This window comes from Betta splendens, chromosome 22 (genome assembly GCF_900634795.4).
Source record: "Betta splendens chromosome 22, fBetSpl5.4, whole genome shotgun sequence".
Classification (NCBI taxonomy): Eukaryota; Metazoa; Chordata; class Actinopteri; order Anabantiformes; family Osphronemidae; genus Betta; species Betta splendens.
This window is the reverse complement of record NC_040900.2, coordinates 15,971,347-16,199,606: the sequence shown is the minus strand read 5'-3', so window position 1 is coordinate 16,199,606 and position 228,260 is coordinate 15,971,347. Positions and strand designations below refer to the sequence as shown.

The 228,260-nt window shown below is 42.6% G+C and overlaps 3 protein-coding genes and 1 long non-coding RNA gene across 8 annotated transcripts; 3 read left to right on the top strand and 1 right to left on the bottom strand.

The window, feature by feature from the left end:
* The first annotated feature begins 26,420 nt into the window (after window positions 1-26,420).
* On the top strand, window positions 26,421-29,063 carry adi1 (acireductone dioxygenase 1). Its single transcript, XM_029139810.3, has 4 exons — window positions 26,421-26,557; window positions 26,854-26,973; window positions 27,705-27,884; window positions 28,517-29,063. The coding sequence occupies exons 1-4, from the start codon at window positions 26,435-26,437 to the stop codon at window positions 28,631-28,633; spliced, it is 540 nt and encodes a 179-aa protein (XP_028995643.1). The 5' UTR covers window positions 26,421-26,434; the 3' UTR covers window positions 28,634-29,063.
* Window positions 29,064-29,648: 585 nt separating this feature from the next.
* On the bottom strand, window positions 29,649-77,204 carry trappc12 (trafficking protein particle complex subunit 12). 3 transcript variants are annotated; one of them, XM_029139806.3, is made up of 12 exons: window positions 77,074-77,204; window positions 75,458-76,744; window positions 67,957-68,073; window positions 64,030-64,143; window positions 53,716-53,854; window positions 51,127-51,239; window positions 50,771-50,843; window positions 49,872-49,945; window positions 47,610-47,708; window positions 45,773-45,876; window positions 30,846-30,933; window positions 29,649-30,348 (listed from the first exon to the last, which is right to left on the bottom strand). In XM_029139806.3, the coding sequence occupies exons 2-12, from the start codon at window positions 76,742-76,744 to the stop codon at window positions 30,106-30,108; spliced, it is 2,451 nt and encodes an 816-aa protein (XP_028995639.1). In that variant the 5' UTR covers window positions 77,074-77,204; the 3' UTR covers window positions 29,649-30,105. The 3 variants fall into 3 exon arrangements, with proteins under 3 accessions (XP_028995639.1, XP_028995638.1, XP_055361643.1); XM_029139805.3 differs by having other exon boundaries at window positions 75,458-76,748; window positions 77,074-77,197; XM_055505668.1 differs by lacking the exon at window positions 47,610-47,708 and having other exon boundaries at window positions 75,458-76,748; window positions 77,074-77,197.
* Window positions 77,205-77,226: 22 nt separating this feature from the next.
* Window positions 77,227-179,222, top strand: eipr1 (EARP complex and GARP complex interacting protein 1). Of its 3 annotated transcripts, XM_055505669.1 has the most exons (10): window positions 77,239-77,513; window positions 77,676-77,759; window positions 79,830-79,962; window positions 91,284-91,440; window positions 108,971-109,070; window positions 126,581-126,717; window positions 133,702-133,815; window positions 160,529-160,696; window positions 164,373-164,540; window positions 178,345-179,222. In XM_055505669.1, the coding sequence occupies exons 1-10, from the start codon at window positions 77,472-77,474 to the stop codon at window positions 178,517-178,519; spliced, it is 1,278 nt and encodes a 425-aa protein (XP_055361644.1). In that variant the 5' UTR covers window positions 77,239-77,471; the 3' UTR covers window positions 178,520-179,222. The 3 variants fall into 3 exon arrangements, with proteins under 3 accessions (XP_055361645.1, XP_055361644.1, XP_028995642.1); XM_029139809.3 differs by lacking the exon at window positions 133,702-133,815 and having other exon boundaries at window positions 77,245-77,513; XM_055505670.1 differs by lacking the exons at window positions 160,529-160,696; window positions 164,373-164,540; window positions 178,345-179,222 and adding an exon at window positions 136,368-154,279 and having other exon boundaries at window positions 77,227-77,513.
* Window positions 91,447-99,373, top strand: LOC129603587 (uncharacterized). The gene is made up of 3 exons (XR_008693653.1): window positions 91,447-96,289; window positions 96,739-96,839; window positions 97,381-99,373. It is a non-coding gene; the product is annotated as an uncharacterized LOC129603587 (long non-coding RNA).
* Window positions 179,223-228,260: the final 49,038 nt, after the last annotated feature.

The window sequence follows — 228,260 nt, the reverse complement described above, 5'->3', positions numbered from 1 at the left end:
GGGAAAACATTTCTTCATGGCACATGGTCCAAAAATAAATTCAACAAAACTTCATTAACCAAACTTGGCATAGTCTCGATGGGTAAAAGCACAACTCAATGCATTAATTAGTTTATCTTTTAACAAGATATGTAATTTAACTTTATATTTGCACAAATGTTATAAATTTAGTCTTCTAACAACACAATATTAAATTAAATATTCAACAAGAATGGCACACACTCCTCTTCTTATCATTGTTACCCATCGTAAAGTTACTCTTTTGTTTATCTCTGTCAAATTAGGGTCAGATTAGATTTGTGCGTACGTAAACCGATCGTGTTTTTTGTGAACAATCAGGCGTCTTGTCCTTTATCGACATACCTGTTGCCTGCCAGCAGGCGCTATCAGCGCCTAAGTAAACTGTGGGTGAAGCGAAGCAATCAGAGTGGTGCAGGTCTCAGCTGACAGTTGAAAGTGAAAGCTGCAAACTAAATAAACGATTATGATTTCTCAGACCAAGCTTTCTGCCCATGTCTTTGGTATCTGTGACATCTTGAGTGACTCTTCAGCAACACTGGGCATTTGTCTGCTTGAAGACCTGTGTTGAGATTCTGCACTGAGATCCAAGCCTGTCTAACAACTGCATTACATATCAGGCTGTTTAAAAGCATTGTCAAAGTAAACGTATTCACCTAAAGTAAACGTACTCACCTAAATTAAACGTATTTATTGTGGACTGAATAATGATCACAGAATCAAAACGGCAGCGTTACTAGAACAAACCCACCTTAACTCCAGCTGCATCAAAACATAGCATGGCATTGCTAATATCCTGTCGGCTAACATGCTACATTAACGTATGATAGAAACACCAGTTTTAACGTTTCCACCTCATCACCCCCCTGCAAATCACAAGAGTAACGTCACATTTCATACACATGACTATGAACTGTCTGATCATTAAATATACAGTAGCAGCAGCTTTGAAACTTTGACAGTGTTTTGTACCACCTCAATGTAGAATAAATTTGTACTTGTGTTGTTTCTTCTGCAAAACATTTTTCTCTTTCAGGCTGTCAACTTCCGAGTAGCCCAGCTGGCCCATGAATACGGGGTACCAGATTAAGTATAGTCTAGTGTAATGGAAAAATTGTGCCTTTGTGCTTTTTCTTATCCAACACAGTTGTCATGTACTGGTTAAGTGCACTGAACTGAACATTCTTACACAAACAACTAATCTCTTGTGCCCTGTCGTACATGAAGTCTAAATATCTGATGTTCCATTTGACTGACTAATAATTTATGATATATGTTTGTCTTTTACACCCGGACTCTGGCTCCATCCTATCTGACTCCCCACCAGACCCAAGGCTGTTAAAGCCAATGCATCTTGTCTTGGAAGCTTGGTGTTCCTTCCTTTGGATAACAAGACATGACGATGCAGAAGTGAGAATGCAAACATTCTCACTCACAGCAAGATAAGGTGGAACAAACAATTCTATTGGTGCAGAGAGACATTCCACCAGAGCCAGAGAAAGGGGTTAAAAGGCAGAAGCAACTTGAGGATCGTGGGCTCTTTGCATCACACCTTCGTGGTGTGTGCACTAATCTCCCCAGCTGGTTTTTGGTTTGTTGATGTGCACGATCAACATCCATGTTTTTGATTTGCTTTCCCCATTATTTTTATTTTATTTTATTTTTATAATAAATCACACAAAAGACAACTCTCTCATCTGCCTCTTTATGACAAATTTTCACCACAGTTTTGGCGTCCACGAACAGGATCCGCTGCAGGTCGTCTGGACGGTGTGACCAGGGACGATAGTCCTGAGGACTAGGGTCGCTCAAACTCCGAACCTCGACAGACATTCAGAGCTGGGAGGACTGCTCACCCGTCTGGATCGCCTCTGACGAGATCCAACGAATTCAAATTCAAACTCAAACTCAAATCTTAACTTGGCCCGGTGAGAGAGATTTCTTTGTGGTAATTGATTTGATTTAGAAAAATCAAAAGATTGGAACTTTTATTTTCAATTTCACTGAATGAATGATCAGGAAAATTAATTGGATCAAAAAAAAAATAATAATCCCAATAATACATTAATTAGGTCAAAGTCTGCTCTGGCTGGTGAGACGACGGTTGCTAAGGGTTAGGGTTAGGCTCTTGGAACCGAGCTTTTGTCTGTAATGAGGATAGAGATGTCCAACTTGAGACCTCACACTCTACTCAGCATCGATCTCTTGAAGCGGAAGTGTTGTCAAGTAGAATCTCGAGCGCGTTCCGAATCACGTGACCAATGAGAGCGAGAGGTGTTGATACATCTCGTGACTGCCGAGCGGCTTATCTGCAGTAGTGATGGGAAGTTCCGTTCTTTCAACTGACTCGGATCTTTAAGTCTCGTTCAGTAAAGTGAACAAATCATTTCGAGTCAGTTGTTCATTTCGTTCATTTACAGCAGGTGGCGCTGTGAGCGTTGTAATAATGGCATCGATTCTCAAACACTATATACTGACCACTAGCAATTCAAACCATATGAAAACCTAGCAAATATGCACCACTTTAACGTAACTTATGTCTTGCATCTTCTATGCCATTGTTGTTTAACAGCACGACAGTCGTTTGGTAGCGGTAGGAACGAACTGGAGCGCTTGCTGCACGCTACAGAGCCTGCGTGGCTCGGCGGTCACGTGACAAGTGAACGAACGAACGACCCATGGGAACGAGTCCCAAAAGAACTGTAGTACTTTGTGCTCGCCACAGAGCCTGAGCTGTGAACGATGAACTATGAACAAGAACAAGAACGATGAACTAAACCGCGCAGCCGAGCTGCCTTTTATGTGACGGCTGGTAAAGTGAAAGTGAAACTTATTTTAACAATTAGCGAGACTTTTAAGGCAAAAAATAACAATAAGTTTGAGAAATTTTTTAGAAAATATTTACCTGGTGCATTTATCTTGGCCAAAACGTGACATTATTATTATTATTATTATTATTATTATTATTATTATTATTATTATTATTATTATTATTATTATTATTATTATTATATTTTAGGATTGTGGCAGCGTATACCGGACCACAAAATCAACATGTTGATATCATGTTTGCAAGTATTTATTTAAAAACACATTTTATCACACATTATATAAATAATAACACTACACACATCTACAAGAATCAAACACCACTAATTAATTATGATTTCATGAATAAATAATACATGTCGGCTGTCAGGTGACACATAAATAAACGTCAGAAATCAGACATCGCTCATTTCCTTGTTTATCAGTCCAGACAGCACCGTAGCTGAGCCAAAGCTGTGACGTGACAAAAGAAAGAACGAATAAGAATCCGTAGGAACGAATCAGGAACGAACTAGAGCGCTTGCTGCTCTACAGAGCCTGCGCAGTTCGGCTGTCACGTGACAAAAGAACTAATCCTTGAGTAAGGACGCTCAGTTGAGTCAGTCCTGAACGAATCATTTATGTTTCCTGTCCTGCTGACTGAGCTTAAGCAGCTGATGCCATGTGACGAGAGAAGGTACTGCATGGAACTGAACGAGTCGTTCACTGAGAGGACTCGTTCCTCCCGAGTCATATAAAAGATTAGTTCATATTGAACGAATCGTTCACGATCAACACATCACTAATCTGCAGTTTGAACGGACTGGTTGTTTCAATATGTCAGAGCTCTATAAACGTGGCAAGCGGACCGGAGATGATCTATAAGATGATAGACGATCTTTAGGATCGATAGTTTTCAAATTACAGATATCTGTAATGTATTTATGAAAATTTCAAAATGTAATTAAAGACTAAAACAACATTTTGACAAGTCGCAATTCCAATAAAAATATCTTTATTAGTCAGACATCAGTGCCGTGCAAACGGCTCTCCTACAAAGTTGGAGAGATGATGAGAAGGTGATTAAAGTCATGTTCTGTGGTAAAATAAAATAAAAGCCTTTGATTTAACTAAATGACAAACATAAACAACAACATAAACAGAGTTGCAGAAGCACAAAATACAGCTCTAATAACATTGGACAAAAAGTATTCAAAAGTATCAAAAGTATTCACCATATCAAGGCTATTATTAAATTATTATCCACAAAGAAAAACAATTACACACCTTTGATTAAATAACTTTTATTATGACAATAAAACATGGACTGTGATCCTGAACAACCACGTATCAGCGAGGGTTTGATTGTCAGTCTGCTCTGATGCAGTTCTCACACACAAGCAGCAGATGTCGCTGTTCTTACTGATGGTGTCGAGCAATGTAGTTGCGTTTCATGTTTCCATGAGTGGTAAACTGGTTATGGGTTCAAAAGTAGAATCACTTAGTGTAAAAGACATATGCACCTTAAAACAAAAATGAGATACAAAAGATGAGATTTGAAAAAGCAAAACTATCAAAACTAAACAACTAAAAGAAACATGAAAGTAACGGAAAGAAATGAGATAACAACTCTGGGGAAGAATTGTTTGCCCTCTGCCCCACACACACACACACACACACACACACACACAAACACACACACACACACACACACACACACACACACACACACACACACACACACACACACACACACACACACACACACACACACACGTAGCGGATTCAAATTATTAATAGTTTGATATTAGTGCAGAAACATTAATATACCTCCAAGTTGGGGCACCAGGTTTGTTTTAAAGCTGAAACCACGCTTGTATCAATTTAGCCAACGCCAGATGTCAATTCAATGAGATATCAGTTATGAACAACAATAACAACTTTCTTGTGATAAAACCAAATCAGTCTCTTATGCCGTGAATTCTTGTCGCGGTTCAGTGACCTCTGCTTAAATCTGAAGAACAATGCACACAAAACCAGATTCATTTTAACGTTTTTTTAATCTAACACTACTGGATATATGAATAATATAATATGGAAATACTCAAATAAACAGAACAGAAAATGAGAGAACGATCAGAATGAGATGATGAACAGTGAATGAATCAATGAGTGAAAACACAAAGAATGGTCAAGACCTGAGTGTGTGATGGCTTTGATCAAGCGAAAAGAGTATTTGTCTCTAACTAATTCAAATCTAAGGATAACTAATCAATTTGGAATGTTCAATTTTAGCGCTTTGAGAAACACCAGAATTCTCAGAGGATTAGAGATGTTCGTCTTGCTTTAGTTTGGAGCTGTAGCCGCTGTGCAGCGTCTCCCGTTACCGGTTGGTTGAGCAGGCGTGCCCTCTCTGGTCCAGGTGCCACGGCCTCTGGGCCAGGAATCGTCGCCCACAGTGATGACGACGGCTCGGGGTCAGCGAAGTAACAGTCAGCCAGGCTTTCCAAGGTGTTGCAAAGCGTCAGCGCTACTTAAACTGGTCCAAAAGGAAACGGGCTGGAATCTGATTTAATTAGTTCGATCAAAATAGCAAGTCAATTAAGGACTGGTTGTAATAGTTTCAGTTTTGCGGAGTTTCTTGTTGACTTTCTAACGTTACAAATTTTGTTGTTCGTTCATGTTTCTAAGTTTAACTTAGGTTTACGTACAATACATGTGTAACGATCACTTTGACACTCAAATAAGCAGAGAAGTCAGAATGGTTAAACATCAATATTAAATGCATAGAATATTAAGGTCCTATATGTGGTCTCTTACAACGCTGTAACAAATGAAATGTTATTCATGATGACTGGTCTTGTCTTATATAACACCCAGTAAACACTAAAACATACACGAATGATAAATGCAAGCAAAATCAAATTATAAATGACCTAATCTGGATATTACTAATTAAACAATTATAACACTTAAAAATGTGATACAATAATGAGGATACCTAATTGTAGCTGGTGGACATAGTCTATGTGTATGTTGCACAGATTAAAAGAAGTAAAGAAGGTGAGTATCTGTATTTCAACTTTGTGCCTTCACACAAAGAAAAGCATAGTGATAAGTTGAAGTCCCTTTGTAACTTTAGGAATTTCTTGGCAAATCTGTAGATCAGGCATTAAACATCACACAGAAACCAATATAATATCAAATGAAAACATTTTGTCCACAGAATACAATGGCATCTGTTTCATGGAAGTTGAAAGTTCTGGTGCATCTGAACCAAAACTTGTGTCCAAATGAAGTCTCTCGTTCTCTTGATGAGCACACATTTTTGGCTGGTGGTCCCAGTTCTGGGAGAGACAGCTTCTCGGTGATGAATGTGACAGCCTGTCCTTTTGGAATGATAAGCAGAGGTGGAATCCTGTGAGATTTACAGGTAGATCAACAAAGTGGACTCATGGTTCTTTGATATGGACATTTGAGATGTTGGTGTCAATTGGTGCCTGTGGTGACAGAAGCCAGTCTCCTGTTGTGGAGAAAGATTCAGGGTCCCTTATCTCTGGGGACAGGAAAGGACATAGAGGCTCTTCAAAGGAGGGAGTTAAGTTCACATGTAGGTCAGGTTACCTCAGTCCAGACGTGGATTGCTACGTTGTATTAAATCTTTCTCTATGGCACGTCAGAACGTCAGGACTCAGCAGATCAACAACGCATTTAATGCAGCAGCTTGTTTGTTTTACATGTGCTTATTACTCACGATAAATGTTAACATTTTTTACTGAATGAAAACGAAAAGGGAGGAACTCCTCCCTGAACCGCCGCCTTACCGTGGTGGAGGAGTTTGTGTGCCCGAATGACCCTGGGAGCTATGTTGTCGGGGGCTAAATGCCCCTGGTAGGGTCTCCCAAGGCAAACAGGTCCTGGGCGACGGGCCAGACAAAGAGCGGTTCACAACCCCCCTATGAAAGGCAAACCACCAAGGTCAGAGACGTCGCCCGGTATGGCGCAGCTGGGGCCCCACCCTGGAGCCAGGCCCGGGGTTGGGGCTCGTATGCGAGCGCCTGGTGGCCGGCCCCCGTGCCGTCCCCGCACAGCCCGAAAGAGCGACGTGGGGCCGTCCTCAAGTGGACCCACCATCCGCAGGAGGAACCGTAGGGGGCCGGTGCACAGTGGATTGGGCAGCAGTCGAAGGCGGGAGCCTAGGCGACCCAATCCCTGGATAACCAATCTGGCTATTGGGACATGGAATGTCACGTCACTGGGCGGAAAGGAGCCTGAGCTTGTGCAGGAGGTTGAGCGGTACCGGCTAGAAATAGTCGGGCTCACCTCCACACACAGCCTGGGCTCTGGAACCCAACTCCTTGAGAGGGGCTGGACCCTTTTCTACTCTGGAGTTGCCTGCGGTGAGAGGCGGCGGGCTGGTGTGGGCTTGCTCATAGCTCCCCAGCTTAGTCGCCATGTGTTGGAGTTTTCCCCTGCGCCTTCGGGTGGGGGATAGGTCACTCACCGTCATTTGTGCTTACGGGCCAAATGGCAGTGTGGAGTACCCGGCCTTCTTGGGGTCCCTGGAGGGAGTCTTGTAAAGCGCTCCAACTGGGGACCCCATCGTTCTTCTGGGAGATTTCAATGCCCATGTAGGTAACGACAGTGATACCTGGAGAGGCGTGATTGGGAGGAACGGCCTCCCTGATCTGAACCCGAATGGTGTTATGTTATTGGACTTCTGTGCTAGGCACAGTTTGGCCATAACAAACACCATGTTCGAACATAAGGGTGTCCATCGGTGCACATGGCACCAGGACACCCTAGGCCGGAGGTCAATGATAGACTTTGTAGTCGTTTCACCTGACCTTCGGCCATATGTTTTGGACACTCGGGTGAAGAGAGGGGCTGAGCTGTCAACTGATCACCACCTGGTGGTGAGTAGGATCCGCTGGCAGAGAAGGAGGCTGGAACGACTTGGCAGGCCCAAACGTATTGTGAGGGTCTGTTGGGAACGCCTGGCTGAACCCTCTTTCAGACGGACCTTTAACTCACACCTCCGGGAGAGCTTCGACCAGATTCCGAGGGAGTCGGGAGACATAGAGTCCGAGTGGACCATGTTCTCCGTCTCCATCGTCAAAGCGGCCGTTCGGAGCTGTGGATGCAGGGTCTCCGGTGCCTGTCGTGGTGGTAATCCCCAAACCCGGTGGTGGACGCCGGAGGTAAGGGACGCCATCAAGCTGAAGAAGGAGTCCTACCAGGTATGGTTGACCTGTAGGACTCCTGAGGCAGCTGATGTAGGAGGTAGGAGGCCCCGAGAAAGACCCAGGACCTGCTGGAGAGACTACGTCTCTCGGCTGGCGTGGGAACGTCTTGGGGTCCCACCGGAAGAGCTGGAGGAAGTGTCCGGGGAGAGGGAAGTCTGGAACTCTCTGCTTAGACTGCTGCCCCCGCGACCCGGCCCCGGATAAGCGGATGAAAATGGATGAATGGATGGATGAAAACGAAAATAACTCCTGCTCTGCAGCATAAACCACTTTGACCACTTTTAAGGTGGGCAAGTTAAGTAGTTAAAACAGTAAACGGAAGCTGCATTATTATACTTTACCGTAATGACATTTACCACAATATCTGCAGAAAAACAATGTTTTATTACACAGGCATTACAGTGGATTTGGAACTCGCTCCGCGCGAGTTATGGCGTCTGATGTTGATTCAGTTGCAAAGCAAACTTCACATCCCATCCCCTACTATATATTGGCACAGAGACATTAACATATTGTCTCCACTCGGTCAATAGGTGTAAAATACTTTAGCTCCGAGACAAAGAAAAAGCTCCATGGGAGATCGGGCAGCGTGATCAGCTGCGCCTACGTAGGCTGTGGGACGCCAAAACCTTTCACTTGACTTTTTTTAAACGCTCTACTTATGGTATTTTACACAAGTCTGGTAGACTACCGCTGCAAACTTGTAGAGAATATTATATAATAAAAATAAATTGAAATAAACTCTCTCTGTGGTATGCCAGAACGCCAGGACTCAGTAGATCTCGTTTGTTCTGCATATATTGATTCTGCATGAGTAATAAGGACTGTTTTACACTTGTTAAGCCGAAGACAAAACTCAAAAGAGAGACACCCATCAAGTTTTAACAAATGTGCAATAAAAAATGCTTGAAAGCGTTTCCGTTTTATATTCCTTTTATTTTGTTATTACTCCTTTCACCTGTACCACATAAAGTCATTGCAGAGCTACAGCCATGTTCCTACAAAGATAATCAGCTGTTTATTTTGTTACTCACTCTTTCATGTCCGTCTGTTGAATGAAAGTGGGCGTGGCCACTGATTTATAAAGTGCTGCTACTCCTCCACCTCTACCTGTACTTCTTGGAACATGATAGTTGATGTGACTCTTTGGAGTCGACTCATTTAAAATAACATTCATCCTGCTGCAGCCATGTGATGGTCACTTATCGAGGATTTAGATGAGAGAGATCTGATATTTAATATTTAGTATTAACTTACTGTTACTTTATTCTGTAAGAGGAACTGTTTTGATGTTTATTAAATTCTGGTACGTCACTCCTTCTTGATTTTGTTTGTGACTTGTATAGTTTAGGTGGTCACTCTGCTCCCCGACAACTGCGATAACAAAGACTAAGAGTGGACCACTGCGATAACAAAGACTAAGAGTGGGTGATGGCTGTAGAGAACATGCAGAGAGGCGTGTAAGACTGCGACTCTGCGTCCTGGGCTCCACTCTGAGTTGTCACGGAGTGGGAAGACTAAGCAACATGGCCATGTTACTAAAGAGCAGAGAGGCACCGTTCAACGTGGGATGGAAGCCGTCTCTTCTAATCAGCCCAGGCTTTTCCCAAAAAGTGCTCCAATTAGCCACAAAGCTCACATTGTTTGCAGGACACCACCTATGTTTTGTCTTTGTTTTATATATTTGACATTTCACCTAGACTGTTCAATGGTTGTCTCTGCCTGATAGACTTTGGAATCTAGCTCCCAAACCCAAGGCCGGGGAGTTGTGTGGCTCTTTGCATAACACCTTCGTGGTGTATGCACCGATCTCCCTAGCTGGTTTTCGGTTTGTTAATGTGCACAATCAACATCCATGTTTTTGATTTGCTTTCCCCATTATTTTTATTTTCCTTTATTTTTATAATAAATCTCACAAAAGATAACTCTCTCATCTGCCTCAAGCTGGTCACTTGTGGCAGACAATTATAGTATTTAGTATAGTAGTAATTACAAGTTATGGCAGTTTAAAACTGGAAATAAGGAGCTGCATGCTTAAAACGGTGCGTGCTCCAGTGTGCAGCGTTCGATTTGTGGCAGACAAGCTGCTACAATTCAAAAAAGTGAATAAGGATGATCTAGACTAGTCATTCTTAACCATGGGTCCGTGGCCCATCCTTGGGCCCCATGCAGCAGCTAATGGGCTGTAAAAAAAAGTCAGTTCTGCGAAGGTGGACCAAATGGGCCGCGGGACCGCAATGCAGCTTCCACTAGGTGGCAATGAGGTGTCAGCCAGTTGTTAACTTCATTTCTACATTAAGTAGCAGCAGAAGAAGAAGTCAGCTGAAAAAGCTTGGCTGAAGATGGACAAGTTTTTGAAAAGATCAAATGACGGTGAAAGCAGTACTGGCCTCTATTCAAAGGCTAAATTTGTGCGCAAATACAAACCTGACTCTATAAAGTTTGGCTTTGTGAGCGGAGGTAGCGAGGCAGAGCCCAGAGCCCAGTGTGTTGAGTGTGGGCTAACGCTATCCAACGAAGCATTGGAGCGTGGAGGCTACCATGAGAGTGACCCTTTCCCCCATTCCACCCAGACTGGACAGGATCATGTCTGAGAGACAGGCCCAAGTGTCTCAATAAGTGAGTCACTTAATATAAAGAGAGATGCGGTTAAATCTTTACCAAACCATTCTTGAATAACATCTATGAACTGCAGTTTCTTGCCTGATTAGCCATAATTATTATGGAAGAAGTGCAAATCATCGCCAGTCCAAATTGTGCAATTAATACTGTGTTTACAATAAAGGTAATAAATAGTAATAATTTCAATTTAAAAAGCACTGCATATTTTAAACAAATGTTTTAAACAAAAGTGCTACGAATAAATTAGACCAGAAAGCAATGATAAATACATATGTTTTAAGACTAGATTAAAAAGCGTCCACAGTCTATGGAATTCTCAAGCGCTCCACGAGTGTGCCACATCTGATTAAATTGCCTTTGGGTTATATAAGTACAAACTGTCGCAATTATTCTTGCAGAGTGACCATATGTAGAACAAATTACTCGCTGCATTAATAAGTCTTAGACATGCAGCTGATAATGCCGTCCGATGCTGCAAGTATTAGTAGCCTGCATTTGCACATCCATACATTTGTGTATTGGTCACTCTCTGTCTAGACACACGACTCCGAAACACTTCACATATCATTTGGTGTCTTGTCTTTGAAGCGAATGAAAACATATAATGAAGTAAAAAAAGGTTGCAGGGTTTTCAGAGCAGAGGCTTTTGGTGAAGAGAGAAGATGTCTACTAAACTGGAAAACTTGACTTATTACAACCCGTCTCATCCAGGCAGTTATGGCGGCGTGGCTTCTTTACACAGGGCTGTAGAACAGGATTCTGGCAAGAAAATTCGTGTGGATCGCATCAAACAGTTTTTAGCAAAACAAGACGTGTACACGCTACATAAACCTGTAAGGATTTATTTCCCTAGAAACAGAGTGTTTGTGTCGGGACCGCTGAGCCAATTTCAAGCTAATCTCTACGACATGCAGGCCCTAGCATCATGCAACGACAGGTATAAATTTCTGCTGACGGTTATTTGATGATTATTTATTTCATGTATACTCTAAATAAGCGTATGTTAGGTCTATTAAAACAAAGGGAGCAAAAGAGGGGACAGCCACTTTTAAATCTGTTCTTGGCAAGAGCGGAATCCCTAAATTGTTTCAGACGGATCAGGGAAAAGAATTTTACAACAAGCTATTTAATAGTGATGTGTCGTTCGTGAACGATCCATTCAATATGAACTAATCTTTTATATAACTTGGGAGCAATGAGTCCTCTCAATGAACGACTCCATGAGTTCCATGCAGTACCTTCTCTCACCACATGGCAGCATGATTCGTTCAGGACTCAAGTGAGCGTCCTTCCTCAAGGATTTGTTCTTTTGTCATGTGACAGCCAAGCTGCACAGGCTCTGTAGAGCAGCAAGTGCTCCAGTTTGTTCCCGATTCATTTCTACGGATCATTCGTTCGTTCTTTTGTCAGGTGACAGCTGTGGCTCAGCTATGAGGTTATGGGGACTGATAAACAAGGAAATGAATGATGTCGGATTTCTGACATTTATTTATTTGTCATCTGACAGCCGACATACACTATTAATTTGAATTAATGGAATCAGAATTAATTAGTGGTCTTTGATTGTTGTAGATGTGTGTGTGAAGTTTTAATGTGCATATAATGATAAGTGTGTTTGTAAATCAATACTGTAGGTGGTACTGTATACTCTGCCAATAATAATAATAATAATAATGTCATGTTTTGGACAAAATAAATGCACCAGGTAAATATTTTAGGAAAGTTATTTTTACGTTTTGCTTTAAAAGTTTCACTAATTGTCAAAATAAGTTTTACTTTCACTTGTTCTCTACTAGCCGTCACGTGAAAGGCAGTTCGGGGCTGCACGGCTTAGTTCATCGTTGTCGTTCATCGTTCACAGCTTAGGCTCTGTTGCGAGCAGCAAGTATGAGAGATCTTTACAGATCGTTTGTTTGTTCACTTGTCACTTTACAGCGGAGCCGCGCAGGCTCTGTAGTGAGCAGCAAGCGCTCTAGTTTGTTCCTGATTCTTCATACGGATCTTTACGGATCATTCATTTGTTCATTCATTTGTCAAGTGATCGCCATCGAGCCACTGTTGCGCTGTTAAACAACAATGGGAAGATGTAGGACATAAGTCACGTTAATAGTCTGTGTATTTGCAAGGTTTTAACATAGTTTGAATTGCTTGTGGCATTTTGTGATTATAATTTGTCTGCTGAAACAAATCATGTTGTCTTCAGTATATAGTGTTTAAGAACCACAGCCATTTTTACAACGCCCACAGCTCCGCCTGCTGTAAATGAACGAAATTAACGAATGACTCGAAATGATTTGTTCACTTTTGTCACGGAACGGCAGAGAGAGGACCCAAATGCACAGCGCCAGGACACGAGGTAAGTGTTGAAAAAAATCAAGGTCACAAGCAGTCCAGGTCATACACTGATAAGCACGGGATAGAGGCACAAAGGGAGCAGGCGAAATCGGGTTCGGTAGCAGACGTGGGTCAATAACAGAAGGCTCAGATTTACATGTCCAAATCAGCAGGCTTAGTCAGGTCCAAGCAAGGTTCAGCAACAAGATAAGCAAGTCTACAATACCAGTCGGGATCAGGCGAGAAACAGCGGTCGGGAAAACAGAAACAGGGTCAAAGACAAGTTGAGCTGAACGCGTACTGCTGGAAGGTGACGACATGCGTGCAACAATCTGGCAAAGACTATGGTGACTGGTGGTGGTTTAAATACACAGGTGATTACTAATGACAGACAGGTGTGTGTAATGAGACCGGGACGTGAAACGGGAACTAACCAGATGAAAACAGAAACCGTACTACCAAAATAAGACAGGAAACCAAAACATGCTGAGTGAAAACCGAGTCCTTCAAAATAAATGCCAGAAACAAGAAAGAAAACGAGAAGCAAAAACCCAGATTGAGACAACTTTACTGTTCAAGATAGACGGAAGATACAGTAGATTTCAGGGAAAAGCACTGATTGAGCAGCCTGATTTTGAACACGGGATTACGCTGGAAAACATTCTGCGTCTCTTATTGGGAGGTATCTATCTAAGAGTGTGGGCCTCCAACAAGCTGTCTCTACAGGCGTTTAAGAGACCTGCCTACCTTAGTAAACACGCACCAGCATCACCTGAACACAGGTCGCGCTGATCCTTGAAGAGAGCAGAGATGCTGCGTTCTTTGACAGCTACGGATTCGCACCGGACTGCCCTTACTACCCTCAAATTACTTTGTGTTTTCTGCAGAGAGATTCTAAAGCAGCAGTTGCAGCATCCCTTAGCTGTCGTATGCGGCGAGCACTGCGTTTACTCTTTTTCACAGGGCCAGAGGCTTATCCTATCAAAATGTATTGAATTTGTACTGAAACAATGTTTCCAAGAATGACACTATGGTGGCTGATTTTGTAAAAGCCTATCAGAAGCCTATCAGAAGAAGAAAGCATGTGGGCTTGCTCGTTAACTATGTTTTTACTTTGTTATAACATTAGTCTATAGCTTGTTTTTTTACTTTTACACGTTATTCTTATTAGTAGTGTAGTGTTTTGGTTTATTCATGTTTTCTTCATTCTATACGTTAATCTTGTCAGCAGCGTTCGACAGTGGCGGACCCACATGCACAGCTTACACAGACGTAGATTGTGGTAAGAAAAGGGTTTATTAGGTGAGGACAGGGTCAGTTCAGGTGAGGTCAATCACAGGAAGGCGCAGCATCAGTACAAAGAGGATCAGGCAATCTCAGGTCCAAAGACAGGCAAGGTTCGATAACAGGTGAGCTCTGGTTGCGGTACAGTTCAGGACAAGGCAATCTCAGGGTCAGAAAACAGGCAGGTTATTTACCAGGCAGCCTCGGTTGACAAGGCAAGCAAGGATCAGGCAGGAGTCGGTAATGGTGGTCAAAACGAGGTCAGGATCAGGAATCAAAACACAGTCAAGAACGCTGGATACTGGTGAGTACACGCAACAATCTGGCAGCTTGCTTAGGTGAGTAGTGGTGCTTTTATACAGGTGCGTGATTGCTAATAACGGGCAGGTTTGTGTAATGAGAACCCGAAGTAACAGTAGCAAGGCTGTAATATGACCAGAGCAGGAAGTCCTTTCAGAATAAAACAGGAAACATGCTCAAACTGTGACAAATCTATTGTTTTGCCTGATTTAAAAATGAAATAATAATCTGAGAAAAAAAGGCTCAATAAAATGTATTAAAACTTTAATCACAGTGTTGTTTTTCATTAAGACAAATTAAACAATTGAGGTGATAACAAAGTCTTCTTCTTCGCTTCTTCTTTCGGCCCCTCCTCCCCGCTTCCGGAGATGTCCGTCGGGTGAGCGCCTCCTTCCGCGAACGTCATCACCAGTCGGGATGGGTACGCCCGCATCCTTATACGCCTCCCTAGCTTGTCAATTAGGCACGTTGGATAGTGGTATGTTTATTCTAGATAAAGTTTGTAGAAAAAAGTTCCATTGGGCGAACATTAGTAGCATTTTGCCATTTGCCATACTTTTGTCAATGTATTTTTGCCTGCGCGTGGCATTTGTAGCATCCACCGGATAGCCGCTGGCTTCCTGCTTCCCAATGAGAAAGGTTGAGATGTATTCTAATAGAGAATACATTAAGAGAGAAGTACTCTGCTCTTTGAAATGTCCCACATGTATGACCTCTGCCACTCTGTAACCCTTCTCCACTGCCTTCAGAATCTCAGAACAGACTCAGATCAGATAGCGCTCCACATCGCTGTGCCCACACACGCCCTCCTGGTGATTCTGTTCAGCACAGCTTTTGCATAAAGTGAACACTAGGCGCCCTCTGCTGGATCTGTAAGGAAGCACGAGAAAAAGCAATCCTCAGGGAAGACACACCATCGCCTTAATGAGCCCAAAATAAGATTCCAGCCGGGATTAAGGTATAATCGCAGCTACCTGAAAAACACTCCAGACAGCTTTGCTAAAAACAGCACAAAAATTCATATGCCATCTTCACCCCGCCTGACTCACAAAAGCCATCCACGCGCATGCACCCAAAGATCCGCTCCCCAGAGTTTAGTGCATACTGGATAAACACATGTCTCTGACCATCACCCATTCTAACCACTGCACACATCCGTCTGAAAAGCGCATATACATGTACGCGGATGCGATGGTCGATCGCTTGAACGGATCCAAAAGGCGTCTCATTCACAAAGCACTCTCTAAATGGAAAGCATGCTTTCATGAGAATCTCTGTATCATTCTGTGGCATACCACGCAATGAAATCCTCACGCTTCTTTGGAGTCATTTGATGGCATCCATTATATTCAGGAGCGGGGTAGGAATCGCTGCATTACAACGTGCGGCGTAATCCCAAAGCCACGATGGCGTTCATAAGAATACGTCTGTCAAAACCCCTCACATTGTGAGCCAAAAACACATCTTTTCAGCCCTGAAGCGCTTGAGAAACTTTACTGCACAATTGGGTCCATAACAACCCCACGGGATGCCATTACCCCTGATCTAGCTAACATAAAAAGGTACGTGCATGTCATTCTCATAGGGGCATGTTTGAAAGTCATAAAACAACGTTTTACGACTTTAGTCAAAACAACAGTCTATTTAGAATAACGTTTAAAACTCTTTCAGGAGTCGGCAGACTCTGTATATAATATTTATGAGTCTCGGCTGTTCCCGTATAAATGACCCTGCCATAGATGCAGCATTTAACATCGGGGCATTTGTGCGGCTTTGTTGTTTAGTCAGGTAAATGTAATAAAATTGGCCACAGTTTGAACGTTTCTTGTGAATGTCACATGGGCTGGCGGGTTTCTGCCCTACAGGCCTCCACAACCTCTCCCTGTGTTTTGCAAGACAATAGGCTGAGGCGCACCTCCGATTACAGTATTCACACACTACGCTGTCCCCGGCTGACGGTCGCACGCCGACGCACCCTATGTCAAAGCACACATTACAAAGCCCCACACATTTATGATTCAGCAGCCCATCATAACCCTTGTAGCAATGATTGCAGAAATATCTTGAGCCTATGAAAGCGCCCGCGTTCTTTAGACGGTAATAATGATTCTCCAGAAAAGAAACAGGTATAAGGGCTTACCAGGCAGCTGCTTTGCTGTGTAAAACGTGTTTTGATGCACCAAATATGTTCTGTAAAAGATTACAATCTTGCACCGAACGACATCTTCAAACTTCTTCACATCCGTGAAAGACACCGGGATGTTTCCGGTTTTATTTTGAAGCACTTCTTGTCTCACCCACGTCTCAGCTGTTTCCATGTCATTTCCAGTTAATACCGTATAGCGGGTTCGATATCTGCAAAAGCCTGACAAGTAAAGCAGCAGTCCTTTTTTTTTCACAAAACATTTGTAGTCAGAACTGCCCATATGATTTTTAACCAATGTTTATTTACCAAGTTTAAATCTGCCAACTCAAAATCTTCAACATCTTCAAGGCTGAACTTTATAGAACATGTAAAATGTAATATTGTCTATATAGAAACATATAAAACAATGGCTTAATTATTTAAAAACAAGTTGCTAAAAGACTACAGACTGTTTTCCTCAGATCAGGATGGCCAATAAATCAGAAACAACAGTGCATCCTCGAACACTGTGGGTTCACCTCTTGTAATGCAGTCTTATGACCTATATGAGGCAGAGAGACAGTCATCATTGACACGAATGTCCTCTTTTGGCCCAAATCCCTTTCACACCCCAGAAGAACAACAGCATGCAGAGCTATGATTTGGGATTGCATTACAAAAGGTGAACCCACAGTGTTCCAGGATGCACTGTTGTTTCTGATTCATGTCATCTGCACGTAAGATGTTCAATGCAAGGTATGATGACTACTAAACCAATACCGAAGGTAGGTGGTGAAAAATAAAAAGATCCTCTGCAGGCACTCATCTGCTCTGTACATACAGTAACACCTTGATGTTGCTTGACGGATCATCTGATCACACACACTTTGCCACAGAATCTGCCTCACAAAGATGATGTGATGCACATTAGGGCAGTCATGGCTCACAATGAGTTCAGTTATTGTGAGGCAGGTTGAGTGGCTGTTATTCTCCTGCAGGTAAAGCAGGCTCTGAGACAGGAAGTCCAATGATGGAGCATGTCTAAACAGCCACAATAAACTGTAATAAATCACTGTTTAGAATACTTGCAAAGACTGCCACAACATTAGAGAGTCTTCCTGGGCATAAGAGCATCAACAGGCCAAGCAGAAGGACGCAATTTCAGTCTCACTGTAAACTGAAAATCACCGGAACACCGCAGATGCGCTAAATTCTTCCTCATCAGGTGTCGACAAGGTCGTGATATCGCTGCACTCTTAATGAAGCAGGATGCCCAAAAACTTAGCTTTGTTGGCAGGTGATTCTGTAAGTGACCCGACGGTGGCGAGCTGACTGACCTGTCATTTCTTTAGCAAATGCCATGAGTCGTAACGTAATCGACAGTTGTCAGCACTGAGACGGGCTAAATAAATAATTGTTACGTTGATTAATGTTAACAATGTGGGTCTCATTGTGTGTCAAAACACGACCGTAATCCTTCAAGAGCTATAAATATTTGTCGATGTTGCGCTTCAAATGCTCGTGGGCGTTTTATTGTGAAAGTCCGGCGACTGGTTTCCGGTTTCCCTTTTTCTTATTTCGTTTTGAAGTGGAGACTCGACAGGTGTCGTGCCAAAAAGTGACTGTCTGCCAGAAATTGATTTCCGCGCACGAGAGCGCGCCCCGCCTGGTTAAGGCGTTTAGCTCGGTTTGTGTAGGACTACAGCTGCTTATTTCGGTTTCAAATAACTCCATAAGTTGTAAATATTATCCACTACACGTTTTCTAGTGGACGTAGTGACGCCACATCTTTTAAATTTTGTGTAAACGATGGCAATAATCGTCGTAATTCTCTTTACAGCGATCGTAGATCGTGACTGTTTAACTCTATGACATGACGCTAGGACTCAGATCTAGGACCCAAGATTGCTGCAACATGTTTGTTCTTCACATTTTGACTCTGGTTGAAATTGTACGAGTGACCACCGAGTTCTTTCACCACTTTTAACTTCCTGTATGGGACCAGTTAAACCAGTAAGATGCTTTCATGGTGCCAAAACGTGATTATTAGAGCCAAAGCTTTTGGTCAGAAGCTTAATTCTGCCTTATTTTAACCTTTTTTTTTACCTTTTACCTGTCTGAGACCAGTACAACCAGTAAAAAGCTGTTTCCACGTTGCCAAAAAGTGATTCATGTCAATATCTTTTAACAAGAACCTTATTTCTGCCTCATTTTAAGTCAGTGGAGCTCTTTTTGTTTATATTAACACATTCAAATTAACTTGACCGCTGTCTGTACCTGTCTAAGACCAGTACAACCAGTAAGACGCTTTTTCCATGTTGCCAAAAATTGATTCATGCCAATATCTTATCACAAGAAGCTTATTTCTGTTTAGTTTTAAGTCAGTGAAGCTCTCCTTGTTAATATTAAGAAATTTAATGAGCATCCAGCTCACTTGAACACTGTCTACACCTGTTTAAGACCAGTTAAACCAGTAAGATGCTGTCTTCACGTTGCCAAAAAGTGATTACAGACAATATCTTTTAACAAGAAGCTTATTTCTGCCTCATTTTAAGTCAGTCGAGCTCTCCTTGTTAATATTAAGACATTTAATGAGCATCCAGCTCACTTGAACACTGTCTACACCTGTTTGAGACCAGTTAAACCTGTAAGATGCTGTCTTCCCGTTGCCAAAAAGTGGTAACAGCCAATATCTTTTAACAAGAAGCTTATTTCTGCCTCATTTTAAGTCAGTGGAGCTCTTTTTGTTCATATTAACACATTCAAATTAATTTGACCACTGTCTGTACCTCTCTGAGACCAGTACAACCAGTAAGAAGCTGTTTTCACGTTGCCAAAAAGTGATTCATGCCAATATCTTATCACAAGAAGCTTATTTCTGCTTCATTTTAAGTCAGTGGAGCTCTCCTTGTTAATATTAAAACATTTAATGAGCATCCAGCTCACATGAACACTGTCTAAACCTATTTGAGACCAGTTAAACCAGTAAGATGCTGTCTTCACTTTGCCAAAAAGTGATTACAGACAATATCTTTTAACAAGAAGCTTATTTCTGCCTCATTTTAAGTCAGTGGAGTTCTCATTGTTAACAGTAAGACATTTAATCAGCATCCAGCTCACTTGAACACTGTCTACACCTGTTTGAGACCAGTTAAACCTGTAAGATGCTGTCTTCCCGTTGCCAAAAAGTGGTAACAGCCAATATCTTTTAACAAGAAGCTTATTTCTGCCTCATTTTAAGTCAGTGGAGCTCTTTTTGTCCATATTAACACATTCAAATTAACTTGACCACTGTCTGTACCTCTCTGAGACCAGTACAACCAGTAAGAAGCTGTTTTCACGTTGCCAAAAAGTGATTCATGCCAATATCTTATCACAAGAAGCTTATTTCTGCTTCATTTTAAGTCAGTGGAGCTCTCCTTGTTAATATTAAAACATTTAATGAGCATCCAGCTCACTTGAACACTGTCTAAACCTATTTGAGACCAGTTAAACCAGTAAGATGCTGTCTTCAGGTTGCCAAAAAGTGATTACAGCCAATATCTTTTGATAAGAAGCTTATTTCTGCTTCATTTTAAGTCAGTCGAGCTCTCCTTGTTAATATTAAGACATTTAATGAGCATCCAGCTCACTTGAACACTGTCTACACCTATTTGAGACCAATTAAACCAGTAAGATGCTTTCTTCAGGTTGCCAAAAAGTGATTACAGCCAATATCTTTTGATAAGAAGCGATATCTTAATTGAGGTTTTTAGAAGTGTATTACAGTAGTGTCCATGGATTTGTGATTTTGAAGAGATCTCTCCCATATAACAATTTACATGGGATTATTTTTTTTGACTGTACATGACTTTTTGACTTGGACTTCTGACTGCAACACAGATGTGATTTTTATTTTGTTTCTTCCTAAGAGTTATAGAAGGTGTTACTGAATTCATTTTACATACAGTATATAGTTTTGTTTTAGCTTGTTTGGGGACTTTTTGATTGTTTTATATGCTTGTGTTTGTTTTTAATCTTAGATTATCTGCAGTAAAATGAGTTTTCTAATGAGATGCTTTATACAGATGTCTGAAGGACCACAGTATACAATCATTTCTGTTCTTGTCACTTTAAAACCATATCGTCTTTGTGATATCGGGTTTTGATGAAGGGTGAACCTGGGTTATTCCAGGTACACATGCTAACATCTCTTTTCTTTTTAGCACAATTGACTCATGGGTTAAATCAATTCAAAAGGTATCAAAAGGGAGGAGGTCTAAATATTTGTTTGTGATTTTTACATTTTTTGTGTTTTGAAAGTGGTTCTGATTTCTCATCCAATATTAAAAGTAAGAGAAGAGAAAGAGTCTGAATATCATTGTGTGGTGGAAATTTCCCATAAATAAGCAGATGAGAGAGTTGTCCTTTTGTGCGATTTATTGAAATAATAAAGAAAATAAAAATAATGGGGAAAGCAAATAAAAAGCATGGATGTTGATCGTGCACATCAACAAACCAAAAACCAGCTGGGGAGATCAGTGCACACACCACGAAGGTGTGATGCAAAGAGCCCACAATCCTCAAGTTGCTTCTGCCTTTTAACCCCTTTCTGTGGCTCTGGTGGAATGACTCTCTGCAGCAATGGAATTGTTTGTGCTACTTTATCTCGCTGTGAGTGAGAATGTTTGCTTTCTCACTTCTGCATCGTCATGTCTTGTTATCCAAAGGAAGGAACACCGAGCTTCCAAGACAAGATGCATTGGCTTTAACAGCCTTGGGTCTGGTGGGGAGTCAGATAGGATGGAGCCAGAGTCCGGGTGTAAAAGACAACATATATCATAAATTATTAGTCAGTCAAATGGAACATCAGATGTTTAGACTTGGTGTATGTCAGGGCACAAGAGATTATTTGTTTGTGTAAGAATGTTCAGTATTGCACCTAACCAGCACATGTCGACTGTGTTGGATAAGAAACAGCACAAGGCAAAATTTTTCCATTTCTTCTGAGAATGATAGTGTTGGTTTCTAGATGACAATCAAAACTGGATTAAAATCCATTCAAATTAAATTAAATCTTAAAATTTGTTTTGTTTTAATGACACAAATGCAAGTATAAGAAGCCAAATTATCAATCAGTAAAAACATAAAATAAAATACATAAAAGTCTTAAGGTACTATTTAGGTCCGTGCATAAAGTGCAATTCATTATTCATGTGTAAAATGAAAATTGAATAACGTCTTTTTATGCTTTGTTTCGCTTCCGTAAATCGGTAAAACACATTTGCGATATACTGATTTACTCATTCTCCTTTTCTCCACTTTCAAAACGAAATAAGAAAAAGCGAAACCGGGGGCGGGGCCAGTCGCCAGACTTTCACAATAAAACGCCCACAAGCATTTGAAGCGCAACATTGACAAATATTTGTAACTCTTGAAGGATTGCGGTCGTGTTTTGACACACAATGAGACCCACATTGTTAACATTAATCAACGTGACAATTATTTATTTAGCCCGTCTTAGTGCTGACGCTAACTGCCGATTACGTTACGACACATGGCGTTTGCTAAAGGAATGACAGGTCAGTCAGCTCCCACCGTCGGGTCACTTACAGAATCACCTGCCAACAAAGCTAAGTTTTCTGGGCATCCTGCTTCATTAGACTGCAGCGATATCACGACCTTGTCGACACCTGATGAGGAAGAATTTTGCGCATCTGCGGTGTTCTGGTGATTTTCAGTTTATGGTGAGACTGAAATTGCGTCCTCCTGCTTGGCCGGTTGATGCTCTTATGCCCAGGAAGACGCTCTAATGTTGTGCCGATCTTTGCAAGTATTCTAAACAGTGATTTATTACAGTTTATTGTGGCTGTTTAGATATGGTCCATCATTGGACCTTCTGTCTCAGAGCCTGCTTTACCTGCAGGAGAATAACAGCCACTCAACCTGCCTCACAATAACTGGACTTATTTTGAGCCATGATAATGTGCATCGCATTATCTTTGTGAGGCAGATTCTGTGGCAAAGTGTGTGTGATCAGATGATCCGTCACGCAACATCAAGGTTGTATGTCTGCCTGTATGTACAGAGCAGATGATTGCCTGCTGTGGTGGAAATTTCCCATAAAGAGGCAGATGAGAGAGTTGTCTTTTGTGTAATTTATTATAAAAATAAAGGAAAATAAAAATAATGGGGAAAGCAAATCAAAAGCCAGCTGGGGAGATCAGTGCACACACCACAAAGGTGTGATGCAAAGAGTCCACGATCCTCAAGTTGCTTCTGCCTTTTAGCTTCTCTGTCCGACTAGGGTGGAACGTCTTTCTAACCCAATCAAATTACATGCACCATCTCCTTCCTGTCGCAGTGTGTGTGAAGATATTTACATTCTCACACCTGCATTGCTGACGTCCAACTATCTGTGAGAAAGGAGCACCAAGTCTCAACAGACAGAGACACAACTCCCCGACCTTGGGTTTGGGAGCTAGAGTCCAGAGTCTATCAGGCAGAGACAACCATTGAACAATCTAGGTGAAATGTCAAATGCATACAGTAAGACAAGATAGAAGATATTAATTGCAGAACATAAGTCATAAATCGTATAATAACTGCATAGAAGTAAGGAAGACACAATTTTTCCCATAACACTGCAGAGGATCTTTTTATTTTCCACCACCTACCTTCGGTATTGGTTTAGTAGTCATCATACCTTGCATTGAACATCTTACGTACAGATGACAGATAAATCAGAAACAACAGTGCATCCTGGAACACTGTGGGTTCACCTCTTGTAATGCAGTCCCAAATCATAGCTCTGCATGCTGTTGTTCTTCTGGGGTGTGGAAGGGATTTTGGCCAAAAGAGGACATTCGTGTCAATGATGACTGTCTCTCTGCCTCATATAGGTCATAGGACTGCATTACAAGAGGTGAACCCACAGTGTTCCAGGATGCACTGTTGTTTCTGATTCATCTGTCATCCTGATCTGAGAAAAACAGTCTGTAGCTCTTTTAGCAACTTGTTTTCAAATAATCAAGCCATTGTTTTATGTGTTTCTATGCTGATAGATAATATTACATTTTACATGTTCTGTAAAGTTCAGCCTTGAAGATGTTAACGATTTTGTGAGTTGGCAGATTTAAACTTGGTAAATAAACATTGGTTAAAAAACATATGGGCAGTTCTGACTACAAATGTTTTGTGAAAAAAAAAGGACTGCTGCTTTACTATCATAAGAACATGCACGTAAGATGTTCAATGCAAGGTAGATAGATAGATAGAATACCTTTATTGTCCCGCGATGGGGAAATTACCATGTTGCAACAGCACAGAGACATATAGACATATATACAGAAGAAATAACACAATAATAATTATAAGAAATTAGAACTTAGAACTCCACAGGTTATCAACATCATGTACATATAACTATGAGGTAAGGTGACTGAACCAAACAAAGTGAGTGAGATATTAAAGTGACTGGTGCAATTGCTCTGGAGATGTAGCGTGTGTGGCAGTGTGATAGAAATGTGCACCATGCTATAATTGTTCATTATAAAATCTGACAGCAGCAAGAAGGAAAGACCTGCGGAATCTCTCCTTCCTACAGCGAGGGTGGATCAGTCTGTCACTAAATCTGCTCTCCAGGGCAGACAGTGTGTCCTGCTGTGGGTGAGACTCGTGGTCCAGCATGGATTTGAATTTTGCCAGAACTCTTCTGTTTCCCACCTCCCTCACTGACTCCAGAGTGCAGCCCAGGACAGAGCTGGACTTCTGTATAGTGCATCTGTGTTGTTAGTCCAGTCTAGTTTGTTGTTAAGGTGAACACTCATGTACAGTCCACTCTCTGCATGTTCATTCCCTGAATGTTCACTGGAGGAGGGGGTGTAGACTGACATCTGTGGAAGTCTACCACCATCTCCTTTGTCTTCCCTGCATTGATTAGAAGGTGGTTCTGCTGACACCAGTCCACAAAGTTCTGTGTCAGTTCTCTGTACTCTGCGTCATCATCGTCAGTGATAGGTCCAACAATTGAAGAGTCGTCTGAGAACTTCTGCAGAACACGGCCAGATGAGTTGTGTCTGAAGTCTGTAGTGTAGAGGGTAAAGAGGAAGGGGGCCAGGACAGTGCCCTGGGGGGCTCCCACACTGCAGGTCAGAGTGTCCGACACGCAGTCCCAGACCCTCACAAACTGGGGACGGTTTGTGAGGTGGTCCAGTATCCATTCTGTCAGGTGATTGTCCCTTAAGAGAGCCGGCTGTATGATATTAAAGGCACTGGAGAAGTCAAAGAACAGAATCCTCACAGTGCTGCTGGGCTTCTCAAAATGGGCCAGGGAACGATGCAGCAGGAAGCTGATGGCGTCCTCTACTCTGATGCCAGGCTGGTAGGCAAACTGCAGCGGATCCATTGCTGAGCTCACCATGCAGCGCAGTTGATGTAGAACCAGTCTCTCAGATATGATGACTACTAAACCAATACCGAAGGTAGGTGGTGGAAAATAAAAAGATCCTGTCACTCATCTGCTCTGTACATACAGTAACACCTTGATGTTGCGTGACGGATCATCTGATCACACACACTTTGCCACAGAATCTGCCTCACAAAGATGATGCGATGCACATTAGGGCAGTCATGGCTCACAATGAGTTCAGTTATTGTGAGGCAGGTTGAGTGGCTGTTATTTTCCCGCAGGTAAAGCAGGCTCTGAGACAGGAAGTCCAATGATGGAGCATGTCTGAACAGCCACAATAAACTGTAATAAATCACTGTTTAGAATACTTGCAAAGATCGGCACAACATTAGAGAGTCTTTCTGGGCATAAGAGCATCAACCGGCCAAGCAGGAGGACGCGATTTCAGTCTCATCATAAACTGAAAATCACCGGAACACCGCAGATGCGCTAAATTCTCCCTCATCAGGTGTCGACAAGGTCGTGATATCGCTGCAGTCTAATGAAGCTGGATGCCCCGGAAACTTAGCTTTGCTGGCAGGTGATTCTGTAAGTGACCCGACGGTGGGAGCTGACTGACCTGTCATTCCTTTAGCAAACGCCATGTGTCGTAACGTAATCGACAGTTAGCGTCAGCACTGAGACGGGCTAAATAAATAATTGTTACGTTGGTTAATGTTAACAATGTGGGTCTCATTGTGTGTCAAAACACGACCGCAATCCTTCAAGAGTTACAAATATTTGTCGATGTTGCGCTTCAAATGCTCTTGGGCGTTTTATTGTGAAAGTTCGACGACTGGCCCCGCCCCCGGTTTCCCTTTTTCTTATTTCGTTTTGAAAGTGGAGAAAAGGAGAATGAGTAAATCAGAATATCGCAAATGTGTTTTACCGATTTACGGAAACGAAACACAGCATAAAAAGACGTTATTCAATTTTCATTTTACACATGAATAATGAATTGCACTTCATGCACGGATCATGCACGGACCCAAAATCCATTTAATTCCAGACTAGTATTTTGTGACTATTAGAACAAAAGCGGCTTTAAACAAATGGAACATGTGACTTCCCGTTTTTGAGGAGCCGACCGCCATCATTTCTACAGCATGGTTGTCTTTTTTTCGCGACATTGCCAGTGTCATTGAAGGCAACTCGCGTCATTGTTGTATACAGGAAGTACGACTATATTCACGTGACGTACAACTGCAAGATACATTTCATAGTTGTCTTTCTCGCTTACCTTAGATTTAAACAATAAACAACGTCAAAATGGGCATAGAAGCCTGGTATATGGACAGTTCTGATGAGGACCAGAGGAAGCATCATAGGTTGAACCCAAATCAGCCTGTTTCTCTGGACGAGTTAAAAAAGCTCGGAGTGTGTTATTGGAAGGTAACGTTAAAGCTGCTGTTTAGTTCTGCAGAACAATATAGTCAGTCATTTAATTATTGTTGTTTTTTTTATTTTAAAAAATCGTAAGCTACGTGTGTGTATTTATATTATACTGATCTAAAAATGTCTGTGACTACAGTATATTGAAAACCTCCATAATATCTGTCATGTAACACATATGTAACACATAATACACACATGTATTAGACACGTGTAACACATAATACACACATGTATTAGAATTGAAAAATAACCCATGGGGTCATTTACTGAAAATGGCTTTTGTGTTTTTAAAGCTGAATGCTGATATCTATAAGACAGATCCAGAGCTGGAAAACATCCGCAAAGACAAAGGCTACTCCTACATGGACATTATTGCTATTCACAAGGACACATTGCCCAACTTTGAGGAAAAGGTAGCTTCTAAGCTTTGCAGAATGGTTATATACCGCTTACATTATAAGTGTTTTCTTCCAACAAATGATTCTCTTATTCAGAGTTTTCACAGCTTCCTTTGAAAACATGCTTTATACAGTTGAGAGTGAAATGCATTAGGTCATTGGTGGCCAACCCTGGTCCTTGAGAGCCACAGTCCTGCTGGTTTTCCAACTGCCCCTGCTGATTACCCTGATCAGGTGTGTCAGTTAGCTGCTGATTGACTGAACACACCTGGTCAAGGTAATCCATGTTGAGCTCTGGTCCTTGAGGGCCAGTGTCCCTGCTGGTTTTCCAGCTCTCCCTGCTGATTACTTGATCAGGTGTGTCAGTTGGCTTTTCCAGCTTGCCATTGACTGAAAACACCTGGTCAGAGTAATCAGTAGGAGCTGGTGCAGGGAGAGGTGGAAAACCAGCAGGGCAACGGCCCAAGATTGCACCACTTTGACACCCCTGCTCTAGATTGCCCTTAGGTGTGAGTGTGTGTGTGTGTGTGTGTGTGTGTGTGTGTGTGTGTGTGTGTGTGTGTGGATGGTTGTCTGTCTGTGCGTGTTGCCCTGTGATGGACTGGTGACCTGTCCAGGGTGTACCTGCCTCTCACCCGTAGGTGGCTGGGATAGGCTCCAGTACCCCTGCGACCCGCATAAGGGATTAAACGGTAGAAAATGAATGGATGACCAAATTGTAACCTTGTGTTTCACTTTCTTTTTAGTTGAAGATGTTTTATGAGGAGCACCTGCACTTGGACGATGAAATACGCTACATCTTGGAGGGTCAGGCCTATTTTGATGTCCGTGACAAGGAAGACAGATGGATCCGAATTGCCATGAGCAAGGGAGACTTAATCACCCTGCCAGCAGGCATTTACCACCGCTTCACTCTGGATGAGACTGTATGTCTCTCAGCCTATGCTAAATAACATATAAATAGTCCTGTAGGCTTAATGTTACTGCTGCTTTATCAACACAGGATTTATTTAGATAGCATTTTAGTTCGTAACATAGTGGAAATGGTCTTGATAAAAAGGTATTACAAATCACACATTTAAAAAAAAAAGTTCTGAAATGTAAGGAAAGTCAAAGGATGAGTTTTCAACTGAGGTGAAAAAAATAATGACGGTAATGAAAACCAGTTGACTTTAAATTGCACCGCAGTACAGTATGAAAATGAAAAAAAAAAATGCTGCCCAAAGAATAAATAGGTTTGTTCATGCAAAAAAGCATATTTGGATTACATTAGAATAAATTGTGACCACAAAAACATACTGGTGTTACATAAACATTGTATATTATAAGTAACAGTATTGATCTCCTAAATATTTGAAATGTAACTGCATATTACAAGTACAAATGGAAACCATAGTAAATTGGATGTGCCACTGCTCTGGGACATGTTAACATCTGTTAATGTAGTCACCATTTTTGCCATCTTCGTTGTACTGGGATTTTATTGTAAAGACAGTAGTCGTTTAAAGTCTCTGATCCAACTGTAATCTGACTAACCTTCACATGTTAATTTCTACAGAACTACACTAAAGCCTTAAGGCTGTTTGTGGGGGAGCCTGTATGGAAAGCATACAACCGTCCAGCTGATGACTTCAAAATTCGTCAAAAGTATATAGCTTCTCTGCAGGGATCCTGAGGAAGAGATGCACCACAGGTTCTTGAATAGAATTGTGTTCTTCCAATGAACACAGAATGTTGAAAAACCTTCTATAGATGATACAAGATGTTGATGTGATCATATCAAACTGAAGAATATGCAAGAAAACCTTTTAAGATTTAACTTTGAAACTATAATTTGTACCTAGGCAAAATAATGGCAAGCCTTGAAGTAGTTATAATGAGCCACAACTCTTGCATTTACTTGACTGACTGCTAGACTTCCAGAGTCTACCCGTGACACAATGGTTAATATCATCTGGTAATACCTATGGAATTATCTAATTATCTAAAATCAAGTACAACTGAACTATGTCACTATAGACTGTATTTTCCATTATGTTGAAATTCTATGTATGAAGGACCTGATACAAACCCATTATTGACAATATAACTGGTGCTTATTTTAATGTGTGTGTTTATATTTGTGACAGTGGCAACATGGTGAAAGAACTGACTGAAAGTAAACCATTTACTACTGACTGAGTAGTAAATGGTTTCAAAGACAATAATTCTTGATCCTTTCACAAAATTAGCAAATCACCCTTTGTTCTCTGAGTAATGAAACAATGATTTACTGTACATTTCAATGAATAAAGAACAGTTATGAAAGCAAAACTACCTCTAAAATACAGATTTCTAGCTATGGTCTTAAAACAATATTGGAATAAGTACGAGGCCCTTACACTAAACCCCATTCTATTTCAGTGAATTACCAGAACAAAGTCCTGTTTACTGATGAAAGTGAAGTGCATCAAAGAAATCATGATATTAGTGGGTAGAATACTATAGAATAGTTATAGTAATATACATACAGTAAATACAAACAACTCGATGTAAATGAGGGTCAGGGTTCAAATCAATCACTCTATAATCATCAATCTGACCTAACTGTATATCATATGTATATTTGTATGAGCCCGAACCTCCCTTCAAAATTATTGTAGTGCAATGAACAAATGTGTGGTTAGGTTTGTTTTTCACAAAAAAATACATTTTAATCTTTTGTAAAGGTTTATTTAACAAATTGTGAATGAACAAGATCAGAGACTCTAGCACAGAGGCAGGTTAGCTTGCTAGAAACAACCTATTTTTTCAATTTGACCATTTTTAATGGCCCCTTATTTAGGAGGTCTTACATTTTTCATCTAGGTGCACACAGTTTCTGCTTCTTGCCCAGCAGCCTCTGGACGTAACCGTGTCAAACTGCAACTTGTTACAACTTTAAACTAGAAGATTCAACAAATCATTGCTGGTTGTTCTGCTTGAAACCTATGAACTTGTCTATAAATTTTCTCCGCTCTGAAGGCTCTGATTGATTGTTTTAGGAAAACCCAAACAAGCATGAAACATCTACTTTTATGTCACCACTCACAGGAGTTACACACTCTTTGCTGTCACAATGAAGGACAATACAATGTCTCCATTCCTGGTCCAACCTCTCCTCCTCTCTCAGACCAATTTGAGACACTGTGTATTGAAGCTGTCCCCCTCCCAGCAAGCCACGGCCTCTAGCAGTGCCTGCTTTTTCTGGGTGCTGCGGGATGATTCCAGCTCATACATAGTGGTCAGGTTAAAGAGCACACTCTCGTGGAGGTACAGCGCAGGGTCCTTCTGCACAAGACCCTCTAGCTGTCCCAGGGACTCCTTCAAATGACCAAGATACAACAGACAGACGGCTGCATTATTGTTGGCCTGAGAACATATAAAAAGGAGAAGGTATGGATGAGGACAGAAGAATTTGTGAATTTATGAATAACTGTCTTATAATTTAAATTTCATTGGAAGACATATGAATCTCAAAATATGGCATTTTATAATTATAGTTACATAGGCTTCAAATTTCTTACTATGATCTCAGTAGTGCAGTAGTCACATGTAAGGAAGATTGAAAGTGCTAAAAGTGCAATTATAATAATTTGATCAAAGGTTGATAATCACCAAATCTAATCTAATGGTTTGTAGTAAAAAAGACAAAATGTCTACACAAACTCCTGAAAAAAAAAGGAATCATGTTATGTAGTTTGGGGTCCTTACCTCAAAATATATCTGAAAAGGTTTTAGCATATACTGTAGTGATTCTCTAAAACATTGCATACCACTGACTACCAGATGGCAGTGTTGTGCAAAGGAAGTTTTGGTCTGATGGTGTTCTTTAAACAATGATGGTTTGGTGGATGTATTGTACTTACAACAGGGTTTTTTGGGTCAATTTTTAAGACATCAATGAAAGACGCATGTGCTTCAGCATAGTTGTTCTGACTGAGGTGGACAAAAGCCCTGGAAAAAATAGACAGAGATTCTTTATCATCACCACGATCTACATACAGTACTGATAATGTGTTTATGTACAGCTGTAATGGAATAACAGAGGCGGAAATATGGGGAGCTAGAGAAAGGGTTTAACAAGTAAGACTACCAAGATGTTGTTGCACTTATTTAGCGCCAACAAGTGAAATACCCTGAAACACTTTTTAGGACTAAACAAGTTTTTCCTAAACAACATGTTGTAATAATCAATCTGGTTTTTCTCCTCACATTAAGGATTTGTCTGTCAGTAAATGTTTCTGCAAATGCTAAAGCTGACATTTTATAGTACACAGTCCTACATAAAACAAATATAATTTCTGCTGCCTCTCCCTCTCTCCTCTGTATCTCCCTTTTTTATGTTAGCTACACGCAACTGTTATCGCCGTCTTTATTAATTTCCTTGCAACCTCAAACTTTCTCTCATATGCCAGTACTGAGTGATATGGGTGGGCGTATCGATCCTAATATCGATAATATAGATAGATAATAGATAGATAGATATTATAGATAACAACGCAAGTATTGATATTGTGCGATACCCCGACAAAAATATCAATACTTGGTTAAGTTTTTACTCCCATGTCCACTGCTCCACTCCGTTTTTTTCAAAGACGGATATCTTGCCTGTCTGCATCTCTAAGTGACTGTTTGTAAGTGGCGTGCCTAGGCCTGTATGCCACAGTGAAGCAGACACACACTAACACCCCTCCCCTCCCCTTCCCTCTTGCTTTGAGATCTCACGTGACTCAGCAACTAAGGCTAGCAAACAAATAAGCATGAGGAGGACACAGACGAACTAAAAGGATGGAAGTAACAAAGAGTAGCAGTATGTGGTTATATTTTCAAAATAAAATACATAAATACAGTGGCAACAACACCAATTTATATTATATATTTATGGCTTCCAGCATTCACTTTTTTTTACTAATCTTTATTATTAATATTCTTATCATTTTATTCACTGTTTAGTTGTTGTAATCTTTATCTAATGCTGAAAAACATTCAATGTACTGTTTTTCTAATCTTTATCACAGTGAATGCTTTCAGCTTTATTATAGTTCTTCCGTCTGCATCTAACTAGTCCCGCATACTTTAAGCTACAGAAACCATTCCAGACGACGCGGGCTATTACTTTTCTCATTCATATGTTGGATATTTTTCAAGTTATTAAGGTTTTTTTCACTAATTTTTTCCCATTTCAGAATGGAAACAACTTTTCAAATCCTCTTCAGCTTTGTCTATTTTGAGCTTTAACTACTTCCGCATACTTTAAGCTATAGACACCATTTGAACTACAAAATACTCTTCAACTATTCAACTATGTGATGTCATAGCTAGAGTATGAAGAGGCACTTTCTTACGCCAGAACGTTTCTCTTTGACTCGTCACTACAGCCACAGTTTTTACTCTACTGTACATACTAACATATTCGCTTCACTCGTTTGTAGTCATACTTGTCTTTTTCCCAATGATGTTCTGGCTAAGCCATCAAAACTATACTTTAGTCTGTATCTGCCTGAAAGCGAACACAGTTCCGGAAATCCTCCTATTCACTCCAATAGAAAATATTCTCTCACTTCTGAGTAAAATCACAGAGGGACAGGCATTTTTAAATCGCAACTGTGGCCACAATTTTCACTCCTCAAACATAAAACTCACACTAGTTGCTCATTGAACCTTTGTGATTCATAAAGTGAAGTTATTTATGTGATAACCTTTATGGTTTTGTTGTTACAAGCCTTTTAAGCTGGAGTTTAACTCATCCTCATTCCACCTCTTTGTGCTGATCAGTGGAGGTTCCTGCCTGTTCCATGACAGCGGCGCAGCTGCAGCAGGTAAGAGATTAAGCTCAGTAGCACTTTGACTTACAAGTCAAACTCCTAATGCTCACAGCAGTTCTATGAATATTATTGATAAGTTCATTGCGCTGTTGATTCCCCATAAGAGCAGGTGTAGATATTAAGCTTTTTTAAACTATAAACTAAACTTTCATAAAGTTGAGGGGGTGTTTTTAAGGAATTAATTCAACATTACAGCATTCAACAATATATGCAAATTTATAGCACAATGCATTGTGGGTGATGCACCATAACAGGAACTGGTGTTAATAGGAGTGACCATTGCAATGATTAATAAAGAATTATTGCATTAGACTTTTCATGTTGACATTAGAGACTAATCTCTATGTTTAATTATAATATTTTAAAGTATGTCAATATTATCACAAATTTATTTAAATTGTTTTTAATCACAAAATGCTCTTCAGCTTTTTCCTTTCGCTTATACAGTAGAAAAATAATTGATGCATGATTTTGTGTTAAAATATTCACATAGGTTTTCATTTTCTACATTGTAGCAACATTCAAGAATTAAACGGTCCTTCTGGACTGATTGGAACAAGTTAGGTCTACTAACTGATTGTCTAGTTAATTCCTTTGCTTAACTATGATTAGTCTGTGCTTTCACACACCCAACATATCACTGCTCGCCGAGGGTCACTCCCACACACACTATCCCTCACTCATGGTGTGCCACACAAAAAAGAATAAAAACAAAAAGAACAAATTACAACCATACATTCTTATTTACTTAGGTTTACACCTTTGAGACTGTTGCAACATACAAGTCCTTGTTTAATAAAATAAACATGTTAAAATGACTAAGCATTTCTTTCCATCTGGAGGAAGCTCTTCATCTATGTTGTCTTTTGCTTGTTATATCCTGTAGCTCAATTGTGTTCTTGTCTTCGGAGCGGGGGATCTGGATTCGATTCCTGTCTGAGTCATGATTATGCAATCACATTATAATATAAACGTTTGTATTTCCCAAAATATTCAGCTTTTTAAGGAGAGGGGTGCTTCCATTTAACTTTTTAATAGCTTTCATATAGTATAGTGTAGCTGCCTGAGTGTGCAGAGATTTCCAGAAATCCTCCCATTTGTCTATAAAACTTTTCCAGAGAAACGCAGGAGTACAACATTTTGAAATCGCGACATTTTGAAATCGCGACTGTGATCATATTTTTTGGTCAAACATAAAACTCATACCAGTTGCTCATTAAAGCCTTGGCATTCATAAATTCATACTTTATGAATTTATAAATATATACTTTATATAGTATATATATCTATCTATATATATATATATATATATACATGCTCGCCAGATAGCTCAATCACAGGACTTGCATGCGGGGGTTCCCGGTTCGAATCCCCGTTAGGGCGAATAAGCATCCAGTGTGGGTCCTTGGGCAAGACCCTTCAAGCTACCGCCTACCTCATATCATGAGAGACAATGAATCACATGAGATACCGGCTCAGACGTCGCCCAGTCTAACAAGGTCTGCGTCAGGTGTTGGGGAACCAGAGCACCTTGGCGAGAAGTGGGCTACTGGAACAAGAAAGAAATGGCTGAGATGCGAGAACAAGGCTCTGTTGGAATGCTACTACTCAAGTAACCCTAGTCAGAGGGGCTACATGCAAAGAATGTGCGGTGAATGGGAACGGAGAAACCCACATTCAAGGCTGACGGCGAAGCAACTAGTAGCTGAGTGTTCCAACATCCACAAACGGCAACTGCTATCACAACTTGAGATTGACGAGATACAACACAAATGCTACGGCAAGGGGGAGCCAGGACGCTGGGTCAGAGGGGAGGTTTCACCATCTCCCCAACCGGAAATTGGGTACGAAGCCCCAATAAGCACAGATACGCTGAGCGAGGCAGCGACTGACCTGAAAGATAAGATGCGAGATTAAACAGGCAACCCCCGAACCCCACTACAACGGCTAAGTGAAGTACCATCGGAAAGTCTCATGGAAGATGTGAATGCAGCATTGAGAGCGATCCCTACCACAACAATCACAGAAACAAATGAGCTGATATACGCTTCAGCATCAGTGATCCTAGAGGTGCTTGGCTATAAGAGCAACCATGGGAGCCATGAGAAACAATACCCACCATGGAAACGAAGGTTGGAGGCAAAAATCAAGGCAGCTCGGAGGGAAGTGAGCCAAATAACAGAGGCCCAGAGAGGTGCAATGAAAAGACCGATGCCCAAGAGGTACAGCCAGATGCCCATACCTGAAGCACTCGAAACTGCCAAGCAAAGGCTACAAGCCTTTGCCAGCCGCCTAAAGAGATACACCAGAGATAACGAAGCCAGACGAATAAACCGGCTGTTCGCAACACAACCTGCGAAAGTGTACTCGCAATGGCAGGGTAATAACAGCAGAGCAGACCCACCAAGGCTGGAAACTGAACAGTACTGGAAAGGGATATGGGAGAGGGAGGCATCACACAACAGAGATGCACAGTGGCTGGTGGATCTGAGGGAAGACCAGAGCAACCTCCCTGAACAGAATCCAGTGAGTATCACAGTGGCAGACATCCAACAAAGAGTCTCAGGTATGAAAAACTGGACAGCACCTGGCCCTGACATGATCCATGCCTACTGGCTAAAGAAGCTCACTGCAATCCATGAGCACCTGGCAGCACAAATGAACCAGCTGCTAAGGGATGGGACTCACCCTGAATGGCTAACCGAAGGGCGAACGATCCTGATAATGAAGGATCCCTCAAAGGGTGCAGTCCCATCCAACTACCGGCCAATAACCTGCCTCTCCACAACATGGAAGCTCATGTCAGGCATCATCGCAGCTAAGATAAGTGGGCAACTGGGTCAATACATGAGCGAAGCACAGAAGGGCATTAGTAAGGATACCAGAGGAGCCAAACATCAACTCCTGGTAGACAGAACAGTTGCCCAAGACTGCAGAGTGCGACACACCAACCTGTGCACAGCCTGGATCGACTACAAGAAAGCCTATGACTCAATGCCACACACATGGATTACTGAATGCTTGGAGCTGTACAACATCAACAGAACTCTAAGGGTCTTCATTGCAAACTCAATGAGGTTGTGGAAAACCACACTTGAAGCCAATGGGAAGCCACTTGCCCAAGTATCCATCAAATGTGGCATATACCAAGGAGATGCACTGTCCCCACTGCTGTTCTGCATAGGTCTGAACCCCCTCAGCCAAATAATAAACAAGACTGGCTATGGATACCGACTCCGGAACAGGGCCACCATAAGTCACCTCCTCTACATGGATTACATCAAGCTGTACGCTAAGAATGAGCGAGACATCGACTCGCTGATCCACACCACCAGGATCTATAGCTCAGACATTGGGATGTCATTCGGGCTCGAGAAATGTGGGAGGATGATGACAAAGAGAGGCAAGGTAATCCACACAGAAGGGGTCTCACTCCCAGAAGGAACAATAGCAGACATTGAGGACAGTTACAAGTACCTTGGAATACCACAGGCAAACGGCAACCTTGAACAGGCAACAAGGAATGCGGCAACAGCCAAATACCTCCAACGAGTAAGGCAAGTCCTAAGAAGCCTGGAAGGTGAAGGCCACAGTGGTGCCTGTGGTGATTGGAGCACTGGGGGCAGTGACCCCCAAATTGGAGGAATGGCTACAACAGATCCCTGGAATAACATCCGACATCTCAGTCCAGAAAAGTGCAGTCCTAGGAACAGCAAAGATACTGCGCAGAACCCTCAAGCTTCCTGGCCTCTGGTAGAGGACCCGAGCTTGGAAAGTGGATGAGACCACCCGCGTGGGGTGAGAAGGGAGTTTTTTTTATATATATATATAAGTATGTTAATACTTATATATAAGTATATTGTTAAAGTTATTTTTTTGATAACTGTAATGGAAAAATTTTACCTTAGTGCTGTTTCTTATCCAACACACTCGTCATGTGCTGGTTAGGTGCAATACTGAACACTCTCACACAAACAACTAATCTCTTGTGCTGTCGTACATCAAGTCTAAACATCTGATGTTCCATTTGACTGACTAATAATTTATGATATATGTTTGACTTTTACACCTGGACTCTGGCTCCATCCTATCTGACTCCCCACCAGATCCAAGGCTGTTAAAGCGAATGCATTTTGTCTTGGAAGCTCGGTGTTCCTTCCTTTGGATAACAAGACATGACGATGCAGAAGTGAGAAAGCAAACATTATCACTCACAGCGAGATAAGGTGGCGCAAACAATTCCATTGCTGCAGAGAGACATTCCACCAGAGCCAGAGAAAGGGGTTAAAAGGCAGCAGCAACTTGAGGATCGTGGGCTCTTTGCATCACACCTTCGTGGTGTGTGCACTGATCTCCCCAGCTGGTTTTTGGTTTGTTGATGTGCAAAATCAACATCCATGCTTTTTATTTGCTTTCCCCATTATTTTTATTTTCTTTATTATTTCAATAAATCGCACAAAAGGACAACTCTCTCTCATCTACTTCTTTATGGAAAATTTCCACCACAGAAATTGGCGTCTACGAACAGGATCCGCTGCAGGTTGTCTGGACAGTGTGACCAGGGACGATAGTCCTGAGGACTAGGGTCGCTCAGCCTCCAAACCTCTACAGCTGTTCTGAGTGGGAGGACTGCTCACCCGTCTGGATCGCCTCTGACGAGATCCAACGAACTCAAAATGCAACCTCTACTCGGCCCGGTGAGAGAGATTTCGTTTTGTTGCGACTTATCGAAGAAAAAAAAAAAGAACGGGTTTGAAATTGGTTTCAGGTATTCGGGTTTACTTGGCTCTGATCATTTGGTTTAGGGAAAGTAAGTCAAATAACAATTAATTCTAAAACATCTCCAACTAGACTAAAAAATCAACAAAAGAAAATATAACTAGGACTAGAGATGATAATATTTCTAAAACGACTATTTGGCTGAAAACATCCAAAATATAATATTAGGGGAAAAAAATTATAATTTAAATTTAATATTCTGGTAAAAAATTAATTAGGTCAAAGTCTGCCCTGGTGGCCGAGACGGTGGTTGCTAAGGGTTGGCTCGTGGAACCGAGCTTGTTTTTGTCTGTACTGAGGATACAGACCAGTGTGCAGATCTGAGCGCAGTCCAAAGGGAGTGGACAAGGAAATAAAAGACGGCTTCTGTAAGACGGAGCGCGTTTGCAGGGGGGAGTGTTTTTGAGATACGAGGGACCCGGGTCTTAGAGGGGCCTGACGGTGAGGGAGCACTTCCAAGAACCCTGTCGCTGATCTGAGCGGTTCCCTTTCTACGGAGACGTCCGTGGAAGAGAAATTTCGAAAAAAGGTTCCGGCCGGAACACAAAAAGTCTAAGGCAGAAAACCGCCGGGACTCTGAAAGATGGGTTTGGGGCGATCTAAGTCTCCACCACCAGAATGCAGCATTACAAAAGTAAAAAATAATTAAAAGTAAAAAGTAAATATGGTTATTAGTGCGTTTCATGTTTCCATGAGTGGGAAACTGGTTATGGGTTCAAAAGGAGAATCACTTAGTGTAAAAGACATATGCACCTTAAAAAGAAAAGTTAGATACAAAAGATGAGATTTGAAAAAGCAAAACTATCAAAACTAAAGCCCTAAAAGAAACAAAAGAGAGATGAGAGTAACAGAAAAAAAAAGGAGATAACAACTCTGGGGAAGAATTGTTTGCACTCTGCCACACACACACACACACACACACACACACACACACACACACACACACACACACACACACACACACACACACACACACACACACACACACACACACATCATGTCAAGAGCAAATGCTCCCATTGTTTCTGCTCTCTATTCTAATGCAGAACTGAGCGCGATGAGGGTGAATCCGGATCTGGACTCCTTTCCCACCATCAGCAGAAGAACCGAAGGAGAAGAAGCGCCTGTCCAACAACCAGAACAGGGTGGAAGCTCTAACGCCACAGCAGCTGGAGGACACAGACCACAGCATGGATGCCTCACCGACTCCCACAACGTCTGCAGCCATCACGTTCTGGGCTCATCAGATGAACCAGCTACTACAAGCCCTGCACCAGCATGAAAAGACTGTGTCTGAAGCTTCACAGGCCGTGAAACTGTCATACACACATGTGTGTCTGATACAGACACCTGCTTATGACAATCAGCAAAGGAAAACAGGACAGAGAAACAGCAGAGAAGACGTGCTCTGACACAGACACTGGTTGAAACAACAGGAGAGGCTTCAGACGTGATCGGCCCAAAAGAGCTGCATCTGAGGATCCAGGAAAGGTCTGTCATCGAGGAACAACTGTCCCATCTACGTCAGGCTTCACCCACTGGCGCTCACATGAGACTGATGGTTGGGGAAGGAGGAAGGTGACGGTTCCTTTTCACGTGACGTAGAAGACGGTACCGCAAACACACACACACATTCACACACGCAATGAAGAAACACGCTTACAGCTGATACACGCTCAAATTCATGTTCATGCTTGTCTGCTCGCAATGAAGAATCGCTTTTTGCTCAAAAAAAAAAAAAAATCCCAGAGTGATTTTCAAATTATGACAAACAGCTAAATGACAACTGCTGCATGACTTTACAGTCTGATGGGTTTAAACTATTTTAACTTGCAACAAATTCAGTAATAAAATCCTTCATGTTTCTAAAAAGATTTGTGCACACTATAGGTTCGTCTGGCCAGACTAGTAGAAAAACAAAACAAAACCAGACTATAGGAAAACAAAACAGACCATAGGAAGACTGAGACTGACTGAAACAGACTATTAATGACTATTAAAGGGAAGACGACTATTAGAGAGAAGTAATAATAATTACTGTACGTACCAGACTATTAAAGAAAAAACTTATTCTTTCACTGTCTTGTGCAACATCTGACAGCAAGACACCTTAACATTCATTTTTGCTTTCAAACTTATGCCCAGTTAAATTTTTAGGAAGAGATCTCGTGTAGTTTAGATATTTGATTGATTTCCACTCCAGACGGAGTGCAGGTTACGTCTACAGACATTCTAAATAATCCCTCTTTTGTTGGTGTTAACTTCAGCTCAGCTGTACTCTTATTATTGGCTGCTGAGGGGGGGCTGTAACTGAGGCCCTCACACAGGCTGCATCACAGCTTGTTTATGATTTCACACACACACTGACAAACTGACCTCAACTTCCCTCTTTTGGGATGAACACAGGTCTGCGCTTGCGATTTCTCTTACTAACGAACAAAAAAGATTTTTGATTTTTATTCTACAGTTCCACACGTCCCTCTGTGAAAACATGATGGAGACAGATGACAGGACGTGGATCCTTCTGTGAACAGATGTCAACAGGGTGGAGACTGGTGAAAGACTTCTGACCCCATGTGACGTAGTCACCTACTTTGCATACTTTTAGAAAACTTTTTTTATTCTGCCCGTCATGTGCAGCAAACAGTGAACTTGATACCCCCACATTCTAATGACACACTACATGCTTTTGTTTTTATTTTCATTTCAGAGGACGCTCTGACCCAACACTCAGCCTTACAGGAAGCCCTGCTTCCCTGTGGCTCACACACAGACATGATTTAGGTTTGATCAGAGGCTGTGAACCAGTGGTCATCACACCTAAATCTGACCACAGACCATGTAAACAACAACACCCTCTTAAAGGAAGCCATAGATGGTGTTACTGCAGACACCACTAAGCTACTGAAACATTGGATGCTACAGGCCAAAAAGAGAGCCTGTCTAAATTACAGTTTGTTCAGACTAAGGTTATTTTCTGGGTCATTGTAATTACAGCTGATGGCAAATCCATCTCACCCAACAGAGTTGAAGCAATTTGAAACCTGCCTAAACCGTGCACGTAAAAAACAGCTGATGTCTTTTCTAGGTCTTTGTTCTTATTGTAGGAATTTTGTTCCTAACTTTACCTTCTCTGAGGCCCCACTCAGGGTTCTGATGCAGGCGTCGTACACTTCTTGTCTCACATGGACGTCTGAGGCTGAACAACGTTCACCGACCTCATGCTTGCTCTTCAGTCGGCTCCTACTTTGGGTCTGACCCTACGCGACCTTTCACTCAAACAGTGGATGAGAAATCAGGTTGTACGACTTCTGTTCTTTTGTCCTTATACTTTGATTCTTTTGAAATAGATTACATCTTTCTACAGCCCGATGGCTTAGATGCAACACCACCTTACTCAACATGCTGAACATTACTATCAAGAGTCCGTCTTGAAGTCTAGTGCTTTGCTATCACTCTGCTCAGGCTGCAGAGTTGATCGCGTTGACTGAAGCTAGTAAACTAGCAGAAGGAAAGTCTGTTACCATCTACACAGACTCTACAGATGCTCTGTGGAAGCATAGAAAGCTTTTGAAGTCTGATTGCAAACCTATTTTACATCATGATAAGGTTCTGCTTTGCTGGACGCTGTTCTGCCACCTACAGCTATTGCTGTTTGTAACTGTCCAACTCACAACATCATTGACGACTTTGTTTGTGCAGACATGCAGCTGCAGACGCTGCTGCGAAGGTTGCTGCCCAACAACCCCTCCTTCTCCTCATCCTCATTTCCCTCTCCAACTCTCTACCCTTCCTTCCTCATCTCCCTGTGCTTTAAACATTTTCTACCTCACAGGAACGCAGACTCTGGCTGACGAATGGTTCCACCTGTAGCCATGGAGTCTGGTTTGGGCCTGATGACAAGCCGTGCCGCCAAAACACTTTTTCCCCACAATTCAGATTTCCAACAGGTAAAAACAGTCGACAGGACCACTGCACCATCCAACCAGGGGACTGAGCGAACGTTAAGGAGTTCAGGAGGAAGCATTGGGACTCCAAACGGTGGCGAGGCCCCTTCCAGGTCCTTCTGACGACCCACACGGCTGTAAAGATCGCAGAAAGAGCGACTTGGATCCAACTCCATCCAGGAAGGTCCCGGATCTGACAGACGACCCTCCATCTACATCCCACGGAGAATTCACCACTAAAGAAAAGAACTGAGAAGGACGACCCTCGCTGTGCTCACACACGCACTGAGGCGAGGCTGCGTTGACCGTTCAGCTAAAGGTGTGAGCCAAGCGCCGCCTGAAGCTGCGCCGATGAATCACACTATCAGACCATACATCTACACACACGCTCCTGAGAAAACACACACACGAGCAGCCTTGAGTTGCCGACGCGGGACGACGTGTAGACTCTTCACATCACGGGAGTGACAGTGACTCAGACGACATTGGGAGGAAACCTGGCAGTGATAACAAATCCCAAGTGTCTCTGTGATCAGCTGATCAGAACCTGAAGAACTCCATTGGACAATCAATACTTCAACACACAGGTTGGAAACAATCTAACGCTACTGTTCAACAGGACGAAGCAGATTGTTACAAGACATCAATTGTAACCATGCTTTGTTAGACTTCATTTTATGTTACTTGAATTATTGCCTTGATCATATGAGGTTTCTATGTAACTTTACACACTACTTTTGAATGAGAAAATTTCACATAATTCACAACACTGAGTTTAAATATTGATTTGGTGTTTAATTTGCTCACAATCACTTTATTCACTGCTACAATTAGTTTTATCCTTCATCTACAGATGAAAGACAACACAAGCGGCAATATGCATCATCATTCTGGTTAAATCCCTGAATCTCCTATTCATTCTAGACCCAAATGTACAATTAAAGATCTGAATTATCCCACTGGTTAGAGGTCTCATCATGCATGCAACCTCAGCAACACTCTCGTATGAAATGACACAATGCACTATGATCAAAAACCCCAACTCTAATTCACTTAATGACTTTGACGATGATTTTAGGCTATCTGACCACAAAATATAATATGATACAAATATGATAATGGGCTTATTTTCTTCACATGCTCATACAGAGGTTATTCTTGTTTAACTACCCACCAAAACAGCTTCCCACCTTTTATCCCTAAGTTACTTGCATTTTATGTGAAGGTGTATTTTTGAATTTTGACTTACTGTAATACACTTACTGTTTCATTTGTAAGGGCTGTTACTACAAAATGCAATGTTTGAAATTTTTTATTATTTTAGTGTTTGATTAATGTGTAATCAAAAGGGGGGAATGTAATGGAAAAATTTTACCTTAGTGCTGTTTCTTATCCAACACACTCGTCATGTGCTGGTTAGGTGCAATACTGAACATTCTCACACAAACAACTAATCTCTTGTGCTGTCGTACATCAAGTCTAAACATCTGATGTTCCATTTGACTGACTAATAATTTATGATATATGTTTGTCTTTTACACCCGGTCTCTGGCTCCATCCTATCTGACTCCCCACCAGACCCAAGGCTGTTAAAGCGAATGCATCTTGTCTTGGAAGCTCGGTGTTCCTTCCTTTGGATAACAAGACATAAAGATGCAGAAGTGAGAAAGCAAACATTCTCACTCACAGCGAGATAAGGTGGCGCAAACAATTCCATTGCTGCAGAGAGACATTCCACCAGAGCCAGAGAAAGGGGTTAAAAGGCAGAAGCAACTTTAGGATCGTGGGCTCTTTGCATCACACCTTCGTGGTGTGTGCACTGATCTCCCCAGCTAGTTTTTGGTTTGTTGATGTGCACAATCAACATCCATGCTTTTTATTTGCTTTCCCCATATTTTTATTTTCTTTATTATTTCAATAAATCGCACAAAAGGACAACTCTCTCTCATCTACTTCTTTATGGAAAATTTCCACCACATAACTAATATGGTTTTGCAGTAACAAGCCTGTTTATCAGGGGTGCAACTCTGCTTTCACAGCACAGAATGAGCCTGATTTCCCGCCTTTCGTCTCCATGACAACGGCACAGCTGCAGCTTTGACTGGCAGATCAAACTCCTGATGCCCATTGTAGCAGTTCTATAAATATAACTAATTAATTCATTGATGTTTGATTGTTTAATAATTAATCACACGATTCCTTTGAATCCTTTCAAAATAAAATTACCAATCCAGAGTTTTAGCTTTAATGGCACTATTTTTGCTTTACCTATTCACAATTACGCAATGGTGACTAGGTGACTAGGAGACTATGTTACAGTTTAGTAATTACCCGCACATGCGTCCTCCATAACCTTTCAAAATAAGAGCACCAATTTACATATTTAGCTAAAAAAATAGCAACATTTCTGCTTTCAATTGGTTTATTATGAGGTATGGTATATTATGGTTATTGATACTATTTTACATTTTAACAAGTACCTCCACACGCTTCTTCCATATCTTTTCAAAATAAAAGTGCCAATTCAATTTATTAGCTTCATTTTTATACCTCTGACTGGTTCATGACAGCTAATTAATAAGACTATCTTACAGTTTAGCAATAACCCACATACCTTCTCCAAATTCTTTCAAAATAAAAGCAGTCTAAAGCTATCATTTTTATATCTATATAAGATTTCTGGATTTGACTCTTTAATACTAAATAATACTTAATGAGACTATTTTATAGTTTAGTAGGCACACACACTTCCTTCATATCCTTTCAAAATAAAAGCACCAATAGAAGACACTAGAATAGCACTATTCTGCTTTTGAATGGGTAATTGTGACTAGTTAATAAGACTATTTTACAATTTAGCAATTACCCCCACACACCTCCTCCAAATCCTTTCAAAATAAAAGCCCCAATCAATTAAAAAAATCAACCACTTCTTTTGTAGCAAATTTCAGCTGTATGAAATATTTCCACAAATTTGAGCTATTGCTATATTTAACCGTTCTGATACATTTAGCTATATTCCATCAAATTAGGCCAACCTTTATACACTTCTTCATTTTCAACAGTTCTTCAATTCCTTCAAACCTTTTTAAAGTTTCCTGAATTTCAAATTCTACTTCAGCTTCTTCTGCAAATATTCCACTGTAAACAACTTCTGATTCTTTTGGGATATATGGGAAATGCTTTATCTAGTTAAATTAATAATACAACTTAAAACAAAACACAAAACACCTGAAATTCATGAAAATGTATCTAAATTTGATAATGCATTAATTGTCAAATAGTATCGGTATTGGTATCAATATCGGCGATGGTGAGTGGCGACTGGTCCAGTATTTACTTGGTATTGAATCGACACCAAAGCTTGCAGTATTGCCCACCACTACTGAGTGGAAAAAATTTACCACCTGTGATCCACAGAATCAATTGGCTAGGTGAAGACACGTGGGACTCGCATTCAATTGGCCAATGCGTTCTCGCATCTACAAAGTAACTACCGTAAATATTTCATTTTCAATTAAATTTCATTTATTAATGTCAGCTGGAATAACTGATTTATTTATTATTTTTAGTATGTATTTATTAATTTAGGCTAGTTTTACAGAGACAAACTCTAGATAAGACTTTATTGATCCCACAATGGGGAAAATCCTGTGTTTCAGCAGCAGTATAACAGAGACAGATATTATAGTGTAGAGAAAAGAAAAACAACATTGACAATTTGCCATAATTATACTTCTAGAATCTTAAAAAAATGGTGTCCACATTTAATCGCTAAATAATAATAAGTTTTTTGCTCCTTAAAAATGATTACTTTACTGGGTTACTACATGTAGCCTAGTGTATATAAATTTTTTAAAAGTAAATGTTACAAATTATATGGCTGAATGAGATCAGTCATCTGCCATGAAGTAAAATTTGGTACTTTATAGGTCACGTGTTGATCTCCAGTCCTCGAGGGCCGGTGTCCCTGCTGGTTTTCCAGCTCTCTCTGCTGATTACCTTGATCAGTTGTGTCAGTTGGCTTTTCCAGCTTGTCATTGACTGAACACACCTGGTCAAGGTAATCAGTAGGAGCTGGGGCAGCGAGAGGTGGAAAACCAGCAGGACAGTGGCCCTCGTCTGCATCACTTTGACACCCCTGTTCTAAATTATCTAGATGGGTTCTGCCACCTGAGCGTTGCCTCATACTTGACCTCTTATCAGAGCTATATAAATACTAAATAGCCCTAAAACACATACCTGTTCATCAGAAGGCATACGGTGTGACAGGGCTGACTTTCTTCCATCTGGCAGGCTCTTTCCACTTCCTGGAAGTACCTCTCTGCTGTTTTAATGTCTCCAATCTGGCCATAAACAACACAGCACCAACACATTAGTGCTCACCCTCCAAGTGGTTAATGTGTGTTGTTCTATTGTAAAAGTAGTAAGCACAAATTAACCAAATTAGCTTTCATAATCTTTCAGGGTAGACTCACTGCAAAGAAAATATTTTTACCTTCATAATATAAGAAAAATATACATGATAGAACTTTGTTTTTTTTGTGCAATATACTTTACGGTTGATATTACAATATTTACTTGTGTGTTTATATATGTGAAAGAAAACTCCTCTGGGTCTCTAGTTGTTTGCCACAATAACTTTCTATTTTTATCTTCGTAAGAAATCTCAACACCTGAGAAAATTTGCAGTTAAGGTCAAAGAGGAGGTTTGCACACACTGCAACAGGGGATTTTGGCACACTCCTCCATACAGATTTCCTCTTGATCAGTCAGGTTTCAGGGCTGTCGCTGAGCAACGCTGATAACGTTGACATGCTTCTTGCGGAGTCACTCCTTGATTATCCTGGCTGTGTGCTTCGGGTCGTCATGTCAGTTTTACGCCTTGGTCTAGGACGAAGGTGCAACGGAGTATTGCCGACCTCCCCTCCTGTCCTCTCTCCTGCTTCAGACCCTCCATTTTAGGGCACAGGTTTATCAAAAAATTCCGCCACCATTACCAAGACAACAAACACTTCTAATTCTCCTAATCACTTCTAATTGTTTCCTGGCGGGGTTAGTCGTGAAGTCCTCTAACTTAAACTCCATGGCGGATTTACCTCCGCCTCTTGAGGAGTGCAGACGTGTTTTGTCTCTGCTCCCACTCTACTTTTGCTAGCAGTGTCCTTGTCCTGTCTCTTTTGAGCACCCTCAGCTCACTTTATGTCATTGACCAACTCCTCCCTTGTAGTTCTGGGCTGATTCTTTAACTTCCATTCCTTTACCTTCCATCATTATCATCAGTGATACCCCAAGAGTTGAGATCTTGCATGCATCAGTCTGAGGGAAACTGACAGTAGTCTTCAGCCTCTTCCATTTTCTAACAATTGCTCCAACAGATCTATTGATCTATTTTCACCAAGCCACTTGGCAATTCCCCCGTAGCCCTTTCCAGCTTTGTGGAGGTCCATAATTATGTGTTAAAATATTTATGTTCAGCAGTGTAAGACAAATAAATTGTTTAAAAAGCATACAATGTAATTCCTGGAATCTTTTTTATTCTGTCTCTCAGAGTGGAAATGCATGAATGAATGATTTCATTGATCCCCTTGGGGAAATTGTGCATTTGACCCATACACACACAAGGAGGAGTAGCAGTGAGTAGCCACACGTGGGGAACCCGGGAAGCTAGTGTGAAGTGACTTGCTCAAGGGCACACCTTGAGCACCTTCTGCCTCCCAGGCCAATGCGCTACCCACTACCACCAGACCGCCAAAAATTTGTGTGTCTATATATATATGTATTTCTATATATCTTTTTGAGTGGCAAAAAAAAGGCCTCAGTCCCAGACTGCATCACACTGTGAATGACGAGGTCATGGGCCCCAGTGGGTAATTCTTACACAGTTCTACATTTAAAATTTTATTTATATTCTTTTTATACTATACTATTTATACTAATTGAAAGTGAAAGCTGAAGACTAAGCTTGGTAGGAAATAAAATGTGATGTTTGACTATTAGACCCAGCTGTGTCTGTGCGCAGACTAATAGTGTCTTATAATGTATTAATGGGTGTGAATGTGTACGTTAATGTGTGGACCTGCAAGAAGATGCGTCCTATCCCACTGAGCAACTGAACTCTCTGCTGGGGTTTATACTTTATGATGGAGTGATAGGTCTCCACAGCCAGAATGTAGTCCTAAAAGAGACAAAGTAGAAGAGAGAAAGAAACAGATTAAAGGGAAGCTAGTAAAGAATAGTGTGTTAGTGAAATTGTAAAAAGTCACAGACAGGTGGAGAGTGAGCAAGGTAAAAAGGGTGACTTGACAGAGACAGCATTAATCAAACATATGGAGTATGAGCAGGGCGAGGTGACGATCCTCCCACCTCCACATTGCACTGCTTCACATGGTGACTGTGCATACAGAAGGTGTCTGTGGAATCGATATGAACTAAAAACGCTCTGCTTTACTACTTGCATTTTACTGTACAAAAGAATATGTTCAAATCCTAAATATTTTTGTGTGGCAAAGTTGGTATATGAAAACTTTTGTACAGATGTTTAGTTACTGGTCAGGGCGCTCCATGTCATCAAGTCTGTATAACTCACTGCTGGTACAAAAGACAGGAAAGATGAGGACTACTAGGTTGTACATGTATTTTAATGTATATCTATGTATTTTAGGTGTTTGTGTTAAATTGAGATAGAGAATGCAATGTTGAAATGGGCTACAATGTTATAAGCAGGTTACGGATGGAAGAAATCTGTATCGAAAGAGTGCAAAAATAAAATTTGACTTATTTTTTATTCATTCAACTAAGAACTTTAGGCCAAAATAGTTTGAAATTTTTAATTTACACTCAATTGAAATTCATTTTGTTGTCTAAAAATACTAATCCATCTATGTCTTTCTTCTGCTGTCGGAACAAAGCAATTGCAGGATAAATAAAGGTATTCTATTCTATTCTATTCTATTCTATTCTATTCTATTCTATTCTATTCGTGGTGGTCCTATATGTGCATACATATAAATGGAAGACCATCTCTTTTAGTCTATATTTGTTCATTTTATTTTAGATTTTAGATTTCATGTAATTGTTGTATTTCTCTTTTTTATTTTCTATAAGACATTTGCCCGGTTCGTCTTGTCTAAGGCACTTGATTGCACTGTTAGCTATGTTAACCTGCATATGCCAATAAACAATCTAATCTCAATCTGAATGTTCATTAAACTGTTTAAAACCAATTATTGCCCCTAGTACAAATAATATCAATCATTGAGCTAAGGTCAAAGTCCCAGAAAGGTTAGAGTTTGGCTGCAACCAAATCTGATTGAACTTATGAGAAAAGTAATGTATGCCTCTTTGATGTATAGCTCTTTACATCAAACACAGAAAGCTTTAAAAGGTCATTAATGCTAATTGTCCACTCAAATTTTCATTTGATAAAGAAATTATTAACTGATAAAAGTGGTTCTATTCTCACATCTTAATTTAATCCTGATACTTGAGAGAGTGTTACATACTGTAGGCAGGGTGGTCAAAAAGTGCAATCATGGACAACAGGTAGTCAGTTGAAATGTTTGGTCAGAGAAATATTTCTATTCAGATGCCAGGTTACCTAAATGAACCAGGTTGTCCCTGAGGATACAGCAGTGCAAGAGTATATGAAAACATCTAAAAACATCTAAGATTTATAATAGTACCAGTCAGGTGTTTCAGTGAAATAGAGTGATAATCATCATCAGAGTGTGGCGTAGAAATCTGGGTTTTATTATTACAAAATGGGATATTTACAATATAGGTTCAATACAGGTCTACAAATCTGAGAGGACACAAGGAACCACTTATTTGCCTTACTAGACATCTTATGCAGTGACAAATATTAATTAACCTAAAATGGTGTGTACAAGAAGTAAAGCAAACTCTAAAGAACTCTACAAAAAGAACAAAGTTTCTTACTTTGCCTTGTCAAAGTCTATCTTAGAGTGTGGTATACTACTATACAAATAGAGCTAGAAACAATAAAAAAAATGTGATTTACCAGTGGATGGCACTGTCGATCTGTTTACCAACCAATCCAAAATTCCCATTTGTTCCTTCCCTACTCTTGCTCACGCTGTGTCTCCACTCTCTCACTGACCAAGAATCCAATTAGTGGTCAGTCTAGGGGGATTTCAGAGATCTCTGATGTCAGGCTTCTCTCCCTCTCTCAGACACATACACACATGCACTGCAATACATTGTGACGCATGCACGCATGCACGCACACACACACACACACACACACACACACACACACACACACACACACACACACACACACACACACACACACACACACACACACACACACACCTACCTTCATCAGCAGCAGACAGTTTGCCATGGAGTACATGACCCGACTCAGACGGGACCTCCAAAGCTCAAGTGATGCTAAAAACAGCAGACAAAGATATAGGGGTAATTTTGTATTTTAATTCTGTTTTTTTAAAGTCCCTGTAACATAACCCTATAACCCATCAACCATTTAATTCTCCAATTTCTTTTACACCTCCCCTCTTGCACTCCCTTTCTCCTTGTTTCACACCAGGGTTTTTTTTAAACTCAGGTGGTAAGGAAGTCACTGCAGCAAACACTGCTTTCCTGTGCTCCCTGTGGAAGAGCTTGTGTGCAGGCACATTAGTATTCATTTCTGTACTCGTGTGACTATTCGTGTGTGTGGGGAAGAGGAGCTAATCACTCAGTAGGGGTCTGGTGTGTAAAGGTATTGACTTGACTGTCGACTGTCTGCCTTGGCAGGTAGAGGAGAGGCAGGCAGCATAGCTATTACACAGTTTTTTCTCAAAAGGAGGGTAACTGCCAGAGTGCCTTCATAAACACATACGTATGTATTTCACCCTGCTGGGTAAAAACATAAACCCAAATTTGATACCTAAATTCCTTTACTTAACAAACTGACAAGATAGTTAAATTAGAGCTCACAGAACTAAGTTTAGATACATCAAGCTGTATGAAGGTGATGGTGTCTGCCTATTTCCCCAGCAGAACTTGAGCCTGCAGTCCTGCACCAGGTGTGCCTTTGCCTCAGTGTGTGCGTGTGTGTGTGTAAGAATTACCCACTGGGGCCCATGACCTCACTCGTCATTCACAGTGTGATGCAGTCTGGGATTGATGCCAGTTCTGTAGCCAACTGTGTGGGGTGTTGGGAGGAAAGGTGGGGGGAGGGGGGTTTATGTGTGCGTGCGTGGATATGCATACCTTGTCTGTTCTCCTGTGTTAGAGTGATCATGCTGCCATCCTCAGCCAAGCCTTTCTCTAAATTCTCCAGAATCTGTTAAACATGGTGGGAGTGGAGAGTGGGGATCAAACTTTACAGGGGGTGCTGACTTAATGAAAGTGCTAAACATAATTTCATGTGTATACTGGAATGAGCATTTTTAAAAACTAGAATCTAAGCCATATTTGGATGTTTACACAAGTGGGCTTGAGCATTTACAGGGCTAATGTGCTTTTGTGTGCATGGGTGGTTTTATTGTGCAAAGGCTACACAATATGCATTTCCTTTATGTTTATCCAGAAGCTCTGTTCATGTATGTGTATGTGGCTATACTAACAGCAAGGCAGCCAGTTCTGAGGTTGTGCAGACGGTCCAGAGCCTCCTGGGGCTTGGCCAGGTACTGAGGAAGCTCAGCATGCAGCAGCCGCATGGAGAATGGCACCATAGAACCTGGACAGCAGGGAGGTAGATCAAGAAGGCACGAAATATGTGAGGGAAATGGGAATATAAGAAACAGGGTAGGACATAGCAGGAGACAGCGAAAAAGGAAAAAAGAGAAAGAGGGCAGAGAGAGATAAAGGAAGACACAGAGTGCGAGATGAGAATATAAACTCATCCACCCACACACAGACTGCATAGCCCTGGAGGCAGGAACCTACAGATGGCACTGAGCTGCGTATGGTTGCTTATTAAACCCTCTCATCTCTCCCCCTCTCTCTCTGTGTGCCTCACAGCTCCATCAGTCATGTCTCTGTCTCGCTCTGCTTCTACATCATTCACACTGTCTCACTGTGACTCACACACATGCACAAAAAAACGGATCCCTGAAGAAGTGCCTATATTCAAGTGAGTCCCTGGGCTTTCATCAGAGACTCTTTGATTTTGCCATCAAATCTAAACCCCATCTACAGTAGATGATCCAACTTTGAGTGATGCTTCTACATGACTATGTATCTCTATTTCTATTACCATTATCAATCTGCTTGGACTTTCCCACCTATAGTACAGACTATACATCCTTTTCCTCCATGCACCTCAGTGTCTGTATTACTGCCCTCTTTTACAATATTCTATCCTCTTACTGACTAAATAGATGTCTCATAAGTCTTCATTTGATTTCTTTTGGGCATCAGCAAGTTTTATCAACCTTAATACTTGAAAATATTCAATAGAATAAAGCACTCTTTAACTAAACAGCCAAATATCACAAACAGAACAGTGGATTTGCTTGCTGTGGTTAATTTTGTAACACCAGACAAGCTTACATTGTAGCACAAAATCTTCCTAAATGTAGAAAGCTGTCAGTGCAGTTATAAAGCTGTTAATGGAACATTTCTTGTATAAGCTTTAGTAATGAATAACAAAGTAATGATGAGTTGAGGTACTACTATTACTTGCTAAAAACAAGTTAGTAAATCCAGCATAGCTTTCATGTTGCTAGCTATTTAAAATGGCATTGTCCTTTTTAAAACTAAATGTAGCGCACAATAAAAACATTTTTAACTCTAATTTAAGTTATGAGCTCAGAATATTGCATCTATTTTGTACAGATGTTTAGTTACTGGTCAGGGCGCTCCATGTCATCAAGTCTGTATAACTCAATGCTGGTACAAAAGACAGGAAAGATGAGGACTACTAGGTTGTACATGTATTTTAATGTATATCTATGTATTTTAGGTGTTTGTGTTAAATTGAGATAGAGAATGCAATGTTGAAATGGGCTACAATGTTATAAGCAGGTTACGGATGGAAGAAATCTGTATCAAAAGAGTGCAAAAATAAAATTTGACTTATTTTTTATTCATTCAACTAAGAACTTTGGGCCAAAATGGTTTGAAATTTTTAATTTACACTCAATTGAAATTCATTTTGTTGTCTAAAAATACTAATCCATCTATGTCTTTCTTCTGCTGTCGGAACAAAGCAATTGCAGGATAAATAAAGGTATTCTATTCTATTCTATTCTATTCTATTCTATTCTATTCTATTCTATTCGTGGTGGTCCTATATGTGCATACATATAAATGGAAGACCATCTCTTTTAGTCTATATTTGTTCATTTTATTTTAATTTTAGATTTCACGTAATTGTTGTATTTCTCTTTTTTATTTTCTATAAGAGATTTGGCCGGTTTGTCTTGTCTAAGGCACTTTATTGCATTGTTAGCTATGTTAACCTGCATATGCCAATAAACAATCTAATCTCAATCTGAATGTTCATTAAACTGTTTAAAACCAATTATTGCCCCTAGTACAAATAATATCGATCATTGAGCTAAGGTCAAAGTCCCAGAAAGGTTAGAGTTTGGCTGCAACCAAATCTGATTGAACTTATGAGAAAAGTAATGTATGCCTCTTTGATGTATAGCTCTTTACATCAAACACAGAAAGCTTTAAAAGGCCATTAATGCTAATTGTCCACTCAAATTTTCATTTGATAAAGAAATTATTAACTGATAAAAGTGGTTCTATTCTCACATCTTAATTTAATCCTGATACTTGAGAGAGTGTTACATACTGTAGGCAGGGTGGTCAAAAAGTGCAATCACAGACAAGTGGAGTTGTTGGAGCCTCTTGACGATACAGTCTAACATCAAGCTCCTGGCAAAAACTTTCCTTTGAATATTTAATAGGACAGTGGTGGTATGCTTGTATATCATAGAGCGAGCAAGCTAATAACATATTTAAAACTCTCAGATAAGGCATTCAAAGCAGATTCTTTGAATATGACTATTCAACCTTCAGTTGGATCTTAGAAAGAGAAGCTTTTTAATAAGAGGTGTCTAAAAATCCATGTTTGTACAACTCAAGAGACTGAATGTAACCGTTTTTATGATCAATAATAATGTGCCTCCTAGGCAAAGGTCAATAATAACTAATATGGACAGATGTAGGCAGAGTGTGCATGTGTGTTTGTATGCAAATACCTCTCCTTCCAGGGTAAACTGTAGGGTAGTACTCATAGTACAGGTCTGGCTGATCCAGGTTGCCGAAGGGTTCAAACTCTATCTCAGCATTTTGGAAGAGATTCAGCTTGGTAAGCAGGGCGAGACGTAAAAACCAGAGCTGGAACACAACCAAACTTCTGTGTTTGTAAAATGTTGACACATTTATAAAATCTGGAGATCAAAGGCAACACAAGAAAAAGATGCATTGTGAAAATCATCTTCTGTTTAAGAAGATGATGTTTGCACTGACAATCAACAGACTCTACAATACATACTGTATATGTATTTTTTTACCATTACATTCATCCATCCATTTTCAACTACTTATCGCGGGGGGAGCAGTCTAAGCAGAGAGCCCCAGGCTTCCCTCTCCCTGGACACTTCCTCTCCCCAAAAGGCATGCCCGGGTCAAGAAAAACAGTACAGTGAATGCTTCCAGCATAAGGCTAATTCACTAAGGTGCAAGGGTGCAACACATAAAACAAGAAGAAAACAACAGGTCTGTGTATATTACTGATGAGGAAATTATATATATTCAAATTTATAGCACAATGCCTTGTGGGTAATGCACCATAACATATACTGGTGTAAATAGAAGTGACCCTTGCAATGATTTCTGAATGACTTTTGCGTTAGACTCTTCACATTTACATCAGAGTTGCAACTTAAAATCTGTTGTTAATATCAGCTTTTTTGTTCCAGAACAATATTTTAAGTATTTTAAATAAGTATTTTTTTAATCTTCAACTTTGTCTTTTTACCTATAGATACAATGATTGACACAAGATTTAATAAGAAAATATTAACATTTGCCTTAGGTTTACACATTTGAAACTGTTGCAACATTCAAGTCCTTGAAAGGACTAAGCTATGCTAATTGACTAACTGTGCAGTTCATTCATATACTAATCTATAAATCTGAACATTATAACCCCAGGTATTTCTGTGCTTGTGGAGTGATAAGAAGTGATTGTCTTTTTTCAGGTGCTCCCTTGGCAGAGTGGAAACCCCATTTATTTTTCACACATCCAACGTATGCACTCTGAGGGTCACTCACACACTCTCTTCCCTCAGGGTGCAGCACATAAAACAAGAAGAACATGTTACAAACATGTGAACAAAAATAATTTAATTATTTTTTTTCACTAAAGTTATAACATTACTTAAATCCTAACTTTAACTGTAACACTACGAAAACAAGAATGTTACTTTACCCATAAGCCTTATTGGCTCCAGGAGGAAAATAGGCCCCCTGGGCCCCTACAATGTGTTAAAATAATAAAAAAATGCTCATTGAAGTTATTTTTGTGATAACCATTATGGATTTGCTGTAACAAGCCTGTTGAGCAGGGGGGCAAATCAGCTTCACCGCTTCACCCCAACTGATTGAGCTGAACTGTGGAGGTTCCTGCCTTTGGAGCACTGTCTCCATGACAACGGCACAGCTGCAGTAGATCAGTGATTTAGCTCAGTAACAGTTTGATTGACAGGTTAAACACAAATTACTGCTGACCATTGCAATGACTGATGCATGGTTCTGTATTAAAATATTCACATTTGTCTTAGGTTTGCACCTTCGAGACTGTTGCAACATTCAAGCCTTCATTTAATAAAATAAACATGTTAAAATTACTAAGCATTTCTTTCCATCTGGAGGAAGCTCCAGATGGCTAGCTACGTCATCTTTCAGCTATTATATTCTGTAGCTCAATAAGATAAGTTCTTGGCTCTGGAGTGGGGGATCTGGGTTTGATTCCTGTCTGAGCCATGTTTATGCAATCAAATAATATAAAGATTTTTATTTCCCAGATAAACTGAGTTATATGCTTAATGTATTACTATATTAGTAATCTATATTATAGATTAAGACATTTTCTAAAGTTTCAGTTTTTTCAGTAGTATGTATACTGCTCCTCTGAGCAGTGCTTTAAGCAGCTAGTGTGGCTAAAGAGCATGACTCTGATGCAGGAGATCCTGGTTTGAAACCTGACTAGAACAAGTCTTTCGACAAAATTCAGAAGGATTTACAGGACTATAGTCAAGTTTGAAACATTTTATGATTTTTATAGAAATCAAACTGCTTTTGTTTTATTTGTATATACATTCAACTCATCAGATAGTTTCATTAATGTTTCAACTGATTAATTACAAATAGTTAATTAGAATATTTTACAGTATAATAAAAACCCACACTCCCTCTCTAAAAATCTTTTCACAATAAAAGATATCCAATTGCTTATTAGCATGTTTTCTGCTTTTGATTGGATAGTTACTGACACTGTTTTAAGTTTACCAGTTAAGCACACACATCCCCCAAATCCTTTCAGAAATAAAGTATCAAGTCAAAATCATTAGCTTTTGTAGGAAATGTTTCAACTGCTTTAGCTTTTTCCTCATCTACCACTCATATCCCGTGGCTCAATGGTTTAAGTCAAGGACTTAAACCATTGAGCTATTTTTGAGTTATATATTTAAAATATCAGCAACTTTCAGCTTTATTATAAAAGGATCATCTGTGACTAGTCATTCACACTGTTATGCACTTTATCAAATAACCACACACTTCAACATAAAAGCACAAATTCAGATCTTCAGCTTTATGGTTTATTGTGACTTTATTATATGACTATTTTACAGTTTAGTAATTCGGCACTCACTTCCTCCATATACTTTCAAAAATAAAAGCACCAATCCAGATCTTTAGACTAAATAGCACATTTTCTGCTTTTAACCGGTTAATTATGATTAGTTAATGAGATTACTGTTTAGCAATTACCTGCACATGCTTCCTCCAATGCTCCAACTTATCCTAATTTAAAGCTGTTTTAAATGTTTCCACAACTTTCAACTATTCTTTCAGCTTTTGAGCTCTTTTTACCTATTTTGATACATTCAGCTATATTTCATCAAATTCAGAAATCCTTTACATACGTCCTTCATTTTAGCATTTGTTAAATTCAACTCCTTCAGCTTCTTCTGAAAATATTCAGTGCTTTTTAAACAACTCCGAGGTTTTGTTCAGATACATTCATCTATACGTTATGTGCTTAAGCTATTTTCAGATATGTTTCAAATGTTTCAGCTATTTTCAGCAGTTCTTTAGCAATACATTCAGCATGGAAGCACTCACTGTGCATTTTCTTTTTGAAATGCTTTTTCTACTTATAGATGCTATTGCACGGAGTTGGATGAAGTTCAGCCCTTACAGAGGGGGGAGTAATTGTGCAGGCTGATGGCCACCGGTAGGAAGGATCTCCGGTGACGTTCTGTGAAGCACCCCTAATACTTATCAGCCTTTGGCTTGTCTAGGATATAAAGGAGTTTGACCAGCACCCTCCTCTCAGCTACAGTATGTAGGGGGTCCAGCTCCACCCCCAGAACAGAGCCAGCCCCCTGATCAGTTTGGCCAGTGTATTACTGTCTGCTACATTCATGCTGCTGCCCCAGCAGACCATAGCGTAAATCAGAATCAGAAATCGTTTTTATTCACAAAAGACAAACAAGGAATTGCATCCGGTCTGACTCAGTCTTTTCATACACTCATACCGAACAGTAATTATTTACATATCAATTACAGTTATATACATGCATATATTTACATGAAGGAAATAAAAAATAGAATAAAATAAATAAAAATTGCCCCATACATGTTTTTACTGAGTCCTTGTGATGGAGTTCAGCTCAGACACAGACTAGGGGAAGAAGCTAGCTCTGTGTCTGGTGGTTCTGGTGGCTATGGCTCTGTGGCACCTGCCAGATGGGAAGGAGTTTGAACAGTTTGTGTGCGGGGTGTGTGGGGTCAGCAGTGATGCTGACTGCGTGTTTTTCTGTCTGGCCCGGTACAAATGCTCAATGGATGGAAGCTCAGTTCCAATGGTTTTCTTTGCTGACCGGACCACTCGCCGCAGACTGTTTCTGTCCTGTTTGGTGGCTGAATCAAACCACACAGTGATGGAGGTGTAGAGGACAGACTGGATGATGGTCGTGTAGAATTTGGTCAGCAGCTCCTGTGGCAGGTTGAACTTCCTGAGCTGTCTCAGAATGCACAACCTCAGCTGGACCTTTTTGCGGACAGTGTCTATGTGAGGGGCCCACTTCAGGTCCTGGGAGAATGTGGACCCCAGCTCCAGCTGGTTCTGACTGCACAACTGGACCAGCTGCTCCACCTCCCGCCTGTATGCAGACTCATCACCATCCTGGATGAGCCCAACGACTTTCATCTTGATACTTCAGGAGCTTCATAGATGGGTGCAGTCATTAGTGTAAAGGAAGGAAAGCAGTGGGGAGAGAACACACACCTGTAGTGAGCGCTGGTGCTGATGGTGCAGGTGCCAGATGTAATGCTGCTGCCCAGCCTCACCTGCTGCCTCCTGTCAGTCAGGAAGCTTCTGAGCCACTGGCAAGTGGGATTGGGGACAGGGAGCTGGGTCAGTTTGTGGTTGAGTATTCCACGGGTGATGGTATTAAAGGCTGAATTGAAGTTCACAAACAGAATCCTGGTATACATGTATGTGCCAGAAAGATCCAGGTGCTGGAGGATGTAGTCCCAGGTTTACTGCATCATCAGTCAACTTATTTTTCCTGTGGGCAAACTGCAGGGGGTCCAGCAGGGGGTCTGTGATGCCCTTCAGATTCCTCAGCACCAACCTCTCTTCATGACCACAGACGTCAGGGCGACAGGCCTATAGTCATTCAGGCTGGTGATGGTGGACTTCTTAGAGAGGGGCACGTTGGTGGACTGTCTTAAGCAGTTGGGCACTGTAGACAGCCGCAGAGACCAGCTGAAGATCTCAGTGAGGATTAGAGCCAACTGGTCAGCACAGACTCTGAGGCAGGTTGGGGAAACACCGTCAGGTCCAGGGCCTTTCTGGCTTCCTGCCTCTGAAGGAGTCGGCAGACATCTCCTTCACAAATCCTCAGTGCTGGCAGGGGTCTGGTGACGGGAGGGTGTGAATGTTGGGGGGTGTGAGTGAGCCTATTGTGTGTCCAGGAGGTGTGAGTTGGTTCCTTTCAAACCAGCAGTAGAACTTGTTAAGGTTGTCTGCCAGGTGTTTGCTAGCTTGAGGGTGTTCTTGTTAATGATGTGCTGCAGGCCTCTCCAGACTGACACAAAGTTGTTTGTTGATAGGATGTTTCTGCAGACTTTGAACATATCTCCTATTAACTACTGAAAATGAAGTTATTGAATTTAGAGTGTGACGCCTTTCAGGTGCGGAGGAAAAATGTTAAACGATTGATTCTATAAACCTGTCACAGTGAGAGCTCCACACTGGCATCTTGGGAAGTAGTTCAAGTGATTGCTCATACCTCTCTTATCAAATAGCGCATCTTGGACGTATTTTCTACGTTTGTAAACTAGCTTCAGCAGTAAGAAGGAGAAACGGTAGCAGCTCATGCTCTACAACTTGTATTATAATGCAAGAAATGAACGCCTTGTGTGGACATTTTTTATTCTGCTGTCTAGCAGCACATAGTGCATGCACTGTGAGGACAGCACACAGAGTGTTCGCTATGGAAGTAGTGCTAACATTACACTGCAAAGGAAGCTCCGTGAATAGACAGACCTTTTTAAGCTGGTCTTATTGACCAGCTTATCCAGTATGGTCTCAGTACAAGATACAAGAGGTGGGAGAGAGTAGGATGGTTGCTAAGCTATCATCCTTGCTTGAAAACGGGTCCCATCAGTAATATGATGCAGCTCCAGATTATTACAACCAACAAGTTTCTAAGGGACAGATGTCGAAAGCCTTTTCTTTCTGCTACTGTCAGACTTTACAATTTGAGTATTCTTACTGAATGACTGATCACTATTGAACACTTTAGAATGGAATTAATGGTCATATATAAATGACCCACAGTGCAATTGGTTGTATTATTGTATATATATATACACACTCTATTCTCACCCTCCGCGGGTGGTCTCATCCGTTTTTCCAAGCTCGGGTCCTTACCAGAGGCCAGGAAGCTTGAGGGTTCTGCGCAGTATCCTTGCTGTTCCTAGGACTGCACTTTTCTGGACTGAGATGTCGGATGTTTTTCCAGGGATCTGTTGTAGCCACTCCTCCAGTTTGGGGTGACTGTGGCCATCACCTTCCAAGCCTTCTCCAGTTCTTCTCTGAGCCCTTGGTATTTCTCTAGTTTCTCATGTTTCTTTTTCCTGATGTTGCCATCGCTTGGTATTGCCACATTCACACGGCTTTCCTCTATTCTTTGCCATTACCATTCTGTCTGTCTGTATCTCCAAGTCCCAGAGGATCTTGGCTCGCTTGTTCTCTACTACCTTGGGAGGTGTTTTCCACTTTGACCTTGGGGTCTCCAGTCCATACTCTGTGCAGATGTTCCTGTATACTATGCCAGCCACTTGGTTATGGCGTTCCATGTATGCTTTCCCTGCCAGCATCTTACACCCTGCAGTTATGTGCTGGATCGTCTCAGGGGCCTCTTTGCACAGTGTACACCTTGGGTCTTGTCTTGTGTGGTAGATCTGGGCTTCTATTGGTCTGGTGCTCAGGGCCTGCTCCTGTGCTGTCCTTCAGCCCAGCCCTTTCAAGCCATTGGTAGGATTTGTTGAGATCAGCCACTTCAGTTATGTTCCGGTGGTACATCCCGTGCAAGGGCTTGTCCTCCCATGATGGTCCCTCTTCCAGCATCTCATCCTCTGTTCTCCACTGCCTGAGACATTCACTCAGCACGTCATCTGTCGGAGCCTTATCCTTGCTGTACTTATGGATCTTGGATGTTTCATCCTGGATAGTGGCTCTCACGCTCACTAGTCCTCGGCCTCCTTCCTTGCGGCTAGCGTACAGTCTCAGGGTGCTGGATTTGGGGTGGAACCCTCCATGCATGGTGAAGAGCTTTCGTATATATATATATATATATATATATATATATATATATATATATATATATAAATAACAAGGTCTGCGTCAGGTATTGGGGAACCAGAGCACCTTGGCGAGAAGTGGGCTACTGGAACAAGAAAGAAACGGCTGAGATGCGAGAACAAGGCTCTGTTGGAATGTTACTACTCAAGTAACCCTAGTCAGAGAGGTTACATGCAAAGAATGTGCGGCGAATGGGAACGGAGAAACCCACATTCAAGGCTGACTGCGAAGCAACTAGTAGCTCAGTGTTCCAACATCACAACTTGAGATTCACGAGATACATATGGCAAGGGGGAGCCAGGATGCCAGGTCAGAGGGGAGGTTTCACCGTCTCCCCAACCGGAAATTGGGTACGAAGCCCCAATGAGCACAGATACGCTGAGCGAGGCAGCGACTGACCTGAAAGATAAGATCATGGCGAGATTGAAAAGGCAACCCCGAAGCCAACTACAACGGCTAAGTGAAGTACCATCAGAAAGTCTCATGGAAGATGTGAATGCAGCATTGAGAGCGATCCCTACCACAACAATCACAGAAACAAATGAGCTGATATACGCTTCAGCATCAGTGATCGTAGAGGTGCTTGGCTATAAGAGCTATAAGAGCAATCATGGGAGCCATGAGAAACAATACCCACCATTGAAACGAAGGTTGGAGGCAAAAATCAAGGCAGCTCAGAGGGAAGTGAGGCCCAGAGAGGTGCAATGAAAAGACCGATGCCCAAGAGGTACAGCCAGATGCCCATACCTGAAGCACTCGAAACTGCCAAGCAAAGGCTACAAGCCTTCGCCAGCTGCCTAAAGAGATACACCAGAGATAACGAAGCCAGACGATTCAACCAGCTGTTCGCAACACAACCTGCGAAAGTGTACTCTCAATGGCAGGGTAATAACAACAGAGCAGACCCACCAAGGCTGGAAACTGAACAGTACTGGAAGGGTATATGGGAGAGGGAGGCATCACACAACAGCGATGCACAGTGGCTGGTGGATCTGAGGGAAGATCACAGCAACCTCCCTGAACAGAATCCAGTGACTATCACAGTGGCAGGCATCCAACAAAGGTATGGAAAACTGGACAGCACCTGGCCCTGACATGATCCACACCTACTGGCTAAAGAAGCTCACTGCAATCCATGAGCGCCTGGCAGCACAAATGAACCAGCTGCTAAGGGATGGGACTTACCCTAAATGGCTAACCGAAGGGCGAACGATCCTGATAATGAAGGATCCCTCACAGGGTACAGTCCCATCCAACTACCGGCCAATAACCTGTCTCTCCACAACATGGAAACTCATGTCAGGCATCATCGCGGCTAAGATAAGTGGGCACATGGGTCAATACATGAGCAAAGCACAGAGGGGCATTGGTAAGGATACCAGAGGAGCCAAACACCAACTCCTGGTTGACAGAACAGTCGCCCAAGACTGCAGAGTGCGACACACCAACCTGTGCACAGCCTGGATCGACTACAAGAAAGCCTATGACTCAATGCCACACACTTGGATCACTGAATGCTTGGAGCTGTACAACATCAACAGAACTCTAAGGGCCTTCATAGCAAACTCTATGAGGTTGTGGAGAACCACCCTTGAAGCCAATGGGAAGCCACTTGCCCAAGTATCCATCAAATGTGGCATATATCAAGGAGATGCACTGTCCCCACTGCTTTTCTGCATAGGTCTGAACCCCCTCAGCCAAATAATAAACAAGACTGGCTATGGATACCGACTCCGGAACGGGGCTATCGTAAGTCACCTCCTCTACATGGATGACATCAAGTTGTACGCCAAGAATGAGCGAGACACAGAAGGGGTCTCACTCCCAGAAGGAACAATAGCAGACATTGAGGACAGTTACAAGTACCTTGGAATACCACATGCGAACGGCAACCTTGAACAGGCAACAAGGAATGCGGCAACAGCCAAATACCTCCAATGAGTAAGGCAAGTCCTAAGAAGCCAGCTCAATGGCAAGAACAAATCCCAGTCAATAAACAGCTACGCCCTGCCAGTGATCAGATACCCTGCAGGAATAATAAGGTGGCCAAAGGAAGAGATACAGACCACAGATGTTAAGACACGAAAGCTCCTCACCATGCATGGAGGGTTCCACCCCAAATCCAGCACCCTGAGACTGTACGCTAGCCGCAAGGAAGGAGGCCAAGGACTAGTGAGCGTGAGAGCCACTATCCGGGATGAAACATCCAAGATCCATAAGTACATCAAGGATAAGGCCCCGACAGATGACGTGCTGAGTGAATGTCTCAGGCAGTGGAGAACAGAGGATGAGATGCTGGAAGAGGGACCATCATGGGAGGACAAGCCCTTACACGGGATGTACCACCGGAACATAACTGAAGTGGCTGATCTCAACAGATTCTACCAATGGCTTGAAAGGGCTGGGCTGAAGGACAGCACAGAGGCACTCATCCTGGCCGCACAGGAGCAGGCCCTGAGCACCAGAGCCATAGAGGCCCAGATCTACCACACCAGACAAGACCCAAGGTGTAGACTGTGTAAAGAGGCCCCTGAGACAGTCCAGCACATAACTGCAGGGTGTAAGATGCTGGCAGGGAAAGCATACATGGAATGCCATAACCAAGTGGCTGGCATAGTATACAGGAACATCTGTGCAGATTATGGACTGGAAACCCCAAGGTCAAAATGGGAAACACCTCCCAAGGTGGTAGAGAACGAGCGAGCCAAGATCCTGTGGGACTTCCAGATACAGACTGACAGAATGGTAACGGCGAACCAACCAGACATTGTGGTGGTGGACAAAGAGCAGAGGAAAGCCGTAGTGGTGGATGTGGCAATACCAAATGGTGATGGCAACATCAGGAAAAAGGAACATGAGAAACTAGAGAAATACCAAGGGCTCAGAGAAGAACTGGAGAAGCCTTGCAAGGTGAAGGCCACAGTGGTGCCTGTGGTGATCGGAGCACTGGGGGCAGTGACCCCCAAACTGGAGGAGTGGCTACAACAGATCCCTGGAAAAACATCCGACATCTCAGTCCAGAAAAGTGCAGTCCTAGGAACAGCAAGGATACTGCGCAGAACCCTCAAGCTCCCTGGCCTGTGGTAGAGGACCCGAGCTTGGAAAGTGGATGAGACCACCCGCGGAGGGTGAGAATAGAGTGGTATATATATATATGCATAATTCATAGATTCATAGAGCATTTATCTCTTTTATAACTTACACTGGCATGTTCTTTGTTGTTTTAACAGAAATTTCTCCACTGTAGGATGAATAAAGGTTTAGCTTTACTTAGACAAAACACCTCTATGGGTAGTATTAGAGTACTATTAGACATTAGAAAATACTGCACTTTACACTTGAATGCAACTGGCTAACATCAGACAACCGGGCTGCCAGAAAGAATGTATGGAAGTCTCTAGCTTCCTACCTGCAGTGAGTCGGTCGTGTGGGACGTTGGTTGACCGGCCTTTCCATATCCCTGGCCATGAGCTGTGAGCAACCGGCCCGTTAGATCTACCGCAGCACGCCAGTTCTTACTGCTCTGCAAGAGAGAAGAGATGCAACATACTGTATGTGGAAGACGTATCGTAAAGGATTTACTCTGTTCTAAAAACTGAAGTAGTGCATAAGAGACATTTATGCCTTTTGATAAAAATCTAATTTTGAAATCAGTTAAATTTTATTTATATAGCACTAAATCACAACAAAGTTATCTCAAGGCACTTTACAAGGTAAGGTTTGAAACCTTACACAACTAAATCCAACAAATCCTACATTCAGCAAGCCTTTCATTGTAATTAGTTACAATTTAACAGCAACAGTGGAGGAAAAACTCCCTCTCTAACGAGGAAGTAACCTCCAGCAAAACCAGGCTGAATGTGGGTGGCCATCTGCCTCAACCAGTTGAGGGAGAAAGAGAAAGGGACAAGCACAACTACTGAAGAGAAAGAGACAAGGTTAGTTAAACATGTGATGAGAGGTTACTGGATAGAAGAGATAGAAGGAAATAGAGGAATTCAGTGTATAAATGGTTATCAAAATAGAAGGTTTTAAGCCTGTGTGTGTGACAAAAACGCTTCTCTCCTGTGGAATCTAAGAGGAGCTTGGTGTTCTGCTGGGGGGCACAAGGAACTAAAAGGTCTTTAAGATAAGAAGGAGCATTATCATTAAAGGCTTTGTGGGTAAGTAAGAAGATAGATCACATTTCTCCTCCTCCCGTAAAATGTAGGACAGAATTTAAAATTCTCCTAGACCCGTCAGAACTCTGGCTGCTTTATTTTAAATTAACTAGAGGCTTTTTAAAGGAGCTGTTACGACATGAGCAAGGGGTTATAATCCAGCCTAGAGATAAAAAATGCATGAATCAGTTTCTCTGCATCACTCTAACAGAGGATGCTTCTAATTTTAGCTATATTTCTGAGATGAAAGTAGGCGGTTCTAGAGATTCCTTAATATATGATGTGAAGTAGAGATCCTGCTCAAAGATGACACCAAGGTTCCTCACCGTAGAATCTGAAGCTAATGTTATGTCATTCAAGGTAGCCATCTGATTCAATAGTGTCTCTCTGTGATTTTTAGGCCCAACTAAAAGAACCTCAGTTTTATCTGAATTTAGTTAAAGGAAGTTTTGGGACACTTGGGATTTGACGTTCTTTAAACAAGTTTAAATTTTGACTATTTGATCGGTTACATTTGGTTTCAGAGACGGCTATAACTGACTGTCATCTGTATAGCGAGGATTTATAGAAAGGTTCCTAATATTACCTAGATGAGACATGTATAGACTGAACCATATCTGACCAAGCATAGAACCCTGCGGTACTCCAAAGCTAATCCTTGTGCATATGGAGGATTTGCCGTTAACATGGACAAACTGGAAGCTGATGAAGCTGAAAACGAGGACGCAGCCTGGGTTAACAAAAGCAGCTGCAGTCAGTCCTGCCAAGGGGCATAGGGTGGCAGGTTCTACTCTGTATTTTTAGATGTTTGTGTAAAATTGAGATACAGAAAGAGTAGAGAAATGAGAACTGACAGCAGTAGTGCTCATTATCTGCACATACGTGCACACACACGCAATGTTGAGATGGTCTCTAAAGTTATGAGCAGGTTACGAATAGAAGAAATCTAGATCGAAAGAGCAGAAGTGAAATTTAACATAGTTATAAGAAGAAAAATAAGAAGTAAGAACACTGGGTGAAAAGAGTTGGATAAAGTAGCACTATAGACAACAACTCTAAGGGCCTTTGTTGCAAACTCGATGAGGTTGTGGAGAACCACCCTTGAAGCCAATGAGAAGCCACTTGCCCAAGTATCCATCAAATGTGGCATATACCAAGGAGATGCACTGTCCCCACTGCTGTTATGCATAGGTCTGAACCCCCTCAGCTAAATAATAAACAAGACTGGCTATGGATACCGACTCCGGAACGGGGCCACCATAAGTCACCTCCTCTACATAGATGACATCAAGCTGTACGCCAAGAATGAGCAAGACATCGACTCGCTGATCCACACCACCAGGATCTACAGCTCGGACATTGGGATGTTATTCGGGCTCGTGAAATGTGGATGGTGACAAAGGGAGGCAAGGTAATCCACAAAGAAGATGTCTCACTGCCAGAAGGAACAAAAGCAGACATAGAGGACAATTACAAGTACCTTGGAATACCACAGACGAACGGCGTCCTTGAACAGGCAACAAGGAATGCGGCTACAGCCAAATACCTCCAACGAGTAAGGCAAGTCCTAAGCAGCCAGCTCAATGGCAAGAACAAATCAATAAACAATAAACAGCTACGCCCTGCCAGTGATCAGATACCCTGTGGGAATAATAAGAAAGGAACAGATACAGACCACAGATGTTAAGACACGAAAGCTCCTCACCAGCAACAGCAGCCAAAGCATGTGGAAGTTAATGTCTTTGACTGCGCCAAAACACTGCTTCTCTTTCCCCTCCTGCGATAAGTTAAGGGACAGCAGACCCTACTTAGGTGAGCAAATGAATAGCAAATCCAAGTGCTGGAATCTCAGCTCCAAAAACATGAGAGTCCATAGGTACTGAGAGGGTATAGACACAAACATAATAGAGAGAAGAAGCGAATTGAAATCCTGACAGCACCGCCAGCGACCCACCAGGACCATCGTGTCCAACCCTTGCTCTAATCCTAACCAAACTCAATTCTAACCTTAGCCCTAAAATAACATCTTAACGCTCAAACGTGGCTTGGTAGCTCAGTTGGTAGAGTAGTAAAAGGTTTTGGGTACAAGACCACTAGAGCACCACGTGCAATAGCTACAAGGGCGTCTTGAATGGCAGCCCACTGGTCTCTCGGGATGGGTTAAATGCAGAAATACATTTTGTTACAATGTGCTGTACTGTACATATATTCAAACAGGCCTTCTAAGTTGTGAGGACTGGCCAAAATGTCCTCACTTTGGTAACAAAATACATACACACACGCACACATACTATTAACAGCTTGCTTTATTTGGGATTTGTTGAGTTTAGCTGTGTAAGGTCTTAAACATTATTTTGTAAACTGCCAGGAGATAACCAAGTTGTGAATTGGCAATATATAAATAAAACTGAATTTAATTGAGTGCCATTTTGAACAGTTCAAAATGTTGTTTTCAGTCGATTGACCAGGGCTTCATCAGCAGTCAGAAGACACTTCTCAGTATTGAGTATCTGGCTGCTTTGTCATAGATGAGCATAAAAACAGCAGCTGCCAGACTGCCCTCCAGAGGTTAATCAGTTACTAGTGTTCACAGTTCATCATAAATACAGTTTTATAAAACAGCATTCAGTATCAAAATCAAAAGTAGCATTTCTGGCACTTTTATTTTAAACTACTACTCTCCGGCGAGAGCAAGAGTTGCTGCATGTTTTAACACCGTCTGCTTTATTGTCCTCTCCTTTTCATACAACTCGTGTATTCTTCCTGTGATGGTGCATCATTAGGGAGGCTCACAAGTGCCGTCATTCATTGCGATTCTATTAACGCTCCTCAGACCGACATCTTCCAACACTCATCTGCCTGCAGATTGTAGCTAACCACTTAACTATTTTATTTATTAGCTTGTCTTGCTTTTGTTTACACTTCTCCCACAGCCTACATCCAATGTAGTCTGCCAAAGTCTCACTCTGCTGTTTGTTTAGGTTTGGCTAGGTATTATTGTCAAAATTCATATCAACACTGGACTGTACTAACCACAAGGAAATGATAAACTGTCAAAAAAGTAACAACCATTTTCATACTTCGCCATCAAAATATACCATATCACTGAATATTGTTGCATGTGTGTGTAGTTTTTTTACATCAGTCTTGTCCATAAAGTACAGTAAGCAACTTACGATTAGCTGTTTGAGGCCTGTAAAAGATGGCTCCACTGAGTTGGCGGTGAGAACCTGACGCTTCATGGCTGCTTGTTCTCCCAGGAGACGAATCATCAGGTCTTTTACAGCATCACCCTGCATCAAAATAAAAGAAATACAACTGAGACTCGTCATAACAACAACATTAATATCAATATCAAGAAGACGAAGAACTTTAGTTGTCCTGAAGTGGGGAAATTCCGCCTCACTAAAGCACAATAAAGCACAATACAGAGTTGATTTGACTTTATACATGCTTGTATGTAAGACAAAGACTAGAGAAATAGTATACACTTTACTCTGAGGGGGGTGTGGTTGGAGCCTTTGCACAACTAATAAACACTTGATGTGTAGCTACTGGCATCAGAAAAACTATAACACTATTACATTGATTAGCTTGATATGAGCTGATGCACTTGGCATTTATACGATGCATGTCCCATGTTCTTTGCTATTCTACATGTTTTGGTCATGCTGTTCCTTTCACCAAGGCTTGCATGATACTCTTATTTGAGTTCAAAACATTTAAACAGATATTAATATCACTACTCCAAGTTATTAATTATAAATTGATTTAGTTAAAATAATATTTCAGATGAATTGTAGTCTAGTGTTCAAACTGCACAGAAAATGTAGATAAAGTTTACAATACATGAACCAAAAATTACATATATCATGATTTATATTTATTCAAGTAGGGAAACCATGGCATTCCACGAGGAAACCAAAATAACCTTAACTGAGAGATGGTCCACAACCTTAAATAAATAAATCAGAAATCCATTGCCATTAATATTTCTCAATGATTACCAAATTTGTTTTTAATGTTAGTATTCAAGTAAAAGTAGTCCATGCAATGCAAACATTACAACTTTCTTTTACTCTAGTACTGTAATTTAAATGATATAGTTAGAAATACATTAAACAAGACCACGAAGCAGCATGTTGTATTCATGTGTTAACCCTAAACATACTGTGAAATATGTTTAAAACTGAATAAATCCTACTTTAAAAGCTACTCTGAACTAGATAAAGCATTTCCAAAGGAAAATGCACAGTGAATGCTGCCATGCTGAATGCATTCCTGGAGAATCGCTGAAAGTAGTTAGTAGTAGTAGTAGTAGTAGTTAAAGCATGTAAGACACAGATGAATGTATTTAAAGAGAACGAGTTGTTTAAACAGAGCTGAATGTTTGCAGAAGAAGTTGAAGCAGTTAAATTTCAAATTGAGGAAAGTTTTCTGAAACTGAAATAACTGCTGAAAATACAGAAGGACAATATATGTAAATATAACAAAAACAGCTAAATCTTATAAAAATAAAAACAAAAATAATTGGGAAAATAATTAAATAAATAAGTAAGCAAGTACAGTAATAAATAAGTTCAAGAGATAAAAGAATAGCTTAAAGTTATGGAAACATTTAATACAACTGAAAGTAGCTGCAGAGGAAAAAAGTTGGAGCTTTGGAGGAAACATGTGCAGGTAATTGCTAAACAGTAAAATGGTCATAAGTCATAATAAACCAATTAAAAGCAGAAATACTGCTATTTTTAAGCTAAGGTGCTTTTAGTTTGAAAGTATAGGGAAGTGTGGGTAATTGCTAAATTGTATAATAGACTCATTAACTACTCACAATACACCAAAGCAAAGCAGTTGAAAGCAGAAATATTGCTATATTTAGCTAAAGATTTAGATTAGTAGATTAGTGGTGTTCTTTTGAAAGGATATGTACAAAACAAGCAGGTGATATTACTAAACTATTAAATAATCATATTTAACCAGTCAAAACCAAAATTAGAAACTTTAATTTTGAAAGTATTTGAAAAAGGTGTGTGGACAATTGCTAAACTGTAAAACAGTCTTATTATTTAGCAGTCATTAACCATTCAGAAGCTAAACAGTAAAATATTACATTATTATTATATTATTAACTAGTCATAATAAACTAGCTGAAAGCCCAAATATTGTTATTTTTAGCTCTGATCAAGATCTGAATTGGTGCTTTTAATTTGAAAGGACTTGGAGGAAGCCTGTGCAGGTAATTGTTAAACAGTATATTAGTCTAATTAACCAGTAATAATAAAGCTTCTTCTGAATATTTGCAGAAGAAGTTTAAATAATTGCATTTCAAATTAAGGAACTTGAAAAAGACTTGTTGAAATTGAAGAAAGTGGGTGAAGGTTTGCTGAACATGAAACATAGCTGAATAAGTATAAGAGCTGAAAGAATAGTTGAAACATTTAAAACAGCTGAGAGTACCTGAAGAGGAAGTAGTTGAATTTTACATTGAGAAAAGTTGGAGCATTGGAGGAAGCATGCACAAGTAATTGCTAAAATATAAAAAAGGCTCAGTATTCATAATTAACCAACCAAAAGCAGAAAAAGGACATAGCTGAAGAGCTTTCTGCATACGGACAAAACACTTTTTCACGTCACGTCATTTTAACACATAGCAGCCTAGGGGGATTATTCCCGTCCTGAACCGCTAAGGCTTATGGGTAAAGTAACCGTTCTTGTGTTTGTAGTGTTATAGTTAAAGTTAGATGTAATGTAAAGTAATGTTATAACTTTGGTGATATTAGGTTAACATTTTGTTCATGTTTATTGTGTACTTGGTTTTTTGTGTGCTGCACCCTGAGGAAAGAAAGTGTGCATTTGAGTGACCCTCAGGCGCAGTGATATATTAGATGTGTGAAAAATGAATGGAATTTTGCACTCTGCTAAGGGAGCGTCCAAAAAAATAACAATGTCTTGTTGTTTCAAGGAATAAAATTCTGATGTTTACTTTATTAAACAAAGACTTGAATGTCCCAACAGTCTCAAAGTTGTAAACCTAAGGCAAATGTCAATGTTTTAGTACAAAATCATGTGTCACTCATTGTATCTGTAAGTAAGATGACAAAGCTATAGAGCCATCGAAGCTTCTAATAATATTAAGATACTTAAAATGTTTTTATTGAACAAAACACTGCTTTTAACAACAGATTTTAAAGGAGTCATATCATACTTTTCATTCTAAAAAATATTAGAGTTTAATGTCTCAGTAAGGTCTCTGTAAATTTTCATCCCATAAAACCCTTTAGATCGTCCACACTGCCCCTGTCAATATGTGGTTCTCACTCCCCATCAGCAAACGCTGTGTTTTCTGGGCGTGTCGCAAGCGAAGCTGCTCAACACACCTCTGTGCGGAAGCGCATACCTTTTTTGTTGTTGTTTTTTTTTTTTAAATTGGCTCCATGGATACGAGCCACCGCACGGTTACAATACAATAGGTGGCAGTAGTGCGACATTGAGAATGCAATCCACTGCAATCCTCCACATAAGAAGACGACCCACTACAGGACTGCACAATATTAGCCAGCTGATTCGTAGCGTTGTAGAACCATACGTCTACGATCCCGAATCTGACCCTGAAGCTGAAGAGGAGGCTGTTGAAGTCGCCACATTTCGGCTGATGCAAGATGTGTCTCATTGGTAATGTCGCATTTACTTCAATTTAATTGATTTATGTAATTTGCAAAGCGACTAGCGGTTGCTAATGCGTATGCTAAATGGCGTGTGCAGCTTGAATATTCACAACACGACTTACCTGGAAAACTCTCGTTAATAGAAAACACTACTTTAGATTACATTATACAAATAAATAAGTTTGAGAGCATAGCTGAAATAATATAAATACATTTTACATTTACACATTTCACTGTTTTTGTCTTACTTGTGCTGCTGCTCTGACAATTTTATTTTAAAAATGTGCATTAATATTTAGAGCAATCACTGCATGACCTTCCTGGGAACAAAAAGCATTGGTTCAAATTATATATTGACCTAACGTATTTTTACTGCTTTTAATTGTTTTTTTGTCATTCTTGATGAATTTGACAGTAATATGTCTCTGTATCTGAAGTTGTTACAGGTATCTAGTCTACAGAGGCTAGTGAGCTGGTGCTGAGGATTCCTGGGGTGAAGAATCGGAGTTGCCATCTCTTCATGCTTGGGTTGTAGATGAAGGCAGTTTCCTGATGGATAAAACACTAAAACACTCATAGTATGATTGATGTAGACCACCTGTGGAATAACTCCTTTACCATTTGAGTAAAAATGTGTTTTTTGTGAGTGCAACACTCATTAAGAATTTTTTTATTTTATTTATATATAATTTATACGCTTTTTATTTATGGCCGATTGAACTTTATAGCTTACCATATTAGAAAGAGAAAAACATGTAATTTCAATACTATGATTTCCTAAATAAAAGTGTTTTACCTTCAGAAACAGAGTTTAGTGAAATACATAATAGTTAAAGCCAACTTTATTGTAAACCAAAAAAATACACCACTACTCCAAAGTTAGAACAAACTGTTACCTTCACACTCCAATGTGCAATGTATAGGTTACTGAGTTAATTAAGAGGTCTGGGGGTTTGAGGTCAGAAGCTTTTGCAGGGCCTTGAAGACGAAATGCATGAAAGTAGGGTAAACAGGGAGATGTGGTGATCCTTGTTCTCATCACTATTTGGAAGACTGAGCGGAAGCAGTCCTCTACCAGATGGAAGCTGTGGCTGTCCTCACCATCACCTCATCAAAACAAAAGGTATTGCAATCAGAATTGTAGATTAGTGAAATGTTAATTATTATGTAGGTCAAAACCTTCTCTAATGTAAGAACACACAATACCAGACAAAAAATTAAACCAAACAAGAGGACAGGCCTGTCTGTGCTAAAACAACAGATAAACAGTTGTTACAATTCAAATATAAAATCTAAACAGTATATACCAATTAAAATCTTCTATTACCTATCTTACTGTTGGTACATACAAACGTACATACCTTTACTCCTGAGCTGGGCAGCAGATGTCCGTGTACCAACAGTCTGTAGAGATTTCTCTGTTTGACAGCCTCCTTGCATGTGGGCAACTGGGATTTGCCCTCCTACAGTATAGAAAAGACTGTTACATTTACTGTAAATTGTATTGGTCCTACAAATATAATGGCTATGGTACAAGCTATCCGTAACTGACCAGATAAGCAGCAGGTATTGTAGAGATGTGACTAATTAGCAACTAAGCTTGAAACACAACACAGTAATCATTCCAACTAATCATGTTAGAATTTGATAGAACAATGACATAACCCAAAATCACAAGTTGATTTAGGCTGTGACACAGGACTGGGTAATAAACATAACCGCGTTCATCTGCAGGTTCTTTTTGTAGCGATCGACCAGCTGTAGCTCTAAAGTGCAAAGGCCTAAAGGCATGCTAACGGCTAATGCAACACAAACAGGAGCGGCAGCACGTCAACAGGACAAAAGCTCGATCCACCGTTTCCTGCCTGTCGCCGATCGAAGGCCCATCACTATTAGCTGTTCCCCACACAGGTGTGCACCAACTCAGAGTAGCACATTTGAAAAGGGACAAAGGCTCGGTTGACTCACTGTAGCCGTTAGCGACGCTAGCGATTAGCTTGTCTCACATGTGGGTTACTGCATTTTAAACAGACCCAACTAACATATTTAGATATCACAAGTATCAAGCACAAACTTACTACAGCGAGCTAGATCCACCGCTTCCTGTCTGTCGCCGCTGGAAGGGCGATAACGATCAGCTGTTCCCCGCAGGTGTATGTGATTACAGAAAAAGGACAGACGCTAGACCCACCGCTCCCTGCCTGTAGCCGCTCGATGCCGATAGTCATTAGCTTTTCTCCACACAGGTGTGTGGCTGCAGGAGCCCACATGAGCACATTTGAAGGGGACAAAGGCTCGGTCGAATGGCTGTAGCCGTTAGCATAGCTAGCTAGTAACTTGACTCACACATAGGTTACTACATTTTAAATGGACAAACTAACATTTTAAAACATTATAAATATCAAGCATGTACTTACTTCAGTGAGTGGATGACGGACTTTAGGAATAGGTCCTTTTTTTCCAACAGGAGCCGTGAAACAAATCCAGCATTGTACGCACCCTCGTTTGAAATGCACATACGTATAAATGCTGAGGCAGTGTTTCTGGCACCGGTCCGTTAAAAATATAAGTGACCCACAAATCCTCACTTGTTGATCCCTTGGTAAAGTGAAGAGACTTTGGTGTTGGTTAGAACACCTAAGAACCGAACTATTTCTATGGGAGGACTTGGGCGCTGCCGTGCTGGTCTGTTCACGGTGAGTGAGAGGGGGGAAATGGCGGAAGTCCAGTTTTGGTTCGGGATCATTGTGGGGGTGGTGGTTCAGGATTTGCAAGGAGAACTTTCAACCAGTGTGACGACAACTGGGACACGGCCTCAGAGTAGGTCGTGGCTGTTTTCATTGGATGAGAAAATTTACGTTTTCAAAATGTGAAAAAAGCAGGAAATGCATTTCTACCGTGCTCAATGTGTGTATATGTGACCCATAGAGTCATAGGGACGCTCCAAAATGTCTAAAAAGTGGATTTTGCATGATATGGGCCCTTTAAGGTGCAAACAGAGTCTAATGCGAAAATCATTCAACAATCATTGCAAGGGTAACTGCTTCTCACACCAGTTTCTGTTAGGGTGCATTACCTATAATGCGTTGCCCTCTAAATTTGCATAAAATGCTGAAGTCAGCCACACCAAATGCTGAGAACACTGCTCAGAGCAGCACTATACATACTATTTGAAAAACTGAAAATGAAAAAAGCTGAACAGTGGCGAAACATTAACCATATAACTTAATTTATCTGGGGAATACATAAATTTATATTATAATGTCATTGCATGAACATGACAGAGACGGGATTCGAACCCCTCTCCTGAGTCAAAGATTTTAGACATTGCGCCAAAGCACATCAAAGCTAAGAGAAGACAAAGCCAACGGACTTTCTTTGGATGGAGACAAATATTTAGTAATTAATATATTTATTTTTTAGCAACAGTCTCAAAGGTGTAAACCCAAGGCATTTTTTAAACACAAAATCATGTCAATTATTGTATCTTTAAAATATTTTTGAATCTTTGTTGAAAAACAGATTTTAAGGTGCAACTCTGCTTTAAATATTAAAGATTTAAAGAGTGTAATGCAAAAGTCATTCACTAATCATTTCAAGGGTAACTGCTATTTACACCAGTTTCTGTTATGGTGCACAGGGCATTGCGCTATAGGTTTGCGTATATTGCTAAATTCATTCCTTAAAAAAAGCTAAAAAAAGTTTTAAATAGCTGTAAGTGGTTGATACAATACAACTATAGCTATATATACGTATATAAGAAAGATCAGGTAGTATAAAAAAAAGGTGAATGTGTACACCTACAGCTTATATACAACTTATCTACTTCAGCTGCGCCGTTGTCATGCTGTTGCCAGCTCTCCCACTAATAATAAGTATTAGAAAAACAATACAGTGAATTCTGGAATCATTCACTGTCATAAAGATTCAAATTTCAATATTGATTACAATGATTACTAAATACGTCCAAAAGACATATTTTATAACGAGCATCTTACTCTTTAAATCCTACCTGCAGGTTGTCAAACTTGAGTCCAGGCATAGTAAGTCTGGAGGTCTCCAAATAGGCTGGGCCATACTGCTGGGTGGCCACAGAGATCAGTACTTTTCTAGTTTCCTCAAAAGGCAACCAGGCATCGTGGCACCTGTCCACCTCACTGAGGCTCAGTGCTGTTGCAAATGAGTCGTCGATGCCTGAGAACACAGCCTGGAGCTGGTTGAAGAGCTGTGGCTGAGCTTTTGGGGCTTGGGTTGAAGTGGGAACTGTTTGGGGTAGAGGAGGTTGATGCTTTGTGGTTGACTCAGTAAGGGCAAAGACAGGGGCACTAGCAAAGACTGAGCTAGGGTTGAGAGTACCAGAGTCCAAAGGCCCACCGGGGGTTGAGATAGAAGAGAACGTGGAAGAAAGCTGGCACTCCGGGGCAGGTGCTGTGGGTGCAGAACTAGAAGTGGTGTTAGAACTTTGCGGAATTTCTGCATTGGGGTTGGAGATGGAGATAAAAGAGGACGGGGCCGTAAACGAATCAAAGAAATCAGATGCTGGATTGGTCTGTCCATTATCAGTAAAGAATTTACTGAGGCTGGGACTGGGCTGGCATACAAGAGGAACCAACATTTTGCTGGGGGTTACTGCATCCCCACTTGCCCCACTGGTCGCCATGCTAAAGCTGGGGGACTTGATGAGCGTGGGCTGGAACCCATCAGGCACCAGAGTCTTCGGCTGGATGCTCTGACTGAATATGGTGCACACTGGAACAGGCTGATCTTTTGGGCTAGTGCCTTTAGTTACCTGCACTGCTGGATCCTCAGTTTTAATACCTGATGTACTCTGTGTTGATGTGATTTGCTCTTGTGCGTCTGTCTGCACTTTTTTACCCTCTTCTACAAGCTCCTCTTCCTCCACTGAAGCTGCAATCTTAGTTGTATTCTGCCCACTTTCACTTTGTTCATCTTTGTCTTCTGAGGTCACCCTAGCTTTATCCTCCTCCACTCCATCCAGCATTGAGTCAGTAGGGACTACGTCATCCTCCTCACTGTTATTTGGTGAATCAGAAATCATGACGCTCTCCATCATTTGGTCATTAAGTTTATCCAACAGGCTATCTGAGGGTGTCTCGTTACTTTCCTCTTGAGGAGTGGCAAAATCCCTTCCCAAGTCAATGCTATCTTCGTAGGACAATACGTCGGTGTGCTTCTGGCTCGAGATTGGCTCCGAAGTAGCTGAAGCTCCCTCAGGTACATCCTCTGCTGAAATGTCCAAGGTGGATGGCCGTTGAGCAAGAGGCTCCTCGTTGTTCATCTTACTTGTTGACAAAACATGTAAAAGAAAGTACAGCAAAAAATCGCTTATCAATCGCGTTCTAAAAACTTTTAATTGTAAACAAATGCAATTTTTTGAATAACCCTAGCGCCAGCCCTGAATTTCTTTTCTTTCATTCATGCCTAAAATGTTATTAATACAATCATTACCGAAGAAAAACAGACAGTTGTTGTCTGTTAGGTAGATCTGGCTAATGCAATATTAGCTGCAGAGCTATCATATAGCTAACTATCTAAAGAGCGAGTGACAGATATTTAACACTTCACTACAACAATAACTTCCCATGCGTTACAAAGCATTAAGCATACCGTGCTGTTTGCACACCAACGCAACCAATAATCAGAAACTCAAACACGTAAAATGGAACAGAAGTATATTGTCTTCGGTCCGACATACAAAACTCGACTGCGCATGCGTAGGTTCGTAAGGAAGTAATTGTACAGCGCTCGATAGTGGACAAACTTCATGCCGCCGTGTATTTTAGTATTCTTACACAATTTTACGTACTTATTTTAGCCTACATAGCGTCGCGTGGCGGTTATTACGCAATAATCGCACGCTTATTCTTTATTTCTTGTTTTTATTTCGCGGAAGTGAGCTTTGTTGTGTTTGTGTAGTTAATAGCACACACAACTAAACATTTTCACCGTAAGGTAACGTTTTTTGAAAAAGGAGACGGTAGCACTAAATCTATTCTCAGTTTAAAATGGAGGACGACGCTCCAGTTATTTATGGACTGGAATTTCAGGTCGGTATGCCATTCATTCCTACTGTGCTCTCCTTTTTAGTTATTGTACTTTTGTTTCAAACCATTAAATACGTGGACAAATATAGTGATAGATTTTACTACAACGTTGTATTCATTACGGAAGTGAATTTACATTCGTATTCTTTTCCATTTGTTTTTCAGGCACGAGCACTTACTGCACAGGCTGCCGAAACTGATGCTATTCGTTTCCTGGTGGGCACACAGTCACTAAAATTTGACAACCAAGTAAGTAGCAACATTTCGTAATACGCACCTTATTGCATTACAAGCACCATTGCACTTTCTTTTTGAGAAATGCATTGTGCATCTGCTCAGGTCAGCTTACTGTATAACATTATGTAGATGTCCATAACATTCCCCACCACCACCACAGGCCACTTAATTCACAAAATTCAGCAAACCACTCACCCCCACAACACCATGCACACTGTCTGCCATCTGCCCTCTGCCCTGTACAGTGCAAACAGGGATTGTGGATGTGGAGGTCCTTGACTAGTGTGCTTAGTCCACTAAGTCTGCCTACGTCTTAGTCTTGATGCATGTTTAGTTACTTGTCTCGGTCACGTGTCTTCCCTACAACTGCTAAATTAAAAACCCCAAGCTACAAAACAAGTTTATATGCACAGAGAAAAGAGCCAGTGAGATAGAAGAAGAGCAGAGGACTACAAATAAAGAGAAAGCTGCATTTAACGGACAATATTCTGTTAAACAAATCCGCTCTGCATAATCTGCAGCCACCGGTTCTAATGAGGCAATCAAACCTTTAAGATGTTTTCAATTGGCATTTTAGCCCTCTGATTTATCTACGAGCACCTTAGCCTCTCTACTTCCCATTAAGCATAATGCAGGGTAGAAATGTCTCTGTTAACTTGCTGAGCACCACTCAAATCCCTCAGAGTCCTATAGTTAGAGTAACAGATAGGAGGGAATGTTGGCATTTAAGGCTGTTAATAAGATCAAGCACCCAAACTTGGCACCTTTCACCCATTTGCTACTCCTCCTCCCTGGTTACTGTCATCACTGCAACTAAAGAGATTTAGTGGAGTCCCTCAAGTGGGGACCACAAACAAGCTTGGCCTCTCCCTATTTGTCCTCTTACCTTTTCTTCATTTCCTCCCATCATCGCCACATAATTAAAAGCTCTGGGCTGGCTGCCCACATGTTCAAATGCTATGAGTCACTAGCCCAGTAAAAATGAAGGATAGAAAAATGAGGGTACTATATTACTAGCCCTTCCAATTACTTTGTCCCACCGGCCAAAATTTATTTGTACTTTCCCTCACCACCATGAATTTATAACTTGGCGTAATAATTTTTGCTATTGAACTTGGGTTGGGCAGCCCAACCCAAGTTCAATAGCCATGTAGTTGACTTTGAGGAAGCTGAAGGATGCTGCTGCTCTGTCCTTTTCATCCTCTTGTTCATCCTGTAAAGGAGTAGAGGCAAGGGCTGTGCAACTGCCTAGCTGGATTTGTTGTTCAGTGCAACCCAATAAAAGATACCCAAAAGTGCTGTAACTGTCTCTTTTATGCGAGAAATTAATTAATTATCTGATCAAACCTTGACACCCTCACTTTTGTGAACTGCATTCAACTGAGGTCTTTCATAGAATTAATTTCCATCTAATGAGATAAAAAAACATTCAGCTTTGGAATATATGGAGTTAATACTTAAGAAAACAGGCTCACCTACCACCTGTACCATTTACTTAAATTGAAAGAGAAAAAGACAGCAATTCGGTCTAAGTAGGTAATAGGTATTGCCCTTTGTCCATTAGTATATAATTAATAATTTACAGACTTACACAACTATATGTGTGAAATTAACATATGCTTAGCAATTGCCAACTTGGCATCTCTTTCCGCATTACTGTTTACAACAAATGTATTTTTTTTTCTTTTAAACAAAATAAAAAAAGAAGAACACAGTGAAAGGCCTTTTACTAAGAAGCTCTCTTGGTTCATGCACCCTCTCTGCCCCTTTTAGCAGGTCCATTTCTCTATAAAAACATTCAATGAGCTTTTATTGATTTCCTTTTTGATGTCCCTTTTTCTTTGACTTTCCCAACATGTTGTGTAGAAGTTGCATGAATTCAACAAGACAAAGTATCTTAATTGTTGCCTTAACGATTCATTTACTGTCACATCAAAGGAGCAACATTCTCCCATATGGGAGAATTCAGAGGGATAAGTGGAGCTTTGAAATACACATTGTATTGGCATGAACTAAAGTTCGTTTGAGTAGTATTTTTTTAACCCTAACTTAATTTTTTATGCATCAATGCTTTTCTTCCAGATCCACATCATTGACTTTGATGATGAGAATAACATCATTAATAAGAATGTCCTTCTGCACCAAGCTGGGGAGATATGGCACATTGGTGCAAGTCCTGCAGATAAGTCTGTGCTTACCACCTGCTATAACAAAAGTAAGTCCTGCTGTAAATGTTTGTCTCCTTTTTTACTTCTGCTTTTACTCTATGATTTAATACATTGGGAATGATAATATATAATTGGTCTTTAAATGGGTGATTAGACCCAGATGACATCAATACTAATGTGTCAACGAAATAACCCATATAAGGTACAGTACAATAGCAGCAGTTACAAAGTTACTGATCATCTGGAGAAAAGATAGGGATATTTACATATTAGCTAGTTATCTTTCCTAATTTGTGTAATAAACCTGAGCAAACTCCACTCATCAAGAAATTATAGCCAAAAGATTTTTTTTTATTTGAGAAGTAACTAAACAACCTTTATGTTGAAGTAGAACCCTGGTATTTATTTTGTAAAATAGTTTGAATTGTTTTAATTATCAATTTAATTTGAAAACTAGAGATAGAGGGAGAGCTGTTCTGTTGCCGAAAAGATGCCAATCGCTGATTAAGCTGCTAACGTCAAAAAGTTGACTACGACAAAACGATGAAAACGAGAAAAAGTTGACAAAGTTTAAAAAAGATGGTGATTAAAAAGATGGTGATTACAAAGATGATGATTTAAAAGATGACAAAGGTCAAACGATGACAAGATTAAAAAGATGACCAAGGTGCATTGTTGACAATCATGAAAAAGCTGACTAGCTTTATAATTTGAAAGGATTTGAAGAAAGTATTTGTAATGAATTGCTTAATGGTGTAATTAGTGGGAGAGCTGAACAGCTCTCACACTATTGATATCTTCGCTCTTTATCTGTATGCTGGAAGCATTCACTGTGATAAAGAGCGAAGAGCATGCCACAGCTGTTATGTCCAAGAGCTCAGTGGTTTAAGTCCTTGTCTCTGGAGTGGGAGATCCAGGATCAATACCTGTGTGAGGCGTGTTTGTGCAATCAGATTGTTGTGTAATATTTGCATTTCCCACATAAAGTCAGTTTTATCCTAAATGTATCACAGTATTAGTAATTTATATCATAAATGAAGAACTTTTTGAAAGTTTTAGTTTTCGAAGTAGGATCTATACAGCCACTCTAAGCAAGGATTTAAGCAGGTAGTTTGGCCTAGTGGCAAGAAAGCATGATCCATAATGCTGCAGTTCATGGTTCGAAACCTGGCTCGAGCAAGTATTTAAACTTTCTTGAGAAGAAAGCTTTACAGCACTGTCATGCTTCTCATGTGTAAAACACTTAGATTTTTAGTAAAACCAAACTGCTTTTGTTTTATTTGTGCACATTCAGCTCTGCAACTTCTTTGCAGATCTGATCAGCTATACATTCAACTCATTGGCTAGTTTCAGTAATGTTTCAACTGATTGATTACAAATAGTTAATTAGAATATTTTACGGTATAATAAGGCTTGTTTATGCTTTCACTTCCTAATATAACTATATTGATTTTCATTCCGATAGTCCTGATTAAGGCAGCAGAAAAATCGCATATATATTGCATGAAAGTATTATGCATATATGCAAAACAGATGTTTTGATATATGCAGCTATGCATTCAATTCCTCACTTCCAGCTGTTTTCAGTGCTTAAGCTACTTTCAGTAATTCTTCAGGAATAAATTCAGCATGGAAGCATTTACTGTGCATTTTCCTATGGAAATGCTTTGTCTAGTTATTATTATTAGTGGGAGAGCTGAACAGCTCTCACACTATTGTTATCTTCGGTCTTTATTATTATTATTCTTCTTCTACTTATTCCGCCCTTTTTTTGATTGCTATCTACTTTTTAACGCTTCATCGTAGAATCGTCGTTCAACTTTCTAAACGTGTGTCATCTTTAGGAGATGTGGGCTATTACTTTTTATGTTTTCAGCTTTTCAACTTTTAACGTTATTCAACTTTTTTCATCGTTTTTTTATAATGGTCGTCTATGGGAATCATCGTTAAACTTTTTGTCAACTTCCCTCTTTTCATCAGCGTCTATCATCGTCATACTTTGGCGTAGAAACGTCATTTCAACTTCAAAAGCGTCCATCATCGCTCAACTTTCTCCTCGTAAATCAGCGTTGTCGTATCTTCTATACTTTTCGACTAGTGAGCGTTTAAATATGGTGTGGTTTTTGTTAAATTTTCAGCTTTTCCATTAGTGTGTATTGGGTCATTTAGAGTGCGTGATGTCACAGCCAGAGTGCGAGGGTGCGCTTTTTAAAGACAGAACTTCGGTCTTTAACTCGTCGCTACAGCCACAATTTCTACTCTATGAACGTAATTATTTCACTAAATCGTAGTCATACTTGTCTTCTTTCTAATGATGTGTCTGGCTTTACCCTCAGACTTATACTTTAGTCGCTATCGACCTCAAAGCAGAGAGAGATCCTGAAATTCTCCCATAGACTCTAATGACAATTTTTGGCAGACGTCTGGAGAAAAACAAGGAGGAGACATATTTTGAAATTGCGACTGTGGCTACAAACGTTTGTCCTCAAACATAAAATTCACACCATTTGCTCATTGAAGCCTTGGGACTCGAAAAATGAAATAATCTTTGTGATAACTATTATGGTTTAGCTGGAACAAGCCTGTTTATACAGGGTGAAACTCTGCTTTTTACAGAGCAGAATGAGCCTGATTTTCCCGCCTTTTGTCTCCATGGCGACGGCGCAGCTGCAGATTTGACTGACAGGTCAAACTGCTGATGCTCAGTGTACAGAGCATTTCCATGCTTGTTACTGATTAGTCAACCACACTATTGGATTGTGTAGTGATTAAGCACGCACTTCCTCTAAATCCTTTCAAAATAAAAGCACCAAGCCAAATAATTAGCTTTAATAGCAGTATTTCTGCTTTTAGATGGGTAATTATGACTTTTTAAAGATAGATTAACAGTTTAGTAATTACCCACACATGCTTCCTCTAAATCCTTTCAAAATAAAAGCACCAATTCCAATTATTAGCTTTAACTGCACTGTTTTTGCTTTTGAATGGGTAATTATGATTATTTAAAGACTAATTGACAGTTACGCTATTACCCCCACACATTTCCTCTAAATCATTTCAAAATAAAAGCACCAATAACAATTTATTACCTTTAATGGCAAGATTGATTAGAAAATTTGTGGTTCTGAATACTTGCCAATCGTTATAGAGACTACTTTAGAGTTCAGTAAATAGCCACTCAAACTTATTAAGGTGCTTTTATTCTGAAAGGGCTAAATCTAAATCTTTTGCTTTAATAGGGCTATTCTTGCTATTGAATGATAAATTATGATTATCTAATGACTATTTTATAGTTTAGTAATCGCCCACACACAACCTCTAAATCCTTTCAAAATAAAAGCACCAATGTAATTTATTACCTTAAATGGCAAGATTTTTGTTTCTGACTGGTAAATTTTTACTAGTTATTAAACTATTACACAGGTAATTATTTACAAATACTTTCTTCAAATTAAAAAGCTAGTCAGCTTATTTATGATTGTCAACAATGCACTCTGGTCAACTTTTTAATCTGTGATATATTTTTTACCTTGGTCAACTTTTGAATCATTGTCATATTTTAATCTTGTCCTAGTATGACATTGGTCATCTTTTTAATCGCCATCTTTTGTCATCGTTTTATTCTTTGTCAACGTTTTCTCGTTTTCATCGCTTTGCCGTAGTCAACTTTTGGACGTAGTCAACTTTTTTGACGTCAGCAGCTTAATCAGCGTTTGTCATCGTTGCGGCAGCAGATCAGCTCTCCCACGTAATTTCTCGAGAAATTACTTTTTCTAGTTATTATCTTTAGTTCTTCCGTACGTTTTTCTGCATCTAACTCCGCTCGCATCGTTCGAGCTACAGAAACCATTCCAATATCAAAATGTTCAGCTTTTTAAGGAGAAGTGTGCTATTATTTTTCAAGTTATTAGGCTTTTTTCAACTTTTTTCCCCATTGAAATGAATGGAAGAGGGATTTCAAATCCTCTTCAACTTTGTCTACTTTCAGCTTTAACTACTTCAACACACTTTAAGCTACAGACACCATTTAAACTACAAAACAATCTTCAACTATTAATGTCTTGTATAGCTTCTTGATATCTTTAACAGATTCTGAGTTATAGCAGTTTAATCATAGGGTGTTTTTTTAGGAATTCTCAGCCTTTCCATTAGTGTGTATTGCGTCTAATTGAGTGGGAGATTTCACAGCTAGAGTGTAGAGAGACGCTTTCTTACGCCAGAACTTTTCTCTTTAACTCGTCACTACAGCCACAGTTTTCAGTCTATCAACGTATTTTCTTCACTCGTTTGTAGTCATACTTTTCTTCTTACCAACGATGTGCCTGGCTAAGCCATCAAAACTATACTTTAGTATATTTAGTATACAAATTGCTAATTAGAATATTTTACAGTATAATTAGGCTTGTTTACGAGTTCACTTCTTAATATAATTATATTGATTTCCTTCAGATATATTGAGTTATAAATTTTAGCAATTCCCTGCACATGCGTCATCAAATGCTCCAACTTTTCCAAATCTAAAATTCAGCCACTTCTTCTGCAGCTACTGTCAGCTGTTTTAAATGTTTCCACAGCAACGGCTTCAGCTTCTTCTGAAAATATATTGCGCTGTGTCTAAACAACACCCAGTTTTGGTCAGATACATTCATCTATACTTTATGTGCTTATGCTACTTTCAGATATGTTTTAAATGTTTCAGCTATTTTCTAGCAATTCTTCAGGAATACATTCAGCTTGGAAGCATTCACTGTGCGTTTTCTTATGGAAATGCTTTAACTAGTTAGTGGGAGAGCTGAACAGCTCTCACACTATTGATATCTTCGGTCTTTATTATTCTTATTTCATCCGTTTTTCGGTCGCTTTCATCGTCTCAACGCTTCATCGTAGAATCATCGTTCAACTTTCTAAACGTGTGTCGTCTTTAGGAGATGGGGGCTATTACTTTTCACGTTTGATAAAGTGGGGAAATTACTTCTCACAACAGCAGTACAGATAAGAGAGAATACAGGTACAGAACAGTTTGTGTTGGCACAGTACAAAGCAGTACAGTACAGTTAGAGTGAGTATGAGGTCATTGCAGGGTTATTGCACAGTAATGGGTATAAGATTTGTACCGTTAACAATATACATGATTGTTCACAGATTTTGCACAAATATTGTGCAGAGCAGGTTGCTATATAAACCACTGATGCAGTGGGTGAGTGACTGTAGTGGGACGTGGTCAAGTGTTCTGATTATACAGTCTGACAGCAGCAGGTAGGAAGGATCTACGATATATCTCCTTCACACAGCGAGGGTGGATCAGTCTGCTACTGAAGCTGCTCTCCAGAGCAGACAGTGAGTCGTCCAGTGGGTGAGGTCCTGGTCCATGATGGATGTCAGTTTAGCCAGGACCCTTCTCTCACCCACCTCCTGCACCGTGTCCAGACTACAGAGCTGGACTTCTTGATGATCCTGTCCAGTCTCTTCCTGTCCCTCACTGTGATGCTGCTGCTCCAGCAGCACACCGTACAGGATGGCTCCACCACAGAGTCAGAGAAGGTCTTCAGGAGTGGCCCCCTCACTCCAAAAAGACCGCAGTCTCCTGAGCAGGTAGAGTCTGCTCTGACCCTTCCTGTACAGTGCATCCATGTTATGAGTCCACTCTCTCAATGTCTCTTCCCTGGATGTGCATCGGTGGGATGACAGCAGGCTGCTGTCTGCGGAAATCCACCACCATCGCCTTCGTTTTCCCTGTATTGATCAGGAGGTGGTTCCGCTGGCACCAGTCCACAAAGTTCTGAGTTAGTCCTCTGTACTCTGCATCGTCATCATCGGTGATCAGTCCGACCATCGCAGAGTCATCAGAGTACTTCTGCAGAACACAGCTGTCCGTGTTGTGTCTGAAGTCTGACGTGTAGAGGGTGAAGAGGAAGGGGGCCAGTACAGTCCCCTGTGGGGCCCCCACACTGCAGGTCAGAGTGTCAGACACACAGTCCTTGGCTCTCACAAACTGAGGCCTGTTTGTGAGATAGTCCATAATCCACTCCGTCAGATGAAGGTCAACACCAGCCTCCTCCAGTTTGTGTTTCAGAAGCACCGGCTGGATGGTGTTGAAGGCACTGGAGAAGTCAAAGAACATGATCCTCACAGTGCTGCCGGGCTTCTCTAGGTGGGAAAGAGCTTGATGTAGGAGGAAGATGACGGCGTCGTCTACTCCTATGCTGTGTCGGTAGGCGAACTGCAGCGGGTCCAGGTAGGTTCCCACCGCAGAGCGGAGGTGACCCAGGACCAGTCTCTCCAGTGTCTTCATGTCTTCGGGTGTGATGTCAGAGCCACTGGTCTGAAGCTGCTGGGGTCTTTGGCGTGCGGTGTCTTTTGCACTGGTACCACGCAGGAGGTCTTTCAGAGCTGTGGTACCACCCTTAGCTTGAGGCTCAGGTTGAAGACATGCTCCATAACTCCACACAGTTCGCCTGCGCAGGACTTTAGGAGTCTGGAGCTTATGCCGTCTGGTCCAGCTGCTTTCCTGGCCTTGATCTTCCTAAACTCACTTCTCACCTGGGTGCTGGAGAAGGATAGGGGTTGAGGGAGTGTCTCAGTGTGGTATGAAGTGAGGGGTGTTGTTGGGATGAGTCACCAGTCGTCAGGGCTGAGGGTAGAGGGCTTTGTGTAAAGGTGACGCCTAACCTTTGCTCTACTCTGAACCGAAACTCAATTCTAATCACAGCCCTAAAATCACATCTTGATCCTCAAAAAAGCCTTCGGACTGGTGGGGACCTGCCAAGTGTCCCCACATTGTCACAGTGTCCTCACCTTGATAGCATGTACTGCTGTTTGTGCACTACTATTATGTCAGGTTTGTTGGCAGTTACCAGCTTGTCAGTGTGTATCTGAAAGTCCCACAGCATCCTAGCTCTGTCATTCTCAACCACCTTTGGAGGTGTGTCCCATTTGGTCTTTGGGACTTCCACTCCGTTCTCAGCACAGATGTTTTTGTACACTTTGTACACGCCGGGAACATGGTTATGCCGTTCCATGTATGCCCGTGCCTGCTTGCTTCTTGCATCCCATTGGTACGTGCTAGATTGTTTCAGGGGCATCTTTGCACAGCCTGCACCTGGGGTCCTGTCTGGTATGGTAGATCATTGATCTGGTGCTCAGGGCCTGCTCCTGTGCTGCTAGGATTAGTGCCTTTGTGCTGTCTTTTAGTCCAGCTTTGTCCAGCCACTGGTAGGATTTGTCGATATCAGCCACTTGCCAGTGGTACATACCATGTAGGGGTTTGTCCTTCCTTGAGGGTTCCTCCTCTTCCTTCCACTCCTCTGGTTTCTGCTGCCTAAGGTATTCACTAAGCATGCCATTTGTTGGGGCCATTTTCCTGATGTATTCCTGGTCCTTAGTTGTTTCATCCTGGATTGTGGCTTTGACGCTCACTAATCCTCGCCTCCATCCTTCTGTTTGGCGTACAGTCTCAGGGTGCTGGATTCAGGGTGAAACCCTCCATGCATTGTAAGGAGCTTCCTTGTCTTTTTTTTTTTTGTTGTTCTGTCCAGCAGTTTAACAAGCAGCATATCTTACACTAAATGCCATATTGTGATAGACAGCTTTGCTTTAACAAGAGGGGTATACATAAATTATATATACTCTTCTTGATTTATGGATCTTGATTTATTTAATGGTTTATTTAGCTAATCCCAAATATGTGTGATGTTGCTGTGTTGGTGGACAGGTTATACATATCCCATACTACTTAATAAAAGTCATGACATACAACACCTCAATTTCCATATTCACACACTATTGATATTGGTAGTGATAAGTATCAGTAGTACTTACAGTTGGATTTGGAAAGCCTGTTGAGGTCTTGAGTGTCCCACTACAAGGTTAGTAAGGCTGTAGCTTAACATCATTCACCTAAAGGGTGAGACAGACTTTGGTGAATGAACAGTGCCACTTGTGAAAGCCAGGGTGATGTGAGGAGCTCGGCCACTGCGCCCATCCAACAAACAGAGGAAAGAATCCTAGCAGCAAGGGAGCCCACACACCTTCAGTGCCAAGAGGGCAGGTTTTGCGACCCAAGCCGCTCACACAGAGCCCCCCAGGCAAACTAACAAGACACTTATGAACTGGAAAACTAAAAAAAAAAAATGATGTCATTGGCTTCCATCTCCTCTTTAGGGCAGCTTATTATGCCAGTGGGTTACCTGATGACCGGGAAGGCGTAGGTGTACTTAGTGGTTGCTGTTTTCCTTGCGGCCTCTTTGTGGTTACTATTTGCCTGTGGGATTCCAAGGTATTTGTAGCTATGCTCCACATCTGCTTTCTTGTCCTTTGGTAGTTCTTTCCCCTCATTGTTGACTACTTTTCCTCACCTTGCTACCATCCATCCATACTTATTCAATCCGAATGGCATTCCAATGTTTATCGTGGTGGAGGAGTTTGTGTGCCTGAATGACCCCTGGAGCTATGTTGTCGGGGGCTAAATGCACCTGGTAGGGTCTCCCAAGGCAAAAAGGTTCTGGGCGATGGGCCAGACTAAGAGCGGTTCACAAACCCCCTATGAAAGGCAGACAACCAAGGCCAGAGACGTCGCCCGGTATGGCGCAGCCAGGGCCCCACCCTGGAGCCAGGCTCAGGGTTGGGGCTTGTATGCGAGCGCCTGGTGGCTGGGCCTATTCCCACGGGGCACGGCCCGAAAGAGCGACGTGGGGCCGTCTTCAAGTGGACCCACCATCCGCAGGAGGAACCGTAGGGGGCCGGTGTGAAGTGGATTGGGCAGCAGTCCAGGCGGGAGCCTAGGCGACCCAATCCTTGGATAACCAATCTGGCTATTGGGACATGGAATGTCACGTCACTGGGGGGAAAGGAGCCTGAGCTTGTGCTGGAGGTCGAGCGGTACCGGCTTGAAATACTCGGGCTCACCTCCACACACAGGCTGGGCTCTGGAACTCAACTCCTTGAGAGGGGCAGGACCCTATTCTACTCTGGAGTTGCCTGCGGTGAGAGGCGGCGGGCTGGTGTGGGCTTGCTCATAGCTCCCCAGCTTAGTCGCCATGTGTTGGAGTTGGAGTGGACGAGAGGGTCGCTTCCCTGCGCCTTCGGGTGGGGAATAGGTCACTCACTGTCATTTGTGCTTACGGGCCATATGGTAGTGTGGAGTACCCGGCCTTCTTGGGGTCTCTGGAGGGAGTGTTGGAAAGCGCTTCAACTGGGGACCTCAACGTTCTTCTGGGAGATTTAAATGCCCACGTAGATAACGACAGTGATACCTGGAGAGGCGTGATTGGGAGGAACGGCCTCCCTGATCTGAACCCGAATGGTGTTATGTTATTGGAGTTTGGCCATAACAAACACCATGTTCGATCATAAGGGTGTCCATCGGTGCACATGGCACCAGGACACCCTAGGCCAGAGGTTGATGATAGACTTTGTAGTCGTTTCATCTGACCTTTGGTCATATGTTTTGGACACTCGGGTGAAGAGAGGGGCTGAGCTGTCAACTGATCACCACCTGGTGGTGAGTAGGATCCGCTGGCAGGGAAGGAGGCTGGAACGACCTGGCAGGCCCAAACGTATTGTTAGGGTTTGTTGGGAACGCCTGGCTGAACCCTCTGTCAGACGGACCTTTAACTCACACTTCCGGGAGAGCTTCGACCAGATTCCGAGGGAGGTTGGAGACATAGAGTCTGAGTGGACCATGTTCTCCGTCTTCATCGTCATTGCAGCCGCTCAGAGCTGTGGACACAGGGTTTCTGGTGCCTGTCGTGGTGGCAATCCCCGAACCCGGTGGTGGACGCTGGAGGTAAGGGACGCCATCAAGCTGAAGAAGGAGTTCTACCAGGTATGGTTGACCTGTGGGACTCCTGAGGCAGCTGATGGGTACCGGCAGGCCAAGCGTGCTGCAGCCCGTGCCATTGCGAAGGCAAAAACTTGGGCCTGGGAGGAGTTCGGGGAGGCCATGGAGGAGGACTATCCCTCGGCTTTAGAGATTCTGGCAAACTGTTCGGCGCCTCAGGAGGGGGAAGCAGTTCTTTACCAACTCTGTTTTCAGTGGCGGTGGGGAGCAGTTGACCTCAACTGGGGATGTTATTGGACGGTGGAAGGAGTACTTTGAGGATCTTCTCAACCCCCTCCGACATGCCTTCTGCTGAGGAAGCAGAGGCAGGGGACTCAGAGGCGGACTCGCCCATCACCCAGGCTGAGGTCACTGAGGTAGTTAGTAAGCTCCTCGGTGGCAGAGCAGTGGGGGTGTATGAGACTCGTCCTGAGTACCTCAAGTCTCTGGATGTTGTGGGGCTGTCTTGGGTGACACGCCTCTGCAACATTGCGTGGACGAGGGAGACAGTTCCTCTGAACTGGACAACTGGCGTGGTTGTCCCTCTTTACAAAAAGGGGGACAGGAGAGTGTGTTCCAACTATAGAGGGATCACACTTCTCAGCCTCCCTGGGAAAGTCTATGCCAGTGTACTGGAGAGGAGAATTTGGCCGATAGTCGAACCTCGGATACAGGAGGAACAATGTGGTTTTCGGCCTGGTCGTGGAACGCTGGACCAGTTTTATACCCTCAGCAGGGTGCTTGAGGGTTTGTGGGAGTTTTCCCAACCAGTCTACATTTGCTTTGTGGATCTGGAGAAGGCATTCGACCGCGTCCCTCGTGACATCCTGTGGGGGGTGCTCCGGAATTATGGAGTCCAGGGCTCTTTGCTAAGGGCTGTTCGGTCTCTGTACAACCGAAGCAGGAGCTTGGTTCGCATTGCCAGCAATAAGTCAGACCTGTTCTCGGTGCATGTTGGACTTCGGCAGGGCTGCCCTTTGTCACCGGTTCTGTTCATTATTTTTATGGACAGAATTTCTAGGCGCAGCCAGGGGCCGGAGGGGGTCTGGTTTGGGGACCACAGGATAGAATCTCTGCTTTTTGCAGATGATGTTGTCCTGTTGGCTTCATCTGGCCAGGACCTCCAGCGTGTGCTGGTGCGGTTTGCAGCTGAGTGTGAATTGGCTGGGATGAGAATCAGTTCCTCCAAATCTGAGGCCATGGTTCTCGACCGGAAAAAGGTGGTTTGCTCTCTCCAGGTTGGAGGAGAGTTCCTGCCCCAAGTGGAGGAGTTTAAGTATCTTGGGGTCTTGTTCACGAGTGAGGGAAGGAAGGAGCGTGAGTTTGACAGACGGATCGGTCCGTCGTGGTGAAGAGGGAGCTGAGCCAAAAGGCAAAGCTCTCAATTTACCGGTTATTCTACGTTCCTACCCTCACCTATGGTCATGAGCTTTGGGTCTCGTCTGTCTGTCTGTCTGTCTGTCTGTCTGTCTGTCTGTCTGTCTGTCTGTCTGTCTGTCTGTCTGTACGTAAGTACATAACTATATTTAATATTGTTTTTTTTTGTTCTAGCTAGTGACAGTAGGGTGCTATCCTGTGCAGCAGTGTGGAAGATGCCCTCAGACTGGGAAATGGGGAGCCATGAGTCATCTGACGACTCTGCCCACAATCCCCAAGCACTGGAGCTGCTCTGTCGGCTTGATGACACCACTCATGGCAATGCTGCTTGGTAGGTGTGCTTTGGAAGGATTGCGTTTGGACAAGAAACAGTAAAAACTATTTTACAAGTAATAGAAGCATAGTTATTCTTTTGTTAATTGCGATACCAGTCTCTGCACCAATGCCGACTTTTCTTCCTCTTACTTTACTAGTTTGCTTCAGTTCTGAATTCATGTTTGCTCATTTTCGCTCTTGTTGCAATGCTAGCTGAACAACTGCAACTGTGAAAAAACACATAAGCAGATTCAATTCAATTCAATTTTGTTTATATAGCGCCAAATCACAACAAAGTTATCTCAAGGCACTTTACAAAGTAAGGTTTAAGACCTTACACAACTAAACCCAACAAATCCCACATACAGCAAGCATTTAATTTGACAGCAACAGTAGAGAAAAAAAACCTCCAGAAACCTCCAGCAGAACCAGGCTGGATGTGGGCGGCCATCTGCTTCGACCGGTTGGGGTGAGGGGATAGAGAGAGAGAAAAGCACAGCAAAAATAACAAACAACAACAGAGCACAGGCAGGACGGTTGGACCAGGGACTGGATACAGGCAGGATGGTTGGATCCGCAGCTGCCCATCACAGACACCAAACTTTGAGTCCAATGATACTTGTAGGTGAGGACAGAGTGGAGGAGAGAGAAAGAGAGAGAGAAAGAGAGAGAGAGAGACCGGGAGAGAAGCACAACTACTGGAGAGAAAGAGACATAGTTAGTTGAACATAGAACAATGATGAGAGGTTATTGGACAGAAGAGGTAGAAGGAAACAGAGGAGCTCAGTGTATAAAGTAAGTCCCCCAGCAGTCTATGTCAATTGCAGCTTAACTAAGAGATGGTTCCTGTGACTAACAATCATTGCCAGTGACCTGACTCATCTCTAAGTATAAGCTTTATCAAAAAGGAAGGTTTTAAGCCTGATGTTAAAAGTGGAGTGTTTTAGCTTCTCAAACCTGAAGAGGGAGCTTGTTCCAGAGAAGAGGAGCTTGGTAGCTAGAAGCTCTGCCTCCCGTTTTACATTTAAAGACTCTAGGAACCACAAGTAGCCCAGCGCTCTCAGAACGAAGCGTTCTGCTGGGAGCATAAGGAACTATGAGATCTTTAAGATAAGCTTTATCATTGAGTACTTTGTAGGTGAGTAGGAGAATTTTAAATTCTATCCTACATTTTACAGGCAGCCAGTGCAGAGAAGCTAATGTAGGAGTCCTATCAGAACTCAAGCATCCTTTCCTTTCATTAAACGTCCTGCTAATTTTCACTGTTATCTAAGTGTTTTCTCTGCTAGCATAGCTCCTAGCTTACTTTCCTGCTATGGCTTCCCCCTTTTCCTCTCCCTCTTGCTCTGTTCAGTGCTCGGTGTGTCTTATGTTTAGCTTATCCTCTGCCTCCTTTAGTGATGGTAATGGTATCTGTAATAGGTGTACGCTAGTTGCAGGGTTGGAGGCGGGGTTGTTATACTTAGAGTCTGGGCTTCGCACCTTAGAAAACAGGCCAGCTAGCCAGGTCCCTTCAGCCGGTGCAGAGCCTACTAGCTTAGCTGGTACCAGCCCCCCAGCCAGCCCCAGGCAGCTGGGTAACGTCTGAGTCACGGCTCGTAAGAAACGTAGCTTTAGGCAGGCGCCCACGGTGTCTAAGGATAAGCGTAAGTTCGCTAAGATCGTAATACACACAGGAGCTAATGACGCCCGGTTACGCCAATCGGAAGTCACTAAAACTAATATTGAGTCGGGTTGTTCATTCGCCAAAACAATGTCAGACTCTTTAGTTTTCTCTGGACCCCTCCCCAATGTGACCAGCGATGACATGTATAGCCGGCTGTCATTGCTCCACCGCTGGTTGTCTAGGTGGTGTCCTGCAAACGATGTGGGCTTTGTGGCTAATTGAAGCACTTTTTGGGGAAAACCTGGGCTGATTAGAAGAGAGGGCATCCTACGTTGAACGGAGCCTCTCTGCTTTCTAGTAAAATGGCCATGTTGCTTAGTCTCCCTACTCTGTGACAACTCAGAGTGGAGCCCAGAACGCAAAGTCGCAGTCTTACACGCCTCTCTGCACGTTCTCTACAGCCGCCACCCACTCTTAGTCTTAGTTATCGCATAGAGACTGTGTCTGCTCCCTGACCACTTAAACTATACAAGTCACAAACAAATCAGAGGAGTGACTTACCAGAATTTAATAAACATCAAAACAGTTCCTCTTACAGAACAAAGTAACAGTAAGTTAATAAAGTGTGGTTTATTAAATATCAGATCTCTCTCATCTAAATCCGTGTTAATAAATGACTTGATAAGTGACCATCACATAGATCTGTTCTCTCTCACTGAAACCTGGCTGCAGCAGGATGAATATGTTACTTTAAATGAGTCGGCTCCAATGAGTCACATAACCTATCATGTTCCTAGAATTACAGGTAAAGGTGGAGGAGTAGCAGCAATTTATAATTCAGATTTATTAATTACTCCTAAACCTAAACATAGTTCTAACACATTTGAGAGCCTCACTCTGAGCCTTTCTCACCCAGACTCGTAAAACTCAGAAGCCAGTTGTGTTTTGTATTGTTTACCGTCCTCCTGCTCCATATTCAGAGTTCTTAACTGAATTCTCTGAATTCTTATCTGACTTAGTTCTTAGCACAGATAAAGTCATTGTAGTGGGAGACTTTAACATTCATGTAGATGTTGACAGCAACTGTCTCAGCACTGCTTTTAACTCCTTAATAGACACTATTGGTTTTACACAGCAGGTAAATGAACCCACTCATCGTTTTAACCATACCCTAGATCTTGTCCTGACATATGGGGTTGAAATTGATAATTTAATAGTTCTTCCCCAAAACCCTCTGTTATCTGACCATTTCTTATTAACTTTTGAATTTAGCACAACTGACCCTATAACAGCTGGAAAGAAATGTTACTATAGCAGATGTTTATCTGACAACGCTGTTGCCAGATTCAAGCAGATGATTCCATCATCTTTTGCCTCAATGTCTTGTAGATACACAGAGGACAAGTAACCTTAATCCTTATGAACAGGTTGACTGTCTTGTAAATGATGCTGCAACTTCTATACGTACAATGTTAGACACAGTGGCTCCTCTGAAGAAGAAGGCAGTGAATCAGAGGAGGTTAGCTCCGTGGTATAACTCAGAGATCCACAGCCTAAAGCACAGGACCAGACAACTAGAAAGACAGTGGCGTTCCAATAAAATAAATGTAAACTGCATTGCATGAAAGGACAGTCTAATAATATTTAAAAAAAACACTTCATGCTTCTAGAAAAACATATTCCTCCTTAATTGATGAAAACAAAAACAACCCCAGGTTTCTTTTCAGCGCTGTAGCCAGGCTGACTAAGAGTCATAGCTTTGTTAAGTCTATTATCCCCTTAAATCTCAGCAGCAATGACTTTATGAACTACTTTACTAATAAAATTATCATCATTAGAGAAGACATTCAGCAGCGACTTCTTCCAAATGACAGAAAGCACTGTCTAGATCCATCAACTTTAAATTTACCAAATCCTCTGTCTTACCTAGACAGTTTCTTCCCCATAACTCATATGGAGTTAACCTCAATAATCAACTCTTCCAAGTCATCCACTTGTCTTTTAGATCCAATCCCAACCAGTTTACTCAAATAAGTTCTACCTTTAATCAGCTTGTCCACATTAAGTCAAATCAACCAATCTTAACATTTAGGCAGACTTTTAAGGTAGCTGTGATCAAACCTGTATTAAAAAAGCCAACCCTGGACCCTGGAGAACTAGCCAACTATAGGCCCATTTCAAATTTACCGTTTATTTTCAAGATTCTTGAAAAAATCCTGGCTAAACAATTATCTGACCACCTGAGTGGGAATAACCTGTACGAAGATTTTCAGTCAGGATTTAGAAAACATCATAGCACAGAAACAGCTTGGTTTAGAGTCACTAGTGATCTCTTGTTAGCTTCAGACAATGGTCTAGTTTCTGTCCTTGTCCTGTTAGATCTTAGTGCTGCATTTGATGCAATTGATCATAACATTCTATTACAGACACTAGAACATAGAATCAGGATTAAAGGAACAGCATTGGGATGGTTTATATCCTATTTGTTGAACAGATTCCAGTTTGTTCATGTTAATGAGAAATTCTCCACATGCACAAGGATTAGCTATGGAGTACCACAGGGTTCTGTGCTTGGTCCAATTCTCTTTAGCCTATACATGTCTCCTCTAGGTGAGATTATTAGAAAGCATTCTATTAATTTTCATAGCAGATGATACTCCAAAACCAAACCAAATAAAACAGATCAACTAGTGAAAATTCAGGGTTGTTTAAAAGACATCAAATCCTGGATGTCCCAAAACGTCCTTCAACTAAATTCAGATAAAACTGAAATTCTTATTGTTGGGCCTAAAAATCTGAGAGAGACACTATTGAGTCAGATAGCCACCCAGGATGGCATAACATTAGCTTCAGATTCTACTGTAAGAAAGCTTGATGTCATCTTTGAGGTCACATTAAGACACTCCTGGTGTGTTAGAAGTGCGCCCCCTACTTATTTCACATTTTTTTAGAGTTTATCCAATCCGGTTCAAGAACCATCGTTTCAAATTTGGCGGCCTCGATACGTCTGCATTTGCGCTGACCAATCACAGAACCAGCTTCGTCCCCCCACCCCCAGACAAACCTGGATCCGTAAATGTACCTGAAACATTTTGTTTCAGTCACTTCAGTCACAGGCAAAAGAAGAAGTCACTCACTGCGCAGTCTACCATAGGAGGTGGCGCTAATGCACCTTTAGTTGGTTGCCACCCGCCATTTAAAAGACAAAAATAAGAAGTCACTCAGGTTGAAGAAGCGTCCACTTGCTGCTTCCCCAAATGTAAGTACATGCTTGATACTTATTTGATGTATGTACTCCAGAAGTTTCTCTGTTTATAATGTAGCTTCCTTCCTGTGTAAGGAATGCTAATTGCTAGAACCGTTGAATCTAACAGCGACAGAGAGACACAATGACACGCAATTTGGATGAGTCCAAGCCTCTCCAGCATTTGTCCGGTTCAAATCGTGTGATATATGGTACTGAGGTCATTCACTCAGCTCACATTATAGCTGCTAGCACGATAGTAGCGCAGCGTTAGCGGCTAGCGCTAGTAAGTTGTGAGAGTCAGCTGTGTTTCTAATTACTACCGAGCCTGGCGTGTGTATGTTGTAGCCCGAGTAGACCCGTCAGTTCGGTTTACGACAGGTTCTATCTAAGTTTAACATGTGTTTTGTTGCTTATCTAGTCAGCTACTTTAGCTGTAAACGTGACATGTTTTTTTTATACAGGCTGACGCATGCCAGCTACCGAAACGCAAGGAGGTTGCTTCTCAAACTGACACGCGGCTACCTTGTAGAAGAGTAGAAGAGTGCTCACCTCAGGAGCAAAGGTATGTACATTTAACAGCAGTATAATCATTTGTTGGCCAATATGCAGTTTTATTTGACAGAGATTTTGCATTTCACATTTCAGTAGTTGTGGTATTCATAATCTGATTTATATTATTGTCTATATATTTACTCTGTATGCAGTTGGTTAACTTATTTTAATATTTTAGTTCGTTGATAGGTAATTTGTAACTCTAGTGTTATGGTGCAGATTATGTGGAAAATATAAAAATATGTGATGGAGACCATCTTCAATAAAGTCCTGCTGGACTCAGGTTGTTCTATGGAGGACCTTGTAAACATCCCTGTCCCACTGGCCCTCTGAGCAGAATTTGAGCAACCTGACAGAAAGGAGGTCATTAATGTCATGCTAAGATTTAACAAACCAGCACTATAAAATAAGTTGAAAACGTGTTTGCTCCACACACCATTAAAACTGATCTAACTACCTCTATTTATTGTTTAGATCTGTAAAGGTTGTGAGATACATAGGAAATACTGGTCATTTCATTAATCTGCTATTCTGTTCTCTATACTTTCTAGAGTGGTGTCAAGGAAAACAGCTGCATCCTCCATCTGTACAGCAGCTGCACTGCTTCCGATGTCTTCCAACACGTGAAGACAAAAAACATCCTCACATCTCCCCAGCCACCTGCCCATGACTATACCTGTTCCACTCCAGAAACTATGCTTTTAACATAACTATGAATCCTACCCGTTCATTTTGTGGTCTGCAAATTGAACTGTGACGGTAACTTATCCAGCATTATAGTGCTGGTGCATTGGTTAAAAATAAAGTTGGCTTTGACTATTGCTGTTTCACTTAACTATTTTTGTATGTATATACCTAATGAGGGAAAACAGACAAATGTTTTATAATATTTCAGCTTTTATTGAGGTATTGCCAAAAAAATAATAATTTAGGTATTTCACAGGTGGTCTAAGTCCAACATAGGTGCCTTGTCCCTCAGAAAACACTGCCCTGATTCAGACTAGGGAAGGTGGGATGACTAGGACTCTTCGCTCTAGAAGTCCCCAGCACCAGCTGACAAGACTTTTAGGCTAGATACCTGCAACAACTTGAGATACACATAGACATAGTACTAAAAAAAACAATAACTACATTTCTCTTTTATATTAGCATTTGATATATCATACACCTTACTAAAAGCAATTAAAAAATATTAGGTCAATATATATTTAGAAACAAAACTATGTTTGTACACCAGAGTTCCCAGGTACATTATGAATAATCTGTAAATAGTAAAATGTTTTAAAGTTTTTTTTTGAATTTCTGAGTTACTGATTTATTCCATGCATGTGTAATTGTCTGATATACTGTATATTAAATGTGTTCTGTAATGAATACACATTCAATCATACTGGCTCCAGTCCTGGATCATCAACCATACATGACAATAGGTTTGGCAACTAGTTCAGGCGTTTTGAGGTAAGATTTATCGAAATTTTAATTTATTAATAAAAGTAATAAACACATGCAATATCTTGAAAGCAATAGTTGCTGTTACACCATGCCTCTGTAGGCGTTCACTGTTCCTACATTGGGACTTAATTACAGACATATACGGCAAAATATAAGCTGCAGCTGCTACAGCAGCAGAACGAGAAAAAAAAACATTTAAAAATGAGTTTATTAGTTTATTAAGCTATGCTCCCAAACAAGCTGCAGTCGTGTTATGAATATTCTGTTGTATTAATTCAGGCTGCTAATTTGCAACCATTAGTATTAGCGTTAGCAGCTAATCAAGTTGCGTATTATATAAATCAAATTAAATTAAACATGAATTTGCCAGTTAGACGTACCTTGCGCCAGTCAACGTGTAACCACTTCAACAGCCTCCCATTCGACTTCAGAGTCAGATTTTGGATCAAACGTATGGTTGAACTCCACTACAAGGACGAGTTAGCCAGTGTCACTTTTACAATGGATTCAGTGACCGTGACTTTTGATTCCCGCGGCGGATCACCGCTATCCGCTTCCTCAAAGGGGTGTGGCGATCAGTTTAGCTTCCGACACACTTAAAAGAGCTTAAAACACACATTTTCAGACGGGCCGTGTGGGCGATCTACAGTGCTTTTTGGCATGAAAAGTTACAGACACCTTACTGAGACATCAAGGTCCAATTCTTTAGCAATGTGGAGCATGAAAAAAGCGTGTGCATGGATCTTTAACTCCATATGAGTTATGGGGAAGAAGCTGTCTACGTAAGACAGAGGATTTAATAAATTTAAAGTTGATGGATCTAGACAGTGCTTTCTGTCATTTGGAAGAAGTTGCTGCTGAATGTCTTCTCTAATGGTGATAATTTTATTAGTAAAGTAGTTCATAAGGTCATTGCTGCTGAGATTTAAGGAGATAGAAGGCTCAACACAGCTATGACTCTCAGTCAGCCTGGCTACAGTGCTGAAAAGAAACCTGGGGTTGTTTTATTTTACTCAATCAAGGTGGAATAATATGTTTTTCTAGCAGCACGAAGCACTTTATTATATATTATTAAACTGTCCTTCCATGCAATGCTGTTTACATTTATTTTGTTGGAACGCCACTGTTTTTCTAGTTGTCTGTTTAGTTGACATTGAGGCAAAAGATGATGGAATCATCTGCTTGAACCTGGCAACAGCGTTGTCCGATAAACATCTGCTATAGTAACATTTCTTTCCAGCTATTGTAAGGTCAATTATGCTTAAGGTAATAAGAAATGGTCAGATAACACGGGGGGGGAACCTATCTATCATCACCTCCCTGCGGTGTCCCTGGATAACCAACCAACGATGATGGTCTTTGATGTCAGATGGTACGACACATCGATCGAAGCTTACCAACCAAATCGTCGTATCTATGGCAATCGGAAGTCGAAATTTGGATAATGCTAGGGCGTCCCCCCTAGGCGACACACGCCGTCCTCGCCCGAACGACAGGAGAAATCAGCGAGGGCTCCCCATTCACGGACGGAATGGGCTAAAGAAGCGAGCGATTTGGGTACCATTAACATCGGGACCATGACAGGAAGGAGTCGAGAAGTGGTAGCCGCCCTAAGAAATCAACGGATCGACATCGCCTGCGTCCAGGAAACGAAGTGGAGCGGAGCAAAGGCAAAGGCAAAGGATATTGGAGAAGGGTACAAGCTTTATTACAACGGCGACATTCGAACATTCAACCACATTCGAACATTTCGTCCCGAAGAGCGACTGGTCATTGGAGGTGACCTGAATCGTCACTTAGGAGCCAGACGGGATGGCTACAAAGATCACAACGGCAGACAGGGATTTGGCACGCAAAACGAAGAAGGATGCAAAATCCTAGATTTTGCTGAAGCACACAATCTGGCCGTTGCAAACACCTACTTCAAGAAACGACCCTCCCATCTAATCACCTATGCCAGTGGAGGCAGGTCCACTCACTACTGGCTCACCAACAGAAGGAACATGAACTTAGTCACCAACACGAAGGTCATTCCATCTGACAACGTCGCCCCCCAACACCGGCTGCTAGTCATGGACATGCTTTTGGACATCGGGCAACACCGGCGACCACCAACAATGGGACCCGCCTGCATAAAATGGTAGAAACTAACTGAGAACAAAGATCACTTCAAGGAGAAAATTGAACAGCTCGCCATCGATCCTGACAAGTCAGTAATTTCGATTTGGGTCAGTGTAAATGAACATATCCGAAAAACGGCCAAAGAAGTGGTAGGAGAGACCAAACCGGCAAAGCGCTTTTTTGAGAAGCAAATTTGGTGGTGGAACGAAGAAGTGCAAAGTATCGTCAAAGAAAAGAAGACCGCTTTCAAAAAATAGAAACAAACATCCGAAGACTTGGATTACCATCATTACAACGCCTGCAAATCGGCAGCGAAGAGAGCAGTAGCAACAGCAAGATCTGCCCACTACGGCCAATTATATGCTGATTTAGACTCGCCAGAAGGAGCGAACAAGATCTATTCAGGGTCCCTTATCTCTGGGGACTGGAGAGGACGTAGAGGCTCTTCAAAGGAGGGAGTTAAGTTCACATGTAGGTCAGGTTACCTCAGTCCAGACGTGGATAGCTACAGACGCCATCCACGCGGTTCGTCTACTATTGGAGAAACATTGGGAAAAGAACAAATCGGTCCATATGGCCTTCTTAGACCTGGAAAAGGCCTTCCACAGGGTGCCCCACGACCTCATTTGGCACTCCTTACGATGCTATAAAAGACCAGAGGCGTATGTGGAATGGATCAAGCTTCTCTACAACAACGTCACCACCACTGTCAGATGAGCAGCAGGACTATCACCACCCTTCCCCATCACCGTCTGAGTCCACCAGGGGTCTGCCCTCTCTCCTCTAATTTTTAATCCTATGTATGGACACCATCACAGCTGACCTACAACCGCACCCGTGGTCCCTTTATTCGCTGACGACGTGTTCCTCTCAAGCGAAGATTGAGATGAGACCCAAGGCAGCACCCAAAGTTGCAAGAATAGGCTTGATGGAGTAGGCGACGAAGAACTTAAGAAGACCGAAGAATTCCGATGCTTGGACTCAGTCATCAGCAGCAACGGGAGCATCATCGCAGACGTCCGAGCAAGAATAAATGCAGCTTGGCTGAAGTGGAGAAAAGTCACCGGCGTTCTGTGCGACAAAAGGATGCCAGACCGCCTCAAAGGGAAGATCTACAAGACTGTCGTCCGCCCAGTCGCCCTCTACGGAGCCGAATGCTGGCCCGCCTCTTCCACTCATGAACAAGCCCTCAATACCATGGAAATGAAGATGCTTCGATGGAGCTTTGGAGTCACGAGGTGGGATCGCATCATGAACGAGGACATTCGTAAGAGGCTCGGGGTGGCACCAATCAAAGAGAAGATGCTTAAATCACGACTTTGGTGGTACGGCCATGTGGTCCGCAGCGATGAAGACTCCGTCGCAAGAACAGCAATGCGTATTGAACCTACTGGACGTCGGCCAAGAGGAAGACCCAAGAAGCGTTGAATGGACCGAATTAAGGAAGACCTAAAGATCGTCGGCGCATCACCAGAAGATGCCCTCGACAGGACCAAATGGAGAAATGGAGAAAAGCCGAAGAGCGGACCCTGCGCAAGCGGGACAAACGCCAGGATAGAAGAAGGTCAGATAACAGAGGGTTTTGGGGAAGAACTATTAAATTATCAATTTCAACCCCATATGTCATGACAAGATCGATGGTATGGTTAAAACGATAGGTGGGTTCATTTACATGCTTATTAAAACCAATAGTGTCTATTAAGGAGTTAAAAGCGGTGCGGAGACAGTTGCTGTCAACATCTACATGAATGTCTCCCACTACAATGACTTTATCTGTGCTAAGAACTAAGTCACATAAGAATTTAGAAAATTCAGTTAAGAACTCCAAATATGGAGCAGGAGCACGGTAAATCATACAAAACACAACTGGCTTCTATGTTTTAGAGTCTGGGTAAGAAAGGCTTAGTGAGGCTCTCAAATGAGTTATAACTATGCTTAGGTTTAGGAGTAATTAATAAATCTGAATTATAAATTGCTTCTACTCCTCCACCTCTAGCTGTACTTCTAAGAACATGATAGGTTATGTGACTCATTGGAGTCGACTCATTTAAAGTAACATATTCATCCTGCTGCAGCCAGGTTTCAGTGAGACAGAACAGATCTATGTGATGGTCACTTGACAAGTCAGTAATTAACAAGGATTTAGATGAGAGAGATCTGATATTAAATAAACCACACTTTATTAATTTACTGTTACTTTGTTCTGTAAGAGGAACTGTTTTGATGTTTATTAAATTCTGAGTCACTCCTCTTTGATTTGTTTGTGACTAGTAAAGTTTACGTGGTCGGGGAGCAGACACAGTCTCTATGCAATAACAAAGACTAAGAGTGGGTGGCAGATGTAGAGAACATGAGGAGAGGCGTGTAAGACTGCGACTCTGCGTCCTGGGCTCCACTCTGAGTTGTCACGGAGTAGGTAGACTAAGCAACATGGCCATGTTACTAGAGAGCAGAGAAGCTCCGTTCAACGTGGGATGGACGCCCTCTCTTCTAATCAGCCCAGGTTTTCCCCAAAAAGTGCTCCAATCAGCCACAAAGCCCACATTGTTTGCAGGACACCACCTAGACAACCAGCGGTGGACAGCCGGCTATACAGAGGCAGCCGATAAAATTGTCCCCACCACGTTTGGGACCCAAATCTGCCGCGTCAGCGCCCTGTTTGCACTGCGGGAAGGGTGTGTTACGTCCTTTTGGCCTGTAGGTGACGATTGACTCCCACTTTTGGTCCTAAAACATCGTTGTTGCTTATCTCATATAGCCTCTTGTAGAATAACCTACGATCAGGTCTTGGGTAGCGTAGTGGTTAAGATGCAAGGTTGCAAAACTTTTTGTCCGGGGTTCGAGGCTGAGTTGAAACATTTTTTTAATTTTAATTATTGGAAAAACAGCGTCTCATCATCATCTTGTGATCACGAAATAACAACGTTGTATTACTTAGTGCATAGATTGCCAAGACCATGAACCGCTGGTCGCGTTATAGTATTTAGTATAGTTATAAAAATAAGTAAGTTATGGCAAATTATGGCAGTTCAAAACCGAAAATAAGAAGCTGAACGGTGCGCCCTCCCGCTTGCAGCGTTGGATTTGTGGCAGACAAGCTACTGTAACCCTGATTTCTCGCTGTTGGTACGGGCTAAAATTTTCCTTATGTGGTATTCTTTAATGCACCACACGGCAAGACAGTACGGCACATTTACACTTTTTTCTGTACGCCGCTCTTACCCAACGCGTGTCACCTTTTTCCTGTCCCCCGTCAACAAGGGCAGGTAGGAAATAATGTTAATTAAAAATAAAATCACAATAGCTAAAATGCCACGTTTCCCAAACATAAAATAAAAAAAATAAAAAAAAAATAACTAAGGTCACACTAGTACAGTTTAAAAAAGTGAATAAGGATGATCTAGACAAGAGGTCAGCCACCGGTAACACCCACGTTTTCAATAATAATAAAAAAAACACTGGGAGCCACGGAGGGCGGCAATATTATATTATTTGAGAACATTCAACATTTGTTTTTTAATCCAAAGAAGACATAAAAGTCAGGGCTCAGGGGATTAACATTTTATATTTTATTGACAGAAGATTGTAGCAATTAACAGCATACCTATTTAGTCTTAGTTCTCTTTTATATGGAATACGAGCAATGATCAAACGTTAGCGTCATATTACACCTTGTAAAACTATAAAAATGTCGTTTACAGACGATATAACATTGTCATGGCATCGACAAGGACAGCTAACTCACTTTTCCCTGCTTCAAACAGCTGCCGTCACTGAGAGCAACTCGTGCGGCATCGCCAGTCAATCTGGAAACGCATTCATTGGTTCGGACGCTTTAAGGTGTGTGAACTGGGGAGAAGACGGCAGCAGCGACTGAAGAGCGACTGAATAGAGTTGATGTCTTCCCCGCTGACAGGCGCATTCATTTGATAATGCACGTACCTTGGCTGACAGTTCAGTTAAAAAACACACTGTATCTTTATCAAACTGTCCCTGAATAGCATCTATGAACTGCAGTTTCTTCCTTGATTATCCATGATTATTATGGAAGAAGCGCAAATCATCGCCAGTCCAAATTGTGCAATTAATAGTGTTTACAATAAAGGTAATAAATAATAATAATAGTATTTTCAATTTAAAATGCACTGCATATTTTAAACGAATGTCGAAGTGCTACAAATAAATTAGACTAGAAAGCTACGATAAATACATACGTTTACTCTTGCAGAGTAAACATGTAGAACAAACTACTTGCTGCATTAATGAGTCTTAGACATGCAGCTGATCACGCCGCCCGATGCTGCCCAGTCTCCTACGGAGCTTTGTCCCGGAGCTGAAGTATTTCTCACCTGCTGATCGAGTAGTAGCAACACATTAGCATGTCTATGCACCTCTACGGGGGAGGGATGTGAAGTTTGCCTTTGTGACTGTGAGCAAAAGCTTGGTCGAACTCAGATCGAAGTCATCTGAGTATGAAACACATCACATATCATTCGATCCCGAGTTTCATTCGAGCGGCAGTCTGGAGCTCTCTGCTAAGACTGCTGCCCCGCGACCCATCCACGGATGAGGTTTTTTGTTTTTCGTTTTTCTCTGAACGAAAAAAACAGTTTTTAGTTTTTGTAAAGCGGTGCTTTTAATTAAATCTGTTTGCCGCCCATAGCAAGAGAAACGAGAAGCCGGTGAAGGTGGATGGATGGGCGAATGGGAAGTTTTGAAACGTACACGGGCCGAAAAAGTCACATCAGCCACTCATTCAGTTACAATGACACGCACAGTCAAAACAACTTCTCGCTACATCTAGTGCGCCACTCCCCCGTTCCTCTCGTAGCCTGCATTTGCACATCCATACATTTGTGTATTGGTCACTCTCTGTCTGGACACATGACTCCGAAACACGTCACGTGTTTGTGTAAGAGTTTGATGTCTCCACCAAATCATAAGCAGAGGTAACGAGAGAATGACTTTTTGTGTTTTCCGTTTGACTCCAAACAATACAAACATGTCTTTTTGTAAAAAACAAATATTTTTGCCTGGTTTATTGGTTTGTAAGGCGGTGCTTTGATTAAAATCCGTTTGCCGCTCATCGAAAGAGAAACGAAAACGCCGGCGAAAGTGCCTGGATGGACGGATGGGAAATGAAAATGTTGAAACGTACACGGGTCGAATAAGTGCTCTCATCCACTCAGTTACAATGACACGCACAGTCAAAACAAGTCAAACTGCAGTTCTGCAGACACAGAGTAAACATGTAGGAACAAACATGTTGCTGTAATGCGTCGCTGTAGATCTGCTAATTTCTGGTGTCCTGTCAAAATTACGATCGACAACTGCTGTAAAACAAAGTCCTATGATTATTACGGTTATTTACGTAAAATCTACGACTATTGGAAAACATTCATTAACAAGTTGTGAAAGTTTAAAACCTAAATAAGCGGCTGTAGTCGCAGATGGTCTGCGCTCTACGTCTTTACTTGGCCATGCGCATTCAAATTATATTAATTAAACTGCGGTTCATAATCACGGAATTAGATCGGAACAGATGTTAGAGCGGTGGGTGTGTACATATTCTGAAGAGATGCCTTCTATTTAAAAATTTTTAGTCAGCGACGCACTCGCTGCACCGTGGCGATGCGTCGGTACTGCAGTAAAAACGCTAGTTACTTTGAACTGCTACCACTGTACATGTCATCGCTGGTCACATTGGGGAGGGGTCCAGAGAAAACTACGGAGTCCAACAGTGTTTTGGCGTACAAACACTCCAACTCAATGTTAGTTTTAGTGACTTCCGATTGGCGTAAGGGGGCGTCATTGGCCCCTGTGTGTATTACGATGTTAGCGAACTTACGCTTATCCTTAGACAGGAGCTTAAGATAAGACTCAATGTCACCCGCTCTGCTCCCAGGCAAACACTTAACTATGACCGCTGGATTCTCTAACTTCACGTTTCGGACTGTGGAGTCACCAATGATCAGAGTGGGTTTCTCACCGGGTGTGTCGCTGAGTGGAAAAAATCTCTTTGAAACGTGAAGCGGTTGGTGGTGAACCGCGCCTACCTAAAGCTACGTTTTTTATGAGCCGTGACCCAGTCGTTACCCAGCTGCCAGGAGCCGGCCGGGGGACTGGTAGCAGCTAAGCTAGGAGGCTCCGCACAGGCTAAAGGGGCCTGGCTAGCTGGCCTGTTTTCTAAGGTGCGAAGCCCAGACTCTAAGTCTAACAACCTCGCCTCCAACCCTGCAACTATGCATCCATCCATTTTCTAAACCGCTCATTCCCTAATGCAGGGTCACGGGGGTGCTGGAGCCTAACCCAGCTGACTATGGGCGAGAGGCAGGGTACACCCTGGACGGGTCGCCAGTACCCTGCAACTAGCGTACACTTATTTCAGATACCATTACCATCACTAAAGGAGGCAGAGGATAAGCTAAACATAAAACACACCGAGCACCAAACAGAGCGAGAGGGAGAGGAAAAGGGGGAAGCCATAGGAGGAAAGTAAGCTAGGAGCTACGCTAGCATAGAAAACACTTAAATAACAATGAAAATTAGCAGGACGTTTGATGAAAGGAAAGGATGCTTGAGTGTTACAAGGTTGTTTTGCAACTCTTAGCAGTCGCTACCAGATATAAAACGATAATATTTAGAAAAGAGCGGAGAGTAACGCCGTACACATACAGCAGTAGCAAACCTCAGTAACCGTAAGTGAGGCGATACGCTTACCGTCAGTCAGCCAATAGGATCAGATCCAAGGACACCCCACATCGACATCAGCCGACAACACCTGCAACACAGGCAGTGATTGATGACTGAAGCAAAGATAAAACAGATCATCGAACCAATCAGCAAAGCTGCTGATGTGATTGACAGAAAGGTGTCAAAACAGTTTCTGGTGATGTGCAATGAAATCAACATGAAAATGAGAAACAGTGGTGTCGAAATGATCAATATTGTATATCGTACAGACCCCTCTGGCAACGTTTACCACAATGATAAATACAAATTAAATCAAATAGTCTAAAACTCTAGGTATATTAGACAGACAAATTAAACTGGTGTCAGTTTGTAATTTGTATTAAAGTATTCAAGTTCAGTTTTTAAAATGTGTAACATAAACTTCTAATTGTTTAAAACAATTATTTTTTACACACATCACATTTTTATTCTCATACATCGAGACTCTAACTTTCAAATGCACAAATTGTAGGCTTTTGTGTATTTTTCTTTGTGTGGAGGTAATTGCTAATAATCATAATAAACCAGTTGAAAGCAGAAATACTGCTATTTTTAGCTAAGATTTTGGATTGGTGCTTTTATTTTGAAAGAATTTTAAGGAAGCCTTTCCAGGTAATTGCTGAACAGTAAAGTATAATAGAAAGCAGAAACACAGCTATATTTGGCTGAAGATTTAGATTGGTGCTCTTCTTTTGAAAGAATATGGACACAACATGCAGATAATATTACTAAACTATAAAGTAGTCTCATTAAATAGTCATATTTAACCAGTCAAACTTTTATTTTGAAAGTATTTGGAAAATGTCTGTGGACAATTGATAAACTGTAAAATAGTGTTATTAATTAACCTACCAAAATAACCAGTGTTAAAACCCATTCAGAAGCGTAAAAATGACTTCAAAAGCTGATAAATTAAATTGGTGCTTTTATTTTGAAATACGGAAGAAGCATGTGTAAGTTGTTAAATTGTAAAATCGTCTCTAACTACTCATAATAAGCCAGTTAAAGGCAGAAATATTGTATTTTTAGCTGAAGATCTCGATTGGTGTTTTTATTTTAAAATGATATTGATATAGAGGAAGCCTGTGCAGGTAATTGCTGAACAGCAAAATAGTCTCATTAACGATTGGTAATTATTCAGTCAGAACCAAAAAATTAACTTGTGTGGGGGACATAAAGTAAATGTCAATTTGTCTAGTCATAATTAACCATTCAATGGCAAAAACAGTGCAGTTAAAGCTAATAAATTGGTGCTTTTTTTTGGAAGGACGTAGGGGAAGCATGTGTGGGTTGCCAGCTCCCCCACTAATAATAAAGACCGTAGATAACGATAGTGTGAGAGCTGTGGCCAGCTTTCCCACTAATAAAGTAATCTGAAGATTACAATAGTGTGAGAGCTGTTGCCAGCTCTCCCACTAATAATATCTCTGTTCCTACTGTATGTCACTAAGCAACAAAGATGCTGCAGCTGGCAAAGGTGAAGCTAAATCCAACCACTTTATGTATAAACTGTTTAAACCATAATAATACAACATAATTTATTATTGATTATATTTCTTTGTGAATCTACAGAGCTTGTTGTTCTGAAATAAATGCATTACAGTAAAAGTGCAATATTTTGACTTGTACATACACATTGTTTAGTAAAATACTTTCATTAGAGATGAGAATTACAGTACCTGAGTCTTTAATGTATTTATTGTAGATACTTTCTTCATCTAGCATCCTCATCTCTGGCAATCTCAGGTAGCATGTGGGGATCAGCCTTTTTATATTTTTACCAACATCAGTTTTCCAATTAAATGCAACTTTGTGGTTTTGTTTGTGTACTTACAGTGTGCTGTGGGAGCCCATGGGGGATGGCAAGCGTGTGATTTCATTGGCTGATAACCATGCACTACTCTGGGACCTGCAGGAGAGCTCCACACAGGCCACAGTAAGTGACACACAAATGACACATACAAATAAATAACACTGGCACATATCCCACATCACACAATAGCTAAGTCATTATGTGATAACCACCTCTTCATTTTGTTGATATCAGACACACACTGTCAGAGCACTGCAAGGTGATGGACCCAAACGCACACCTCAGAAAAGGCCTGTTGTTTAGGTGATTTAATAAAGATCGTTGTCAGGCAGGCAAAGGTTGGTACACAGCTGGCTCAGGTGAAGGTACAGAGTGGGCTCAGGCAAGAGCATAGTCAGGCTGGCAATGGTCAGCAACAAACGATCCAAGAACACATGCAGAGGCACAGGGACTAGGCAAAACAGGATATCGATGAGAACAAGAGCTGGATCTTACACTGAACTGGGAACCAAGGTGTAGACTGGATAGTGGTGACAACACAACAATCTGGCGAGGCAGCAGGGCATGAAGTGGAAGAGTAAATAACAGAGTTAATTGCTAAGTGAATGCAGCTGGTAAGACATGTTACTGAAACATAAAGCTTGAACGGAGGCAGGAAGTAGAACAAAGTAAAACAGGAAGCTAGACAAAACAACAATCATATTGGAATGTCTGCAGCAACAGCTGTGGCCACTATTCTTTTTATTTCACACTTTTGCACACATACAGAGTTGAAAAGGTTAATTGAGTAACTCATTTAGTTATTAAACTTGAATTAAAATATTTTGCCTTGATGGTTTGGTTAAACTATATATTTATAAATCGTCCACTGCTTCTAATGAATAAAGATTCATAGATTCATATATTACACCACCTGAAAGGAGTGACCAATTATGCTGATAATTTTAAATTCACATATTTGGTTGTTAGTTTGATATTAACAAATATCAGTGGCAATTATCTGTTGGATTATATGAGATGAGATGGTCTATAGTAAAAATGTTTCACTAGAACAATGTTTAGCTGCCATGTCTCAACTTATATACAGTATAGAATATACAGTAGTGACAGCTACTTTGACCATGGAAAGGCGAATGACAGCTAACTCGATCACAGTAACACACTGATGATGACTAGCATTGTCTCGTTTTGATTTATTTGATTTGAACTCAACGCACACAATTTGTGCACAAGATAGGTTAACATGCTCATAAGAAAGTTTCAGTGAATCACCAGCTAACTAAAAATATAAAACAAAACTTTAAAAAGTAAAACTAGTCTCTTGCAGTAGACTCTGCCACCCATGTAACACACTGTCCATTATGTATTGAAGGAGATAATGGTGTGTGTGTGTGTGTGTGTGTGTGTGTGTGTGTGTGTGTGTGTGTGTGTGTGTGTGTGTGTGTGTGTGTGTGTGTGTGTGTGTGTTTGTGTTTGTGTGACCTTGCAGTTACGCTGAAGTGTGGCCTTAGTAACTTAATTATAACTCATTTGTAACCCCAGCACAAAAATACCACCTTGACCCTCAAACAGGCCTTCAAAGTTGTTTGTTTGAGGTCAAGATGGCTGTGTGTGTGTGTGTGTGTGTGTGTGTGTGTGTGTGTGTGTGTGTGTGTGTGTGTGTGTGTGTGTGTGTGTGTGTTGTGGTTGTTGTGGTTGTTTCATGAAAAGTCATGTCCAGTGAATTCAGTTGAAATGTACATAAGTGCCATACTCTGCCCCACCCCATGCTTTGTTATCACTTTAACTAGGAAGATTCATAATTATTATTTTGGCTTGTATTAAGGACTTACATGTAACTAGAAAAAGTAATTTCTCAAGAAATTAAGTGGGAGAGCTGTTCTGTTGCCGAAAAGATGCCAAACGCTGATTAAGCTGCTGACATCAAAAAGTTGACTACATCAAAAAGTTGACGATGGCAAAACAATGAAAACGAGAAAACGTTGACAAAGATTAAAACGATGACAGCGATTAAAAAGATGGCGATTAAAAAGATGACCAAGGTAAAAAGATGACAAGATTAAAAAGATGACAACAATTCAAAAGTTGACCAACGTAAAAAAAATGACAAAGATTAAAAAGTTCACCAATGTATAAAGGTGACGGATTAAATAGGTGACCAAGCTGCATCGTTGATAATCATGAAAAAGCTATTTTAAAAAGGCTAAAGAAAGTATTTGTGGTTCATTGCTTAACTGTTAAAACGTTTAAGAAGTAGTCAAAAATTAACCAGTAATTACCAAAACTCTTGTAATCTAAGATCATGAAATACATTATTGCTTTCATTTAGAAAGGATTTAGAGAGCGTGTGCGTGGATAATTGCTAATTGTCTTGAAATTTTTCATACAAAAGCAAAATTAGTGCTATTGAAGCTTGCTGCTTTAATTTTGAAAAGGATTTAAAGGAAGTGTGTATTTACTAAACTGTCACGTAGTCAAAAATTAACCATTCAAATTCATAAATAATGCGATTAAAGCTAATAAATTGCATTGGTGCTTCTATTTTGAATGATTCTTTTTTCTTTTTTTTTTCTGTCCAGCAGTTTAACAAGCAGCATATATTACGCTGAATGTCATATTGCGATGGACAGCCTTGCTTTAACAAGAGGGATATATATAAAATATGTATACTCTTCTTGATTTATGGTTTATTTAATGGTTTATTTAGCTAATCCCAAATATGTGTGATGTTGCTGTGTTGGTGGACAGGTTAAGTTTCTGCTTTAGGGTGTGTGTGCGGGTGGGGTGGGGGGTTAGGGGTGCAACCAGCTGCTGAAACCAAGCAAACAATAAGTAAACAATTGGTGCAAAAGAAATAAACAGGGATGTACCTTAGGCTAACACATTCATAACTAAACAACTGTTGTACTGTGGTTTACCTTGGAGATTAATACTAATACCAATAATAGTGTTAAGGTATATGCACATACTCATAGAAACATATACATATCATATACATACACATATGCATTGTTATACATTTCCCATACTACTTAATAAAAGTCATAACACCACATATGGAATCAGTAATACTTACAGTTGGGTTTGGAAAACCTGTTTATCAGCTCAGGTGTTGAGTGTCCCACTATAAGGGTAGTAAAGCTGTAGCTTAACATTGTTCACCCAAAGAATGAGGCAGACGTTGGTGCATGAACAAAGCCACTTGTGGAAGCCAGGGTGATGTAAGGAGCTCGGCCACTACGCCCATCCAACAAGCAGAGGAAAGAATCCTAGCAGCCAGGGAGCCCACGCTCCTTCAGTTCCAGGAGGGCAGGTGTTGAGAGCCCCCCAGGCAGAGCTGGAGCAGCCACAGAGACAGCACCGAGGTCAGAGTGCGCCCCATGAGAACCAGAGGCAAACACTCCCCCCGGTGGGAGGGTCGGCCTGAAAGAGTGGAGTCCCGAGGACCTACGGTCCGTATAGAGCCCGCTAGGAGATCCCCCCTCGCCCAGAGTGGGGCCAACCCCCAGTCTACAACCCCTACACGAGCGGAGCGGGGCCTACCCCATCGGCCCGACCTCATCCCCTGGCACTACACCGGGCCTGCAGAACAAGGCCAGCAATTGGTGGGGGTCAGCAGAAAAGAGACCACCCAGGTAGATGATCAACGTGCCCCGGGCGGAAAACCGAACCCCCCACACTCCAACTGCACCACATGCATACAAACTCACACAAACACAGACACATACACCCACCCAGACGTACATCAACACACACACACCATAGACTCTCTCACAACAAACTAGTCAATCATACGTGAACCAATGCGCTCTCAGATACATTCTCGCACCCACACCATTCGCTTGATCACATTCGTGGGGAGGTTAGGTCTCCGAACCTGCCGCCCATGTGACCCCAGGCAGGGACCGCAGCTCCTCCCGAGCCCCGCCCAACTCCCCCAACCTGGGAGAAGCAGAGGGCAGCAGAAAAGGCACCCCAGAACTCTGCAACCCAGCTTGGACGTGAGTGTGTGGAATTAGAGTGCACTGAAGGTGGGTGACACCTCCAGGAACATGACCGCTGGCTGACGGTGTGTCCCCCAGACAGCGCCTCCCCCACTCTAAATGTCTTTTTGCAGTTAAAACTGGGTGGTGATCTCTCCACCAGGGCCAGTGGGACTCAGCCCCAGGCCCCAGTGAAAGAGCCCACCCCAAGCCCTAAATGTATGTGTATCTGGCTAAGTATGAGATCGCCAATTCTCCGAGGGGTCCAACAGACAGAGCCATCAATGTGAAGGCTCCGTCCACTGGCCCCCCGGGAGGGAGCCCCTAGATTCCTGGACGAGTGTGTATGACTAATGCAATTGAAACTGCAGAGCATCCCCCTTGGGAGGGACGGAACCACTTCCCGGTAGCCCCGGTCCCTCCATCAGCAGGACGCCCCAGGACTTAAGTGGATGAATGTGGAGAAATGTAGTTGGGAAGCAAAGCACCAGGGTCCGCAGAGCCAGGTTCCCTACTGGCTCTGCTACCCATCCCACCGCCCCCCACAACCCCCAGCCAGGAAGAGACAACCGAGACCAAGGGACTGCAGTACTACTAAAAATGATTTAAAGGAAGTGTGTGTGAGTAGTTACTTAGCTTAGTTTGGTGATTTTATCTTTGAAAGGATTTAGAGGACGTGTGTGCTTAATTACTACACAATCCAATAGTGTAGTTGACTAATCAGTAATAAGCTTTGAGTTCAAATCAAATAAATCAAAAGCAGTCTGATTTCATAAAAAATGTACAACATTTTGCTTTTTAAATACTCCTTCTAAATTTTGTTAAAAGACTTGTTTTAGTCAGGTTTCAAACAAGGATCTCCTGTACCAGAGTCACATGCTCTTTTGCCACTCAGCCACACTAGCTGCTTAATGCGCTGCTCAGAAGAGCGGTATACATACTATTGGAAAAACTGAAAACTTCAAATTTAAAATACAGCTGATATGGTAATGGTAATACATTAAGCATATAAGTCAATTTATCTAGGAAATACAAATATTTATATTATAATGTGATTGCATAATCATGACTCAGCTACAGGATATAACAAGCAAAAGACAACGTAGCTGAAGAGCTTCCTCCAAATGAAAAGACATTTTAACATGTTTATTTTATTAAATAAAGACTTGAATGTTGCAACAGTCTCAAAGGTGTAAACCTAAGACAAGTGTGAATATTTTAATACAGAACCATGCATCAGTCATTGCAATGGTTACTCCGTCTAATGACAGCTTCTGTTAAAGTGGTTAAAGTTGTTGGGGCTGTGCGAGGGTCGTGGTAGTGCCAAATGAATTAGCAACACCACCTAGTCTCAAAAAGGGACAAGTTTGATTAACCTCACACAGGTTTGCACCAATTATGTTGGGGATGTGCGAGGAGCACAAATTATAATAATATGGATTTATAGCTCCTGAGTGGAGACATCAATTATGTTTATAATTTAGATTCACAAATTTTGGTTATTAGCTTAAATATATATAACTATATATGGGCGGCACAGTGGTGCAGTGGGTAGCACTATCGCCTCAAAGCAAGAAGGTTGTGGATTCCCGGAGGCGGCCCTGTTGCCTTTCTGTGTGGAGTTTGCACGTTCTCCCCGTGTTTGCGTGGGTTCTCTCCGGGTTCTCTGGCTTTCTCTCACAGTCCAAAGACATGCATTAGGTTGATTGGACTCTCTCCATTGCCCGTAGGTGTGAGTGTGTGTGTGTGTGGTTGTATGTCTATGTGTTGCCCTGCGATGGACTGGCGACCCGGGTTATGCTCCAGCACCCCCGTGACCCCGCATTAGGGAATAAGCGGCTTGGAAAATGGATGGATGGATATATAACTATAAGACAAAGGTCTATAGTTAGGTAAGTGGGCTATTATTGATTAATAATTATTAATTAAATTAATAATTAATTAATTTACGGGGCACCAACCTGTTACCAGGGACCAATAACCAATTTGGAATAGCCAATACAGTCTTAATTGTAATTATGTTAGTTGAAAGATGAACTCCGTACCGTAGCTGACTCAATTCACCACTGCTGTAAAACCATATACAAATAATCATAGACAACGACATATTAAATTATGAATGCTTTATTAAACAATTAATATTAACTCCAACTGTCAGCACTATCTTGAATAACTCAGAAAATCACAACTTAATCATATGGTGTGTTCTGTGTTCGTCTGGACGTACTGCATGTCTGTGCGCGTCACCTGTGTGTGAGAGAGAGAGAGAGAGAGAGAGAGAGAGAGAGAGAGAGAGAGAGAGAGAGAGAGAGAGAGAGAGAGAGAGAGAGAGAGAGAGAGAGAGAGAGAGAGAGAGAGAGGAGAGAGAGAGAGAGAGAGAGAGAGAGAGAGAGAGAGAGAGAGAGAGAGGAGTGTGAAGTGGGACTAGCATGAATAAGGCGGTCACACAAATGCGTGGAGCTAGCTTAACATTGTTCACCCAAAGAATGAGGCAGACATTGGTGCATGAACACACACAAACGCGTGGAGCTATATTCGGCGATATAGTCACGTGATCGCGGAAGCGTGCAGTTGAATCATGCGCTTTGCCTGGTCACAGCAGAGACCGCACAGTACCACAATAAAGCAAGCTTAAGATAGCAAAATCACAGATTACAGCACTTCAATGTGGACCCCTTAGATTCACACAGATCTATAACGGCGTTACAGTCACGTGATCGTGGAATTACACAGTGATCAGATCCCATGTTCAGCAACAGGAAAAGGAAACAATATAACAATAAAACAATTACTGATCCCCTAAAAGTTCTACTCTGCTCAGACTTAAAGAATGCCTCTTCCTTACTGCTCAATCCTGGTGCGAAGATCCAGCGTTGCGTGCATGCATGCTTTGTTCTGGTCCGGTCCGGTCCAGGTGTGCATCGCGGTGATCACGTTGTGATCAGCTGCTGGCTGCGGTGGAGGTTCCAGGCGCGCGGGGGCAGAGGGAAGCTCCAGGTGGACGGAGGCAACAGAGAGAGAGAGGAGAGCAAAGGTTGCTCGATCCTGGTGAGGAGGTTCGGCATTTTGTCATAGTAAGAACAAGGGGCGAGTCTTTGGTCACGGCAGCTTTTATAACTGTGTTTTCGGTCATGCCCATCCTATTGTTTGGTCCAATTAGGATGGCTGAAGTCCAAGTTCCTCCTCCGTTTGTCGCTTGTATCAGCGGGGAGTTCGGACATCTCAGGGAGGGAGCCAGGTATGGTTCCCCAGCCTGGCGCCTGGTTTTGGCGCTCAGATTTGAAATCTCTTTGTTCCCACTCACTACTATCAGGATGAAGATGTTACATGCAGGCCGCAGTACGACACTTCAAAGCGACCACCTTTTTTACCGCAGTATGTGCGCGTTGCCAGCGTGCCACGGGTCTGTCCCCAACTAAGGATTTTTAATCCTGCAGCCAGCTGCAAAGAATCAGGGTGCTAGTCTCGTGTTAACCACCAGGTGGCGCAAAGATGTGAGGTCCGACTGTTCATTTCTATCTGTGTCTGCACATTAAGCACAAAAAACGATGTCATGGCATTGTATCATTAAATGTAGAGTAGTTCATTTTTAAATATTATAGATTATTATGCGTCTTTGCTCGCTAGTGTGGGCTAGTGTTTGTTGTCAATTGCCGAAGCTGCTGATGTTTTTACAGTTCCCAGGCCAGCCGAGAGACACAGTCCCTCCTCCAGTCAATCCAATAGAATAATATAAGCATAATAACATAAAATAGGAATCTATATTTATTCATCAATCTGTGTTATAAATGTATTTTATATGTATGTCTGTACTCGTCTTCTGGTTTGTTGATCATGAGGAAAAAATACAAAACAAACTTGGTTTTCGTTTCAGCTCGCAATATTAATTAACGTAATTCAAGTGTGTTTTTTTTTTCGACACAACGCACGGAGTTGGATTTAAAGCTGATTTTTCGTTTTGAGAAAAAAGCAGAGAACAAAAAACTAAGTCGTTGTCTTGTTATAGCAGCTTTTAAGTTCAACCAAACTCTTAAAATTTACTCAGACCGCAATGACCTATAGTTTGCTCTGATTCTGAATGAAACGTAAGAGCCTGAATGACAGATGATGTGTCCAGGTAGAGCTTAACCGGAAATGTATGCTTGTCAAATGCAGGCAACAAGAGAATCGGGGAAGTGGCGTCACCGTCTGAAGCAGACAGTGATGTGACGTTCCAACGATGGTGCTGAGGAGCCGCCTATTCATAGGCAGATGACTTGGATCAAGTTGTCAATAATTCTCGTTTCGGGGAAAAACGAATCGACTGTGGCATTGGAGCATTTTGCCAGAATGAGCTTTGCAAAGAAAGGACACTTGGTTTCCAAACCGCGACCTAAGCATCCCATCAAACTCCACGTTTGGGGAATGTGTTCTAGGTGGGGACCAGGACCGATGATTATTTTCGAGGGGATTATGGATAGACAGTTTTTCGAGGCGTCCATAATCAAACGCACAGTGGGGCCATATATTAGAAAGTATATTGAAATACGGCATTGTTTTTTCCAGGACAATGACCCCAAACATGTCGCTGCAAGAGCCTGTCTGGAGGCAGAATGAATCAGCTGCGTGCGCACACCGACGGAGTCCCCTGATCTGATCTCCTACTACTTAAACAACATGTGGCTTCTAAAACCAATGGTCTTTTTCTCATACTCATAAACGCAGTTCTTATGGACGTTCACATAAAAGTATAGAGGATGTAAGAGGATTTTATTTAATATAAATAAATACATTGTATTAAATCTATCTTTATGGCGCGTCAGAACGTCGGGACTCAGCAAATCAACAACGCATTAATGCAGCAGCTTGTTTGTTTTACATGTGCTTATTATGCACGATAAATGTTAACGTTTTTTACTGAATGAAAACGAAAATAACTCCTGCTCTGCAGCATAAACCACTTTGACCACTTTTAAGTTGGTCAAGTTAAACAGTTAAAACAGTAAGACATAGTCAATATGTCTTTTAAACGGAAGCTGCAGTTCCAAAAGCAAACTTCAAACCCCATCCCCTACTACGTATTGGCACAGGGACATTAACATGTTGTCTCCACTCGGTCAATAGGTGTAAAATACTTTAGCTCCGAGACAAAGAAAAGCTCCATGGGAGATCGGGCAGCGTGATCAGCTGCACCTACGTAGCTGTGGGACGCCAAAACCTTTCACTTGACTTTTTTAAAAGGCTCTTCTTATGGTATTTCACACAGGTCTGGCAGACTACCACTGCTAACTTTTAGAGAATATCATATAATAAAAATAAATAAATTGTAATAAACTCTCTATGGTGTGCCAGAACGCCAAGACTCCGTAGATCTCCGACTCATTAATGCAGCAAGTTGTTTGTTCTGCATATATTGATTCTGTATGAGTAATAACGACTGTTTTACACTTATTTAGCCAAAGACAAAACTCAAAAGAGAGACATCCGTCAAGTTTTAACAAATGTGCAATAAAAAATATAAACAAAAAACGCTTGAAAGCGTTTCCGTTTTATATTCCGTTTATTTCGTTATTACTTTTTTCACCTTTACCACATAAGGACATTGCAGAGCTACAGCCATGTTCCTACAAAGTTAACCAGCTGTTTATTTCATTATTCCCTCTTTCATGTCCGTCTGTTCAATGAAAGTGGGCGAGGCCATCCACGTCCCAGAGCAGGGACACTGGGGGAAGGGGAAACACGCATCAACATGCAGGACAAAGATCTGCATTTCTCTGCCTGCTACAGCCTCGGCTGCGTTGGGTTGTTAGTGTCCCTTTCACCTCTACCATATGAAATGTGTTCCTGCGAAGTCAGAATCAAAACAATCACACAATCACAATCGTTTTTATTCCCCAGGTTTGAAAAGGGCAAAACATTGATTTTATTTACAAAAAATAATAATAATAATAATAAAACGTTCACATGTGATTTGCCCGCTTTGATGTAGACAAAACTCTTCAAAGCGTTTTACATTACATTCCGTTTATTTCGTTATTCCCACTTTCATATCTGTCTGATAAATAAAAGTGGGCGGGGCTATCAGTAAGCGCTGATTGTGGGGCTGGGCGCATCAATATACAGGACAAAGACCTGTGTTCCTCTGCTACAGCCTCCTCTTTCAGCCTGTTGTAATTGCAAATGCTGCACTGAGCTCTCCTCTACTTTGATGAGTTTTGTGTCTACATGAAAGCGGGCAGAACAATGTCCATGCGTGTGTCACCGCTGAAAGCGGCTGGTGAACCTCTTGGGAACATGGCTGTAGCTCTGCAATGACTTTATGTGGTACAGGTGAAAGGGAAAATAACAAAAGAAACGGAATATAAAACGGAAACGCTTTCAAGCGTTTTCTGTTTATATTTTTATTGCACATTTATTAAAACTGTACTGTCGTTTTTTCGTAATTTTTGGTGACGTTACAGTGCAAACCATATGGGATTTTTTTTGTAAATAAAAATAAACCTGGGGAATAAAAACAATTCTGAAAGCAGCTGATCAACTTTGTATGAACACATTTCATATGGTAGAGGTGAAACAACCCAACGCAGCCGAGGCTGTAGCAGGCAGAGAAACGCAGATCTTTGTCCTGCGCGTTGATGCGTGTTTCCCATTCCCCCCAGTGTCCCTGCTCTGGGACGTGGATGGCCCTGCCCACTTTCATTCACCAGACGGAAATGAAAGAGGAAATAATGAAATAAACAGCTGGTTAACTTTGTAGGAACACGGCTGTAGCTCTGCAATGACTTTATGTGGTACAGGTGAAAGGAGTAATAACGAAAGAAACGGAATATAAAACGGAAACGCTTTCAAGCGTTTTCTGTTCACCCAAACTAGATGGGTGTACTGTCATCTTTTCAGTAATTCTTAGCATTTGCATGTTGCTGTATATGAATAACTAAATTAACAAAATCTATGTTTGAAAAAACAGTGAAGAGTTCGTGTCTACATGAAAGCGGGCAGAACAACGTCCGTCTATGACTCACTGCCGAAAGCAGCTGGTGAACCTCTTGGGAACATGGCTGTAGCTCTGCTAAATAATACAGACAGCCAGCCCTATTAATCATCTGTTATTTTCTTGTATGCCAAAATATAAAGATGTTCAGTAATTACAACTTCTGCTTCTACCGGGAACCCGGGGTAAAAAATTGACACATCAAGGCTGTTAAACGATAAACAAACCATTACACCACAGAGGCGTTGATTGGTAGCACTAAATGGGCCTATATAACATAAGTATAGGACAGCGTCATAAAGGCCAGTGTGGGGGCTGATCGCCACCTATAGGCCAAATAGACGTAAAACGGCTTCAAAGCGCTAAAAACCCAGTGATACCGCACTAAAAATGCAAACAGATTGCCGTAAAGGCTGACACCTTTAAGTGCTACGACTGTACATTAGTGCTGTCAGTGTGTTTTCCTTCAAACAGGCTTTTAAAATAAGTGCCTTCTCAATGTGAATTCAACAAGACAATGATTCTTTGTTTTTGTAAAGAAGTGCATCCGTAACAAACTGGACAAAATTATTTTTGTTGTTTTTTTTTTAAATGGGTATACCCCGAAGGGTCTTCCAAAAGATGGCATAGCCATGTTAAAGATGGGTAGATTTCTGCAACCATAAGGTCTATTCGAATTCTTTTGGTGTTATAATGTACGGGACACTTCTGAGATGTGACAAGAGGTGTAAAAAATAGTGTAAGTGTTACTCGTGATATTTATGAATAATAAAATAGAAATTCTTGAATAATACTCCCCTTTCAGGATGAATATCTCTGTACGGATCCTCTGTAAACCTCTAACCTTCATATTAGCGTAGCATAATTAATGAACAATTAACTCAGAAAAAAATGGTTTTGATGAAGTGAAGCAGGACATAATTATAACGATTTTAATGCCAGTCAGATAAGGTTCTCAGTCTAATAGGTGCTATAGTCCATTAATCAATGTGGACTATAGCATCTTTTAATAGCAATAAAAGTGATCAATATATCCAAATAACAGTTATTTATACCTATCTGACTAAATATAAACAGTGTCCAGTCATTGTCCACCTTGTCCAAATCTGTCACGTATAGTTTGTCTCTTAAAACTTAACTTATCTAACATATCTGTAGATTCCCTAGGATCATAGCTTTCATTGAACCATAGGGATAGGGTTAGGGGCTATGGTTAGGGCCATTAGGTTTGGATAAAGTATCGTATTAGTAAAGCCACAAATGTGTTGTGGGCCAACATTAGCAGCTAATGCATGGGACGCTGAATGTCATCAGTTATTGACTGTGTTTCATGCACCTAAACGACATTCATAGTGCTGTAGCCCATGTTAATTTAATGTTAGACATGTCTTTACTCAGTCAAACTGACACAGTCTGGACCATTTCTCCAATATATGGGAGAGCTGGGAGGTATAATAATCCGGTTTGCTCTACGCCAATCATGTGTACATATTCTACTTATCAGTTCAGTGACTTTGGGTGTGTGAAGGGCAGTGTGAGGTGGAGGACAGTAGGCCCATGGAGATGTGTGTGGGTTGTCAAGCCTATACTTTGAAATAAATACTGGACAACACAGTTATTAAATTCTGTATATAGGGATCAGAGATGTCATGAAGGGGAACAGAATGAGAAAGAGAGAGTGAACGGAGGATGGAGAGATTGGTAGAGATAAATAGCCCTGCTATCTGTAAAGACTGAGATTAGGAGAGAGAGGAGAGAAAAAAGGAGCGATGTGGATAAAGAAAGAGAGTGGGCTTTATGACGAGAAAAAGCATTAGAAAAAGAGGCGAGAGTGCTTGGCAGTCAAGACAAATGACTCCAGTGCTCACCAGAATGCTAATCATCTTCCCTCCTGTCTCCCTACTGCTTTCATCCTACTCTCTTCTTTCTATTTTCCCTTCATCTGTCGGAGGGTGGTGTGTTCACCTCAAGCCGTTTCCAGCTGCAACGTGAATGTGTGTTTCATTGTCTCAAGGGCCTGCCCTAGATTAGTGTGTGTGGGTGTTTGCATGATTGTGTATGCATGTGAAAGAGAGAGGTGTGTGTGCATGTAAGTAACCACATTTGCATGGCGATTTGTCAGGTAGCTCTGCATTAGAACTGCTTATGACCTAAATGAACGAATTCCCTAGTGCTATGTGTAGCTGGGAACCTGGGAGGCACGAAGCTCAGGCTTTGCTGTTCTACTGCTTTAGGATTCCCAATGATAATGGACTTGACTAAGCCTCTGTTCTATTTATACACAGAAAATTAATTCTCACAGGGACTATCAATTATAGTTAGGAATTGGGATTCTGCTGCACTGCATTTTTGACTGTTTTCAATATCAAAATAGTTTTTTTTAAGATATTAAAATAATCCATCTATCCATCCATTTTCAACCGCTTTATCCGGGTTGTGGGGGCAGCAGTCTAAGCAAAGAACTTTAGACTTTCCTCCCCTCGGACACTTCCTCCAGCTTTTCCGGTGGGACCTGAAGGCGTTCCCAGGCTAGCCGAGAGACATTGTCCCTTCAGCTTGTCCTGGGTCTTCCCCAGGGCCTCCTACCGGAACACCTCCCCAGGGAGGCTTCCAGGAGGCATCCAAACCAGATGCTCGAATCACCTCAGCGGACTCCTCTTGATTGGAGGAGCAGCGAGCTCCTCCCAGGTGCTTCTCACTCTATCTCTAAGGGAGCGCCCAGCCACCCTATGGAGGAAGCTCATTTTGCCCGCTTGTATCCGTGATCTTGTCCTCTCAGGCATGACCCAAAGCTCAAAGACCATAGGTGAGGGTAGGAACATTGATTGACCGGTAAATTTGGACAGGTACACAGACTGCGTTACTGCAGCCGCTGCACCGATCCGTCAATCTCAAGCTCCTTTGTTCCCTCACTCGTGAACAAGATACTTGAACTCCTCCACTTGGGGCAGAAACTCTCCTCCAACCAGGAGAGAGCAAATCACCTTTTTCTGGTTGAGAACCATGGCCTCAGATTTGGAGGAACGGATGCTCATCCTAGCTGCTTTGCACTCAGCTGCAAACCGCCTCAGCACACGCTGGAGGTCCTAGCCCGATGAAGCCAACAGGGCAACTTCACCCAAGAAGTAACATTCCATGTCTCAATAGCCAAATTGGTTGTCCAGAGATTGGGTCGCAAAGACTCCCGCCTTCGACCACTGCCCAATCCACTATGCACCAGTCCCCTACGGATCCTCTTGCTTATGGTGGGTCCACCTAAGGACGGTCCCACGTCGCTCCTTCTCGCTGTGCCCAGCGGGTTCCGTGGGACTAGGACCGGCCACCAGGCACTTGTATGCAAGCCCTAACCCTGGGCCTGGCTCCAGGGTGAGGCCCTGGCTGCGTACCGGGCGGCGTCTTGGTTCTTAATATTTTCTTCATCATAGGGGGATTTGTGAACCGCTCTTTGTCTGGCTTGTCACCCAGGACATCTCGGTCCTTGATATTTTCTTCATCATAGGGGGATTTGTGAACTGTTCTTAGTCTGGACCGTCGCACAGGACCTATTTGCCTTGGGAGACCCTACAAGGGACATTTCGCCCCCGACAACATACAGTAGCTCCCGGGGTCATTTGGGCACACAAACTCCTCCACCACGTCAAGGCGGCGGTTCAAGGATGAGATATAAAAATAATTTTAAAGTTATTTTTAAGAAGTGTAAAGCTGCATTTCATATTCATTGTTTTCCTACACATGCAATACCTTGTTAGAGAGCATGGACTTTCTGGATTGCAATTATTTAGTTGGATTTAAGTTAATACAGACAATATAGTAAATCAAAATGTAACATCTGTATGTAATCTAAACCACAATAGTTGCTCTATTAGTCTGGCTGGATTTTTGGGGCTTGCAAATACATAGAGTTAGCGTTAGCTATGGTTACCTCTAACTTATTCTGTCACATTTACACTCTTCCTCTACCAATTTCTCATTCTCTTCATCGTTTACCCTTTTTTTGCCAGGCTTTTTTCACTTACCACCACAGGCTTACCACTTCCTTCCTCTTGCGCTCTGTTGGCCTCTCTTTCTTTGTCTTGTACTCCATCTATCTTTTCACCCTAACTGTCTCCCCCTGTATAAATATATATATGCAAATATGCCAAAATAATGAAAGTGAATCAGTGAGCTGTGACGATCCATGACCTCTGTTTTGGAAAATCCGCTATATTAATTACAGAGTTGCTTAATCTCAATACAATTGAAGGATTAGAAACCAAAGAATGTGATGAATTGCCTCTGTTTATTTACATGGCGACATGCAGAAGGTCACTTAAACCTCAACAGTCTCCTAAACAGTGTCTACACCTGTATTTATACCCTGTTACAAACGTCCACTGGTCTTTGACATACAAAAATACAGTAAACTCCCTAACGTATTGCCTGATGATGTAACATGGCACATTGTATTTCCCATGTTCTTCCCTATTTGACTTTGTGTGAATAAGGGAAGATTATCTATTTACTGTCACTTTCAGTCCCTGTAAATCGATGTCTTTTATTGGTGTTCCTCCACAATCACATATGGAAACATAAGTTCCCTTACACACTCCTTAGGCCTGCTCTGTTCAAAATGTGCGTAATGTATTTTTATTCAATTTACTTAAATTCAATTTTATTTATATAGAGCCAAATGACAACAAAGTTATCTCCTGCCACTTTACAAGGTAAGGTTTAAGACCTTACAGTAGATAACTGAACCGAACAAATCCTAAATGCAGCAAGCCTTTTATTGTAATTAATTACAGTTTGACAACAGTGGAGAGGAAAAACTCCCTCGTGTCACGGCTCGGTGCGAGTGAACAGAAGTGAAGACCCAAACGCACAGCTCGGGAGACAGGTATTCAGGTAAAACAGGGTTTATTAAGAACAAATCCATAACGGCAGGCAAAAACGTGGGTCAAGCAGGCAATCGTCACAAAACCAGTAATAACAAGGTCCAGCAGAGGTACAGGCAGTGGATCTCACTGGGAGGCTGACAGACCGGGTGCTCAAACAAAAACTATCTGGCAGAGAACAAAGGGATGTGCAGGTGTTTAAATTCAGGGAGGTGATTGATGATGGGACACAGCTGGTGATCAGATAACAGAAAAAACAAGGTAAACTATGCATGACAGGACAGAACCGGAAGTGTACGAATGTAAAACAGGAAGTGTGACACATGACTACGTGAGTGGACAAAACTAAGGCAGACAGGAAAACAAGACAAGAATTACCAAAATAAAACCGAAGACTAAGTTAACACAAGATCAACAGCTGGAACCATGACAGAGCCCCCCGCCAAAGGGTGTATTCCCAGGCGCCCAAAAAAAGAAAACACAGATAACCGAGCAGGGTGGGCAGAGGGAGGACTGGTGCAGACGTGGCAGGAGCCGGGCCAACAGGAACCGCTGCAGATGTGGCCGGAGCCAAACCACCTGGAACCGAGGCAGACGTGGCAGACGGGGGGCCACCAGGAATCGAAGCAGATGTGGTCGGTGCCAGACCACCAGGAACTAGGACCGACGTGGTCGGGACTAGATGACCAGAAACTGCACCTGCACACAGGGAAGCAGAGGACACCGAATCCAAACGTGATGTCGTCACCTCTTGGTCGCCGAAGACTGGCGACCAGAGACGGGGGCAACCGTGCTCACCAGAGCACCACCAAGCACTCTGGGACCGCCCCCTGCACAGAGAAGGACAGAGGACACGGAGCCCCAGAAACCACTGCAGCGGTCCCCTTGTGACTGACAGGTATGGAGGTGATTACGGCCTCATCAGAGTCGGCGGGGACAGAGACGGGAGCGGCCTCTTCAGGGCCGACGAGGAGCAGAATGGCCTCATCTACAGAGGCAACACGAGACAGGCTGGCCGCTACCACGGGGCCTGCAGGGACGGGACTGGCCGCTACCACGGGGCCAGCAGGGACAGGACTGGCCTCCACCGCGGGGCCAGCAGGGACAGGACTGACCTACACCATAGTGACAGGACTGGCCTCCACCGCGGGGCCAACAGGGACAGGAATGGCCGCTTCTTTAGGGCTGACAGCGACAGGAACGGCCGCTTCTCCAGGGCCAACAGGGACAGGAATAGCCACTGCTTCTGGGCCTTCAGGGAGAAGAATTGCCTCCTCTGGGCCAACAGGGACAAGAATGGCCTCCTCTGGGACAGGGACTAGAGTTGAGACCTGGTTCGACTGGGCGGCAGCGGAGCTTGACGGGATAGAAGCCGGGCTTGACTGGGCAGCAACAGAGGTCAGGACGGGCGAGAAACCTGTGGTGCCTGTAGACTGTGGCACAGGCGCTGATGCAGGCTGAAGCACAGGCGCTGATGCAGGCTGAAGCACAGGGGCTGATGGAGACTGGAGCACAGGGGCTGATGCGGAATCCTTTTGTGGCTCCACAGAATTCCAGGCCACATACAGTGGACAATGACAATGTTAACAGTGTTAGAAAAGTTACTTTCAGATTATTAATTGGGAAAATACTGTTGGCATATTCAACAATGTGTAATGTGCAGGCAAATGTGTTCTGCAATCTAATGATGTTGATGCAGGACAGTTAAACATTAAACTGTGACTATGGCATTTGATATTGAGGTGTCTAGAATAAATTCACGGCCTCACTTACATATGCTAATGAGTGTTTTGCTTTAATTTTTAGGTCTCCAACATTGCCTCTCTGGAAGGCAAAGGTCAGCTCAGATTTACTTCAGGCAAATGGAGTCCCCACCACAACTGCAGTCAACTTGCCACAGCAAACGACACAGCCATACGAGGCTGGGATCTTCGAACTATGAGGTAAACTTTCTTTCCGGATGCTAATGGGTTTACTTAATTTATTACATCATTTACAATATACATTTACACGATTGTGTGCATATATACAGTGTTTTTAAAATGCATATTATGTGTTTTATATGGCTATTAAATTATATTAAGTTACATTTGGTGTTTCTGTGCTGTTCAGTTTTACTACTATTCTGAAGAAATTCTCAGTAGTTAATAAGATTGCATCTGCATATTGATCTTGTGGTTGTCATGAGGCAACTGTCAAAATATAAAAGCAGCCCTTTGAAGACTGCAAATTGTACTGACTTTTAAATTTGACAGAACAGACAGATATTAAAGTTACACCGTTTGTTAAACTGTCAAATCTTATGAGTCAACCTATTGAAAGTGTTGAATAAAATTTGGCTTGTCATGCTGAAAAAAAGAAATTCAAGATTCAATGTTTGAAAAATTAAACATTGCACAAATGAAAATTAACCCTTACAGAGGGAGGAGAATTTGTACAGGCTGATGGCCACCGGTAGAAAGGATCTACGGTGGTGTTCTTTGGAGCACCTAATACTGATTGACCTCCCGGCTCAAGGTGCTCTTCTGTCCAGGCAACTTTGTCACAACTTTCTTCGCTCATATGTGTCATAGTGACCTATTTTTTATTTGTTAACTTATATTTATCTCTATGGGTTTAAAACTAAGACAATTGTTTTAGTCAACAATACAGAACTAAATTGCATTTGCAGAACATTTAAGCATTTGACCCAGTTTGACATGGCTTTATCATCTTTATCATGAGGCAGAGAGACCAAATTATTCACTGAAGTCAATGTACATGAAGTACATACAATTTTAAATTAAATCTGGCAAAATATGAGTTTACTATTTATTATTTTTACATCTTAGCTCATCTGAATTCCACAGTCAGAGGTGCCTATGGAATTGCAAGGCAACCAGTAGCAGGTTGATATGACTAATAGAACTTTATTTTCAGACCTGTTCATGAATGTGATGAAGTGTCCTCCACTCCTCCAAGTGGTGGGACAAAATCCACATCTGTGCTATCTCTTCTTTCAGCCCTTGGTACTTCTTGATCTTCTTGTGCTCCTTCTTCCTGATGTTGCTACCACCTGGGATTGCTACATCTAGCACTACAGCCTTGTTCTCTTGTTTGTCCTCCACCACTATGTTGGCTTGGTTCTTGGTTCTTTTTTATTTTTATTTTTAACTCTACGCTGGTCGAGCTGGCTGCTGGTCACAACAGCTCCTGTCCTCTTCCTTCTATTTATTACTTGTTTTTTTTCTAGCTTACCTAAGTTTATCTTTCTCTTGTTGCATTAATTATATCAATGTGCATAACCTGTACACAACTTGTAAATCGTTTTTCTAAGTTTGATGCAGTACAAACGCTGCTAAAAAGCTACGGTGTGCGTCGGGGCCAGAGCGCGCATTGTTTACATGGTGGAGCAGCTGATTGCGCTGCCCGTAGCCGCAGTTCTACTGAGGGATAAACACCATATCCCTGCTGAGCTGCTAGTGAAGACCCGCAGGGACGCCGCACTGGAAAACTACATCGGGAAAGGGAGTGCTTCAGACCAGCTGTCCCCTTCGTCATCATGGGCAACGTGAGATCTCTCCCAAACAAAATGGACGAGCTTGTGGTACTCACAAGGCACCAGCTGGAGTATAAAACAAGCAGCGTCCTGCTGTTGATGGAGACCTGGCTGACTTCACTCATCTCGGACTCGACTGTCACACTGGACAATTTTCACCTGCTGCGAGCGGACAGAACGGAGAACAGCAATAAACGGAAGGTGGGGGCCTGGCTGTGTTTGTGAACAGAGCATGGTGTAAACCAGGACACAGCACCATTAAGGAAAAACTGTGTAACAAAGGCATTGAGCTGCTAGCGGTGGGCATGAGGCCATTCTACCTACCACAGGAGTTCACACGTTATAATAACTGCTGTGTACGTCCCACCCTCCGCTAACGCTGACACAGCTTCTGAGACCCTGCTCTCAGTCACCAGCAGGCTGCAGACACAGCACCCACAGGCCCTCTTCCTGATCTCTGGGGACTTTAACCACTCACCTCCTTCAGCTGCTCTGCCTACATACACTAAATACGTCACCTGCCCCACCAGAGACAATAAAACACTGGACTTAGTCTATGCCAACACCAAAGAGGCCTACAGCGCATCCTCCCTCCCATCCCTGGGCAGAGCTGACCATAACATCCTGCATCTCTTGCCTGTGTATAAATCAGTAGTACACAGGCAGCCGGTGGTGCCCTGTATAGTGAAGAGGTGGACAGCTGAGAGCGAGGGAGCTCTCAGAGACTTTTTTAACACCACTGTGTGGACAGAGCTCTGCGACCCACATGGGGGGGGACATTTACGCAATAGCAGACTGTGTAACGGATTACATCAACTTCTGCTGTGAAAACACCGTTCCCTCCAGGCTGGTACGGTGTTTCACCAACAACAAGCCATGGGTCACCCCTGATATTAAAGCTCTATTAAAGGAGAAGAAGAGTTCGTTTAAATCAGGGGACAGGGAGGAGCTGAGGAGGGTGCAGAAGGAGCTGAGGAGGAAAATCCGTGAGGGGAAGGACAACTACAGGAGGAAGATGGAGGAGCAGCTGCAGCAGAACAACGACATTGAGGTGTGGATGAGCCTGAAAACCATCTCTGGATTCACACCCACAGGCTGAGGGGGACTTGAGCTAAGACACAGGTCCCCCTCAGAGGGGACACTCCTTCAACCCCTGTCCTAAGACACTCCTTCCACCCCTGTCCTTCTCCAGCAACCAGGTGAGAAAAGAGCTCAAGAAGATCAAAGCCAGACAAGCAGCCGGACCACATGGCATCAGCTCCAGACTCCTAAAGTCCTGCACAGGTGAACTGGGTGGAGTTATGGATCGTGTCTTTAATCTGAGCCTCAAGCCACGGCTCTGGAAGACCTCCTGCGTGGTACTAGTTCCTAAGACACCATATGCTAAAGACCTCAGCAGCTTCAGACCAGTGGCCCTGACATCACATCTGATGATAACACTGGAGAGACCGATCCTGGGTCACCTCCACTTGGCAGCCTGCTGTCATCCCACCGATGCACATCCAGGGAATCGAAATTGAGAGAGTGGATTCTTACAAGTACCTGGGTGTGCATCTCAACAATAAACTGGACTGGACTCATAACACGGATGCACTGTACAGGAAGGGTCAGAGCAGACTCTACCTGCTGATGAGGTCGTTTGGAGTGAGGGGGCCACTCCAGAGGAACTTCAATGACTCTGTGGTGGCATCAGCCATCCTGTACGGTGTGGTCTGCTGGAGCAGCAGCATCACAGAGAGGGACAGGAAGAGACTGGACAGGGTCAACAAGAAATCCAGCTCTGTCCTGGGCTGCACTCTGGACACTGTGCAGGAGGTGGGTGAGAAACGGGCCCTGGCTAAACTGATATCCATCCTCACACACTGGAGGACTCACTGTCTGCTCTGGAGAGCAGCTTCAGTAGCAGTCTGATCCACCCTCGCTGTGTGAAGTAGAAATATCGTAGATCCTTCCTACCTGCTGCAATCAGATTATACAATCAACAATGTTAACAATTTTAACCACCTTCCAAACCAAAACTGATAGACCACCCACTGCATCAGTGGTAATACAGACATTCACTCAGTGTAATATTTGTGCAACATTTGTTCAAAATTGTGCAATATGTAGATTATACTTATCACTGCATAATAATTAATAATTTATAATAATTCATACCCACTCTGATCACTGTTTAGTGTTATACTGTGCAAACTCAATCCAGTTTCACTGATCTGTTTCTGTAGTTTTACTTGCTGCTGTATTCGTTTCTTCTTCTGCATCATACCCTGTGCTGTTGTGAGATGAAATTTCCCCATTGTGGGACTATTAAAGTCTAGTATATTTCTTATTATTATTACCAGTTTGTCAGTCTGTATCTGGAAGGATCTTAGCCAGTCATTCTTAACCACCTTTGGAGGTGTGTCCCATTTGGAGTTTGGGACCTCCAGCCTGTACTCAGCACAGATGTGTACACTATGCCGGCCACTTGGTTATGGCGTTTCATGTATGTCCTGCCTTCTAGCATCTTGCATCTCACTGTTATGTGCTGGATTGTTTCAGGGGCATCTTTGTGCCCCTGTGTCTGGTATGGTAGATCCCAGTCTCTATTGATCTTGTAGTCAGAACCTGTTTTTGTCTGGTAGGATTAGTGCTGTCTTTCAGTCCAGTTTTGTCCAGCTACTGGTAGGATTTGTTGATATGTGCCACTTCTTCTATCTGCTGATAGTACATACTGTGCAGGGGGTTGTCCTTCCATAAGGGGTTCCTCCTCTTCCTTTCCCCTTCTCTGATTTCTGCTGCCTGCTGTATTCACAATACACATTGTCTGTTGCGGCCATCTTCCTGATGTGTTCATGGAGCTTAGTTGTTTTATCCTGGATAGTGGCCTTGACACTCACTAATCCTTGGCCGTCTTGATCGCCAGAACTTTGTTCTTCCCAATTAAATGACTTCTCAGGACTTGCCTGTTGATCTTGTCTAGTTCCAAGCATTCCATGATTCATGTGTGACACATGCATGGCAGTGCATAGGTTGCTATGTCTGATCTTACAGTCTCTGGTCACTGCTTTGTCTATCAGTAGTTGGTGTTTTACTCCCCTGATGTTCCTTTCTGGGCACTGCTCATGTATTGATCTATGTGCCTGCTCATATTGGTTGCTATGATGCCTGACAAGAGCTTGCATGTTGTACAGACAGGTTATTGAGCGGAAATTGGATGGACCGCTCCCTTCTGGGGGTCCTTCAGAATCAAGACTGTTCAGCTTTCTGTTAAACATTCAGGGTGAGTTCCATCCACTAGTAGCTTGTTCAGCTTTTTCAACCAGTAGGCATGGATCATTTTAGTTCTTCATACCTGAGACTTTCAGATGGTGCTTCAGTTATTCTTGGTAACCAGCCTCTGGGGTTTCAGGTGTCTATCTTCATTCTTCATTTAGCTGCTCTTGCATTAGGCTCTGTTGTTATTGGGGCTTGGAACTGATTGTGAGGAATCATAATCAATTAGTGGTCTTGTAGATGTGTGGAGTGTCATTGTGTAAATAATGTAAAGTGTGTTTGTAAATCAATACTTTCAAAAATTATATCAACATGCTGATTTGGTGTTATACTCTAAATAATAAAATATAACAATATTAATAACACCAACACCACCCACAACAACAATGATTAGATAAAGCATTTCCATAAGAAAATGCACAGTGAATACTTCCATGCTGGATGTACTTCTGTAGAATTGCTGAATGTAGCTGAAATATTTAAAACATAACTGAAAATAGCTGAAACATGTTAAGCATAGATTGATGTATCTGAAGAGAATTAGTTGTTTAAACAGAGTTGAATTTTTGCAGAAGTTGAAGTAGTTGAATTTCAAATTCAGGAAACTTGAAAAAGATTTGCTGAAATTGAAGAACTGCTGAAAATGAAGGAAGTGTGTAAAGGTTTGCTTAATTTGATGGAATGTAGCTTAATGTATTAAGCAGCTAAATATTATTATAAAAAGTTTTAAAGGTCCCTGCACATGCAAAGTTCACTTTTTGGACATTCTGATACATTTATATGACTCCCTGGTTCATGTTAAGACACTCCTGGTGTGTTAGAGGTACACTCCTTACTTACTTCACATTTTGTGACTTTATCCAATCCAGTCTAATAACGTTCGCCTGCCCAGAAAAACCTGGACATCTGGACACCTGGAAATTTACCTGCAACATTGCATTTCAGTCACTCACTGTGAATGAACTGTGACAGTGACATAGTGCCATTAGGGTTCAGGAAGTGCTCTGTTGTTGGTTGTGCCAACCAGCATCGCAGCCTTTTCATTTTACCAGCGGAGCAAGAAAAGAAAACTTTATGGATTCATTTTATTGTAAATTGACCTGTGCTGGCACCACTGCCTAAATGCTTGTTCGAGTGTGGACATCGTTTCACCTCCAACTGCTTTGAAAACAAGGGTGTTTATTACTGGGCTTGAGGTTGAAGAAGGGCTCTGTTCCTACACGATGTGATCTACCTGCTGCTTTCCCAAATGTAAGTAAATTCTTGATGCATGATTGATACGTATGTACTACAGTAGTTTCTTTGTTTATAATCTAGCTTTCCTCCTGTGTAAGGAAAGCTAATGACTAGAACAGTTGATGCTAACAGCTACAGGGACAGAGAGAGACAGTGTTGCAAGTTGCTATCACACAGTTTGGATGAATCCAAGCCTCTCCAGCGTTTGTCCGGTTTGAATCGTGTGATATATGGCACCGAGGTCATTCACTCAGCTCACATTTTAGCTGCTAGCGCCATGTGCATTGTTAGCGCAGTGTTAGCCACCATTGTTAGCGGCTAGCACTAGTTCTCCACATGACGTACAGTGGCATCCGTTAAAAGTGTCTATCCCCACCGTGCTTTACTCCCAAATGTGCCGCGTCAGCGCCTTGGTTGCAATGCGTGAAAGAGCGTGTTACGTCCTTTTGGCCTGTAGGTGGCGATTGGCTCCCACTTCTGGTCCTAAAACCTCGTAGTTGACTGTGTCATATAGCCTGTTGTAGAACAGACACTTTTCAAGTCTTAGCTGACCTAGTGGTTAAGAAGGGTGTCTGTAAAGCTTTTTACAGCTTTTTGCTGACGCACCCGCTGCACCGTGGCGACGCGATGGTACTGGAGTGAAAACGTTAGTCACTTTGAACCGCTACCACTGTACAGTACAACTTGGGTTTGGCTGCAACGGTAAGTTGTGAGAGTCAGCTGTGTTTCTAATTACTAAAGAGCCTGTCATGTGTATGTCATAGCCAAAGTAGACCTGTGAATTTGGGTTATGGCAAGTTCTATCAAATTTTAACATTCATGATGTTGCTGTCTTCTGGTAAATTTTGCTCTTCTAGTCAGCTAGCTGTAAATGTGACATGGCTTTTTTTTTATACAGGCTGGTGCATCCCAGCTACCGAAACGCAAGGAGATTGCTTTTAAAACTGAGACACCACTGTGGGCAAATGGCTACCTTGTACAACAGTTGTTGCACCTCACCTCAGGAGCAGAGGTATGTACATTTAACTGCAGTATGATAATTTTTTGGCCAATAGAGAGAACAAAGAGTTTTATTTAAGAAGAGACTTTGGATTTTACATTTGAGTAGTTGTAGTTGAAGTATTCATAATCTGATCTATATTATTGTCTATATATTTACTCTGTATGCAGTTGGTCAACTTATTGTGATATTTTAGTCTGTTTATGGGCAATTTGTTATTCTCTTGTTATGTCATGTTAAAGGTAACTTATCCAGCATTATAGTGCTGGTGCATTGGTTAACAATAAAGTTGGCTTTGACTATTGCTGTTTCAGTGAACCCCCTTTTACGAAAAAAGACAAATGTTTCATAATATTAATATATAATATCCAACTCTTTTTCAGGTATTGCAACGAAAACAGTAACAGGTATTTCACAGGTGGTCTAACTCCAACATACAGTTGTAGCATTCAAAGCGACCACCTTTTTCACTGCAGTATGGTTGCATTGCCACTGCGCAACGGGTGCGTCCCCGACTAAGGATTTTTAATCCTGCAGCAAGATGAAAAAAATCAGGGTGCTAGTCTCGTTTTAACCACCAGGTGGCGCAAAGATGTGAGCTCCGAAGTTCGCTTCATTTCTATCTGTACAGATTAATATCCGTTGTGTGGTGATTATTATCCACAAAACACAATCTCATGTTTATTGTATTATTAAATGTAGAGTAGTTCATTTTTAAATATTATAGATTATTATGCGTCTTTCGCGCGCTAGTGTTTGTTGTCAATTGCCAAAGTTGCTGATGTCTTTACACAGTTCCCAGGCCATCCAAGAGACATAGTCCCACCTCCAGCTAATCCAATACAATAATATAAGTATAATAACATAAAATAGGAATATATATTTATTCGATCTGTTATAAATATTTTATATGTATCTCTGTACTTGTCTTCTGGTTTGTTGGTCATGAAGAAAAAATACAAAACAAACTGGTTTTTCGTTTCTCCTGATATGAGAGACAAACAAATGTGTTTTTTTTAGACACAAGACATGGAGTTGGATTTAAAGCTATTTTTTCATTTTAAGAAAAAAGCAGAGAACGAAAAAATAAGTCGCTCTCTCGTTATAGCAGCTTTTAAGTTGGTGGAGAAACCAAACTCGTTAAATTTACACAGACCGCAATGACCTATAGTTTGCTCTGACTCTGAATGAAACGTAAGAGCCCGAATGACCAATGATGTATCCAGACAGGGCATGACCAGAAATGTATGCATGTGCAAATGCAGGCAAGAGTAATTAAATCAAGAACTTCATCAGTGAAATTTAATTTACATTTTTTTAACAATTTTTGTTTTGCAATTGTAAACTACAGTCAAACTAAACAGTACTGCTGCATGTCTAAAAGCAGCCCCCAGTACTCCTGGGATTCGATTCCGCGGGTTCCACAGTCTTTCGTGTATGCGAACTCTTATGTCTTTCCAATCATTCTGCGTAATTGAGGAGTACTGGTACATAACGTGCTCTTTGACCTTCCGCAGAATGTTATTTGGGACTCCTTGCTTTCCATCTGAGCCTTTGCAGTTCACCTTGTGAACCCAGGAAAAGTACGTGGTGAAGTCCACAAGATGCATAAACATTCTGGCCGCATAGTCGTCCGAACGTGGATGGCCGTCTTTGTGTTTAGCCTCATTAAAAATCTTTACTTCTACATCCAGTTCCACTGTTTGCAAGACTATGTCAGAGAGAATTGTTGGGCTGGCAGTGTCCGCTTGTGCTGGCGTGCAAGAACGAATTATTTGGGATGGGGTATTGATGGGCAGATGCGAACCAGATGCCATGGGTGACAATGACAGCTGAAGGGCAGAAAAGTCATCCTGAGAATGGTTGTCACTCCAAAGTTGCCTCCTTCTTTGGCGATGGTCACAGGTGCACTTGGTGGAAGATACAACCTATTCCTCTCTCAATCTTGAAAATTGCTCCTGTATAATCTCTGTATAGTCGCTCTGCCTCAAGCTTTGCCTCAGCAGCCCGTTCATCATCTGCTTAATAGCTTGTCGCTCTGCTTCCAAGGTCTGCCCTTCCACTGTCTGCATCGCGGTCCGTCGCTGTGCTTCCGAAGTCTGCTTCACCAGCCCTTCCACAGCATCCATCACTGTGGAGGGCGCAGGGATCTCTTCGTCACATATGGCGTCCTATCGATTAGAAGAGAACATATTAGCACATAATTGTAGAACGTCAGGCTAGATTAATATCTTAAGTGAAACAAGTGAAACGGAAATAATGTATCAAACTTACCAATTTTTTTTTTCACAAGCCGGACTTTTGAGACGACTTTTGCTGCTGATACAGCCCACTGAGAATGCAGAAGGACAAGATATTATTAAATTACGGAATAAAAACGAAAATTAAATTTCATTGCACTCACTCAATAAGTAAGTTTGGCTGAAATGTACCTTTCTTTTTAGTCCGGTGGTTTTCCCATAGAAGGGTTGTAAGTCCTTCTGTCTAGGCATTTTTTAAGGATCTGTAGACGCGTCGAGGTCCAAGACTGCTTTCATTGACATGCGTGCTCTTTGTCTTTCTAGCCATGTTAAGGCTGTCAAAGATGACCTCACTAAGAAGTTAGTGGCCAGAGATTTGCAAAAGATCCTGCTATCAGATTATGAAGCGAACATCAGCCAGACCTCCATACGCTACGCCCGCAGAAGGTTGGGATGGAAGTTCACCAAAACAGAGTTTTGTCCGATGATACGCAAACACCACAAAGAAGTGTGACTGAGACAGGCTCAGCAGTGGATAGAGGTTGATTTCCAAACTGCGACCTAAACATCCCCTCAAACTCCATGTTTGGGAAATGATTTCTGGGGACCAGGACCCATGATTATTTTCGAGGAGTCCATAATCAAACGCATAGTGGGGCCATACATAAGAAAGTGTTTTGGAACGCGACATCATTTTTTCCAGGACAACGAACCCAAACATGTCCCTGCAAGAGCCTGTCTGGAGGCGGAAGGAATCAACTGGGTGCGCACACCGGCGGAATCCCTTGATCTGAGCCCCATAGAGCTAGTATGGCATCTGCTGAAAGACTTTATTAGCAGAGAAGCCAAGCCCAGCACCAACTTATATAACTTATATCAGCAGTGAGGTTTTTAACCAACAGTTAAACCAGTAAGATATAGCCAATGTCCTTTAAACGGAAGCTCCAACATTTTACTTTACTGGAATGACATTATTCACAATATCTGCAGGAAAACAAACTTTTATTACACAGGCAACACGGTGGATTTGGAACTCGCTCTGCGCCGGCATCTGATGTTGGTTCACAGTCGCTAAAGCAAACTTCACATTCCTTTCCCCTACTCCATATTGGCACAGAGAATTGTTAACATCTTGTCACTACTCGGTCAGCAGGTAAATTTAAATAAAAATTGTAAATTGTATTAAACTCTCTATGGTATGCCAGAACACCAGGAGTCAGCAGATCTCCGACTCATTAATGCAGCAAGTTGTTTGTTCTGCATATATTGATTCTGCATGATTAATAAGGACTGCTTTACACTTATATAGCTGAAGACAAAACTCAAGAAGAGATCGGACAATTTGCTCAGCTGCAACAAGTCTGTGGAACGCTCTCCCAGAGCACATGAGAACGCCACAGACTGCGGACGCTTCGTAAAACTTATTTATTTACCAGAGCTTTCAAAGTCGGCAAAATTTCGGAGTCGCTCAGATTTATTTGTGACATCTGATTCTCCCGCATGAATAATATAATAAAATCAAACGCTGTCTGTGGGAACGCGCACTCGGTCTGTCTAAGCATTCAGCTGCTTATTTCGGTTTTGAACTGCTATAATTTGGAAATACTACTATACTAAATATTATAATCGCCTGCTAAATAATACAGGCAGCCGGCCCTATTAGTCATTTTTTACTATCTTGTAGGCCAAAATATAAAAACGAGATAACAACGCTGATTGTTCAGTAATTACAACTACTGCTCCCACCGAGATTCTAACCCGAGACGAAAAACTGACAGGTCAAGACTGTTAACCAATACACTAACCACTACACCACCAAGACATTGTCAGGTAACTCTACACGGGCCCATATAACATAGTACAATTCACCACCTACAGGCCAAAAAAGATGTAACACACGCTCCAACGCATTAAAAACAAGGTGAGTTTGAAAACGGATTACCTTTGACACTTTTAAGTGCTACGACTGTAGGTGCCTTGTCCCTCAGGAAACACTGCCCTGAGCCACAAGACTAAGTTATAATCCTGTTATGAATAGTCTATTTCAGTCTATTTATTTTATTTTAGTCTATAGTAAATTCTATTAATTCAGGCTGCATATGCTATTGACAACCGTCACTATTACCGTCAGCAGACGCTAATCAAGATGCATATTATATAAATCAATAAATTAAACGAAATGAGAAATTGCCATTGAGACATACCTTGTGCCAGTTGAAGTGTAACCACTTGAAGTGTAACCACTTCAACTGGTCACGGCTATGCGTTTCCTAGATGTGGCGAACAACTTGGCTTGCGACACACCCCTAAAACAGAGCGCTGTGGACGAGAGCTTTAACAGACGTTTTCAGACGGGCTGTGTGGGTTTTTGGCATAAAAAGTTACAGACACCTTATTGAAACATCAAGGTATAATTCTTTAGCATTATTTAGCGTGGAAAATAATGTGTGTGAGTGATTACTAAACTATAAAATAGTCGTTAAATAGTCATAATTTATCATTCAAAAGCAAAAATAGTGCTATTAAAGCAAAAGATTTAGATTAACACTAGAACTACTGGGTTTTCTAAATATACCCATTCCCACTAGAAGGTGGTCAAATGATCTGCTCGGCTAGCTGAGACCCTGAATCATCTGTTAACAGCTGCCTTTGTTAGGTAAAGAGGGCCATCACTGACGCACTCTAGGTGGTGGGTTGCGTGGGCTTGCTGACCCTGCTCCTGTCTGCAAGGCTGCACAGTTCCTATGAGTCTATGAGTGACATCCACTGTTACAATGTTCAACCGCTGTGTTTGGATTTACAACGTGAAAGGACGAGTGTCACTGTTACGGTCTCACCGAAGGAAGCAATAAGATATCATCATCAATAATACAATAAGACAGTTTTAGATCCTTCTCAAATGTGGCGAAGCTTTATTTATTTACAAAAAAAACTAGTTCAAATATTGTTTGCACTGTAACGTCATCAAAAATTACAGAAAAGATGACAGTACACTCATCAAGTTTTAACAAATGTGCAATAAAAAATATAAACAGAAAACGCTTGAAAACGTTTTTTATATTCCGTTTATTAAGTTATTACTGCTTTCACCTGTAACACATAAAGTCATTGTAGAGCTACAACCATGTTCCTACGAAGTTAACCAGATGTTTATTTCGTTATTCCCTCTTTCATGTCCGTCTGTTGAATGAAAGTGGGCGTGGCCATCCACGTAACAGAGCGGTGACACTGGGGAAGGGGAAACGCTCATCAACACGCGGGACAAAGATCTGCGTTTCTCTGCTGCTACAGCCTCGGCTGCGTTGGGTTGTTAGTGTCCCTTTCACCTCTACCACATGAAATGTGTTCCTGCTAAGTTGATCTTAAGCTGCTATCAGAATCGTTTTTATTCCCCAGGTTTGAACTGGGCAAACATTATTTTTATTTACAAAAAAATTAAAACGTTCACATGTGATTTGCCCGCTTTGATGTAGACAAAATTCTTGAAAGCGTTTTACATTACATCCCGTTTATTTCGTTATCCCCACTTTCATATCTGTCTGATAAATAAAAGTGGGCGGGGCTATCAGTCCCGTAGCAAAGGTAAGCGCTGACTGTGGGGGCTGGGCGCATCAACATACAGGACAAAGACCTGTGTTCCTCTTTCAGCCTGTTGCTTTGGGCCGTTATTCCCCCACTTACTGGAGCCACATGTTGACAAAGTTGACCAGCCGCTTTTATGTAGACACCAAACTCTATAAAGCATTTTACTTTACATTCCGTTCATTTCGTTATTAATATACATGTAATTGCAAATGCTGCTCTGAGCTCTTTTACTTTGATGAGTTTTGTGTCTACATGAAAGCGGGCAGAACAACGTCCATGCGTGTGTCACGCTGAAAGCGAAACCTCTTGGGAACATGGCTGTAGCTCTGCAATGACTTTATGTGGTACAGGTGAAAGGGAAAATAACGAAATAAACGGAAATATAAAACTGAAACGCTTTCAAGCGTTTTCTGTTTAAATTTTTTATTGCACATTTGTTAAAACTAGATGGGTGTACTGTCTTTTTCCTAATTCTTAGTGACGTTACAGTGCAAAGCGTTTGGGATTTTTTGTAAATAAAAATAATGAAGTAAACGGAATATAAAACGGAAACGTTTCAAGCGTTTTCTGTTTATATTTTGTAAATAAAAATAAACCCGGTGAATAAAAACGATTCTGAAAGCAGCTGATCAACTTCGTAGGAACACATTTCATATGGTACAGGTGAAAGGGACACTAACAACCCAACGCAGCCGAGGCTGCAGCAGCAGAGAAACGCAGATCTTTGTCCTGCGTGTTGATGCGTGTTTCCCATCCCCCAGTGTCACCGCTCTGGGACGTGGATGGCCACGCCCACTTTCATTCAACAGACGGACATGAAAGAGGGAATAACGAAATAAACAGCTGGTTAAATTTGTAGGAACATGGCTGTAGCTCTGCAATGACTTTATGTGTTACAGGTGAAAGGGGAAATAACGAAATAAACGGAATATAAAACGGAAACGCTTTCAAGCGTTTTCTGTTCACCCAAACTAGATGGGTGTACTGTCATCTTTTCAGTAATTTTTAGCATTTGCATGTTGTTGTAAATGAATAACGAAATTAACAAAATCTACGTTTAAAAAAACTGTGAAGAGTTCCGTGTCTACATGAAAGCGGGCAGAACAACGTCCGTCTATGACTCACTGCCGAAAGCGGCTGGTGAAACATGGCTGTAGGTCTGTGATGACTTATTATGTGGTACTGGTGAAAGGGGAAATAACGAAATAAATGGAATATAAAACCGAAACGCTTTCAAGCGTTTTTTGGTTTATATTATATTTTTAATTGCACATTTGTTAAAACTAGACGGGTGAGCGGTGTACTGTCGTCTTTTCTGCAATTTTTAGTAACGTTACAGTGAAATAATGTGTGAACTTTATTTAGTTTTTTGTAAATAAGCAAAGAAGCAAAACTGTCTTATTGTATTGTTGATGTTTTTCATTGCTTCCTTCGTTGAGACCGCAACAATGACACTCGTCCTTTCACGTTGTAAATCCAAGCACATAGCGGTTGAACATTGTAGCAGTGGATGTCACTCATAGACTCATAGGAACCTGAGTAGGAACCCTGCTCTGCCTTGCAGGCAGCAGCAGGGTCAGCGAGCCCATGCGTCCCACCCCGCACAGTGCGTCGGTGATGGCCCTCTTTACGTAACAAAAGCGGCTCTTGGCAGGGTGCCAGGTGGAGCGTGGCGGACAAGTGATCACCCAGCCGTAGTTAGGGGTATATGTAAAGGTGTACGTCCCTTAGTAGTTCTAGTGTTAAGTTCTTTCAAAATAAAAGGCACAGTTGAATGCTTCCATGCTCAATGCATTGCTGAAGAATGCAATGAAGGTGGCATAGCCCCCATGAGCCCTAAGGCCCCTTGTGGACCACCAAGACGACGAACGGGAACCAGCGGCGTCCTCCTTGGACCACCGCGACGACGAACAGGAACCAGCGGCATCCTCCTTGGACCACCGCGACGACGAACGGGAACCAACGGCATCCTCCTTGGACCACCGCAACGACGAACGGGAACCAGCGGCGTCTTCCATGGACCACCGCGACGACAAACGGGAACCAACGGCGTCCTCTTTGGACCACCGCGACGAACAGGAACCAACGGCGTCCTCTTTGGACCACCGCGACGAACAGGAACCAACGGCATCCTCTTTGGACCACCGCGACGAACAGGAACCAACGGTGTCCTCTTTGGACCACCGCGACGAAACGTGGCCTCCACTGGACCACCAGGAACCTCAAGGGTCAAACGTGGCTTGGCGACAGGAACCTCACGCCGTGCTGCCATCGGGGAAACAAGAAGCAGCCCCACCCTCAGAGAAGCGCCCTTCTTGGAGGGCAGACGTGGAGCCGGAACCGGAGCCAGAGACGAAACCAGACGTGGAGCCGGAACCGGAGCCAGAGACGAAGCCAGACGTGGAGCCGGAACCGGAGACGAAACCAGACGTGGAGCCGGAACCGGAGCCAGAGACGAAACCAGACGTGGAGTCGGAACCGGGGCCTAACACGACGAGGTGAAGGCAACAGCTGATGTGCTGTCGCGCTGAATCGCACTGAACGGCGCCACCACCTTATGGCACCGTGGTGCAGGTACTGGGAGGTTCGGCTGCGGCGTTGACGTTCCACGCCGAGGGGCCGAAACCAGAACCAGATGTTGTGCAACGGGACTGCCCCGCTGTATTTCCACGCCCTGCGTCTCCTCCAAACGCTGGGACCGTGGAGTTGGCACAGCAGTAGTGAACTGCCGATCTGCACCCGTCGACGCTTCCTCATGGAAGTGCCTTGGTGCAGGTGTAGGAGTCTGAACAGCGGCATCCTCACGCTGTGACTCCCCATCCAGTGCTCCCTCCCAAGAGCGCTGGGTAAGAGGGTCTCCCGCTAACACGGTTGCCGGCCGACGGCCAGCGGGCTCCAACACTTGGTCCTCCAAGTGCCGGTCTGGAGGAGCGAGAACAGCAGCCCTCCATTGCTGTCTCGTCGAGCGCAGCGTCCTCCGCCTTGAACGCTGACGTCTCGGGGGCTGTGCAACAGACGCAGTGAAGTTCGTTGTGCAAGCCGAATCAGGGACGCCCATCTTTGCGCCAACCCACGAGCTGGAGATGAGCGACTGTCCATGGAAGTCTGGGGGCCCGGTACAAAAACGAAACCCCGAGTCTGGAAGAGGGGGGCAAAATAGTGCGCGTTGTAGCTCATCGCGCATCGCACCCACCTCAACCCACAGCTTTGCCACACCCGGGAACTCAAACAACCAGGGTTCCTCCCACAAAATGTCATCCAGCAGCTCGACTGCTCCTGACCTGGCCTCCGGCCTAGGAGCTTCAGTGCCTGCTTTCAATATGACCCCGTAGCGCATCAAAAAGTGTGGGGACAGATCTGGTCTTGCTGGATCCATGGCACTGAACTCGAACTGGTTACACACACACAGACAAACTAAACAAGTCGTACAAGCACGAAAACAAGACAAGCACCCAGTGAACACAAACACACAGCCTCACAAACAAGACAAGCTATAGTGCTAACACAGACTACCCCTACAGTAGCGCTCCACTACACTAACCGGGGAAAAACAAAAAGAAAAGGGTCGGCTGGGTCCAAATGGTTGGTGCATTCTGTTACGGACAAGGGTCAAACTGGACTGAACTGTATTTAGAAAAACACTCACTATGAGTGGGGAACAGGCTACAAAGGCCTTCAAACTAAACTGGAGGGAGGACCCAAATGCACAACCCACAGACAGGACTGACAATAAGTGATTTAATAAATAAATAGAACATACAGACTGAGAACAATACAAACTAAGGACGCTGCGACTGCAGGATAAGCCAGAAACAAAAAATGCAAACTAACACATATAACTCACAGGTAAGACAAAAGATCACTGCAGAGCAGGAAACTAAGTAGCCATACTAAACACAAAACATGCAAACAACAGTATCCAACACAAACAGTGAACAAACACACAAACCTGGACAGAGCACAAGAGCACGACGACACTGCAACACGTAACAAGTAGTACGTAACGAGTAATGCACCAACAAAGACTGTACCCAAACCAGAAACTTAAATACTTACTAAAACAGGTGATTCTAATTAACCTAATAACAGGACATGACATGACAGGAAATGAAAAAACAAAGAACCAACCAAGAGGGCCTTAATGCCACGTGAGCCAGAGTGCCCTCTGGCTGTCTGGAAGCTGACTCACAACAGAAGCTCAGTGTTTTAAAATGGCTAAATAGTCCAACACTGGAAAGAATAGCTGAAAGTTGGAAAACAGTTGTGGAAACATTTAAAACAGCTGAGTAGCTGCAAAGGAAGTAGTTGAATTTTAAATTTAGGAAAGTTGGAGCATTGGAGGAAGCATGCGCAAGTCTTCGCTAAACAGTAAAATAGTCATATTAAATAGTCATAATAAACTAGTTGAAATCAGAAATATTGCTGTTTTTAGCTAGAAATCTGGATTAGTGCTTTTATTTTGAAAGGATATGGAGGAAGCATGTGAAGGTAATTGCTAAGAAGTAAAGTAGTCTCATATACTAGTCAGATTTACGTATTCAAAAGCAAAAATAGCGCTATTAAAGCTGAAGAAGAAAATTGGTGCTTTTATTGTTTTAAGAATTTGGAGAAGTTGTGTGTGCCTAATTGCTAAACTATGAAATAGTGTTATTGCCTAGTCTTAGTTAACCTTTCAAAGGCAGAAATGGTGCTATAAAAGCCAAAGATTTGTACTGGTGCTTTTATTTTGAAAGAATTTCAAGGAGGTGTGTGTATGTTTAAGACCTAAACTTTAAAATAGTCTTATTAAATAAACATAATTGAACTATGAAACAACAGCAAATATAGTGCTATTAAGGCTAAATATATAGATTGGTGCATTTATTTAGAAATGACTTGGACAACATCTATATGCTTAAGAAACAGAAAGCTAAAAGTTGCAATAGTTTAAAAGTAGACCTGATGCAAAGCTGAATATGCTAATGGAAATCCATCAATCATAGGTTAATAAAAAGGCTCATTACGTAATCATAATTAACCATCAAAGATAGAAAAATGCAAAAAATATTGTAAATATAACCACACACTGCTTCATCCCTCTTCTTCGTTTGTGTCCTCCTCATGTTTTTTTTTCTTTTTGCTGGCCCGAGTTGCTGAGTCACATGAGATCTCAAAGCAAGAAGGAGGGAGGTAGGGTGTTGCTGTGTGTCGGCTTCGCTCTGGCATACGGTGCACAGGCATGCCACTTGCACAAACTTAGAGATGCAGAAAGACAAGATATTTAGGTTGCATCTTTGAAAAAAATTACAGCAGTGCGGAGGAGTAAGAATTCAACCAAAGTATATTTTTGTCGGGGTATTATTTAATATCAATACTAGTGTTGGTATCAATATTATCGATATTAGGATCAATCCGCCAACCCTAGCATGTGGTAAGGTTCATAGCTGGTGAGGCACAAAGTCCTCTGGAGTCAGATTTTGCAATCATAATACCTTAAAAGTGTGTATTTTTCAGTATTTAATTTTCAGAATGCAAATTAATACTGGCCACATTTCACATTTTATCATCATTCCTATTTTACTTAAAGGAACATATTCGGTTTTGAAGGTAAGAGACCTGACCTGTAAAATGTACACTATTTTTCACAATTCATACTCATTCTAAAGTATAAAGATCAGATGTATCAGGCCATTTACTGACAGTTTCAGCATCAGGTCTGAGGCTCCTCTCGCTGAAGCCTCACTTCCGGTTTCTTGCCATATTAGATCAGGAAATGTGCAGATTTAAGGATTTTTTCTCAGAAAATGTTAAGATAATTGAAATTGTCAGGTGAGGTGTGGCCCAGGCTGACCCCCTGCCTACCCTGACCGCACGTCACTGGTCGCTTTGAAGTAAATGCGACATTACCATTGAGACACATCTTGCACCAGTCAAAGTGTAATGACTTTAGCAACTTCCTTCAGGGTCAGAATCTGGATCAAAAATGTGCTTGGACTCCACTACCGAAAGAACTGAAGCTATTACTGCTCTCTTGCGCTCTGTGTTATGTTGTCATCTTCTTCTGTGAAGAATTAAGGTGGCTTACATGCCTAATGTTGCACCTATGGTCTCCTAACCCCGTGACGGGTCGCAGCCATGACCAAAGCTGGTCCTTAATCTTTAGGTTCATAGATGTCTACCGGGATGGAAGGACAGTCAGATGATTTACCATAATGTCTTAATCAACCATCACCACCACCACCACCACCACCACCAATAAAAGAAGCTGAATAAATGCAAATCATAATTTATTTGGTTTTCTTCATTTCCTACAAAGGCAATTGTTAGATTTTATGATTCTTCCAATAATTCATACAGTTCACCTGTAACTATACACCCACCTCCAGCTTTTGTTTGAGAATTTCAATTTCTAGATCTGTCTTTTCAATCTGGCGGTCCAAGTATAACTATATAATTAAGATGAAGTTTTTTTAGCCATTTTTAGCCCCAAAGACACAATTCCAGGGTAAAACCTAAAGGTGCAGTTTTAGTGTCTGACCTGTATAGTTAGTGTCAAAAACCAAGTATAGGCACAGTTCTGAGATACAATGTCTGGTTGGTTCGCCATTACCATTCTGTCTGTCTAGATCTGGAAGTCCCACAGGATCTTGGCTCGCTCATTCTCTACCACCTTGGGAGGTGTTTCCCACTTTGACCTTGGGGTTTCCAGTCCATACTCTGCGCAGATGTTCCTGTATACTATGCCAGTCACTTGGTTCTGGTGTTCCATGTATGCTTTCCCTGCCAGCATCTTACACCCTGCAGTTATGTGCTGGACCATCTCTGTGGCCTCTTTGCACAGTCTACACCTTGGGTCTTGTCTGGTGTGGTAGATCTGGGCCTCTATGGCTCTGGTGCTCAGGGCCTGCTCCAGTGCAGCCAGGATGAGTGCCTCTGTGCTGTCTTTCAGCCCGGCCCTTTCAAGCAATGGTAGGATTTGTTGAGATCAGCTACTTCAGTTATGTTCCGGTGGTACATCCCATGTAAGGACTTGTCCTTCCATGATGGTCCCTCTTCCAGCATCTGCCTGAGACATTCACTCATCACGTCATCTGTTGGGGCCTTATCCTTGATGTACTTATGGATCTTGGATGTTTATCCCGGATAGTGGTTTTCACACTCACTAATCCTCGGCCTCCTTCTTTGCGGCAAGCGTATAGGCTCAGGGTGCTGGATTTGGGGTGGAACCCTCCATGCATGGTGAGGAGCTTTCGTGTCTTAACATCTGTGGTCTGTATCTCTTCCTTTGGCCACCTTATTATTTCCGCAGGGTATCCGATCACTGGCAGGGCGTAACTGTTTATTGCCCGGGATTTGTTTTTGCCATTGAGCTGGCTTTTTAGGACATGCCTTACTCGTTGGAGGTATTTGGCTGTTGCAGCATTACTTGTTGCCAGTTCAAGGTTGCCGTTCGCCTGTGGTATTCCAAGGTACTTGTAATTGTCCTCAATGTCTGCTATTGTTCCTTCTGGGTGTGAGACCTGTGTGGATTACCTTGCCTCTCTTTGTCACCATCCTCCCACATTTCTCGAGTCCGAATGACATCCAAATGTCCAAGCTGTAGATCCTGGTGGTGTGGATCAGCGAGTCGATGTCTCGCTCGCTCTTGGCATACAGCTTGATGTCATCCATGTAAAGGAGGTGACTTATGGTCGCCCCGTTTCGGAGTCGGTATCCATAGCCAGTCTTGTTTATTATTTGGCTAAGAGGGTTCAGACCTATGCAGAACAGCAGTGGGGATAGTGCATCTCCTTGGTATATGCCGCATTTGATGGATACTTGGGCAAGTGGCTTCCCGTTGGCTTCAAGGGTGGTTCTCTACAACCTCATCGAGTTTGCAATGAAGGCCCTTAGAGTTCTATTGATGTTGTACAGCTGTTGTGGAGAGGCAGGTTAGTGGCCGGTAGTTGGATGGGACTGTGCCCTTTGAGGGATCCTTCATTATCAGGATCGTTCCCCCTTCGGTTAGCCATTCAGGGTGGGTCCCATCCCTTAGCAGCTGGTTCATTTGTGCTGCCAGGCGCTCATGGATTGCAGTGAGCTTCTTTAGCCAGTAGGCGTGGATCATGTCAGGGCCGGGTGCTGTCCAGTTTTTCATACCTGAGACTCTCTGTTGGATGTCGGCCACTGCGATAGTCACTGGATTCTGAGGTTGCTGTGGTCTTCCCTCAGATCCACCAGCCACTGTGCATTACTGTTGTGTGACGCCTTCCTTTCCCATATACCTTTCCAGCCTTGGTGGGTCTGCTCTGCTGTTATTACCCTCCATTGAGAGACCTTGTTAGACCGGGCGAGGCGACGTCTGAGCCGGTATCTCATGTGGCTCATTGTCTCTCATCATTATGAGGTAGGCGGTAGCTTGAAGGGTCTTGCCCAAGGACCCACACTTGATGCTTCTTCGCTCTAATGGGGATTCGAACCGGGAACCACATACAAGTCCAGCGACTTTATCGATTGAGCTATCCAGTGAACTTATATGTGTGTGTGTGTGTGTGTGTGTGTGTGTGTGTGTGTGTGTGTGTGTGTGTGTGTGTGTGTGTGTGTGTGTGTGTGAGAGAAAAGGAAGTAAAGAGGAGGAGGGAGAGCGCACCCCTCCTTTAGGGGCGTGGTGGGATGGCACAGCTGCATGGAAGCTGCGTGTGCCAGTGACCCCTTTGAATGGAGCGCGTGTCTGGCGCTCACAGGAAAAGAAGCGTGTAAAGGAGTGTGAAGTGGGACTAGCGCGAACAAGGCTTGCAGTCTCACAAACACGTGTGGCTATATTCCGCTCCAGGCGTGCCAGGGCAGAGGGAAGCTCCAGATGGACAGAGGCGACGGAGAGAAAGGGGAGAGCAAAGGTTGCTTGTTCCTGGTGAGAAGGTCTGGCGTTTCGTCGTGGAGAGAACAAGGGACTTTGGTCATGGCAGCTTTTATAACCGTGTTTTCGGTCACGCTGGTCCTACTGTTTGGTCCAATCAGGATGGCTGACGTCCAAGTTCGTCCGCCGTTTGTCGCTTGTATCAACGGGGAGTTCGGACGTCTCAGCGGGGGAGCCATGTATGGTTCCCCTGCCTTGCGCCTGGCTTTAGCGCTCAAAATTTGAAATCTCTTTGTTTCCACTCACTACTATCAGGATGAAGACATTACATGCAGGCCGCAGTATCTCCTTTGTTTGAGCATGTGGGACTTTAATAATAATTCTGTTAATAACAGATTATACAGATAAGGTCCCCCAACAGCAGCGTCTACAGCTGCATAGCCGGCAGAAACAAAGTTGTCAATGACGGTGTTAATTGGACATTTACAAACAGCAATAGCTGAGGGCAGCAGAACAACAATGTCCAGCAAAGCAGCAACCTTATTATGATAGATAGGTTCGCAATCAAACTTACACAGAGCACCACCAGCACCAGACACCAAGAGCATCTCTGGAGTTTGTGTAGATGGTAACCGACTTTCCTTCTGCTAGTTTACTGGCAGTCAACTCTTCAGCCTGAGCAGAGTTGTGGCCTGGCAAAGCCTCAGACTTCCAGACGGCAGGCGGCATGAGAAGTGTAGACTGCATACCCAACCTGACATTTGCCTGAAGCAGGGTCTCTGGAGGTGAAGCCACCAACACAGTTGTGAGGCTCGCCGTCGTCAGGGGTATGTCACATGATGCCAGCACGGCTTTCTCTGCCACAGCCACTGCTCGTAGACACCGTGGAATTTCGTCAGCGAGAAGAAGTGGACGATGAAGATGCCTTCTTCAGAGCTCTGAATGTGGCCTCAAAGACAGTAAAGTTAGGAATGAAGTTCCTACAATAAGAACAAAGGCCCAGAAAAGTGTCCAGTTTAGGCAGGTTTTGAATTGCTTCAACTCTTTTGGGTGAGATGGATTGCCATCAGCTGTAATTGCAATGACCCAGAAAAATAACTTGTGTCTATACAAACATACAAACTGTAATTTAGACAAGCTCGCTTTGTGGCCTGTAGCATCCAATGTTTCAGTAGCTTAGTGGTGTCTACAGTAATGCCATCTATGGCTTCCTTTCAGAGGGTATTGTTGTTTACATGTTCTGTGGTAAGATGTAGGTGTGATGACCACTGGTTCACATCCTCTGATCAAACTACAGCATATCTGTGTGCAGCCCACAGGGAAACCACTGTAAAATAAACATCAAAAATCTTTTTGTCCGTTAGTAAAAGAAATCGCAAGCACACAGGTGTTCATCCCAAAACAGGAAAGTTGAGGTCAGTTTGTCAGTGTCTATGTAATCATCAAACTCAACTCAAACTCTGGACCAGAAAACACGTGTCGTACAAGACAGATCAGAAGCATCTCTGGAGGTCGTATCACATGGGGAAATGAGCTGTCATGCAGCCTGCATGAGGGCCACAGTTACAGCCCGCACTCAGCCACAGCATTCTCAAAATCACTTTGTGGAATGTTTTGAGCAAAAGCGAGTCTTCATTGCATGTAGATAACCATGAATTTGGATAAATTGAGCAAAGATTTGGATCAATTGAGCGTGCATCACCTGTAAGCATGTTCCTTCATTGTGTGCGTGGAAATGTGCGTGTGTGTGATTGTGGTAGCGTCTTCTACGTCACATAAAAAGGAACCATCACCTTCCTCCTTCCCTAACCATCAGTTTGACGTGAACGCCCCATCGGGTGGAGCCTGACATAGCAAGGCATAGTTCTTCTTCCAATGCCCCTCCTGACCACACTGATGACCAACATTTCCTGAATCCTCGGATGCAGCTCTATTGGGCCAATCATGTCTAAAGCCTCTCCTGTTGTTGTTGTTGTTTCAACCAGTGTCTACAAGGACGGCAGATGTAGCTCACTCTGCTGTTTTTCTTTTCCTTATTTTCCTTTGCTGAAGATTGTCATAAGCAGGTGTCTGTGTCAGACACACACGCTTCCCTTTTCCATCCAATGTATCATAGTTTCACAGCGCAGAACTGGTAGTAGCTGGTGAGTCTGCCCAGAATGTGATGGCTGCAGATGTTGTGGCAGTCAGGGAGGCATCCATCCTGTGGTCAGCTGCTGTGGTATCAGAACTACCACCCCAGCTTCCGTTTGTTGGTCAGGAGCTTCTTCTCCTTCGGTTCTTCTGCTGACGGTGGGAAAAGAGTCCAGATCTAGATTTGCGATCAGTTCTGCAGAATAGAGAGAGCAGAGAGCAGAAACAATGGAAATAGAATTAATTTGTTCACGACTCACTCAACTGAGCGTCCTTCCTCGGGGATTCGTTCTTTTTTCATGTGACAACTAGGCCGCGCCGGCTTTGTGCGGGCAGCAAGCTCTCCAGTTTGCTCCTGGTTTGTTTGTATGGATCCTTATGGATCTTTTGTCACGTGACAGCTGTAGATCAGCTACGGCGCTGTGTGGACTGATAAACAAGGAAATGATTTAGATCTGATATTTGACTTTCATATTTGACACCCAGTATACATGGAATCATCATCATCTCGTTGTTCACAGCTCAGGCTCTGTGGCAAGCAGCAAGTACTACAGTTCTTTTAGGATTCATTCATACGGATTGTTTGTTTGTTCATTTTTCACATGACGGCCAGGCTGCACAGGCTCTGTAGCGAGCAGCAAGCGCTCCAGTTCGTTCCTGATTTGTTCCTACTGATCCTTACGAATCGTTTGTTGGTTCGTTCATTTGACATGTGACCGCTACCAAGCGACTGTCACGCTGTTAAACAACAATGGCAGGGAAGATGCAGGACATAAGCCACGTTAATGTGGTGCGTATTTGCTAGGTTTTCACATGATTTAAATTGTTTGTGGCATTTTGTGATTATAATTTGTCTACTGAAACAAATCATGTTGTTTTCAGAATATAGTGTTTGAGAACCACAGCCATTTTTACAACGCCCACAGCTCTGCCTGCTGTAAATAAACAAAATTAACGAATGACTTGAAATGATTCATTCACTTTACTGTTTGAGAGTTAAAGATCCAAGTCAGTTAAAAGAATCGAACTTCCCATCTCTAGTGTGTGCATGGTGGCAGCATGCAGACACATTCTTCCACAGACATGTTATCTACTTTTTCCCGTTACTCTCATCCCTCATCATCTTTTTTTTTTTTTACTTTTATAGGTTTTGTTTCGATAGTTTGCTTTTTCAAATCTCTTGTTCTTTTGTGTCTGATTTTTCTTTTAAGGTGCGTATGTCCTTTACACTAAACGATTCTCCTTTTGAAACCAATAACCTGGAACCAACCAGATCTGGCGACAGGGTCTACCCTGAAGTATTTTCTCAACGCCCCCCTACGACCCGTGTCCCTCATATCTTGAAAAAACTTCACTCTGCGAACGTAGGTCTGTCTTACTTATTTCCCCACTCGCAGTTTGGACTGCGCTCAGATCTGTATCCTTGTCTGTACTCCCGAAACTCCCTTAGCAACCGTCGTCTCATCACCACCGTTTGTTTTCCCAACTAGTTGAAATGTTTCAGCCATATTAAAAATAAAAAGTTTCAATCTCTTTTTTTTCCCCAAATGAAATCAATCACCACAGAAAGAAATCTCTCTCACCGGGCCAGGCCAAGTTTCAGTTTGAATTTGAGTTTGTTGGATCTCGTCAGAGGCAATTCAGATGATCCAGATCCAGATGGGTGAGCAGTCCTCCCATCTCTGAATGTCTGTAGAGGTTTGGAGGCTGAGCGACCAGGGAGTATCGTCCCTGGTCACACCGCCAGACGACCTGCAGCAGATCCTGTTCTTGGCGCAAAAAAATGTGGTGGAAATTTTCCATAAAGAGGCAGATCAGAGAGTTGTCCTTTTGTATGATTTATTTTAAAAATAAAGGAAAATTAAAATAATGGGGAAAGCATATCAAAAACATGGATGTTGATTGGGCACATCAACAAACCAAAAACCAGCCGGGGAGTCGTGAGTTAACCCCTTTCCTGGCCCTGGTGAAATATCTCTCTGAACCAATCAAATTGTTCGTGCCACCTTATGTGAGAATGTTTACATGCATCATCAGGGTCTTGTTATCAGAAAGGAAGGAACACCAAGCTTCAAAGATGAGATGCACTCAGGTTTTATGGCCTTGGGCCTGGTGGGAAGTCAGAGACGGGGGTGCAAAAGACAAGCACAGACCATAAACTATTAGTCAATCAAACAGAACATCGGATGTATAAACTTGATGTGCGACAGGACACAAGAGATAAGTTGTTTGTGAAAGAATGTTCAGTGTTGAACCTAACCAGTCACAAAGCACATAATGACTGTGTTGGATAAGAAAAGCACAAAGGCACAATTTTTCCCTTAACAGCACGATTTTTTTAAGAATCTTACAAATAAAGGGTGAATTTGAAATGGGCTTATAGTTGGCTAGTTCTCCAGGGTTCAGAGTAGGTTTTATCAAAGGTCTTCATCAAAGGTTTGACCACAGCCTGTACAGGTACAGGCCTATATGGAAAGATTGGTTGATTTGATTTAATATGGACAAACTGATCAAAGGTACAACTTCTATTAGTAATCTGGTTGGGATTGGGTCTAAAAAAAGTTGTTGGATCTAGACAGTGATTTCTGTTATTTAGAGGAAGTCGCTGATGAAGGTCTTCTCTTATAGGGATAATTTTATTAGTAAAGTGGTTCATGAGATTTAAGGGAATAGTAGGCTAAACACAGCTATGACTCTTAGTCAGCCTGGCTACAGTGCTAAAAAGCTGTTTTTGTTTTCCTCAATTAAAGAGGAATTATATGTTTTCCTAGCAGCACAAAGTTTTTTTTTTTAATATTATTAGACTGTCCTTCCATGCTTCCCTTCTAGTTGTCGAGTTCTGTGCTTTAGGCTGCAGATCTCTGAGTTCCTCTCTGTGTAGCTACAAGACAATGAGGCAAAAGATGATGGAATTATCTGCTTTAATCTGGCAACAGCATTGTTACATAAACATCTGCTATAGTAAGATTCCTTTCCAGCTGCTGCAAGGTTAATTCTGGTAAATTCAAAAGTTAATAAGAAATGGTCAGAGGGTTTTGGGAAGAACTATTAATTTATTTGTTTCAACCCCATTTGTCAGGACAAGATCCAGGGTATGGTTAAAATGATGAGTGGGTTAATTTACATGTTGAGTAAAACCAATAGTGTCTATTAATGAGTTAAAAGCAGTGCTGAGAGAGTTACTGTAAACATCTACTTGAATGTTAAAGTCGCCCACTACAATGACTTTATCTGTGCTAAGAACTAATTCAGATAATAATTCAGTTAAGAACTCTGAATATGGAGCAGGAGGACGATAAACAATACAAAACACAACTGACTTCTGACTTTTAGAGTCTGGGTGATAAAGGCTCAGAGTGAGACTCTCAAATGAATTATAACTATGTTTGAGTTTAGGAGTAATTAATAAATCTGAGTTTATAGAATAAATCAATTGCTGCTGCTCTTCCACCTCGACCTTTACTTCTAGGAACATGATAGTTGATGTGACTCACTGGAGTTGACTCATTTAAACTGACATAATCATCTGGCTGCAGCCAGGTTTCAGTGAGACAGAACAGATCTAATGTATGGGATGGCCACTTATCAAGTCATTTAATAACAAGGATTTAGATGAGAGAGATATGATATTTAATAAAGCACACTTAATAACTTACTGTTACTTTGTTCTGTAAGAGAAACTGTTTTGATGTTTATTAAATTTTGGTAAGTCACTCCTCTTTGATTTGTTTGTGACTTGTATAGTTTAGGTGGTCAGGGAGCAGACACAGTCTCTATGTGATAACTAAGACTAAGAGGGGTGGCGGCTGTAGAGAACATGCCAGGCATGTAAAACTCCGACTCTGTGTCCTGGGCATCACTCTAAGTTGTCACGGAGTAGGGAGGCTAAGCAACATGGCCATATTACTAGAGAGCTGTGTGGCAGCTCATTCAGCCATCACACCGTCCTTCCCTCCCACAGTTGTCATAGAAACAGTGATTTGTGTGTGTGCGTATGTCTGCCCACTCAAGCAAGCAGGAAAAAGAGGGAGAGTCTGTGTGTGCCTGTGAGCTTGTGTGTTTGAGTCAGTCCCCTCATCAGAAAGATTTATCACCGTCAGGTGAAGCCAGGGTGTGTGTGTTGTATGTGTGTATGTTGTCTGTATGCCTTAGTATGCCTTCCTTCTTAACCCCCTACTGTATATATTCTTCTGTATATACACATAAACAGCTTTAAGAATAAGAATATTTGTTTTCCCGGTTTTATGTTTTAATCTGTTTACACCTAACTGTGTGTGTAATAGAGTAGGTCCCCTGTCCCCTCATCAGCTTTCCATCCCACACACCTGCATTAACAACCTAGTAAGGTTGAATGATTTTTGATTATTGAATGGTTTAGTCCTACACACATACAAGCACAAATGCACTCAAATACATGCTAATGGTCTGTGTAGGTCAGTGTGTATGTATGTTTGTATGTGTACAGGGGTGATTATCAGAGACACCAAAAAGGGAAAGAGTGAAACCAACCCAATTTACTGCTCCATTTCTGCTCCATTTCTTTTTCATGTGGCCAGTGTGCCCCATTTCATGGCGGGCTGGGTTGAACAGCAGTCACCCTAGTGCCCAGGGTCTTGCCTTCTACCTCAGAGTCACTCTGAAGGAAGGGAGGGAGCACTGTAAATAAATAATGTACCCTGCTCAGAATTACTTATTATATTGCTATTTTAAACTCAGGTTTACCAAGAGTCACAAGACAACTCAGACTGTGCTCTTTTCAAATATTAACATACACAGAACATTATTTATTTATTATTATCACCTTCCGTGATTACCTGCAACCCAATCATGCACTGCAGTTATTCCAATAAACCACAAGAGGAAAATTGATCACAAATTAAAAAGACGGATAATACTTACCACAGAGCTCAGGACAACCAAATAATTTAAAGGTGACCGCTTATACTTATTTACATGCTAGGAATATTACTTTGAGGTTTCAATAAGGTGTCTGTAAGTTTTGATTCCAAAGAACCCTGTAGATCGTCCACACTGCCACTGTCAATGTGTGGTGTTCAGTCCCCCTCAAAGAATGACCTGTTTTAGGGGCGTGTCGCAAGCAAAGTTGCTCGCCACACCTCCATGGCAAAGCAAATACTTTTTTTATTTTTTTGACTTATCACCAGGTTAGCATACAATGGGTGGCACAAAATAAACTATATATTGTGCCATCTATTGTTGTTTAAGTGGCCTTCATGGGACACGACCAAGGAAGACACAAAAAAAAAAGCGAGACTGGAATTTGCTACAGTGCATGTTGACAAACCACAAAGCTTCTGGGAGAATGTCCTTCGGACAAATTAGTCTAGGCTTAAGCCTTTGGCGAGGTACATAAGTTCTACAGACTACTATATGTTCACAGACACAAAAATTAAGCATTCCAAGTCCGCTTTCCTCTGCTTATCCAGATGGGCATCACAGGCAGCACACAGAAGCCAACCTCCCTCCTGTGTTGCACATAATGATCCTGTCCCACACACATGCTTATGCTCACCCTTGTACACATACACATACAGTGTATCTGTGCAGGGCAGTTTGAACCTAGTCTAGGGCCCGAGGAAAACTTCAACCCGGACACTCCCTACCATCAACCCCACCATGCTGCTGTCATTGCCCCCGCAGTATCTAGAGGAAGCTTGACTGCTAGGACAGGCAGCGCCCCAACTGAGCAAGGGCACTGCCTCTGAGTACAGACAGACACCCCTCGAAAGAAGCCACAGTACCAGGGAACCAAGGCCCATGCCCCCAAGTCTGTCTTCACAGTAACACCACTTCCTACTTAGAGCCAATCATTCGCCACCCCCCAAAGGCTTCTCCCTTGCACTTATGCGCCAATCCCTGCAGTCGCAACCATATTTTTTAATAATTCTTTTCTTAAGGCCCACAAATTCAAATTTCCTCATCTGAATAAATCCATTGACTTTTTCAAACAGTTTTTACAACACCAAACATTTGATCCAACACAGACAACGTCACATTTATGATAGAACAAAACAATCTTGCTCTGTGAAACTCTGTGAAATCTATTTTCTAGTGGAAGGTTCAGCAGCAGTAATGCTATAAATGATCAAACATCTACACACTTAAGAGGCACACAGTCCCTGAGTTGTTTTGACCTAATTGAAGCCCAGTGGTCTCCCCCAGGTCAGTTTTTTATATCACCCTCATTTTAATGAGATTTTTAATTGGCATGGTAATTGCCTAACATGATCAGCAGGGTGACTAGCTTGCTGGCAAACCGCTTTTGGCATCAAGCTGGGCCAAAACACTAAGGCTTTCCACTTTGCTGAACAAAATTGAGCCAAACTAAGCCTTGTTAGGCAAGCCCAGAGAGGACATGGTGTTGAAGAAAACAAGCAGTGAGTTTCAACAGTTTCATGTAGCATTTATAGTGGAGCCACATCTCTATATCTAATTAATTACCACATTATTTTTTGTTTTGTATTTTTTTGTTTTTATTTGTTTTAGTTTAGTTTTTTCACAAATTCTAAGTTATTTTTGTAATATTGAAAGGACTCCAGTTTCAAAGGAGTAAACAAGCTTCATTTGCTGTTGTGGGATCAAGCTGCAAAACGTGCAATAAATTAGTGTAGTTTGTACAACCCCAATTTCATGAAAATGGGACCACATGGAATACCTGTAAATATTGATAATAATTATCTTATCAGTCTATATGTTATTTAGTTTCAGATGTTGAAACATCAAAAATAGTCCAAGGTAGAGGGCAAATGTAACATTTTGGCTAACACCCGGATGCTGTTTGCTGCTTTTGGACTGTTAGCTGATAACAAAATGAATGCCCCTTTTTCTCTGTATTTTGTAATGGTTGCCACGGTCAACCTCTGTCCATCTTTACATTGGGGACATTCAAACACCTACTGTAAGTCATCAAATGCTTTTCTGTTTGTTTGTTTATTCATTAGTTGTAATTACTTAATTTGTTTCCTTTGTTACAATTTTTATTTAAATTTGCTGCTACCATGAAATTAAATGTGAGCTGCAAATTCGAAATGTATAGGTATAAATAATGTCTTGATGCAGAAAATTTAATGTTTATATATTATATTTAATAGGTAGATATAATTTTTTTAATTATATTGTCTGTAACTTTGTGTCGTGTGTTGTACTGTTAGTGTAATGCATGTGATACATTCTTTATTGTTTTCAGAATGAGAAGAGTTGTACATACTGTACATTTAACTAAATTTTGGGTTGGAGTACTTACTGTAGCTCATTAATTGTGGCATACATGGTAAACAAGGAAGGGACATAAACAAATAGTTTTTCTTAATGAGGTTGTTGGAGTATTGATTACAAACAGCCAAAATAATTTTTTAGGCAGCTCAGAGATGCCTGAAAATTCTAGATGGGTTGATCGGTATTACAGTATTACTGTATGCTACATACAGTTGTTCTACTGTCTGAAAAGTAGTTAAAGATAATTTGCACTTAACTTTTAACTTTTATTATAACTGAGATGGCCATGGACTGCTGCCTCTGTGTTTTGATATGCTTTACTTTGTTTTGTTTTATGTTTTAATTCAGTCTCATGCCATAGTTCTGGAAGCTCTTTCTCCAGAGATAAGCTCATGGACATGAGAGCTACAACCCCCGTGGACTTATTCCCAACATTTCTTGCTTGTGCTACCCGTGATATTCCTCTCCAACGTGCGCTCACTCTGCAATAAAACGGACGAACTGACCGTGCTGCTTGACAGAAACAGAGACTTTTCTTCATCCCGTGTTTTGTGTTTTACGGAAAAGTGTCTGTGCGACCTCATACCGGACGCTGCGCTACAGCTGTGGAGATTTCAATTGCACTAAGCAGACAGACGTGCGGAGCCTTCCGGGAAAGCGAAAGGGGGTGAAATATGTTTCTACATGAACAACAGCTTTGTTACCCGGACCTCGAGACCTTCACCATTAACTGCCAGCCCTTTTACCTCCCACCCCCCCATGAGTTCTCCTCATTCCTTTACATCCCACCACAGGGCAACATGCACGCTGCCCAGCGAGCACTGGTTGATGAGATTCTGAGGATAGAACAAACAAATCCAGATGCCTTGGTCATCATCCTGGGAGACTTTAATAAAGCCAACCTCTCATCTGAACTCAACGATACTTATTGTGCCGTCCCCTGTGCTGCACTGGGCCTGTCTGACCACATCATGGTGCATCTGATTCTAGCCTAAAGGCAGAAATGAAAACTCTGCAAGCCGGTTGTCAAGACCTGGAAGAAGTGGACCAGTGAAGTTGTGGGGAAACTTCAGTAGTGTCTGGACTGCACAAACTGGGACGTTTTCAGGTCTGCCACCCAAAGCTTAGACGGGTACACAGGCACTGTGACGTCCTACATCAACTTCTGCTAGGACAGCGTCATTCCAACATGCACCAGGGTGAGCTACAACAATAATAAACCCTGGTTCACAGCTAAGCTCAGACAGCTGAGGTAAGAGAAATAAGCTGCGTTCAGGAGTGGGGACAGAGACAAGTACAAAGAGGCCAAGCACGAATTTAGCAAGGAGGTAAGAAAAGCTAAATCAGCCCGTGGTAAGAGAATGGAACAGCAATTCTTAGTTGATTCTGCCTCTGTCTGGAAGGGGCTCAAGACCATCAAAAACTACAGGCCAGGGCCCCCCCACTGTCTGAATGATTTGCGTCTGGCCAACAACCTCAATACATTCTACTGCCGAAGGGGCCAGTACAGGCCCATGTGGGGCCCAACACTGCAGGTTAGAGTGTCAGACACACAGTCCTTGGCTCTCACAAACTGTGGCTGTGTGTGGCTTCTCAAGGTGAGAAAAAGTTTGATGTAGATGTAGAAGATGATGGCGTCCTCTGCCGTGTCGGTAAGCGAACTGCAGCGGGTTCAGGTAGGTTCTCACCACAGATCTGAGGTGACCCAGGACCCAGTCTCTCCAGTGTCGTCATCAGATAAGATGTGAGAGCCACTGGTCTGAAGCTGCAAAAGTCTTTGGCATACAGTGTCTTATGCACTGGTACGACACAGGAGGTTTTCTAAAGCCATGCGACAATCCTCAGCTTGGGGCTTAGGTTAAAGACATGCTCCATAACTCCACACAGTTCATCTGAGTCTGGAGCTAATGCCATCTGGTCCGGCTGCTTTCCTTTTTTGTGATTCATTCATACGGATCCTTATGGCACAAACAGAAATCATCACTGGCGTGATCACAGACAAAAAAAATGCAATTCACTGGTTGCTTAGGATGCAGAAAGCAGTCAAACAGCCCTGTTGCTTACTAGAAAACTACATCTCACTGCTACCTCGACCAAAATTGGACAAAATATATAACTTTTGTTCAAAACTAATTTTTCCAAATGTTACATTTGGAAAAGTTAATGTTACAATTAAACCAATTTTATCTAAATTGATGAGTTTTAAACTGTAAATAACAAGAAATTTAAAAATGTGGTTTTAATGGAAGTCAATTGGCCAAAAATGGCCACAGTAGAAACAAGAGGTAGTTTGGGAGTTGTTGTTGATGTTTAATATTGATATTTTTAAAAACCTGAAGCCACAAAATTAAACATTTAATTAAATCCCATTTAGAATACACAGAGAAAATGTTCAAAAAAGAAAAAGTGAAATTGCACACTGTAGAAACCAGAGCGTTAACTCAAGACTGTGTGCTTATGAAGTTTGCCTCTATAATTTTGCCAGTGTTTGCTGCTTTATTGAGCCTGGTCTTCACTGACAACACAGAAAAGGCTTTTAGTCCAAGGTAGAGGGCAAAGGTAACATTTTGGCTGACACCCGTATGCTGTTTGCTGCTTTTGGACTGTTAGCTGATAACACTGGACTTTTGGGCTTTTAGCCTAGAAATACTTTTGCTTGTCTCAACCCTGTGAATTATCCTCTCTCATGCTTCCTCTTTCTCTGTCTCCTCTTCAGTCAGATCTACTGTATAGAGAATGCCCATGGCCTGCTAGTTCGTGAACTGGACTTTAACCCCAACCGTCAGTACTATCTAGCCAGCTGTGGAGATGACTGCAAGGTGAAGTTCTGGGATATCCGCAATGTCCAGGAACCTGTCAAAACCCTGGAAGAGCACTCACACTGGTGAGTGAATTGGTCAAGGGGGTTTCAGTAAGGGTCTTATAAGATGTGGCTTGTGGAAATAGGCACTGTACTCTCTGTGAATCAGAGGTCCTGAGTTCAAGTATTTGTCATGACAAAGCATCTCTGTATCCCACTAAATGAGAATATGTACTTATTGAAGCACTTATGCTTTAGTCATTATAGTTTTTGTACACAGGAACACACTGGAACATAGTTCCATACAGTAGCTGAATTCATTTTGTTTTGTTTTTCATGTTAAGGCAAGGCATCCATTAGTTACAGTAACAGTATTTATTCCAGTTTTGACCTTTTACTACTTCCCTCCAAAATATGATTTGTAATATTGTGGCAACTGAAATTGCAGTACTACCAGCTGCTCAAATGGTACTGTATAGTATGTCCACTTTAAACCTTCGCAGGTGGCCTGCATATTTATACGCCCTGACCCCCCCTCCCCTTAGATTTAATACTATATTCATATATTGTAATACATCTTTTCACACGCTCGCCTCTACATTTGGGGTTAGGGTTAAGTTATGATAACTTACTAATTATGTACTTCTAAGCTACTAACTGTACTGAACAACTAAACTATTAGTGTAATTCATACAGGCTATTAATGTACCTGTAATTTATTGTTGATAACTTCTGTCAACTTATATGTATTATTAGTACACTTTACATATGCGTGCACATACCTATTATGTACTTCTAGGCAACTACTGAACTAATACTGAATAACTAAAGAATCTGTGTACTACATGTACATACTATTAGTACAACTGTAGTTTATTGTAGTGTGCTTTTAATAACTCATCAAACTGTAATATGTATTATTATTACACTTTAAGTGAATGTTTATTGAAGTACATTTTTTACGTTATTCTCTGAACTAAAAGTTTTTCTACACATACATCGTATGAACAAAGTATATCCCTACACCAATTGCCAGAAAATCCCAAGAGCACTAAGTTATTTATGTAGTATTTATTACTAGTTATTTATGGAAGAATTTCATTTTAACAAGCAAAATACAGACCAATGTGATAAGTAAATGAAAGCAAGGTTTTTGGGCATTGTCCAATGTAAGAAAGTGTCAAAAGTTTCTATAGGTCTACCATACCTGCGTGGTGCATCTTTTCTTTAGTCCTTTTATCACTTTATCACTGTGATAGTTTTTTTTTTCTTTTAACCGGCGTTTTTTACTGGCTGCTGGTCACAACAGCTCCTGTCCTCTTCCTTCTATTTATTACTGTCCTAGCTTACCTAAGTTTATCTTTCTCTTGTTTTGTTAATTATACCAGTGTGCATAACCTGTACACAACTTGTATATCATTCTGAGTTGAGCGCAGTACAAACGCTGCTAAAAAGCCACGATGTGCATTGGGGTCAGAGTGCACATTGTTTACAGAGCAGAGCAGTTGATTGCACTGTGCGGAACCGCAGTTCTGCAGAGGGGCAAACACCATATCCCCGCTGAACTGCTAGTGAAGACCTGCTGTGGATGCCGCGCTGGAAAACTACATTGGGAAAGTAAGAAGCGGTTCAGACCCGCTGTCCCCTCTGTCATGATGGGGAACGTGAGATCTCTCCCCAACAAGATGGACGAGCTTGCGACTGTCACACTGCACAATTTTCATCTACTGCGAGCGGACAGAACGGAGAACAGCGTTAAGAAGTAGGGAGGGGGTCTGGCTGTGTTTGTGAACAAAAGATGGTGTATGTCAGGACACAGCACCATTAAGGAAAAACTGTTAGAGACATTGAGCTGCTAGCGGTGGGCATGAGGCCATTCTATCTGCCACGGGAGTTCACACATGTTATAATAATTGCTGTGTACGTCCCACCCTCCGCTAACGCTGACACAGCTTCTGAGACCCTGCTCTCAGTTTCCAGCAGGCTGCAGACACAGCACCCACAGGCCCTCTTCTGGGGACTTTAACCACTCACCTCCCTCAGCTGCTCTGCCCACATACACCCAGTATGTGACCTGCCCCACCAGAGACAATTAAACACTGGCCCTATTCTATGCCAACACCAAAGAGGCCTACAGTGCATCCTCCCTCCCATCCCTGGGCAGAGCTGACCATAACATCCAGCATCCCCTGCCTGTGTAAAAACCTGTAGTACACAGGCAGCCAGTGGTGCCCTGTACAGTGAAGAGGTGGACAGCTGTGAGCGAGGAGGATCTCAGGGACTGTTTTAACACCATTTTGTGGACGGAGCTCTGCGGAGCAAGTTGAATCACAATTTGATTCACTTGACTGACTGGGGGCTCTTTGTGAACCTCATGGGGAGGACATTGATAGACTCAGAGACTGCATTACAGATTATATATAAATATATATAAATTTCTGCCTACATTTCAGACTTCAGAACAACAAAACCAGGGAAGTGTGGAGGGGCATGAGGACCATCACTGGCTACAAGTCCAGCAGGTCTCTGGACAGGGCCAACAAACTTAATAACTTCTTTAACAGATTGCAGGTTGGGCCTCTAACCCCCCCCCCCCCCCCCCCCCCCCCCCCCCCCCCCACTGCTCACGTTAGGCCCCTCTTCAGGGCACCCCAACTCACACAAAATCACAGCAGATCAGGTGAGAATGGAGCTGAACAAGTTTCATCCAACAAAGGCTGCAGGACCTGATGGAATCAGCCCAAGGGGCCTGAAAGTCTATGATCCCCAGCTGTGTGGTGTCCTCCAACACATCTTAAACCTGAGCCTACAGCTGGTGAGAATTCCTCTTGGGTGGAAAAGTCATGCATTGTGCCAGTGAATAAGACACCCCGTCCCAGAGTCTTCAGTGACTACAGACCCGTGACTCTCACCTCTCACATCATTAAGGTTTTTGAGAGGCTGTTCCTGGACTCATTGCGTTCTGTGGTCAAACCCTCAGTCAACCCCCTCCAGTTTGCATATCAACCACAACTAGTGGTTATTTCTGTGCATTCAGTGCATTTAACACCATTCAGGCTGTGCTGCTGGGAGAGAAACTGAATGTCATGCAGGTGGATTCAATATAATTCAATTCAACTTTATTTATATAGCGCCAAATCACAACAAAGTTATCTCAAGGCACTTTACAAAGTAAGGTTTAAGACCTTGCACAACTAAACCCATAAACTTCCACATACAGCAAGCCTTTAATTTGACAACAACCGTGGAGAGTAAAAACTCCCTCTATAACGAGGAAGAAACCTCCAGCAGAACAAGGCTGGATGTGGGCGGCCATCTGCCTCGACCGGTAGGGGTGAGGGGAGAGAGAGAGAGAAAAGCACAGCAACAACAACAGAGCACAGACAGGATGGTTGGATCAGAGACTGGACACAGGCAGGATGATCCGCAGCTGCCTATCACAGACATAAAGCACCAATAGTACCTGTAGGGGAGGACAAATTACTATTAAAGAGAACGAGAGAAGGTAAGTTGAACATAGAACAATGATGGGAGGTTATTGGACAGAAGAGGTGGAAGGAAACAGAGGAGCTCAGTGTATAAATGAAGGCCCCCAGCAGCTTAACTAAGAGATGGTTCCTGTGACTAACAATCATTGCCAGTGACCTGAACCGTCTCCCTACCTTCTCGTGTGTACATCCAACTGTGACAGCGATCAATGTTTAAAATAAATTCCCTCTGGGATTAATAAAGTCTTTTAATTCTTGAATCTTCATCCCAGGGTGTGGAGTGTCCGATACAACCACAGCCATGACCAGCTAGTGTTGACAGCCAGCAGTGACAGTCGCCTCATCCTTTCCAATATGGTGTCCATATCCTCTGAGCCATTTGGACACTTGGTGGATGACGAGGAGCTAAGCGAGGGAGAAGACATCCACAAAGATGAGAAGTAAAATTTTATTTTATTTTAGTTTCTGAAATAATAATAAAGAATTATGTACAGAGGCAGCCGGTAAAAGTGTCTACCCCCACCGTGTTTGGGATTCAAATCTGCCGCGTCAGTGCCCGGTTTGCACTGCGGGAAGAGTGTGTTACGTCCGTTTGGCCTATAGGTGGCGATTGATTCCCACTTTTGGTCCTAACACATCGTAGTTGCTTACGTCATATAGCCTCTTGTAGAACACTCAATGATCAGGTCATTGGTGGCCAAGTGGTTAACATGCAGGTTACAAAACTTTTTGTCTGGGGTTCGAGTCTAAGTGGAAGCAGTTTTTTAATTTTAATTATTGGAAAAACAGCGTCTCATCATCATCATGTGATCACGAGATGACAACGTTGTATTACTTAGTGCATGGATCACCAAGACCATGAACCGCTGGTCGCGTTATAGTATGAAGTTATGAACGTAAGTAAATTATGGCAAATTATGGCAGTTTGAAACCAAAAATAAGAAGCTGAACAGTGCGCCCTCCGACGTGCAGCGTTCGATTTGTGGCAGACAACCCTGATTTCTCGCTGTTGGTACAGGCATTTTTCTTTACGTGGTATGCTTCTTTAATGCACCACATGGCAAGACAGTACGGCACATGTACACTTTTTTCTTTACGCCGCTCTTACCGCTCTTATAAAAAGTGAATAAGGATGATCTAGACCAGGGGTCGGCCACAGGTAACAGCCACGTTTCAATGAAAAAAAACAAACACTGGGAGCCGCGGAGGGCAGCAATATTATATTATTTGAGAACATTCAACATTTGTTTTTTAATCCAAAGAAGACATAAAAGTCGGGGCTCAGAGATCTAACATTTTTTATTTTACTGACGGAAGATCGTAGCAATTAACAGCATACCTATTCAGTCCTCGTTCTCTTTTATATGGAATACGAGCAACGATCAAACGTAAGCATCATATTACGCCTTGTAAAACCATAAAGACTGTTCAGATCATTAACAGATGATAAAACATTGTCAAGGCATCGACAAGGACAGCTAATTCGCTTTTCCCTGCTTCAAACAGCTGCTGTAACTGAGAGCAACCCGTGCGGCATCACTGGTCAATCTGGAAACGTATTCATTGGTTCGGACGTTGTTCTGCCCGCTTTCATGTAGACACAAAACTCGTCAAAGCAAAAGAGCTCAGTGCAGCATTTACTAATCACATGTGAACGTTTTAATTTTTTTTTGTAAATAAAAATAATGTTTGCCCTGTTCAAACCTGGGGAATAAAAACGATTCTGATTCTGAAAGCAGCTGATCAGCTTTGTAGGAACACATTTCATATGGTACAGGTGAAAGGGAGACTAACAACCCAACGCAGCCGAGGCTGTAGCAGCAGAGAAACGCAGATCTTTGTCCTGCATGTTGATGCGCATTTCCCCTTCCCCCAGTGTCCCCGCTCTGGGACGTGGTTGGCCCCGCCCACTTTCATTCATCAGACAGACATGAAAGAGGGAATAACGAAATAAACAGCTGATTAACTTTGTAGGAACAAGGCTGTAGCTCTGCAATGACTTTATGTGGTACAGGTGAAAGGAGTAATAACGAAATAAAAAGCTGGTTAACTTCGTAGGACCTTGTAGTAGGAACTGGTATATTTAGAAAACCCAGTAGTCCTAGTGTTAAGGTGTGTGAACTGGGGAGGAGACGACAGCAGCAACTGAAGAGCGACTGAATAGAGTTGATGTCTACCTATTCAGTCCTCGTTTTCTTTTATATGGAATACGAGCAACGATCAAACGTAAGCGTCATATTACGCCTTGTAAAACTATAAAAACTGTTCAGATCATTTACAGACGATAAAACATTGTCAAGGCATCGACAAGGACAGCTAACTCGCTAACTGCTGTAACTGAGAGCAACTCGTGCAGCATCACCGGTCAATCTGGAAACGCATTCATTGGTTCGGACGCTTTAAGGTGTGTGAGCTAGGGATGAGACATCAGCAGCAACTGAAGAGCGACTGAATAGAGTTGATGTTTTCCCCGCTGACAGGCGCATTCATTTGATAATGCACGACCTTGGCTGACAGTTCAGTTGAAAAACACACTGAATCTTTATTAAACGTCCCTGAATAACATCTATGAACTGCAGTTTCTTCCTTGATTATCCATGATTATTATGGAAGAAGTGCAAATCATCGCCAGTCCAAATTGTGCAATTAATACTGTGTTTACAATAAAGGTAATAAATAATAATAATAGTATTTTCATTTCAAAATGCACTGCATATTTTAAACGAATGTCGAAGTGCTACAAATACGACGATAAATACATACATTTACCCTTGCAGTGTAATCATGTAGAACAAACTACTTGCTGCATTACTGAGTCTTAGACCTGCAGCTGATCACGCCGCCCGATGCTGCCTAGTCTCCCACGGAGCTTTATCTCGGACCTGAAGTATTTCTCACCTGCTGATCGAGTGGTACCAACACATTAGCATGACTATGCGCCTGGACGGGGGAGGGGGAAGGATGTGAAGTTTGCCTTTGCGACTGTGAGCAAACATGAGACAAACAAAAGCTTGGTCGAACTCAGATCCAAGTCATCTGAGTATGAAACACATCAAAAATCATTCAATCAATTCAATCGTGTTTCATTCGAGCGGCAGTCTGGAGCTCTCTCTCTCTCGACTGCACGGATGAGCTTCGATTAAAAATTAAAAGCAGAGGTTTTTTGTTTTTCGTTTTTCTCTAAACAAAAAAAAACAGCTTTAAATCCAATTCCGTGTGTTTTTGTTAAAAATATTTTTGTTCGGTTTATTGGTTTGTAAGGCGGTGCTTTTATTCAAATCTGTTTGCCGCCCATAGCAAGAGAAACGAAAACACCGGTGAAAGTGGCTGGATGGAAAATGAAAATGGTGAAACGTACATGGGCCGAATAAGTCAGATCAGCCACTCATTCAGTTACAATGACACGCATAGTCAAAACAAATTCTCGCTAATCTAGTGCGCCACTCCCCCGTTTCTCTCGTAGCATGCATCTGCACATCCATACATTTGTGTATTGATCACTGTCTGGACACATGACTCCAAAACACGTCACGTGTTTATGTAAGAGTTTGATGTCTCCACCAAATTATAAGCAAAGGTAACGGGAGAAGGACTTTTTGTGTTTTTTGTTTGTCTCTAAACAATAAAAACATTAACTCCAATTCCGTGTCTTTTTGTAAAAAACTAATATTTTTGCCTGTTTTATTGGTTTGTAAGGCGGTGCTTTGATTAAAATCCGTTTGCCGCTCATCGCAAGAGAAACGAAAACGCCGGTGAAAGTGGCTGGATGGACGGATGGGAAATGAAAATGTTGAAACGTACACGGGCGGAATAAGTGCTCTCAGCCACTCAGTTACAATGACACGCACAGTCAAAACAAGTCAAACTGCAGTTCTGCAGACACAAAGTAAACGCGTAGGAACAAACATGTTGCTGTAATGCGTCGCTGTAGATCTGCTGATTCCTGGCGTCCTGTCAAAATTACAATCGGCAACTGCTGTAAAACAAAGTCCTATGATTATTACGGTTATTTACGTAAAATCTACGACTATTGGAAAACATTCATTAACAAGTTGTGGAAGTTTAAAACCTAAATAAGCGGCTGTAGTCGTAGATGGACTGTGCTCTACGTCTTTACTTGGCCATGCGCGTTCAAATTATATTAATTAAACTGCGACCCATAATCACGGAATTATGTGAAGCCAATATGTTGTATCAGATGTTAGAGCGGTGGGTGTGTACATATTTTTAAGAGACGCCTTCTATTTAAAGACACGAAAAAGCTGAGGAGAATGAAAACAAGAACGTGTTGCTGCTGTGGCGCTGCCTGTTTTAAACCACACAGAACAATTATAACTTTGCAGTGAACAGAAAATAACTAAGCCATCAACAAGTTGTTGCCCTTCACACTCCCCACGTTTGAACACACAACAGATACTTAATAGTAAAAACCTAATAGTAAAATAGGTCTGGTGTAATATATGTGTGTTACAGGTAGAAATGAACAGTCGGACCTCAGTTACGCTGTAGTGCTTTGGAGGCTTCTAATCAACGCTGCGCCACCTGGTGGTTAAAACGAGACTAGCGTCCGGCCTTTTTTCAGCCGGCTGCAGGATTAAAAATCTTTAGTCAGCGACGCACTCGCTGCGCCGTGGCGACGCGTCAGTACTGCAGTAAAAACCCTAGTCACTTTGAACCGCTACCACTGTATTGAAATTTTGAACTTTTAACCTCAAACAAATATTTAAACATTCCAATATTTAACATAAATATCAAAATATTCAGGCTTGGTGACATTTCTTAGGTAAGTAAATGCAAATGTTTAATGTTTTTGCATGTCATTTGCTGAACTGCTGATTGAGGGTGTGTAATTTGTAAATGTACAGTACAGTAATCTTTTGCCAGATTTAGACAACACCATCAAAATAGAAAAATGTGTCCAATTTAGAAGCTTAAATACACTGTCAATAGTTTCAATAGTGATTTTTTTTAGTAACTGCAACAGTGTTAGCAAATTATTGTGTCAATTTTGTTTGTTGATGAGGCTGAAAAAATCAATAAATAAAGAAATGACAGGATTGTAGCAGGTCAGTAATAGCAGGGAAGTAAATGGGAAATTAGTGCTGCCAGGAGACTAATAGGAGATACACTAGGGTGACTTAGTAATGTATTTACAAACCTCATATTTAACGTTAGTTGGTCTAAGATTAAAGTTCCTTCCTATTCACATGCTGTTCATTTGCACTCGGTATAAGATGAAAGTGGAACATTTCGCTGGAGCATTGTACATTGATTTGAAAAATCGTAGTGGTATCAACTATAATGCTTACCATTTAGTGCTTAGTGCTTTCCAAACATGCCACTCTCCTCCATCTATTATGGTCCCATTCTCACTCTCATCCATAATGACCAGCTCTTACTCTTGACTGATGACTGACTCTTATCCACAGTTATAAACTCTTCTTCCTAATCACCAGCACCAGCTTCAGTTTTAACCCTTCCACTGTAGTTATTGACTACTCTTGGATGTACAGTAGTGGTTCAATATCCAGTACTTGGAAACCACACACTGTTTGTGCTACATTTTAGATTCATATGGTTGCATTGACCAGTTCTATCAAATCTGACTATAATTTGTTTTAAACAGCTTGAGCAAATTCATTAGGAATTTAGTTTTTCTTAAAATGTGTTAAAAAATTAATACAGAAAATTATTTTACTCAAGGTTCAAGCCAATGCAAGTATACAGTACATAACAGTTTGAGTGTTAGTATAGATTCTAAATTGTATGTGGTATTGTATTAGGGCAATAACAACGATATCTAAATAGCTAGGAAAGACATTAGCCACAGAATAACTATGTAGTGTCCATTTCTTCTGATCTCTCTACAAGTGTACTGAAATAATGTATGATTATGGGAGAGAAAGATGGTAGGAGTCTTATGAAAATATGTAAATATGTACATGCATACTGTGTCACATAGTCCAATACACACTCTATTCTCACCCTCCGCGGGTGGTCTCATCCACTTTCCAAGCTCGGGTCCTCTACCAGAGGCCAGGGAGCCTGCACAGTATCCTTGCTGTTCGTAGGACTAGGATTTTTCTAGTTTCTCATGTTCATTTTTCCTGATGTTGCCATCGCTTGGTATTGCCACATCCACCACTACGGCTTTCCTCTGCTCTTTGGCCTGCTCCTGTGTGGCCAAGATGAGTGCCTCTGTGCTGTCCTTCAGCCCAGCCCTTTCAAGCCATTGGTAGGATTTGTTGAGATCAGCCACTTCAGTTATGTTCCGGTGGTACATCCCATGTAAGGGCTTGTCCTCCCATGATGGTCCCTCTTCCAGCATCTCATCCTCTGTTCTCCACTGCCTGAGACATTCACTCAGCACGTCATCTGTCGGGGCCTTATCCTTGATGTAATCTTGGATGTTTCATCCCGGATAGTGGTTTTCACACTCACTAGTCCTCGGCCTCCTTTCTTGCGGCTAGCGTATAGTCTCAGGGTGCTGAATTTGGGGTGGAACCCTCCATGCATGGTGAGGAGCTTTCGTGTCTTAACATCTGTGGTCTGTATCTCTTCCTTTGGCCACCTTATTATTCCTGCAGGGTATCTGATCACTGGCAGGGCGTAGCTGTTTATTGCCCAGGATTTGTTCTTGCCATTGAGCTGGCTTCTTAGGACTTGCCTTACTCGTTGGAGGTATTTGGCTGTTGCCGCATTCTTTGTTGCCTGTTCAAGGTTGCCGTTCGCCTGTGGTATTCCGAGGCACTTGTAACTGTCCTCAATGTCTGCTAGTGTTCGTTCTGGGAGTGAGACCCCTTCTGTGTGGATTACCTTGCCTCTCTTTGTCACCATCTTCCCACATTTCTCGAGTCCGAATGACATCCCACTGTCCGAGCTGTAGATCCTGGTGGTGTGGATCAGTGAGTCGATGTCTCGCTCATTCTTGGCATACAGCTTGATGTCATCCATGTAGAGGAGGTTAATTATGGTGGTCCCGTTCAGGAGTCGGTATCCATAGCCAGTTTTGTTTATTATTTGGCTGAGGGGGTTCAGACCTATGCAGAACAGCAGTGGGTCTCCATCTCCTTGGTATATACCACATTTGATGGATACTTGGGCGAGTGGCTTCCCATTGGCTTCAAGGGTGGTTCTCCACAACCTCATCGAGTTTGCAATGAAGGCCCTTAGAGTTCTGTTGATGTTGTACAGCTCCAAGCATTCGGTGATCCATGTGTGTGGCATTGAGTCATAGGCTTTCTTGTAGTTGATCCAGGCTGTGCACAGGTTGGTGTGTTGCATTCTGCAGTCTCGGGCGACTGTTCTGTCAACCAGGAGTTGGTGTTTGACTCCTCTGGTATCCTTACCATTGCCCTTCTGTGCTTTGCTCATGTATTGACCCATGTGCCCACTTATCTTAGCTGCGATGATGCCTGACATGAGCTTCCATGTTGTGGAGAGACAGGTTATTGGCCGGTAGTTGAATGGGACTGTACCCTTTGAGGAATCCTTCATTATCAGGATCGTTCGCCCTTCGGTCCCTTAGCAGCTGGTTCATTTGTGCTGCCAGGCACTCATGGATTGCAATGAGCTTCTTTAGCCAGTAGGCATGGATCATGTCAGGGCCGGGTGCTGTCCAGCTTTTCACGCGTGAGACTCTTTGTTGGATGTCTGCCACTGTGATAGTCCCTGGATTCTGTTCAGGGAGGTTGCTGTGGTCTTCCCTCAGAGCCAGCCACTGTTGTCTCTGGTGTATCTCTTTAGGCGGCTGGCCAAGGCTTGTAGCCTTTGCTTGGCAGTTTCGAGTGCTTCAGGTATGGGCATCTGGCTGTACCTATTGGGCATCGGTCTTTTCATTGCACCTCTCTGCGCCTCTCTCATTTGGCTCACTTCCCTCCGAGCTGTCTTGATTTTTGCCTCCAACCTTCGTTTCCATGGTGGGTATTGTTTCTAATGGTTGCTCTTATAGCCAAGCACCTCTAGGATCACTGATGCTGAAGCGTATATCAGCTCATTGGTTTCTGTGATTGTTGTGGTAGGGATCGCTCTCCTTGTAGTTGTCTTCAGGGTTGCCTGTTCAATCTCGCCATGATCTTATCTTTCAGGTCCGTCGCTGTATCTCTCAGCGTGTCTGTGCTCATTGGGGCTTCGTACCCAATTTCCGGTTGGGGAGATGGTGAAACCTCCCTTCTGACCTGGCTTGCTGGCTCCCCCTTGCCGTAGCATTTGTGTTGTATCTCGTCAATCTCAAGTTGTGATAGCAGTTGCCGTTTGTGGATGTTGGAACACTAAGCTACTAGTTGCTTCGCCATCAGTTTCTTCGTTCCCATTCCCCGCACCTTCTCCCCTCTGTGGGCAGTGGGCAGCCACAGTGCTCTGGACTTGAACCTGGGAAGTTGACGCTCTACCTACTGAGCCACCAAGTCACTATTTGCTGCATTTGACTCATCCCCTGGGGGAGCAGTGGGCTGCCATGCAGAATGCCACCTGGGAAGCTAGTTCAATCCCTGCAAAGGCAGATCAAACTGCGGACCTTTGCCTTCCGTTGCCGACACTCTACCAACTGAGCTACCAGGCCACAATAATGTGCAGACCTGATTGTGGATTGTGTTGGAAGGGATCAGTGAAATTATGTAGATTTCTACAGTGGCAACAGTGAAAACACCGTGGTTTCCTTTCGTGTCTGACGTGTCAGCGCCTTGTCAGCACTGCATGAGACAGTGTGTTACGTCCTTTTGGCCTGTAGATGGCGATTGACTCCCACAACGTAAATGAATGTGTCATATAGCCTCTTGTGGAACAGTCACTCATCAAGTCTTACGTGGCCTAGTGGTTAAGATGCATGACTGCAAAGCTTTTTGTCTGGGGTTCAAGTCTGAGTGGGAGCAGTCTTTCAATTTTAATTATTGGAAAAACAGCGTCTCATCATTATCATTTGACCCATGAGATAATATTGTCATATTATTTAGTGCATGGATCGTCAAGACTATGAACCGCTGGTTGCCTGTGGCGGACCATTATAGTATTTAGTATAGTTATCTACGTAAGTAAGTTATGGCAAATTATGGCAGTTTAAAGCTGAAAAAAGGAAGCTGAACGATGCGCCCTCCTGTGTGCAGCGTTGATTTGTGGACAAGCTGCTACATTTTAAAAAAGTGATTAAGAATGATCTAGACCAGGGATTGGCCACCCGTAAATCACACGTTTTCCATGGAAAGCCAACACTAGGAGCCGCGCAATATTATATATATATAGAGAGAGAACATTCATTTTCCAGTGCCTTCAGTGCCTCTGCTGTGTTCTGCAGAAGTTCTCCGATTACTCTGCTATTCTCTGACTTATCACTTATGATGACGATGCGTTGATGCGATGAGTACAGAGGACTCACTCAGAACTTTGTGGACTAGTGCCAGCAGAACCACCTCCTGATCAATGCAGAGAAAACGAAGGAGATGGTGGTGGATTTCCGCAGACGGCAGCCTGCTGTCATCTCACCGATGCACATCCAGGGGATAGATATTGAGAAAGTGGACTCTTACAAGTACCAGTAAGTGCATCTGAACAATAAACTGGACTGGAATCATAACAGGATGCACTGTACAGGAAGGGTCAGAACAGACTCCACCTGCTGAGGAGACTGCGGTCTTTTGGAGTGAGGGGGCCACTCCTGAAGACCTTCTCTTACTCCGTGGTGGCATCAGGACTTTTTCAACTGAACTGTCAGCCAATGTAAGTGCATTATCAAATGAATGCGTCTGTCAGCCAGGAAGACATCGACTCTATTCAGTCACTCTTGGGTCGCTGCTGCAGTCTCATCTCCAGTTTACACACGTAAAGTGTCCTAACCGCTGCCGATCAATGCATTCCCAGATTGACTGGTGATCCCGCACTGGTTGTTCCTAGTTACAGCAGCTCTTTGAAGCAGGGAAAAGCGAGTTAGCTGTCGATGCCTTGACAATGTTTTGTCGTCTGTACATAATTTACAGTCTTTAAACTGTAAACAGTCTTTACAGTTTTACACGGTGTAATATGACGCTCACGTTTAATTGTTGCTCGTACTCCATTTACAGCAGTAGCTAAAAGAGGACAAGGACTGAATAGGTATGCTGTTAATTGCTACAATCTTCTGTCAATAAAGTATAAAATGTTAAACCTCTGAGCCCTGTCGTTTATGTCTTCTTTAGATTAAAAACCAAATGTTGAATGTTCTCAAATAATATAATATTGCCGCCCCGCGGCTTCCAGTGTTTTTTTTATTCCATGGAAAACGTGGGTGTTACGAGTGGGCGACCCCTGGTCTAGATCGTTATTTACTTTTTAAAAATTGTAGCGGCTTGTGTACCACAAATCGAACGCTGCATGCGGGAAATGATAATGATGAGATGCTGTTTTTCCAATAATTAAAATTAAAAGACTGCTCCCACTAAGACTCTGATGCGGCGGACTCGAAAGTAAACCACGGTCAACGCCGACACTTTTAACTGCTGCCACTGTATGTATAATAATTTACGCTTGCTTTGAGCTGGGATTCATACTGTCGTAACACTTCAAAGCGACCACCTTTTTTTTCTGCAGTACGTGCACGTCGCCAGCGTGCAACGGGTGCGTCCCCGACTAAGGATTTTTAATCCTGCAGCAAGCACAAAAAAATCAAGGTGCTAGTTTTGTTTTAACCACCAGGTGGCGCAAAGATCTTCTACTTCCGCCTCTCGAGGAGTGCAGACGTGTTTTCTCTCTGCTCCCACTCTGCATTTGCTTGCAGTGTCCTTGTCTTGTCTTTTTCTGAGCACCCTGATCTGCTATTCTGGAATAACATTTTTGAACATGGAGCTAATCAACTGGTCACTCAGCACATTGGACAAAATGTTTTCACAAAGGAAAGAATCTCCGGGAGAACCACTCTGCCCCTTGGGGACTTTTGCCTCCGGCTACATGCGGGACGCGTGGGATTCCTGGTGCCCCGTGTGTCTGGAGCCTCTGTCCATCGAGGATGCAGAGGATCTATTCATATTTTGGACTTGGAGAACAGGGCTACTAATGATTGACTTTGGTGGTGCCCTGCTTTATCGGAAGATTGGAAAGATTGGAAAATCTGCGGCCGGCTCATTGGCGTGTCCACCGGCCGTGGAGCTACAAACGCCGATGGGGGCCATGGTTACTCGGCTGATGGAATTACACCAGAGGATGGCCCGGATTGAAGGACTGATAATTAACATCTCAGCTCGTTCGGACGATTTGCATCAGAGGATGACCCGGATGGAGGGACTGATTGGTAACATCTCAGCCCGTTCGGATGCCAGAATTGCAGGACTGACTAATAAGATCTCAGCCCGTTCGGAGAAAGACAAGGGACTGAGGGATAACATCTGCAGACAGACTGAACACTTGGTTACTATGGTGACAGCCTTGTCTGACAGGCTTGAGGAGATGTCACGCGTGACCCATGGTCCCACAAGAGGCAATGAAGCCCTGAGTTCTGACCGATTGGAGTATTGATCTAGACAAATTTGTCATGGATTGTTAAATGTAATAGAATTGGCTGTGTATTACTCTGTCCCTTCTCCCTCACCCCTCCAATCTAGCTCACCAGCTGTCCTTCTATCTATCCTCTTCCCCTGTTGTGACTCCCTTCAAGGACAACTGTTGGACTGACATGTAAACATCTTGGTCGGCCTCGGTCATACTTCTATAAACAACACTTCAATACACTGATGCAGATACACCCCCTCCCACCCCACCTTACAGTCTCACTGTCTGCTCTCTGACCTTATCTATCTGTCCTGATGAACCCAAGAAAAAATTCCAGCAAGGTTTACACTTGTACTGTGTGCCACTGTATGTGCGTGTGTTTTATTGTTTGTACTGCAATTGCTTCCACTGTCGGACTAGCGCCGGTAAAGCTGGCTGCTGATGGGAATTTCCCCGCTGTGGGACTAATAAAGGCATACTATTCTATTCTATTCTATTCTATTCTATTCTATTCTATTCTATTCTATTCTATTCTAAAGATGTGAGGTCCGTTTTCATTTCTATATGTGTCTGCACATTAAGCACAAAAAAAGATGTCATGGTATTGTATCATTAAATTAAAATAGAGTAGTTCATTTTTAAATATTATAGATTATTATGCCTCTTTGCTCACTAGTGCGCGCTAGTGTTTGTTGTCAATTGCCGAAGCTGCTGATGTTTTTACATAGTTTCCAGGCCAGCCGAGAGACACAGTCCCTCCTCCAGCCAATCCAGTAGAATAATATAAGTATAATAACATAAAATAGGAACCTATATTTATTCATCAATCTGTGTTATAAATGTATTTTATGTGTATTTCGGTACTCGTCTTGTGGTTTGTTGATCATGAGGAAAAAATACTAAACAAACTGGATCTTCGTTTCAATTCGTCCTCTTTTAATATGAGCGACAAACGGAATTCAAGTTTTGTTGTTTTTTCGACACAAGGCACGGAGTTGGATTTGAAGCAGATCTTTCGTTTTGAGAAAAAAGCAGAGAACGAACGATGGTGCTGAGGAGCCACTTATTCATAGGCAGATTACTTGGATCAAGTTGTCAAGACGCACTAGTGTTTGTTGTCAATTGCTGATGTCGCTGCTGTCTTTATACAGTATGTCCTCGTGTTTAAGTGTTGGGTCCGTGTACGTTTTAACGGTTTGATTTCCCCCTCCAGAATAAAAGCTGGGAAGACCCTCCCAGTAAGTCCAGTAACTTCGTATTGTAACGAGAAACCCCCACCATCACGTTTAAAAAAGGACAAACGGCATTTATTCAAAGCAGCGTGTTAAAAACAAATAAACAAGCTGAAAACAGTGTTTTCAAAACCAGACAAATAAATGGATTTAAAGCCGTCTCCCATTTTCTCGTTTTGTGGAAAAAGGAGTCGACTGTGACATTGGAGCATTTTGCCAGAATGAGCTTTGCAAAGAAAGGACACTAACCATCCCCTCAAACTCCACGTTTTGGGGAATGATTTCTAGGTGGGAACCAGGACCGATGATTATTTTTTAAATGCGCAATAAAAAATATAAACAGAAAACACTTGAAAGTGTTTCCGCTTTATATTCTGTTTATTTCGTTATTACTCCTTTCACCTGTACCTCATAAAGTCATTGCAGAGCTACAGCCTTGTTCCTACAAAGTTAACCAGCTGTTTATTTCGTTATTCCCTCTTTCATGTCTGTCTGATGAATGAAAGTGGGCGGGGCCATCCACGTCCCAGAGCGGGGACACTGGGGGAAGGGGAAACGCGCATCAACATGCAGGACAAAGATCTGCGTTTCTCTGCCTGCTACAGCCTTGGCTGCGTTGGGTTGTTAGTCTCCCTTTCACCTGTACCATATGAAATGTGTTCCTACAAAGTTGATCAGCTGCTTTCAGAATCAGAATCGTTTTTGTTCCCCAGGTTTGAACAGGGCGACAACCCAACGATGCTACAACCCAAGGCAACTTGCACACAGCTGCAATCTCGTTGCGCTACTAAAATCACTCGGTTTAAACCCTTAAACCTGAACGTTTCCCTGGCTGCATCCACAGCCCAGGTCACAGGGAATATGGAGGAGAAAGAACCCAATTACATGACCAAAGAAATGAAATCATAACAACTAATTTATTAAATGCACAAACATATAATCACACCACTTGCTTGATTAACAATAATACAGACAGGTATGAACTAAACACAAACTAAACAAAAAGCAAGGTAGGACTGAAGTTCCAAACATAAAATGTAAGAACTAAGAATCACGGCTATGCAGGCACAATTAAATACTGTACTCTAAACTAATACTACGTCAAACTCCAAACATGTGAAATATACACTAGAACTAACTAAACCAGCACTGTATCCTACAGGCTAACATAAACATACTTCGTTCAGCAAAGACAAACAGACCTAAACATGGATTGACAAAGGACATGGTACAAACTTCAAGGGACACCTGACAGGACATCAAAAGAAACAAAACTCTCCATCATCAAAACTCTGCAAGTGGTAATTGATGTCTCTGGGGATACCACCCTAAACACATTTTGATTTATCTAGACTACACTTTGTATGCACGATTTTTTTTAAAAGCTTGTCTTAAGAATGAGTCCTTTTAGTATCACTGGGTGTTCCACACTGTTGCTCACAAAGAAACCTGCATAGTTTGCAGTATAATTTGGAAAACATCAATATTAATCTTCCTAATGTGATGTGTTCCTATTCCCTGTCCCACAGCTTACCTCTTTGTGTTTTATTATGTGATGCAGGACTAAGGAACCACTGAAGGATAGCATAGTGTCCACCTATGAGGAACATGAAGACAGTGTGTATGCAGCTGAGTGGTCATCAGCTGACCCCTGGCTTTTTGCTTCACTCAGCTATGATGGACGCTTAGTCATCAACAGGGTCCCCCGCACTCTCAAATACCACATTCTGCTTTGAGAAGGAGATTGTTTTTTGTGTGTACAAAGAAGATGGGATATTGTGCATGAATGTGATGTAAGTACACTTGTAGTGATGTAGTGCATATTCATTGATAACAGATGAATGTTCCTATTAAAGTTGAAAGATAATCCTAAAGTGTTGTATGCTTTCTAAATCTTAAGAACATGAACTACAATAATTAAAAATTAAATGTAAATTTACCAGACATTCTGAAGAAACTACATCTCTTTTAATCCATTTATACAGTTTTAGATTATGTAATTTGTGAATAGATTCTACGCTCACAAAAGAATGTCATAGTCCTGTGTCCTATGTCATTGCTGACATAGGCCTTTGCTGCAGTGACACAGTACACCAGTGTGTGAGTGGGTAGTCTGTGTCTGGACGAAATGGTTTTTATTTGTTTAAATTCACAGTGTCTCCAGGATTGCTCATTGTGCCCTAATAAAAAACAACTTCATAATTGTCAGTGTATACATACAGTACTTAAATTTACAGAAACTATATTTTTATGTTTCTTTTGCTAAGGATTTTGTTTTCATTTATACTCTAGATTTCTAAAACGGTTATGTACAATCAGTCATACGATATAAAATGTATATTAAAATATTGGTTTACTGTACTGAGGACATGATGGAACATAGAATACTTGATGTTCATCCTGATCATTTTGTGGTTTTAAATAAACGTGCGGCACAGATGTCTTGCTTTTGCTTGTCTTTGCAGCTGCATGCGATCCCTCATTTTTGGAAAGACTCAATACAGGAAACTCAAGAAATTACGTGGGAGAGCTGATCTGCTGCCACAACAATGCTAAACGCCGATTAGATAAAAGCTGCTGACGTCAAAAACTTGACTACGGCAAAACAATGAAAATGCTGAAAATAAGAAAACGTTGACAAAGATTAAAACGATGACAAAAGATGGCGATTAAAAAAATTCAAAAGTTGACCAAGGTGAAAAGATGTTGAAGATTAAAAAGTTGACCAAGGTGCATTGTTGACAATCATAAATAAGCTGAATAGCTTTTTGATTTGAAGAAAGTATTTGTAATTAATTCCTTAACTGTGTAATAGTTTATTAACAAATCAAAATTCACCAATCAGAAACAAAAATCTCGCCATTTAAGGCAATAAATTACATTGGTGCTTTTATTTTGAAAGAATTGAGGTTGTGTGTGAGTGATTACTAAACTATAACATAGTGGTTAAATAGTTATAATTTATCTTTCAAAAGCAAAAATAGCCCTATTAAAGCAAAAAGATTTAGATTAAGCCCTTTCAGAATAAAAAGCACCACGAGTGTCAGTGGTTCTGTACTGAACTATAGTCTCATTATTTATTGGTAATTTTTCAAAACCAGAAATTTAATCTGGCCATTAAAGGTAATAAATTGCATTGGTGCTTTTATTTTGAAAGGATTTAGAGGAAATGTGTGGGGGTAATAACGTTACCGTCAATTAGTCTTTAAATAGTCATAATTAACCATTCAAAGGCAAAAAAGTGCAGTTAAAGCTAATAAATTGCATTGGTGCTTTTTTTAAAGGACGTAGGGGTGTTGTGACTCGGCTTCCACGCCACCAGGGGCAGCCTGGTTTCACCCTTTTGGTTTTGTGTTCTTGTTTCCTGTCTTGTGTTTCCTGTATTAGTTTGATTGGGTTCACCTGTCTTGTCTGGTATTTAAGGTCTCAGTTTGTGCACAGTCTTTGTTGGTGCATTACTCGTTACTCATACTTGTTATTTGTTACTTGTGACTCGTCACTTGTTACCGTGCCATCGTGTTCTGTCCAGGTTTGTGTCTTTGTTCGCTGATTACGTTTGATACTGTTGTTTGCATGTTTTGTGTTTAGGATAGTTATTTAGTTTCCTGCTCTGCAGCGATTTTGAGTTTACCTGTGAGTTTTAGGTGTTAGTTTGCATGTTCTGTTTTCTGGTTCATCCTGCAGTCGCAGCGTCCTTAGTTTGTATTGTCCTTTCTGTATGTGTTATTATTAAACCATTTTCTCGTCAGTCCTGTCTCGGGGTCGTTGCGTTTGGGTCCTCCCTCCAGTCCAGTTTGTAGATTATTGTAGTTTGTCTCCACGCTCAAGGAGCGTGTTTTAGAATCTTGTTCGGTCCAGTTTGATCCTCGTCAGTAACAGAATGCACCAACCATTTGGACCCAGCCGACCCTTTTCTTTTTGTTTTACCCCGGTTAGTGTAGTGGAGCGCTACTGTAGGGGTAGTCTGTGTTAGCACTATAGCTTGTCTTGTTTGTGAGGCTGTGTGTTTGTGTTCACTGGGTGCTTGTCTTGTTTTCGTGCTTGTACTACTTGTTTAGTTTGTTTGTGTGTGTGTGTGTGTGATAAGTTCAAGTTCAGTGCCATGGATCCAGCAAGACCAGATCTGTCCCCACACTTTTTGATGCGCTACGGGGTCATTTTGAAAGCAGCCACTGAAGCTCCTAGGCCGGAGGCCAGGTTAGTAGCAGTCGAGCTGCTGGATGACATTTTGTGGGAGGAACCCTGGTTGTTTGAGTTCCCGGGTGTGGCAAAGCTGTGGGTTGAGGTGGGTGCGATGCGCGATGAGCTACAACGCGCACTATTTCGCCCCCCTCTTCCAGACTCGGGGTTTCGTTTTTGTACCGGGCCCCCAGACTTCCATGGACAGTCGCTCATCTCCAGCTCGTGGGTTGGCACGAAGATGGGCGTCACTGATTCGGCTCGCACAACGAACTTCACTGCGTCTGTTGCACAGCCCTCGAGACGTCAGCGTTCAAGGCGGAGGACGCTGCGCTCGACGAGACAGCAATGGAGGGCTGCTGTTCTCGCTCCTCCAGACCGGCACTTGGAGGACCAAGTGTCGGAGCCCGCTGGCCGTCGGCCGGCAACCGTGTCAGCGGGAGACCCTCTTACCCAGCGCTCTTGGGAGGGAGCACTGGATGGGGAGTCACAGCGTGAGGATGCCGCTGTTCAGACTCCTACACCTGCACCAAGGCACTTCAATGAGGAAGCGTCGACGTGTGCAGATCGGCAGTTCACTACTGCTGTGCCAACTCCACGGCCCTAGCGTTTGGAGGAGACGCAGGGCGTGGAAATACAGCGGGGCAGTCCTGTTGCACAACATCTGGTTCTGGTTTCGGCCCCTCGGCGTGGAACGTCAACGCCGCAGCCGAACTTCCCAGTACCTGCACCACGGTGCCATAAGGTGGCGGCGCCGTTCAGTGCGATTCAGCGCGACAGCACATCAGCTGTTGCCTTCACCTCTTCATGTTTGGCTCCGGTTCCGGCTCCACGTCTAGTTTCGTCTCTGGCTCCGGCTCTGGCTCCACGTCTGGTTTCGTCCCCGGTTCCGGCTCCACGTCCACGTCTGGTTTCGTCTCCGGTTCCGGCTCCACGTCCACGTCTGGCTTCGTCTCCGGTTCCGGCTCCACGTCTGGCTTCGTCTCCGGTTCCGGCTCCACGTCCACGTCTGGTTTCGTCTCCGGTTCCGGCTCCACGTCTGGTTTCGTCTCCGGTTCCGGCTCCACGTCTGGCTTTGTCTCCGGTTCCGGCTCCACGTCTGGTTTCGTCTCCGGTTCCGGCTCCACGTCTGCCCTCCAAGAAGGGCGCATCTCTGAGGGGGGGGCTGCTTCTTGTTTCCCCGAGGGCAGCACCACGTAAGGTTCCTGTCGCCAAGCCACGTTTGACCCTTGAGGTTCCTGGTGGTCCAGTGGAGGCCACGTTTCGTCGCGGTGGTCCAAAGAGGACGCCGTTGGTTCCTGTTCGTCGCGGTGGTCCAAAGAGGACGCCGTTGGTTCCTGTTCGTCGCGAAGGTCCAAAGAGGACGCCGTTGGTTCCTGTTCGTCGCGAAGGTCCAAAGAGGACGCCGTTGGTTCCTGTTCGTCGCGGTGGTCCAAGGAGGACGCCGCTGGTTCCCGTTTGTCGTTGCGGTGGTCCAAGGAGGACGCCGCTGGTTCCCGTTCGCCGTCGCGGTGGTCCAAGGAGGACGCCGCTGGTTCCCGTTCGCCGTCGCGGTGGTCCAAGGAGGACGCCGCTGGTTCCCGTTTGTCGTTGCGGTGGTCCAAGGAGGACGCCGCTGGTTCCCGTTCGCCGTCGCGGTGGTCCAAGGAGGACGCCGCTGGTTCCCGTTCGCCGTCGCGGTGGTCCAAGGAGGACGCCGCTGGTTCCCGTTCGCCGTCGCGGTGGTCCAAGGAGGACGCCGCTGGTTCCCGTTCGTCGTCGCGGTGGTCCACGAGTGGCCTTGGGCCTCATGGGGGCTAGGCCACCAGACTGGTCGCCTTGCCACCATAACCTCCCGCTGCTATGCTGGCCCTGCCTCTACCGTCGGCGCCCTCCCAGAGAGCTGGGCTCATGTTTGGAGGCACCAGGAGTGCCAGTGGACTTCCAGCGGCTGCTGAGTCGGACCCTGCCTTGTTGGCACCCACCATGAAACTGGGAAGGACCTATTATTCATGGACAACCTTAATTGGTTTTGGACCTGATCAAAACTTATGTTTGATCATCATCAGGACCGTACAAGTGTTTGTGATGTTATGGGTTATTTTTGTTTGGAGTGTTTATTGTCTGGTTGTCATGTTGGGTTCTCGTTTCTGTCTGTGTTTTTGTCTTTTCGTTTGGCCCTCCGCCTTGCCTCCCTCCGCCCGCCCGGCTCGTCTAGTTCGTGCACGTTCGCCGTCTGGGAGCCGGCTTTGAGGGGGGGGCTCTGTTGTGACTCGGCTTCCACGCCACCAGGGGCAGCCTGGTTTCACCCTTTTGGTTTTGTGTTCTTGTTTCCTGTCTTGTGTTTCCTGTATTAGTTTGATTGGGTTCACCTGTCTTGTCTGGTATTTAAGGTCTCAGTTTGTGCACAGTCTTTGTTGGTGCATTACTCGTTACTCATACTTGTTATTTGTTACTTGTGACTCGTCACTTGTTACCGTGCCATCGTGTTCTGTCCAGGTTTGTGTCTTTGTTCGCTGATTACGTTTGATACTGTTGTTTGCATGTTTTGTGTTTAGGATAGTTATTTAGTTTCCTGCTCTGCAGCGATTTTGAGTTTACCTGTGAGTTTTAGGTGTTAGTTTGCATGTTCTGTTTTCTGGTTCATCCTGCAGTCGCAGCGTCCTTAGTTTGTATTGTCCTTTCTGTATGTGTTATTATTAAACCATTTTCTCGTCAGTCCTGTCTCGGGGTCGTTGCGTTTGGGTCCTCCCTCCAGTCCAGTTTGTAGATTATTGTAGTTTGTCTCCACGCTCAAGGAGCGTGTTTTAGAATCTTGTTCGGTCCAGTTTGATCCTCGTCAGTAACAAGGGGAAGCATGTGTGGGTAATTACTAAACTGTTAATCTATCTTTAATTGATAATCCTTGATAAATAGGCTGATTCCAGCAAAATCATAGTAGTTATTACTAAAATATTTTCATTTTATGAATCCCAAGGCTTTCCTGAACAACTGGAGTTAATTTTATGTTTGAGGACGAAAGCTTGTGGCCACAGTCGCAATTTTAAAATATGTCTCCTGTTTTTTCCCCAGGCGTCTGCCAAAAATTATTATTAGAGTCTATAGGAGAATTTCAGGATCTCTCTGCGCTTTGAGGTCGATAGCGACTAAAGTATAGGTCTGAGAAGAAGAGGACACGTATGACTACAGTTTAGTGAAAAAATTATGTTGATAGAGTAAAAATTGTGGCTGTAGTGATGAGTTAAAGACAGAAGTTCTGACTTTAAAAAAACTTGCCCTCGCACTCTAGCTGTGACATCATGCACTCTAGCTCACGAAATACACAAAAATGGCTGTTCCAGCTCTCCCACTAATAATAAGAAAGAAATCTGAAGATAACAATAGTGTGAAAGCTGTTCCAGCTCTCCCACTAATAATCAAAGTGAATGATTCCAGCTTAGTTGTTGTAATCTTTATTATTATCACAAAGCATTCACTGTATTGTTTTTCTAATCTTTACTTCATTTTACTTTATTACTTTATTCACACTAATAATAAAGATTAGAAACTATTGTTATCTTCGGTCTTTATTATTCAGTTTCTTCTTCTTCTTATTCCGCCCTTTTTTCGATCGCTATCTGCTTTTTACTTACTTACTTTCAACTTTATCAGTGTCAATCACCGTCCTCGTATCTTCTATACTTTTCAACTTGTCAGCGTTTAAATATCATGTGTTTTTTGTTACATTTTCAGCTTTTCCATTAGTTGTATTGCGTGAGCAATACAACTAATGCTATAGAGTCTAATGCATTCGTCTGTGAGACTTTTTAGGAGAAACGTAGAAGTCCTACATTTTGAAATCGTGACTGTGGCCACAATGTTTAGTCTTCAAGCATAAAACTGATACCAGTTGCTCCTTAAAGCCTTGGCATTCATAAACTAAAGTAAATTTTTGATACCTATTATGGTTTTGCTGTAACAAGCCTGTTTAGCAGAGGTGCAACTCTGCTTTCACAGAGTAGAGAGAATGGAGCTGATCTTCCTGCCTTTCGTCTCTATAACAACGGCGCAGCTGCAGCTTTGACTGACAGGTCATCTCCTGATGCCCACTGTAGCAGCTCTATGCATATTACTAATTAGTTCATTACACTGTTTGATTGTTTAGTAATTATTCAGACATTTCCTCTGAATCTTTCAAAATAAAAGCACTAATCCAACTTTTAGCTTTAATAGGACTATTTATTCCTTCGAATAGTAATTGTGACTAGTTAATGAGAGTATTTTAAAGTTTAGCTATTACGCACACATAGCTCCTCCCCATCCTTTCAAATTAAAAGCCCCAATCCTGATCTTTAGCTAAAGATAGCAATATTTCTGGTTTCAGGTTTAATATGACTAGTTAAATAGACTAATACACTGTTTTTCAAATACCTGGACAGGCCTTTTCCATATCCTTTCAAAATAAAAGCACCAATCCGATTTTTTTATCTTCAATAGCATTATGTCTGTTTTTGACAAGTTATTTTTTATGACTAGTTAATGAGACTACTTTACAGTTTAATAATAAACCACAGACACTTTCTCCAAATCTTTTTAAGATAAAAGTACTAATCCAAATATTCAGTTTGTATACCAGTGTTTCTCCCTTAATTACAGACAGTGGACTGTTTTTATTATGACTATCCATCCATCCATCCATTTTCATCCGCTTATCCGGGGCCGGGTCGCGGGGGCAGCAGTCTAAGCAGAGAGTTCTAGACTTCCCTCCCCCGGACACCTCCTCCAGCTCTTCCAGTGGGACCCCAAGACGTTCCCAGGCCAGCCGAGAGACGTAGTCTCTCCAGCGAGTCCTGGGTCTTCCTCGGGGCCTCCTACCGGTGGGACATGCCCGGAACACCTCCCCAGGGAGGCGTCTAGGAGGCATCCGAACCAGATGCCCGAGCCACCTCAACTGGCTCCTCCCGATGTGGAGGAGCAGCGACTCTACTCCGAGCTCCTCCCGGGTGACAGAGCTCCTCACCTTATCTCTAAGGGAGCGCCCAGCCACCCTGCGGAGGAAGCTCATTTCAGCCGCTTGTATCCGTGACCTTGCCCTTTCGGTCATGACCCAAAGCTCATGACCATAGGTGAGGGTAGGAACATAGATTGACCGGTAAATTGAGAGCTTTGCCTTTCGGCTCAGCTCCCTCTTCACCACGACGGACCGATACACCGACCGCATTACTGCAGCCACCGCACCGATCCGTCTGTCAAACTCACGCTCCTTCCTTCCCTCACTTGTGAACAAGACCCCAAGATACTTAAACTCCTCCACTTGAGGCAGGAACTCTCCTCCAACTTGGAGAGAGCAAACCACCTTTTTCCGGTCGAGAACCATGGCCTCAGATTTGGAGGAACTGATTCTCATCCCAGCCGCTTCACACTCAGCTGCAAACCGCCCAAGCGCACGCCGGAGGTCCTGGCCTGATGAAGCCAACAGGACAACATCATCTGCAAAAAGCAGAGATGCTATCCTGTGGTCCCCAAACCAGACCCCCTCCGGCCCCTGGCTGCGCCTAGAAATTCTGTCCATAAAAATAATGAACAGAACCGGTGACAAAGGGCAGCCCTGCCGAAGTCCAACATGCACCGGGAACAGGTCTGACTTATTGCTGGCAATGCGAACCAAGCTCCTGCTCCGGTTGTACAGAGACCGAACAGCCCTTAGCAAAGGGCCCTGGACTCCATACTCCCGGAGCACCCCCCACAGGATGTCACGAGGGACGCGGTCGAATGCCTTCTCCAGATCCACAAAGCACATGTAGACTGGTTGGGCAAACTCCCACAAACCCTCAAGCACCCTGCTGAGGGTATAAAGCTGGTCCAGCGTTCCACGACCAAGCCAAAAACCACGTTGTTCCTCCTGTATCCGAGGTTAGACTATCGGCCGAATTCTCCTCTCCAGTAATACATAGACTTTCCCAGGGAGGCTGAGAAGTGTGATCCCCCTATAGTTGGAACTCACTCTCCCGTACCCCTTTTTGTGAAGAGGGACAACCACCCCGGTTGTCCAGTCCAGAGGAACTGTCCCACTCGTCCACGCGATGTTGCAGAGGCGTGTCACCCAAGACAGCCCTACAACATCCAGAGACTTGAGGTACTCAGGACAGATCTCATCCACCCCCGCTACTTTGCCACCGAGGAGCTTATTAACTACCTCAGTGACCTCAGCCTGGGTGATGGGCGAGTCCGCCTCTAAGTCCCCTGCCCCTGCTTCCTCAGCAGAAGGCATGTCGGAGGGGTTGAGGAGATCCTTAAAGTACTCCTTCCACCGTCCAATAACATCCCCAGTTGAGGTCAACAGCTCCCCACCTCCACTAAAAACAGAGTTGGTAAAGAACTGCTTCCCCCTCCTGAAGCGCCGAACAGTTTGCCAGAATCTCTTTGAGGCCGAGCGATAGTCCTCCTGCATGGCCTCCCCGAACTCCTCCCAAGCCCGAGTTTTTGCCTCCGCAACGGCACGGGCTGCAGCACGCTTGGCCTGCCAGTACCCATCAGCTGCCTCAGGAGTCCTACAGGTCAACCATACCTGGTAGGACTCCTTCTTCAGCTTGATGGCGTCCCTTACCTCCGGCGTCCACCACCGGGTTCGGGGATTACCACCACGACAGGCACCGGAGACCCTGCGTCCACAGCTACGAACGGCCGCGTTGACGATGGAGACGGAGAACATGGTCCACTCGGACTCTATGTCTCCCACCTCCCTCGGAATCTGGTCGAAGCTCTCCCGGAGGTGTGAGTTAAAGGTCCGTCTGACAGAGGGTTCAGCCAGGCGTTCCCAACAGACCCTCACAATACGTTTGGGCCTGCCAAGTCGTTCCAGCCTCCTTCTCTGCCAGCGGATCCTACTCACCACCAGGTGGTGATCAGTTGACAGCTCAGCCCCTCTCTTCACCCGAGTGTCCAAAACATATGGCCGAAGGTCAGGTGAAACGACTACAAAGTCTATCATCGACCTCCGGCCTAGGGTGTCCTGGTGCCATGTGCACCGATTGACACCCTTATGTTCGAACATGGTGTTTGTTATGGCCAAACTGTGCCTAGCACAGAAGTCCAATAACATAACACCATTCGGGTTCAGATCAGGGAGGCCGTTCCTCCCAATCACGCCTCTCTAGGTATCACTGTCGTTACCTACGTGGGCATTGAAATTTCCCAGAAGAACGATAGGGTCCCCAGTTGGAGCGCTTTCCAACACTTCCTCCAGGGACCCCAAGAAGGCTGGGTACTGCACACTGCCATTTGGCCCGTAAGCACAAATGACGGTGAGTGACTTTTCCCCCACCCGAAGGCGCAGGGAAGCGACTCTCTCGTCCACCGGGGAAAACTCCAACACATGGCCACTAAGCTAGGGAGCTATGAGCAAGCCCACACCAGCCCGCCGCCTCTCACCGCAGGCAACTCCAGAGTAGAAGAGGGTCCAGCCCCTCTCAAGGAGTTGGGTTCCAGAGCCCAGGCTGTGTGTGGAGGTGTAGCAATCCACGTCTGGACTGAGGTAACCTGACCTTCATGTGAACTTAACTCCCTCCTTTGAAGAGCCCCTACGCCCCTTTCAGTCCCCAGAGATAAGGGACCCTGAATCTTTCTCCACAACAGGAGACTGGCTTCTATCACCACAGGCACCAATTGACGCCAACATCTCAAATGTCCATATCAAAGAATCATGAGTCCACTTTGTTGATCTACCTGTAAATCTCTCAGGATTCCACCTCTGCTTATCATGCCAAAAGGACAGGCTGTCATTTATCACCAAGAAGCTGTCTCTCCCAGAACTGGGACCACCAGCCATAAAATGTGGAATGTGCTCATCAAAGAGAACGAGAGACTTCATTTGGACACAAGTTCTGGTTCAGACGCACCAGAGCTTTCAACCTCCATGAAACAGATGTCATTGTATTATGTGGACAAAATGTTTTCATTTGGTATTAGATTGGTTTCTGTGTGATGTTCAATGCCTGATCTACAGATTTGCCAGGAAATTCCTAAAGTTACAAAGGGACTTCAACTCATCACCATGCTTTCCTTTGTGTGTAGACACAAAGTTGAAATAGAGAGACTCACCTTCTTTACTTCTTTTAATCTGTGCAACAGACACATGGACTATTCCACCAGCTACAATTCGGTATCCTCATTATTGTATCACATTTTTAAGTGTTACAATTGTTTAATTAGTAACGTCCAGATTAGGTCATTTAATTTGATTTTGCTTGCATTTATTATTTGTGTATGTTTTAGTGTTTACTGGGTGTTGCATAAGACAAGACCAGTCATCATGAATAACAATTAATTTGTTACAGCGTTGTAAGGGACCACATATAAGACCTTAAGATTCTATGCATTTAATGTTACTGGTTAACCATTCTGACTTCTCTGCTCATTTGAGTGTCAAAGTGATCATTACATGTTTATTGTGTTATGGTGTGATGAAACTTTGAGCTTGATGAAAAGAGGAAAGCTTAGTTATCCCAGATTTAGGAGCGATCCAAATCAAATAGTTTGATTCCTGATCTGAAGTGTTGGAACTCTTCACCACTGGTTGAAGTCATTTCTCCGCCCTGCAGTGACCACTGCCCCAGGGGTATTTAAACCAGGGACACCCTAGTGGAAACGGACTTCCCTCTATCTTCAAACTTCTTTCACTTTTTCTTTTATGCGTCGCATTACTTTTCTTCAATTTTCATTTGTTCTTAAATTTTGTAAACCTAAGTTAAACTTAGAAACACGAACAAACGACGATTTTTGTAACGTTAGAAAGTCATCAAGAAGCTCCGCGAAACTGAAACTATCACAACCAGTCCTTAATTGACTCCAAATTGCATCCAAATTGCGTGGCAGCACCTTGCAACACTGTCTCTCTCTGTAGCTGTTAGCATTAACTGTTCTAGCCATTAGCATTACTTACACAGGAGCAAAGCTAGATTATAAACAAAGAAACTTCTGGAGTACATACATCAAATAAATGCCTGTACTTACGTTTGGGGTAGCAGGATCACGTCTTGTAGGAACAGAGCCCTTCCTCAACCTCAAGCCCAGTAATAAATATACTGTCATGGTTCTCGCATAGTTCACCTTGGTTTTTCTGTCATGTGATCACCAGCTGTGTCCCATTATCAGTCACCTCGCTGCATTTAAGCACCTGCACATCCCTTTGTTCTCTGCCAGATAGTTTTTGTCAAGCACCCGGTTTGTCAGCCTCCCAGAAATTTCTAAGTAAGTCTATGGTTTTTGACTCGTGCCTGTTTCTGACTGTGTTTTGCCTTGTCTCTGCCTGCACCTCTGCTGGATCTTGGGATTACTGGTTTGACGATTGCCTGCTTGACTGACGTTTTTGCCTGCCATTTTGGTTTATGTCAAATAAACCTGTTTCATTCTAAGTCCTGTCCCCTGAGCTGTGCGATTGGGTTCCTTACTCCTGTTCGCTCACATTGAGCCCTGACATATACTCTTGTTTTCAAAGCAGATGGAGGTGAAATGGTGTCTACACACAAAGTAGCATTTAGGCAGCGGTGCCGGCACCAGTCCATTTACAATAAGATTAATGGCTCCGCTGGTAAAATGAAAAGGCTGCGATGCTGGTTGGAACAACCAACAATGGAGCGCTTTCTGAACCCTAATGGCCCCATGTCAGTTCGTGTCAGTAAGTGACATCTTCTTTTTTTGTCTTTTAAATGACAGGTGGCAACAACTGAAAGGTGCATTACTGCCACCTACTATACTAGAGTGCACAGTAAGTGACTGAAACGCCTTGGGCAGGGCCAAGGCTGGTTCTGTGAGTGGTTAATAAAATACAGACCTACGCAGTTCGCCAAATTTGGCAACCGGATTGGATAAACTCGCAAAATGTGAAATAAATAGGGAGTGTACTTCTAACACACCAGGAGTGTCTTACCATGAACCAGGGAGTCATATAAATGTACCAGAACTTTAAACTGTCTGTCCTGCTGACAAAACATACCATGGCCATTTTTATCTTGCAATGACAACTGTAAAGTTTTAGCAAGGTTTCACTAACTTAAGGCTTTTCAGTGAACTATTTCCAATTGTATATTAGCAACAATCAATAAGTAAAACTTATTATGCCCATTTATCCATTTTCTACCACTTATTCCCATGCGGGAACGCGGGTGGTGCTGGAGCCTATCCCAGCTGTGAGAGAGAAGGTTACACCCTGTCCATCGCACACACTCACACTTATGGGCCATCCAGAGTGACCCATCAACCTAATGCATATTTTTGGACCTTTGCACCCGGTCCAAAAGCCCCCCCGCGACCCACACTGGATTTGGCGGCAGAAAATAGGTGGATGGATGGGTTTCTCTTTTTTTATGTTTTAGACGTTTTGGGCAGTGCATTTACCAGGGTGGGTCTAGGGTTGGTAAATGCAGCTTTAGTGTACAATGTGTACATCAATGTGCCCACCTACTAAGACTTAACATACAAAATATGCCTAACTAATCTAACACCTTCTTTCTAATACCTACCAGCTGACAATATGGATGAATATCCATATTCATCTCACCCCTTTGGTTTCGTCAGAAATAGAAGATTCCAAAAATAGCTTTCCTTTTATCTGTAAATCTGTGATGATCATATTGTAATTGTAAATTGTGAAACATCTAGAAAAGTATGCCAAAAATAATGAATATTAGTTTGTTATGGTTTTATTTTAAAATTGTTTATTTTATTTTTATGTGTCACACATTTTGGCCAGTGCATTTGCACTGGCATGTATGTAGTGGTTGGTAAATTCACCTTAAAGGGCCCTGCACATGCAAAATCCACTTGGACATTTGACAAATTTATCTTACTCACTGGTTCATGTTAATACACTTCTGGAGTGTTAAAAGTACATTCCCTACTTATTTCACATTTTGCTACTTTTTCCAATTCGGCCTAAGAACAATCAGTTTCAAATTTACCTAATAGTCTACGTTTACAGTTTTAGACCACTCACAGAACCAGTTCCGGCACCGCCCAAACAAACCTGGACACTGAAATTTACTTGTAACGTTGCGTTTCAGTCACTCACTGTTAAACAAACTGAAGTGGCACCATTAGAATTCAGAAAGTTGGTCGTTCGTTGTTGGTTGTTTCAACCAGCATCGGCACCACTGCCTAAATGCTTGTTCCTGTGTGGACCTCCAACTGCTACAAAAGTGAGGGTATATTTGATGCTGCATTTGAGGTTAAAGAAGGGCTCTGTTCCTACTATATGTGATCCACCTGCTGCTTCCCCAACCGTAAGTACATGCTTGATACTTATTTGATGTATGTACTCCAGATGTTTCCTTGTTTCTTATCTAGCGCCCCTCCTGTGTAAGCAATGCTAATGGCTAGAACAGTTGATGCTAACAGCTACAGTGACAGAGAGAGCCAGTGCTGCAAGGTGCTGCTGTGCAATTTGGATGTATCCAAGCCTCTCCAGCATCTGCACTGCTTCCAATTAAATTGTTTTCCAAAAGTGGTGAGCACAACAAAGATCCTTACATCTCCCCAGTCAACTGCCCATGACTGTACCTGTTCCGCTCCAGAAAATATGCCTTTAACATAACTATAATTCTATATAATAATAGTAAAGTGTTCTACAATTATCCATGAAATTCTGAGATACTGATTTATTCCATGCGTAATTGTCCATAATTTGTCTGATATACTGTATATTAAATGGGTTCTGTAATGAATACACATTTAAACATACTGGCTCCAGTCCTGGATCCTCAGCCATACATCACAGTAGGTTTGGCAACTGGTTCAGGTGTCTTGTGGTAAGGTTCATCTAAATTTTAATATAAAATACAATGCCATTTTAATTAATTAAACACATACAAAACACGGGCACCTAATTACAGACAAATACGACAAAATATTAGCTGCAGCTGAAGATCCCATTATGGAGAAATCATTTTGTCACAGCAGCAACAAGTAAGAGAAACAACATGTAAAAATTTGATTGTAATAGTTTATCAAGCTACGCTCCCAAACAAGCCATAGTTGTATTATAAATATTCTGTCGTATTAATTCAGGCTGCATAGGCTATTGGCAAACATTACTATTAGCGTTAGCAGGCGCTAATCAAGTTTCATGTTAAATAAATCAATAAATTGAATGACATGTGAAATTGCCATTGAGACATACTTTACGGCAGTCGAAGTGTAACTACTTCAACAGCCTGCCATTCGACTTCAAAGTCAGATTCTGGATCAAACATATGGTTGACCTCCACTACTGGACACGCTTGAAACACACGTTTTCAGACCGGCCGTGTGGGAGTGAGTTACAGTACAGTACTTTTAGGCAAAAGTTACAGACACCTTATTGAGACATCAAGGTCCATTTCTTTAGGATTATTTAGCATGGAAAAAAGCATGTGCATGGACCTTTAAGCTGCAATAGACAGACTGCTGGGGGACTTAATTTATACACTAATCTGTTTCCTACAATCTCTTCTTCCAATAACCTCCCACCATTGTTTCATGTTTTATTAACCATGTATCTTTCTCTCCAGTAGTTGTGCTTTTCCCCCACTCTCTCTCTCTCCCCCCACTCTGTCCTCACCTACAGGTATCATCGGACTCAACGCTGTGCCTGTGATAGGCAGCTGCGGATCCAACCATCCTGCCTGTGCTCTGTTGTTGCTTATTGTTGCTGTGCTTTTCTCTCTCTCTCTATCCCCCCTCAGGAAGATGGATGCCACATCCAGCCTGGTTGTGCTGGAGGTTTCTTCCTCGTTAGAGGGAGTTTTTTCTCTCCACCGTTGTCAAATTAAAGGCTTGCTGTATGTGGGATCTGTTGTTTAGTTGTGTAAGGTCTTAAACCTTACTTAGTAAAGTGCCATGAGATAACTTTTAACTGATTTGGTGCTATATAAATTGAATTGAATTGAATTGAATTGAATTGAATTGAATTGAATTGAATTGAATTGAATTGAATTGAAAGAATATCAGCTGGCATAACTCTGATAACACATTTTTTCAGATGTCAATTTATTACTGGATATGATAGATGATGATGTTGATTTCCTGCTGTACAACCAGGCCCAGTGTCTGTCCATTCTTGAGGCACTGATGCGCTTTGCCTTGTCTTATTCTTCTCGCCTTGTCAACAGAAAATGGGGTGCGCAGAGCTCTGTATTTTGTGTCACTTGAATTTGTGTGGTAAGCAAAAGACACCAGAGGCAAGTTTACACCAGGAGTCTCTAACTGGGAGCTTCTGTGCCTTAACCACTAGGCTGTTGGTCCTTTGAGGGTGACCTACTGTATGGTGTTGTGGAAATCTTCTCATAACAAAATCACCCGGAGATCATCAGTGTGATAAACCATCTCAAAGTTTACTCTCATCTCGACACAGAGTGGATCACAATCACAATACCTCTAAGACGTAAGGCACATCTTACTACAGCATGTACAAAGTATCCACTGAAGGACTGAGGACACAAGACCTGTATTTATACCCTGTTACAAACCCCCACATTAGCTGTTGACTGGTCTTTGATATACACGAGTGCAGTAAACCCCCCTTTACTTCCTTTAATAATGTTCCCATGGTCACTACAGTGAAACCCCCACCATTTGATAACCAAATGCTTGATAACCCCCCAGGAACAACCCTCAGCCAGAGGCACAGCATCTCATGACAAACACAAAATTTCCCACATTGCTCCCTTTTTGACACTAAGTGTCAAACATACAAACAAGGAAAATTATTGTCAAACATTTGAAGTTATTGTCCATTTACTGTCTGTCTCCCTTTTAAGTCCTTGATATTCTGTTGGTACTCATCCACATTCATAGAAGGAAACATGGTTTCCCTACTCACAGAAGATTCCTTAAACCTGTTCTGTTTAAAGAGTTTCCGATGTTGCTCTTCTGTTGATTCCGTCTCTGTTGTCTTTCGTTTTTTTTTTTCTTTTTCCTAATGTTGATTTGTTTCGCAATCTGAAGACATTTAAGCAGTTAAAGTTGATGTTCCACTGAATCTTCCACAGTCAGCAATTCCACCCTAGCAGAAGCATCGTTGATGACGCTTTCATCAACTTTCTAGTCATCGGTGGTCCAAACAAACAGGTGAGGTCAGCTCCTGCTTTGAGGGAAGAATCGTCAAGGGAAGCTTAAAAGTATAAAACTGTAACAGGAAACCTAAGAGCAGGTACACCCTGTACATAAATGACATCATCAATGACACAAAGCAGTAGCAGCTAATGCTGATAAAAGTTAGTTAGATGTTAGTGTTAGTGTTAGTAAGTGTTAGTATTACAAAAATAGAAATAGAAGAATGGTTTCTTACAGTGTGAAAACAGGAAACATTTCATAAAATTGAAAACATGTTCAAAGTAAAAGCAAAAACTGTTTGTAAAGCTATTGTGGAGTAGTCTCAGTAACCATGTTGTTACTGTAGTCAAACATTATAAAAATGTGAAGCAGAAAGTATCATAGGCTTCACTGTTGTCAGGGAACGCTCGGATGAGGACCCAAATGCACAGCAGAACACAGGTTGACGGTGATCAAAGGGTGGTTTATTCCGGTAGGCAGAGACAGCGTCAGGGACAGGCAAGGTTCGTACACGAAAGCCAGAAATAACAGTACCGAGTCGTCAGGCGGAGAAGCGTGGTCAGGCAGGCAAACAAGGTCGATCATCAACACCAGGATACATGAAACACGGCCGGACAGGAACAATGAACTGGGGGAACAACGATGACACACGAAACAACGATCTGGCAAGGGACTATCAGAACAGGTGGTGGCTAAATACAAAATGACTTGATTACTGATAACGTGCAGGTGTGGATAATGACCAGGACAGCTGTGACAAGACGTAAACCGGGAGTGAAGCTAAAACAGGAACAGAAACCAGGAGACTACCAAAATAAAACAGGAAACAACTAGACACAAAACCCAGATCGTGACAACTGTGAGGTCTTACTATGGCTCCTATGACAATTATATCAGACAGAGTCATTTTAGATGTTTGTTTGTGAAAATAATAAAACAGTAGCTGATGCATTTTTAAGGAATTTGAATAAAATGAACATCAATAAACAATAGACTCCTGTTTAGTTCAAAACCAATCATTTTGAAGGATCTAATCATTCACCTTTTCAAACCTTAGCTTTGGAGGTTACAGCTGTTAAATAGTTCCTGGTAAATAGTATAGACTTTAATAGACTTTTATGTATTTTTATTTTATGTTTTTACTGATTGATAATTTGGCTTCTTATACTTGCATTTGTGTCATTGGTCACAAATTTTAAGATTTAATTTAATTTGAATGTATTTTTAATCCAGTTTTCATCTAGAAACCAACGCTATCTTTCTCAGAAGAAATTGTCTAGGTTAACATTAATGATATTCAGACTCTTTCAACTCTTAATATTGGATGAGAAATCAGAACCAATTTTAAAACACAAAAAATGTAAAAATCACAAACAAATATTTAGACCTCCTCCCTTTTGATACATGGATTTAACCTATGAGTCAATTGTGCTAAAAAGAAAAGAGATGTTAGCATGTGTACCTGGATTAATCCAGGTTCACCCTTCATCAAACCCTGATTTCACAAAGATGATATGGATTGAAAATGATAAGAACAGAAATTATTGTATACTGTGCTCCTTCAGACATCTGTATAAAGCATCTCATTAGAATAACTCATTTCAGATAATCTAAGGTTAAAACAAACAAAAGCATATAAAACAATCAAAAAATCCCCAAACAAGCAAAAGCAAAACTATATACTGTATGTACACTGAATTCAGTAGCACCTTCTATAACTCTTAGGAAGAAACATCTATTTGTTAAATGAGACTTCCACAGAGCATGATTAGGTTAAATAAATGAAACAAAATAAAAATCAAGTATGTGTTGCAGTCAGAAGTCTAAGTCAAAAAGTCATGTATAGTCACAAAAATAATCCCATGTAAATTGTTATATGGGAGAGATCTCTTTAAAATCTCAAATCCATGGACACTAATACACTTCTAAAAACTTCAATTAAGATATCGCTTAGTGATTCTATTGAATGTTTTGTTTGTAAATTTAGCATGTCCAATAATCCAATATTTCTAGGAAAAAATAATGGAATAGAATCAATCTTTTTGTAAACCGCCAGGACTGTCTGGGTGACAACAGCTCCATGTGGTTCTAATGTTAATTAACCCTTTGGTGTGAGGACAGACAAGGTGGTGTTGAGGTGTCAAACAGTGGCATCTTGGCTCAGAGACTCAAGTAAAATCTATTCAGATGTTATCTGTTTCAGTAAACATCCACATCAACCAGTATCTGGTCATAATTACTATCCCGTTTTATCATTATCATTATTACATTATCATCACCCAAGGATGAAGATGCACTATAGAAAAACTTGGTTATTCATCTATTTTTTTATCAATCTGACATGTATGCTCTCCCTATAAAATCTTTTAAAAATTCAATTCAATCCTACTGATTTCTTTTCAAAAACTTGTGAAGTATAAATTAATAGTCTGGATATAAAAACTACTCATTCTAAATTTACTGTTGAAATTTAGTATTGATTTGAGAAACATCCTAATAATTTATTTCTTTTCTATATGTTTCTATGTTCATTGCTGTGTCTTCTCTATGCTCTGACCTGTTGTCCTCTGCTGTCTATGTGGTTTAGCTGATTTTGATGAAATCTTTTGCTCTGGATCTTACTAGATCTTGTTCTTCTTGATTAGAACAGTCATTATGATTCTGATCGCTCTGTCAGCGCTGTTGTCTTCTCCTTCATTCTTTTTCATGGACTTTTCTCACACCGGCTGGTGTAAACTTCCATCACCTTCAGTCCTTTGAAGAGTCAGCAGCTGTTCTTCGTCTCCCAGTCACCAACACCTTCCCGTCTTCACTCTTGAGCATTTGTTGCATCTTCTCTTTTGTTCTGATTCTGGTGCCTGTAATCAACAAACATCTACTGGAAGAAAATAATTTGCTAAAGGAGCAGTTAGTGAGAGTCTTGGTCTGTGTCCTGAACAGAGGTCAGAGAGAGGTCAGAGAGTGTCCTTTCTCCCCCACTGTGGGTCTTCTGCTGTTGGTCAACTGCCAGCTTTTGTTGGTCCCAGATTCTTGTAGAGATGACGTCTCCTTGATGGATCAAAGCTCCTCACACAGAGACAGCAGGGTACAGATCCCTGATTCCTCCCCTACTTGCTAATTTCTCCCCATTGTTCACTTTCACAAGACTTTCTTTCTCAAAACAAATCTTACAGACTTCCATATGTTCTTAACTTCCCCTACCTTCTTCTTCCTACTTGCCAACTTCCTCTTCTCCGGCTTAAACCTTTTGCTAAATAAGTGACACGGACTACATAATAAAATGTTATTTGTTTCTATAGTTTACCTGGTGCCAAAGTTGAACATCCTCACCCAGTTTTCCATTGTTTGCAGCCTATTAATCAGAGCCTGTAAGAATTAAATAGTCATTTCTTTGGTTTTGTTCCTAGACTCACTTGGGCAGATGCTTAAACTTTAACTGGATTTTTTCAAACACACAAGTGTCCACTCATTCTGATCTTCCCATACTACAGCATGGTAAACATTAGCATTCACACAATTACCTTATGATGACTCTGTTTCAGCCAGGTAGTTTGTACGACACATTCGTTCAGAGCAACGTACCCTGTGGTGTGTTTATCATGCTGCACACAGACACTGAAGGAGTCATCACAAGCTTATAGCATTATATATATTATTAGATCAATCATATGACCCTTTTACTCCAGTGGGACATCCATAGATCTACTATCTCTATAATTAAGTATTTAATTATTGGTTATCTTATATAAAAGTTATAATTAATCTAGACTTAAAAACCAACAATAACAAAAAACAAACAAGATACATCTGACACAAAGTGACACATAACACACAAGCTGAGCTTAAAGTGGTTCACAATCTTGCTTAATTTTTACTCGTACAGTGGTTTCCCTTATAAGCCCTCATGGCTTCACAAATTCTTCGTAATCCTACCAGTGATCAATCAGTTACCTTTCCCTGTTTGTTTGTATGTTTTTTTTTTGCTTCACACTGGCGTCTGCTACGTGACTTAACTAATACCAAGCGCTACAACACCCAAAGTGTTTCCGTAAACAGAGATGATTCATAACACTGTACTCACAAACGGAATGGAGCGTCCGTTGTCCGCCACCCTGACCCAGCATCAGGCGGGACTCCAGCCCTCCATTTGTTGGAGCGGAATTTTCCCTGAATCTCCTATGAGATTCCCACCGGTGGTTTACCTTCAGTCTGGGCCAGGCGTCGATTAACGGAACATCCATCCCACTCCTGACACCCAAATGTTGTGGAAATCTTCATATAAAGAAATCATCAGTGTGATAAACCATCTCAAAGTTTACTCTCATGTCGACACGGAGTGGATCACAATTACATCTAAGATGTATTGCACATCTCACTATGGACAAAGTATCCACTGAAGGACTGAGGACACAAGACCTGTATTTATACCCTGTTACAAACCCCCACATTAGCTGTTGACTGGTCTTTGATATACATGAGTGCAGTAAACCCCCCTTTACTTCTTTTAACAATGTTCCCGTGGTCACTACAGTGAAACCCCCACCATTTGATAACCAAATGCTTGATGACCCCCCAGGAACAACCCCTCAGCCAGCGGCACAGCATCTCATGACCAACACAAAATTTCCCACAATGGACAGACACGAAATTTCTTCATACAGCATAATGTCAACAAAGCCTTGATTTGAGCAGAACCTTTACATGGGCATATCATGCAAAATCCACTTTTTAGACTCTGTGGGTCACATTTATACACACTGAGCACGGTAGAAGTACATTTCCTCCTTTTTTCACATTTTGAGACTCTATCTAATGGAAACAGACCTCCTCCTATTCTGAAAGCCGTTACACCTGTGTCCTTTTCGGGGCCAACAGTGGGCAAAAGGCCCGCTTCTTCGGGGCCAACAGTGGGCAACATGGCCGCTTCCTCGGTGCCAACGGTGGGCAACACGACCGCTTCCTCGAGGCCAACGGTGGGCAATACGACCGCTTCCTCATGGCCAATGGTGGGCAGCACGACCGCTTCCTCGGGGGCAACGGTGGGCAAAACGGCCGCTTCCTCGGGGCCAACGTTGGGCAACACGACCGCTTCCTCAGGGAATGGCCTCTCCTGGGCCAACACGGGACAGAATGGCCTCACCTGGGCAAACACGGGACAGAATGGAGAACTGGCTTGGCGGAACAGCAACCAAAGCAGGGGCGTTGCGTGTGCCTTCCAGGACTGGGTTGGAGGATGAACTAGAGTCGGAAACCCGGATGCTGCAGAAGTCCGACATAGCGGGGAATCCGCGGCGGCGGCCTGGTGCCTAAAACCGGCTGCAGCGCCGGCCAGAAAACAGACTGTGGTGCTGTGGCAGGATTAGGCTGCGGTGCCGTGACTGTATTGATCTGGGGTACGGTGACAGGCTGCGGTTCTGTGACCGTAGCAGGCTGTGGTTCTGTGACTGATACAGACTGTGATGCTGCGAAAGGTTCTGCGGCTGGCGCAGACTGGGGTGCTGTGACCAGCTAAGGTTCTGTGGCTGGAACAGACTGGAGTACTGTAGCTGGTGTTGGGGGACCTCATCTGTATAATCTGTTATTAACAGATATTATTAAGGTCCCACATGCTCAAACAAAGGAGGCACTGCGGCCTGCATGTAATGTGTAGCAATCCACGTCTGGACTGAGGTAACCTGACCTACATGTGAACTTAACTCCCTCCTTTGAAGAGCCCCTACGTCCCTTGTAGTCCCAAGAGATAAGGGACCCTGAATCTTTCTCCACAACAGGAGGCTGGTTTCTATCACAACAGGCACCAATTGACGCCAACATCTCAAATGTCCATATCAAAGAACCATGAGTCCACTTTGTTGATCTACCTGTAAATCTCACAGGATTCCACCTCTGCTTATCATGCGAAAAGGACAGGCTGTCACATTTATCACTGAGAAGCTGCCTCTCCCAGAACTGGGACCACCAGCCATAAAATGTTGAATGTGCTCATCAAGACAACGAGAGACTTCATTTGGACACAGGTTCTGGTTCAGATGCACCAGAACTTTCAACTTCCATGAAACTGATGCCATTGTATTCTGTGGACAAAATGTTTTCATTTGGTATAAGATTGGTTTCTGTGTGATGTTTAATGCCTGATCTACAGATTTGCCAGGAAATTCCTGAAGTCACAAAGGGACTCCAAGTTATCACCACGCTTTCCTTTGTGTGAAGGCACAAAGTTGAAATACAGATACTCACCTTCTTTACTTATTTTAATCTGTGCAACATACACATAGACTATGTCCACCAGCTACAATTAGGTATCCTCATTATTGTATTACATCTTTAAGTGTTACAATTGTTTAATTAGTAATGCCCAGATTAGGTCATTTATAATTTGATTTTACTTGCATTTATTATTCATGTATGTTTTAGTGTTTACTGGGTGTTACATAAGACAAGACCAGTCATGATGAATAACATTACATTTGTTACAGCATTGTAAGGGACCACATATAAGACCTTAATATTCTACTCTACACCTGGACCAGAGAGGGCACGCCTGCTCAACCAACCGGTAACGGGAGACGCTGCACAGCGGCTACAGCTAAACTAAGGCAAGACGAACATCTCTAATCCTCTGAGAAGTCTGGTGTTTCTCAAAGCTCTAAAATTGAACATTCCCAATTGATTAGTTATCCTTAGATTCGAATTAGTTAGACACATATAATCTTTTCGCTTGATCAAAACCATCACACACTCAGGTCTTGACCATTCTTTGTGGTTTCACTCATTGATTCATTCACTGTTCATCATTTCATTCTGATTGTTCTCTCATTTTCTGTTCTGTTTATTGGAGTATTTCCATATTATGGTATTCACATATCCAGTAGTGTTAGATTAATAAAACGTTAAAAGGAATCTGGTTTTGTGTGCATTGCTCTTCAGATTTAAGCAGAGGTCACTTTGGCATGACCAAAAACACGGTTATAAAAGCCGCCGTGACTGAAGACTCGTCCCTTGTTCTCTTCGACCCTCTCCCTTCCCTTGTTCTCTTCGACCTTGTCCCTTTTTCTCTTCTCGCCTTTGAGAACACTGCAGACCTTTCTTCTCTCCGTCCACCTGGAGCTTCCCTCTGCACCAGCACGCCTGAAGCCTCCACCACAGTTGAACTAACGGGGACGTCGTCACAGAGAACGGGCCTGAGCACCCATCTACTTCCAGCCATCCGGCAGGAAACCGCCATCTTAACCGCCTCACTCACCACTGCATCTGCTGATCACGACGCGATCACCGCGACGCACACCTGGACCGGACCGCAACAGCGCAAGCACGCGCGCACGCAACGCCGGATCTTCTCACCAGGATTAAGCAGTAAGGCAAAGGCATTTTTCTAAGTCTGAGCAGAGTAGAACTCTTAGGGGATCAGTAATTGTTTTATTGTTGTGTTGTTTCTTTTCCTGCACAGATGCACAGCGCATCTGATCACTGTGCATTTCCACGGTCACGTGACTGTAACGCTATTATAGATCTGCCTGAATCTAAGAGGTGCACATTGAAGTGTTGTAATTTGTGATTTGTGCTAGCATAGATGCTTTATTGTGGTACTGTGTGGTTGTTCTGTTTCTGCTGTTCTGCGGTTGTTCTGTTCAACCCCTGTGCGCTTCCGCAATCACGTGACTATATCGGATATAGGCCCACGTGTTTGTGAGACCGCAAGCGTTATTCACGCTAGTCCTACTTCTCACTCCTTTACAAGCTTCTTTCCCTGTGAGCGCCAGACACGCGCGCTCCATTCAAAGGGCTCACCGGCACACGCTCGCAGCTGTGCCACCTCACCACGCCCCTAAAAGGGGGGCGCGCTCTCCCTCCTTTCTCGTCCTTTCTCTCTCTCTCTCTCTCTCTCTCTCTCTCTCTCTCTCTCTCACTCACTCACTCACTCACTCACTCACTCACTCACTCACTCACTCACTTACTCACTCACTCACACACACACACACACACACACACACAAACCCCGTATCTCAGGTAACGCGCATACACATACAGTACGCCCAGATGAACACACTATAAAATTAATTTGTGATTTGCTGTGTTATTCAAGATAGTGTTGACACTAGAGTTAATATTAATTGTTTAATAAAGCGTTCATAATTTAATTGGTCGTTGTCTGTGATTATTTGTATATGGTTTTACAGCACTGGTGAATATGGTACGGAGCCCATCCTTCAACCAACCTAAATACAATTGAGACTGTATTGGCTGTTCCAAATTGGTTATTGGTCCCTGGCAACAGGGTGGTGCCCTCTAAATTAAGTAATTATTAATTCAATTAATAATTATTAAATCAATAATAGTAAAGTGTTTCACTTACCAAACTATAGACTTTGTCATATAGTTATGTATATTTAAGCTAATAACCAAGTTTTGTGAATCTAAATTATAAACATAATTGGTGTCTCCACTCAGGAGCTATAAATCCAATTATTATAATTTGTGCGCCTCGCATATCCCCAACATAATTGGTGCCCTGTGTGAGGCTAATCAAACTGAGACTAGGTGGTGTTGCTAATTCACTTGGCACAACCCTCACACTGCCCCAACACTGGAACAGACTGGAGTACTGTGGCTGGAGCAGACCGGAGTACTGTGACTGGGCCAGACTGTGGTTCCGAGGCTGTAAGAGACTGTGGTTCTGGAGCAGACCGTGGTTCCTGAGCAGACTGGTTCTGGAGCAGGAGCAGACTGTGGTTCGGTGGTTGGTCCCCCTCCGAAGTCGACTGGGATGCCGGCGGTTGGGACCCAACCTCCTCCTCTCAGAAAACAGAACAGGGGCTGAAAGCGAGCCACTGAGTTCAGAGCCACTCTGGGCCTTCAACGTCCTCCAAATCTGGCGTGCTTTGCCAGGAACCAGTGTGACGGTTGGTGGTGGGATCAGCACACCGGAGGGAACGGTGTCCAAGAAATCCCCCCTGGTGAGCAGGAGGATTACGGCCGACACTGATGACAGCCATTCTCCAGCAGGTGGCGCCAGAGCACCACTCCGGAGACTCATGGTAGCAGAAAAAGGGTTTTAATGGTTTCCTTAGTCAAGACAGGCAAGGGTCGATAAGCGGGAGAGCAGATTGGCAACGGTACAGATGCAACAGGCAAGCAGACAGGTCGAATAAGCAGGAGGTCAAACATCAGAGTAATCAAGGCTACAGTACAGACAGGGAGAATCCAGAAGGCGAATCGTGTGATCAGACAACGCGGCAACAGGTAAGCAGATAATCAAAATGCTGGAACGGACTAAGTCAAAACGATCTGGTGGAGAACTCAGGTAAGTGCTGGTGTTTAAATACAATGCTAATGACGGAATAGAAAACAGCTGATGTGTCACAAATAAAGCAGGATGGAATGATAACACTAAACCGGAAGTAACTACAAAATAAAACCGGAAACATACACCAAAAAACCCAGACTATAACAGAAGTAAGTACACGTTTCATATTAAAAATGTTTTAAAATGCTAGTTTGTCTGTTTAAAATGTACTAACCCACGAGTGAGGCAAGCTAATAGCTAGCTATGCTAACAGCTACAGCCAGTCGACCTTTGTCCCCTTTAAATATGCTTTCGTGGGCTCCTGCAGCCACACATCTGTGTGGAAAAAAGCTAATAGCTATCGGCCTTTGAGCGGCTACAGGCAGGGAACGGGGGGTCTAGTTTTTGTCCTTTTTCTGCAATCACACCTGGGGAGAACAGTTAATAGCTATGGGCCTTCAAGCGGCTAAAGGCAGGTAACGGTGGGTGTAGCTTTTGGCCGTTTTCTGCAGTCAAATACACCTGGGGGAACAGCTAATAGCTATCGGCCTTCAAGCGGCTACAGGCAGGGAGCGGTGGATCTAGCTCGCTTTAGTAAGTACATGCTTGATACTTGTAATGCCTTAATTTGTTAGTAGCTTTGCTAATGGCTACAACCAGTCGACAAAGCTTTTGTCCCTTTAAAGTGTGCTACTCTGAGTTGGCGCAATCACACACCTGTGTGGGGAACAGCTAATAGCTATGGGCCTTTGATCGGCTACAGGCAGGTGTCGAGCTTTTGTCCTGTTGACATGTGCTGCCGCTCCTATTTGTGTGTTGCGTTAGCAGGCCTTTGCACTTTAGAGCTGCAGCTGGATGATCACAACACTAAAATATTGCAAATGAAAACGGTTATGTCTGTTATTACTCCGCCCTGTGTCAGCCTAAATCAACTTGTGATTTGGAGTTATGTCATTATTCTATCAAATTCTAACATGGTTACTTAGAATGATAACGGTGTTGTGTTTCAAGCTTAGTTGCTAAATAGACACATCTCTACAATAACTGCTGCTTATCTGATCAGTTACCTATAGCTTGTGTACCATAGCCATCATATTTGTAGGACCAATACAATTTACAGTAAATGTAACATTGTCTTTTCTATACTGTAAGGGGGCACATCCCAGTTACCCACATGCTAGGAGGTTGTCAAACAGAACTAGAAAAAGTAATTTCTCGAGAAATTACGTGGGAGAGCTGATCTGCTGCCGCAACGATGACAAATGCTGATGAAGCTGCTGACGAAAGTTGGTTGTCAACAAAAGTTGACAACGGCAAGACGATGAAAACTATAAAAACGATGAAAACTATGAAAACTATAAAAACGATGAAAACAAGAAAACGATGACAAAGATTAAAACGATGACAAAAGATGGCAATTTAAAAAATTCCAAAGTTGACCAAGCTGAAAAGATGTCAAAGATTAAAAAGTTGACCAAGGTGCATTGTTGACAATCATAAATAAGCTGACTAGCCTTTTGATTTGAAGAAAGTATTTGTAAATAATTACCTAACTGTGTAATAGTTTAATAACTATTCAAAAATATTGCCATTTAGGGTAAAAGGATTTAGAAAAGGATTTAGAGGTTGTGTGTGAGTGATTTACTAAACTATAATATAGTCATTAGATAGTCATAATTTATCATTCAATAGCAAGAATAGCCCTATTAAAGCAAAAGATTTAGATTAAGCCCTTTCAGAATAAAAGCACCCTAATAAGTGTGAGTGGTTATTTACTGAACTCTAAAATAGTCTCATTAACGATTGGTAAGTATTCAGAACCATAAATTTCTAATCAATCTTGCCATTAAAGGTAACAAATTGTAATTGGTGCTTTTATTTTTGAAAGGATTTAGAGGAAATGTGTGGGGGGTAATAGCGTAACTGTCAATTAGTCTTTAAATGATCATAATTAACCATTCAAAGGCAAAAACTGTGCAGTTAAAGCTAATAAATTGCATTGGTGCTTTTATTTTGAAAGGACGTAGAGGAAGCATGTGTGGGTAATTACTAAACTGCAGTTTGACCTGTCAGTGAAATCTGCAGCCGCCCCGTCGCCATGGAGACGAAAAGCTGGAAAATCAGGCTCACTCTGCTCTGTGAAAGCAGACTTTCACCCTTGATAAATAGGCTTATTCCAGCAAAACCATAATATATTTTCACTTTATGAATCCCAAGGCTTCCCTGAACATGTGGAGTTAATTTTATGTTTGAGGACGAAAGCTTGTATATAGATCTTCTCCTGTTTTTTCTCCAGACGTCTGCCGAAAATTATCATTAGAGTCTATGGGAGAATTTCAGAATCTCTCTGCACTTTGAGGTCGATAGCGACTAAAGTATAGGTCTGAGGGTATAGCCAGACACATCATTAGAAAGAAGACAAGTATGACTACGATTTAGTGAAATATTTACGTTCATAGAGTAGAGATTGTGGCTGTAGTGATGAGTTAAAGACAGAAGTTCTGTCTCCAAACTAAGGCAAGACGAACATCTCTAATACTCTGAGAATTCTGGTAATTCTCAAGGCGCTAAAATTGAACATTCCAAATTGATTAGTTGTCCTTAGATTTGCATTAGTTAGAGACAAATACTCTTTTCGCTTGATCAAAGCCATCACACACTCAGGTCTTGACCATTCCTTGTGCCTTCATTCAGTGATTCATTCACTGTTCATCATCTCATTCTGATTGTTCTCTCATTTTCTGTTCTGTTTATTTGAGTATTTCCATATTATGTTATTCATATATCCAGTAGTGTTAGATTAATAAAACGTTAAAAGGAATCTGGTTTCGTGTGCATTGTTCTTCAGATTTGAACAGAGGTCACCGAACCGCGACAAGAATTCACGACATAAGAGACTGATTTGGTTTTATCACAAGAAAGTGGTTATTGTTGTTTATAACTGGTAACTCATTGAATTGACATCTGGCGTTGACTAGATTAATACAAGCGTGGTTTCAGCTTTAAAACAAACCTGGTGCCCAAACTTCGAGGTATATTAATGTTTCTGCATTAATATCAAACAATTAATAATTTGAATCCGCTACATATTTATTGGTGCCATCCGCGTGAGGCGCTATTTCATACCTTTACTTGTCTGAGAACGTTGCGAATCATAGTTCAGTTGAATAGAATCAGTTGTTGGTGCATTTCTTGTTTGACTTTCGAAAAATTTTGATCTAAAGCTTAGTTAGGTTTACAATAAAACGAGTGTACACGGCCGTGCGCTGTGGAGTGCTGTTGTTTGAGTCCATGCCGCGCAAGTCCTCCAGCCGAGAGGGGCGCGCAGATAGTTAAGCGTTGCTGACGAAGTCAGAAATACATAGAAGAAGAATATTGTTTTGATTGAAGTGTGTTTGCAAACATTGTTATAACTGAGCGTCGCCGTACGCTTGTGTGAAATTAAAGGCCTTGTTGGCGAGTTCCTCGGTTGCTGCGTGTTCCAGCACTAAGGGCTGCGCCCTGGATTAAGTCGATTCTCTGCGTGTTCCAGTTAATTCACCTCTGATCCAGACCTTCCCTTTAGAGCAGCTGGATTAGCTACCCAGCTCCCTATAAACTGTTAAAACAAACTGTTTGACAGGGGAAGAGTGACGTTTATTGCGCATTATCTTGGTGAGTCACAGGGACTCCTTGTTGTTATTGAAGAAAACCGGTTAAATAGTGAAAACGTTGAAGTTGCCCACTGTGCAATGCCAAGTGGAAAATAAATGATCCGAAAATACTAAGACTTGATACTGTTTAGTTTAAACGTTGAACTGTTGCTAGGCCTTGGAGCCCAAAGCATGTAGCCGCCGTACTAAAGTTACATGTATGAATTAAATGCTCTGACCCGCAGCCAGAGCGCAACTGCCCAAAAGTTATCGGTGCTGACATCACCGTCCTGCAGCGCCCTGTCGTCCTTAAACGGAATTCAAATCCTAGTGATACTCTCTGCCTCCACCCAGTGGCCGATTTGGTTAACTGAGTCAGAAAGCAGGCATTCCAGCCGAGAAGGCCCCAGTGCATCTCATAGTTGGATTTAAATAGCCTTAATTCTTGATAAACGTTGTTTTTGCGTATGACTAGTTACATTTAATCCCATTTACCCACCTTTGAATAAATCATACATTGTATGACTTTAATGAGTTCTCCTTTTCTTAAAGGTAAAATTAATTGATAGGTAACTGCTGATCTTTGAATATAGACTTCAAATACTTTGATATTGCAAACTATTATTGATTTTTTTTTTGATTGGGCTAAATTACCTTTGTTTTGTATTCTATTTGATTGATTTTTACCTGTTATCTTTGATTGCCATATTGTGTATAGAATTTTTTTTTAGAAATAACTTCCATAAAAATTTTAATTCCTTTGATCTACTCTAGTTAAAGAAGCGTTTGAATTTAAATAATTGATTATGTGCCTCCTCACCTGTATAAAGATACAATCAGGAAGAATTCTAAAAGAACTGCTAACCAACCTCACTAACCAAAACACTGGTAAGATGGAGTCAACCAATGAGTTGAAAAATCCTAATTCAAGCGTGTCCACTGACACTAGCATAGATATCCGGTTCGCCACTGAAGAAGCATTAAATGAGCTGACCCAAGCTTTTATTCCTGGATACATGACAGAAATCCAGGGATCTACGGTGAAGGAACTTGACAATCTGTTAACAGACTTCACTGCTGACGCCCTAACCCAGTCCTTGAATGAAAAGGTCAAGATAAAAATGCTGGGACGAATGGCCATGATAATGTCCATCCAATTAAAACAAACACACCAACTACTAGAGAGAGCCAATAACAAATTAGATACCCGCAAACAACAAAACACCCAACTACAGGGAAAAAATAACCTTCTTGAACACCTCCTGGAAATGTCAAAACGGGACCAAGCAGAATCAGTAGCCAAATCCAAGGAATTAGCCGCTGATTCTCAAACAGAAAAGGAGGATTTAGAAAATGAAAATCATGAATTAAAACAATCCCTCCTGCAGTTTGAGCAAGAGCTCACTACTTCTCAACAACAGCTTGAAGAAGCATGAGTAGATAAAAAACACAAAACACAAACTTTGCTCTCCCAAACTACGGATGAGAATGATGACCTAAAATCCAAAAACAAAATTCTTGAGAGACATCTAGAGAAGGAACAACAAGTGAGCCAACGCTTATGCCATCAATTGGTTGTTGCTGAAAACAAAACATGCAAAATTAAACGCCTCCAAGAAAAACATGAGAAAGAAGTAGCCAAGGTTAAAAGAGATCTTGATTATTCTTTTGAAATAGGGAAGAGACACACTTCCCATGATGCCTTTTACCAGCAAACAAGAAGAGAAGCAATCCCTCCCAAGGAGGAGGAGCCCCCACTTGCCGTGCTCCATTCATACTTCCCACCTGAACCACTGAGAGCACAATATTCGCACAGAAGCTCATCACCAGTGGTGATGACCTCCTCCTATGAGAGATTTGGATAGCACGCAACATCATGCGCTTTGAACACAGTCCTGGTGGTTCTCATGATACCTCCGGCTACTTAAAGGACATCAGCTTTTATCTGCAAAGGTATCCACAGTCTACAACCCATGATAAGTTATATCTTATCAAACTAACCTCGAGTCGTGATGTTAGCAATTTCATTGAACGACAACCCAGCATAATCAGAGATGATTATGACCTGCTATGCGATGCTCTAGAGTGGGAATACAGTGATGCTGTCTCCCAATCTGGACTTAATGCAGCTATTGCTATTAAGCAAGCCTGACAGGAAGACCCACAGGCCTACTACAGACGCCTTCTTCGAGCCTACTTCGGCTCTAGAAATTAACCAGGAATGGAGAAAGACTTGAACTTCAAAACACTTTTTATCAAAAACCTCCATCCTGCTCCTAGCAGTCATCTTGGCATTTCAGCAAATCCACTCAACTCCACCACCCAACACCTACATGAACTGGCATCGTTGGGGTTTGCAAAACACAAAGAGATTCATCCAAAGAATCCTGAGCCGAGTACTGTGTTCAACATTGACACCAAACATTTGCCTCTGAGATTAGAAGGAGCCTATGATGGTGGCTCAAAGGACACCGAAAGAACTTCCTTAAGATCCTATCGACCTCAATATAGTCATGAACCATACGGGTTTCAGAAAAAAAAAACACGGCGTAACCATTGCAAGTCATCTTGGTCTGACTAAAGGCCAAATTCTATAAGGTATGAAAGGGAAAATCCTTCCTCTGCTTCCTTTGAAGATCAACCTACCCCTCAGCACAGAAGTGACTTCCGAGTGCAAAGGGGGGACATAGGTGAACGACCACACGCACAGAACGGTTACCATCGAGATTACACATCTCCTGGTCCTCCTTGGCGCAAATCCTTTAACAAGGAGAATAGAAATGGTTATGTGGAGAACAGAAATACCCTACATGAGCCCCACCTTGACACTTCAGGCCTCAACAAAAAGGACTTGGAGACACTTGAACAAGTTGCCCAAGACCTCACAGGGAAAAAGAATAGGACAGCCGATGTTTTGTCACTGACAGCTGTACAGCCAGATCCTCAGCTAGATCTGATTATTCAGAAAGAACATCCACTAAGCCCTACAGGGACTGAGCCACTCACACTTTCCAGCCCAAACACCACATGTATGGCTGAGAAACCGAGTCTTCCAGTGCAGTCTTGGTGGTTCAGCTGGACTCTAATGAGTCACCCAAGGATGATGATCCGCTCATTCCAGGTGACCCGCCCTTCTTACAATTTCTTGGGAACCTCACTAAAAGGGGGGTTGCACGAAAACCTCACTTAGCAGTCACTCTGGAAAACACCTTCAAACAGGAGGCTCTTCTTGACACAGCTTCCGACAGCACTTTAATATCTACTGCACTGCTCAACAAACTGACATCAGTGATGCAGCAGACAGGCAAACAGCTTACACTGCATCCATGCCCGCTGAAGATTCAACCTTACGCTCTTACAGGGACCATTATTACAGCCATGGCTTTGATCCATATGTCTATTGGTCCAATAAAGTTTGTTCATCCAGTATATGTGTCATCCCTGGAAACGGTTCCTCTATTGATAGGCCAAGACCTAATTGCTTGGAACCAGTAATAGACCTCAAGCATTTCAGAATCTTGGCACAGGTCCGTGACCCTGTGCCCCTCCCGCACCACCAGCCCACAGAGGTCCAATGCCGCACCCTTACCGTTGTGGCGCCCTTCGACCTCACTAATCAGGCTGATCCATTGACCAAACAAGGCGCCATCCTGGGCCTGCCTGTACATTCGATCCAGAACTGGTTGGAACATTTTTATGGCATTTGCAAATCATTGTGCTGTATCATGTGCCTACTATCGTATGGCTCCAACGCCCTCACTCTCCTTTAGTCGTGGTGCCCCATAGCCACAGGGGGGGGGTAATGATGACGTAGGCCCATGACCCTCCACGCGCAAAACACAGGCGAATCAAAACTACACACAACACTCTTCAACAAGTGGCATACAGGCCACATAGGAAGAACGATCTAACAGATTATAACCAGAAAGCTTCCCACCAAAAGTTCCCAAGTGGGGGACAAGCCCACTAAAGAACACAAAATAATTCATTAGTGGTTATTAGTCATTGTGTTGTTTTGTTGTTTGATTTTGTGAACTATTCACTAAGTGGGGGACACTCAGACCATCCATCAAAGTTAATTAAAGTATGATAATGATACGACATGGTACCATCTTGGATCTGAACAATCTGAGCAATGTTGAAATTTCTGACTTCCTCAGTAAACAGGTGGTACAGTGATAAAAGTAACCTTATCTGAATTTAGCATGAAGATTGTTCAAACTATTAGTTTAAAGATAATAGAGAATATTAAGGAGTCGGTTTAGAAGTCCAGGCTCCAATTCAGTTTATTTTGTAGGCATGATTTAATGCAGGCATCACTGTAGTAACTTTAAAAGTCTAGGTTACGTGCTGACATTCTGAATATCTTATCTCTGCTTTCTAAAAGCTCAATTTGATAATCAACAGAGGTATTACCAGCTTGAAAACTGTTTGGTGATGATGTCACAAAACCAGAACTTTTTGAGATCATACAATTAGATTTTAAGAAACCTGAAAAGAATTTTTCTTTCTCTTTCCCTTTTCTTTTCTCCTTAAGTTTTTCTTCAAAAAATATACATACACACATACATATAGGTAACAAAGGTTCCTACTGACTAAGGTGGGTTACCTTAGTCAGTAGGAACCTGACTGATTGATTATAGTATGTCATGGCAAATTTGTTTGTTTTACCAAACCTAGTGCTATCTTTTTACTAGGCTTACTTGTTGTCCATCTCTCGCCAGATATTTTTCCTTTTGATTTATAAGTTTGGTTGCTACTAGTTAACTGAAATGTTGCTACAGTCGTAGCACTTCAATGTGTCAGCCTTTACGGCAATCTGTTTGCATTTTCAGCGATGTATCACCGGGTTTTTAGCGCGTTGGAGCTGTGTTGCGTCTATTTGGCCTAGGTGGTGATCAGCCCCCACACTGGCCTTTATAAGGCTGTCTTATACTTATGTTATATAGGCTCATGTAGAGCTATGTCACAATGCCTCCGTGGTGTAATGGTTTGTTTATTGTTAACAGCCTTGACGTGTCAATTTTTTACCCCGGATTCGAACCCCGGTGGAAGCAGGAGTTGTAATTACTGAACATTTTTATATTTTCGCATACAAGATAGGCTGCCTGTATCATTTAGCAGAGCTACAGCCATGTTCCCAAGAGGTTCACCAGCCGCTTTCGGCAGTGAGTCATACACGGACGTTGTTCTGCCCGCTTTCATGTAGACACGGAACTCTTCACAGTTTTTTTAAATGTAGATTTTGTTAATTTCGTTATTCATTTACAACAACATGCAAATGCAAAAAATTTTCTGAAAAGATGACAGTACACCCATCAAGTTTGGGTGAACAGAAAACGCTTGAAAGCTTTAACGTTTTATATTCCGTTTATTTCGTTATTACTCCTTTCACCTGTACCACATAGAGTCATTGCAAAGCTACAGCCTTGTTCCTACAAAGTTAACCAGCTGTTTATGTCGTTATTCCCTCTTTCATGTCCGTCTGGTGAATGAAAGTGGGCGGGGCCATCCACGTCCCAGAGCAGGGACACTGGGGGAAGGGGAAACACACGCATGTGTTTATCTGTCTGCTACAGCCTCGGCTGCGTTGGGTTGTTAGTCTCCCTTTCACCTGGACCATATGAAATGTCTTCCTACGAAGTTGATCAGCCGCTTTCAGAATCAGAATCGTTTTTATTCCCCAGGTTTGAACAGGGCAAACAACAAAAAACGACAGTACAGTTTTAATAAATGTGCATTAAAAATATAAACAGAAAACACTTGAAAGCGTTTCCGTTTTATCTTCCGTTTCTTTCGTTATTTCCCCTTTCACCTGTACCACATAAAGTCATTGCAGAGCTACAGACATGTTCCCAAGAGGTTCACCAGCCGCTTTCAGCGTGACACACGCATGGACGTTGTTCTGCCCGTTTTCATGTAGACACAAAACTCATCAAAGTAAAAGAGAGCTCAGTGCAGCATTTGCAATTACAACAGGCTGAAAGAGGAGGCTGTAGCAGAGGAACACAGGTCTTTGTCCTGTATGTTGATGCGCCCAGGCCCCACAGTCACCGCTTATCTTTGCTACGGGACTGATAGCCCCGCCCACTTTTATTTATCAGACACATATGAAAGTGGGAATAACGAAATAAACGGAATGTAAAGTAAAATGCTTTCAAGAGTTTTGTCTACATCAAAGCGGGCAAATCACATGTGAACGTTTTAATTTTTTTTGTATATAAAAATAATGTTTGCCCTGTTCAAACCTGGGGAATAAAAATGATTCTGATTCTGAAAGCGGCTGATCAACTTTGTAGGAACACATTTCATATCGTAGAGGTGAAAGGGACACTAACAACCCAACGCAGCCGAGGCTGTAGCAGGCAGAGAAACAATTTATTTATTTTTATTATATGATATTCTCTACAAGTTAGCAGTGGTAGTCTGCCAGACTTGTGTGAAATACCATAAGAAGAGCGTTTTAAAAAAGTCAAGTGAAAGTTTTTGGCGTCTCACAGCCTATGTAGGGAGGAGAGGAGGAGGCGGCGGTTCAGGGAGGAGAACCGCCGCCTTACCGTGGTGGAGGAGTTTGTGTGCCTGAATGACCCCGGGAGCTATGTTGTCGGGGGCTAAATGCCCCTGGTAGGGTCTCCCAAGGCAAACAGGTCCTGGGCGATGGGCCAGACTAAGAGCGGTTCACAACCCCCCTATGAAAGGCAAACCACCAAGGCCAGAGACGTCGCCCGGTATGGTGCAGCCGGGGCCCCACCCTGGAGCCAGGCCCGGGGTTGGGGATCGTATGCGAGCGCCTGGTGGCCGGGCCTATTCCCACGGGGCCCGAAAGAGCGACGTGGGGCCATCCTCAAGTGGACCCACCATCCGCAGGAGGAACCGTAGGGGGCCGGTGCAGAGTGGATTGGGCAGCAGTCGAAGGCGGGAGCCTAGGCGACCCAATCCCTGGATGGCCAGTCTGGCTATTGGGACATGGAATGTCACATCACTGGGTGGAAAGGAGCCTGAGCTTGAGCAGTAGGTCGAGCGGTACCGGCTAGAAGTAGTCGGGCTCACCTCCACACACAGCCTGGGCTCTGGAACCCAACTCCTTGAGAGGGGCTGGACCCTTTTCTACTCTGGAGTTGCCTGCGGTGAGAGGCGGCGGGCTGGTGTGGGCTTGCTCATAGCTCCCCAGCTTAGTCGCCATGTGTTGGAGTTTTCCCCGGTGGACGAGAGGGTCGCTTCCCTGCGCCTTCGGGTGGGGGATAGGTCACTCACCGTCATTTGTGCTTACGGGCCAAATGGCAGTGTGGAGTACCTGGCCTTCTTGGGGTCCCTGGAGGGAGTGTTGGAAAGCGCTTCAACTGGGGACCCCATTGTTCTTCTGGGAGATTTCAATGCCCACGTAGGTAACGACAGTGATACCTGGAGAGGCGTGATTGGGAGGAACGGCCTCCCTGATCTGAACCCGAATGGTGTTATGTTATTGGACTTCTGTGCTAGGCACAGTTTGGCCATAACAAACACCATGTTCAAACATAAGGGTGTCCATCGGTGCACATGGCACCAGGACACCCTAGGCCGGAGGTCGATGATAGACTTTGTAGTCGTTTCACCTGACCTTCGGCCATATGTTTTGGACACTCGGGTGAAGAGAGGGGCTGAGCTGTCAACTGATCACCACCTGGTGGTGAGTAGGATCCTCTGGCAGAGAAGGAGGCTGGAACGACTTGGCAGGCCCAAACGTATTGTGAGGGTCTGTTGGGAACGCCTGGCTGAACCCTCTGTCAGACGGACCTTTAACTCACACCTCCGGGAGAGCTTCGACCAGATTCCGAGGGAGGTGGGAGACATAGAGTCCGAGTGGACCATGTTCTCCATCTCCATCGTCAACGCGGCCGTTCGTAGCTGTGGACGCAGGGTCTCCGGTGCCTGTCGTGGTGGTAATCCCCGAACCCGGTGGTGGACGCCGGAGGTAAGGGACGCCATCAAGCTGAAGAAGGAGTCCTACCAGGTATGGTTGACCTGTAGGACTCCTGAGGCAGCTGATGGGTACCGGCAGGCCAAGCGTGCTGCAGCCCGTGCCGTTGCGGAGGCAAAAACTTTGGCTTCGGAGGAGTTCTGGGAGGACATGGAGGAGGACTATCGCTCGGCCTCAAAGATATTCTGGCAAACTGTTCGGCGCCTTAGGAGGGGGAAGCAGTTCTTTACTAACTCTGTTTTCAGTGGAGGTGGAGAGCTGTTGACCTCAACTGGGGATGTTATCGGACAGTGGAAGGAGTACTTTGAGGATCTTCCAACTATAGGGGGATCACACTTCTCAGCCTCCCTGGGAAAGTCTATGCCAAGGTACTGGAGAGGAGACTTCGGCCGATAGTCGCACCTCGGATACAGAAGGAACAACGTGGTTTTCGGCCTGGTCGTGGAACGCTGGACCAGGTTTATACCCTCAGCAGGGTGCTTGAGGGTTTGTGGGAGTTTGCCCAACCAGTCTACATGTGCTTTGTGGATCTGGAGAAGGCCTTCGACCGTGTCCCTCGTGACATCCTGTGGGGGGTGCTCCGGGAGTATGGAGTCCAGGGCCCTTTGCTAAGGGCTGTACGGTCTCTGTACAACCGGAGCAGGAACTTGGTTCGCATTGCCAGCAATAAGTCAGACCTGTTCCCGGTGCATGTTGGACTTCGGCAGGGCTGCCCTTTGTCACCGGTTCTGTTCATTATTTTTATGGACAGAATTTCTAGGCGCAGCCAGGGGCCGGAGGGGGTCTGGTTTGGGGACCACAGGATAGCATCTCTGCTTTTTGCAGATGATGTTGTCCTGTTGGCTTCATCGGGCCAGGACCTCCAGCGTGCGCTGGTGCGGTTTGCAGCTGAGTGTGAAGCGGGTGGGATGAGAATCAGTTCCTCCAAATCTGAGGCCATGGTTCTCGACCGGAAAAAGGTGGTTTGCTCTCTCCAGGTTGGAGAAGAGTTTCGTCCTCAAGTGGAGGAGTTTAAGTATCTTGGGGTCTTGTTCACGAGTGAGGGAAGGAAGGAGCATGAGTTTGACAGACGGATCGGTGCGGCGGCTGCAGTAATGCGGTCGGTGTATCGGTCCGTCGTGGTGAAGAGGGAGCTGAGCCGAAAGCCAAAGCTCTCAATTTATCGGTCAATCTACCGAAAGGGCAAGGTCACGGATACAAGCGGCTGAAATGAGCTTCCTCCACAGGCTCCCTTAGAGATAAGGTGAGGAGCTCTGTCACCCGGGAGGAGCTCGGAGTAGAGTCGCTGCTCCTCCACATCGAGAGGAGCCAGTTGAGGTGGCTCGGGCATCTGGTTCGGATGCCTCCTGGACGCCTCCCTGGGGAGGTGTTCCGGGCATGTCCCACCGGCAGGAGGCCCCGAGGAAGACCCAGGACTCGCTGGAGAGACTACGTCTCTCGGCTGTCCTGGGAACGTCTTGGGGTCCCACCGGAAGAGCTGGAGGAAGTGTCCGGGGAGAGGGAAGTCTGGAACTCTCTGCTTAGACTGCTGCCCCCGCGACCCGGACCCGGATAAGCAGATGAAAATGGATGGATGGATGGACAGCCTATGTAGGTGCAGCTGATCACGCGCCCGATCTCCCATGGAGTTTTTTCTTGTCTCGGAGCTAAAGTATTTTACACCTATTGACTGAGTGGAGACAATATGTTAATGTCTCTGTGCCAATACGTAATAGGGGATGGGGTTCGAAGTTTGCTTTGCAACTGAATCAACATCAGACGCCATAACTCGCGCGGAGCGAGTTCCAAATCCACTGTGTGTAATAAAACTTTGTTTTTCTGCAGATATTGTGGTAAATGTCATTACGGTAAAGTATAATAATGCAGCCTCCGTTTAAAGGGCCTATGTCTTAGTGTTTTAACTGTTTAATTGCACCAAATCGTTGAAACCAAATGAGAAAACGGAAAGCAATGAATTTTTTCAGCTCGTTTTTTCATTTTTAACACGCTGCTTTGAATAAATGCTGTTTGTTTCTTTTTAATCGAAAAACGGAAAACAGTCCGTGTATGTTCCAACTGTTTGATTTGTCCCCCAGAATAAAATCTTTTTTTCCACAAAACGAGAAAACGGAAAACGGCTTTAAATCTAATTCCAGGTCTAGTTTTGAAAACACTGTTTTCAGCTCGTTTATTTGGTTTTAACATGGTGCTGTGATTAAATTCCTTTTTTTCGCTTATATCAAGAGAAATAAGGAAGCGGATGTTCTTTGTATTTTATTTTCTGGACAATTTAACTAGAAAACGGCTCAAGTATGCCCATGCTCGCCCCGTGTAGTGCTACACTCAAACCCACACACATACTCTGCAGTTAGGACCTCCTATGAGTAAGGAGTTACTGGAGTCCAGCCTAGAAGTAACAAATGCATGGCTCAGTTTCTCTGCATCGCTCTGAGAGAGGATGGTTCTGATTTTAGCTATATTTCTTCCTACTTCCTACTACCTTAATCTTCTTAAGATGAAAGTAGGCCTTTCTGGAGATTTGTTTAATGTATGATGTAAAAGAGAGATCCTGGTCAAAGACGATACCAGGGTTCCAGCCAGGTATGCCAACAGCTAAGCTAGGAGGCTTGTTTTGCAACTCTTAGCAGTCACTACCAGATATAAGACGATAATATTTAGAAAAGAGCGGAGAGTAACGCCGTACACACACAGCAGCAAGTGACGTGATACGCTTATCGTCAGTCAGCCACACCAGACACACCATGAGCATTACTCAGTACTTGAACAGCGTGTTAAACCACCTTAGACACATTCTCTGCTTCTTTAAATCAATAACCAAAACTACACTCTGATTGATTCCATTTCCAGGTAAGGATGCATGGGGCTCGGCTGCTGCGCCGTGTCTGGCATGGTGGTGGAGGGGTACCTGGTGGTTGGACGTGCCTGCCTGCCTAAGGGATGGGGCAGCGGGGCTAGCTGAGTCTTGGGTGGATGCATGGGTCCCCTGCGGTTGGGGTGTAGTGGCTGCTGGGACCGACAGCCTGGTGCCAGAGTAGGGCTGTCTAGAGGTTTGGCATGTGCCTGTGTCATGTTTTTATTTGTTGAGACATTCATGGTCACCGTTTCCTGTTTTATTTTGTATTACTTAAGTTTTTTTTGTTCATCCAGGTTCATTAGCTGTTCGCAATAGACAATCAGTCATGGTATTTAACATCCAGTACTCACCTCAGATCTCCGCCAGATTATCGCGAGTTATCTCCACATTCCAGCGTTACCGTGTAAGTATTCCAGTTACCGTTGTTGCCCGTTACCTGATCTTGTTCCAGTCCAGCTCTCTTGTACCGTAGCCAAGTTTATCTTGTTGTTGACCCTTCCTGTCTTGACCCCCGTTTATGCCCGCTCCTTTTGAATGTGCCTCGCATCGTGAGTCTGTGCCAGTACTGTACCTTTCCTTGGATTCTGCCATGAACATTAAAGCCTGTGTAATTTACCTTCTGGTCTTTGTCGCCGTGTATGTGGGTCCGATTCGTCAAGCCACGTGACAGCCTGGCTTTCCCTGCCAGTGTGTGGGAGCTGACCTGGGAGTGGAGACCTGGGTACCCTGTGTCCAGGAGGGTTTCTCTGGGGGTGTCTCTCCCCGGGACGCTGCCCCTGCTCAGGTGAAGCGCTGCCTGCCCTAGCATCCAACGCCCTCTGGTAACTGCTCAGGCCTGTTGTGAGGGGGGCATGGGGGGTCTGGTGGGCTACCCAGGCTGCAGCCTCTATTGGGCCTTGGATGGGGGTTGCCCCTCAATGCATAGCCGCAAAATATGTGTGTAGGTTTGAGTGGAGCACTACACGAGGCGGGCATAAGCATACTTGACAGAGAGAATGGGTAAGAGACAGAGAGATGAGGGTGGTTCTGTCTGCACTGCTCATGGTGCTTTGGCTGTGGTACTACAATCCCTGGGTCCTGCCCATCTGCTCCTGGCGGAGGATTTGCGTGGGGCAGTGGGATGGGTAGCAGAGCTAGTCTAGACCCTGGTAAAGCCCAGTCCCAGTTCCAATTATGCGTGTGAACCCTACACCAGTTTAGCACCCCAGACTAGCCCTCGCCCGGCTAAGTCGCCTGCTCAAGGTCCAGCTCCAGCTTAGCCACATCATGCTAAAGCTCCAGCTCTAGCTCAGCCACGTCATGCTCAAGCTCCAGCTCCAGTTCAGCCACGTCATGCTCAAGCTCCAGCTCCAGCTTAGCCACGTCAAGCTCAAGCTCAAGCTCAAGCTCCAGCTCCAGCTCAGCCATGCCACGCTCCAGCTCCAGCTCCAGCTCCAGCTCCAGCTCCAGCTCCAGCTCAGCCACGCCGTGCTCAACAGTTTGATTTCTCCATCCAGAATAAAAGCTGGGAAAATGAGAAAACGACTTGTTTTTGTCCTCAAAATGAGGAAATGGGAAAAGGCTTTAAATCCAAATTCGCGTCTAGTTTTGAAAACACAGTTTTCAACTCGTTGATTGGTTTTTAACACAGGCACTTGCATCCACCTCCAATTTAAAGGGACGTGTAAACATAGGAGGAGCCAACACGGTGTACTACAAAGAATCGCTTTGGCGGATTCAAAAGCGCTCTGACATAGAGGTGTCCAGACGAACGCCTTAGTGGTGCTCGTGAGGTCTGTAAGGGGCGCCACGACGTCCGCAAAGTTTTTGCAGAACCCACGATTGTTGGAGAAAATATATTTTTATCTATTATTAATCTCATTTATCTATCATTTCAGTTATCTCAGACAGGATGTATTCAAATTCAACTGCTATGACCGAATTCGACTTCGACTTTGAATTCAATTCTAGACTTTAAAGGTTTTAAAAAAGATCTTACAAGGCTGATACAATGTTTTGACGTTCACATTGAAAACTGATTCAGAGAGATGTAATACTGATGTTTAATTGTCCTTGTAATGACAAACAGAGGGGAATGTTGGAGAAAATATATTTTTATCTATTATTAATCTCATTTATCTATCATTTAACCCATATAATCATTTATATTCATTTCATTTATATTCATTTATCCTTTTATGTATCATTTAACCTTTTTTACATTTTCCATTTATGGTTTGCATTTGCTGTGCCTTATAACCACATTGACAGGTGCACAGACTTTTAAACACATGCTTCCAAGTATTGTCATGTACGAAGAACAATCTTGTCACATTTGCTCTGTGCTCCTATTCAGGCGTAGGTGTTCAAAACCACAAGAGATTTTGGAGGAGTATTGCTATGCCTAATTGTGTGTTTTCCGCATGTTAACAGGTGCACCAATGATGTGATGGTGAAGGCGTGTACAAGCATCAATAAAATGTTGTGCTTTGGGGAAGTTTGTTGGTGTTGGTCGGTCTCTGAGTGAAGCACTTACAACGCTAAGATCTCAGGCGAGCTCCCCTTGGCCAAGTAAAAACTGGTTGGCTCTCAGTTGTGCTATATTGTTCTCGTCTCTGTGTGTATCAGTGCTGTTGTGGTATTTTCAGACCCAACATAATTTGGTCCTTCGGGCCGGAGCTCAACGGTCCACGTCGTGGGAGGAAGGTGACGGAATGCTAAAGTCTGACGTCAGCCGGACATCTACTCGTCTGACACAAAATCCTGGGGCGTGACTTCGTGGCTGGGTTGGTGAAATAGATCCTGATCTTCCCTCCGACAGCGTTGATAACGAGTTCCAGGAAACGAACAATACAGCAACAATGAGTGTCCGTAATGCCATGATTGGGGTTGACTGGGCTCGGAATTCCAGGATAAATAAGTAGGGGTTGACTGGGCCCCTAATTCCAGGATAAATAACTAAGGGTTGACTAGTGTCGTAATTCCAGAGTCGATTAGGATTGACTGGGTTGACTGGAGCCGTAATTCCAGCGTACTTGTTAAGACATTAACAAAACGTGTGAATGATTGTATGAATGGGTCTATGTAGAGTGGAAACCTAACGGTGCTAATGCAAACTCTACGCTTGACCATTGTCCCTAAGCGCATTTAACTCCTTAGTGGGAGTCGCAGGGATTGTCCAGTTTGTCTTGTTTGTTCGATGTGGGTTTGGATCAAAGTTGAGAGGTTGGTTTGTTGGGACAGCTACAACTAGAAAACTAGTTTCTGTAGAAGCCTGGTGTAGCCGATGATCCTTGCATGACACTGTGACCGATTGTTGATCCTGACCAAAAAGAGTTTACACTTGAATGCCAAAAGGATTATTCAGAATGGGTAACGGGAAAAGCAAACCTGCCACCATGGAGGGTGACTTCAAGTACATGGAGAAATTTTCACCTGGCAGTAATAGATTCTTGAAACTGTGGGAAAAGAAGTACGGGTTTGAGAGCAAACTGATGTACGGTCCGTGTGAGAAACTAGTTGAGAGATTAAAGGTTGAAGCTCTTAACACTCGCAGAACTCAAAACAAAGAAAAAAAAGATTTCCTTCTTAACGGTACGCGACATACTTTTTTGTATGATTCAGGAGCTGACAAAACTGTCCTGAGAGATCAGATTCCCGGACTCCAGAGTTCTTCCCGGTTCATTTTTGTTAAATTAGCAATTGGACTGGTGACCAAAGATTCTTTTCCAAAGCCAATTATGTTCACTGACCCTAAGACTGGGGAGTCTGAGCGTGCCGAAGTGGTGCTGTGTCCAAAGTGTCCTGTAAACCTGCTAGGTCGTGAATTGATGACACGATTTAAAATCTCTATTGTCCCCACTTCCAAAGGTATGGTTGCTATAGGCAAGGGCGAAGAAATACTGACCCTACCGTTACATAGCATTGAAGAAACACATTACTACTGGACATTGGATCTGCCAAGTCCAGACCCCACACACTCTTCTGAACAGTTATTGTCCCTAGCTGTTCAGTGTCAGAAGGGACCCTTTACACCTCAGTCTTTAAAAAAGTTTTACATTACCTTAAAATAAAAACATTCACCAGGGCCAGATTTTGATTATGTGTGGGAAATTTTGTGTTGTCATGAGATGCTGTGCCTCTGGCTGAGAGTTGTTCCTGGGGGTCATCAAGCATTCGGTTATCGAATGGTGGGGGTTTCACTGTAGTTACCACGGGAACATTGTTAAAGGAAGTAAAGGGGGGCTTACTGCACTCATGTATATCAAAGACCAGTCAACAGCTCATGTGGGGGATTGTAACAGGGTATAAATACAGGTCTTGTGTCCTCAGTCCTTTAGTGGATACTTTGTACATGCTGTAGAAAGATGTGTCTTACGTCTTAGAGGTATTGTGATTGTGATCCACTCCGTGTCGACATGAGAGTAAACTTTGAGATGGTTCATCACACTGATGATCTCCGGTTGATTTCTTTATAAGAAGACTTCCACAACATATGACACCCAGATTTTTAATTTGGGCCCCCAGAGGGTGACTCTGAATGCCATGTTCACTGACCAAAAAGGCATGACAGGGTGTGCAGTTCAGCTCACCGAGCAGACCCCTCGTGTCGGTAACCAAAGCTCCACTGCAAAAGTGGAATGACATCGGGGACTTCGTCTTTAGCGCAGCACAAATCCCCTGTTGGAAGGACATCGGGAATGGTTGGCTGATAGACGAACCAACACGCTCCATCTATATGAGACCTTTAGGATGGGTGGTAACTACCTCACCCCGCGTCTATTTGGAGGTCCCACATGAGGCGGGAGAATGACTTGCTTCATGCACACTGCCTGATCCCCTTCTATCACAGGTTCCAGATTCTTTTTGGTCGAAAGGGAAAGCAGATGTAGGGTTAATGACCACTGCCACACCAGTGGTGATTAAAGCTAAAACTGATTACCGTCCCCGCATACGTCAATATCCATTGAAACCAGATGCATTAACTGTTATAAAACCAGCCATTGATGATATGATAAAAGCAGGCATTATTATAGAATCCCCACATGCTCAGTGTAACACTCCAATTTTTCCTGTTAAGAAAGAAGAATCAGGGGCATGGAGAATGGTTCAAGATTTAAGAGCAGTGAACCAAGCAGTTGAGAGCTGTGCTCCGTGCGTGCCCGATTCCCAAACATTACTTAACCTTTAACCAACTTTACTTGGATAACATTTTAATTGCTTCTGATACTAAGCAAAACAACGAGATCGCTTCACTTGCATTGTTTCGTCATTTAGCAAAGACAGGAAACAAAGCTTCGCTTTCAAAGTTGCAGTGGGTCAAACAGAAAGTGACCTTTTTAGGACATGAACTGTCACCTTGCGGTCGTAGCTTGACAGTCAACAGAAAAGCGTCTATTTTAGATGGTCCCAAACCGCAAACGAAACGGCAGATGATGCAGTTTCTAGGGTTATGCAACTACTGCAGACTATGGTTGCCGAGCTATGCACAAATAACACAACCGTTGTTAGATGTGATCTACTCCCAACCCATGTCTATGAAACAGAATATAGAGTGGACTCCAGAAGCTGAAGAAGCTTTCACTTTGCTGAAACAAGCTCTTACTGGTGCTACAGTATTGAGTTTACCAGACTATTCAAAACCGTTTGTCCAAATAGTTGATTGTAAAGGCCATTTCATGACTTCTATGTTGGCCCAACAAACAGGAGGCCACTTCAAGCCTGTAGTTTATTATTCCAAACGTTTATGATGGTCGATGGAGGCTGGTGGCTCTGCGGCACTAAGGTTTACATGTCACTGCCGAGGCATTGGTCAGGTCGGTGTGCGCCAGTTAACACTAGAACTACTAAGGGACGTACACCTTTACATATACCCCTAACTACGGCTGGGTGTTCACTTGTCCGCCACGCTCCAGCTGGCACCCTGCCAAGAGCCGCTTTTGTTACGTAAAGAGGGCCATCACCGACGCTCTCTGTGGGGTGGGACGCATGGGCTCGCTGACCCTGCTGCTGCCTGCAAGGCGGAGCAGGGTTCCTACTCATGTTCCTATGAGTCTATGAGTGACATCCACTGTTACAATGTTCCACCGCTATGTGCTTGGATTTACAACGTGAAAGGACGAGTGTCATTGTTGCGGTCTCACCAAAGGAAGCAATAAAAAACATTAACAAGACAATAAAACAGTTTTGCTGCTTTGCTTATTTACAAAAAAACTAAATAAAGTTCACACATTATTTCACTGTAACGTTACTAAAAATTGCAGAAAAGACGACAGTACACCGCTCACCCATCTAGTTTTAACAAATGTGCAATTAAAAATATATTATAAACCAAAAAAACGCTTGAAAGCGTTTCGGTTTTATATTCCATTTATTTCGTTATTTCCCCTTTCACCAGTACCACATAATAAGTCATTGCAGAGCTACAGCCATGTTTCACCAGCCGCTTTCGGCAGTGAGTCATAGACGGACGTTGTTCTGCCCGCTTTCATGTAGACACGGAACTCTTCACAGTTTTGTCAAACGTTATTTCGTTATTCATATACAACAACATGCAAATGCTAAAAATTACTGAAAAGATGACAGTACACCCATCTAGTTTGGGTGAACAGAAAACGCTTGAAAGCGTTTCCGTTTTATATTCCGTTTATTTGGTTATTACTCCTTTCACCTGTACCACATAAAGTCATTGCAGAGCTACAGCCATGTTCCTACAAAGTTAACCAGCTGTTTATTTCGTTATTTCCTCTTTCATGTCCGTCTGGTGAATGAAAGTGGGCGTGGCCATCCACGTCCCAGAGCGGTGACACTGGGGGAAGGGGAACGCGCATCAACACGCAGGACAAAGATCTGCGTTTCTCTGCTGCTACAGCCTCGGCTGCGTTGGGTTGTTAGTGTCCCTTTCACCTGTACCACATGAAATGTGTTCCTACGAAGTTGATCAGCTGCTTTCAGAATCAGAATCGTTTTTATTCACCGGGTTTATTTTTATTTACAAAATATAAACAGAAAACGCTTGAAACGTTTCCGTTTTATATTCCATTTATTTAATTATTTTTATTTACAAAAAAATCCCATAGGCTTTGCACTGTAACGTCACTAAGAATTAGGAAAAAAGACAGTACACCCATCTAGTTTTAACAAATGTGCAATCAAAAATTTAAACAGAAAACGCTTGAAAGCGTTTCTGTTTTATATTTCCGTTTATTTCGTTATTTTCCCTTTCACCTGTACCACATAAAGTCATTGCAGAGCTACAGCCATGTTCCCAAGAGGTTCACCAGCCGCTTTCAGCGTGACACACGCATGGACGTTGTTCTGCCCGCTTTCATGTAGACACAAAACTCATCAAAGTAAAAGAGCTCAGAGCAGCATTTGCAATTACATGTATAAAAATAACGAAATAAACGGAATGTAAAGTAAAATGCTTTATAGAGTTTGGTGTCTACATGAAAGCGGCTGGTCAACTTTGTCAACATGTGGCTCCAGTAAGTGGGGGAATAACGGCCCAAAGCAACAGGCTGAAAGAGGAGGCTGTGGCAGAGGAACACAGGTCTTTGTCCTGTATGTTGATGCGCCCAGCCCCCACAGTCAGCGCTTACCTTTGCTACGGGACTGATAGCCCCGCCCACTTTTATTTATCAGACAGATATGAAAGTGGGGATAACGAAATAAACGGGATGTAATGTAAAACGCTTTCAAGAATTTTGTCTACATCAAAGCGGGCAAATCACGTGAACGTTTTAATTTTTTTGTGAATAAAAATAATGTTTGCCCTGTTCAAACCTGGGGAATAAAAACGATTCTGATAGCAGCTCAAGATCAACTTAGCAGGAACACATTTCATGTGGTAGAGGTGAAAGGGACACTAACAACCCAACGCAGCCGAGGCTGTAGCAGCAGAAAAACGCAGATCTTTGTCCTGCGTGTTGATGAGCGTTTCCCCTTCCCCCAGTGTCCCTGCTCTGTTACGTGGATGGCCACGCCCACTTTCATTCAACAGACGGACATGAAAGAGGGAATAACGAAATAAACATCTGTTTAACTTTGTAAGAACATGGTTGTAGCTCTACAATGACTTTATGTGTTACAGGTGAAAGCAGTAATAACAAAATAAACGGAATATAAAAAACGTTTTCAAGCGTTTTCTGTTTATATTTTTTATTGCACATTTGTTAAAACTTGATGAGTGTACTGTCATCTTTTCTGTAATTTTTGATGACGTTACAGTGCAAACAATATTTGAACTAGTTTTTTTTGTAAATAAACAAAGCTTCGCCACATTTGAGAAGGATCTAAAACTGTCTTATTGTATTATTGATGATGATATCTTATTGCTTCCTTCGGTGAGACCGCAACAATGACACTCGTCCTTTCACGTTGTAAATCCAAGCACATAGCGGTTGAACATTGTAACAGTGGATGTCACTCTTAGACTCATAGGAACTGTGCAGCCTTGCAGACAGGAGCAGGGTCAGCAAGCCCACGCAACCCACCACCTAGAGTGCGTCAGTGATGGCCCCCTTTACCTAACAAAGGCAGCTGTTCACAGATGATTCAGGGTCTCAGCTAGCCGAGCAGATCATTTGACCACCTTCTAGTGGGAATGGGTATATTTAGAAAACCCAGTAGTTCTAGTGTTAAAGTGTCTGACCACACCTTTTTTGCAGAGCCCCACGAGATTCCAGCTAAAGTGCGGGCTAGACGAAGCCTCTAATCGACCTTTAAACCACATGACGATAAGACAGGTTCGGACATTCCGCAAAAATTCAAACATTAGAACACTGCTTCCAAAATTGCTCTTTGTCTTGTCCCACACACTGGTGTGGGAAAGAACATGCTAAGGTTAGAAACCGTTGATTACCGTTTACAGGTTTGGGTTAACACATCCATCACAATGAATGAGGGACAGAACCATGAGATCGATGCTCTGAATCTCGTGATCCAGACTGTTTGAATTGGCTCCTTTGCACTGATGATTGGCATGTTCTCCCTTTTCTTCCTTTTCTTGATTTGCTGCATTCCAGGCCTGAGAGCAATGGTTTCTTCAGTTGTCTCAGACAGGATGTATTCAAATTCAACTGCTATGACCGAACTCGACCTAGACTTTGAAGTCAATTCTAGATTTTAAAGGTTTTACAAATGAACTTACAAGGTTGATACAATGTTTTGACGTTCACAGGCGAGCTCCCCTTGGTCAAGTAAAAACTGGTTGGCTCTCAGTTGTGCTATATTGTTCTCGTCTCTGTGTGTATCAGTTCTGTTGTGGTATTTTCAGACCCAACAACGATAGTACCCTGCCATGCCCAAAAAAACGCAGAGCGTGCCTCGGCATGTGGGTACTGAATAGTCCAGGATGGCCTGGATCTTGGCTGCCCCTGACCAACGTCCTTCCCTAAATATGTCAACGTAGCTTTTCCAAATTCACATTTCACCAAGTTGAGCGTAAGCGAAGCTTATTTAAGTCTCTCAAATAACGTGCAACGTTGCCACATGATCAGCCCAAGTGTCGGAGTATGCCACAATATCACCTAGATAGACCTCAAAA

Excerpts from the sequence above, each read along its gene's own strand:
- adi1 (XM_029139810.3), top strand. The coding sequence starts at position 26,435 with ATGGGCATAGAAGCCTGGTATATGGACAGTTCTGATGAGGACCAGAGG. Across the intron at positions 26,558-26,853 it reads TCGGAGTGTGTTATTGGAAG|CTGAATGCTGATATCTATAA; the intron begins GTAACGTTAAAG and ends GTGTTTTTAAAG. Across the intron at positions 27,885-28,516 it reads GCTTCACTCTGGATGAGACT|AACTACACTAAAGCCTTAAG; the intron begins GTATGTCTCTCA and ends TAATTTCTACAG.
- trappc12 (XM_029139805.3), bottom strand. The coding sequence starts at position 77,159 with ATGTCGGACCGAAGACAATATACTTCTGTTCCATTTTACGTGTTTGAG. Across the intron at positions 64,144-67,956 it reads CAGGCCTCAAACAGCTAATC|AGCAGTAAGAACTGGCGTGC; the intron begins GTAAGTTGCTTA and ends TCTCTCTTGCAG. Across the intron at positions 51,240-53,715 it reads AGTTTACCCTGGAAGGAGAG|GTTCTATGGTGCCATTCTCC; the intron begins GTATTTGCATAC and ends CCTGCTGTCCAG.
- eipr1 (XM_055505669.1), top strand. The coding sequence starts at position 77,472 with ATGGAGGACGACGCTCCAGTTATTTATGGACTGGAATTTCAG. Across the intron at positions 77,514-77,675 it reads TTTATGGACTGGAATTTCAG|GCACGAGCACTTACTGCACA; the intron begins GTCGGTATGCCA and ends TTTGTTTTTCAG. Across the intron at positions 133,816-160,528 it reads ACCTCACCTCAGGAGCAGAG|TCAGATCTACTGTATAGAGA; the intron begins GTATGTACATTT and ends TCTCCTCTTCAG.